Here is a 288,358-nt window from a genome sequence, read left to right on the forward strand (position 1 = left end):
TCCTATTATTTGATTTGATCCTGGGCTCCAAACACTGGTATGCAGAGAACAGGTATGACTGTGCCCTCCAGAGCACTCCCGGATTATATACGTCTTTCCCAATGTCTGAACGTTCAGAATACCAAAGAGTTTTCCTTTTAAGCACCGATACTTTATTAACTTAAAACGTTTGGAAGGAGATTTTCCTAAAATAATCATCTATAGAGCCCTGCTTTGCTAAGTCCTTGAAAGTATCCTTTATCACACTCGGGTGCTAGGCACCACGGCCCTTAGAGCTACTGACACATGTAAATGTGTTTGCCATAGTACTAAATGGCTTGTGTGGTTTTTAAAGATCTAGTTTCTGCCCTATGGTATTTCTTTTCCCTTCCTTGCTCTCTTGGTTGCCTTCAGTGTTTTTGTCAGTCATCAGTATGTCTATCTCTAGCAGACCAACCCCTGCTAATCAATTGTTTGTCATCTGTGGTATGCCAGGAAGCCAGAAAACCAAGCCACATTCTCATTATACGTAAACTAAAGAAACCCAGGCTCCAGGAGAAGATCTTCGAGGGCTTTTCTCCACGTAAAGAACATGAGATAGACTGACAGTTAGAGTAATTTCTTTTGATTACCCAGAACTGTTTGGGGATTTTTCTTCCTGGTTGGCACATTGCTAAAAGCATTGGTTGCACTTTACAGATTAGGAAACGAATGCCAATGAGACAAGGTGACTCAGTCAAGGTCACATGGTAGCTGAGTGGCAGAAAAAGTCCTAAAACCTGAGGGAGCTTCCTCACCTCCATGGCCCTGTCAGGTTCAGCCTTGTACTTTTTTTTTTTTTCTTTGTAAAGCAAAAAAATTTTTTTAAGTTTATTTTCAGAGAGGAGAGAGAGAGAGACAGAGCACATGAGTGGGGGAAGGGCAAAGAGAGCGAGGGAGAGAGAGAATCCCAAGCAGGCTCTGCACTGCTTGTGCAGAGTTCAGTGTGGGGCTTGAACCCACAAACCATGAGATCATGACCTGAGCGAGGTCAAGGGCCAGCCGTTTAATCAACTGAGCCACCCAGGGGTCCCTTGTATGTGCTTTCTTTGATGAGCCTAGTGGCAGGAGCCTGGTTGGGGCAGACCTCACCATTGCCTCTTCTGTGTTTCTTGCCAGGAGTGTGGGCCCACTGCAGACCTCTGTTTCTCTGGGAGATTTCACCAAACCCACTACCCACCTGGAGACCCCTTTTGCTAATATAGAGCCTGGTAAATTGCTGTGTTTACATCCAGAGGGCTAGTTTATTGCTGCTCAGCACTGGAGAGGATTGTTCAATCTTATCTTCTCTGGATAGTGATGTACTGAGGGCTGCTCAGTTCTGACCTAGATTGCAAATTGGCCGCAAAACACCTAGTCCTGAGTACACATGCACACACGCACACCCATACACACACTTCTCAGGGAAATTAAGCCAACTGCAACTCACTGACACATCCTTTCCTCAACAGGCCGACTCCTTCCCAGAAGGCTGTGAGCTGGGCCAAGGCAAACTGGCAGAGCAGCAAGGTCCCGGGGCGCCGTGTTTATTGAGCCAGGACCATTTCCCGGAGCTGGATGCTTGCCTCCTGTCCCATATGCCTCAATCTCCTATCTTTCGCGCAAGGAGAAGGCTGGCTGAGAGGACCCAGAGGAGAGAAAGAGTGGGCATCGGGCTGCGGTACAAAGAATAAAGGTCAGCTTTCAAACCACTACATGTTTCAAACCCTGAGTTCAGAGAACAAAGACCCTGTAAAATGGTGGAACTGGAGTCTTTCTCTGTTAGAAATTCCACCGTGGTTGCTTTGTTTGGTGGAAGTCTAATGAACTGCTCCAGCCCCCATGGCTCTGAATCTGCCCACTGTCCTCGTCAGAAGCCTTTGATGGCTCCCAACAGTCTGGCCCCATAATGTCCAAACTATCATTCAAGACCTTTTATGGATTGGCCACGGTTTTACCGCCCTCTCAGCCCAGAATCACCCTCTTTCTGCTCTCAGCCTTCGCAGTCTTATCTGTACCCCTCCTAATACACTTATCACTTCCCACTGCATGCTATACTTATTTTTATGGGTCTTATCATCCCTACTGCTCCTTAAGGGCAGGGTCTATGCTTATCTTTGTACCCGGAGTCCTTAAAACAGTACAGGATGTCATGGGGTGTTCAATAAAATTTGTTGAATTAAACCAGGAACTCTCCTACAGGGCTGAGTTCACTCTGAGAGAAACAGGACATCCAGTGTCTCATCCACTGTCCCATGAGCAGGAAGGACACCTCCAACCCAGCCTGCATAGAGAGCATTTGAGATAGAAACCTCAAGGGCCTGTGACCCAGCCCTTGCATTTCAGAGATAGGGAGACTCAGACCCAAGCACTGGGTTAAGAACAGTGGATGTTTTCATTTCATTTACAGCTGAGAGAGCTGAAGGATCTCGCAGCGGAAGCTGCTTTCCTAAAGTCAGACAGGTAGAAGGTGGTAGAGCTGGGATTTAAACCTGGGAATGCCTGACTCCACCCCCATTTTCTGTTGTGAAGGCCCCTCCCCCCCCCCCCCCCCCCCCCCCCGGCCCCTGAAAATTCGGCTTTCCTGCTGTTTCCCAGAAAAGGGCTCTGGCTAGCCAAGGCCAGGGAGGGTTCAGACACTGAGGCAGGCAGCATTTGGCTCCAGTCCAGCCTGAGCTCCGTGGCTGGAGAAGCTATTTATGAATTCTGCCCGTCCCAGGTCTGGCAGCGCAGCTACCTCAGCTGGGTCTTTTCACAGAAGACCCGTCAGGCAGGTAGCAGAACATCACACAGAGCCTTTGTCTACAGGACACAGTGTTTTCCCCTGAGAAGTTTGTGTTGGCCCCGCTGGTGGGGGCAAGGGAAGTAGAGGCCTCCAGCCTTCTGCCCGCAGGGCACTGCTCCAAGGGGGCAAAGCTTGTGGCTCCCGAGAGTGAAAAGGTCAGAGGGAAGGAAAGGGAACTTGAGAGGAACCCAAGTAGAAACTCAGGAGAGGAACAGTCCGGGTGGTACTCAGGACAGTGGATTAGGAACTGCACAAGAGTAAATCGGGTTTTACATTGCCAGGCCGCAGAGGGCAGGGGAAACAGTTCAGGCTAATAGGTCACTGGGGGCCAAATCCTGCCCCTTGCTGCTTGTGAGGTCTCAGGCAATTTTTTGATCTTTCCGAGCCTCAATTTCTTTATCTGTTGTGTGAGGGAATTATAAAAATATCTTGCTGGGTGTGGTGAGGACCAGACACCTGGGAGGGTGCCAGGCACAGTAGTCACTCAACAAATGGTGGGGTCTTTATGAAATTCTGTAAACATTCCCTCAGTTTCCAGATTTAGGAGCTAATAAAGGCCGGGGCTGCAGAGAACACCCGGGTAATGGTGTCAGATGACTGTTGACTGAGAAAAGGAAACGAAATCACTATGAATAGACCCACATTTAGAGGAACTCTGTCCCAGAAACAGTTGGGGGGAAGACGATCTGCTTCTAATCAGGGAGCAGCCAAAGGAAGAACTGTGGAATTTAGAGTTGTTGACCCATAAATGTTTTAAAGTCAGCATGTGTATGTGTGCATGGGGTGTATGCGTATGTGTGATATTTGTATGTATTGTGTGGTCTGTACATGTGTGTGGTACACTGCGTGCAGTGTGTGTGTGTGTGTGTGTGTAGTGTATTGTGTGTGGTGTGTATGTGTGTGATATGTGTATATGTGTGTGATGTATATATATGTTGTATGGTGTGTGTATGTGTGTGGTAAGTGGATGTGTTGTATGATGCGTGGATGTGCTGTGTGGTGTGTGTGTGGGGGGTGTATGTGTGTGGTTTATTGTGGGCGGTGTGTGTATCATCTCTCACAGTAAGATTTCGTCTTTTTCCTGGAGGCCTTGTAGTTCACCTTCACGAATGCTGAATAGCAAAGGAAGGAAAGAAACTTATTACATAAACACTTGGTCCCTTAGCCTACGCTTTTTGTTTAACTTTCCCAAAGGCTCCCAGGCCAGGAACATGAGGCTCAGAAGGGCCACTTGTCTAAGCTCAAACCATCTGGTTTGTGGCAGAGGCCAACCCTGGAGCCCATCTGCCTGAGAATAATGGTAGGTTCTGTTGACCTGACTCCTGAAAGAAGCACCCCTCAAATGCAAATGGAGCCAGGGTTTTGTTCTTGGGTCTGATCTTCAGGCAGCTTTCTTGTGGCCTGTCACCTAAATACCTGAGCTCTGCTCTGGCTCCAAGGCCCGCCACTTCCTGCGCAGCACTTCACCACCTTGGGTTTATTTTTGTCAGCTCTTCCTCTGAGCCCATCCTCACCCCGGTGAAGCAGGCTCAGTGAGAACAGAAACAGCTTGGGGTGCTGGGTCTGGCCCCTGGGCTGGGGCAGAAACAGCAATCCTGCCTCAGCCCGTCAGGCCAGAGTGTTCCTGAGACAGCTGGAGGGTTATTCTGCACGTTCTGCCTGGAATCCAGCGTGGCTGGGTCCCCGGAGAGTTCCAGCTTCCTGCCATTCCCGGAGGCCCCTACAAACTGCCACAGTTTCCCTCCTCAGCATGGCCTCAGCAAAGTCAGGCTTCAGCTGCAGGCACTGAAGGCTGCTTGTTGTAGTTTATTGTCCTGAGCAAGTCCCTGCAGACCCAGCGAATGACAGGCAGGCATCTGCTGGGCTAAACCAGGAAGTGAGACTCCCACTGATAGCTTCAGACATGCTCTTGTACAGAAAACCAAAATGGTACTAGTTTCTTTATTCCTTCACCAAAGAATCTATTGTCAAGCACCTACTAAGTGTCTGATGCAGAGGCGGGTTTTTGTCCTTCTGGAACCTACAGTCCAGTAGGGAGCCATTGTGAAAAGAAAGAGCTGAGCCTGGGAGAGGGCCATAAGACCAGAGGAGCGTATCCTGGGAATGGTATCTTGTGACCCCCCTTGGATACTAGGGCACACACACTGTCCGGTGGTGTCTGGGGAAAGCCCTTCCATGGAACAAGTTCCAACTCATCTCTGGCTTTGTTGCCTGCAGCTCTGGGCCACTGCTTTTTATGACATCTTACCTGTGTTATGCCTGCAAAATTTTTATAGAGCTTCCTGTACCTGGGATGCAGAAAGCACATGTAGCCTTAATACTTCCCCAGGGATTGTGCAAGAGCTCAAGACCTTCACAGGTAGTACTTAATGTGCTCCCAGGCCTCTAGTATTCCCTGGGAAAGCTTGCTGTCAGGGCGGTTACTGACTCCAACACCTTTGAAAGTGAGCTAGAGCCAGCACTTTTTTTCTCTGAGATAGGGGATTCTCCCAGAGGGTAATAATGCCTGTGGGAATGACTTTGGTCCTTTGAAGAGAGGCATTTGCTCTTAAGGTCACGGTGGTCATGCTTAGTAAAATCTTACTGGCTTCAAAGAGGCTGTGTAATTTGCAAAAAAAAAAAAAAAAAAAAAAAAAAACCCAGCCCCATTGCCAGAAGTATTGAGGCACCGGTGAAGACGTGAAGGTTATATTGGAAAATTCTCAGGGAGAGGGTGTTGCACAAAGAAGTATAGGCTTTAATACATACCTGAAGAGGAAGAGATGGAAGAACTTTTCCACCAGCAGGAAGCCCCAAGAGCATCCAATAGAAGCTGTGCAATTATGTAAACTTCTTTAGTCAATTGGCTTCTTCAAAATAAAGAAGTATGGTAATCCTTATCTACATACAGTATAGAGCTTCTCAGAGGCCCAGAATATTGTCATATTTCTTTTTTTGTGAATTTTTAAGCTGCAAATCTGATGGCCTTAATTTCCTTTTTTTAAAAATTGTTTTTAATGTTTATTTATTTTTGAGACAGAGACAGACAGAGCATGAACAGGGGAGGGGCAGAGAGAGAGGGAGACACAGAATCTGAAACGGGCTCCAGACTCTGAGCGGTCAGTGCAGAGCCCAACGCGGGGCTTGAACTCACGAACCGTGAGATCATGACCTGAGCCGAAGCCGGATGCTCAACTGACTGAGCCACCCAGGCACCCCCTTAATTTCCTTTTTTTGACACTGCAAATTCTGTAAAAGAAATCATATCCATATACTTTGTTGCAAAATGTGAATTATTGACACTGAACTAACTGTGTACTGTTTGGACAGGGTCCCTTAAATTTTCTGACATTTTTTTTGTATGGGTGTTTGTTTTTTTTTAAGTTCTTATGAGAAAGGGAAGGGAGGGTAAATAAACCACTGGGTGTCTGGGTATAATTTGAAGGTTCCTCCATCTAGATTAGCAATCTTCTCTTGATTATTCTGTTATATATAGCGGTGCTGTGAGAAGGGGGAAAGTATTTTTCGATATATTGGAGTTTTGCATTGCTTTTTTGGTAATAAATAATCAAGGCTACAAAAATTTTTTCTAAATAGAAAAGAGAAATTTTATAAGAAGACGGTATTAACCTAATCATCATGTAAGCACTCTGGATGAAGGAGTCTACAAAATTTTGTTTTATGATAACTTCTTCTCTTAGAGTCTTCATTCATGAAGGGGGATGGGAGTAGGGAGGTGAGGGCAGAAAGAAGGGTTTCTCTTAAAATACATTAGTTGTGTTTTTTAAAATAGTGTAACTTGCTTAAATTCCTTATATGACATTAACATTTGTTAGCTAGTGTTTGTATTGAATAGGGTCTATGACTGACACAACTTTGCAGTGTTGGTTCCATTCTGTTCTAGTGCCTAGACATTTACCTTATCTCTTCAAAGGAGTCTTGACTTTTAAAAATTGAGGTATGGTTGATGCGTAATGTTACCTTAGTTTCAGGGGTACAACATAATGATCTAACAGTTCTATATGCTATGCTGTGCTCATCATGAGTGTAGCTACTGCCTGTCACCATATACCGCTATTACGATACCATTGACTATATTCCCCGTGCTATACCTCTCATCCCTGTGACTTCTTCATTCCATAACTGGAAGCTTGTATGTCCCACTTCCAAAGGATTCTCAAGAGACGATGGCTTACTGGCATAGCAGGTACTGTCTAGTCTCCTGGATAAAAATATGCAAAATCATAGAAAAACACTACATGCAGGATCTTAGGCCATCAGCCAACCCAGAGATCATAGTGGTTAGATCACAGCCCAGAAAGAATCTGGGAGGCCTTTTGTGTTCTACACTTTCAGAGCAGTCAGAAGACCTATGGTCACATAGCTACACAATCCAGTAATAGAACAAGGGTTGAAATTCAGGCCTCTTGCCTTCTAGCTCAGGTCCCATTCTACTATATAAGTACTTTCTTATATTATGTAAAAAGAGTGCCATGGTCAGGTAAGTTCAGTAAACATTGGGCTAAAGAGAATTAAATAGACTAATTTATGATAGGATTTCTCAGAGCCTTTAAAACACCATTTTTTATAGCGATCCTCCAAGAGGGGAGATGATAAGTAGTTTTCCCCAGTTAAGTTTATCCTAGAACCCTTCTGTGATAGAACATCTGCAGAGCATATTTTGAGAGACACTATGTACTGCTTTGTCTCTTAGATAAGTTTGAGGTTTTTTAAAAGATAAATTCATGGTTATTGGAGCTATGACTTTCAGAAATGTTAGGAGGTTCAGTTTATAACTCTGGCCCATAGAGGTCAACATAATGGAAGGTAGCTACCATACCTGACTAGAATGACTACTGGGATGTCCCAAGATGACATTCCGTCTCTTTTTAGGACTATTGCTATCCTAAAAACCAATTTTGTTTCCCTTTGCTTCCCTGTTGTGGTTGCTTTGAAGGTGCTTTGATTCTGTACCTGGTTTGACATATAGAGGAAAGTTGGCACTTCTTGGTGGAATACCACTCTGTATATGGGCCCAAACGTAATAATATACTGTATTCCAGAAGTTCTTGATCTTCTCTGGGACATGACTGTTTCAGGGGTCTCTTAAAAAAAGTTATAGACCCCCTGGGCTGAAAATGCATATTCATAATAAAATTGTAGGGTGGACTTCTTATACCCTTTGAAGCTCATCAGTAAATCACTGACCTAGATTCATTGCTCTCAAAAAGAACTTTATAAAACAAAATGCACACACACATACACAACACAAGATATGGTAGTGGTAAGACTTTAGGTTGCCCCCTCAGGAGTAATTTTTTTTCTTTCTTTTGAATTCTTGGTTCTTGATGCCTTGATATCTACTATTTCCTGTTTCGATGCTGACTTTGTCAATCGTGCCATAGGGCTGCCAATCATGTTGCTTTAAATGCAGGGTTTGGGGATTTCCTGGAACTGCTTTAAAATGTCCTTGTTTTTCTTTCTGGAAACTGCCCTTTTTGGAAAGAGACAGAGAGAGACAGAGAGAGGGAGGAAAGCGAAGACTGAAGGGCAAGACATATGCAGAGAAGAACCATACGGAATAAAGGAAGACAGCTGCGTATTGTAGGAAGAGGTACCACGACTGGCTATAACTTGCCTGGAGACAGACCTCTTCCCCTCTCTAGGCTTCAGTTTTTACATTACTATGCAAACAAGTGGACCCAGCGAGGCCATCTCCCGGGACTTTCTTCTGCTTCTGACCTTCCATGAAGCTAACTTCATTTTTAATATAAACATCTAATAATACAAAACAATATCTCCCTTGGCTTGCTCCTCACCTCTTCTTATTTTCCACTACTTTTATTTTGTTTTGCCCAAGATAGAGGTTTGATTGCTTCCTTTCCTTAACTTCCTTTTCTATGTGTGTCTCCATCTACCCAGCACTGGCCTCTTGGGCCACCCTCCACTCCTTTCCCTGCAGATCAGGTTCTCTTAATCACAATCCATGATCATTCATTCCTTTTGTGTGTGTGTGGTTTTTTTTTTTTTTTTTTTTTCCAGTACAAAGAATCTCTCATTTCCACATCAGGCCCCGTGGGCTCTACTGCCTCTTAGGAGTTGAGCAGAAACTATTGTAGCACAGACAGGATGGGGGCATATAGGCATCTTCTGTGAGCTCAGTGCTCACTGGAGAGAAGAGGATGAACTCTGAGAAGTGTGCAGCCTAGGATCCTGTGTTCCAGAAGAATGCAAATAAAGCCCTTGGCGACACAATTCAGAAGCACTTCTCTTCTCTGACTCAACATAATTAATTCGATGGAGGGTGTGACAGTTGTAGGAAGTACTGGAAAAGCATCTGCTTGCATGGTCTTGTGATTGCAAAATTCTGAGGAGCTGAAGTTTTTATAGACTTAAAACTCAGGCCAGGTATGGGAGACGTGTTGAAAATATATGGGCTTTTGGGGAAAAGATGATCTATTGGAGTTCCTGAATCTGAATTTAGTTTGTTTCTACATCCTAAGATAGCAGGAGTGATTTGGTGGTGGAAACAAAGATAAATGCACCAAGAAAACCTCTCGAAACTTGAAATGGGGAAGTAAAACCATATCAGCTTTTCTTGGTACTATTTAAAAATATTGCATCTACTTCTTTGTGGCATGCTGCCCATTAGTCTATGTTTTTTAGTCTAGGAAAGATATTCTTAAAAATGCCCTCATCAACAGCTTCTAAATATCATTCTAAGCCTCCCTACCACCACTCCCCCTCCTCCCTCACTTCCAGGACCTTAAATGGACTCCACAGATAGCAGGAGGCTCTGGGGACCAAAATTGGCTCAGATATTTAACTTTTATTCAAGAGACTCAAAGTTGAGTGGCAGAAAGAATCCAGTCAAGGCCTGGGTACCAGAAGGTCTGGACTCCCCTGTCAATGTTGCCCAGCCCATGCAAGGGACACTGAGACCTCATTGGTACTCTGGCTCTACTACTGACTAGCTGTGTGGCTTTGGGCAACTCACTAAACTTCTCTGGGTCTCTGTTTCTCTGTTTGCAAAATGAAAGGTTTGGACTAGGGATCCCCCGCATTTCCTTTATCATGAAAGTCCTATGATTACCAGTTACCGGCTCAAGCCCCATTTTCCTCATATTTAAAGCCAGGAGAGTAATAGCTGCTTGTCCACGTCACAGGGAGGGGGCAAAAGTATATGTGAAAGTGCTCACAGAGCCCTAAAACACAACACAGATGTAGGTTATCATCATTATCAGAATTCTTTATGCAACTCTCCCCTCAGAGTGTGTTCCATGTCTTCTATCATTTCTGCTAAAGAGCAGTTCAGTGCCTTATAGGAATTCTTAAAATTCAGTCCTTGGTTTGACGAACTAGGAGGCAGAGGTCAGCTCAGGTAGATATTGTTGCAAATGGCAGTGGTATCTGAAAATTCTTCTTCAGGAAGTGGGCTAAGGCTTCCCTCTGTCCCCAGAGAGAGACTGACTCTTTTTGATCTTATTCAAGGGCGGGAACAGTGCTTACTGACAAACTCGAGTCCTCAAATGGGGCTTTGCCCAAAGAATGAAAAGCCCTTGGAAGTTCCAAGGACAATAATAGTAATTTGAGGTGCTTATCTTTTGCCTAACATCTATGTATTTCCAAGTCATTTACTCACAATAACTCATTAGTGCTTCCAACGAGACTTCAGTCTTGCCTTTGTGATGGTAGGAGGTGACTTTATCTGAGCTTTGCATTTAGAGAGAGCCCCTGGGGCAAGAGCGACAGTTCCTCTATCCACACCTGGTGATGAATTCTTCCCTGTCACCAGTGGCAAACCCTCACACCCCTGGTCCCCGACTACCAGGACTGCAATGGTGCCATCTCAGTGCCTTGCCCAGTGTCATGGTGTCAAAACTGGAATGACTCCTTAAAGACTCCCTGCAGGGGCCAACTCCTTTTACAGTGCAAGACTGAGGCATTCAATCCACCCAGAGAGAGGAAGTGAAACACCCGAGGCAGCACAGCTAGCTAGAGATACAGTCAATAACCCATCTTAAGAGGCAACACCTAGAAACTGTCCTCCACCCTAACCCCCATACACCTTAACAAATTAAACATTCTTTGTGTCCCTCCAGGTATCAATAGTGCTTAAACCTGGGGGTATGGGGAAGATGAGAGACACTGTGTACGTCTCTCTGATCACAGCACTGGTTCTGTTGCCACCTCTGAATGGCTGTCTCATTCCAGGCAACAGTGGTGGCCCGTCCTCTCCTAAACTGGAATGGGTCATTTTTTTTTAATTTTTAAAAAAATGTTTATTTTTGAAAGAGAGGGAGAGGCAGACAGAGGGAGACACAGAATCTGAAGCAGGCTCCAGGCTCTGAGCTGTCAGTACAGATCCCGATGCGGGGCTCAAACTCGTGAACTGTGAGATCATGATCTGAGCCGAAGTTGGACGCCCGACTGAGCCCCCAGGTGCCCCTGGAATGGGTCATTCTTAAAGGAAACAGAAGTTGAACTCCCGTGATTCTGGAGAGAATGAGTTAAGATGAAGGGTTTTCCCCTTTTCTCTCATCCAACAGCTAAATTAACACAAGCCCACAAGCACAGGGCTTTAGGAAACAGAAAGTCAGGTTGTGAGCAATTATAATGTGAAATGAAAGTGTACATTGTGGCCCAGAAGCCTGGGCAGCTCTATGCTTCAGACACTACTTACCCTACGGTAGAATGTAATGCCTTTTGCCAAGAACACAGCTGGGTCAGCTCTGTGCTTTTCACAGAACAGTCACACAATAAATATTTGTGGATTGATTTGATGGACAAAAATTCCTAGCACTTGGATACTTTTCCATTTTTCAGCTTATTCTTTAACGTTTAGCAAAGGTGCACGTCGCCAGTGTTTGATACATCTGGAAGGAATGTTGATGACAGTGGCTGTCGTCTATATTTCCCAAACTGGTTTCCAAGTAACACTGATTAAATTAATTAGTGGGGGAAAAATTAAATAAGTTGGAGAAGTGCTACTTGGCTTCTTACTCTGGGCTCTCAAGATTCTCAAGGCTCATTAGCTCATTAAAAATACTGAGAAGAGTTGCCCCCCCCCCCCCAAAACCAGCTTTAACTTCGTTAAAACAATTTCTTTCTGGGTTGATATGATTATAGAATAGTCCCTCCCACATATTTCTCATGACATCCATTAAAGTTCCACAAAATTCATGTTCTTTGGAAAATACCTTGCTAACCACTAATTGAACTCGATTTCTGAATTTTACTGGTGAAAAAAGAGGTCCTGAGAGGGGTTGAAGTTCTTATAGGTAGTTAGTAGGGGAACTAGGACTAGAATCCCATTTCTTATTGCTTGGTCCAAACTAGAATCCCATTTCTTATTGCTAGGGCCATTCTCTAGGGTGGGTGCTGGGATGCCAAACATCATAATCTAGGGATGATGGGTAAAAAGGATGTGAACATTTTACTCCACAATGCATTCTTTTGGGGTAATTTACTAAAAAGATATAGGTTGTTTTAGATGCTTTTAAAAGTGGGTGATCACATCCTACTCTTTTGTTACCTCATAGATCTTGGGGTGCTTGTTCACTGTGGCCTGGGTATGCGATAGGTGCTTAATAAATATACTAAATGAATCAGTAAATTAAAGAACTCAGCAGAAGCCCAAGGAGGTTGGTGGCAGGGAGGAAGAAGAGTCATGAGCTGAAAAGGAGAAAAGGAAAGATGTGGAGAAAGAGGGGGATGGGTGAAGCAAAGGAGCCAGCAGTTACTGCTCAGTGGAGGACGGATGAACCCTGGCAGAGAAGAGAAACGAGACAGCTGCAGGTGATGGAGAAAACGAAACAAAACAAAACTGAGTGACCGGGAAGCTTTGTTTTTAAAAAGTAAAAGTGACTCATAAGGCTAATTCAGATGCTGGACAAGCCAAGATGCTCTTGCCCAGGAGCGTGGGGCTGAGCACAAAATGCTGAGAACCTTTGTGAACTCAGATTGAGGAATTTTTATTGCACCAGTACAGTAAACATGAAAGACATCTTCTTAAGACCTACAATGGTAACACATGAGCAAGATGTGAACTTGCCTTCAACAAAGTGACAGTTTAATGGGGGAGAAGAGCTAGGACAGGGACTCAGGTAGCACAATGCCAGGCCGAATGTTTCAATGTCCCCAGAGGTACAACAAGTCATGAGTGTGAGGAATCAGGAGACAGGACACTCATATCAAGTCATGAGGCTGAAGAAGGCCTGTGTGGGAGAGCCAAGAGGGATGGATAGGATTGTACCAGGTAGAGGTGGGGGATAAGAGAGGCGTTTCGAGGTGATACCATAAAGAAGCCTCAGGAGGTGGGGAAGCATATGGAACCGCGAGAGGTCAAAGTAGGTTCCAGCCAAAGGGGCGTGAGGCCTGTGAAGGTGTGGAGACATGGCCAGAATGTCTTGAAGCCACGCTCTGGGGCCTTAAATGCCTGGTTGAGGTACTGATGCTCCAGGTGGGCCACGGAAAGCTAACGAAGGTTTTGTTGGTGTTGCCGTTGTTCAGAGAAGTAATACTATTAGAGATGATTCCCAGGCAGGGTGACTGGGCAGATAGAGGTAAGTCAGGTGAAGGAGCTTGCTGGGGGGGGGGGCAGTTTGTGCTGCTGAAAGGCCACATAGACCATTCAGGTGTTGCACATTAGACAATCGTAAAATCTGGCCAGAGATAATGGCTGAGTTCTTTCCTGAGAGCACAAAGACAGCAGAAGGTTCTGGTCATTACCTCCGGGGAGAGGGAAGGAGGAAGAATGAAAGCACGAGATAAGCCAAAGAGAACGCAGCCAAGGAGGAAAGACTCCGAGACCAGCTGCCCGGGGTGCAAGTTTCAAGAAAGAAGTTATAGCGAAGTTTGAGAACCCCAGCCTTGCAGCGGGAATGCGGGAGTTTGAATCCCAGAGGCCTGACTAGTCATGATTAGCACAGGGACTTCAAAGAGGTTTTGAGTCTGTTTGTTTCCTCATCTGTGACATGGGAATGATTTCCATCTTCAAGGGATGAGAGCTTTCACGGAGATAAAATTCTTACTATGCACAGTGGGAGCCAAGGAGTGTACAGGACCAGCGGGAGAAGCATCTGTAGAGATTAAGGGTATTCAACCGAGGAGCCTCTGCAAATGGAGGCAGGGCCCTCAGGAAGCCCAACATTCAGGCGAGATTGCTGACTAGCCTGTAAGAGGAAAGGGTGAGCGGGTCAAGACAGCCTCAGCCTAGTCCTCACCCCAAGGCACTGCCTTTTCGCCTACGCTTCCATCTGGCGGCGCCTCCCAACCTCCCGCCTCCAGCTTCCCGCCCGGCTCCCACTCCAGCCGGTCCCAGGAGTCAGGTGCGCATGCGCCCTCCGGCGCCCCAGCCCAGCTTTCCACGTTTCACTTCCCTCTCTTTTCCTCCTCTGCTCCCGCTCCACCGCCGCGATTGGCCAGCGGACCTCCTCGCTTTGACCAATAAACGCCGCTCTCTCGCCCCCGTGTTACTGGGTAGAACAAAACAAAAACAAACAGAGCGAGAGGGGGCAGAGACGCTCTGAGGCGGCGGCAGAGGCTGAGCAGCGGGGTTTGGGCCGGCGGACCGAGGACCTGGGCAAGCGGCGGCAGCGGCCCGAGGGGTCAGTACCAGCGGGGCGGCTCGCACTCCCGGGACGACTGCGTCCTCTCCCTCAGCTCCGTCTCCTCTTGAGGCAGCCGCACGTTGGGAGGGGGAGGGGGCGTGAGGCCGCGGCCGAGTCCCGGCTGGGTGGGCGAGGGTCCGGCCTCCTCTTCGGAGCCCCGCAAGTAGGGCCGCGGCCGCCCCAACGCCCGGGCGGCGGAGGGCGGGCCCCTGTTCCCTCCTTCTGGGCCTGGGCCCGGAGCGCGGTGGCGCGGGCCCGCCCCCTCCTGCATCCCCTCCCGCGTAGCGGGGTGCGCGGGGCGCTCGCCAGCGAGGGACTACTCCTCATCCTCGAGAAGGCCGAGTTTCCATTTTTATTTTGAGGGGAGGGCGTTGGGAGACGTCTTTCTGGCCTGACTGAAATCCTGTGAGGAAGGTTCGCGCCTTCCCCGCCCCCCCCCCCCGGCCTCCCTTGGGGGGCCCCCTGAAGACGCGGTCCCCCGCTCGGCGATCACCGACCCTGGCCCTCGGCCCGCAACCCGGAGCCCAGGCCCGCCCCGCTGCGGTCCAGCAGCCTCTGGGGCCTGCCTGGACTAGGGCCCGCGGGGTCCCGGCCTGCACCCGCGGCGGGCAGGAGGGCCAGCCGCTGCGGGAGGGGCCGCTGGGAGGCGGACACGTGCCCGCCTCCCCGGCCCTGCCAGGACTTGGGGCAAAGGGGCGCTCTTTTTTAGTTCAAGTGAAAATCTCCCAGGGAAAACAAAGACAGGAAGGGAGCCCTCTTTCTGTGAAGCGCAGGCGGAGTCTGCTGCATTTGTCAATTCGGTTCTGCAATGTACACGAGAAGGGGTCCCCCGCCCCCCACTCCGCTGGAGCTTCAAAAACTAACTGCAGAAGTCAGTATCTCCTGTTCGTATGCCCTTGTGAGAACTGGTTATGGAACCAGCAACTGTGCAGGATCTGCAATGAGTAAAATGATCAAAAATGCGGCTTCGTGTGGAAGACAAAAAAAAAAAAAAAAAAAGTCACCGCCTGTTTTGTATTTTTTCTGCTAAGTTTTACGATTTGGGTATTCTTACTAATGTGAGGCTTTTTAGAAACCTTCATATACTCTTCTAAAAAGGGAGCACTGCAGATGTGTTCTGAGTTTAATTATTCGTATTTGTGCCATTAACCTTCCTTCATTATAGGTTTCTTAAATTCCTTACAATCTCAGCAGGGATCTTTGAATTATATTTTAATTTTTTTTTTTTCTGTTGTAGTAATGAGAAAGGGAAAATAGTGTCTGGGAGTGCGAAAATACAGGACACTTTGATATTTTCTGCAGTGCTTGCTTTTGCATCATTGTGGTTGAATACTTTTAGCTGATTTTAAGTTGCTAATTAGCTGTGATTGTGGCCCTGGAATGAATACAAATAATTTTCTGGTTAGCATATGGCCTAAACTTGACTCCAGAAAATGTCAGAGTGGTTTGTGGGGTGTATTTCAGGGAACAGATTTTGGGGGGGGGGGTGAGGCTTTGTCTTTTAGGGAATGTCTTGGCAATTGAATACTTCTGAGTATATGTTTCTGTAAAACTATTAAAGAAATGAAAATTGTTTAATGCTAGCCTTAGTTTTGCTCAACTTACATGTAGAGTTTTGTTTTTTTATTCCAAATTAATTTTATTGTTTAGTATGAAGGATGTGGCTTTTGGAGTTTTTGCTTTATATTTTTGTTAACTTTGGGGCAAAAATCTTAAGGATTGTTAAGTAAACTGGAAAAAAGCTCCACGAATTGAAGAGAGGAAAAACATGCAATGTATTTTTATCCTTCTCTAAATTCTTAAAATGTCTGTGTTGCTATCAAGTGTGACTGAGTTCTTGATTGCGTTACCATTGCCTAAAGACACAGACGACACTTTTTTTGGGGTTAGGATTACTTAATAAAAACAAATATGGTAAGTTATAGATGATAGTCATTACCTAATAATTTTCTTTGACTAACTGAATGTCTTCTGTGTAATACTTTAAATAAATATTATTTTTAGTGTTTGGAAAGTAGTATTTAAAGTAGTATCTTTAAATACTGTGTTTTAATAAGCTTCTGTCTGTTAGCCCCTAAAAAAGAATCTTCTTGTGATATATTAAAATCTTATATTGAACTTGTGCAAGCAGTACTGGATTGAAAAGGTCTGGTTTCTAATTCTGGTTCTTCCATTGAGCAGCTGTCTCTATCTGGACAGATTAACTACCTTCTCTGAATTTGGTTGTGTGCAAAATGGAAACCTCAAAGTTGTTCTGAGAAGTACATGAAATGATGCATGTAAAATTCTCTGTGAATTATAAAAGGCTTTATAAATATTAGTTATAATAATTTCCTTTAGTAGCAAGGTTCTGCAGAAAGTGTCCTGTCAATGATCATACTTGCATCAAGTATGAAAAAGACTTTCTAATGTAATTCTATTTTAAAAAGCTCATACACACATCATAGGACATTTTCACTTTTCTGTATCATGTAACCCATATACTGAAGTGAGATATGACAAATTTTAAGACACGGAGAACACTATATGCTTAGGTTTACAAACTATTTTTGTTCATATATTTATATGTGTCTCTATATACATATCTTTAAGGTTCATTTTCCCCCTTAAATCCAGAGTTGTTGGAAATTATGATATTAGAAAGATCATTATGTAGAATCTGTTTATTCTGAATAGAATTAGAGAGTGATCACCCCATTTTCTTCTGAAGCAATATAGCATCTTAGTAGCCTAAGAATTATGCCATATTCAGAAGTTTACCATTTTAGCATTAAGGTGTGTTTATTCTTGTTTTACAAAATAATACCCTTTTGAAAACTGGAGCAGGGGCGCCTGGGTGGCGCAGTCGGTTAAGCGTCCGACTTCAGCCAGGTCACGATCTCGCGGTCCGTGAGTTCGAGCCCCGCGTCGGGCTCTGGGCTGATGGCTCAGAGCCTGGAGCCTGTTTCTGATTCTGTGTCTCCCTCTCTCTCTGCCCCTCCCCCATTCATGCTCTGTCTCTCTCTGTCCCAAAAATAAATAAACGTTGAAAAAAAAAAATTTTAAAAAAGAAAACTGGAGCAAAGGGGCTATAAACTTTTGAGATGTTAAAACGATATATTGAGGAATTTAAAAGTCAGGTGAGGGGTGCCTCATTGGCTCAGTTCAGTGCAGCATGCAACTCTTGATCTTGGAATCCTGAGTTTGAGCCCCATGTTGGGGGAAAAGTTCACTTAAAAAAAAGTTGAGTCCCAGGAGGCATCATATATTATTATCTTAAAATGAGATCTTATAGTAGGTTATTTGAGAAAGACTTTCCTTTAATTAGTTTATTAGTCTTTTTCATTAATTTGTGCATATCTTAAAGCACACTGCTTGTGAAATGATTATAAATGACTGGAAGGGCTTATATATCTAACTTATATGATTTGAACAGATCAATGCTTAAGTACTATAAACCACTATTTGAAAAATAGTTACAGAGAGATTCTAAAATCATATTTGGTTATACCTTCTGGTAATAGTTTTCATGAAATATATTTTGCTAGTCTTTCATGTAACATTAGATTTATATCACTAAGTTAAAGGTAACTGGTTTCAACACCTTACAGCATTAATAATTTTTAAGTCATTTTGAAGCTAAGGTCTAAAATACTGAGTTGCTACTACCATTGTACTTACTCCTTTTTTAAATAGTCAAGTTTTTTAAAGCATTATTTTATTTATTCTTGAGAGATAGTGAGAGAATGTGTGTGAGCAGGGGAAGGGCAGAGAAAGGGAAAGAGAGAATCCCAAGCAGGCTCCACACCGTCAGTGTGGAGCCCGACATGGGGCTTAGACTCAAAAACTGTGGGATCATGACCTGAGCTGAAATCAAGAGCCTGATGCTTAAAAAAAAAAAAAAAAGAGCCTGAGCTTAAGCTGCTTAACTGACTGAGCCACTCAGGCGCCCCTAGGCACATTTTTTTTTTTTTTTTTTTTAAGAAGAATAGGAGGGGTGCACCTGGCTGGCTCAGTAGAGCATGTGACTCTCTTTTTTTTTCTTTTACTTTTTTTTAAATATTTTTATTTATTTTTGAGACCGAGCATGAGCAAGGGAGGGGCAGAGAGAGAGGGAGACACAGAATCTGAAGCAGGCTCCAGGCTCTGAGCTGTCAGCACAGAGCCCCACGTGGGGCTCGATCCCATGGACTGTGAGATCATGACTTGAGCCGAAGTCGGATGCCCAACCAACTGAGCCACAGGCACCCCTAGAGCATATGACTCTTGATCTCAGGGTTGTAAGTTTGAGCCCCATTGGGTCTGTAGAGATTTCTTTAAAATCTTTAAAAAATTTTAAAAATAAGAATGGGGTTTTCAGATTATGAAAATACTCTTTTTTCTTTAAAAAATTTTTTAAAGGTTTATTCATTTTTCAGAGACAGAGACTGTGGGGGGGGGGAGGGGCAGAGAGAGAAGGAGACACAGAATCAGCAGCAGGCTCCAGGTTCAGAGCTGTCAGCACAGAGCCCGATGTAGGGCTCGAACTCATGGATGGTGAGATCATGACCGGAGCTGAAGTCAGACGCTTAACCAACTGATCCACCTAGGTGCCCTGATTATGAAAATACTCTTACTATAGAAAACACCATTAACAATTTCTCCCAAAGTCTTATAATGCTAATTATAGACACCTGGGTGATGAAATGTCAGCTGTTATCTGCCTTCAGATGTGTTGTGGTGTGATAAAGAACAGAATCCTGTGATATGCTTGATTAACCAAAACTGTTGCTTGCACTTTGTAGTAGTTCTCAATTCATTGGTAGTGAACTATACAATATTATGTACATCAGATTAATTATGAGGACTGGTAGTCCTGAAAAATTTGGAGTATGTATATGCTGCTTTAACTTGAAATAACCATGTATAGCAAATACATCTTTTACTTCAAGTTAGAGGGGTGCTTTGGCACATTCAGAAGTATGGAGGGTTATTTTGGACACAGATACACTTGTCAGGAAGATTGAAACCAAATGTTAATTGTGGTAAACTATTTTTCAAAGTAAAGAGAGCTCTTTTTTTAAAAATGAAATTAGGGGAGGGGCGCCTGGGTGGCTCAGTCGGTTAAGCGTCCGACTTCGGCTCAGGTCATGATCTCACGGTCCGTGAGTTCGAGCCCCACGTCGGGCTCTGTGCTGACAGCTCAGAGCCTGGAGCCTGTTTCAGATTCTGTGTCTCCCTCTCTCTCTGCCCCTCCCCTGTTCACGCTCTGTCTCTCTGTCTCAAAAATAAATAAACGTTAAAAAAAATTAAAAAAAAATAAAATTAGGGGAGCCTGGGTGGCTTAGTTTGGCTCAGGTCATGATCTCATGGTTTGTGAGTTCGAGCCCCACATCAGGCTCTTTGCTGTCAATGTGACGTCTGCTTTGGATCCCCTGTTCCCCTGTCTCTCTTCCTCTCCCCTGCTCACTCACACACACATACACGCGCGCTCTCTCTCTCTCTCTCTCTCTCTCTCTCTCATAAATAAATGTTAAAAAAAAATTATGTGCTGGGGCGCCTGGGTGGCTCAGTTGGTTAAGTGTCCAATCTCGGCTCAGGTCATGATGTGGTGGTTCGTGAGTTCAAGCCCTGTGTTGGGCTCTGTGCTGACAGGTCACAGCCTGAAGCCTGCTTCAGATTCTGTGTCTCCCTCTCTCCTCCTCCCTGACTAGTGCTATGTCTTTCTCTGTCTCAAAGATAAATTAAAACATCTAAAAAATTTTAGATGCTGGTTTTATTTTTTTTTACAATGTGATTAAGTAAATTGAATTTACCTTAATTCTATCAGTTTGGAAGATGTTGAAGGTTTTTTTTTTCTTTTTAAGGAAATAGATCCCAAGGGAAGACTTCCATTAGTAATTCAATCAGTGCAAGTGACATTAAGGAACAATGGATGTAGAAAATGAGCAGATACTGAATGTAAACCCCACAGGTAAGTAAGAATATTTTGAACCTTGACTATATTGTGAGCAAGTTTGAGGTCATACCAAATTTTATGAAAACATAATACTAAAACCATCTTTACTTTAAAAGCCATCTTATGCTACAAGTAAGTTGTATTATTTTAAAAAATCAAGTTTGTGATTCTTATTTTTGTAGAAATTCTTCACATGTTCTTTTCTGCCCATCTTTTCACATTCCATACATTCTAACTTTCCACTGTTTATAATAAACTATGTGCTACAGAATGGAGAATAGTGAACTTCCTCATTAATATTTTCAAATGAACTAGTTGGTTTCTGCAATATAAACTGTTATTGATTTCTTTGATTTCTTTCCTAATAATTTATTTATTATAAATTACCTATGGTATTTTCCTTATTTTCCATAAAAATGGTTTTGTAGAATATTTGTCCAAACGCTGAGTAACTTCAGACAACTTAAAATATACTTATAGCTTTCAGACTAATCTTTGTAGAGTTAAGTAGGATTTTGAAATATTCTGAATGGTGAGATTTTTCATCTTTTGAATTTTGGTTTTTTTAAAGTCAGATCAATAGTGGTTATGGAACCCTAAACCTAGGTAAGTATGAATAGTGAAATATAAATGAGTAATTGATAGAAACATGAATTAAAAATTATAAGGTCTAATATATAAAATATACCTAGATATGTTCTGCTGCAGTCATACAAACATGTATTTGAAAGGATATTAAAATAGTTGAAAAGAAATCCAATTGTAAGAAATGATGTTTAAATTGAATACTTAGGACTCCAAGGGACAGTTTAAAGCAGTTTATTATAATTTGAGGTCCTTTATCTTCTGGATGAGTTTGGTGGTTTGCCTTAATTGTAGAATAATGAAAGCAATATGTTACAGGTAAATGTTTAATGTTTTCTTCAATTACCTACTCTTACTTGAAATTCCATTTAACTTGTCTGATCTCTGGTCTTTTTTTTCTCCTTCCTCTTCTGCTTTTCTCTCTTATAATCACTCCCTTGTCCTGTGTCTTTAGCTGTCACTACTCTGCTGTACTCTAGCTCTGTATTTTCTACAGTTATAATCATCTGATATTTAAGCGTGGATTTGAATACTGGCCATAATCCTTTTTAGATATGTGACTTTTCTATGAAACATCTTCCATCTGTAAATTGAGGATAAACAGCTTTGTTATAGAGCTTTGTGAAGATTATAGATCACGTATGTAGAGTGCCTACCATAGAACCTGGTATCTAGTGGTAACAACGGTGATGATAATGACAAAAGAAGTTGCACTACTGCTGTGACTGTGACTGTTGCTAGTAGTTGTAGTATAGTAGTTCAGTTATGATGATGGTTATGATGATGTCTCACATTCACCCTCTAACACTGACTTCCCATCTGAAAACTTCTAAGACTTCATTTCATGCTTCTTTATTCTGTTTAAAAGTCCTTTATTTTTCTTTAAGTGTCACTTTATTTAACCCAAAGTTACTACCCTTGTTCTTTTCAGTTAGTGAATGAATTATTGCAACATTTTCTTAGCTGGTCTCTCACTTTATACTTTCTCTTTTAACTTATATATTCTGTATTCCTCTGCTAAACCAATCTCTCCATCACTGCATATGATATCAGTCTAAGCTCTGACCATTTGAATGTGGTAGTGGTCAGCAGTTATTCTGGTGACATAAGCAGGGGCAAGATTATGTAGGATGTTAAGTTACAAGATAATGAGTTTAAACTTTATTTTGAACTAGTGGGAAAACCTTCAAAGGGTTTTCAGTGGGGGCATGTTTTACAGAATCCATTTCCATGCAGTTTGGAGAATGGTTGGAAAGCACAGAGACTAATGATGGACTCTATTTAATGTTGTTTGTTTTTGATTATCACAGTGTTCTTAACTTTCATACTTTTTTGTCAAGAATTATAAAGATTTTAACACATCTATGTTTTTTATAGGTTGACTTAAGAAATTTTCAGCTTCAACATATTAAGACATGTTAAAGTCTATACGCATGGACTTGACACAGCCTAATTACATTTAGGAATGTTTAAAACCACTTGAGAGATTCAACTCTGACTTGACTTAGCCATAACAAACAAAACTCTGCCCCAAGGGTACCTAATTCAGTAGCTTTCTGAGTTTTTTAGAGCAAAGCCAGGTATCTCCATGGACATTTGAGTTGTTAGTATGAAGGATACTCAGTTAGGTGCTGAGGGTACAAAGAAGTACAGGTAAAGGCATGGTTCCTCTTTTGAGGCTTATGACTTATTTGGAAAAGCAAGACTCCTGCATAAATAGAAATAACAAAGTGGTTTCTGTAATGTGGTGAATGAATAGAGTGTGGGCATTAGTGTTATTGTGGCTAGAATTGTTAGGAAAGTTATGTGAAGGAAATAAAACTTGAGTATATCCTAAAAGATTTTGATAAGTGAAAACAGCAATGAGGATGACATTCTAAATAGGACCATTGGGAACTCCAGATATGTTGCTGTCTTTCAGGGGATAATGTACAAATCTTACATAGGCTGGAAGATTTTCAGAAGATGGTAAGTAATATAAGTCAGGTTTGGAGAGGTGAATTAAAGCTTTAAAAGCAAGCTTTATCTTTCAGAGCAATGAAGCCTCAATGGTTCAGCTCAGTAATGTTATGTGATCATTTATTTGCCAAGTATCTTTCAGGTTCTTTGGATTAGAATATTTCCTAAGTATCTGTAATTAATCAGGAGGTGTTTGGCAAGGTATTTAAACACTCTCAGTCTTAGTTTCCTTATCTGTAGTAATGATCCAGTATGTAATAAATAGTTCTCAAACTTGTGGGTAAATGACAGAACGCCCAGCACAGTGCCTGATAAATAATAGGCATTCTCTAAATATTAGTTTATCTCTCCTCTCAAGATTCTTAGTCTTTTCTTACTATCTCCAATTGCTTAACTCCCTTAGCTCACAGAAGTCTAAAGGATTTATTTGTGGTTGTTTTTAACATAAAATTTATTTCTAAACATATGAGATAACATTAAACTTTGCTCATTAAAATTCACTGTCTTATTTTCTATGATAATGTGAAAAGTAATCCTGTTTAGTTGTCATTTATTAGATTGAATCATGTGAAATTTCCAATATGTGACTTGTTACTGACTTAAAAAATGTAATTTCATGTGATTCAACTTAAGGTAACTTATGACTATAGCTGGTATGACAGTGAATGGTTAAAGTACTTACTTAGAATTTTCTTTCTTCATTTTCCTCTTTAAGATCCTGATAATTTAAGTGACTCTCTCTTTTCTGGTGATGAAGAAAATGCTGGGACTGAGGAAATAAAAAATGAGATAAATGGAAATTGGATTTCGGCATCCTCCATTAATGAAGCTAGAATTAATGCCAAGGCAAAAAGGCGCCTGAGGAAAAACTCATCCCGGGACTCTGGCAGAGGCGATTCAGTCAGTGATAATGGAAGTGAAGCCCTTAGAAGTGGAGTAACTGTACCAACCAGTCCAAAGGGAAGGTTGCTAGATAGGCGATCCAGATCTGGGAAAGGAAGGGGACTGCCAAAGAAAGGTTGGTGTGTTCCATTTCCACAGAAGCAAACAAAACAATATTACCTTATATTATGGTTTCCTTGTTCTAGGAATATGAGAAATTTAAACAATGATGGTGTAAGAGGCTATGATTTGTGTATGTTTTTACAAAGTAATAATCTGAGGACCATCCACTTGTTTTTAAGTTGAGCCTTTTTTCTTGAGGAGATTCAGTTTCTTGAGCAGAACTTTCTTTTCAGCAAAATATACATGGATGTTTTGTACAGTTATGAATTGTGCATGTATTGTCTAACTTTGCTTAAAAGTAGGGTCAGAAATTCGTCATACCTGGGGTACCTGGCTGGCTCAGTCAGTGGAATATGTGACACTTGATCTCAGGGTCATGAGTTTGAGCCCAATATTGGGGGCAGAGATTACTTAACTTTTAAAAGTTAAAAAAAAGAAAAGAGAGATTCATTATACCAATTATCTAATGAATATAATTATGTCCTTTGTTAAGAATACATGATAGATATAAATTGGATTGCTAATATCTGGATCAGAATTTTTTAAAAATTTTTAAAATGTTTATTTTTGAGAGCGAGAGAGACACAATATGAGTGGGGGAGCAGCAGAGAGAGAGGGAAACACAGAATCCAAAGCAGGCTCCAGGCTCTGAGCTGTCACCACAGAGCATGATGTGGGGCTTGAACTCATGAACTGTGAGGCCATAACCTGAGCTGAAGTTGGAGGCTTAACTGAGCCACCCAGGTGCGCCCAGAATTTTTTTTTTTTCAAGTTTATTTTGAAAGCACACGCGCAAGCAGGGGAGGAGGAGAGAGAGAGAGAGAGGGAATCCCAATGCAGGGGCTCCAGCTCGTGAACCAAGAATGGTGAGATCATGATCTGAACCGAGACCAAGAGTCAGTCACCTAACTTTAACTGAGCTACCTAGGCGCCCCTCTGGATCAGAATTTGAATAATTTTATAGATCTGGTTCTGAGTTCTCTTTGACTGATTGGTTGGTTGATTAAAAGATTTTATTTTGTAAGTAGTCTCTCACCCAACATAGGGCTCGAACTTACAGTTTGAGATCAAGAGTTAAGATGCTCTACCCACTGAGCCAGCCAGGCACCACCCAAGTTGTGTTTTGCTCTCTTTTGGAAACTGAAGTGGATTGGTCTGTTTCATTGCTATTTCCAGGGCCTGGAGTAGTTGCATATATTTAAATATTTGTTGATAAGGGGTCTGTTAGTTTTGGTCTATGGTAGGATTTTGATGTAATTTGGAGATTTCACTAGTTTCTGAATGGTGGGAACTTCAATTTGTAGCCTAGGAATCTTGTAAAATCTTTTTGTGATCTGCCAAAAACTGTTATTCTTGTTGAATGGCTCTACAACCATTGGTTGGATAAAAATGAATCCTAGTAACCAGATTCTGTTTTGTTCTAGTGGCAGGGATTATACTCTTGGTATAAAAATACAACCTAAAAATAATTGGTGATACTGAAAAATTCTTTAAAAATAATGCAGTATGTTGAGACTTACAAAAGCATTTCAGTTTATGTAGAAAAACCACTTTGAAAGTTGGAATTGTTAAACTTCAACTGGTCAGTTTCCATATAGAAGTACAGAGAAATAAAGATAAGTGCAGTTAATGCTTAAATAGCTTAGTCATTTGTAACATATTGCCAGTTGTCAAGTATAGTTTAACGTGTACATTTATATTTAAAGAGTATTTGAGGGGTGCCTGAGTGGCTTAGTCTGTTAAGCCTCTGACTCTTGATTTCAGCTCAGGTCATGATCTCATTGTTTGTGGGATTGAGCACTTCAGGCTCTGCGCCGGCACCGCTGAGCCTGCTTGGGATTCTTTCTCTCTGCTCCTCCCCTGTGCACGCAGTCTGTCTGTCTCTCTCTCAAGATAATTAATTAAAAGAAAATAAATGGGCACTTGGGTGGCTCAGTTGGTTTAGTGTCCGACTTCGGCGCAGTTCATGATCTCACAGTTTGTGGGGTTGAGCCCTGCTTTGGGCTTTGCGCTGACAGTGTGGAGCCTGCTTCAGATTCTCAGTCTCCCTCTCTGCCACTCCCCCCTGCCCCCCAGATAAATAAACCTTAAAAAAAAGAGTATTTGACTTTGAAACACTTAACAGTGGAAACTGCTTTTTGTTAAATAATTTTTCCCTTGTTAAGTTTCCTATGCCACATCTTACTGGCTCAACATATTGTTGTTTTGGCCTTATGAAATGTCCAATAAAATTTAGAGCTCAGCTACATACAGTATCATGGCCCCTTGGGGTCCCCGATACAGCTATTTTTCTGTTCTTTTTTGGTTTCATTTTTGCTTTTATTTTAAAGCATCTGCCTTTTTAGTTTTAACTTTATAAGCTATTTCAACTTGATGTTTTGGAAATAGGTTATAAAATATATAATATCTAATCATTACTGAAAAAGTGATCTGAATAAAATATTTAAAGTATAACTCAACTGGAAAAAAATTAGCATAGAAATTAAAATTCAATTTTTAACTGTTACTTAATATCTGAATATCTAGAATTATTTCAGATTTCAACTAAACTTTATGAACTATGAACTTTGTGTTCTTTTCTTTCTCAATTCTAAACTTTTTCAGGTGGAGCAGGAGGCAAAGGTGTCTGGGGTACACCTGGACAGGTATATGATGTGGAGGAGGTGGATGTGAAAGATCCTAACTATGATGATGACCAGGTATCAGTGTTTTACTTTCTTTTTAAAATCCATGTTTAAAATGCTTATAAATTTTTCACCTTCATGTTTGTAGTTTACTCATACATTTGTCAGGTCATACGTTCCATATCTATACTCTGTGCCTGTCAATCATATATATATGATTTGTAGTATGTGTGTGTATATATATAATGTGTGTGTATACATATGTGTAACACATACGTGTGTATACACACACATTACTATCTATATCTAAATCATACATATACTCAGTACTCTCAGACTGTTAGGTAAATTTTGGATTAGGAAACCAAATTAATTGATAGTAATAAATTTTCCCTTCATTTCTAAAGTGAGTCAAAAGTAGATCTTTACAGATTCACTTAGGATTATCAAGCTGGTTATTTTTCAGTAAAGTCTGTTGAGTTAATATAATTTCTATAGTAATGAAAATCGAGAAAAATAGATATTATTTTGAATATCATAAAAGAGTTAATAGGTATTAGGTTCCTTTTAAATGTTACTGTTTAGGATGATAACCTTATGGTAAATTTTATTTTGGGAACATAAATGTCTTTCTTCAATATGAGTATGTAAATTTTGTTTTTCTTTCTTATGCTGTGCCTTTTATTCCCATGACTTACTCATTCCATAACTGGAAGCATGTATTTCCCACTCCCCTTCGTCAATCTTGCCCCTCCTCTCTGGCAACTGTCAGTTTGTGTTTGCAGGTCTGATTTATTTTGTTTGTTTATTTATTTACTTTTTTAGATTCCACATATGAGTGAAATCATATGATATTTGTCTTTCTGAGTCTTATTTCACTTAGGTCCATTGATGAGAATGTAAGTTTCTAATAGATTTTATAATGAACATATACATATATTTTATTTTTATTTTTTTAAAAACTTAATTTCTAAGTAATCTCTACACCCAACATGGGGCTTAAACGTACAGCCCCCAAGATCAAGAGTTGCACACTCCATCGACTGAGCCAGCCAAGAGCTCCTATATATTTATATTTTTAATGGAAAATGTGTAGCTTACAAAAGTAGAATAGTATAATGAAACTGCTTGTACTCTTCTCCCAGCTTTACTGACTTCAATAATTAATAACTCATAGGCAGTCTTATTTTATACTGTACCTCTGTTTACTCTTCCTCTTGTATCCCTCCTGCATGCACCACTCCCACCCCCCCCATGCTCTGGATTATTTTGAAACAAATCCCAGACGGTATGATATCTTTTCTAAAGAACTGTCTTTGCATGGTGATAAAAATTTTAGATAGGAAATTATCAGGGCATATGATAGATTGTTTTTATTGCGTATTATTTGTATATACTTGTTTGTTTTAGCTAATTGTTGGACATGGAAATATTTTTTTTAAGTTTATTTACTTATTTTGAGAGAGAGAGGGAGAGTGACAGAGCTGTCAAGGCAGAGCCTGCAGTGGGGTTTGAACTCACGAACCGCGAGATAAATAACGACTGAGCTGAAATCAAGTCAGATGCTTAACCAACTGAGCCACCCAGGTGCCCCTATATATCCTAATCTTAACATACAGTCTTTCAAGTGAGACTAAAACTAGTCACAAGTTGCACATAAACATTTCTGGCCTTTTTCCAGAGGAGAAGGGAGATAGAAAATTAATAGACATGAATTTCCTTGTTTTTTGAAATTTCTGTTGAATAATGCTTTTTCTTAGAGATTTTTTAGTCACTACAGCATTGATTCTTGTTACAAAGGCTTTTATTATAATATTAATCATGAAATCTTTGGTTCCTTCATTTTTTTTTTTTTAAAGTGAAGTTTTAATGAAAACAGTAGGTATGATAGGAAGTCATCTTAAGCTTCTTGGTCACTGAAGGACTGGTATTATGAGAGGTAAAAAAAAAAAAATTAACAAGATATGGGGGGTTGGGAGCAAGTCATATTTGCTGTGGTTAGTAGTTCTAAACTGTTAGTTTTATTCATAGATTTGTAAAAAAAAAAAAAAAAAAGACATGGATTCTATTTTAGTATCAGTTTTCAAAGCATGTAGCACATCTTTTTCTTGTCCTGAATGAGGATGGAATATAAAATTCGTTGGGATATACAGTTAGAACATAAAAGTATTTATTTATAGTGTATATGTGAACAGAGGAAGGGCAGAGGGAAAGGGGGAGGGAGAGGGAGAGTCATAGGCAGGCTTCGTGCCCAGCACAGAGCCCGTTTTGTGGCTTGATCTCACCACCGTGAGGTCATGACCTGCGCCGAAATCAAGTTGGACACTTACCTGACTGAGCCACCCAGGGGCCCTGGAATATAAAATTATAAACCAAATTTCATTTTATTTAGCATTTTATTCATTAATTTGTAATTTTTTCTCCTTCCCTTCCTAGGAAAACTGTGTTTATGAAACTGTAGTTTTGCCTTTGGATGAAACAGCATTTGAGAAGACTTTAACACCAATCATACAGGAATATTTTGAGCATGGAGATACTAATGAAGTTGCGGTAGGTTTAAAATTGCATGTATAATTTACTTAACATAGAAAAAACATTATTAAAAGCAAAACATTATATCCGAAATTATCCTTGATCACTGAATAAGTTTTAATAAGCATTTTGTTTTACGTAAATGAGTTTCTAAGAAATGAAGTAAAATATCCTTAACTTAGTTCTTTCCTACTTGTGATGAAGGCTATATGCCATTCCCTACCTGAAAAATGGCACAACAATATTTTAACAATTTTTGTAATTATATATTTTTGTAATTGATAGTGTATAAAATATGATATAATTTCAGGCATCTATGAACCTTCTCAAACCTCTTCAGGAATCTCAGTTAAAAATGCCTGATTTAGGGGTACCTGGGTGGCTCAGTCGGTTGGGCATCCAACTTCGGCTCAGGTCATGATCTTGCGGTCCGTGAATTCGAGCCCCGCATCGGGCTCTGGGCTGACAGCTCAGAGCCTGGAGCCTGTTTTGGATTCTGTGTCTCCCTCTCTCTCTGACCCTCCCCTGCTCATGCTCTGTCTCTCTGTCTCAAAAATAAATGTTAAAAAAAAAATTTTTTTTAATGCCTGATGTCGTTCTATTTTTTTTGCCATTCATTTCAATGCTCAGGATTAAGATAAAATTTATCTTTGTACTCTGTCCAAAAGAAAGAGAACACAAAGATCTGAAAAAGAATGTATACAGAAACTAAGAGAACAAATGTTTTTTTGAAATGTAATTTGCGTGGGAACATTTCCTGTGTTATGAATTGTTCATAAGATAAATCTAAAAGGGTAAAATAAAATTACCTAACTAGGATTACTGACTTAAAGTACTAAAATTGCAGGTCTTTAGGGGATCCTGGGTGGCTCAGTTGGCTGAGCAACCAGCTCTTGGTTTCAGCTCAGATCATGATCTCATGGGTTTGTGGGTTCAAGCGCCGTGTCTGGCTCTGCGCTGCTGGTGCGGACCTGCTTGGGATTCTCTGTCTCCGCCTCTCCCCCATTCATCATGCGTTCTCTCTCTCTCTCTCTCTCTCTCTCTTTTCTCTCAAAAATAAGTAAACTTTAAAATTGTAACTCCTTAAAAGGCTTTTTAATTTATACTCTTTTACTTCAGACTGAGCTTTCTTGGTTTGTCTAATACCATGAGGTCTGATATCCTTATATTTGTAGAATTTGAATATAAAATCAATATTTGTTCAGCGCATACCATGTGGAGGAATTTGTAATAGGTGATTCCTGCTCTTTTGAAGCGCAGTCAGGTGAGGAAAGAGATATATAAATAGATATTAAAATATCATGTGAAGCCTTGTATTGCAGAGAAAGAGTTTAAATCCTGTAAGGACAGGGACTATTGGAATCCTATGTACCTAGCCTGGGGACTAGTGGTCTACTATGTATTTATTAACTGAGTAGTATTATGAACAGAATATTATGGAAGCATAAAATGAAGAGTGTTAGAGATGATTCTGAACTATGTAAGGATAATTAGAAGTTTGCCAGGGTAAGATGGTTGAAGAGACTTTTCCAGAAAGAAGTATCATGTTTAAAGGCAGTGAGTGAGTTGTTCAACCATAGTCCAGGAAGTTGAAATTGAGTGGAAGAGACTGCTAACAAGGACACCAGTTAGGTGGCTGTGAAAATAGTTCTGGCACCCTTTTAGTAGTATAACATGACTTAAACACTCTGAGAAAACTGTAAAAGGAAGGCACTTTAAATAACTGAGTTAGAATTTAGCCTCTAGGGTCATACTGCCTATATCCCACTTTCATCTTGGCCACTCCAGCTATATATCCTCAGCAGATAACTTAATTTTTCATTGCTTTGGGTATGATGGATATGATGATATCTCCCTGAAAAGGTTGTTTTGAGTCTTAAATAAGATAATAGAAACTAAAATGCCTGTTACAATGCTTGACACATTATATACAGTAGTATTAGCAGCTGCTATTATTATTTTTAATAGGAAATTTTAACTGAATCCCAGCATTTGAAGCAATAATTCCACTTAAAAACGATGGTTTAAGAACTTTTATGGATACCTGACTGGCTCAGTCGGAAGAGCATGTGACTCTTAATCACCAGGTCATGAGTCTGAGCTCCACGTTGGGTCTAGAGATTACTTAAATAAACAAACTTTAAAAAAAAAAGAGGGGGGGCACCTGGATGGCTCAGTGGTTGAGTGTCTGAGTTTGGCTCAGGTCATGATCTCGTGGTTTATGAGTTGGAGCTCCATATCGGGCTCGCTGCTGTCAGCCCAGAGCCCGCTTCAGATCCTCTGTCCCCCTCTCTCTGCCCTCCCCTGCTTTCATGCGCCAAATGCTTTCTCTCAAAAATAAACATTAAAAAAAAAAAAAAAAGATCTCCTTTAAACTTAATGTGAACAGTATAAACTTTAGTGCAAAGAGAAAACTTTGAAAAGTAGAGTATAAACAGCTTATGATAATGTAAAATGAATCTCTCCACAAATATTCATAAAAGAATATTCCTAGAAATTAGGGGTGCCTGGCTTGCTCAGTTGGAAGGGTATGCGACTCTTGATCTTGGGTTCGCGAGTTTGAGTTCCACATTGGGTGTAGAGATTACTTAAATAAAAAGAAAATAAAAAAATTATAAGGACAGGGTTAGTTAATTCCTAACACAAACTTAGCAATATATAGTTTCATACTATACTTAGCAATATATAGTTTTTTAGGTATGATTCACATTCTTGAGTTTAGTGATGTTTAGATAAAGCTTGACAAAGTGGATCAATATCTAATTAATATGCACAGAAAGATGAATTTATCCTTTCCTACAAAATTAACTGCTTTTCTGATTATTTCCAAAGGGGAAGAGGTAAGGATATATGGATAAAATCTTGATTTTTCAAAATTAAAATCATATTGAACTAAAGGTAGTGACATACTTTTTAACCTTTTTTTTTTTTTTTTAATAGGAAATGCTAAGAGATTTAAATCTTGGTGAAATGAAAAGTGGAGTACCAGTGTTGGCAGTGTCCTTGGCATTGGAGGGAAAGGCTAGTCATAGAGAAATGACATCTAAGCTTCTTTCTGACCTGTGTGGGACAGTAATGAGCACAAATGATGTAGAAAAATCATTTGACAAATTATTGAAAGATCTACCTGAATTGGCATTGGATACTCCTAGAGCACCACAGGTTTGTATGATTCTTTTTATTCGTTCTCTCCCTCCCCCTTCCCCACTACACTTCCAATTATAGAAATAATACATGCTTCTAAGAAACTTTAGTAGATAAAATGGGACAAAATGACCCATATTTTTTACCATACAAAAATAGCCCTCTGACATTTTAGCATATTTTTGTCTAGCTGTTTTTCTTTTTCAAATATAGTTTTCATCATATTGTAATTTTATATCCTGCTTTTCCACCCATGCTCTGTATAGTTTGTAGGTCTTTTGTTTTTTGTTTTGTTTTTTTGCTGCTTGTATATTCTCTATTATATGTGGTTAAGCTGTTGTATGATCTAGGATTTAAAAAATATGTAGATTGTTATAATTGAAGTTTGAATTGGCTTGACTGATGTTTATTATAAAAATAATCATAAATAAGTCTGTTCCCCTTTGTAGCTTGTGGGAAAATTATTAGAAAATTTATGATTTATGTTTCTGTTTAGATTCTGATCTCAAAGCCTTATGTATTTATTAGATTCAATACATGCTGATAGTATAATGTGACTTTCTGATTTGAAATTAAAAATGTGTGAAATTGTTTCTGTTTACTTGACCAGAGTTTTAAGTCAAGGTAGGAGCACTTGGGGCACCTGGGTGGCTCAGTCCGTTACGCATCTGAATCTTGATATTGGCTGAAGTCATGATCTCATGGTTTGTGGGATTGAGCCTGCATCAGGCTCTGCACTGACAGCTTGGAGGTGGCTTGGGATTCTCTATCTCCTTCTTCTCTGTCCTCCCCGCTCCTCCCCCCCCCAAAATAAATAAATAGACATTAAAATTTTTTAAAAAGGCAGGAGCACTTAAACATTAATTTAGGAATATATGTATAAGTTAATTCCTGAATGCTGTTTCTTTTCTATGCCAGACAGTAGTCTGATAAGGTATTGAGCTATGATTCAAACGTGGACTTTTTTTTTCTTTTTATACCAGTACTACTCATATGTTAAAAAAATGATTACATAAGTTCATATTATAGAATTTCTGAAAAATAAAGTCAAAATGAAGAAAAGCCAGCAGAAATAACCAGTGTTAACTGTTAAACATTTTGGTGTTAAATCTCTTTTACTTTCTGTGGATGTTTATCAGTGTATGGTTTTTGTATATCCTTGCATTTTTGTTTTAATAAGAAGTGGAATTATACTGTATGTGCTGTTTTGTAAACTTGATTTTTCTTACACTATACAAAGTAGTAAATGTATTTCCTAATGACCCCATAATGACCCCCATTGTATGTATCATGTAACCACACCTTTATTGTTGGACACTGAAGTTGTTTCCAGTTTTTATAAGAAATAATGTAAAAAAAAAAAAAAAAAGAAATAATGTTATGCATAGGGTCGTCTGGCAAGCTTAGTCGGTGGAGCATGTGACACTTGGTCTGGGGGTCGTGGGTTTGAGCCCCACACTGGGTATGGAGCCTACTTTAAAAACAAAACAAAACAAAATAACACTATGAATATACTTTCAGATAGAAATTTCTACACAGTGTTTTCTCCATACAATAAATTCCTTTAATCAGACAGTTTTTAAGAAAACTTAGTCCCATTTTTTTCTTTATTTCCAGAAGAGAGTTTTCTCTTAAATTTAGGTCACTGGCTTAACAAGCGTTTTTGATTATGTACTGTGTTTCAGGCAGTGTGCAAGGTGTTGGGGGATTCAGTAGTGAGCAAAACTGATATGTGTAGTTACCTATGGGTAGTTACCTTGGAGGTTAAGATGTGGGAATGTATGTCAAACATAACTAGCAGGTGCTAGATAGATGTTTGAGTGTTCCAACATGTCTTAGTTATTGATTGTGTAGTCCAGCCAGTCTTTATCATTTATGTATTAGAAATTGTGTCCTATAGAGTTTCATTTTAGATTTTTTTATATAGCTTTTTTTTTTTTTTTTGTAGTTGGTTGGCCAGTTTATTGCTAGAGCTGTTGGAGATGGAATTTTATGTAATACCTATATTGATAGTTACAAAGGAACTGTAGACTGTGTACAGGCTAGGTAAGTAAATTAATTTTCCTACTTAGAATTTCAAAATTGGGGAAAATTCTACAGCATTTTATTGAAATGATATTTGAATTAATCAGACATTGTGGACATCTGTTTGTCATTTGTGTATATTCTCCACTGTTAAAAAAATTGAGAGATTGTTGACATGATGTAATAGGAAGAGGACAGTACTGTAATGTAGAAGTTTGGGATTTTAACTAAGCCATTAGCTACCTTTATGTCAAGCCGCTTTTCTCTGGGCCTCAGTTTCCTTACTTATAAAAATGAAGGGTTTGACTGTGAATGTTTCTTTAAGCTCTGTTCAGGTTTTCACATTCTGTAATTATTTAATATTCTAAGAAGATGGACAGTATTAACAAAGGAGCCCCATTTTCAATTTTATTTTATATTTATCTGCTACAGAAATATTAGGAAATAATGTTTTCACTCTTGTTCTTTGTTATAATTAATTTTAAGCTAAATGTGATATTTGGGAATCATGCCGTATGGTTTTTTGTAACTTCCTGGAAACTTAAATTTAGTCAGTGCCATGTCTTAGATTTGCTCAGGTGTAGATGTTAACTTAAATTTCTAAAGACTACTTCAGGTCAGAATGGAATGGTTGCCCTGGTGGGAAGGTGCAGAACTATGTAAAAGTTAAGTTGTATGTGACATGTTTCCACTCAGTGTAGATCAATTATTTTGTAATAAGGTTAGATTTTGAATTTTAGATTGATTTTAGGTTACGTGAAAGCTTTTAGGTCAACCTGAAGCATTTCTAAGTTGTCAAAATTATTATTATTGTTGTTATTATTTCTGGTAGAGCTGCTCTGGACAAGGCTACTGTGCTTCTGAGTATGTCTAAAGGTGGAAAGCGCAAAGACAGTGTGTGGGGCTCTGGAGGTGGGCAGCAGTCTGTTAACCACCTTGTTAAAGAGGTAACTACTGGGTATTGTCTTTAACTTAATATACATGTATTCCTCAGGGGAAGTAAACTATGCCCTCTAGCTGGTATTTTTGTGGATAAAAATTAAGTTCTGTCTTAAAGCTATAAATGGAAAATTGGATGATCTTTGTGTATTTGGCTTTATTCCCTGGTGCTATAAATTATACAATAATTATATAATTATTATTAAATGTTTATGGCTTCCCTGACTAAAAAAAAAGACTGTGTTAAATTAAAAGAGCTCTCATAAGAATGCTGTATTTGAACCTGAGAGGAATGCCTGAAGTATTTTCTTGTAGTAGTTAAAATTTTTTAAATACTGTCAACATAAGACTTTCTATTTTGTAGTTATTCAATAAATACATTTAAAAAAATTTTTGTAGAGAAAGAGTATGAGACAGGGAGGAGGGCAGTGGGGCAGGGGGAGAGAAAGAATCTTAAGCAGGCTCTCTGCTCATCATAGAGCCCAATGCAGGGCTCGATCCATGACGCTAGGATCACAGTCTGAGCCGAAATCAAGAGTCAGATGCTCATCCTACTGAGCCACCCAGGCACCCTAGTAACTACATTTTTATATGAGCAATTTGAAACTGGATACTCTTAGATCATAAGTTAGGAATTATGAACACTAGAGTAGATCAGAGTGGTCGATTTTTGTAAGGAAGTTCACTACTTGTGTGCATGCTTTAAAGTAATTGATTTATTTCATTAAAGCGCCAGATTTATTCTCTATGGATTTTTTTTTTTCTGGCAGTAATGTTCTATAACAAGAAACCAGAAAAAGTACTTAATATTACTTGCAGATTATTTTTTTTTAATTTTTTTTTTTTAACGTTTATTTATTCTTGAGACAGAGAGAGACAGAGCATGAACGGGGGAGGGGCAGAGAGAGAGGGAGACACAGAATCAGAAGCAGGCTCCAGGCTCTGAGCCATCAGTCCAGAGCCTGACGCAGGGCTCGAACTCACAGACCGCGAGGTCGTGACCCAGGCTGAAGTCGGACGCTCAACCGATTGAGCCACCCAGGTGCCCCATTACTTGCAGATTATTAAGAAAATTAGAAGTCTTACAGTTCATGTACTTCTGACTTTTGAGTATAATCTTTTCATGTGACTATAGTTTTGATACTTAATCTTTTAATGATATGTGTACCTAGTTTGAGTGTTAAGGAGCTTAAACTATAGATTTTTGGCCAGTTTGCTTTTATATATCTTAGGATAGATAATGTCATGATTATAATATCTGCTTTCAAAAAAAATTTCATGTGGTTAGGAAGATTGAGGTATAAAAACAGTCAAGATAACGGCATTTTGGTAAGAAAATGATATAAAATGCATCTAGATGGGAAAGGAAGAAGTAAAACTATCTCTATTCCCAGATGACATGATCTGTATACAGAAAATCTTAATGAATCCACAAAAAAACAAAAAAAACCCAAACTGTCAACTAATAAATGAATCCAGCAAGATTATAGGATATAAGATTAATATACAGTATTCAATTCTACTTCTGTACACTAGCAACGAATGATATGAAATTAGGAAAACAATTGCATTTACAATAGAATAAAAAATATCAAAATACTTAGGACTAAATTTAACAAAAGAAGTGCAACTCTTATACACCAAAACTGCAAAACATTGTTGAAATAAATTAAAACTTAAAATAGATATCCAGATATCCTATGTTTATGGATTGGAAGACTTAATATTAAGATGATAACACTTAGGGTGCTTGCCTGGCTCAGTTGGAGGAGCTGCAACTCTTGATCTCAGGGTCGTGAGTTTGAGCCCCAAGTTAGGTGTAGAGATTACTAAAAAAATAATAAACTGAAAAAAAATGATGGTAATATTCCCCCAAAATTATTTTTTTGAGAAAGTGCCAAACTGTTTTATGTGAATTATCTCAACGAAAAAATAGTCAAGATAGAAATGGAAATAGAACTACCAATATGAGTTTGAGGTTGACATTATTTGGGTATTCATTTATTTTTACATGGAAGGATGAGTTGGACAAAGAGGACTTTTAGAAATGTATATGTATGTATTTATAATTTATCATTCTCAAAAAATGCATGGAGCCTGATGGGAAACATTGAAATACTTCAAGTTCTATAACAAAGTTAAAAAACTGTAAGTGATGTAAATTAATAATAATTATAAAGTAAAAACACTTTATTCAAATGCCATGCTTTAAATATCTACTTTTTTTTTTTAATGTTTATTTTATTTCTGAGAGACAGAGCACGAGGAGGGTAGGGGTAGAGAGAGAGGGAGACAGAGAATCTGAAGCAGTCTCCAGGTTCTGAGCTGTCAGCACAGAGCCCGATGCAGGGTTTGAACCCACGAACTGTGAGATCATGACCTGAGCAGGAGTCAATCGTTTAACTGACTGAGCCACCCAGGCGCCCCTAAATATTTACTTTTCTAAAGCATGATAATAGATATTATTCAGTATGTATCAGTATCATCGGTATGTATTCTATTGATCAAATTTTACTTTACCCTTTATTAAATACATTGCAGAAGTTGGAAGTCAAAGATAACTTAAATGAGATTATTTAATTAAGTGAGCCAACATTCATTGAATGTCCACTAGGTGCAAAGGTGATTTTAACAGGCCATGTATAGGGAAGAACATTCTTGTTTGAAGTTCTTGTGCTGGAAAACTTTTCCTCCTTTTCTCTGGAGCCATAGATGTTACTGTATTTGAACAAGAAAGTCAAGACTTGCCTCTTTAGTTACAACTAGAAACTGAATTCCAGATGAACATCTTAGATAATAGGTTTCAAATCCTATTTGAAGAGAAAAGAGAAGCTGTATGGATATTTTTGCCCTGTCTAGTAAAGCTCTATTATCATCATTTTTTGGCTTCCAGTGACTATTAAGGTCATCCTGATGGAAGTAAAAGTTTGTGACACTGTAAAAATATATTTTGAGACTTTCAGCCAGTGCCCTCTAGTGGTCTTTAAAATCCCTTGTTTTACAGTGAGCATTGAAGTATTATGGTCACAACTGAGGTTAAGTCTAGTCATAGATCTCAGTGATTATTAAGGCACGCTGAAGCGCTGCATTTTCTTTGTAATTATCAGCCCTGTAAAAATTGGGGATTTACTTTTTAATTATGAAAAAAATTTTGTTATGATAGTGTTGTGTCAAGTCTGTATGTTCTTACACAGCTGTTGGTGACCTGCTATTTGAGAGTAAGTAAATCCTATAGGCAGAAAGCACAGTTTAAAAAAAAAAAAAATTAGGAATTCTAATACATCTAAATTTTTAAATTTAATAGATTGATATGCTGCTGAAAGAGTATTTACTCTCTGGAGATATATCTGAAGCTGAACATTGCCTTAAGGAACTGGAAGTACCTCATTTTCACCATGAGCTTGTATATGAAGTAAGATTACTTTGACATTCCAAAGAGAGTTATTATTAAGTATTCCTTTTTGCACCACAGTGACTTAATGGTTCTTTAATAGTGTACATCTATTTTTATTCTTTTAAAAAATTTTAATGTTAAGGGAGAAAGTTGTTTTTAAATTTTTATAATGATTATAATTACATATAAGACAAAAGGGATCTGATACATTTTAGGAGCAGTTTCTTATATAAATTTAAATGACAAAAAATTCATTCATTTATTCATTCATTCAATTTTTAGGCTATTGTAATGGTTTTAGAGTCAACTGGAGAAAGTGCATTTAAGATGATTTTGAATTTATTAAAATCTCTTTGGAAATCTTCTACCATTACTCTAGACCAAATGAAAAGAGTAAGTATAACATTATTTTGAACAATTTTTAGGCTTCTACCTTAAATGTATAATAATTGAATACATATTATGAATTGTCAATGAAATATTCTTTTAGGTATGTTAAATAGTATTGTGCCTATAGTTTTTTTTTTTTTTTTTTTAATGGTTGTGATTATGTTTGATTTCTTGGAAAGTAACACTTCACTGAGTTTTTTTCCCTGTCTTTTTTAAAGATGTGATTGTTCTTCCTCAAGAGTTCTATTTTTAAGATATGATAGTTTTTATTTTGTATCTAGAGACAAATATGAACATGATCTTTTAACAAATATTCTTTAAAGTATTTAATTTATTCCTATTTAAGATATTGGTGAGGTGCTTACTTGCCTTATATTTTAAAAAGTGTACTAAATGTATACAGATGAAGAAATGTGTCCAGTGTCTGATGTCCGCCTGAACTCTTTTAAGAGAAAAATTTTAAAGAAAACATTCTATGACAAATATTGTCTATACTTTTCAAAGATCAGATCTGACTTCAGTCCAATTTTACGAATGTTTGGTCTTTAAATATCGTTTGATGACAGTGATGGGTCATATGGCATTATGTACTTTATATGGGCTAACAATTCTGTATATAATTTCATTGTTTTAGGGTTATGAGAGAATTTACAATGAAATTCCAGACATTAATTTGGATGTCCCACATTCATACTCTGTGCTTGAACGATTTGTAGAAGAATGTTTTCAGGCTGGAATAATTTCCAAACAACTCAGAGATCTTTGTCCTTCAAGGTATTTTATTACTTTTTTCCACATAAAATATTGGCTGAGGTGCTTGGAAAGGCTAAGCTGATTTTCTGTCATTCCAGAAAAATTCTGGAATTCTGTCAGAAAAGTAATATCTCCCCTGAAGCCACTCAAGAGTGAAAATCATGAGTTTTGAGTTAATAGAAAAACTAGGGCAAAGCTTATTTTGCCCCCTTGTAAAATTTATACAGGGCTACTTCATGAAGCCCCTTTTCACTGGAAGGAAACTAATTTTGTGTAGTAGTTCTGTGTACCAGGCTCTGTTCTAAGTAGTTGAAATATTTCAGAGTAGGTATTATCACCAATGAGATGAGAAAATTAAGGTTCAAGGAGATGTAATAGAAATTTTCTAAGTTCACACACAGTAGAGGCTAAGGATGAATCCAGACCTTTTCTGGCTTCCAAGATATAGGCTATTCCTTACTCCATGTAGCTTCCTTTTATTCCTTCATAGAATGGAGAATTGAGGCTAATTGGGTCTTATCTCATTAGAAAGTATATGTGTGTGATTCTTTGGAGATACTGTATTTGTGCTACTAGGATCTAACTCTTTAGGAGTTGATGAATTTTTTTGTGGTTAAAATAAAGCTTATAATGTAAGTTTATAATAAATAAGTATAAATGTTAGTAATAGCTAAACTTGTATATATCTGTTTTGTTTTTTTTTAATGTTGTTTATTTTTGAGACAGAGAGCAGGGGAGGAATAGAGAGAGAGGGAGATGGAGAATCCCAGGCAGGTTCTATGTAGTCAGCACATAGCCCGACACGGGGCATGACCTCACAAACCATGAGATCCTGACCTGAGGCTACCTGGGTGGCCTGTGTGTGTCTGTTTTATGTAAATTTTAACTTTTTGTAATTTTTAAACTGAAAAAATTGCAAAGCTTTGTCTATTTTAAGTGCATTGTGAGAATTAAATCTCAGAAAAATAGTTCTTGGTAGTGTCTGTTGCTCTAGAAAGTTTAGAAGCTTTAGAAGAGGCTTTAGAAAGTTTAGAAGAGGAGGAAGATACTGTTTAATGGCTTTGATAAAAATGTTTGCAAATATCCATCTCCAAAATCTCTCTCTGTGCTTGGTGATGGCATCATTTATGTGCCAAGTTGTATACATCAGTAAATACTGCCAATGTTGGCAAGGGTTCTTGCTACTTACTGCTTTGTTCTGCATCTCAGTCTCCTTATATTTACAGTCTGAAGCCTGTATGTGCCAGAAAAAGTAGCTGATTTCCACTTAGACTTCGTGTGAAAAGGGGTCAACACCTTGGCACTGGCTTTTTAAGTTTTTCATCCTCTGTTCAGAAGTCTACATGGTCATTTTTATTGTGGCTTTACCCTCAAGGATCAGTTGAGGGAGATACCTAAATTTTCACTGTATGCTATAGAACCTTGACTTTTTAATCCTCTATCCATTAGCCTATTTGGGTGAAGTGCACACTTGTGTGTGGTGTTGAATGCTTGTGCATGTTGGTCTAGGGTCAGAAAATGAGGACTAATCCTGGACAACTCTGTTTTCCACTTACTGCTTTAGGCTGCTGGTCAAATATTTCTCCTGGGCTGTACATAGCTACTGTGTTTGGCTACATACAGCATAAGTGTGCTTACATTATAAAGCAAGACCTCTTGATTTTGAAATAGCAGGAATCCCGGGGCACCTGGGTGGCTCAGTCAGTGAAGCGTCTAGCTCTTGAGTTTTGCTCAGGTCATGATCACACTGTTTGTGAGATTGAGCCCCATGTTGGGCTGTGTGCTGATAGCATGAATCCCATGCTTGGGATTCTCGTTCTCTCTCGAAATAAATAAATAAACATTAAAAAAAAAAAAAAGATATAGCAGGAATCCCAAAATGGGGCATAGACAGGAATTAATTGGATTCTGATTTTTCCATGTTCAGGTTACGGCTTTTCTAGATTTGAGAAAAAGTTAAAACAAAATTTTTAACGTGGATATTTTCATAGGTTCTGTAGCTTTAATTTGCATAATTCCAAATCATGTTGGTGTCTCTTTGTCTCACTGTTTAGCTTTCAAATAATACTCAGAGAAGTAAATATTGAAGTTCCAAAAAGCATGTTTGCCTTATATTTTAACTTTTCTTTTACATGACTCCATTTGACAATGAACTTATTCAATAATTAAGCTCTTATTTAACTAAAAACTGCTTGGATTAACATTAACAGTTCATTTGATTTGCTACCTCCTAGGATACATAGCAAGAAAAGAGTCTTTTTTCAAAAGGATTAGAGGCATGCTCACTTTTTTTTTAAACAGAACCCTTCAAAACCTAATGACTAACCAAAAGAACCCAAGATTTTTGTTTGTTTGTTTATAGATAGAATTGATCTCCATTTTCATGTTTGTGTTCTTTTCATTACAGGGGCAGAAAACGTTTTGTAAGTGAAGGAGATGGAGGTCGCCTTAAACCAGAGAGCTACTGAATATAAGAACTCTTGCAGTCTTAGATGTTCTAAAATATATAAATATATCTGAATTGTAAGAGTTGTTAGCACAGGTTTTTTGTTTTGTTTTGTTTTTGAAGCACTTGTTTTGGGTACAAGGCATTTCTGAAATTTTATAAACTTACAATTTAAGGGGAATTTTTAAAGGAAGTGTTTTCTTTTTTCATTCTTTCGTATTTTTGTTTTTTTGAGGGTGTAAAGGAGGGACAGAAGAGTAACCACTTCTTAAGTGGAATATTCTCATAAGCTACCTTTTGTAAGTGCCATGTTTATGACCTAATCATTCCAAGTTTTGCATTGATGTCTGACTGCCACTCCTTTCTTTCAAGGACAGTGTTTTTGTAGTAAAATCACTGGTTTATACAAAGCTTTATTTAGGGGGTGAAGTTAAGCTGCTAAAACCCCATGTTGGCTGCTGCTGTTGGAATACTGTGCTTTGGGAGTAAAAAAAAAAAAAAAAAAGTTATTTCTTTGTCTTAAAGAATTTTAAGAAAATGAGTTAGTCATAAGACTTAATTCATTTTTCCAGGGAACATATTGATTGGTCTCAAAGACTAGACAGTTAAATAAATGGTGGCTGGAACATCTATTTTTCTACAAAACTGGAAAAATGAACCTGGTTCTAAAAGAATGTATGACAAAATAAAACATGTGAAGCAGTGTTGATTCTTCATTGGGAGTACATTTATTTTAGGTCTTTTTAAAAACTTTTACACAGCAAATTTTAAATCCTCTAAGGGAGCATATTTGAACCTAGTGAATTTAAACTTTGTTCTTTGCAAACTTTTAAATGAAAAGTACTTGGGGCACCTGGGTGGCTCAGTCTGTTAAGCATCCAACTTTGGCTCAGGTCATGATCTTATGGTTTGTGGGTTTGAGCCCCACATCAGGCTCTGTGCTGATAGTTCAGAGCCTGGAGCCTGCTTCAGATTCTGTGTCTCCCTCTCTCTCTGCTCCTCCCCTGCTCATGCTCTCTCTCAAAAAATAAACATTAAAAATTTTTTTTAATCAAAAGTACAATCATAAATAAATTCTTTTAATATTATATGTGGGAAATGCACGCATACTTATTTTCTGATCTTTATAAAGCTCAATGAAATTTCTAAAATTTCATCATTCTTAAATTCTGTTACCAGCTAATGTTTGTGTTATAAAAAATTCTTCAGTGACTCAAAAAGTTTTACATTTATCCAGTGTTTGAGAAAATAGTAGCTACCAATAAATAGCAGTTATCTAAAGAACGATTACATTTCTAACCTCTTTTGTAGAGCCTGATTACTCAGCAAGGCCTCAAGGTCCATGGTAATTTAAATGGTCTATTATTGATTGTAGCAACCAGCCAAGAATTATATTCAGAATTTATAAAGGTATTAGGAATATGCCCATTGTAGGTTTAGACTTAAACCTTTTAGAATTAAAACTCCAAATTTAATGTTGATATTTATCCCATGGGCTCTTTCAAGTTTGTAGTTTTAACTGTGTGTTTGATACCTGGATGATAAAGGTAGCCAGGTAATTCTTAGTCCTTAAAGTCAGTATAATTAAAAACTCGGGACTGGGGCACCTAGGTGGCTCACTGTTAGTTAAGTGTCTGACTCGATTTCTGCTCAGGTAACACTCTTCATGTGGTTCATGAGTTTGAGCCCTGTGTCAGGCTGCATGCTGGCAGTGCAGTGCAGTGCAGAGCCTGCTTGGGATTCTCTCTCTCCCTCTCTGCTCCTCCCCTTTCGCACATTCTCTCTTAAATAAACTTCAAAACGTTTTATGAAAACAAAAAGCTCAGGGGACTACTGGATAAGTGAGGGTTTCAAATTTATTTAGTTTTGTCATTACTGGTAGAATCAGTTGGTTAGGCAAAATAGCCTTAAACATGAAAAACAAAATTTGTAAAAGTTTTAAAGTTAGGTAATGTAAAAGCCCCAAAACGCTTTGTACAAGATTAGAATGTATCGTCAAATTCAGTTTTTTTTGTTTTTTTTTTTAAATTTTTTTTTTCAACGTTTATTTATTTTTGGGACAGAGAGAGACAGAGCATGAACGGGGGAGGGGCAGAGAGAGAGGGAGACACAGAATCGGAAACAGGCTCCAGGCTCCGAGCCATCAGCCCAGAGCCTGACGCGGGGCTCAAACTCACGGACCGCGAGATCGTGACCTGGCTGAAGTCGGACGCTTAACCGACTGCGCCACCCAGGCGCCCCCAAATTCAGTTTTTAATAAACATGTAAAGATTTTGTGAACATAAGAGTTGCATTTAGTCACTTGTGCCTAAGAATTTTACCCGTAAGACTGATAGGAATGGTGAACAATAATTTACAATTCTAAAAACTTGGGTAAAAAAAAAAAAAAACCCATAAAATTTGGGTTCAAAGTTTTTTTAATTGCTTATGTTCAATACAAACCACAGTGTCTAAATTCACAATACAAGTTTCATTACTCTTGGGTATTTTTATATTATTTATAAGCACTATCAGTTTTATTAACACACACTGTTCTCAGCATACAGGTGCAAATTATTTTCTAGCTATTGTTAATACTAAGGTAGGGTATTCTGTAGAAGTGCTAAGTTATCATTCAGTGAGTTATTTGCTGTTGTTCCTTTTCTGCCATTTCTTGTTGGCGAATTGTATCCTGGGCTGCTTGCTGCATTTTCTCCAATTTTTCCAAAGTCAGAGATTTTAAGGGTAAAAGTTTGGGTTTACACAGCACCATTGTGGTTATATCTTCCACAGACAGCTGCCCTAAGTTTAAAAAGAAACAATTTGAGTGAGATGACCCAGTTGATTGGTAGTTTGGATTTGCAGCTAGAATGAAAGTCTAAAGACTTAATCCACTATCAATGAAAATCTTTTGTTTTCACAGTCACTTCAAATATATCAACATTTAATACTAGGGAGTTCACAAGGACGCCTTTTTGAACTTGGTACCTAAAATTCCAAGCTACCTATGAGACACACGACTCATTTTGTGTCAAATGTTTAATGTGCAAAAAGATTCAGGAGAAATACATAGTGCATAGAAATACTTAATATTCATGTTAATACCATTCTTTTACTATATTAACTACTGAATGTTAAACTGTCAGCTTTTCTTAATGATTGCTTGACTTAGGTTTCTTTTTCCCCATTTCCAGACCATATTTAACATTATGGTGAATTACAGTACTAGTTTTTTCATTGAAAATTTCATATTGTAATTTGCAAATTTGAGTATAACAGGATTCCTAGGTTGAACAATGCTTCATTTGTTATCCTTTTACTGGGGGGGGGGGAAGCAGTGGATGAGTTCTTTATACTTGTAAAAGAGTGGATGGTAAATGTGGCATACAAGACACAAAATAGTTACAGATGTTTAGCTACTTAGCCTATGTGCCTACTACTTTTTAGGTACCTGTAATATTCTGTGACCTAAGTATTTGTAATTTAGATACCTTGTTTTGGAAGAACTTCCCGGAACATTGACTTCACTTCCGCCATATCTGAATTGTTGGATACAGCTAAGTTTTTTCCTTCAATGAGAAATCAATTGTTAACATTCAAGAATGAATTTCCAAAGCATATTGCTTGAGATATTTCCATTATACTTTAAGAAGTAAAATCACAATTCCTACAGAAAATGAACTACGCTGCCCTTGCATAATTTTCCTATTAATTTCCTAGGAGTCTTTTCATTGAAACAAGATTGAGAGTGTTAATGTAAGGATCTGGAGTGTGTCAATGTTCTTTAATCAGTGGAGGTGTTAATTTGGAAGGCTACATGTTCTATGTTTTTTTCCCTTGTAGTGAAAAATTGGTAGGGCTTCATTTATTTGGCATAATTACCTAATAGAGGCCAGCTGAGGAAAACCAAAAGCATTTTTGTGCAGCCATTTGGTTCACTGATAGCATCTCCCTGAAGGTGGATGGGGTAAAAAAATGTTACCATTTGGGAAGTGGGGTAAGGCAGGTAGTTAGGAAAAAGAGGAGGTAGTAAGTAGGTAAATATTTCCTAATGTTCCCACTTCTCAACAGCTAACAGCTGGCTTCTACTTTAATCCCTTTGCTATCATGACAAAAAGCATCCTAAGGAACAGTTATTGGCTATACCGGTCCTGTTTGTAAGGAGGCAACACAAACGGGTGAAACTGGCTCTTGAAGAACAGAAGTGAGGTATGCTTTCAGTTTACTACTTTCCTTTAATACAGAGATACTACATGCTAAAGTGCCAGCAAATACCTTTATCTTGAGTATTTTGTTAAGAACATACCAGCATATATGCCATCTCTGGCTGATGGCATTTGTTTCCAGTGTTACATTCCAGATTACTGCTATGCTGTATATTCAAGGTGTTCCGGATTGTAATTTGTAGCATGATCCTTTTACAAACACAGATGCTTCTCTAGACAGACTCACCCATTTTGCGATATTTCACCATACTGATGCAACCTTACCATGTGCCTTTCACAACATTACCACAGAAGAAAGATTTATTATTTATAAAGTGGTGATGCTGGCGTGGTGCCTGCCTTTACCGCCCACTGCAAATTAGTTATAATCAAGTGAAGCTGCTTCTGGTCTGTTATTCCCACTCTACTACTAACTTTGACATTTGTAAAGAAAGCTTCCTATTCCATCCAAGCCTCTCCTTTCTCATTCAAATTCCCATTCTGGAACATCTAAAGTTCCTAAGGAACCTCTATACATTTTCCAGAACTTTGTCATCAAAGTTTAACCCCTACACTGCTCTGTTTGGGAGTGAATATGAAATAGGGAATGGACCAGGAATGAAGTAGCAACTCCTCATTAAATGGAATGAGATAAATGTAATATGCAATTTCCTTAGAATGCACAACTTCTTCAGCCATATTCTTTTCTTGTTAGGCCTGCTGTGGTATCTAGTGATCATTTCCCTTTTTTCCCGTGGTTATGTTGAAAGCTAATAGCATTGCAGATCCCTGATTAGCCTGAATATGAACTATAAGCTATAATAAACAGCCTCTCCACTAAAATATCACAATGAACATGTTGAGTAAGCCCTTATTTGTTGCAAATCTGACATGATATGCTGCCAAAAGGGAGGATAAACATTATAGATGTTGATAAATGTGAAAAGAAATAACAGTAGCCAAGAGTTTTTGTATCACCAATTTTCTTTTTTATCAGCAAAACAGTGGATGAATACTTACAGTCTTCAATGTTTTATAGAGTAGCAACTTCAGCTACTCAGAACTCAATCACAATCCTTTGCTCTCTCTAGTCTGTCCCTCTTTCACATCCAAAATCTGGCTGGAGGAAAACAATGAAACTTGGTGCTTTACTAAACCTTAGTTCTGTTTCACTAAGCTGCCATTGTTACTGCAAAGGGTGTGGGGCCAAAAGCCTGGTAGGGAGTGGGTTGGGTCTGGTGTGGGGAATATCAGTGCTGGCAGTCACTTGCCTGGGTGGAGTGTTGGCTTTACTAGGGTTGGCTATTGTTCTAGGCGCCCCCCCCACCCCCCACTCCCCAGGCACTGGCAGGAGAGAAACAGGAAGGGAAGGGCTAAAATAAGCAAGGTGGTGGTTGGATGACCCTCACTGGCAAGGTTACAGTGTCTTGGTAATCAACTGCCCAGGGAGTCCACAGTAGGAAGGAACATTTCTTTCCTTCACCTGATAATGGCCAAACATGGGTGTTTTGTCTGGTGTAATGTGCCCTAAGGAGTTGTGGTTGCTTCTAAAGGTACTTTCTTATTATGATGAGGTAAGATGTGTGTACCACTAGGCACAAATGGGTCAAAGAAGAAACATATCAGCTATGACAGAAATTCACATGTATCATACAAGTGCCATGTAATTCAATTCAATAAATATATGTCTATAACGTGCAAAGCACTATTCTTTAGTGAACAAAACAGACAAAACCTCAAACCTTTTGGAGCTTACACTCTAGAGTAAGTAAATAATAGGATGCTATAAGGTAGTAAGTGCTATAGAAAATAAAGTTTAATGGGATGTAGGAGTGCTGAAGTGGGTACTGTAGTTGAAGTAGGAAAATGATCATGGATTCATGAAGCAAGTGAAAATCATGTGACATTTTGGTGTGTGTGTTAGATCTTTTGAAATTGCAAAAATAATCTAAAGCTGACAGTATTCAGAGTTAGAGAAGGTAGAGAGAAATGGGCATTCTCTGTTGGTGGGTGGGTTTCTTGGTACAGATTTTTTAGATATTTTGTAGTATCTATTAATATTTTGTATTATCTACTGAAGCTAAATATGCACAGTTTCTTTGACCCAAGCATTCTAGGATGGGCCCTAAAGAAATAATGCACCGGTGTATAAAGACATAAGAATAAGAATGTTCATTAAAGCACTGCATTGAAGAGCAAAATGTTCAGCAATAGGTGAATCTAAATATTCAGCAATACATCAAAGGTTAAATAAATTCTGTAACAGCCATACAATGGACTACTATGCCAGATTTTAAAATGATACATTTGTCAAGGTATATTTTAAGAGAAAACACATTCAATTGCAGAAGTAAAATTCTTACACTAATGTAACCCAAACTTTTAATGCTTGGAGAATAGAATGTCAATAATTTTTTGAAGCTCTTGGTCTGGGTAATTGGAAAATAATCTACTTCCTTTCCCCCCCGTAGTTTCTTTAGTTTGTAATTTGTCCCAGAGATAATGGTTTTGATGGATAGTACATTTCAAAGTCATAACAAAGTAAGCAAACCTGTCGTAGCCATTGAGCTGGATGCCTAAAATTAATGCAGAAGAACTTGGAGGGAAACCAAATCTGTCATGAAATATTTTACAAAGCTGTAGGCGGAGTTGAAAGACACTTAAGTCTAGGAAGGATTACTACTTTATATCAATCATACACATGTTGATAATATAAGTTAATTTTACAACTTGGACAAGTTAAAAATTTCTGGGGTGAGTTAATTTGATACTTGAACTAAACTGTGTATGGGACTGGACAAGAGCACTAAAATGTCCTGAACCCAGAGAATATATGTAAGTGGTCCTCAAATTTTATGCTTGCATTAACACGCAGAGATTTTTATTCCATTTACTCATTCATTCATTTATAGTTTATTTATTTATAGTTTATATATTGAGAGATTGAGAGAGAGAGAGAGAGAGAGAGAGAGAGAGAAAGCACACAGACGGGAGGGGAAGAGAGGAAGAGAGAGAGAATCCCAGCAGGCACTCCGCCATCAGGGCAGAGCCCACCAAGGGGCTTGAACTCACCAACCGTGAGATCATGACTGAGTGGAAATCAAGAGTTGGATGATTTGCTAACTAAGCCATCCAGGTGCCCTCAGATTTTTAAAAACTAGGTAGAAAAACTAAATACCCCTTTACACATTTCTAAATTGACAAATTTATTAAGTTCAAATAGTTCTAAAGACATAATTTCCAGCATATTTAAAAATAACTGTTATATCAGTCTTTTATTTTTTCGTTTTATTTTTTCAAGTTTATTTATTTTGAGAGAGAGAGAGAGAGAGAGCACGTGGGGAAGGGGCAGAGTGGGGGAGAGAGAATCCCAAGCAGGGCTCAAACTCACAAATCAAGACATCATGACCTGAGCTGAAACCAAGAGTTGGACGCTTAACCAACTGAGCAACCCAGGTGCTCCATATCAGTCTTTTAAAAATATATCCAACGTAATCTCAATATCATAAAAACTTGACAGCTATTATCCTCCATTAGTAAAAAGAATGAAGAACTTACTTTTAAGTCAGAAAGTTTACATCTTTTTTCTCCCTAGACCTCTATTACCATTCCACTTAATTTTACTGTAATATATTTTCATGCTTAACCATATTTTAATGATTGATTATCCTACCATATTTCTCTACAAAAATGTTTACAAATGAAAAACTAAAATATTCTGGATTGAGTTATTACCATTATTAGTGAAAAATTGATCAAAATAAGTTATACATGGACAAAATAATTACTGAAGATAAAAAATAAAGTTAATGGCTGTATATCTATTAATAAGGACAGAGCTTTAAAAGTAAACACTGGACAGTGAAGACGAGTAGAAAGGATGCTCTTTTCGGGACAAGGGAATTTACTCTTTCAGAATGAAAAACAAATGTAACAAAAGAGGAATTTGGGATCATATGTTCCTATCCAAACACATTTTTCCTTTCAACAAACATACCAATGTCTATAATGCCAGTCACAGCTAAATGAAGGAGCTACAGTGGATAAGAACCTTTTGGGGGCGCCTGGGTGGCTCAGTTGGTTAAGCGTCCGACCCTTGATTTTGGCTTGGGTCACAGTCTCACAGTTTTTTTGTTTTTTTTTTGTTTTTTTTTTTTAATTTTTTTTTTTCAACGTTTATTTATTTTTGGGACAGAGAGAGACAGAGCATGAACGGGGGAGGGGCAGAGAGAGAGGGAGACACAGAATCGGAAACAGGCTCCAGGCTCTGAGCCATCAGCCCAGAGCCTGACGCGGGGCTCGAACTCGCGGACCGCGAGATCGTGACCTGGCTGAAGTCGGACGCTTAACCGACTGCGCCACCCAGGCGCCCCCACAGTCTCACAGTTTTGAGACTGAGCCCCACGTCAGGCTCCATGCTGAGTGTGGAGCCTGCTTAAGATTCTCTCTCTCTCTCTCTCTCTCTCTCTCTCTCTCTCTCTCCCCCGTCCCCCACTCGTTTTCTTGTCAAAATAAACATTAAAACATAATAAAAAATATGATAAAGCAAATCTATTTCATAATATAATTCAAGGTTGAGCAAATGTGGGCAAGTTTTTAAGTTGGTGGCAAAGAGTAAAAACCTTTAAAATTATAGGGATTAGAAGCCCGGTGTACATAAGACTCTATCTTGAATTTTTGATGGAAGTGACAAATGGAAGTTGCCTAACCTAAGAAAATAAATGTACCTGAAATATGTTTAGAAAAACATATCTAAAGTATTTTCAGATTCTGGCCTAACTGCCAATCCTGTTTTCATATAAGAAACATAGGTCACCAACTGGTGGCCCTTGGTCCTATCTGGTTAAATGTTTTGCTGGCTTGCTAAATATTTAAAAAGTATTTGAAACTATGTTTAAAAATCACAAGATCTTCACATAAAGTCCAAATTTCAGCTCCTCTTGGCAAATCTGGCAACACTTCCCACATGGCAAAATTTGGCTAGGGCTGGAAAGTAATGTCCCAGATGAATGTGGAGACTTGTCTAGTCCCCCACTTCTGCCTATTGTTCCCTTTCCCTTACCATCCTCATTGCTATAGGCACTCGATGTCACAACTTCAATAGAATACACAAGAACCACTATAACACATTATATTCCAAATTGTCCTATTTTACCATTAATAGGTATTAAGAAACAAGATACAATCTTAGAGAACTGAGGGAGCTACCAGAAGCAATTTGTTTCTGTAAAGGACAATAGAGGATATTGTTTGGTGAATATTTATTAGTTTAGATCTTTTTAAATAAATTCAATCTGCCTAGTACAGGTTGTGGATGGAGTGGCAGGAATTGCAGGAAAAATATGAAAGATTTTATTTGTTTTATTCAAGACTTATGATCGACTAACAGATGAATTTTCAAATGCATATTAGATTTCTGAATGTAAACTAACATGAAGGTGAAAGAGGGAGCCCCAAAAGAAGTGTTTTCTTTTTAGCAGACACAAAGTAGTAATGCTCATTCTCACTCGAGGGCTGCCCACATACTAGCAGAGTGCTTAGTTTGGATTGATAATGTTCATCTGGAGATGCCAAATAACATCATATGTCACGTATTTGGAAACTATAATAGTTCTACTGTGTTTGCTATCTGGCATCTGCTGGTAGGAAAATGTTGCAACATGTTCAATTTGGCTAATTAATTTAGACTCATGTGAATAAAATGTGCGGTGTTTAGCTTCTGAAATGTGCCTAGGCCTAAGAACAGGAACTGTTCTTCTTGGATGAACTTGGATGATGGTATACTTCACTAGCAGACACTACTATTAAGTTAATAGAAAATGACACATCCCACTCACACAAAATACCAGATGGCCAGCAGTTGCCTTGGTATCTGCTTTGATAACATCAAGATTCATCTGTATTTCAATTGCAGGGCCCACACATCTTTCATCAACAGTCCTCAGGGTGCCAGGAGTTGAAACTCATGAAACTATGCTGACATCAGTACACTGTTGCAGATTATGTTGCATCAGCTACAAGTGTAGGCAAAGTAGCAGCAATACTTTACTAAAGGTTGACAGCCGAGGACACTAGCACTTCCTCTCTACAGACAGGAGGATTGAATACTAATTTCTTCTTTGTAGGACAGCATAGCAGGGTGTGTGTGCAGAGAAGTGGGATGCATTTAACTAGCCACTCATGCCACTGGTAGATGTAGTCACATTTGAGAAGACTTAATCATTAATCACGATTGGAGAAGTATGAATACTGTGAAGTATTCTGGGGAAAAAATGTTAAATGGAATCTAATCAAGCCTCTAGATCAGTTTCTGATTTACAAGAAATAAGAAAAAAGGAGACATTCAAGAAGACCTCTACTCTGGACTCTTTAAAATGCCAACGTTGGGGCGCCTGGGTGGCTCAGTTGGTTAAGCGTCCGACTTTGGCTCAGGGCATGATCTCACGGTCCGTGAGTTCGAGCCCCACGTTGGGCTCTGTGCTGACAGCACAGAGCCTGAGCCTGTTTCACATTCTGTGTCTCCCTCTCTCTCTGCTCCTCCCCTATTCACGCTCTGTCTCTGTCTCAAAGGTGAATAAACGTTAAAATAAATAAAATGCCAACATCACAGGAGAAAAAAAGATAGGGGAGTTGTTCTCAATTAAGGCTAAAAGTTACAATACCCAAGCACAATACATAAACCTTGACTGGATTCTGAATTTTGTTGGAGGAGCAGGGGTAGAGATATACAAAATATTCTTAGGTCAAATGGGAGAATGTACATACAGACTAGATTTTAAATATTACAGAACAATTTCCTTTGTTGTGATAATGATACTGTGTTTTGCAGAACTTTATAATCCTTAGGGAAATACATTTTGGAAATTTTAGAGGTGCCTGCTTAACAATAGGTCGGTAACCTATTTCCAAATAGTTCAACAACAATGAAAAAAGTGTGAGAAGGAATGAAATAAATATAGCAGAATTTAACAACTGTTGGATCTAGGTAAAGGGTATATGAATATTTATTGTATTTCCTTCAACTTTTTAATGTATGATTTCTGTTTTTCGAGGGAAGAAATCATGTTGGAAGGAATTCAGAGGGGAAGACTAGGAAAAGGTTGAGTAACAGGAACCACACTGAATTTGATAAACTAAAGCTGGCAGTGTCTTAGGTCCCCAGGACACCAAAAAATATTCAATCTTTTAGGAAGTACTTACCAAAATAATATCATGTGCAGGATAATATGATAGGCAGATGAATCTGATAAAAACCATTTTAGACATAAACACAGCAGTAAAGCTAAGAACGTAAGCAGCTGTTATATAAAATAGAGATTGTCCTAAAAGAAGTACAGAAAGTGCTAGGTAAGCGCAGAGGAAGTTGCTTCCTGTTGGAGAGAATCTGGAAACATCTCCAAGGGTAACTAGGACATTAATATACAGTCACAAAAGGTTAGTGCTTCAATGATTAACCTTGGAAGAAACCAGAGTAGTTCATTTTGGTTAAAGCGTGAGTAGTAAGGTAGCAGAAAGAGATTAAATAATGAAGGTGGGTCTGCACCCTTGTTGAGAAAGTTCTCCTGGTCTTTTCCCCCCGCCGCCTCCCCCCCCCCCCGCAACTTTAGGCATCCAACCCAGCATTACCAATCTGACTGACAGTTCTTGACTTAAGCCTACAGAAGGAACTACACGAGTTAAGGTGTGACAACTTTTGGAAAGAACCATGTAAAAGTATTACGGTATTTTTAAGAATATTCACAAGCAGTAAGTTGTTTAATAAAATGCAGACATGGAGGATTAGGACGGTATACCTCTACCCAGAACTGCAGTTAATGCTTATAAACCCACAAAAGAGGAGAAACAAAGAAAAGGAAGAAAATTCAAAATGTGAAGACAAGAGGTGAGAAAATAAGACTTAAGAGGTGTGGCCGCTGTGGTGGAGGACCACCTTTTTTCCTTTCTAGCCGGCAATGGAAAACGTTTTCCTCAAGCTCCACAATTCTCCGTCCTCCAAAGGTCGGGATGGAAGTACTCAATAGGAATTTAAGGGGGCGCGGTCAGGAGCTCCAGCGGCGGGAGTGAGGGGCTCCGCCCCGTAGCACGAGCCTAAGCCCCCGCCGGGCCCAGCTGGCGGCAGCTGGGTTAGAGAGGATGGTGGAGCGGCCTCGCCCGACAGGGAACCTCAGAGGGGCGGAGGTAGGGCGGGCCGCCGTCAGGCCAGCCCGGAAAGAAAACCTTCCTCCAGCGGAAGCGGCTGTGAGCTTCCCTCACCTCCCCGGCTCTCCGTCTCCCGCGGGACGTCTAGCTTGGGCCGTCTAACTTGGACCGTCCTCACGGGACAGGGCAGATCGGATCCTCACCTCACTTGGCGGCTCCAGTGGAAATGGGCACTCCCTGGGGTGCCGGGGGCTATTCCCACCCTTCCGCCATGACCCCATTCAGAAGTGCCAAATGCAACTTCCGGGCGGGACAGGGATTTTCGGAACCCTAACCTTTTGTCCACCTAGGTAAGTGATTAGAGGTCCCAGCAAAATAAGGGCCAGGAAACCTGCTCCTTCCTCTCCCCCAACCCGGGCAGGCGGTTCCGAATATGAATTAAGTTGTCTAACCTGGGATGACTGGTCACCTTTGGTCCTTTTTCGGGCCTACTTACAGACGCCTCTCTTCCCAGACCGCCCGATTGTTGCCCAGGGCAACGGTGAGATTGGACGAAGGGAAAACTACGTCACACTGGAGACGGGAGGCCAGGAAACTCCCTTTGCCATTAGCAGTTATGGCTGCCTTAGCGTCAACAGTCACTTCCGTTTGCGAGTTGTCACTCTACCCAGCCGGAGGCTTACTCTGTGGCCCGGCTTGCCAGCGGCGCCCAGTGGGCGGGAGAGAGGGCCTAGAGCAGCTGAGGAAAGGAAAAGGGCGGAGCGAGGGAAGCTGGCGCCAATGCCTCACTCCGATTGGACAGCGTCGTTGGCGCCAGTGCCTCACTGTGATTGGGTAGTGTCGATTGCCCTGGCCCCGCCTGTTTTTCTCCCAGCGAGTGACGGGCCTGAGCCGGAGGGGTGGGGCGGGGCGGTAGGAGCGAGAGTGTGTGGAGGGGCAGGCGGGGCGGGGCGAGTGGGGGAGGGGCGGGCGGGGGGCGGCGGTTGGGCAGCGTCGCTTCTAAGGAGGAGGAGGAAGGAGGGCGAGCGAAGAGGATGGCGGAGTTGGGGCTCCTGACGGTAACCCGGGGCTGCTGAGGCGGGAGGGCGTTTGTCGGTCGGTTCTTCCTGCCTTCCTTCTTACCCGTCGGGCGGTCCGGTGGCTGTCGGTAGAGGGAGGCCCCGCGCGCCCTGAGGGGCTAGAGCCGGCGGGGCCGGGGCGAGGCCCAAGGGGCTGGGGCCCTGGGAGGCGCCGCGGCCGCCGCCGCTTTCCTGGGTGCTGTCGCAGGGAGGGCTGGGCCCTCGGAGCCGGCTCTTGTGCGGGGCCCCGCAGCTGGGCGCCGAGACCGAGCCGGTCGGCTCTGACAGCGGCCGGGGCTGGGCCTGCGGTGGTGGCGGGCGGCCGGGGCAGCGCCCGGGCGAGGGCGAGCCGGCGCGAGGGCGCGGGGCCGGGGGCGCCCGGTGGACGGCCCGGCTCCACTCTGCTCCTCGGGCACCTGGCCCAGGCTGCTTGGGCGCCCCGTGGGCGTCCGGGGGCTGTTAGTCGTTGGTGGGGGGCCCTGGCGCAGCGCTGGTGGTGCGGGGTGGGGTATTTCCTCGCCCCCTACTCAAAGCCCACCACTCTCTCCCCGTCTTCTTTCGGTGAAGAGTGGTGAGTTGGCTTTGGGTATGTTGCCTGGTGAGGCGAGTTGTAGGCATCCAAGACCGCCCTGTTGGACTTGCCTGGTGGCAACCTCTTTCCGCCGTAGCTTTTAGGGATAGAGGAAAAGTACTCTTATCTCCTCCTCTCTTCCCTCCCCCCCCCCCCCCGCTCTTAACGCCGAAGGCTTCTGGGCCAAAAGGTTTTTCCCCAGCCCCTCAGTATCCATTGTTTTGTACCTTCCCCCTCCCCCGCCCCATGCCTAGGTAGAAGAATGACTTCAAACCATTAATTGCCCCCTCCCCCCTTTTTTAAATCAGTAGAGGTTTTGTGTTATTGTGTTTGTATGGATTTACAAACAGGTGGAATGAATACCGATTCGGGAGTTGGAAAGATGCTTTTGTGTGAGTTTTTAAGCTTTCAGTACTTACAGTTGGTGGGTGATTTGATTTTGTCTGTTGCTTTGTATCATAATGGGGGTGATGAGAATAAAAGAGGAAGCGATGTTTTGCAACCTACCCAAAGAAATGTTTTTTTAAGTCTCTGGGGATGCTGAAGCAAAATTGGGTTGCAGACGTGTACTGTATAGTATTCGCTTCCATCATGATAACTACCAACAGTCTCTCTCTAAGCTTTCACTTGTGCAATTTTGTACACTTCTTCATAAATGTCAGCTTCTAGTATCTACTCGGCGCGATTCCTGGATCTAAAATTTCTTGTTTGTCAGAATTCTAGGGCATACTTGTGTATCCAAGCATTTTTGTATTTGAATGCAGCATTAACAAATTGTCTTATTTGAAGACGTCAGTTTATTAGTGTACTAATTTCTACCCTCATCCTTCGATGCCATAGCCCTTATAACTGTTAACATTATTTGAAGAAACTTAGCTCTTGGGTACAATTTGTAACATTAAGTAAGCTTACATTTATACTTTGAGTTTACCAAATGTTGATGTTTTTCTGTGTGACAGTGACAAGAATTTTTAGGAATAACATGTATATGACCCTTCCCTACCTATGGCATTTCTACTGAATAGGATAAATCTTTTAAGTATTTATTTGGACATAAGGTACACTACGAAACTTGTTACTTAATTATGAATATACATTTGAAAAATAGCTCTTAGACAAGTAAATAAAGGCTTTAAGATTTGTAACTTTCAAATGGCTTAAATATATAAAGCTAACAAACTATTTTTGAAATGCTAGTTTTGAGGGATGGATCTGGCCTATTTCTAAGATTACTACTGTAATCTTGTGTTTTAGTTTTTGAAGAAACAACTACGTTTATCGTAGGTTGGCATTTGTTTAGTGATCTCTCATTGTTAATACAGTTTTCAAGTGTTTTTCTCTTGTTTTAAATTGTTACGGATTAAAGAGTGATATTAAGAGATACATTAATAGCTTGCAGCTGGGTTTTTTAAAAGTTTTAAAATGATATTCAGAAAGTTGATTAGAGCTGTGTTGTGATAATTGTAGCCAGATTCATACAATTTGTGAACTTTGTGTCAGAAATTTGAAACATTTCACTTTTCAAAAGGAACACCAAAATTATACATTCTTGTGTTATATTTGCTGGAATTATGCGTTTTAAGTTTTACTATTTCTTTAGTGACTTGGGACAGGGCTTGTCCCATGTTTAGAGAAATATAAATTGGAATTCTATGTGGAATACTCCCAAAGATGCCTCCTGAATAGCTTCTGATATATACTATATATATATATGTATTTTTTTTAAGTTTATTTTTTTAATAATCTTTACACCCAGCGTGGGGCTTGAACTCACAAACCCAGGATCAGGAATCATATGCTTTTGTGACTGAGCCAACCAGGCACCCCTCTGTTGGTGCATTTTTTGACTTGCCTTACCCATGTGGGGAAAGGTAAATAAAATTGAATTTCTTTGTTATACAGGCAGTCATACTTGTTTTGAAAATATGCTGGATTATCAATATTTGTTGTGTAATTTAATATTTCTGTAAATTTGTGTTCTTTAAACAATTTATAGATTTTTTCTAGTAAGATATTTAAATATAAAAATAAACTGTTATGGTTTTGATGTAAAATATACCTGAACCTGTATTTGCAGATAAAAGGATGAATATTTTTTGGAGGTTGAAAGAATATATCTTTAGAATTCAGTTTACTATATTCATGTATCATTTATGTACTATTCATGTATGAAAACATAAAATCTATGCTTATAACCAAAAAAACCAAAACAAGACCAGCTATTCCTCCCTTCCCCCCCACCCCACCAAAAAACAAAACAAAACAAAACAACACAGTAAAACCACCAAACAGGTTGACCTACAAATCCTTCAGTGAGTTCTGAGGTTTATATTTTGGCCTAGGTGGAAGTGTTCTTGAATTAGTTTATAAAGTATCAGGAGAAGAAATTTAGATATAGAATAAACACTTTGACTTTTCCTAATAAGACTAATAGGGAATTGATAAATATTTTGTTGTAGATAAATTGGATAGAAATTAGCTGTAATTTAGCAGAAGGATACATTAAGTATTTTCAGATGGTGCTTGAGAAATTAGTACTGCAAATATTAAATTAGTTTCTGTTTTTGCTTATTGTTTGACTTACACTTCATGCATTATATATTATGCATTGGCATATTATAATTTAAAGCTAAATCTTTCATAGACTAAATTATTAAAAATTGCTATCCCTGTCTTCTGAATTTTGTTTTATTTACTGGTTATACCACGTCAAAGTGATGCCATATAAATCTTTCTGAACATTTTTTTCTCCGATAATAAAACAGTTAAAATTTTGTAATTTTGTAGCTCTCTTGTTTACATGGACTTTTAAAATCTGAAAAATTTCTAAGTCACAAGGTGACCTATGGAATGCTTGAACTTTTTATAGAGTGTTCTGAAATGTAATTGCAGTCAGTGCAGGTTGAAAGGAACACACATAAGTGGGAAAAGCTGATTTATGTTCTAAAATATGTAATTGCATTATTTTTGAGGTAAACAAACTTTCATTCTTTGGTATTTTCCCCTGGTTCCCAACTTTTTTAGTACAGGATCTTTAATTCTGCAAATCAAAGTTCTAACACATGAAAAGAATATTCTAATTACAAAGAGCTCTTTAACTTTTGAAATGTTGGTAACATGTGCTTTCTCCGAGAAAGTATGAAGTTTCCATTATCAAGATTTGAAAGAACTAATTAGATTTCACATGATAAATCTCATTCCTCTTCTTTAAAGATCAGAACTGATTGCAAAAAGTAGTTCATGCTGTAAAAGGTAAGGGTTCTTTTATCGGAAAGAATGAACATACTGCTTGAAGTTAAAACAGTTTTAAAGGAGACCTTAAAAGTGAGTATAATTGGTCCCTATGTGAAATGAACCTGAAAGACTTTTTATGAAGTATTTTGGCCTGTCTTCTAATGTTTATAGCATGGTGAGCGCTCACAGTTTAAGCACTTTATTTGCCCTCAAATACTATTTGTAAATCCTACAATTTTAATTAATTAATTTCACAACTTACAAAGATAAATCTTTTTTTCTTTTGGTTTTTCAAATATTTTGGAGGTAAAGTGGAAATTACCTGTTTTGACACTGATGAAATTAACTCCAAATTCTAGATATTATCAGTTAAATTTGCACTTTCTGAGTTTCAGGTTTTGTGTTGTATAACACTCCTTCCTGCTTTCAGGGACTTTCACAGTTTTGTAAATAGTCTTTAACTTTAAAATTTTGTTCTATAAATATTTCTTACTATGAGCTTAATATTCATAATGTCATAGACTTTCTAATAAGTGCCATTATATATAGTTAAATATACTATGTTTCCTGCTTTTAGTAAGTTCACAGTTTGTTGTATGAACTGTACAAGTCAGTAGTTAATTACTTTACAATGTGACAAGTGCTTTGATAGCGGTATATGCTGGAGAACTGAGCTGAGTTAAGGCACAGAATGCATGTGTAACCAGCAATGCTTGCTGGAAGATAGGACTTGAACTTAACTCTTGAGGGCTAAGTAGGATAGGTAGTGGATAGAAAAGCATAGATGTTAGACATGGTAAGGTCCATTTGGAGAATTGCAGGTGAATAGCAATTTGGATTCTATGTAAGACCTAGTATTTTAGGTGATCGAGTAGGCATTCATTAAAGCCTGTACTTTTAGAGATTGTTATTTCTTGTGTTCCTAATTTAGTTCGGGCCTTGGACTGTGGATCTGCATGAATGTTAGGGATCTGCTTCAAATTATTATTTAAAACTTTTAACTAAGTACTTTTCATTAATATTTTAATTAAATACAGGAAGAACATATCAGCCTGATGTGAAATAATCTCCCAGGTTTAGAACTTGAATAGTTGTGTTTCAGAATCACATTTAAGTATCTTTTCTCAGCATTTATGCATCATGTTAAAAGTAATATTTATGAGCCTTCTTAGAACTCATGGTAAGTTTCTACTGTGCATTTAAAGTTATTCTTCTGGGGGAGCCTGGCTGGCTCAGTTGAAAGAGCATATGAGTTTTGATCTCAGGGTTGTGAGTTCGAGCCCCACGTTGGGTACAGAGATTACAAAAGTAAATAAACTTAAAAAAATAAAATTGACTCTTCTGAAAACATTAAAAGTCATTTTCTTCCATACTTATTTCAAAGTGCCACTCTTTCCTTTAGGTAAGTCAGACTGTATAATCAGCAGTTATGTCCTGGTAGAAGTCTTTGTATGGCTTATTTGAATTAAAAATTCTCTGAACTTGAATATTAATAATTTTTCCTATAGTATGATTTAATACTCCTTTGAGGGTTTTTTGTTTTTTTTTTTTGCCATTCCAAACTCTGTTCCCTCCAGAGTGCCATAGTTTCTCATTTTAAAACATTCTCATACTGTTTTTTGTTGTTGCTTTTGATCCTTCCACTTGTGTTTTTTGTTTTGTTTTGTCTTATTTATTTTTAAGAGAGACAGAGAGCATGAGTTTGTGGGAATGGGGAGCAGAGAGAGAGACAGAATCTGAAGCAGGCTCCATGCTGTCACTGGAGAGCCTGATCTGGAACTTGAACTCACAAACCTTGAGATCTTGACCTGAGCCGAAGTCAGATGCTTTACCCAACTGAGCCACCCAGGAACCCCTCCAGTTATTTTCATTATTCAAACTTGAGAAATTCCTTTGTAAAGTTTTCACATTTTAGCAATTACATTATAAATTTTATATCCTCACATTTATCTCAAGGTTATTTATTAGGAAACTAAAACTTTCTGGTATCATCTCCTTGGATACAACCCCAAACATTTTTTACCTGGTGAACCTAATCCCCCTTCTGGCCTCAATATCATGTCGTTTGGGAGGTCTTCTTTGATCCTTAGGTTCTGCTGTTCTAGGGTCCCTTAACCTGCACTTCCTCTTTTTTTCTTTTAACATTTTTGTGATGATGTGTGTAATATCTGTCTTTTTTGCAGACTGTAAGTTTCATGATAGCATCAGGTATGTCTGGCTTCTTTACTACCATTTCTGTAGTATATGTACAGTGTATAACTTTGTAGGCTCCTAATAAAAAAAAATTACTGAAACTAAGTATTGAGCCCCAAAACAGACCACTAAAAAGGACAAAGAGATGTCATAGTCTTCTGTTCTTTAACATATTTTCTGCTCTTAGATTTCCTCAGGCCTTAATTGAAGGCTTTTTTACTCAATGTACAATTAAGAAAGTTTAGTAACCAAATGTAAATAGGACTGGGATATCTCCTAGAGGCCATAAGAGTTGAAAATAAGAGCAGAGGGGAAAACACTTAAAAATCAGATACAAGACATTTTTTTTATATAACAGGTTAAGGCAACTTCATCTTGTGATAAACATATTTAGATCTTTCAAGACCCCATTTGTTTTATATGTGGAACAGTATAGCAGTAATGCTGATAGAAGAAGAAATTAATTGCTGTTAGTAAATTTTGTTAAAACACAGGACAGGGGCGCCTGGGTGGCTCAGTCAGTTAAGCATCTGACTCTTGATTTCGGCTCAGGTCGTAATCTCATGGTTTGTGGGTTCAAGCGCCACGTTGGGCTCTTCATTGACAGTGTGGAGCCATTCTCTTTCCCTCTTTCTCTGTCCCTCCCTTGCTTGTGCTCTCTCTCTCAAAATGAAAAAAAAAAAAAAATTACACAGGACCATGTGTTGTATTTGGGAAAAGTTTTATACCTAAATGATGTAATTAAAAATTTCAGTGTCAAGCTTTTGTTGGAAATATTTGCTTAATGAGGGGAAAACATAGTAGGCACCATAAGTACTGAATAATAAGTTGAAACAAATAATTATCTGAAAATACTGAATCACTGCAGTATAGTATTATTGCCTTACAATTTGTAGATGTAGTTTTTATACTGACCATGTTTCTTTGTTAGCTTAGCTATGAAATATGTAAAATTGGGTAACATGTTTTTGTAAATTAGTTTTGAATAAAAACCTACCTGTTGCAGTGATGTGACAAAATGACATAAATATTTCTGCAACTTTTGTTAAAGAGAGTAAGCTCTATCTATCTATTTATGTATTGTGTTTCTTGGCAACCTGGACTGGAAAAATTAGGTTGGGGGTTATAATTATTTCTTTGCTAGAAGTATGTGGAATTTAACAGATTGGGTGACCTGAAATAGATTGTATTTAATTCAGTTTTATTTTATATATCTTCTGGGATAAAGTATTCAAAATTTCACCTAAGGGCTTTAGTTCTTGTTCAGATATACTGCACTTTATCTTAATATTGTAATCTGTTGCATTCTAGGACTTTATAAGGATAGGTAGAAAAGCTAGTTATTTCTTGTTACTAAAACAAATGTTGGTTTATCTACCATGTGTTAATTACCATTTTAAACTCATAGAAATAGGATACTTATATACTAGGCAGCTGAAAATAGTAAGGTTTATGATTTAATCTTGAAGACATTTATTTCTGTATCTGGAAGTAGTGATTTGAAATTCTTAATACTAGAAATATGGCCTAGTTTCAGAACACCCACTAAGCAACTGTGAGAACTCAGCATGCTAAATGGCTTGTAGTGCTGCAGTATTTTTTAATTTTCCCCACCCCCTGTTATATAATGGCTTATAGTAGTACACACAGAACATGAGTATTTGGGACAAGAACAAATTGTATTGAAGTCTCCAAAACATGTGAGGCTGTCAGGTTTTTTGTTGAGTACTAAGGAGCTAACGATGATCAAATATAGTGCTAATTAGTGATTGAATGACATACATCAGGTGGTGATGTTTTACGCTGCAAAAAAGGCAGGAAAAGCAAGAATTGTTTTCAGGCTTGAGAAAAATGACTTTTTAAAAAATGGGGTCACTATTTTTAAAACAAAAGTTGAATTAAAATTTTTATTTAGGTTTGATAGCTCTGATTTAAACATTTCCATGATGCTTGTGTACAGGGCTTAAAAATTTCAGTGGAAATAATCCTAAACATTTCCCCCAGAATGTTGTGCAACGGAAACATTGCGGCATTATGTCAGCCTGTGAGAACCAGACACTGAAACTGATTAGCACCTGCCTGTAAAGAATGAAATCTACTAGTTCTTATTCATTGTTCAGGAAAGTATGGTCCTAAAGGCGTTTGGTAAAACATTTCTTTGCCATCTTATTTTGTTAAAGGGACTGAGTTGATCAGCAGGAATTGTAATATGCAGGTGTATATTAGAGTTAAAATGTTTCAGTTTTAAAGATTTTTATGATACAGAAAAGGAAAGAATAAGTTTCTTTTAAAGTCACCTATGTAATTCTTGCAGTTAGCTCTGTCAGTAATGCCTTAATGCATAACTAATTATATACAAAAATATAATGAAATTACTCGCTTCTCTCTACTGAAACTCCATTTTATCTGACATTCTCGCGCGTGTGTGTGTATTTGTGTGTGTGTGTGTGTGTGTGTGTGTGTAATAATTGATAATCATGATCCTGTGGCAAGATCTTGGATTTCTGTTTCATCAAAGAAAGTTGAAAATAATAAAATTGAAGTTTTGCTATACTTTATTATGTTCAGATTCTTTGAAAATTGATAATCCACAAATGGTAGGTAGATTCCTGTGCTAAAAATAATTTGTTAATTAGCTCCTCTCTTTCTTGATTATACCATTGTCCAGTTTTTATAATTAACAATTTGATAATAATTGCATTGATTTCAAGGGTAATTAAAATTAACTATTGCCAAATAATGTTTTTTCTTTCTGGCATGATTTAAATATCCTATCACTACCTGCAAATTACTAAATGATTTACATCTTTGTGGTGTAAGAATTTTTAATGTCAAAACTTGTGTAAACTATGTGAGAATAATTTTGGGATTATAGTCACAAGATGGTAGATAGTACACACCAGCTGGGAATTGGTTGGGTTTAATGTGTTAACTTACAAAAATAATGTCCTTTTATGTATATTCAAAAATGTAAGCAAGGGCTGCCTTTGAATATTTTGGATGGTTCTGATGGGAGAAATTCTTTATTATTAACCTTAAGTTAAACTGGACTTGGCTGCTCAGTATATTTCTTTTGATCTTGTTTGACAAATCTTTTTGTTTTGGGATATTTTTGACAAATATAATACAGAGATAATGAGATTATATTTTTAAAGCCCAAAATGCATTCTGCAAATCCTATTTTAACTACCAGGACAGGTAGATAAATAAAATGGTTAGTTGAGCATCTGGTCTTCATCTAAATAGTCTCAAAAATGGACTGTATAAATGTGAGAAAGGATATTTGCTTTATAATGTTATTTATTTTTTAAATGTTTGTTTAGTTTTTGAGAGAGAGCGCATGAAAGAGTGGGGTAGGGGAAGAGAGAGGGGGAAACAGAGTATCCGAAGCAGGCTCTGGTCTGACAGTAGAGGGCTCGATGTGGACCCATACTCACACACAAACTGTGAGATCATGAACCAAGCAGAAGTTGGATGCTTAAGTGACTGAGGCACCTAGGTGCCCCTATCATACATATTTTTTTAAGTAGGTTCCACACCCAGTGTGGGGCTTGACAAACTCATTGACCCTGAGATGGAGTCGAATGCCCTACCAACTAAGCCAGCCAGGCATCCCTAATAATGGCAACTTGACAAATACTGATTCTTAAATGTAAGATACCTACCTGGAGGCCACATAGCTTCTAATGTTGCTGTGTATAACATTATATTTGTTTACATGTTTTCTGACTGTTTCTGGTGAATAATTTATAGAATGAGTAATAGAAAGGATTTATAATCAGATAACACCTAGTGAAGGAATACGTGGGTTTATACGTATAAAAATGAAGCATTTAGATATAGTTAACTTAATTTTAGCTTACAAGTGCTGAAAAGCATTTGTTTTTTAAGTTGAAAATACTTTATTGAATATAATCATCTTAGTGAATATAAACTAAGATAGCAGTTACATTTTTTCTTTGTTGTTTTACACTGATAATTAGGTAATCATCTTTTTCTTTATTGTCTGTTGGTGCATAGTAAATGAAAAGTAACATATTTTGGGAATACTTAGGTTTTGTGTGACATGTTTTGAGTTTCTTGGTAGAAAAAGCAGTTTAAGCAAACATTGACAGGTCAGTCTTTTGGGGAGAGTTGTTTGGGTGGCATAAGAATTTTCAGAGAATGATCAAGATATTTGATGTTTACCATTATATCTTACTTCCATTGAGACATTTAAATCCCTCCTGCCCCACCCCTGCCTTTTATTTTGAGGCTTTTTTGGAGGATCCTGCAGTTTTTCTATCTGGTGAGTCGAAGTGTTGTCCCAGAGAGCTGTAATTCCAATTATGGCTTATGTTGTGGGTTGGATAAATAGGAATTTTCAGTTCTTTGCTTAAAACTTTGCACAGAATCAGAATTTCATAATCTTAGGCTTTTCCATAAGAAAAAAAAATGCAGATTTTCCTAAAAACTCTCATGTATTTATATAAATTAGCCCTATCTCTCCCTGCCAGTCCAAACAGTTTTCATCTTGCCTCCTCACCAAAAGGAAAAAAAGTTGAATGAATGAATTTGAAGGTGCTAGAAGTTCTGTAGTCTTGACATAATTCTAATTAGCATGGGCTAGAGTGTTGTATTTTGTCACAGACTTATTAGCCTCCATGAAAACTACCTTTACCTCTGGTTCATTCATGCTACTTAATTTAATGTATTTTTTCCATTTCTGTCTGAACAGTAACATTCCTTTGAGCATGTTAATTTTGGGTGCTTTTTCAGTTTTGGGTCTTCTAGTTTTCAAGATTCCTTTTTTACACTTTTGAACTACAAAAAAATATATAGGTTTATGTGATTCGGAGGGGGAAATGTTTTATTTTTGTCCTTTAAACTACTTAAAAGAATAAAGAACATTTCAGATCTTTATAAACAAGGGAAAATACAATTGAAATCTTGTCATTTTTAGGTATTCATATCAAAATCTGAGTGACTTAGAGTTAATTTTAAGTAAAGTATAGGGAAACTATGCATGGGACAAGGTTTTTGTCCTTATTGGTTGACTGTCTTTATTCAACAAGTGTTCACTGAGCACTTACTGTGTACTTAATAAAAAGTTCATGGTATCTTAGAGGTTATTGCTTTGTTGAGTAAAAATTGCTTCTTTGTGTAAGGTGCCTACTGTCTACTAGGGGAGATAAAGCTAAGTTAACAAATATTTATAATTATTTCAGTAAATATAACTGCTATGTATGGTAAGTATGGTTTCTAAGTACTGTACTAGGATATGACTGTGAAAAAGGCAAAGGTATCCCTATTTTCCCACTTTAAATGAGAGAGTCAAGACAACTAACCTGGCACTTATAAAGTGTGATAAATGTCCTGATGGGAAGTTTAAGTGGGAGCTTGGAGGGCGGTCTATTCAGAAAGGCTTTTGAGTGATCACAAAAGTCTTCCCTGACCTCTGAGCTGAAATCTGTAGACTATAGGAGACTTAGCTCAGTGAACTGTAAACCTGTGTTTCTGACAGGAGGAAATAATCGCTTGTGTACAAGTCCTGGGGACAGGAGGTAGCAGGACCTGATATGGGATCTGAAAGAAGTTCATGTGACCTGAATGCAAGGTGGGAAATACTGGAGTTGTAGCAGGGGCCAGGTCTTGAAAGGCTTGTTAAGAATTTTGGATTTTATCCTGAAGGTTAGGTTTGTGGGGGTCATCCACTATTCCCCAAGTGTTTTAAGTTGGACAGTAACCTGATTAGATTTGAGTATTTGAAAGATGACTGTAATTACAGTGTAGTGATTTGGTTAGGAGCAGGATGGGGGTGGTGTGGATGTGGTGAGATCAGTTACAGAGATGTTAGAGGAGAGAATTTAGTATGCCCTGGAGCAGGGTAGTGGCAGTGAGAATGAAGAGAAGTTGAAGAGTCAGACGTTTTACAATGGATAGATAGGAGTTGGTGATTGTTAGGATGTGAGTGAGAGTTGAGCTGAGAGGAGTCAGGGTGACTGCAAGATTCCTGGTCCCCTTCCACCCTTCTTAGTTGGTTTCTCCTTAGATGTTATCTGTTTAAGAAGCTTTTCCTTATGGGCGACTGAGTGGCTCAGTCGGACATGTACTTTAATTTTTTTTTTCAACGTTTAATTATTTTTGGGACAGAGAGAGACAGAGCATGAACGGGGGAGGGGCAGAGAGAGAGGGTGACACAGAATCGGAAACAGGCTCTAGGCTCTGAGCCATCAGCCCAGAGCCTGACGCGGGGCTCCAACTCACGGACCGCGAGATCGTGACCTGGCTGAAGTCGGATGCTTAACCGACTGCGCCACCCAGGCGCCCCTGAAAATAAAGTTTTTGTATTTATAGTTGGAGGAAAAAATTTTTTTCTGAAGCACCAGGTATCCAAAAACTTTGTTTATAATTTCAGTGTGAATCAGATCAGTCCATGGTCTTTTGACTAGCTTTTGTAAAAACAAATTGTAATTATAATTCAAATCTGAAGTGCTGGATATATTAGTTCTTCATAGGTGGGTTATCTTGGATTAAGATTTATGAGCTTTGATTATTATGGTGAGCTCCTCTTGTATTATACATTGTCTTTTTTAATTAGCTTTATCCTTTGTCAGTTTAAAGTCAACATAACCAAACTATCACTGTTAGAATTTTTCTGTTTCAAAATGAAAATAGCTTTTTTGGGGGGGGGGTGCCTGCGTGGCTCAGTCAGGTAAGCTTCTGACTTCAGCTCAAGTCATGATCTCATGGTTCATGGGTTCAAGCCCTGCATCGGGCTCTGTGCTGACGGTGCAGAGCCTGCTTGGAATTCTCTGTCTCCTTATCTCTCTGCCCCCTCCCCTGCATTCATTCTCTCTCAAAAATGAATAAACATTAAGAAAAAAAAGGAAAATAGTTTTTTTTCCTTCCCTGATTATAAGAGGAATCAATGCTTATTTTATGCATTTAAAAAATAATACAGAGATTGAAAACCATCCTAACCCCCAAGGATAAATATTGTTGTCATTTGATGGGTGTTGTAGACTTTTAGGATTTTATATATATTTATGAATGCTGTGATTAAGTTAAAGGCTGTCCACAGAGAGGAAATAGTTATGACATAAATATGTAAGAAAAGGTATTAATATCCTTCATACAAAGAATCCTAATAACTAGTATATAACCAAATAACTGCATAGAGATCGGGTCCTAAACTTAAATTCCTGCAGGAAACCAGGCAGGTAACATAAATGAGGGAACACAGTAGGGAGAATATATGAGGTGGTTGGGTTGGAGAGTACTTGGAGGGCATAGCTTCTACTCAACACTAGTTGATTTTTGACCCAGTGGTGGCAAATTTTTTTTATTTTTAAAATGAGAAGTAGAGGTCTGGATTGTAGTGGAGCTCCCAATTATTAAATAGTGGCAAATAAAAAAAAAATTAAAACTGTAATGTGTGTTAAACATAATGTAGCCATGGTCTATATTTTGTTAAACCACAAATAGTGGAAGAATGGAAAAGTTTGTTTGCCCTCCCTAATCAAGGAACTGTAGATTAAAATATATCATTTTTCATATATCAGATTGATAGAAATGAAAATGATTAATAATTGGTAAGATTGGGAGAGTATAAATTGATGTCGTCTCTTTGAAAGAGACCGATTGGAACTACCTATAAATATTTAAAATACATATTAGGGACAAGAGGGGGAAAATGACGGCATAGGAGGACTCTGGGCTCACTGCGTCCTGCTGATCACTTAGATTCCACCCACATCTGCCTAACTAACCCAGAAAACCACCAGAAGACTAGCAGAACAGACTCTCTGGAGCCAAGCATAGACAAGAGGCCCACGGAAGAGGGTAGGGAGGGCGGAGAAGCGGTGCGCGCTACACGGACTGGCCGGAGGGAGCCAGGGCTGAGGGGCAGCCCGCCGGCCAAGCAGAGGCCCCGAGTCTGGCTTGCAAAAGCGGAGGGGCCGGATGGAGTGTGTTGGTTCAGCAAGTGGGACTTAACATCTGGAAGGTTATAAGTTAACAGCTCTGCTCGGAGAGCGGGAAGGCTGGAGGACAACGGGAGGGAGAGTTGTTGAGCCCCGGATAACAGAGTGCAGCTTGGCGGGGAACAAAGGCGCTCGCCAGCGCCATCTCCCTCACCCATCCCCCAGCCAAAATCCCAAAGCGAACCAATTCCTGTCAGAGAACTTGCTTGCACCACACAAACACCAAAATGCTGTGCTTCTTCGGATCCATCCCTCCGGCGGGTCTGACTCCATCCCCATGCCGCAGGGCCCCTCCTGAAGTGGATCTCCAAAGGAAAAGCGAGCTGAGCCTGCCCCTCCTGCCCCTGTGCACCTTGCTGATCCACCCCAGCTAATACGCCAGATCCCCAGCACCACAAGCCTGGCAGTGTGCAAGTAGCCCAGATGGGCCACGCCACCCCACAGTGAATCCCGCCACTAGGAGAGGGGAAGAGAAGGCACACACCAGTCTGACTGTGGCCCCAGCGGTGGGCTGGGGGCAGACATCAGGTCTGACTGTGGCCCCGCCCACCAATGCAAGTTATTCAAGACAGCACAGGGGAAGTGCCCCGCAGTCCTGTACCACTCCAGGGACTATCCAAAATGACAAAACGGAAGAATTCCCCTCAGAAAAACATCCAGGAAATAACAACAGCTAACGAACTGATCAAAAACGATTTAAACAATATAACAGAAAATGAATTTAGAATAATAGTCATAAAATTAATCGCTGGGCTTGAAAACAGTATAAAGGACAGCAGAGAATCTATTGCTACAGAGATCAAGGGACTAAGGAACAGTCAGGAGGAGCTAAAAAATGCTATGAATGAGCTGCAAAATAAAATGGAGACGACCACAGCTCGGATTGAAGAGGCAGAGGAGAGAATAGGTGAGCTAGAAGATAAAATTATGGAAAAAGAAGAAGCTGAGAAAAAGATAAAAAAAATCCAGGAGTATGAGGGGAAAATTAGAGAACTAAGTGATGCACTAAAGAGAAATAATCTACGCATAATTGGTATTCCAGAGGAGGAAGAGAGAGGGAAAGGTGCTGAAGGTGTACTTGAAGAATAATAGCTGAGAACTTCCCTGATCTGGGGAAAGAAAAAGGCATTGAAATCCAAGAGGCACAGAGAACTCCCTTCAGATGTAACTTGAATCGATCTTCTGCATGACATATCATAGTGAAACTGGCAAAATACAAGGATAAAGAGAAAATTCTGAAAGCAGCTAGGGATAAACGTGCTCTAACATATAAAGGGAAACCGATAAGACTAGTGACGGATCTCTGTACTGAAACTTGGCAGGCCAGAAAGGAATGGCAGGAAATCTTCAATGTGATGAACAGAAAAAATATGTAGCCGAGAATCCTCTATCCAGCAAATCTGTCATTTAGAATAGAAGGAAAGATAAAGGTCTTCCCAAACAAAAACTGAAGGAATTCATCACCACTAAACCAGCACTACAAGAGATCCTAAGGGGGATTCTGTGAGACAAAGTACCAGAGACATCACTACAAGCATGAAACCTACAGACATCACAATGACTCAACCCATATCTTTCTATAATAACACTGAATGTAAATGGACTAAATGCGCCAACCAAAAGACATAGGGTATCAGAATGGATAAAAAAAACAAGACCCATCTATTTGCTGTCTACAAGAGACTCATTTTAGACCTGAAGACACTTTCAGATTGAAAGTGAGGGGATGGAGAACTATTTATCATGCTACTGGAAGTCAAAAGAAAGCTGGAGTAGCCATACTTATATCAGACAAACTAGACTTTAAAGGCTGTAACAAGAGATGAAGAAGGGCATTATATAATAATTACAAGGTCTGTCCATCAAGAAGAACTAACAATTATAAATGTCTATGTGCCGAATACAGGAGCCCCCAAATATATAAAACAATTACAAACATAAGTAACCTTATTGACAAGAATGTGGTAATTGCAGGGGACTTTAATACCCCACTTACAACAATGAATAGATCATCTAGACACATGGTCAATCAAGAAACAAGGGCCCTGAATGATACATTGGATCAGATGGACTTGACAGATCTATTTAGAACTCTGCATCCCAAAGCAACAGAATATACTTTCTTCTCGAGTGCACATGGAACATTCTCCAAGATAGATCACATACTGGGTCACAAAACAGCCCTTCATAAGTATACAAGAATTGAGATCATACCATGCATACTTTCAGAACACAATGCTATGAAGCTTGAAATCAACCACAGGAAAAAGTCTGGAAAACCTCCAAAAGCATGGAGGTTAAAGAACACCCTACTAAAGAATGAATGGGTCAACCAGGCAATTAGAGAAGAAATCAAAAAATATATGGAAACAAACGAAAATGAAAATACAACAATCCAAACGCTTTGGGATGCAGCGAAGGCAGTCCTGAGAGGAAAATACATTGCAATCCAGGCCTATCTCAAGAAACAAGAAAAATCCGAAATACAAAATCTAACAGCACACCTAAAGGAAATAGAAGCAGAGCAGCAAAGACACCCCAAACCCAGCAGAAGAAGAGAAATAATAAAGATCAGAGCAGAAATAAACAATATAGAATCTAAAAAAACTGTAGAGCAGATCAATGAAACCAAGAGTTGGTTTTTTGAAAAAATAAACAAAATTGATAAACCTCTAGCCAGGCTTCTCAAAAAGAAAAGGGAGATGACCCAAATAGATAAAATCATGAATGAAAATGGAATTATTACAACCAATCCCTCAGAAATACAAGCAATTATCAGGGAATACTATGAAAAATTATATGCCAACAAACTGGACAACCTGGAAGAAATGGACAAATTCCTAAACACCCACACACTTCAAAACTCAAAGTGGAGGAAATAGAAAGCTTCAACAGACCCATAACCAGCGAAGAAATTGAATCAGTCATCAAAAATCTCCCAACAAATAAGAGTCCAGGACCAGATGGCTTCCCTGGGGAATTCTCCCAGACATTTAAAGCAGAGATAATACCTATCCTTCTCAAGCTATTCCAAAAAATAGAAAGGGAAGGAAAACTTCCAGACTCTCATTCTATGAAGCCAGTATTACTTTGATTTCTAAACCAGACAGAGACCCAGTAAAAAAAGAGAACTTCAGGCTAATATCCCTGATGAATATGGATACAAAAATTCTCAATAAGATACTAGCAAATCGAATTTAACAGCTTATAAAAAGAATTATTAACCATGATCAAGTGGGATTCATTCCTGGGCTGCAGGGCTGGTTCAACATTCGCAAATCAGTCAACATGATACATCACATTAATAAAAGAAAAGATAACCATATGATCCTGCCAATAGATGCAGAAAAAGCATTTGACAAAATTCAGCATCCTTTCTTAATAAAAACCCTCGAGAAAGTCGGGGTAGAAGGAACATACTTAAACATCATAAAAGCCATTTATGAAAAGCCCACAGCTAATATCATCCCCAATGGGGAAAAACTGAGAGCTTTCCCCCTGAGATCAGGAACACGACAGAGATGTCCACTCTCACCGCTGTTGTTTAACATAGTGTTGGAAGTGCTAGCATCAGCAATCAGACAACAAAAGGAAATCAAAGGCATCAAAATTGGCAAAGATGAAGTCAGGCTTTCACTTTTTGCGGATGACATGATATACATGGAAAATCTGATAGACTCCACCAAAAGTCTGCTAGAACTGATACATGAATTCAGCAAAGTTGCAGGATACAAAATCAACGTACAGAAATCAATTGCATTCTTTTTTTGTTTGTTTTTTTTTAATCAGTTGCATTCTTATACAATAATAATGAAGCAACAGAAAGACAAATAAAGAAACTTGATCCCATTCACAATTGCACCAAGAAGCATAAACTACCTAGGAATAAATCTAACCAAAGATGTAAAAGATCTGTATGCTGAAAATTATAGAAAGCTTATGAAGGAAATTGAAGAAGATACAAAGAAATGGAAAAACATTCCGTGCTCGTGGGTTGGAAGAATAAATATTGTTAAAATATCAATACTACCCAAAGCTATCTACACATTCAATGCAATCCCAATCAAAATTGCACCAGCATTCTTCTCGAAGCTAGAACAAGCAATCCTAAAATTCATATGGAACCACAAAAAGCCCTGAATAGCCAAAGTAATTTTGAAGAAGAAGACCAAAGCAGGAGGCATCACAATCCCAGACTTTAGCCTCTACTACAAAGCTGTAATCATCAAGACAGCATGGTATTGGCACAAAAAACAGACACATAGAACAATGGAATAGAATAGAAACCCCAGAACTAAACCCACAAAAGTATGGCCAACTAATCTTTGACAAAGCAGGAAAGAATATCCAATGGAAAAAAGACAGTCTCTTTAACAAATGGTGCTGGGAGAACTGGACAGCAACATGCAGAAGAATGAAACAAGACCACTTTCTTACACCATTCACAAAAATAAACTCAGAATGGATAAAGGACCTGAATGTGAGACAGGAAACCATCAAAACCCTAGAGGAGAAAGCAGGAAAAGATCTCTCTGACCTCATCCGCAGCAGTTTCTTACTTGACACATCCCCAAAGGCAAGGGAATTAAAAGCAAAAATGAACTATTGGGACCTCATGAAGATAAAAATCTTCTGCACTGCAAAGGAAACAATCAACAAAACTAAAAGGCAACCAACGGAATGGGAAAAGATATTTGCAAATGACATTGGACAAAGGGCTAGTATCCAAAATCTATAAAGAGCTTACCAAACTCCACACCCAAAAAACAAATAATCCAATGAAGAAATGGGCAGAAAACATGAATAGACACTTCTCTAAAGAAGGCATCCAGATGGCCAACAGGCACATGAAAAGATGCTCAACATCGTTCCTCATCGGGGAAATACAAATCAAAACCACACTCAGATATCACCTCACGCCAGTCAGAGTGGCCAAAATGAACAAATCAGGAGACTATAGATGCTGGAGAGGATGTGGAGAAACGGGAACACTCTTGCACTGTTGGTGGGAATGCAAACTGGTGCAGCCACTCTGGAAAACAGTGTGCAGGTTCCTCAAAAAATTAAAAATAGACCTACCCTATGACCCAGCAGTAGCACTGCTAGGAATTTATCCAAGGGATACAGGAGTACTGATGCATAGGGGCACTTGTACCCCAATGTTTATAGCAGCACTCTCAACAATAGCCAAATTGTGGAAAGAGCCTAAATGTCCATCAACTGATGAATGGATAAAGAAATTGTGGTTCATATACACAATGGAATACTACGTGGCAATGAGAAAGAACGAAATATGGCCCTTTGTAGCAACGTGGATGGAACTGGAGAGTGTGATACTATGTGAAATAAGCCATACAGAGAAAGACAGATACCATATGTTTTCACTCTTATGTGGATCCTGAGAAACTTAACAGAAACTCATGGGGGAGGGGAAGGAAAAAAAAAAAAGAGGTTAGAGTGGGAGAGAGCCAAAGCATAAGAGACACTTAAAAATTGAGAACAAACTGAGGGTTGATGGGGGGGTGGGAGGGAGGGGGAGAGTAGGTGATGGGTATTGAAGAGGGCATCTTTTGAGATGAGCACTGGGTGTTGTATGGAAACCAATTTAACAATAAATTTCATATGTTAAAAAAATAAAAAATAAAATGCGTATTAGTTTTGACCAAACAGTTCTGCTTTCAGGAATCTGCCTTGCAGAAATAGTAGGTCTTGTTTGTGACTATTTATGCTCAAAAAGCACTGTTTACTGCCCCCCCCAAATATATATATTTATATATATTTTGATGTTTATTATATCTTTGAGATAGCGTGAGCAGGGGAGGGGCAGAGAGAGAGGGAGACGGGATTCAAAGCAGGCTCTGCACTGACAGCAGAGAACCCAATGCTGGGTTCTAACTTACAAACCGTGAGATCATGACCTGAGCCAAAGTTGGACGCTTAATCAACCAAGCCACGCAGGGACCCCATATATATTTTTTTAATGAAAAAAAAAGTAAATGAAAAAAGGCAAATAGAAACAACCTAAATGTCAGTCGATAGGAGAATGATTATATTATAGTTATACCACAAGTCATAGCAATGAAAAGAAATGAAGTATATTTGTATTCTTGTGTGGAAAGAGTCCATAACTTACTGCCTAATGCAAAAAATTATAATTTCATACATAAATTTGTATTATGCATATGCTATCATTTCAGGTATCTATATTATATTCCATTGTGTGGCACTAATTTATGGAGACTACTGATGCCTGTGTTTCCAATGTTTTGCTATATGCACATTTTGTGAACATTTTTTTGTATATGTCTTTGAAGTGTTGTCTCCAAAGATAAGTTTCTTTTTATTTTTTGATTATTTTAATCTTTTTTTAATGTGTATTTTTGAGAGAGAGTGATGTGAGGCTCAAACTCACAAACCATGAGATCCGAGCCGAAATCAAGAGTTGGACACTTAACTGACTGAGCCACCCAGGCATCCCTAATTTTAATTTTTTTTTTTTTTTTGAGAACACGAGCAGGAGAGGGGGTGGGGGTCCCTGGAGAAAGAGAATCTTAAGCAGGGTCTACGCTCTGTGTGCAGCCCGATGTAGGTGGGGCTCAATCCTATGAGCCTGGGATCATGACCTGAGAGTTCGAAGTTCAACCCACCGAGCCACCCAGGAGCCTTCTTTTGTATTTTATGTGGTAACATTAAATATCTGAACTCCTGTAGATGCTTTGGTGGAGAAAATACATTTGTCTCTGAGAGTGTTACTTGTGACCTGTGATCTGAGTAAATATACCTTAAGCATGGAAGTCAAAGAACTAACCAGAAAAGTAGCACTGTGTTCAGTCAACTTAAATTCTTTAAGGTTTTTTTTTTTTATGTTGATTTTTAAGAGAGAGAGAAAGAGAGAGAGCACGCGCCCGCATGTGAGTGGGGGAGGGGCAGAGAGAGAGGGAGACACAGAATTCAAAGTGGGCTCCAGGCTCTGAGCTTTCAGCACAGAGCCTGACGCGGGGCCCGAACTCACAAACTGCAAGATCATGACCTGAGCCGAAGTCAGATGCTTAACTGAGTGAGCCACCCAGGCGCCCCAATTCTTTAAGGTTTTTAAATTTGAGTAGTAATTTTTAGCTAACCAATACATGCTTATGGTACAAAATCTAAAAGATACAGAAGTGTAAAGCAAATCTTGCTCTCACTCTGCAGCCTCTCTGCGTATTTTCCTTTCCTGGGAAACCACTACCAGTTTTGTGTGTTCTTCCACAGATATTTTATACATATATATGTATATATTTTTTTCATAAATGGTAACATGATGTTTTTTTAAAGCTGAGTTTTCCTCACTTAACTATAATGAATCTAAAACTTCCACAGTGTTTTATATGTTGTAGGCCCTGTTCTATCAAGTGTTTGGATATTCATTATTAATCTTCATCACAGCCTTGAGAGGCAGGTAGTATTATTATCCCCTTCATACAGAGAAGGAAACTGAGGCACAGAAACCTTAACATGCTAGTAAGTTGGGGAATTGGAAGTTGTGGAACTCCCAAGAGTCTGGCTGAAGAGCCTTTAGCATTAGCTAGTATGCTTTACTGTCTGACTTGAAACAAGTTTTAAAGTAAGCATGTACTGTTAGTATTATTACTAAGGACTAATTAGTGCTAGTTTTTAATAATTGGTGCCTAGGTCAAGGATGCATGAGTCAGGTTCTTTTCTAAATTGATCTGCATAATCACTTCCTAGTGGTCAGTTATGGAAACATTTATTTATATGTTCTATTAATGGAAAACTGGACCTAAATGACTGTAGAATTTAACATACTGAGTTTAAATTATAAAATATATTCTTTTTGTCATACTTTTCAGGAAGATACCACTCAGTAGAAAATGAACTCAATTCAAGGTAATGTGAATTATGCATTAAGACATATAATATATTATGGGGAGAAATTTCTCTTTTAAAAGTCAGTAAAGTACTAGTGTGGTCTATAAAATTAGGTGGTAGATGAGGGGAGAAATAATTTTTTTAAGATATTTAGATTTTCTGTATTTTGTTGGCTCTTTTTAGTCAACATTTCCTCAGACTATAGAAAGCAGTCCTATCTTTTCAAGTCTTGTTCTGTCAAAAATGTTCCTTGGTTCATGTTTATTTACATCATTATTTATACCTATTTAATGTATTCTGAAATGGTATAGACATGGGTTAAGACATGGGTTTTGGAATCAGAACTTTGTTAGTCTTATGACTTTGCTTTATGATCTGTGTGATCTTTAATAAAGTAATTTGATTGTTCTTGAGCCTCATTTCTTTTTCTGTAAGTGGGGATTAATCTGCCTCAGAATTGTTGCAAGGACTGAGTGAGAAAACAGCTAAAAGCACCTAGTACAGTGCCTGGTATGTAGTAAGTACTCAGTAAATATTATCTCTTGTTGCTCATGATGTTATTGTCAGATTCACACCAGAGTGTGGCAAATAATTTAACTTCCATAAATCTTGGTTGACTCCTCTGTTAATGGGAAGAATACTTTGGGTGCTTACTTCACAGTTATTTTGGAAATCGAATGTGATTACGTGATAGCAGTTATAAACTCTCAACCTATCTGAGCTGAGGTAACAAATCTTATACCATTAGGACCAAACAGGTAAAAACAGGGAATGGAAATCTGCCTTTTGGGAAAGAATTTAGCTGAGGGCTTCAAGACATACCTTATTCCCTTCTATTCCCTTCTTTCCTACCCACCCCCCCCACCCCTACATCACTCCCAATTCCCATGTCTTTTCCAGATAGAGGGATAAGCACTTAAATGAACAGTGTGGGATGGAGATATATATATATATATATATATATATATATATATATATATATATATATATATATTTTAAATCTTCTTTGTTCTTAAACAGATGTGTAACTCTCACATAAATTACAAACTTTCTTCTAACAAGGACCCCCCCCCCAAACTTATGTTAAGAAGCCATACTTTCTGAAAAGCTTTACTTGAATCATATGCCCACCAGCCATCCATTAGGTGTTCATTTCTCTGTATCCTTACTGCAATGTTTTATATTTTCCTCAATTTGATATATTATTTCTTACTGTATTTTTTAAGATAAGTTTTTTATTTTATTTTTAATTTTTTTTAAGTTTATTTATTTTTGACAGAGACAGTGCGAGCATGAGCTGGGGAGGGGCAGAGAGAGAGAGAGGGAGACACAGAATCTGAAGCAGGCTCCAGGCTCCAAGCTGTCAGTACCAGAGCCTGACACGGGGCTCGAACTCACGAGCTGTGAGATCATGACCTGGGCCGAAGTCAGACTCTTAACCGACTGAGCCATCCAGGTGCCCCTCTTATTGTATTTTTAAATGCATGTTCTTCTGATGACTAGTAAAGATAATTTTCTAGATCTTTCATATAGCCAAAGGTAGGACTCAGAATCCATTTACTTTTATTTTTATTTTTTATACTTCTTTAATTTTTTACCTTCTTAAATTTATATCCAAGTTAGTTCCATATAGTGCAGTAATGATTCCAGGAGTAGAATCCATTGATTGATCCCCCACATATAATACCCAGTGCTCATCCCAACAAGTGTCCTCCTTAATGTCCCTTGCCCATTTAGCCCATCCCCCCACCCACAATCCCTCCAGCAAACCTCTGTTTGTTCTCTGTATTTAAGAGTCTCTTATGTTTTGTCCCTCTTTCTGTGTTTATATTATTTTTGCTTCCCTTCTCTTATGTTCATCTGTTTTGTATCTTAAATTCCACATCTGAGTGAAGTCATATATTTGTCTTTCTCTGACTAATTTCGCTTAGCATAATACACTGTAGATCCATCCACATTGTTGCAAATGGCAAGATTTCATTCTTTTTGATTGCCGAGTAGTATTACACTGTGTGTGCATGCGTGTGCGCGCACATACACACAACACATCTTTATTCATCAGTAAATGGGACACGGGCTCTTTCCATACTTTACCTATTATTGATAGTGCTGCTATAAACATTGGGGTGCATGTGCCCCTTCGAAACAGCACATCTGTATCCTTTGGATAATACCTAGTAGCGTAATTGCTGGGTCATAGGGTAGTTCTATTTTTAATGTTTTGAGGAAGCTCCATACTGTTTTCCAAAGTGGCTGTACCAGTTTGCATTCCTACCAGCAATGCAAAAGGGGTTCCTCTTTCTCCGCATCCTCGCCAACATCTGTTCCTGAGTTGTTAATGGTAGCCATTCTGACTGGTTTGAGGTGGTATCTCATTGTGGTTTTGATTTGTATTTCCCTGATGATGAGTGATGTTGGGGATCTTTTCATGTGTCTGTTAGCCATCTGGATGTCTTCGCTGGAAAAGTGTCTATTCATGTCTTTTGCCCATTTTTTCACTGGATTATTTGTTTTTTGGGTGTTGAGTTTGAGAAGTTCTTTATAGATTTTGGATACTAACCCTTTATCTGATATGTCATTTGCAAATATCTTCTCCCATTCCGTCGGTTGCCTTTTACTTTTGCTGATTGTTTCCTTCGCTGTGCAGAAGCTTTTTGTTTTGATGGGGTCCCAGTAGTTCATTTCTGCTTTTGTTTCCCTTGCCTCCGGAGACGTGTTGACTAAGAAGTTGCTGTGGCCAAGATCAAAGAGGTTTTTGCCTGCTTTCTTCTCGAGGATTTTGATGGTTTCCTGTCTTACATTGAGGTCTTTCATCCATTTTGAGTTTATTTTTTGTGTATGGTGCAAGAAAGTGGTCCAGGTTCATTCTGCATGTCGCTGTCCAGTTTTCCCAGCACCATTTGCTGAAGAGACTGTCTTTTTTTGCATTGGATATTCTTTCCTGCTTTGTCAAAGATTACTTGGCCCTACATTTGTGGGTCGATTTCTGGGTTCTCTATTCTGTTGCATTGATCTGAGTGTCAGCTTTTGTGCCGGTCCTATACTGTCTTGTTGATTACAGCTTTGTAATACAGCTTGAAGTCTGGGATTGTGATGCCTCCTGCTTTGGTTTTCTTTTTCAAGGTTGCTTTGGCTGTTTGGGGTCTTTTCTGGTTCCATGCAAATTTTAAGATAGTTTGTTCCAGCTCTGTGAACAATGCTGGTGTTATTTTGATAGGGATTGCATTGAATTCGTAGACTGCTTTGGGTAGTATTTGACATTTTAACAAAGTTTGCTCTTCCAATCCATGAGCCTGGAATATTTTTCCACTTTTTTGTGTGTGTGACGTCTTCAATTTCTTTCATAAGCTTTCTCTAGTTTACAGTGTATAGATTTTTCACCTCTTTCATTAGATTTATTTCTAGGTATTTTGTGGTTTTTGGTGCAATTGTAAATGGGATCGATTCCTTGATTTCTCTTTCTGTTGCTTCATTGTTGGTGTATAGGAACACAACCGATTTCTGTGCATTGATTTTATATCCTGCAACTTTGCTGATTCATGGATCAGTTCTAGCAGTGCTTCTGTGGAATCTTTTGGGTTTTCCATGTAGAGAGTATCCTGTCATCTGCGAAGAGTGCAAGTTTGACCTCCTCCTGGCCATTTTGGATGCCTTTTATTTCCTTGTGTTGTCTGATTGCTGAGGCTAAGACTTCCAATACTGTGTAGAATAACAGTGGCAAGAGTGGACATCTCTGTCTTGTTCCTGACCTTAGGGGGAAAGCTCTCAGTTTTTCACCATCGAGGATGATATTAGTGTTGGGTCTTTCATATATGGCTTTTATGATCTCGAGGTATGATCCTTTTATCCATACTTTCTTGAGGGTTTTTATCAAGAAAGGATGCTGTATTTTGTCAAATGCTTTTTCTGCATCTATGGAGAGGATCATGTGGTTCTTGTCCTTTCTTTTACTGATGTGATGAATCACATTGATTTAACCAGGCCTGCATCCCAGGTATAAATCCTACTTGGTCATGGTGAATAATTCTTCTAATGTATTGTTGGATCCGGTTGGCTAATATCTTGTTGAGGGTTTTTGCATCCATGTTCATCAGGGAAATTGGTCTATAATTCTGCTTTTTAGTGGGGTCTTTGTCTGGTTTTGGAATCAAGGTAATGCTGGCTTCATAGAAAGAGTTTGGAAGTTTTCCTTCCATTTCTATTTTTTGGAACAGCTTTAAGAGAATAGGTGTTAACTCTTCCTTAAATGTTTGGTAGAATTCCCCTGGAAAGCCATCTGGCCCTGGACTCTTGTGTTTTGGGAGATTTTTGATTAGTAATTCGGTTTATTTACTGGTTATGGGTCTGTTCAAATTTTCTATTTCTTCCTGTTTCACTTTTGGTAGTTTATTGTTTCTAGGAATTTGTCCATTTCTTCCAGATTGCCCATTTTATTGGCATGTAATTGTTCATAATATTCTCTTATTATTATTTCTGCTGTGTTGGTTGTGATCTCTCCTCTTTCATTCTTGGGTCCTTTTTGTTTTTGATCAAACTGATTAGTGGTTCATCCATTTTTTTTTTTAATATATGAAATTTATTGTCAAATTGGTTTCCATACAACACCCAGTGCTCATCCCAAAAGATGCCCTCTTCAATACCCATCATCCACCCTCTCCTCCCTCCCACCCCCCATCAATTTATCCATTTTGTTAATTCTTTCAGAGTACCAGCTTCCAGTTTCATTGATCTATTTTTTTTTATTGGTTTTGATGGCATTGATTTTTGCTCTAATATTTATGATTTCCTGTCTTCTGCTGGTTTTGGGTTTTATATGCTGTTTTTTTCCCCCCAGCTCTTTAAGGGGTGAGGTTATTGTGTATCTGAGACCTTTCTTCCTTCTGTAAATAGGCTTGGATTGCTATATACTTTCCTCTTATGACCGAAATGGCAGTAATTTCTTAAAGTTTAATGCAATGTAGATTTTAAAACTATTATCATTGAAGTTTCCCCCCTTTTTATTTAGAAGTGGTAAACTCATAGGAAGTTGCAAAAATAGTACTTCACTCAGCTTCCCCCATTGTTGGCATTTTATATAATTGTAGTGCATTGTCAAAATAGGAAGTTGACATTGATATATTATTTTTTACTAGACGACAGACCTTACTCATTTTTTTGCCATTTTTTTTAGGTATTCATTTGGGTGTGTCCATAATTCTGTGCTTTTAAATCCCATGTATAGAGTCCTACAAGCACAGTCAAGATATAGACTGGTTTCATTATCACAAAGGAACTCCCTCTCCACCTTGTCCTATCCTGACAATTACTGTTCTGTTCTCTATTTGTATAGTTTTTCATTTGAAAAATCTTGTATACATGGAATTACAAAGTTTGTAACCTTTTGAGATTGACTTCTTCATTAAGCATAATACCCTTGAGATCCATTCAGGTTATTGAATGTATCAGTAGTTCATTCCTTTTTGTTGCTGAGCAGTGTTATTACATTGTGTTGAATATATCAGAGTTTGTTTAACCATTCACCCACTGAAGGAGATTTGGCTTGATTCTTTTTTTTTTTTTTTTTTTTTTTTTTTGGCCATTACAAATAAATATTATGGGGCGCCTGAGTGACTCAGCTGGTTAAGCATCCCACTCTTGATTTTGGCTCAGGTCATGATCTTACAATTTGTGGGATTGAGCCTTGCTTTGGGCTCTTGCGCAGACAGCGCGGAGCCTAATTGGGATTCTTTTCTCCCCCTCTCTCTGCCCCTCTCCTGCTCATGTTCTCTGTCTCTCTCTAAATAAATAAAAATGAACATTAAAAAAATTCAAGTATTATTGACATTTGGTGTGCAGTTTTTTGCATGTATGTGTGAACATAAATATGTTTCTGGGGTAAATGCCAGAGTGAAATTTCTGGGTCATATATGGTAAGTGTACAGTTAATTTTATAAGTAACTACTAAACTGTTTCTTCACATACCTGGTTTCTCTGCATCCTTGTTAGCATTTGGTATTACCACATTTTAAGGTACTCTGATAGGTGTGTAGTGATATTGGTTTTAATTTGCATTTGCCTAATGACCAATGATGTTGAATATTTTATTTTTGCCATTTTACCATCTGTATTTCCTCTTTGGCCAAAGGTTTGTTATGTATCTTTGCTCATTTTTTAATTGGGTTGTTTTTTTTAATGTTGTTTTGAGAGTTCTTTATGTGTTTGGATTAAGTCAATAAATTCGACTGTGTGGTTTGCAAATATTTTCTCCCATAGTTTATCTTTACATCCTACTAACAGGGTCTTTTGCGGTGTGAAATTTTTAAATTTTAATGAAGTGTGATTTATGAGTTTTTTCTTGTATAAATTGTGCTTTTTATGACTTACACCTGTCAAATCTAGGCCCCAAAGATTTTCTCATTTGTTTACCTCTCAAAGTTATTAGGTTTATATTTTACTATCCATGATTTTGAATTAACTTATTTAATTTACTTTCTAATTATTGAATTAAGTTTTTATCAGTGAGATTTAGTGTGAGGCTCTTTCTCCCTTTTTCACTTATCCTATGAATGTCTGAGTTCATCTAATGAACTTTTCATTCTGTTAAAATAAAATTCATTGATCTGTCTTGTAGTTTCAATGGATCTTTTATCCATGTGTGGTTTTTAAGTAATCATACATTAAGTAATCATAAATGATTTTAAATAATCATACATTAAGTAATCATGCATGATTTTAAGTAATTATACATTAAGTAATTAACTGGAAGATACTGGTTTATTGAGTTATACAGATTTTCTAAATGTTGATACCTTTTATTCTCGAGTATTTTAAAAAATCCACATTTGTTAATAAGGTCACTGTTTTTTTAAAGAAAAGTCTTTAAATTGAGAAATTGAGTAGCTTTTCAAATTCGTGGTAAAGGATACATATTTTCAGAGTTCTGATTTTTGTTTTAAGGTGTAATTTTATCATTGGGTACAAATATACTCGGTTTTCTGTGCAGTGACAGACTTGATTTTCGAGAAAATCTTTGTCAGATACCCAGTCTAAGCCCCAGATACACATTCCCCTTGGCCTGCTCAGTCTCTGACTTCCTTTGCCAGGGAATTGGATCCCCTCTCTTGTGATACTTCTTCTCATCTGCTTGGGCTTCTAATTTCCCTTGTGTTTTTTTGCTCTGACCCATAGATAATTTAGGAGGGTGATTTTTAATTTCTACATATATGTAAATGTTTCAAATGTTTCTGTTGATTTTTTATTTTATTCAGTTGTACTTGGACAGTGTACCTTCCTTTTTATTTATTGAGACTTTAATAATGTGATTTGTCCTGGAGGATATTTCATGTTCACTTGAACAGTCTATATTTTGCTGTTGTTGGGTGGAATGTTGATAAATTTCTCTTAGGACTAGTTGGCTTATAGTGGTGTTCAAGGCTTCTGTTTTCTTGCTTAGATCCTGTCTAGTTCTATTATTGAAAGAGTATTGAAGTCATTATTATTGTTAAATCATCTGTTTCTTCAGTTCTGTCAGTTAATGTATTTTGGTGCTCTATTAGGTGCATATATGTTTATAATTGTTACATTTTTTCATGGGTTTACCCTTTTTTTGGTTATAAAATGTTCTTTGTCTTTAGTAGTTTTTTAAAAATGTTTATTTTTGAGAGAGAGAGAGAGAGAGAGAGAGCAAGTGAGCATGGGTGAGGGGCAGACAGGGATATAGGGGACCTGAAGCGGTCTCCTCACTGACAACAGTGAGCTCGACATGGGGCTTGAACCCACGAACTATGAGATCATGACCTGAGCTGAAGTTGAATGCTCAAGTAATTGAGCCACCCAGGCATCCCTCTAGTAGTAATTTTTGTCTTAAAGTCTATTTTGTCTGATAATAGTGTAGCTGCTTCAACTCCTTTTTGGTTACTGTTGGCATGGTATACCATTTTTGTCCTTTTACTGTTAATTTATGTTTTTTAGTCTATAGTGTCTTATAGACAGCATATAGTTAGATCACTTTTTTTTCCATCTATTCTACCAACTTCTGCCTTTCAATTTGAGAGTTTATTCCATTCACAATTAATGTAATTATTGGTAAGGTATAATTTACATTTGCCACTTCACTGTTTGTTTTTTGTGTCTCATCTTTTTTCTCTATTTCTTCATTACTGACTTCTTTTGTGTTAACTAGATATTTTCTAGAGTACTGTTTTAATTTCTTTGTGATTCTTAGTGGTCGTCCTACAAAATTAATGCCTTAAATCATAAGAATCTAGTTCTGATTAATATCAAGTTAATTTCAATAGTGTACCAAAACTTTGTGTCTATATACCTCCACTCCCTCCTCCTTTTTGTTGTTTATTATCATAAATGTTATATCTTTATACACATTGTGTGCCCATCAACACAGATGTACAAGTATTGTGTATGAGGTTTTGTTTTTGTTTTTGTTTTTTTGGTGGAGCCAGAAGTAGAGCCACATGTGTTTATTTAGTTTTTATTTAAATTCCAGTTAGTTAATGTAAAAGGTAGTATTCATTTCAGGTATATAATGTAGTGACTCAACGTTTCCATTCATCTTGTCTTAAATTTTGTCTTAAATTGGATAGGAGAAAAAAGCTACATCAAGAAATACATTTATGTGGTTCTTTATATTTATTTTTGTAGTTAATTTTACTGGTGACCTTTAGTTCTTCATTTGTATTTGAACTACTGTCTAGTGTTTTTTCATTTCAGCCTGAAGGAGTTACTTTAGTATTTCTTGTAGGACAGGGCAGCAACTAATGCTCTCAGTTTTGATTATCTGGAAATGTTTTAAGTTCATCTTCATTAAAGAATAATGCTAGATAAAGAACTCTTGATTGATGGTTGTTTTTTATTTCTTTCAGAACTACCTTCTGACCTCCATATTTTTTGATGAGAAATCTGTTAATCTTATTATCTGTTACACATAATGAGTTATTTCTCTTGCTGCTTTCAAGATTTTCTTTGTCATTTTGTCATTTAGCAGTTTGGTAATGGTGCCTATGTGTAGATTTCTTTGAATTTATCATACTTGGAATTTTTAAGCTTCTTGGAGGTATGGATTAATGTGTTTCTTCAAAATTGGAAAGGAACTTTTAGCCATTATTTCTTCTAATATTTCTATGACTTTCTCTTGTCTCTTTCTCCATCTCTCAGTAAAAATGTGTTGGCTCACTTGATGGTGTTGGACAGATTTCTGATGCTCTGTTCATTTTTATTTTTTTTTTCCTCTTTCTGGCTGGATAATTCAATTGATCTATCTTGACGTTCACTGTTTCTTCTGCCTTCTTATACCCGTTGTTGAACCTTTATAGTGACTTTGTCATTTCGGTTATTGTACTTTCAATATCAGATTATGTTTGATTTTTCCCCCCAAATAATTTTCATCTTTTTATTCATATTCTGTATTACGTGAGACATTTTGTTGAAAAATTACATTTGGATATTTTAAATAATAAATGAACATTTAAATTATATGAACTGTTTAAATACAGAGGTTTAAATAACAAAACATGGCAACTATGGAGATTTTGTCTTTTCCCCAGGGTCTATTTTTGTTGCTGCTTGTTGTGGTGGTCGTTGGTTTAGTGACTTTTCTGAACTAAATCATTTGTGTGTGGCAACTGAAGTCTCTACTTGTTTAGCTTCGTGGTTAGCTAATGATTGAACAGATATGTCTTTAAATGCCTGGAACCAAAGAACTCTGTTGTTGGGGATGTACCTTCAGCACTCAACCAGGCATTTGACCTCTCTGCCTTAGCCTTTACTTCCTGTTTGTGCAGGGCCCCTCAGTTAAAAGAGCTTGGGGCCTTCTCAGGTTTTTCCTGAGCTTATACACAACCTTGGACGTGCACACTAACTTAAGCATGTACTTCTAGATTCCCTGGAATGTGTTGGAAGTTTTCCAAGTCCCCATGGTATCTCAATCCTAGTTTTTAAGAACTTTTGGATTAGTCTGGTGTTTGCCCCACGTTAGCCACCACCTCAAGCAGCTGTGAGTATGAAACACTTGCCTATAAATGTTTTCAACAACATTTCTCTTGGGGAAAATGTCTTTTGCACTGGGCAAGCTGAATTAAGTCAAATATAGATAGCATTGCAAGTGGTATCTTTCTGGGAGCTACCAGACAGGCCTAATAGTAATAATTTGGGGAGAATGAAGCTTTCAGTGACCTCCAGCTTTGTTTTGCTCCCTCTGATGGCAGCTAGGCTGCACTGGGAATACGGGCTATAATTTTTCAAGGCTGCCATCTATTTAGAGAGCAGGGAATGGGACTAGGACAAGTTAAAATGTCACAAAACTTGTTCTTGCTGAGAGTCCGTCCTTCCTTCCTTCCTTCCTTCCTTCCTTCCTTCCTTCCTTCCTTCCTTCCTTCATTTCTAAAAGCACCCTGGGGCAAACTTTTGGTTAATTTTGAGAGTTCTGATAAAGTTGATTCCAAATGTTTTTGCCAGTTTCCCCATTGATTTTGTGGGGGATTGAATTTTTGGAGGTACTCACTGCTATTTTATTTTCTCTGATGTTACCGCCACTTGGGCTCTGACATCTTACACTGACAGGCCTCCATATTTAGATGTGGCCCAACCCTCCAGATAACTTAAAGGTTATTGTCCTAAAAATTCAGGGATATGACAGAGTTATAAATGGTGGAAACATGCTCATTAAATATATAGGCAGCACAATACTTAGTAAGGTACTAAACTGTGGGTTTTGTAGAGTCACCTGTAAGAGCTTCATTTGCTGTCCAGTCCATATGTGCCTAATTGCCTAAAGTGACTTATCTGGATACAACAAGTGTTTTACAATCCATTTCTTTAAGACCTCTCTGTCTTTTCAGATACAACTACTTGCAACTCTGCCTCTCGGCCTTGTGGGCCTTTGACACTTTTACTGGTTTTATATCTTTGTGTTTCACAAGGTACTCCTTGTCCTAAAGAATGTTGAAATTAAGGTATAAAAAATTACCTTTAAGATTCCTTACAGTTTGAAAAATTTTCTTACCTGTGTGAAAGATTATTTTTAATCTTGTATAAAATGAAGTTTTTAAGACTTAAATTTCCCTTCTTTGGTTAGGTTTAGATTATTTGCTTTTATTGCCTTATATTACCATTATTGTGATGACTTTTATGTTTAGGAAAAATAGAAGAAAAGATTTGGCTCTAGAAAAATCTTTTAATAATAAAGTATTCTTTTTAATGAATACATATTATCAGTAAAATATATTATAAGTAGCTTACTTTTCTGAGATGTCAGATGTAATTGTAGCCTGTTTGTTAATTGAAAGAAAAGGTTTTAGTTGACCTGCAAAATTAGACATCTGGGTTGCCTTTTTAGGTGAGCTTGGAACTTTATTCAGAGATTAAGAAAACAAGATACTCATTGCGTCCTTCTTTTCTTCATCCACCTGTTCTTAAATGTTTATCTTCCCAAGAGTACCAGTATTTTCTCATTTTTGAAAAAAAAATTTTTATGTTTATTTATTTTTGAGAGAGAGAGGCAGAGTGTGAGCAGGTGAGAGCCAGAGAGAGAGGGAGACATAGAATCTGAAGCAGGCTCCAGGCTCTGAGCTGTCAGCACAGAGCCCGACGCGGGGCTCAAACTCATGAACTGTGAGATCATGACCTGAGCCGAAGTCAGATACTTAACTGACTGAGCCACCCAGGCGCCCCAGTATTTTCCCATTTTATATGCCCTCTGTGGATTTTCTATTCTCAAACCTTCAGGTGCCATTATGCTATTGATACCAAAGCCATAAGCTTATTTTTAGCCTAGACCTTTCTGTTTTATTCTAAATCCTGTTTTCAGGTGTAGAGTAGATGTTTCCACGGGATCCTCAGTAGAAGTTTGTTCACAATTTTACAGGTTTTCCTTTCTGGTTCCCTAACTTGGATAATCACGCTACATGTATCTGGTTATTTAAGCCAGCGGTTTGACATTACTCTGGATCTCTTCCCATTCATGGGGAATGGGGAGGATTACTCCCATTCATCTCCAACTGGTTTCATTCATTCTGTCTCAAAAATGTCTCTTGAGTTATTCTCGTCATCTGCTGTTACCTCTGGTTTTAGTTTAAATCAGTGGTTCTCAGGTGCCTCAGACCTAATGTCCCATTTATATAACAAATTATTTTGTAATACTTCCTTTACTATACTGAAACGGTGGTAACCTACATAATTAAAAAAAAATCCGTGTAATTGATTAATTGAAGGGAGAAATAAAAGAAAATACACCTTTTGTTTGTCAATATGAAAATGCTCAGGCACAATACTAGAAAATAATGAACCAAAAGCTTGTACATTTAACAGTTGGAAACTTATTTGGGAGGGTTGTTTTGGTGACTCAAATGCGAAGATCTGTATGGGTGTGTGATGGTCAGAAATAATAAAAAATGAAATTCTTGAAGTTCTAAGCTAAACACAGTAACTTTCCTTCTAGACTGTAGACATTGTTTTCATTCCTGAAAAGTGAAAAAATTTAGAGTTTATATGTAAAATGGTTAGGTTCTAGGGGTGCCTGGCTGGCTCAATTGGTAGAGCATGCAACTTTTGATCTTGGGGTCATGAATTCAAGTCCCACATTGGGTATAGAGATTACTTTAAAAAATGGAGTTAGGTTCTAAGCATTAAAAATTATAAATAAGTGTTTCACCTAGGTATGCATACCTGATGAGAATTTAAAGGTTGTGCAGCGTGCAGAGATGGTTCTTCATACCTCCACACCCTGGCCCGTAATGCCAGCCACACTTCCCTAAACAGTGAGACAATGAACCTATAAATTTCAAAATACTCTTATTAAAAGTTGTTGAATTTATCATTATGTTTGGCATGGCTTCATCGCATGGTTCCAGATTTGGTCCTGCATTGGAATCACCTTGAAAACTCTTTCAGCATACAGATTGCTGTTTTCTACCTCAGATATTTATTTTGATAGCATTCTTGGATTAGGGCTTAGGATTTCTAAGCTCCCTAAATGATTCTCCTAAAACATATCTAGCACTGATTTGGGAGCATTTGAGATTCAATCATTAGATTCTGTAGTGGCCCTCTAACTAGTTTTTCTGTCTTCTTCTAAACTCCTGACCTTTCAAAATCATTCAGAACAGTACCAGATAAATTTTTAAAAATAGGTCTGTGATCATGCCCTCTTCTTTTCATGAGTCCTCTATTGGCTCTGCATATTTACTCTTGACAGCCCCTGAAAGTATTCTTCTAGAATATTAGGGTTTAGAGCGTAGAGTTTGAAAATTGTAGTGCTGCAGAATAAAGTCCAAATTACTAAGTTTGAATACTTAGCCTTTCAAGATTAGACAGTCTTGATTTCCAACCTTATTTTGGGGCCTAAACTCCAGTGTAGAAAAACTGCTTATGGTTCCCAGTGTGGATAATTTTCTCATGCCATTTCAAACTGCGCACACAATATCTGCCCATCCCCACAGAATGAATTTGTGAACCCCTCTTCAACTTTGAGGACTCAACTGTAGCCTCATCACAGTACTCCCCCCCCCACCCCTTCATCTTTGTGCTCTCATATTATCTTTCCTAAAGTTTTATAACTTGCTTGTTTCCCTCTCTTTGTGAGATCACTGAAGACAAAAATATAGGTTTTTGTTTGATTGGGTTTTTTTAGCCCCAAATAGAGTATAGTACCTGACTCATAGGTGCTTGGTGACTGAGTGGGGGTTGTTAGGATGATGGGGTTGTACTAGATGATCTCACAGGTTTTTCTAGTTTTGGTATTGATGGTATAAATATGACTGATAATTCCTTTCCCAAGAAAGTGTGTGCATTGTTTACCTTTTAATTTTTAGATTTATGTACTATGTACCTTTTAACGTAAAGACATGAGTATTTTTTATCGTGGTGGCTGTGCAGGTGAACTGTATTGCTGTAACACTGAGATAAATAACATTAGATATAATGGACCATGTGAATAATATTCACATGGCAGGTATTGAAGTGCATTGAGAGAATATAATCATAAGTATACTATGATAGTTTATTTCATAGGTCTCCTTTGACATTGGAAGAGTTTATTCATGTTCATAGAATACCAAACTGTTTTCCAAATTGGGAAAACTTTTGCAATCCCAGTAGCAGAGTTAGGGTTCCAGTTTTTCCATATCCTTGTTAATACTTGTTATAATCAGGATACCATATTGTTTTGATTTTGCTTCCTAGCACTCTAGCCCATCCTTTGTCCCCAGGAAGGAACCTTCTCTACCTTATCTGTAAATTTTGTAGTTGTCTAGGGTCATGGTGTTTGTTACAGATGTCCTGAGTCTAGTCCTGAACTTCCCTTCCCCACCGCCCTGCTTTTGGCAGTGTTTATGGTCTTATAAACTAGCAATATGCTGATAACTCCCAAATTTGTTTTTGTCTCAAACCTCTTAGTTCCAGGATTCCCTGCTTCAGCCTCTCTGTCCATATAGAGTATATTACTAAGTTTGTTAATTTTTCTTACTAAACATTTCTTGAATGTACCCCCTTTCCATCTGTTGCATATTATTTTAATATAAGATCAAGTCCCACCTTGTTACTGCAGTGGTCTTCTAATTGGTCTCCTGCTTCTACTCTTTGCCTCAAAATCCATTCTCTATACAGTACTGTGAGAGATTAAAAACAGATCATGTTACTCTCTTAAAATCACTGAGTGGTTTAGAAGAAAATCTGTGCTCATTATAGCTACAAAATCCTGCGTAATCTTGTGTTCTTAAGTACAGTCTGATCTCAGATAGTAAAACCTTAGCTTCCATTTAGTTCCTCTGCCTCATAATGTTCTTGCATATCTCAGCCATTACATCTTATTTTCTCTTTATGGAATGCTTTTTTGTTTCTTTTTTCTCCTTGACTGTAAGCACTTTGAGGGTAGGAACCATGTCTGTTTTATTTATCACTTAGCATGATGCCTAGCACACAGAGGAGTGCAATAAATACTTTGTTAAATGCTTACATGATGTAATTATATTTCTTTTGCTTGAAGTCTTCCTTGGACTGTCAGTTAGAAACTGTTTATGTATGTCTTACTAGTATTCATCTTCTATACACATGTTATTTATAAAATGCCTGAGTAAATAAAATTTCTGTGCATTGCTTCTTTACCATATTGCCAGAATTGTGCTCCAGAATAGTCTCTAGTTCCCTTCCTCTTGGGCCCAATATAGTTATAACTCATTTACCTTTTATTTTTCCAGGGTAATGTTCACCTTCAATTCTATGATACATGTCAGTTATGTTACTTGTGTTTAAATTTTAATCAGATGAATTACAAAATAATGAAATCGTTTATTTTCAAGGAAAGAAACTACTGGAACTGTCCTTTTAATCTGACCCTCAAATTCTAAGAGTACTGGTGTGACATTTGCACAACACTACTTAGCTGGATATTGGCAGGCTATACCTCAGGCTTATGGTAGCATCCACGACAGCACTGCAGATATTTTTCCTCATTCCATTCCCATTTAATTTTTTTTTTTTTAACTAAAAGGTCAGTTTTTGTTAGATATGAAAATAACTAAGACTGGAGTTACTGAGTATTTTGATGTGTAATATTCTAGTTATCTTTTAACTTTATCTAGAAGACAAATGTATGCTTAGAATGTTCCTGATTTACCCACCATTATTTTATGAATGATAATTATATTAACTAAAGTGTATTTAAATGTATTTGTACTTAAAAGAATCTTTTCTTTCCTGGTAATGTTGATGGAATATGTGCCTTCCCAAATTGAATGATATCTGTAAATGGGTATATTTTTTTATCTGATATTGAACAAGATTGAGAAAAATCTTTCCCCAGCCAATTTGAATTATTATTCATTTATTTAATTTTTTTTTTTTTTTTTTTAATTTTCGGGGCACCTGGGTGGCTCAGTTGGTTGAGCATCAGTCTCTTGGTTTTGGCTCATGTCATGATCCCAGGGTTGTGGGATTGAGTCCCACATTGGGCTCTGTGCTGAGTGTGGAGGCTGCTTAAGATTCTCTCTACCCCCCCACCTCTATCCTGGAAAAAAAAAATTATTTTCATCATCTTTTTTTCAAAAATGAGGTTTTTAAAAGTTCAATTAAAAAAAAAAAACCTCTATGCTTTTTTATAATTTATATATGGTAGAGTTGTATTGACCACTGTATTTTGTTTACGTTTTTCTTTTGAAATAATTTTAGATTGATAGAATTTATAAAAATGTACAGAGTTCCCCTTCTCTGAGAAATGAAGAGAAATAAATACTCTGCATTTATTTTCCACCAATAATGACATACAACTGTAGTACAATTACCAAAATCAGTAAATTGACACTGGTACAATATTATTAAGTAAACTGCAGTCTGAGATTTCACCAGTTTTTCCGTGCAGTCTTTTTTTTTTGGAGGGTGGACGTTGATTGTCCAGTGAAATTTTTTTTAAACTTATTTTGAGAGCAAGCGAGCACAAGCAGGGAAGGGGCAGAGAGGGGTGGGGAGAGAATCCCAAGCAGGCTCTGTACTTAAGATCATGACCTGAACCAACATCAAACAAGAGGTGGATACTTAACCCATTGAGCCACCCAGGCACTCTGATAGTCCTATGAAATTTGAAAACTTGTACAAATTCTTATAACTGCTACCATAACAGTCAAAGTACACAACTGTTTCATCACTTCAAAGAATTTCCCTCTTGCTACCCCTTTATAGTTCTACTTTCACCCAGCCCTAAGCCATAGCAACCACTGGATTTGTTCTCCATCGTTACACTTTTGCCATTTAAAAATAGTCCATGAACAGAATCCTACAGAATCACACATGCTAACTTTTGATACTGTTTCACTCAGCATAATGCTCTTGAGATCCATCCCAGTTTTTGTGTGCATGGATAGTTTGATCCTTTTTATTGTTGAACAGTGTTCCATTGTATGGATGTACCACAGTTTATCATTTCACCAGATGAAAAACATTTGGGTTGTTTCCACTTTTGGAGCATTTATAAATAAAGGTGCTATGAACGTTTGTATACAGTATTTTATGTGAATGTAAGTTTTCATTTCTCTAGGGTAAATACCTACAGGTGCAGTTGCTGGGTTGTATAATGTATGTTTATGAGAAACTGCCACATTGTTTTCCAGAGTGGCTGTCAGTTTACATTCTCATCAGCAATAAGTGATAGATCCAGTTTCTCCACATTTTCACCAGCACTTGGTATCATTCATATTTTTTATTTTTGCTCTTCTAATAGGCATGTAGTTATATTTGCATTTCCCTAATGACTAATGATGTAGAACATTTTTGTATGTGTTTTTTTGGGGAGTGTCTCTAGAAGTCTTTCACCCCTTTTCTAATTGGATTGATTGCTTTTTTATTATTTAAAGGAGTTCTTTATGTATGCCAGATATATTTTCTCCCAGACTGTAGCTTGTCTTTTCATTCTCCTCATAGTCCTTTGACTAGAGAGAGAGGACTTTTCTTAGACTTTTTTTTTTTTTTTTTTTTTTTTTGTAGGTGCCTATTGGTGTTTTTGAATTTTGGCTTTTCTACTGCCAGGATATGTAGGAAACAAAAACAAAAAAACATAGAATGTATTACCAGGTTATCCTTCATCCAGGGTCCCTAGCCACTGTACCTTCATTTTTGTACCTTTCAGAATCTTCTGCTAGTTGCTTTATGTATTTTATCCAGAGTTTTACATTATAATTCAAGGGTGGAATGGAGTCAGAGGGGTTTACTTCATCTTGTTTGGAACCAGAAGTCCTATTCATTGTAATTCAATATGCAGTATTGTAAAACTTTCACATCCACATTTATGGTAAGACAGACTAAGGAATATATTTAGTATATGTGGCCTTATTGATGTGTTTTTTAAAAATATTTATTACATTTGATGATTATCATTATAGTCTTATACCAAGAATAGATCTTACTAGGCTGGTGCTTTCTCACTTCTGTCTCCCCTCCAGTCCTCCTTCCCCTAGATTTTAGGAAATTGTAGCTATTTTAGAAATTGCTAAAAGTAATGTGAATATAAGAACAAGGAAAAGTGTTTTTGTTTGTTTTTTACTTCTTGCATTCAGTTTGCATTCCTGAAAGGAATGATTTAAAATCAGAAAGTGTGGGGGCACTTGGGTGGCTCAGTCGGTTAAGCACCTGACTTCTGCTCAGGTCATGATCTCACGCTTCCTGAGTTTGAGCCCCTGTGTCGTGCTCTGTGCTGACAGCTCAGAGCCTGGAGGCTGTTTCAGATTCTGTGTCTCCCTTTCCCTCTGCCCCAACCCCACTTAGGCTCTGTCTCTCAAAAATGAATAAATGTTAAGATTTTTTCTTTTTTTTTTTTTAATCAGAAAGTATGACTTGGAAAACTATCGCCTGAGGGCCAAATTTAGTATGAAGCCTCCTTTGGTAAACTTTTATTGAAATGTAGCCATACCTAGTCATTTACATACTGTCTGCAGGTGTTTTCGTGCTATAGGTGTTTCATGATGGAATTGAGTATCTGTAACAGAACATCTGGCCCACAAAACCTAAAAAAATTAATATGTGGCCCATTACAGGAAAAATTTGCTGATCCCTGACTTAGAAGGTATTGGAGGCCTAAAGCATTGTAATCAGCATCCTCCTACAATGATGATCTGGACAGTTATCTTTGAAATACACCATGGTATAGTGGAAAGAACATACATGGGCTTAGTTAGAGTCAGGCAGACCTGGTTTTGAATTTTTCCTTACTTACCAAGTATCTGACTTCAGTGCCTCAATTTTCTTGTCTATAAATTGGAAATAGAGGAACTCTTCTACTTAGGGATTTGAAGTTAAGAATTTTCATAATTTGAGGGTGCCTGGGTGGTTCGGTTGGTTAAACATCCGACTTCAGCTTGGGTCATAATCTCATGGTTCGTGGGTTCGAGTCCTACACGGGGGCTCTGTGCTGACAGCTCAGAGCCTGGAGCCTGGTTCGGATTCTGTGTCTCCTTCTGTCTCTGCCCTTCCTCCACCCATGCTCTGTCTCTTTCTCTCGCTCTCTACAAAAAAACATTAAAAAAATTAACCATTAAAAAAATAATTTTCATTATTTGGAACATAGCTATATACCAGAGAAAAATTGCATCAACTTAGACCTCTACTAACAGATGGCATTGGTAGTTTCTAATTTGGTGTCATTTTTGAACTAATGATAAAATGGACTCAAGGAATCTACCTTGGTTATAAGTAGAGACACTTTAAATATCTTCTTTGATGTGGTTGTGAGAATTTGAAGTAAGATAAAAAATTCATGTCAGATGCTCTGTACGTGGTATTATGGGATGGGGAATGAAGGCATCTTTGGGAGTGGTAAAGATCCCAGTATAAAAACACCATTGCTAGCGTCAGCTTAGTAATTGGTGCAATTTTATGTTTTTTTCACTAGATTTTAAACATTTTTAGAACGGGTACTGTCACTTTCTGTTACATAAGTGGGTGCAAGAGTCAAATTCTGTGCAAATGTAGTTTTCTCCCACTATGTTATAAAGTGATTTTAAAAAACCTATTGAATAGTTAATTTCCAAGAACCATGAAAGAGTACTCACAATACTTTTTGCTTGTCAAAAAAAACATTTAGCAGTGTCACCTGAGTGAGGTCTGGATTAGACTCATAACAACTTTGGGCTGTCAAGTCATTTGTTCTCTTAGACGACCTATATTTTTACTGGATGAAAATTTTTTAGTTAATAGTCAAGCCTGGTTAGTTAATTCCTTTCAGTATGGTGAAATGTCAAAGTCCAAATTCTATTCTCTGTAACTAGTTATATTTTTATGAACTTTGACTTAGCTATTGTATGTACCAGTAAATCTCATTATAAGAATTATAGGATGAGCGTGTGGGTCAGTTCAAATCCATCACTATTGCAGGAAAACTATTTTTTTTTTAATTTTTTTTTTAACATTTATTTATTTTTGAGACAGAGAGAGACAGAGCGTGAACGGGGGAGGGGCAGAGAGAGAGGGAGACACAGAATGGGAAGCAGGCTTCAGGCTCTGAGCCATCAGCCCATAGCCTGACGCGGGGCTCGAACTCAGGGATGGCGAGATCGTGACCTGAACCGAAGTCGGGACGCTCAACCGACTGAGCCACCCAGGCACCCTACAGGAAAACTGTTAAACAGCTCAAGTATCTCTACTATTAATGTCAAATACAGTGGTGGTATTTATACATTTTGGGAAGTCTCTTTTCAGACTTAAGTAGAAATTTTAAATTATTAGTAACTTGTTTTGTCATTATTACAGTTTTCTTTCCTGACCTCCCCCCATCCTCCATTTTCATTTTTAGTTTATTTTTTATGGGACCATTTTTAACATTTATAGCAGTATCATGTATGCACCATACAAATATTTATGTAGTTGTTTGTTTTTTTAATTTTTTAAAGTAACCTCTATACCTGTAGTGGGGCTTGAACTCACAACCCCAAGATCAAGAGGCAAATTCTCTACTGACTGAGCCAGGAGGCACCCCCTCAGTTTTCATTTTTAAAATAATATTTAAGGAATACAGTATTTAATATACCAGTGGTCTGATGTTTGGTGTTTAGATTTGGTTATATCAGGTATTTCCAAAGTGGATAAGCATTTGCTGAGACCTTTCTTTTTAAAACATGTTTCCGAGATTATTCTTCTTAAAGATTCCAATTAAGTGGTTTAGGATAGAACCTGGGAATTTTATTTTATGTTTTTAATGTTTGTTTGTTTGTTTGTTTATTTATTTATATATTTTCAGAGAGAGAGAGAGAGAGAGAGAATCTCACCAGGCTCTGTGTTGACAGTGCAAAACCCAGGGCAGGGCACAAACCCATGAACTGTGAGATCATGACCTGAGCCAAAACCAAGAATCAGATGCTCAACCAACTGAGCCACCCAGGCACCCTGGGAATTTTTTTTTTTTTAACCAATATCCCAGGTTTATTTTATTTTATTTTTTGTTATTAGGGAAGTTTGGGAAACATCAGAATAGAAGAACAAGGATTCCATCTTAAAAAATGCCAAGTGTGTGTTTAAAAAAGTGTCATTTTTAACTCTCACAAAAATGCTTTTAAATCTGATTATTAAGCAGAAACTTTACTTTTTGAGAGGCTAGATTTGTTCTTTAATATGTAACATCTTTTAATACCATCTGCAACTCACTTTAAATTCAGTACATACGTATCTTGCTAAATAGAAATTTGATTTCCAGAAACTTGGCATAATACGTTTCTTATACACAAATCAATAAGCAGTGTCTGTATTCCGTCATCTGTGTATATCTTCCATTATTCTTTGTTGTATCATTTTAATAAATGTGCTTTCATTTTGGCTCATCAGCATTGTTTCTCAATCCGTACCTCTAAGGTTTTTTTTAGTCGAGTCTCCATTGTAGCTCAAAATATTTTCTCATTTTGAAAGGATGGTGAGTAGGGGGGAGATAATAGCTTTTCTGGTGTGCTAGCAACTAATAGCATGTTTATTTAATTGTAGAATCTTACAAGCTGATAAATTCAAACTCTAGTCTGGGAATTTACAGATCATCAGTTTTCTACCCAGTTCTGGTTATTACTGCACCTCTTACCCTTTGCTTCAGCAAAGTTCTACCTTTTCGCTTTCCTATGGCAAACTAAGGTCATTCAATATTCTTGGCCTAAATTACCTTTTCATTATATGTACCTGGACTGATTTGCTGAGTGTTTTGGCTGTCTAATTAAACTGTAACCTTGTGTGGCATAGAGCTCACATCTTTTATATAGAAATTCTTAGCACGATCCTGTGCACATAGACTATTAAATACTATTGGTGTTTTCATAAAATTTTATTAACTTTTTTAACCTCTTAAGCTAATTGGATATTAGTCATTTTGTCTGTAATCTTTAAGCCCTACTACCACATAAAGATCCAGTTACTTATAAAATTAACAAGAGCCATGAAATACAAATTGTATTTATTTTTTAATGTTTATTTATTTATTTTGAGAGAGGAGAGAGAGAGCATGAGCGAGAGAGGGGCAAAGAGAGGGGGAGAGAGAATCTCAAGCAGGCTCCACAATGTCAATGCAGAGCCAGCATGGGGCTCAGTCTCACAGTGAGATCATGACCTGAGCCAAAATCAAGATGCTTAACCATCTGAGCCACCCAGGCACCCCCAAATTATATTTTAAATTTGAAAATGCTTAGAGGGAGGACTGCCTCCTTCACAAAGATTTTACTCCTGTTTTTAGCCTTTGTAGCTCGTTTTGGTCATTTTACCAGTGAACTTTTTCTATTTTTAAGAACCCTTAAGAGTCCTTGTCACTATTCACATGTTTTAGTATATAGATATCATTGGAGATTGCTCTCTCTTACTGTTTCTCAAAGGTGGTCCCTGCATCTACCTGCATTAGAATCACCTGGAATGGTTATTGAACTACACATTCTTCATGCCCTTTTACCTGAACTGTTCGCTGTGCTCCATACATATTTTACTTAGCTCATTTTGTTCTCTTGTGAAACTGTTCCCAATTCTATCATCGTGGCCTTTGAAATCCTTCCTGTTACCTAACGGTGTCTGGCAGTTAATTGCAGATAGAACAATTTTAGTATAGTGATTAGGAACACAGGCTATAGATATATACATTGGAATCTCAGCTCTGTTGCTTTTCCAAGATCACAGAACTAGTTACTTAAACATATTTCTGTGCCTTTGTGTCCTATTTATAAAATAGGGACAACAGTTGATCTCATAGGGCTGTTATATGTGTTAATATTTGTAAATTTCTTAACAGTAGTGCGTGTACATAGAAAGCACTCAAACATTATTATGATTTCCCCCAATTTTCAGTTCTTACAAACTTACAGTAACTTGTACGCTTATCTTACCTCTTCCTGTTAGATTATAAAGTCCTTGAAGATAGAACCTGCCTTATTAATTTTTATAGCTTTTCAGTGGATTTTGCATAACAAAATGTTCAATAGAAAATTACTGCATCAGATCATAAAATGGCCAGATTTTCAGTAAGATTGTTTTTCAGAGCCCATTTACTTAATATAAATTATAATCTAAAGTAATTTAATATTCTTTCTGTATTATATTTCAGGAATTCTAATGAATCGTTGACCAGCAGCATTTTACCAGTTGGAATGAGTTATCAGAAATGGGCATAGTGCTTTTAGATCTAACATGTAACAGATGGCTGTTACTCCATGGTGATTACTTCTTCAAGCCAACACCTTTTTTGATTGTGTAGGATCTTTGTCTCTTCATCTTTGAATTCCAATGACTGTTGTTGGCAAATAAAACAAAGGAGTTCATGTAGTTTTTGCCCAAGCTTGAGTCACCATGAGTAGTAGTTTAGGAAAAGAAAAAGACTCTAAAGAGAAAGATCCCAAAGTGCCATCAGCCAAGGAAAGAGAAAAGGAGGCAAAAGCCTCTGGAGGTTTTGGGAAAGAGAGCAAAGAAAAAGAACCTAAGACCAAAGGGAAAGATGCCAAAGATGGAAAGAAGGACTCCAGTGCTGCCCAACCAGGGGTGGCTTTTTCAGTTGACAATACGATCAAACGGCCAAATCCAGCACCTGGGACTAGAAAAAAATCTAGCAATGCAGAGGTGATTAAAGAGCTCAACAAATGCCGGGAAGAGAATTCAATGCGTTTGGACTTATCCAAGAGGTCTATACACATATTGCCATCATCAATCAAAGAGTTGACTCAATTAACAGAACTTTATTTATATAGCAACAAATTGCAGTCCCTCCCGGCAGAGGTGGGCTGTCTAGTAAATCTCATGACACTGGCTCTAAATGAAAACTCACTTACCAGTTTGCCTGACTCTCTTGATAACTTGAAGAAGCTGCGGATGCTTGATTTACGGCATAATAAACTGAGAGAAATTCCTTCAGTGGTATATAGGCTAGATTCTCTCACCACTCTTTACCTTCGCTTTAATCGTATAACTACTGTGGAAAAGGACATCAAAAATCTGTCAAAACTCAGCATGCTTAGCATTCGAGAGAACAAAATCAAACAACTACCTGCTGAAATTGGTAAGAGACCTTGGGTTACTATTATTTGTAGTATTTGTTATGCCAGATAATTTTGTCAAGTGCCTTTCCATATCAGAAAATATCTGATACTTGCCTAAAAACAGCTGATTCCTAATGTCTTCTTTATGTTTTACTTTAATTATTCAGTTTTAGCAGTATTATATGGTTTGAGATTATTTTATAAACTTAGAGTATAGATGTCGTTGGGCCTTTTTCATATGAACCTATCCTCTCATTTTCATTTGGAGAAAGTGAATACGTAGCAGTAAAAAAATATTTCCTGAATTTTTAACTTGTTACCATCTATTTTTAAAATATTTAAAAAGTACAGTAGATTCATTAAGGGTTACATTTTCCAGTTCTTTCATTTGCCCTTCTTTATCTGAAAAATGTTTGTTTACTTTTACTTGACTTTTCTACTTAATTTGCTACAAAAGATTGGCATATCAGAGCCTTGTAAAAAAGCAAAAGAGTGGTAGTAGTATAAAAAATAGGAAATATGTATGTGTAAACAAGTCAGTAAAAGTAGTTATTTTGATTTTTAAGTTACGGAGTATAGTAAACCTTGACTTACCAATTTTGAGAAATTGATAAAGATATCTGGGCTTGATTTATAACATTTTAAAAAATTACATAAAAGTTGATTATGGAGCTTTTTAAGGGAAGGTTTCTTTGTTATGAAAGGCACATTTATTCCGAATAAAATAGGTGAATTGAATATATTGTTGCTTGAGCATTACTCTTACAGTGGGTAACAAAGGAAACTTTAGACACTGCAGCTTTGTAGAGATATAATATTCTGTGGGTGTGTTTAAAAATTTATTTAACTTTGAAAAAGGTATAAATTTTAGGTATTGTGCTCTTCTACATTTAACTCTAACCAGAAACTTAAAATCTTAATTTAATTGGTTTAATTAAATGCATTTAGAAAATCCATGACAGATTTTCTCAAGCAATGAACTGTACTTTCAAAATATGACTCACTTATGAGATATTAAAATATTCTCCAGAATTTGAATGGAAATATTCATTTTCATGTCTTCAGATAGGAATGTGGTTGTTGATTGACTTTTGATTTCATACCAGATTTAGTCACAATTTCACCATAGTATATATGTTTCATTCTTAAATAGAATTAGAGACTGTTAGCAAAAGAAATGCTAAATTTTTATATAGAGATATAAAATGTTATTTCTTGTTTGTGTTCTTACTGTGTTGTGTATGTATTATACTCTATATGAAAATGTTGGCTTTAATTCACATGAGAGTCTTACTAAGGATTTTTTGCCATAGAGATGTTATCAACTTACCTGGGAATTAAAAATGTACATTTCTTAAGAAATTACAGGACTTTAAATTTACTTCAGTTTGTTCTTAGCATATAGGTATAGCATTTTTACTAAAGTGAATGTATTTTTAAAAATTGGCAAATTTTATTTGGTTGTTATTTGTGTCTGCCTCATCTTTTGACCTTTAGGCCTAAGTTTGTAATTTTAAAAATAACCATGGAATTTGTTTAAGGAGCACCCTCCCACCATTAGTGGTGTTATTGAAGTTTGTGTTCTTGTAATGTTTGTATTTCTGTAAAAATAGTAACTTCATAAATGTTATTTTATTCCAGGCAGGGCATCAGATAGACAATAAACTGCTTTTAAAGATAAAAGTTAATATTTCTTTTTAAAAATTAAAAAAAATTCTTTAATGTTTGTTTATTTCGGGGAGAGGGGCAGAGAGGAGAGAGACAATCCTAAGCAGGCTCTGTGCTGCCAGTGTAGAGCCCGACATGGGCCTAAATCCATGACCTGAGCTGAAACCAAGAGTTGACTGCTTAACTGACTGAGCCACCCAGGTGCTCCAAAAATTAATATTTCTTATTTATTTATTTAGAGAAAAAGTGCGAGTGGGTGAGGGGCAGAGGGAGAGAGAGAGATAATCCCAAGCAGGCTCCCAAGGTTTTATTGCAGAGCCTGATGCGAGGCCTGATATTACAAACTGAGATCATGACCTGAGCTGAAATGAAGAGTCTGACATGAACCGACTGAGCCACCCAGCCTCCCCGAAAAGTTATTATTTCTTGAAAAGAGTTAAGATTTATAAGGTTTAACTTAGATGCATGGATTTGGGGCAGATATTGGAGAAGTTCTATAAAGAACAGGAAAATAAAAGCCCAGTAAAAATAACAATCATAATAAAATATTGTTTGAGCACAATATGTCCTATAGTATACTTTGTATATATTATCTTATTAAGTTTTTATAGTAACCCAGTGAAATAGGCATTTCTTCCTGCATTGTACTGAAGTAGGACCTGAAAATGTAGAGAGATTACATAATTTACTGAAAGTCATGTAGCTAGGAAGTTGACAGGATTTGAACCGGTCTTATTGTACTGCCCCTCTAGTCTAGAAAAGTGCGTCCCACTTCATAGTTGATGACTTAGTGGTCTGGCTGGTTCAGGGGATCTGTACTTTCAAAGAATATGCTAGGTTATTCTATGTATAGCTGCAGTTATTAGATTTTTTTTTTTTCCCTTGGAGGGAGGAGGATGTTAGCAGCTTAATGGAGGTACAGTTCACATACTGTACAATTCACACATTTAAAGTGTACAGTTTAGTGGGTTTCAGTATATTCATAGACATGTGCAACCATCACAGTTTTAGAACATTTTTATTACTCTAAAAAGAAACTCTGTGCACTTTAGCAGTTACCCCTCTTCTGTTTTCTTGAAACCCCTTAGCCCTAGGTAGACTAATTTATTTTGTTTCTATAGATTTGCCTATTCTGGTTATTTCAGATAAATGGAGTTATACAGTATGTGGTCTTTGGTAACTGACCCCTTTTACTTAGCATGTTTTCAGAATTCATCCAGGTTGTAGCATGTATCAGTACTTCTTTCCTTCTGATTGCTGAATAATGCTCCATTGTATTAATATACCACATTTCATTTACCCATTCATCAGTTGAACATTTGGGTTGTTTCCATTTTCTGACTGTTACAAATAAAATTACTGTGAACACTTGTGTCCGAGTTTTTGTGTGGACATTTGTTTTCAATTCTCTTGAGTTATATACCTGGCTGTGGAATTACTGAATCATATGGTAACTCTATGTTTAACCTTGTGAGGAACTTCTGGACTATTTACCTCAGTGGCTGCACCTTTTTACTTTCCCACCACAGTGTATGAGGGTTCCAGTTTCTCTGTATCCTCAGCACCATTGCTATCCTCTTTTTATTATGGCCATTCCATGAGTATGAAGTGGTACGTTTGTGGTTTTGATTTGCAGAGTTTTGATGACTGAATTTGTTTTTAGTTTTTGAAAGCTATCTTTTATTATAAAGAAAAAGACAGAAGTATTTTTTGTGATGCAGATCTTGCTTTACTGCTTTTTTAATTACAAAAAATAAAATCCTGAACCCCTTTGAAATTGTTTACAAATTAAGACCCATGCAGAAAGAACAAGTAAAATGGAAATTTGACATTTTTTAAAGTGTTATATACCTTTCATGTAGTTTGACTTACTGCTGAAACCCCTAACGAGAATTTACAATTCAAAATACATGGTCATTATCGTTTTATTAAATTTCTCCTTCTATGAATTAGATTTGCATTATTATAGATACTGGGTTCATATTATGCATATTACATGCTTATTCTTTTCTTATATGAGTATACTATCAGTCTTGCCATCTAGCTTGTGTTCAGCAATATATTTGAGAAATATGAGAAATTAGAAGTTTTGAAATATACCCTACTGTTTAGTTTAAATAATATATTTGGAATTTGGTCATGATGATACAAGCTGCTCTGCTTTATAGAGTATTCTTTAAGCATTAATGGCATCTTTATTAATGCCATGTGATTTCATACCAGTGATATATATTCACACGGGTGAACACTGGCAGAAAACAGTAAAAGGATACCAAACAGACAGTAAATGTAACCATGTGAAGAGCCAGAGATAAATACATCAGAGTAGCCTAGAAAACTTCATTTGGTAATATTCATTTACCTTTCTTTTTGTGTGATAAGGCATGGATGGACACATAAAGTAAATGTCTTTTTGTGTTAAGTAGATAGGTGGAACACTTAGTCGTTCTTTTACTGATTAAAAAGTCATTGCTTTTTACTTTAGTGTTCCATCCTTCCTGCCCATACCTTCTTTTACCATTTATAATCTTAAAAGAGACTCATCACTGTACACCAAGACAGTTAAATTGTTTTGAGAGGGAAAACAGGAAATAATCACTCCTTCTTCCCATAATTCCTACTGGTTCCCTTGAGTTTCATTCTGGAGGTATGTTTTTGTTTTTATAGTTTATTTATTTATTTTGAGAGAGACACAGCGCCTGCGAGGGAGGGGCAGAGAGGGAGAGAGAGAATCCCAAGCAGGCTCCGCGCTGCCAACACAGAGCCTGATGTGGGGCTCAAACTCATGAAATCGTGAGATCAAGACCTGAGCTGAAACCAAGAGTCAGACGCTTAAAACCCACTGAGCCACCCAGGCTCCCCTGGAGATGTGCGTTTGTAAATTTTTCTTTTTTTTTCTTTTTGGCCTGGATGGATTCGACTTAGGGCCATCAAATAGTCAATTTGAATAATTAGTTTAGGGATTTCTGGAAAATGAAGTTTTAAAGGATTTTATTCTTCTAGGAAAGAAACGGTTGCTCTTTGAAGCCAGGAAAAACTCCATCTTTGTCTTTCATGAATATTCCTACAGTTTGCCTCTGTTGAAGTATGGGCTAGTAGTTTTAGGATTTCTTTAAATTTCCCCCCTTATTTATTCTTGTTAGAAGGAATATTTTTTAAAAAAATTATTCTTCCTACATCATATGTTAAATAAAATGCTACATCATTTCTATATAATATACAATTCACATGAATTTGTCAAAATAACCTGTTTTGCTTATGAGAACGATATGTTAAAATGTATATGCTTTTTGGGAACTCAAATCATTTTTGCTCATTTGAAAGAAACCACTCACAACATTCAGATATACAGAATCAGCAACATTTTTTTTACTCATTTGATGCAGTCACAGTTATTGAAAAAATTCCTACCATACTGAAGTACTGCTGTGTTATCTTCTGTAAGTCAAGCTACATATATATATAATTTTTTATATATAAAATCAATTTTTTTAAGTTGAAGGATTAGAGATTTGAATTCCTTATGTTTTCTGTGATTTTTTTTGTAGGTAATAAATGGTACGTTTTCAGTAAATGAGGCTTGAAGTGAATTTAGTGAAGCCCAATACTATTATTACTCACAAAAAAAAATATTTTTTTTCATTTTATTTATTTGAGAGAGGGAGAGGGAGCATGAGCCATGAGGGGGGGGGCAGGGGGAGCCCAACATGGGGCTCGATCTCACGACCTAAGCTGAAATCAAGAGTCACATGCTCAAGTGACCCATTTTTCAACATTAACTCAAATTGTAACCTTTAGTCCCTAAAATTCTTGAAATTCTCCCAGGACTGCCAGGGATGATAAAATTGCTTTCATGGTGTGGGTAATGATATTTAATCGATCCCATTTGAGTGTTTTGTACAAGTGCTAATTAGTAACTTAGTTTGGCAGGAAAAAGAAATCAGGAAAGGGAATTCATAGTTGTTAATAAATAACTCCTTTTGGCTGGGAATCAGCAAGAAACCCAGAGACTTGGAAATGAACTATTAACTAACTTAGTTTATTGTTACCAGATTGTCACATGTTTCACAGAACAATAAAAACCTGTACAAGTTGTTACTGCTAAAGGAGGTGGTAAGGGAACTGAGAGAATATCACTTGAGCCATCTTAGAAGGGGTTGATAGGATCAGAGAGGATAAAGTTGACTTTCCACCCTACTGAGGTGTAGGGAAGAGGGCAGTCATTGTATTCTAATGACAGCATGCTACCCATCCAAAGGAATATAGTCACTGTTGTCCATGTTGCCTAGTTGCGGATGCCCCTGCTTAGAAGAGCTTCTGAATTTGTCTTTGAAATGAAAGGGAGAATTAAGCATATAATACAAATTTAAGTAATACAGTAGTATAAATTCTGATGTAAGTTCTAAATCTGCTCAAGCTTGTGTGATAGATATTTCCAGCTCTTGTTAATTATGTGATTTTACAAATTATTTTAGTAAGATTTAATGTGATTTTTCATAGAGTTAATCTCTGAATATTTTGGAAATATCCCTATAAGTTCAGGAATAAGTTATTTTTAAAATATCAGCATCTAGGGGCGCCTGGGTGGCACAGTCGGTTAAGCGTCCGACTTCAGCCAGGTCACGATCTCTGGGTCCGGGAGTTTGAGCCCCGCGTCGGGCTCTGGGCTGATGGCTCAGAGCCTGGAGCCTGTTTCCGATTCTGTGTCTCCCTCTGTCTCTGCCCCTCCCCCGTTCATGCTCTGTCTCTCTCTGTCCCAAAAATAAATAAACGTTGAAAAAAAAAATTAAAATATCAGCATCTTTAATGTCACTTGAAAGGGAAGGTCATATGGCTTCATTGGGCAGGTCACAACTTGTGAAATCTAATTATTTACCAGTATTTGAGTGCCTACTATGTACATTTTAATAGGGCCTTTTTCTATGTTGGTAGATTTAATTTATTTTTTAAATTACCTGTACTAAAATTTTGTTAAAGGATTTGTATCTATATTCATCATAGAATAGAATAGAATAGAATAGAATAGAATAGAATAGAATAGAATAGAATAGAATAGAATGCATCGTCTGTAATTGTCTCTCTTTAATAATGGTTTGCTGTCAGAGTAATGCTGGCTTCATTTCACAGAATGAGTTGAAAAGTATTTCTCTTTTATGTTCTTGAAGAGTTTGTGTATAATTAGTGTTTCCTCAAATGTTTAGAAGAATTTATCAGATATGCAATCTGAAGCTGATGTTTTCTTTATAGGAAGGTTTTTAATTCCTGGTCTATTTTAGTTAATAGATACAGAATTATTTGAATTTTCTGCTTAGTTGAATTTTGGTAGTTTGAATTTGTCAAAGCATTTACCTAATTTGTTGAATTTAGGCATGAAGTTCTAATAGTTCTGTATTTTATTAATGTCAGCAGTATGATTTGTAATCATGTCTTTATTTCATTCCTAATATTGGTAATTTGGTCTTCTTTGCTTGATCAGTCTGGCTAGAGATACATCAATTCTATTGGTCATTTTTTTTTTTAACGTTTATTTTTGAGAGACACAGAGCTTGAGTGGGGGAGGGGCAGACAGAGAGGGAGACACAGAGTGCGAAGCAGGCTCCAGGCTCTGAGCACAGGCTGTCAGCACTGAGCCTGATGGTGGGCTCGAACTCATGAACCGTGAGATCATGACCTGAGCCAAAGTTGGACGCTTAACGGACTGAGCCACCCAGATGCCCCTATTGGTCTTTTCAAAAGATAAATAAGTAAACCTGTTTCAGGTTTTTTCTATTCTCTTTGATTTTTTTTCTTTTTTTTTTCCTGCTTATTTAGTTTTTTTTCTTTAGGTTTAATATGCTGTTTGTCTACTTTAAGTTATCAGATTAGATTGATTTTTTTCATTATATGAACATTTCTTTATAAAATCTCCCAAGTACTATTTTAGCAGCAGCATACAAATTTTCATATGTCGTATATTCATTATTGTTTAGTTTTAAATATTCTTTAAATATCTCTTGTTAATTCTTCTGTAACCCAGGGATTCTTTAGAAGTGAATTGTTCAATTTTCAAGTGTTTGAGAGATGGTTTCTGATATTTTTGTTATTGATTTATAAAATATGGCCTGTCTTAGTAAATGTTCTGTATGCAGCTGAAAAGAATATACACTGCAATTTTTTTTTTTCAAGCAAGGTCAAGTTAGCTGATAATTCATTTATTTTGTACCCCTATCAATCTTCTGTCTGCTGTTTTTTCAATCTGTTATTGGTTATAGATATACCTAGCATTTTTTTTTGATGAGGTTACTTATATCATTAATAAATGTCTGTATTTCTGATAACATTCCTGGTAATATTTCTTTTTATAAATCCTATTTTATCTGGTATTAATACAGCCACTCCAACTTCCTTGTTAATTGGTACTTGCATTGTGTATCTCTTGCCATTCTTTTACCTTTTTGTGTCTTTACATTTAAAATGGTTTCTTGTAGACAGCATATAGATAGTTCTTGTGGTTTTTAATCCTGACAGTTTTTGTCTTACTTGAAGGGTTTAGACTATTTATATTTAATACAGTTTCAAATATGATTGAATTAAATTAATCTATTTTCTGTTTGTGCCATATGTTATTCTCCGCCCCCCCCCCCATTTCATGCCTTCTTTTAGATTGACTTTTTTTTTCCTTTTTTACAAATTCCATTTATTTCAACTGTTGGCATATTAGTTATATGCGTCTTTGTTACTTTGCTTTAGTATCTGATCTGGTATTTACAGTACATATCATAACACAGTCTGCATTCAAATAATAGTATATCACTTCACATATATCCTAAGAACCTTACATAGAACACTTTTATTCCACTTTTTGCAGTTATTGTCATACCTTTATACTTCATATATTATAAATCTCACAATAATACATTGATATTATTTTTACTTTAAACTTTATCATTTTTTTTAATGTTTATTATTTATTTTTGAGAGAGAGAGAGCACAAGTGGGGGAGGGGCAGAGAGAGAGGGAGATATAGAATGCGAAGGAGGCTCCAGGCTCTGAGCTGTCAGCACAGAGCCCAACATGGGGCCCAAACTCACAAACCATGAGATCATGACCTCAAAGTTGGACTCGTAACCAACTGAGCCACCCAGGAGTCCATGAACTTTATCTTTTTTAAGCTTTCCAGTTTGAACAAATTTTGGACTTATAAAACCAATACACAGGGTTCTCATATACCCCTTAACCCAGCTTCTTCTCTTGTTAACATTCTACATAACTATTATATAGTGATAAAAACCAAGAAATTTACATTGGTACAATAATACTAAGCTACAAATTTTATTTTGATTTCCCAGTTTTTCCACTAATGTCCTTTTTCTATTCCAGAATCCTACATTACATTTAATAGTCAGATATCTGTAGTCAACTCCAACTTGTGACAGTTGGAAAGATTGAAAGTCATTCCTTTTCTTTCATGACACTGATGCTTTTCAAGAGTACTGCTCCGGACATCTGGGTGGCTCATCCATTTAAGCATCTGACTTCAGCTCAGGTCATGATGTTGTTTGTGGATTATAGCCCTGCATCAGGCTCTGTGCTAACAGCTCAGAGCCTGGACCCTGCTTCAGATTCTGTCTCCCTCTCTCTCCCTGCTCCTCCCCCATTTGAGCTCTGTCTCTATCTCTCAAAAATAAACATTTTTTAAAAATTAAAAAAAAAGACTACTGATCAAGTATAATGTACGAGATCACTCTTTTTTTTTGTTTGGATTATGTTTTTGCATGACTAGTTTGAGGTTATGTGTTTTGGCAAGAAAACCACTGAGGTTATTGTGGTACCTTCCCCAGTGAATCATATTAAGAGATAGGATGTTGATATGTCTCATTGCTGGTGGTTTTGACCTTGGTTATGGTGATTTCTGCTGTTCTTCTCCACTTCATTCATTCATTCACTCATTCATTCATTCATGTATTTATTAGTGTTTGTTTTGAGGGAGGGGAGGGGTAGAGTGAGAGAGGAGAGAATCTCAAGCAGCCAACATGAGGCTTGAACTCACCAACCAGATCATGACCTGAGCTGAAATCAAGAGTTGGACACTTAACCAACTGAGCCATCCAGGTGCCCCCAGGCCCCCAGGCACCCCTCCACTTTAAAGTTAATTATTTTTTCTTTTTAATTAATAATTACCCTGAGGAGTGCTGGTGTTAGTCTATGACAATATCTTGTTTTTCCTTCATCCTTTGCTCCTTAATTTTAGTATTCATTGGTGGATCTTGATCTTCCTGAAACAATTATTACTGTATTCTAATGGTGATTTTTAAAAAATTTCCCTCATTTCCTTTGCATTAATTGAAATTCTATAATGAATAGCTGTCCCTTCTCTCCCTCACTTATTTATTTATTCCATTACTTAAATTATATCAGTCTGGATTCATTTATTCTCTTCTGTGGTTCCAGCCCAGTGTTGTTATTTTGTTGCTCAATTTGTTCTAGCTTTGGTTATTGTTGACTCTTTTAGGTTGGTTCCTGTACCTTTTGCCATACTATCATCCTTCTCAGTTATCTTGTAAAGAGATTAAAAGATGCAAAAAAAAAATTTTTTTTTTCAAAAAAAAAAAAACCCTTTCATGATTACACATGAATTTACCATTTCTAGTACTTTCATTCTTTGTGTAGATCTGAATTTCTTTTTCCCAAGAACTTCCTTTAACATATATTGTAGTACAGTTATGCTCATAATGATTTCTCCAGGCTTTTGTTTGTCCTAAAGCCTTTGTTTTGCTTTTATTTTTGAAAGCTATTTTTCTTGGTATAGAAATCTAGATTGACAGCTTTTCTTTTTTTCTATATTTTAAACATGTCTCTCATGTCTCTCTGGGTTTGTTTTGTTTTGTTTGTTTTTCTGGCTTGCCTAGTTTCGAGCAAGAGTTTTGCTGTTATTGTTTCTGTGTAGTCTTTTTCTCTATATTTGAAAATTTTCTTCTTTGTCCCTGGCTTCCAGCAGTTTGTTAATAATATGCCTTTGTTTGGTGTTTTTCATGTTTCTTCTGCTTGGAGTTTATGAGCTTCTTGGATCTGTGGGTTTATGGTTTTCATCAAAGGTAGAAAGATACAGGCCATTATTTTTTGAAATTTTCTTGGTTTTGGTCCCCTCTTTGCTTTTCTATTCTGTGGATCTCTAACTATGTGTATATTGAAACTCATTATGTTACCTTTCAGGTCATTGATGTTCTATTCATTTTTTATGTGTGTTTTAGAATGTTCCTGTTGCTATTTTTTTTATTGCTCTATATGGTACCTTTTTTAGTGTCTAAATCTGTTATTAATCCCATACAAAAAAATTTTAATTTTAGATATTATATTTTTCTTGGCATTTAGTCTTGATATAAGGTCTTTACTTCTATAGTATTTCCCTTTTGGGGTTTTGTTTCCTGACCCCTGTAACTTGGCAGAATTGAAATTCCAAAATCTTATCCCCACTGCAGATGGTAGCTGTCAAAATCTCTGCTTGGCTCTTATAGCTTTCTAGCTATTGTTTTTCCCCTAAGCTCCTTTCAGTCCTTTCTCCCATAGGTGTACTTTTGGAGTCAGTCAGGAATTTGAGGGGTATGAATATGCAGACTTTGGGACTCCACTCTTCAAGGTTTCCTCCTTTCCAGGATATCCAACCTTGAATTCCAGCCACTGTTAACGATCCTAGACCTTGTCCTCTGGCTTCTCAGGCAGTAGGACTCTGGCTTTCTACTTGAGATTTATTTTCTGCTGGCAGATTTGTGAGTAACTTCATGGTAAAAGCCTTGCAAATGTGGATATTACCCAATGTAATTTCTTATGTAAGTTATCTACTGTTGCATAAGAAATTACTCTGAAGCATAGCTCTTAAAACAACACTCAACTTCGAGTCCTGCATCAGACTCTGTGCTGACAGCTCAGAGCCTGGAGCCTGTTTCAGATTCTGTGTCTCCCTCTCTCTGACCCTCCCCTGTTCATGCTCTGTCTCTCCCTGTCTCAAGAATAAATTAAAAAAAAAAAGAAAGTTAAAAAAAAATTAAAAAACCAAAACAACACTCACTTACTACTATCTTACAGTTTCTCTGGTTCAGAATCAGGCATAGCTTAACTCTCACCCAAGGGGTAGTCAGGACTGAGGTGTCATCTGAAGGCATGTCTGGAAAAGGGTCCACATCTGAGCTTATGTGGTTATTTTCAGTATTCACTTAGCTAGCAGGTTATTGGACTCAGGGATTTCAGCTTTTCCTGGCTGTTGGCTAGAGACTGCCCTCAGTTCTTAGCCACAAGGATCTCTCCAGCAGGGCAACTTGCTTTATCAAAGGGTGTAAGCTGAGAAGGCAATAGAGTGCTAGCAAGATGAGAGCACAGTCTTTTATAACTTAATCAGAGATGTGACATCATTGTTTTCATAGTCTATTCATTAGAAGCAAGTCACTAAGTTCAGCCCACACTCAAGGAAGGGGTAATTATGCAATGTATACAGTTACGCATGAGACAGGGCCATTGGGGCCATCTTAAAACTCTGCCTACCACAGTTCCCATTTTGCAAGAGTTGAATTCCTTCTAGTTTCTGCGTTTAGTCTCTCTGCATGCTTTTATATAGTGTTTTTTTAAAATAAAATAATTTATCCAGGACTCCACCATTACTGTTATTCTGAAGACCAATATTTGACTCTTTGCAGATACTAACCCCAACTCTCTCTTTGGAAGAAAAATGTTCTATCATGAGAACATTTTCTTCAGATCTGTATATATATATTTTTCCTAATTAACCAATAGATTGTTACCTAGATGTCTCACTGATAGATTCAGCATGGTCAAAATATAACTCCTCACCATACATCTCTTCCTTTTGGATTCTGTTTCTCTCTTAATTGCATTATTACTTTCTCTGTCAACTCAGGTTCAAGATCTTGGAATCTGAGGATTTTTCTTCCTGTTCTAGTTCTTGTCAAGGTGTGGTCTAATCACCAGACAGATTGCTGGCCAACCAATTTTTTTTGTCACAAGTTAATAACAGAAATTGAGAGTAAGCATTTAGAATCTTGTATGACAATTTGACATTGCTAGAACATCCAAGAACTCAATTTTGTAGTTTACAGAATATTAGTTCACAACCCTGGGAAAAAAACAAAAACCCAAACTAGTCATTCACTGCATATGATTTGAGAATCACTGTTCTTACCACATTCCTGTTGTTTTTTCCATGTCTCTTAGTTGCTTGTATACTGGGCCTATTTATTCCACTGCTATTGATTATTCAGTGTAGTCCTCATATTATTTCATGTAGGCTAACAGCAGTAGCTTCCTAATAGACTGTGCTTCCTAATTCTGCTTGCTCCAGTACATCTTTCAAATCTATGAGAAAATAGACTTTTATTTATTTACTTATTTAGAAAATATTAGTGGGGGAGGGGCAGGGGGGGTGGAGAGAGAGAATCTTAAGCAGACACCACACCCATGCGGAGCTGGATATGGGGCTCAGTCTCATGAGTGTGAGATCATGACCTGAGCTGAAATCAAGAGTAGGTTGCTTAAATGACTGAGCCACCCAGGCACCCTGAGAAAATAGACTTTAGAACAACATCCTGCATATCATGCTTATTCAAAAACTTTAAATTGTACTTTATTACCTGAGCAAAAAGGTCTATATTCTTTAGTTTTATATTTAAGACTCCAGATCTCTTTTGTTCTGTTCCTGTTTTCCTTATTTCTCCTCACCTGTCCTGTGTTTCTGTTCACATATGCACATGGTTCCTCCTTGCTGTCCGTTACACTCTCATTTCTAACTTTCTTTCCTTGCTTTACTTTGGTTTACAACAGTTATCACTTCCGATTACTTTATTTCCTTATTTTCTGATTTCTTTTTTTTTTAATATAATTTTTGTCCAGTTGGCTAACATATAGTGTGTAAAATATGCTCTTGGTTTTTGGGGTAGATTCCCGTGCTTCATCACTTACGAACAACACCCAGTGCTCATCCCAACGAGTGCCTTCCTCAATGTCCATCACCCACTTTCCCCTCTCCCCCACTCCCCCATCAACCCTCAGTTTGTTCTCTGTATTTAAGCATCTCTTATGGTTTACCTCTTTCCCTCTCTGTATCTATTTTTTCCCCTTCCCTCCCCACCATGGTCTTCTGTTAAGTTTCTCAAGATCTGCATATGAGTGAAAACATGGTTATCTGACCTCTTACTGACTTTTTTCACTCAGCATAATACCTTCCAGTTCCATCCATGTTGCTGCAGATGGCATGATTTCATTCTTTCTCATTGCCAAGTAGTATTCCATTGTATGTATAAACCACATCTTCTTTGTCCATGCATCAGTTGATGGATGTTTATGCTCTTTCTATAATTTGGCTATTGTTGGAAGCACTGCTATAAACATTGGGGTAAATGTGCCCCTATGAATCAGCACTCCTGTATCCCATGGATAAATTCCTAGTAGTGCTATTTGCTGGGTCGTAGGGTAGTTCTATTTTTAATTTTTTGAGGAACCTCCACACTGTTTTCCAGAGTGGTTGCATTGGTTTGCCTTCTCACCAACAGTGCAAGAGGGTTCCCATTTCTCCATATCCTCACCACCATCTGTTGTTTCCTGAGTTGTTCATTTTAGCCACTCTGGCTGGTGTGAGGTGGTATCTCAGTGTGGTTTTAATTTGTATTTCCCTGATTTTGAATGATGTGGAGCATCTTTTCATGTGTCTGTTGGCCATCTGGATGTCTTTGGAAAAGTGTTTATTCATGTCTTCTGCCCATTTCTTTACTGGATTATTTGTTTTTCAGATGTTGAGTTTGGTAAGTTCTTTATAGATTTTGGATACTAACCCTTTATCTGATACGTCTGTCGGTTGCCTTTTAGTGCCTTTGCAGTGCAGAAGGTTTTTATCTTGATAAGGTCCCGATAGTTCATTTTTGCTTCTAATTCCCTTGCCTTTGGAGATGTGTCGAGCAAGAAGATGGCTGCGGCTGAAGTCAAAGAGGTTGTTGCCTGCTTTCTCCTCTAGGGTTTTGATGGTTTTCTGTCTCACATTTAGGTCTTTCATCCATTTTGAGTTTATTTTTGTGTATGGTGTAAGAAAGTGGTCTAGTTTCATTCTTCTGCATATTGCTGTCCAGTTCTCCCAGCACCATTTGCTAAAGAGACTGTCATTTTTCCATTGGATGCTCTTTCCTGCTTTGTCAAAGATTAGTTGGCCATACATTTGTGGATCCAGTTCTGGGTTCTCTATTTTATTCCGTTTGTCTGTGTGTCTGTTTTTGTGCCAATACATACTGTCTTGATGATTACTGGTTTGTAGTAGAGGCTAAAGACTGGGATTGTGATGCCTTCCTGCTTTGGTTTTCTTCTTCAGTATTACTTGGGCTATTGAGGGTCTTTTGTGGTTCTCTACAAATTTTAGGATTGTTCTAGCTTTGAGAAGAATGTTGATGCAATTTTGATTGGGATTGCATTGAATGTGTAGATTGCTTTTACATCTTTGGTTAGGTTTATTCCTAGGTATTTTATGGTTCTTGGTGCAATTGTAAATGGGATCAGTTTCTTCATTTCTCTTCCTGTTGCTTCATTATTGGTGTATAAAGATGCAACCGATTTCTGTACATTGATTTTATACCCTGTGATGGCTGAATTCACGTATCAGTTCTAGCAGTCTTTTGGTGGAGTCTTTCAGGTTTTCCATGTAGGGTGTCATGTCGTCTGCGAAAAGTGAAAGTTTGACTCTTTCTTTGCCAATTTTGATGCCTTTTATTTCATCTTATTGTCTGACTGCTGACGGTAGGACTTCCAACACTATGTGAAACAACAGTGGTGATAGTGGACATCCCTGTCGTGTTCCTGATCTCAGAAGGAAAGCTCTCAGTTTTTCCCCATTGAGGATGGTATTAGCTGTGGGCTTTTCATAGATGGCTTTTATGATGTTTAAGTATGTTCCATCTATCCTGACTTTCTTGAGGGTTTTTATTTAAGAAAGGATGCTATATTTTGTCAAATGCATTTTCTGCACCTATTGACAGGATCATAAGATTCTTATCCTTTCTTTTATTAATGTGATGTATCACATTGATTGATTTGCAAATATTGAACCAGCCCAGCAGCTCAGGGAATGAATCCCACTTGGTCATGGTGAATGATTCTTTTTATATGCTGTTGAATTCGATTTGCTAGTATCTTGTTGAGAGCTTTTTTTTTTTTTTAATATTTTTTTTAATGTTTGTTTATTTTTGAGACAGAGAGAGACAGAGCATGAATGGGGGCGTGTCAGAGGGAGACACAGCATCTGAAGCAGGCTCCAGGCTCTGAGCTGTCAGCACAGAGCCCGACGCAGGTCTCGAACTCACAGACCGTGAAATCATGACCTGAGCCAAAGCCAGAAGCTCAACCGACTGAGCCACCCAGGCGCCCCTCTTGTTGAGTTTATGCATCCATGTTCATCAGGGGTATTGGCCTATAATCCTCCTTTTTTTGTAGGGTCTCTGTCTGGTTTGGGAATCCAGGTAATGTTGGATTCATAGAATGAGTCTGGAAGTTTTCCTTCCATTTCTGTTTTTTGGAGCAGCTTGAGAAGGATAGGTATTAACTCTCCTTTAAATGTCTGGTAGAATTCCCCAGGGAAGCCATCTGGCTCAGGGCTCTTATTTGTTGGACGAGTTTTTTTTTTTTTTTTTTTTCCAACGTTTATTTATTTTTGGGACAGAGAGAGACAGAGCATGAACGGGGGAGGGGCAGAGAGAGAGGGAGACACAGAATCGGAAACAGGCTCCAGGCTCTGAGCCATCAGCCCAGAGCCTGACGCGGGGCTCGAACTCCCGGACCGCGAGATCGTGACCTGGCTGAAGTCGGACGCTTAACCGACTGCGCCACCCAGGCGCCCCTTGTTGGACGAGTTTTGATAACTGATTCAATTTCTTCACTAGTTATGGGTCTGTTCAACTTTTCTATTTCTTCCCCTTTGAATTTTGGTAGTATGTGGGTATCTAGGAATTTGTCCAATTCTTCCAGGTTGTCCGGTTTGTTGGCATATAATTTTTCATAATATTCCCTGATAATTGCTTGTATTTCTGAGGGATTGGTTGTAATAATTCCATTTTCATTCATGATTTTATCTATTTGGGTCCTCTCGTTTTTGAGAAGTCTGGCTAGGGGTTTATTAATTTTTTTTATTTTTCCAAAAACCAACTCTTAGTTTCATTGATATACTGTTTTGGATTCTATATTGTTTATTTCTGCTCTGATCTTTATTATTTCTCTTCTTTTGCTAGCTTTGGGGTTTCTTTGTTATTCTGCTTCTAGTTCCTTTAGGTGTGCTTTTAGATTTTGTATTTGGGAATTTCCTTATTTCTTGAGATAGGCCTGGATTGCAGTGTATTTTCCTCTTAGGACTGCCTTTGCTGCATCCCAAAGGGTTTGGATTGTTGTGTTTCCATTTTCATTTGTTTCCATATATTTTTTTTAATTTTTTCTTTAATTGCCTGGTTGACCCATTCATTCTTTAGTAGGATGTTCTTTTTTTTTTTCAACGTTTATTTATTTTTGGGACAGAGAGAGACAGAGCATGAATGGGGGAGGGGCAGAGAGAGAGGGAGACACAGAACTGGAAACAGGCTCCAGGCTCTGAGCCATCAGCCCAGAGCCCGACGCGGGGCTCGAACTCACAGACCGCGAGATCGTGACCTGGCTGAAGTCGGACGCTTAACCGACTGCGCCACCCAGGCGCCCCCATTAGTAGGATGTTCTTTAACCTCCATGCATTTGGAGGTTTTCCAAACTTTTTCCTGTGGTTGATTTCAAGTTTCATAGAATTATGATCTGAAAGTGTGCGTGGTATGATTTCAATTCTTTTATATTTATTGAGGGCTCTTTTGTGACCCAGTATATGATCTGTCTTGGAGATTGTTCCATTTGTACTTGAGAAGAATGTGTATTCTGCCTGAGGATGAAAAGTTCTAAATATATCTGTCAAGTCCATCTGGTCCAGTGTATCATTCAGGGACATTGTTTATTGATTTTCTGTCTAGATCATTTGTCCTTTGCTGTAAGTGGGGTATTAAAGTCCCCCGCAATTACCACATTCTTACCAATAAGATTGCTTATGTTTGTGATTTATTTTATATATTTGGGTGCTCTTGAATTCGGTGTGTACACATTTATAATTGTTAGCTCTTGATGGATAGACCCCGTAATTATGATATAATGTCCTTCTTCATCTCTTGTTACAGCCTTTAGTTTAAAATCTAGTTTGTCTGATATAAGTATGGCTACTCCAGCTTTCTTTTGACTTGTGGTAGCATGATAGATGGTTCTCCATTCCCTCACTTTCAATCTGAAGGTGTCCTCAGGTCTAAAATGGGTCTCTTGTAGACAGCAAATAGATGGGTCTTGTTTGTTTGTTTGTTTTTAATCCATTCTGATACCCTGTCTCTTTTGATTGAAGCATTTAGTCCATTTACATTCAGTGTTATTATTGAAAGATGGATTTAGAGTCATTGTGATATCTGTAGGTTTCATGTTTCTAGTGATGTATCTGGTCCTTTGTGGTCCTTGTAACATTCCACTCACAGAGTCCCCCTTAGGATCTCTTGTAGGGCTGGTTTAGTGGTGATGAATTCCTTCAGTTTTTGTTTGGGAAAACCTTGGTCTCTCCTTCTATTCTGAATGACAGGCTTGGTGGATAAAGGATTCTTGGTTGCATATTTTTCCTGTTCATCACATTGAAAATTTCCTGCCACTCCTTTCTGGTCTGCCAAGTTTCAGTAGATAGGTCTGGGGGCGCCTGGGTGGCGCAGTCGGTTAAGCGTCCGACTTCAGCCAGGTCACGATCTCGCGGTCCGTGAGTTCGAGCCCCGTGTCAGGCTCTGGGCTGATGGCTCAGAGCCTGGAGCCTGTTTCCGATTCTGTGTCTCCCTCTCTCTCTGCCCCTCCCCCGTTCATGCTCTGTCTCTCTCTGTCCCCCCCCAAAAAATAAATAAATAAATAAATAAATAAACGTTCAGTAGATAGGTCTGTTACTACCCTTAGGTGTCTACCCTTGTAGGTTAAGGCCCATTTATCCTTAGCTGCTTTCAGAATTCTCTCTTTATCTTTGTATTTTGCCAGTTTCATATATGTCCTGCAGAAGATCGATTCCAGTTACATCTGAAGGGAGTTCTCTGTGCCTCCTGGATTTCAATGTCTGTTTCCTTCCCCAGATTGGGGAAGTTCTCAGCTATGACGTCTTCAAGCACACCTTCGACCCTCTGTCTCTCTCTCCTTTTTCTGGAACTCCTATGATATGGATATTGTTCAGTTTTCATTGAACCACTTAGTTCTCTAATTCTTCCCTTGTGGTCCAGAATTTTTTTATCTCTTTTTCTCAGCTTCATCTTTTCCATAATTTTATCTTCTGTTTCACTTAATCTCTGCTCTGCCTCTTAAATTCTCACTGTCACTGCCTCTAGTTTATTTTGCACCTCATTTATAGCATTTTTAAATTCATCACGACTTTGTTAGTTCCTTGATCTCTGCAGCAATAGATTCTCTGCTGTCTTCTATGCTTTTTTGAAGTTTAGTGATTAATCTTATGACTATTATTCTAAATTCTTGTTCAGTTATATTGTTTATATCTGTTTTGATCCATTCTTTAGCTGTCATTTCTTCCTTGAATTTCCCTTGAGAATTCTTCCGTTTCGTCATTTTGGCTAGTTTTTTTTGTCTCTTACGTGTATTAAAAGCTTGTTATATGCCCTGCACCTGCGAGCACTACTACATTAAAGAGGAGTCATACACTGTCCAGAGCCTGGCCCTTTAGGAGGTGTGTTTTGGAGAGTGTTACTTGCCCTCTGTTGTTGTGACTTGGGTTACTTTATCTCCCTACTCGTAATGATGTTTTGGATCTTCCACCACGCGTGCTTTGATTTGTTTATTGAAGTAGCTCTTTGTCCTGTCAGGTTTTCCCAGTGGGTCCCTGGAAGCATCTCTGTCACTTTGCCACCTGGGCTCTTGGAGTTCAAAGTCCTTTGGCCTCAACACTGGTTTCTTTGTTTGAGAGATGAGGGAACTTTGGATCCCCCTACTTCTCTGCCATGTTGGTGCCTCCTTATTTTCTGATTTCTCTCCCTTCGTGCATAGTAGAATATAAGCTCCTTGAGAATAGACTTTGTTCACTGCTTAATTTCCAGTAGGTACACTATAAATTTTTCTTGAATGAATAAGTAAATGAGATGGTCATCCTAAAAGTAAAGAACTTTGACCATGAAAGGCCTTGAAGATCTACAAGAATGGTTTTTTAATGGTGAGATTTCACAAGCAGAGCCCTCACTGGCCTACATCAAATCACACATTGTCTCCTACTACTTTTAAGTTTCATGAGAACAAGTATTTAATGTCATATAGTTTCTTTGTATATTTAGTGCTTAGTATTGTGCCTGGTAAAAAGAATACACATGTGCCTGGTAAAGAGTTTTTTTTCTGACTGATTGAATTAATGCTCTTAGAGCAATAATTTATCTTCTGTTATGTTTTATGGACATAGTTTATTCAGATGTTTGTATGATAATGTTTTTTTGTTACTGGTTAAACCCAACACATTTAGTTTTATCACCTAATCACATAATTTGTTAAGCTTCTACTATGAACAAAGCCATGCATAAAATATTTTTAACAATAATTATTAAAGGTCAAAAATCTTTCTAAAATAAGAAACTTAGAAAAATTCCCAATAATCCTCAAGAAGTTGGTATTTAACTGCATTTTAATAACTTGGCAATCTCCAGAAGAGGGGAAAAAAACTTTCCTCCTCCTAAAAATCACCTTTCTGTTGTTTGATGAACATTAGTTTTACATTCCAACTATCTGACTTCTGGTTTTCAGGTACCATGTGTCCTGCTGCTTTTTGCATGTGGAACCACTACCTTTCTGTATTACAAAATGAAAGTGGATTGAATATATTAGAGTAACCTGGGGGACAATATTGCTTACAGAAATAGTGGGAAGAATCTCCCAACAAGAGTCTAGACAGTGTCGTCACCTTTGAGAAAGAATATGTCCAGCATGCTCCATTGTCTGGATGTAGGATAATATATAATATCATGCTTAAAAAGTCTTAGATATAGTGTGCAACCTTTGCCTCCTCTAAAGATAAGATGAAAGGAAAATAATTTTTTCAGAATGGAATTAATTTAGAGTTAAATTTTTAACTAAAAATGGTGAAGATTATTCATCTAAATACAAATTGAAGAAATGTTTTTTTCTGTTTCTCTGCCAGGTTTGGATTAAAGCATGTCCAAAGCAGGAGCTTGGGCCAGAGTTGGGGTTTTGTTTTGTTTACTTTTTATTGATATATCATAAATGTACAACTGAAGATTGTTTGCCAACTGTGTAATATCAGCGTCCAAGTTAAAAAATAGAGCATCAAGACCACTCAGGAGACTCCTTTCAGTCACTATTCATTCCCATCAAGTAAACTTAGTATCCTGACTTCTACAGTCAAACATTAATTTTCCTTGTTTTTATATAAATGGAACCATAATCTCTGTATGTTTTTGTGTTTCAATTCTTGGCATTATTCATCATAATTGATGTATGTAGTTAGAGGTAGTTTAGTCTCGTTATTGCATATTATCCCATAGTGTGAATATGCCACAATTTATCCATTCTGTTATTTGGTATTGTAATTTGGGGCTAATACAGATAGTGCTACTGTGTGATTGTGATAAAAGTCTACTGCTAAATATATGGATTCATTTCTATTGAATATATCCCTAGCAAAGGAATTGTTGAGCCCATGATTTTTTTTTTTTCTTTTTGCCTCCCTAGTTTCCTCATATTATTTCTTTTTTGGGGCGTTATCTGTAGTTTCTGACCATCTTTTGAAATCTAGCTTTCCCCAATCCACCCAGCCAGAATCTTGTTTCTTGATTTACCCATCACTTTGTATTTACCTCCTTTTTGATGCCTACAACATTCTACTTATTATTATATTTGTAGGTCTTAATTTTCCAGAATAAATTTTGTTTTTTTGGGGCAAACATTATCACATTATTACTGCTTTTCCATAGGGCTACTTTATGTCCTGTAAAGCTATACTTTCAAAAGACAACCACAATCGCTATGTACCTATTAGAATGATTAAAATCCAAAACACTGACTCCACCAAATACAGATGCAGTCTTTTTTCTTACTGGTGAGAATGCACAATGGTATAGACCCTTAGCAGACAGTGGCATATTCTTTCAAAGCTATACATAGTCTTACCATCACAGTCTATCAGTCATGCTCCTAGTTATTTACCCAAATGAGTTGAAAACTTCTGTCCATACAAAAAGTTGCACACAAAATATTTTTAGTGGTTTTATTCATAATTGTTAAAAATAGGAAGCAGCCAAGATATCCTTCAATAAATGAAGGATAAACTGTGATATAGCCATACAATGGAGTATTGTTCAGTGATAAATGAACTATCAAGCCACAGAAAGACATAAAGGGACCTTAAATGCATATTGCTAAATGAAACAAGCCAGTCTAAAAAATTTTACATCATTTATGATTCCAACTATATGTAACACTCTAGAAAAGGAAAAAGGAAAAGATCAGTGGTTGCCAGGGGCTCTGGGGGAGAGGGAAAGTGGGGTGAATAACTAGGTGAAGCAGGGGATTTTTAGGGCAGTTAAACTATTCTATACGATATTTGTAATGATGGATACATGATATTTTGTATTAAGGCCCATAGAACTGGACAACCCAAAGAGTGAATGCTAATGTAAAATATGAACTTTCAGTTAGACATAATATATCAGTGTTGATCTATCAGCTGCAACATGTGTACCACCTAATAATGGAAGATGTTAATAGGGGAAATTGTGGGGAAGAGGCTATATGGGAACTCTCTGTACTTGCTGTGCAATTTTTCTGTAAACTGCTATTAAAACAGCAACAACAAAAAACACTCTTATTACCATTACCACTATCTCCTTAGTCAAAGCTGAAATCCTTACCTTAGCCTACAAGACCTTAAATGAATCTGACTGAGATCTACTTCATCTCCTACCACCTGATTTCCTTAATCATGATTCCAGCCACATTGGCCTTCTGTTGTGTTTTGAACTACTCTCTTGCCTCAGAGTCTTTGTGCTTGCTCTTCACTCAGCCTGGAAAACTATTCCACCAGATAGTCTCATTGTTTCTTCCCTCTCCCATTATTTTAGGTCTGTTTTCAAATGCTACTTCATCGAAGGGCACCTGGGTGACTTAGTCGATTGAGCGTCTGACTTTGGCTCAGGTCATGATCTCACGGTTCATGAGTTCTAGCCCCACATCAGGCTCTGTGCTAACAGAGCCTGGAGCCTGCTTCCAGTTCTGTCTCCCTCTCTCTATGCTCCTCCCCTGCTCACACCCTGTCTCTCTCTCAATAAAGAAAGGAAAAATATTTTTTAAAAAGTGCTACTTCATCGGGGTTTCTTTCCCTTTTATTTATTGTCAGCATCTACAATCTCCTTCCCCCGTCATACTCTTCTGCTTTTATCTGGCTTTATTTTCTTTTATAGCTCTTAATACTTCCTCACCTTGATCATATGTTAGTTTATTTTTTCCTAATTAAAATATAAGTTCTATGAAGGCAAGCATTTTATCTTTTTTTCTCTTACCGTATCCTAGCACATGGTAGATGCTTAATAAACATTTGTAGAATGGATGACTGAATGAAGTCCGTGTTCTCTCTGTAGGCATATGTGTGGGAAATCAAATTTAAAATCAAAAGATTGCTTAGTAAGTGTGGAATATGAGTCCTAAGATGCATAATATTAATGGCTTACATTAGCAGTACAATAGGGTGATCCATTTGTTTTCACTGAAGGATGCATCTGCTCCACAGACAGGAAGCTTCTATTTGGGGTCAGAAAGTGCTCTTCCATGAATAGTGGAGGAGAGACTGCTAGTGTTTCCCTCTTGAATCTCCCCCCTTTTTTTCTTCTTGGAATTAAAAAATACATAAAAACAAAAATTGCAAAATACAAATGTATGAAGTAGAAAATAAAAACCACTCTTAAACCCCATCAGAAGCAAGTCACTATTAACACCTTGGTTATTGTCCTTGAAAACCATCTAGAATGGACTTATATTTTGTTTTGTTTTTTATTATATTTGTTTCATATGTGGTGAAACATGTTTGCTGTGTAGCTGGACAGAGTATAGAAATAGCAAATAGTGCTATAGCAAATTATTTCATGAAGTGCTTAGATATTTAATATGTAAATATCTTGCAAATTGTAACCTAGGCTCTTACCCTGGCACAGTGTTGCCAACTACAGAATTTATCATATATTCACAATTTTCAGAGGTTTCTGTTTGAATATGAACAAGAGAAGCTTGGGAAGTTATGAGTATTACTCTAAAGAAGAGCAATCTTAAACTGTCCCACCACCACCACTAAGAAGGTTTTGTTGATTGCATTAAATAGGACATTTTGGATTAGTTTTGAAAATATTTCAGATTTTCATGGAAACTATATATAAATGATAAACTTCCCTGAAATTTACTAGATCTTTTTCTTTGGACTGAAGAAAATTTTAAGTTCTTCATGGATCTTAAAATTCATACATGGATTTTGGGGAAAGTCTAAAATAATTTTCACATTTAATCCACAATACTATATATAACTATACTTAACTATATAATATATATAATATACATTAATATAATGTATATAATAGAGTGTACAATACAATATTTCAGGGACTAACAGACCAGATTTTTAAATCATGTTATTTTTTTGTGTGTTGTTAAAATTAAATCACATTTCCTGAGTTTTAATCATTTTCAAAATATTTAGAGATTACTAGATTGTGAGAAAGAAGTATTAGTGTTACTAGGTGACACTCTTTCCTAATATGTCAGTATTACCATGATTTCCTGACTTTGCAGAGTTTTGTAGTGCTGGAGGATAACTTTCTGGAGAGAATATGTGTTCAAAATAGTCCAGTTGCCATGTGGTGATTTACACAAATCAAAAGGGTTTAACTTAATTTGAGTCCAGGTGATTATATTTTAAAAACACTTTTTAGGGGCGCCTGGGTGGCGCAGTCGGTTAAGCGTCCGACTTCAGCCAGGTCACGATCTCGCGGTCCGTGAGTTCGAGCCCCGCGTCGGGCTCTGGGCTGATGGCTCGGAGCCTGGAACCTGTTTCCGATTCTGTGTCTCCCTCTCTCTCTGCCCCTCCCCCGTTCATGCTCTGTCTCTCTCTGTCCCAAAAATAAATAAAAAACGTTGAAAAAAAATTAAAAAAAAAATAAAATAAAATAAAAACACTTTTTAGTTTTAATATTAGATAGTCATATGCAAATTTCTGTCCTAAAATGTTAGTAACTGATCTATGTTCAGAGGTTATCAAACTGGCATTCTGAATACTGAAAAAGGTCCACAAATGTGTTTAGTAAGACAGTGTTTTGTTCTGTTTTAACCTAAGAATTAGTTAGCATTTAAGCATTAAAAGATTTTACATGAAAATCTAGGTTTCCAACTTCTTTTGAAAAGTGTGAAAATTGGATAGTATTGAATTTTATCATTCCATCGTATCCGTGATTCTCAACTGAGGGCAATTTTGTTAATGTTACAACAGAGGACATTTGTTAATGTCTAGAGACAATTTTGATTGTTACAGCTTGGTTGGTGGGTGCTATTTGCATTTAATGGGTAAAGGCTAGGGGTGCTGCTTATACATAAGACAGCCTCCTATAGCAATGAATTATCCAGTCCAAAATGTCATAGTACTGAAGTTGAGGAGTCCCGCAGTATATTGGTAACTGAGTTGAATCACCCCTGTTCCATATGGGTTAAAGTTAAAGAAAGTCTTCCATCTTGCTTTATTTACTTGCCTCAACTCACTTTTGGAGTATCTTCCTTTAGGGTAGTAGAAGTTATTTTAATGGAAACTAAATTTCAAGTATCATTTATTACAAAAGATGATGGCAAATATAAAAAAATGTTTTTATTACTTCTGGCTTGAAGAGTATTAGAGCCCAAATTTTACCTTCCCCAGTTATCTTCATTCATTCCTTAAGTTAATGTGATGCTATAATACACACACACACACACACACACACAAAATACTAGATATAGAGGAGATAAGCAGGTATGTACACTTTAAGGATTATGTTTTGGAGAGTTGCTCCATTTGCCATTATGTAACGCTTTCTATATCCCTGATAATTTTCCTTACTTTGAAGTCAACTTTGTCTGAATTTATTGTAGCTACTCCCACTTTCGTTTGATTAACATTAACTTTGTATTTCTCTATCCCATTACTTTTAATCTACCGGTGTCTGTATTTAAAGTGGCTTTTTTGAAGACAACATGCAGTTGGGGTTTTTTTAATGTTTTTGTTTTTGAGAGAGAGAGAGAGAGAGAGAGCGCGCGCGCGCGCACGAGTGGGGGAGGGGCAGAGAGAAAGGGAAACCCAGAATCTGAAGCAGGCTCCATCCAGGCTCTGAGCTGTCAGCACAGAGCCCAGTGCAGGGCTTGAACTCGTGGACCCTGAGATCATGTCCTGAGCTGAAGTTGGACAAACACTTAACTTAGCTACCCAGGTGCCCCTGGGTTTTTTGTTTTTTTTTAATGTTTGTTTATTTTGAAAGAGAGAGTGCATGCGCACATGAGCAGTAGAGGAGCTGAGAGAATCCCAAGCAGGCTCCACACTGTCACCCCAGAGCCTGAAGAGGGACTCGATCTCAGAAACCCAAACTGTGAGATCGTGACAGGAGTTGAAATCAAGAGTCAGATGCTTAACCAACTGAGCCCCTCTGACAGTCTCTTTTATTTCATATATTTATTACATATAAAATGTTTACTGGTTCTATTGGATTAATATAAACTATATTGGTAACTGTTTTCTATTAGCTAAACTTGTTCTTTCATCATCTTTTGCATTATTTGGTTTTAATTGAGGATTTTAGATTACTCCATTTTCTCTCTTAGTGTATTGTTTATACTTTTTTTAATTTTTAGATGTAAGAGTGAGTGTTTTGTCCTGGAGTCTGCAGTATGAATTTACAGCTAATATTAGTCAATTTTCAAATAACACTATACCACTTCATGGGTAGTGTGGTTACCTTATAACAATATAGCCAATTCCTCCCTTCTGTCCCTTATAACACTGCTGTCATTCGTTTCATTTATCGTTAATCTACAATCATCTAATATATTGTTGCTATTATTACTTTGAACAAGCCTGTTATCTGTTAGGTCATGCTCTTCTTTCATATAGATCCAAATTACCATCCTATATAATTTTCTTCTTTTTGAAGAACTTCTTTTAGTATTTCTTGCAAGACAGGTCTACTGGCGACAAACTTCGTCAATTTTTGTTTGACAAAGTCTTTATTTCTCTTTTACTCTTGAAGGATACTTTCACTGGATCCAGACTTTTAGGTTGATGGTTTTTTTCTTTCAAGACTAAATATTTCATTTCTTTCTTTCTTTCTTTTTTTCTTTTCTTTTTTTTTTTTTTTTTTTTTTTGCCTAAGTGGTATTCTGAAGAGAAGTCTAGTACAGTTTTTACCCTTGTTCCTCTAAAAGTAAGGTGCTTTTATCCTGTAGCTTCTTCCAAAATTTTCTTTGTTTCTTGGATTTTCTACAATTTGATTATACAGTGCTTGGGTAAGAACAGGAGGGGATTTTTCTTCTGTCTTCATCCTGAGAAACCTGAGTGGTAAAGCACAAGGGTCCAGTTTCTCCACCTCCTTGCCAACATTTGTTATTTTCTGTTTTTTTATTATAGCCATTTTATTTATTTATTTATTTATTTATTTATTTATTTATTTATTTATTTATTATGTTTTTAATGTTTATTTTTGAGAGAGAGAGACAGTGTGTGAGCAGGGTAGGGGCAGAGAGAGAGGGAGACACAGAATCTGAAGCAAGCTCCAGGTTCCAAGCTGTCAGCACAGCCCGAGGTGAGGCTTGAACTCAACAAGCCATGAGATCGTGACCTGAGCCGAAGTCGGACACTTAACCGACTGAGCCACCCAGGTGCCCCTCAATTATAGCCATTCTAATGGATGTGAGGTGGTATCTCACTGTACCTTTGATTTGATTTTTTTTTTTAGTGAATAGTGATATTGAGCATATTCGTATATTTAGTGGCCATTTGTAGATTTTTTTTGGACAAATGTCTATTAAAGTTCTTTGACCATTTATGAATCGGGGTTTTTGTTGTTGTTGAGTTGTAAGAGTTCTTTATATATTCTAGATATTAATCCTTTAGCAGATAACATGATTTGCAGATATTTTCTCCCATTTTGTGGGTTGCCTTTTCACTCTCGATAGTATCCTTTAATGGAACATATGTTTTTAATTTTGATGAAATTCAGTTTATCCATTTTCTCTTTTGTTGCCTGTATTTATAACAATGTGGCTTAATAATCCCAGACCCAATTTTCAGAGTTTTATGCACTTTATTTGCTCATCTTACTTTTTCAGTATTTCCAGCTTCTGCTTTTAGAACAAAAGGGAAATCATGAGGGAACCAATGTAGCTGTTAGTTCAAAAACTTTATGTTCAAATGTGCAACATTCTTTGTTGCAGAATAACACTAAGAATAATTTGAATTGCCAGTACAGCCCTTTCAACCAGAATGAGGAAAAATATACCTTATTTTCTAAACTTTTGCAGTACTCTTAAATCTAGTCAGTTTATAAATCTCATTTTGTTCTTTTTTTTTTTTTTTTTTAAATATTTGTTTATTTTCGGTAGAAAGACAGAGTGTGAACAGGGGAGGAGCAGAGAGAGAGGGAGGCATAGAATCTGAAGCAGCCTCCGGGCTCTGAGCCGTCAGCACAGAGCCTGACACGGGGCTCGAATTCACAAACTGCGAGAGGTCACGACCTGAGCTGAAGTCCAACGTTTAACTGACTGAGCCACTCAGGTGCCCCTCACTTTGTACATTTCTGTGACATCAGAATGTATGCCTATTTGAAAGCATATATATTTTGAGATAGAAGGTGACCTGACCGTCAAATTGAACTCAAGATGAATTTGATATTTTGTGTTGAATTTGGTTAAAAAATTGGTGAGCTCTATTTAAAGTATGGAATTTACAAACATAAATGTGGTTGAATTGGTTACTTGAATCTATGTGTATAATATTGGTGGTTATTTATATTGATTGGTAGTCATTTATAATCAACATTTTAACTTTATTAGATGTCATTTTCTCTTTTTTATCATTATTGAGGTATAATTGACAGATAACATTACAATAGTTCCAGGTGTACAACATAATGATTTAATATTTGTAAGCTGTCATTTTCTAACAGTTTCAGATCTTGTGTTTGTTACCTTTTCAGAAAGTATAATTATAAAAAACATGAAGTTTTCTTTCAGTTTTATTTAATATATTCATTAATAATTCTTGTTAAATTTTTATGTTGGTCAATTTTACAGGTGAATTATGTAACCTCATTACGCTGGATGTAGCTCACAATCAACTTGAACACCTCCCAAAGGAGATTGGAAACTGCACACAGATAACCAACCTTGACTTGCAGCACAATGAACTGCTAGACCTCCCAGATACTATAGGTATGAATGGAGAGAGAAGATACTGATAGTCATTTGTAACTACTTGGACATTAAAAAGACTATTTTTGATCCATTTCTATAAGAAAAGTTAAAAGATTAAAATTCACCATTAAAGTAGTAAAACTTGTAAAAGAGAATATTTTAAAAGTGGTTTTTATTTCCATTTCTTGGTGAAGAAAATAATTAGGTTTTAGGAAAGGAGTTCAATTAGACTATAAAAAAGAATGTTGAATATTGGATATTGAATATATGTTTTGTAACTGCTTAAATTGCAGAATGAGTGCATTTTTTGTTTTTGCTTATTTCAGAATGTTGCATGCTATTATATAGGGTGTGGTCCCTTTGCTAAAGCAAACCACACTGAAAAATAAAACCACTACTGTTTAGTTTTTAAAATCTTGGCCAACATAGCTTAAAGTTTGTTCATCTCTGCTATTGAAGGGACTAAGATAAGAGATGTCTTGACGTACAAAATGTGTTTCAAAGACCTAGCCACAGCCTCCAAAAGTTGGAAGTGCTTGTTGTGATATGTTTTATATTTATAGAATCATGTTTATCTTTCTAAATGTCCATATAGTTGTACAAACCAGTAAAAGAAATTTTAAAAAGTTTGGACACCTTTTCAGTTATTGGTTTGTTATAAGGATACTATAATGTTTACTTAGGAAACTTATACCTGTACTTAATTTTTATAATTTCTATAATGAATATTTCTGTGGTTCTGTTACTAAATCATAAGAGGCCTGTGATGGTGATATCTTTCTCCAGAAAGATTTTCGTTTGTTTCTGTCAGGTACCTAAGGGACCATTTGAATGCTTCCGTGTTCTAAGGTTTGAGATTTTTCTGGTCCCTGGTCATTCAAAAGTAGCGTGTAGACTAATTGGAGGGCTGTTTTACTTCGGTTTACTCTTAGTGCTAAGGTACAGCCCTTAGCTGTTGACATTGATTTCTGGACTCTCCACCCTTGGCTGGCTGTAGATTTTGACTCTTGGCAGAAACATGCCCAATTAGCTGAATCTTCTAGTTAGAGAAGCACTCTTAGGACAAAATTTTCTCCATTATTTTGCTTATTTCTTTGGGTTCCCACCTGATTTCTGCCCTGGTTATTAGTCGTTATCTTGTTAGCTCTGTGACTTTTGTTTTGGAAGAGTTTTAAATTTTTTTCAGTGGAAGGGTTTGTCTGAATTACCTAGTCTACTGTTACTTGAAACAGAAGCAGTCATTAAAAAATTTTTAAATAAGTTATATTAAATTGTTCTAGGTTACAGGACAGCTATTTCTTCATGGGAAAGCAGTCTGAGACTTCTTTAGGATGTAGCAGCTAGCCATTAGAACCTGTATCTTTGTGATTCTTGGTCCAGAGTTCTTTATATCACATTGTTATTTGTAGTGGCAACAGACTAAGTGTTCTAGTTAACTGCATTAGATTCATCTCTGAAAGGCAAGATGATGTACAGCATATAGTGAATTGCTCTACTAATATTCATAATAATTTTACCAGATTTCCTGTGTAAATAAAAGAATCCCAGTTTCTGGTTCAATAGAGACTGAATGCAATTCTTTCTTCCTTTTCTCTCTAAAATCTGTTGAAATGGCCAAAATAAACAAAGAAAAATGGCCCTTGAGGAAAAAGAGAAAAGATCTGTATTACATCTATAGAACATGACCAGGCTGATATAAAAAAGAAGCAAAGAATACTTTGCTTAGAAATATCCTTGCCATATAAAGTTTAACTTTAAAGGAAATACTGTATAATATAATGAACACATCCAAAGACCAAAAGAGCGATGGTGTAGGATCAGTGGAAGAATCTGGAACAAAAAGAAGATACAAAATATTTGAAATAGATACAAAATAATTGAAAAAGAGTCTCGGGAGACAAGACTAGGAGTTCTAGAAAGAGAATATAAGTAATACAATGAAGAAACTAATAAAATACACTTTTATAATCTTGCCCTGAACTTGACAAAAACCCAGCTGATATGATTGACATTGCTTACCAAGAAGACATAGTGAAAAAAGATGCATTCTGGTAGTTTTAAAAATTAGATTTACTTAATTGCTTTGAATATACCTTCTAGTCACATATAATGTTCTAAAACTTGTCTTTGTCTAGTTTCAGTTTTAGGGTAATGCTGGTTACATATAATATGTATGGAAGTGTTTTCTACTCCAGTTTTGGGAACAGTTTGTATAAAATTATCATTATTTCTTCCTTTAAGCTGTGGTAAGATTCATCAATGAAGCCACCTGGGTCCAGATGTTTCTTTGTAGGAATGCTTTTAAAAACAATTTCAGTTTCCTTAAAAGAGAGCTGTTTAGGTTATCACTTTATTCTTGAGCAAACGTAATCATTTATGTCTTTCAAGGAATAGGTTCATTTCATTTAAGTTGTCACATTTAATAGGCATAAAATTGTTTATAATACTCCCTTATTAATAATAATATGGTTGTATTATAGAATCTATACTCTCATTCCTCATATCAGTAACTTAGTAACTTAGATCTTCTCTCTTTTTTCCTGTTTGATTAGATTGTATCAATTACATTGATTATCTCTAAATTTTATTGATTTTCTCTGTTTCTTTGACTTTTATTTCATTGATTTCCACTTTGGCCTTTATTATCTGCTATGAGTTTTATTCTTTTTGGGTTTCTTATAGTGGAAGCTTGATGTCATTGATGTGAGGTGGAGTTTGTTTGTACTACATACTGACATATTTAATTTGTGTTGTATGCTGTTACTTTGAAGATTTCTTCTCATACATGTATCTAGTGCTATAAATTTCTCCTTATGTACTGCTTTAGTACCATTCCCCAAATCCTGATACATTGTGTTTTTCTCTTTGGTTTTGTTCAAAATACCTTCTTATTTACTTTTTCGTTTCTTCTGTGATCTGTGGTTTATTTAGAAGTGCGTTATTTAGTTCCCAGTATCTGACAATTGTCCAAGGGGTTTTCTGTTCATGATTTCTAATGTAATTCTGTTGTGATTGAAAACATAACTTGTGACCTGAATCATTTAAATGTATTGAGACTTCTTTTATGGCTCAGTATGTGGTAAGTCTTCCATGTGCAGCTGAATATGTGTTCTGTGTTTACTGAGTGGAATGACATAGATGAGGCAATCAGTAAATTTATTCTACTACCTGTCCTTTTTTGTCCTTATTTCCTCCTAATTTGTGTTAATTACACTGTTGGGACATTCATGGTATATATATCTTGTGCTGACTGATCTCTGGTTCTTTTTCATCTTCATGTTCATTGACAGTCCTGTTGCCATAGTTGTCCCAGTCATCTTTTGGTTGGCTTAAGTCAGTCTTGTAGTGTTTTCTTAGAAACAGTTCATAAATAACTGTTCCCTAGTTATAGAATGTTTGTAGCCTTTATTTTTTTTTAATTAATTAATTTATTTTGAGAGAGAGAAAGAGAGAATCCCAAGCAAGCTCTGTGCTGTCAACACAGAGCCTGATGCAGGGCTTGAACTCAACGAACCATGAGATCATGACCTAAACCAAAACCGAGAGTTAGACAGTTAACTGATTCAGCCACCCAGGCATCTCTGTTTGTAATCTTTATATTTGAACAGTTTGGATGGATATAAAAATCATTGGGTCCAGCTTTGTTTACTTTAAGAATCTTTGTAAAACTAAGAGAGAGTTCTGTCTTCTGGCATTGAATGTACAAAAGTATGAGGCCAGTTCAATTTTTTCCCCATTGCAAGTGACTTAATCTTTTTGCCTGGCCATGCAGAGTACTTTTCTTCATTTCTGAAATTCAAGAACTCTAGTATATTTAAGAACTCTGTTATAACTTCTTAGTGTTGATCTTTCATGGTCCATTTACCTGGGATACTCTGAGCCAACTCAACACATAGGTTTAATTTTGATAGTTTTATGTAGTTTATATACTTATTATGGTTTTCTTGGGTTATGTAGACCTATTTACATAGATTGTATATTCCTACATTGAAAGATAGGTCTGTAAGTTTACTTGTTCTAAACAGCCAACTAATGGCAACAGTAAAGGAAAAAAGAAAGAATAATGCATAATCTTAACATGATCAGTTTTCAGTGGAATGTTATATAAAAGCACTTTAAAAAAGCAACTTCTTTTATAAAATTAAAGTCTTGCTCAGTTGTAGAAAGAAAAATAAAGGTTATTTATTGCAAATCACCTAGGGAAACCAAAATTAAAGATGCTTGAACTGGTATTAATACTCATATCCCTCTCACTGATGCTTAGTCACTATATTTCTTAGGATATTATAGATGCTAAACACTTTATTGGTCCTTAAGCGTTGTCAGGCAAGTTCTAGTGTAGGGGCCTTTGTACCTCTTGGTGTCTCTGCTTATGATCTTTCTCTTAAATACCCACATAATTTCCTCTCCTCTTTCAGCTGATCAAATGGATATATATATATATATATATATATATATATATATATAGGGTTTGTTCCTCAATCAGCCCTGGTCTTACTCTTAAGTAGTCCAACAATGTTTTGTTTAATATTGTATGCATGTGTCTATATCTCTGTTATGTTAAATAACAATCAAAGGGGGATGAAGTTAAAGTACAAAAATGAACAGCCCTGGCAAAAAGAGGAAGTATAGGTGGTAGTGGATGATAACATCTTACATTTACTAGGACTAGGGTCAGGGTGTCTTGGATTTACTTCCTCTGACAAAGAGTGACTTCACCATGTAGCCGCCTTTCTCCTGGATTTCTTAATTGTATGTATCTCTTCTTCTATCAGATTTACTATATTTTAAGTATGTTTATTAATATGAAAACATTTGACTTCATTATTAATCTGTTGTGGTTAAGATATCATCTCAGAATAACACAAATGCCTCGCTTCTAGCATATTCTATGCGATCAGGTTACAAGTATGTATTGGAAATCAATGAGAACTGAAATATTAACAATAAGAAAAATTTTATTAAAAAAAATTTTAATGTGTATTTTTAAGAAAGAGAGAGAGAGAGAGACAGAGACAGAGAATGAGCAGGGGAGGGGCAGAGAGAAGGAGAGACAGAGTCCAAAGCAGGCTCCAGGCTCTGAGCCGTCAGCACAGAGCCCAATATGGGGCTTAAACTCCTGAACTGCAAGGTCATGACCTGAGCCGAAGTTGGCCACTTAACCAACTGAGCCACCCAGGTGCCCCAACAATAAGAAAAAATTTAATATTTTATTTATTTTTATATGCTTTGATAGTTTTCAGCAAACAGAGTATTTATAACTGTTAATCCAAATAATGGCAAAGTGAATAAGTAATGTTTATTATAATTTTTTATAATATTGTCATTTTTTTAAGTTTATTATTTTGAGAGAGACAGAGACAGAGCGCCCAAGAATGGGAAGGACAGAGAGAGAGAGAGAGAGAGAGAGAGAGAATGAGAATCCCAAGCAGGGTCCTAATGCTCTCAGCACAGAGTCCTATTTGGGGCCCATACTCACAAACCATGAGATTATGACCTGAGCTGTAATCAAGAGTCAGACAATCAACTGAGCCACTCAGGTGCCCCTATAATACTGTCATTTATTATTATTAAAATAATTACTTTGCCTTTTCCATCCCTCTCATCCCCAGTATTGTGTATAGCAGAAGGTTGAGATTTGGTGAGAAATTTGAACATTTGGGTCTTGGTCTGTTATAAATCTCAACAGTCTTAATTGACCTTTGTGATTCTTCCTCTTGTTTATTGGAGAAGAGAAATTCACCCCAAAACATTTAGTAGCAAACTAACTGGAATATGGTTCTTCTGATACTTTTCCTTTTTTTTCCTAATCTACTTCTTGAAAAGTATAACTTAAAATGAAAAACAAACAAACAAAAATGGAACACCTGTCCTGCACAGTTGATTTGAGTCCTGAGCAGCTGCTCTACTCTCTTTTTTCTGGACCAGAGAAACTTGCCCTAATTCACAATTGAAATGAGATCTTTTAATTGTCACCTGACAGTCAGTTTTCTAAAAATCACTTTATTTCCTTGCCTTTTTTTTCTTACAAGTAGACCAAGATGTTTTTACCCCTTTCTTTAATTAACATGAACCCTCCTAGAGTAGTTATCACTGGTTGGCAGTGTAAACTGCCATTTACACCTTGTTCTGTGAAGAAGAGGCAGAAGGAAGTGGGGAGGAGACAGCTGGTTGCAGTTAAGTGAGAGAGTACTTAAAAACATATTTACAGTCTCTCTGATTTAACCGTTAGTCTACCCTGCTGAGTAAAAAGTATATTCTCTTTCATGTAAATATTTTCTCATTCAAGAGTCAGTTATGACTAAAGAAAATAATTAAACTTCGTTACAGCAGTCATTTTGTTTCGTTAAAGCCTTCTGAGATAACTCTGGTGATTTTCTGAAACGAGTGGTGGATAGTGGTGAAAGGTCTGAAATTGGAAAAAATGTTTTATTTTCTATTTCTTCTCAAATGAGATAAAGAAAGAAATCTGCAACAAGACCTGGCCTTCGAGGCTGGAGCACAGAACAATTCAGAGATATTTTGTTGCACTGGGCTCTGAAGAAATGTTACAGTAATTATGGTTATAGCAACAAGTAGAGTTTTAATAATTACGTTTTAGGTAATTGCAGTGCAACTTCATATTGCAGCTTTACTAGTTTTCTTTTTAATTGTGGCATTCTTAAAGGTTTTCATTTAAGAATTCTTTATATTGCTTGCTTTTCAGGTTGATATTAGGTTCTTCACCATTTCTGGAAAAAAAAACCTTTGACATTATTTAATCATTAAAACTGTGTGTCTTTTCTGATTTGTTTTTTTTTTTTTTGAGACTTTGTTAAAATAAGATTAAGATCATTTGAGTAAGAAATTTACTCAAAAGTTATACTGAATTAACCTAAAGATGCTGATTATATTTGCTGAAGTTAAAAGCATCCAATTTTAATTCATAGCCATTTGATGTTGCTGTAATTTAAAAATCTGACAGCATAAGAAAGCAAGCTGTCAGAGCAGAGCACAGAACAACTTACATTTAAAGTTAAGCACTTAAAGCTAAATGCCAGTGATCAGCCTACATTTATACACAGAAGCTCAGCAACATTGATTTTATTTCTTAGTCACAATGGCTCAACATTAAAGCAAGCTATGGCTTGATTTCTAGGCTGTTTAGTTTGTGGTAAAACCTGCTTACTGAAAGAGGTTAGAGTTGAAACCACTGCAGCGGGTGAATCACAGTAAATATCAGATTTCTGATGTCCAGGTTTTTTGTCTGGCACAAGAGAGTTTTGATATTTCACCCTTCTTTTTTTTGAGAGTAATGGATTTTGGCAAAATGTGGATGACTCTGAACATGCCATGCTCTCAGTAAAGTGGTAAGGGCTTCACAAATGTGAGCTGTTCATCAGAACAGCATATTCTTACAGATTACAGTTTTGGAAGTTAAACTTCTTCTACCCCACCAAAAAAAGGAAAAAGAAAAAGTTCAAGAAAGTTGGAGGTACTATTTTTGCTTAAATAACCACTAATTTCTGTATTAGATAATGTCATGTGGCATTTTGACTACATCATTTTCATTTTGTAAATTTTTTTAATGTTTATTTTTGAGAGAGAGCACAAGCACAAGAGGGGCAGAGAGGGAGATACAAGATCGTATTTATTTTTGAGAAAGACAGAGACAGAGTGCAAGCAGGGGAGGAGGGGCAGAGAGAGACACACACACAGAATCTGAAGCAGGCTCCAGGCTCTGAGTTGTTACCAGTGAGCCGGATGGGAGAGCTCAAACTCCTGAACCGTGAGATCATGACCTGAGCTGAAGTCAGATGCTTAATCCACTGAGCCACCCAGGCTCCCCTCATTTTATAATGTTTAAAGAAACCTGTTCTAGCTTTTTATTTTTATTTTTATTTATTTATTTATTTATTTATTTGAGAGAGAAAGAGAAAGCACATGAGTGGGGAAGGGCAGAAACAGAGGGAGAGAGAATCCCAAGCAGGCTCCATGCTCAGCAGGAGCCCGAAGTGGGGCTTGATCTCTGGAATCCTGAGATCATGACGTGAGCTGAAATCAAGAGTCAGACACTTAACTGACTGAGCCACCCAGGCATCCCCATTCATACTTTTTAATACTGTAGAAACTAAAACATTTTACTGTTTGTCCTCCTCTCTCTATTAGGGAGCAAAATGTAAAATCTTAAAATTATATGAGATGCTTTTCTTTGGTTCTCATTTTAAAATAGGGAGGGAAGGAAGGAAGAAATATTTTATTCTTTGCCTCTCCCATGCCCTATGGCCACTATAGCTACAAGGCTGGTCAAGGTGGAAATTTTTCTACACGCAGTGATAACATCTGATTTTAAAGAGCTTCAAAATGTTATAGTAAAAGTTTAATTTGCTATATGAAGTTAAAGGTAAAAAAGGCAGTCAACCTTAGGGAAAAAAATGGAAGTAAGACAGACCATCCCTTTCTGTCCTTCATACCACTGCTTTGCCTGTGGAAGAAACCTGTTTCATTTAATAAAAGGCTGAAGCATTTGCCAAGGAGTCTTTGAAATCTGCCTGAAGAGTAAAGTGCAAAGACTCCATAATTTCGTTCCATCAGTTGACATGCTTCATTCAATCACTGTTAAGAGTAGAATAGTACAGAAATACAATATTTTAAACATTTTTAATTCTGATCAAGACCTAGAAGCTTTCTCTAATAACAAAAGATTAGTTATGGTAACCAAATTCTAAATGCTTATCAACTTAAAAGCCCAATAAATAGAAGCAGATTCCTAAAATTTATCGTCCAAAAGCAAAATAACTTTTGAGTTTATCACTTTCAAAATCAGAATAGGGGCACTTGGGTGGCTTAGTCAGTTAAGCATCTGCCGGTTAAGCATCAGGCTTTTAATTTCGGTTCAGGTCATGATCTCATGGTTTTTTAGATCATCCCTCATTTCGGGTTCTGTGTGCACTCGCTCACGCGCGCACGCTCTCGCTCTCTCTCTCTCTCTCTCTCAAAATAAATAAATAAACATTAAAGAAAAAAAGATAGTATGAGTGAAGGCCTGCTGTGTGCTTAGCACTGAAGCATACTCTGTGGGGAGATAGAAATATGTAAGGTCTGTTACTTAAAGGGTTTTGTCTATTGGGTGGAGGTAACTCATCTATGAAATGACAACATAAAAACAAGTATAATTAAATGCCATCTTATAGTGAAAACAGTATGCAGCCATAAGTCCAGTGTACAGGAAAATCTATGAGATCTTGATGGAATGGCCAGGGAAAGCTTCATAAATGAATGAATCTGTTGGACTCCGTATGGAATAAAAATGTATTCCACGAGCACTACAGCATGGACCAACAGCATGGGAGTAAGAATGAACATATTTTGCTTCTGTGTCAAGAAGTATAACAAGCAAACTGGAGCACAATCAGTAGAGATCTTGAAGAATGATTACTTGATATAAGGAGCCCTCTGAGTTTGATTTTTGCTTTGCCAGTAACTAGTTGGTGGCTTTGGTAAGTCTCTTCCCATATCTTATGCTGAAGTCCATGCTTATTACCCTCAAATGGTTCTTTCTGCTGTTTCTTAGGTATTTTATCATCTTTTGCCTTTTTTCTTTTTAATCAGGGTGTCTATCTAAGAATTCAAACCACCACACTCTGTTTTTGCAGTTTATCTCATATCTACCCTTTATGCAGAAGATGAGCCTCACAATGTAAAGTGTCCAAATGTCTTACCTCTACATTAGTATAAAACCTCTCCATAATGTAAAATATTCATTCAAAAAAAGAATGGTAAAAGATTTTGCAGATTTTAAAATTAAAATACTTTAGAATTACAGATTTTTCTTTATCAAAATGTTTTTAAATGACAAAGCTATAGGGGCGCCTGGGTGGCTCAGTCGGTTGAGCGTCCGACTTCGGCTCAGGTCATGATCTCACAGTCTGTGAGTTCGAGCCCCATATGGGGCTCTGTGCTGATGGCTCGGAGCCTGGAGCCTGCTTCCGATTCTGTGTCTCCCTCTCTCTCTGCCCCTTCCCTGCTCATGCTCTGTCTCTCTCTGTCTCAAAAATAAATAAAAACATTAAGAAAAAAAATTAAAAAAAAATAAATGACAAAGCTATAGAAAATTAGGAAAAGGCAAGTTCAAAGAAAAACATTTTAACCTTCTGTAATTCTACCACATAGAGATAACTTTAGTTTTGATATTTTCTTTCCACTCTTTTCCACTTGTTTTTTACATCGTTGAGATCATACAAAATGCATAATTTTTATTACCTTTTTTCACTTAACATCATAAAGTCACATCTTAAAATTTTTGTAACATAATTTTAATAGGTATAGAATATAGCAGAATATAGACATGTTCTATAGAATAAAATCATGTTTTGACCATCTGTTATGTATCACTCATTGTGCTACATATCTTATGCACATTGTATTTAACCCTTAGAGCCACGCTGTGGAATATTTGGTGTTATCCCCACTTTATGGATGAGGAAATAGTCTCAGTTAAGTAACTTTCCCAGAGTCCTATAGATCATGTAAAATCCTTTGTTTTGTCTGACACTGTGGTGTCTCCAGTTTAAGTAATTCTTCATGTATTCTTGAGTAAATAGGTTGACCCCATTTTTGTCACTACAAATATGACTATAATTAACATTTCATCATAAAACAGCTTATTTTATTTTTGCCAACCCAACTTTTAAGAAACATTTGTATCATATTCAATGTCATAATACAGTAATAACAATAGTAAATATTATTCTTGCCCTTATTTCTATTCTCTAAATTCTCTGGGGCTTTGGAAAGTCCAAGCCTCAGCTTGTTTTTTTCCCCCTCCAAAATTGACACATCTTACCAGAATGTCATTAGAAAGATTCTAGTGAAGCATCCTTAGTTAATTTAGAAAACATTTTAAAGACAAAATTAATTTGTTTTTGTTAAGTGATAGTTTTTATTGTTGCTTTTGAATTCAGTTTTCTGCCTATTGGAATCTTGCTTACACAGAACCAGCAAACTATTGGCCCAGTTTCCAGACACTATCATAAGAAAGTAATGTAAATGAAAATAACATACCTCTGGAATAGGTCTAATTACAATTCCTACAGGAATTGAAATGTTTGCTAAGTTTTTCTGCATTATATAATGCTGGCTAGATTTATGGTATTGTCAGAATACCTTATGAATGACTAATTATTGTCTTGGAGATGTAAAGAGTAAGAATTGGCTCTGTTTAATCATTTTTTACAACTTTAATCACTGATCTCTTCAGCAAGAGGGAACAATGCAGATGAGTGATGACTAGATAGGATTATGAGGCATAGTGACCGCCCTCGTGGGGTTCCAGGGCTTAATTTGTGTTAAAAGCTAATTATGTGTTTTCTTTAAGTACTGTGGTAATGTTATATCTCAGAAAGAAAGTTACCCAATAACTTTCTGAGAAATGGTCAAAGCAAAAAGAAAGAAATGGGAAGACTTAAGAAAGTTGGTAGAAGTTGACAGACATCAAAATATTGGTCTCCAAAAAGTTAAGTGTGGCACAGGAGCTATCTACTGCTGTAATTTTTTTAACACTGGTAATACTGTTCAATTTAAAACTAGAGGCTACATTTGATATTTAAACCTGGCCCATCTAAAAATGTGACAGCAACAGTTATAATGTGAAGTCAGAAAAGAAATTAACCAGCCATGACAAATAGTTACATTGAACTAAATTCTTGTAACTGTTACCTTTTTTTTTTTTCCCTTTCTGGTATCAAAAATAAACTTGTTCTCTAGTGTATATTGTTTGGGAAATCAAGTTTGATTAAATTTTTTATGATGGCAGGTATCCTCATATTCATCTGTGTAAGCTTACATGTAACTTGCCAATAAACTAGCCTATATTTCTACTCTGCTTTTTAATGTATTCGGTTATAGCTAATTTGTGCTTAAATTGGTTATGCTTAGATTATTAAGAGAGAATATAACTTTAACTTTCTAAAAAAATTTTAATGTAAAGGAATTTAAAAGAAAAATTCAGAAATTTTTTACCATCAGGTTGATCTTCAGAAATTTTGGAACGTTTGTATTTAAACTCATGAAAAATACTGAACCTTTCCAATCTCACAAAATAATTGTGCATTTGTATTTTAAATAATGCCATTTTAGAAATTTGGAAATTTAGTTAAAATTACATGAACATTTTTATATATAACCATTGTTCTTTGTTGGATCAAGATCCCATATATACAAATGGGATGATTATAGGGGCGCCTGGGTGGCGCAGTCGGTTAAGCGTCCGACTTCAGCCAGGTCACGATCTCGCGGTCCGTGAGTTCGAGCCCCGCGTCAGGCTCTGGGCTGATGGCTCGGAGCCTGGAGCCTGTTTCCGATTCTGTGTCTCCCTCTCTCTCTGCCCCTCCCCCGTTCATGCTCTGTCTCTCTCTGTCCCAAAAATAAATAAAAACGTTGAAAAAAAAATTAAAAAAAACCAAAAAACAAATGGGATGATTATTATAAATTTAAAAGATACAGTACTTTGGCATTCAATTAGGCCATATCTAAATAGGTCAATTTGTTATTACAGTATGCCAATACTTTGTAATAATTCATTTTTAAAATTGACTTTATGACTGTGTATTTCATTATTTCTCTAAGTGGTTTCAGTTTCATCCTAATTGAAAGGGTAGTGTGTAGTTCCTTGGTGCTAGGAATTAAGGATCCTGCTGAAATAGTACTTCACAGTAATTCATATTACTGCCAGGGAGAGTGACAAGTTCATCAGATTAAAAAAAAAAAATTCTTTTTTGTGTTCACAGGAAACCTGTCCAGTTTAAGTCGTCTTGGTCTGAGATACAACAGACTGTCAGCAATACCCAGATCCTTGGCAAAATGCAGTGCCCTTGAAGAGCTGAATTTAGAGAACAATAACATTTCTGCTCTACCAGAGGTGAGAGGTGGTAAATCTTTACAGCTGGGTGAATAATTTTATTATTGAGATTGTTTAAATAATGAGCATGCTACAGACATTTAGCCACCACTAAGATAAATATTCCAAAGAAGAAAGAATAGGTATGATTATAGAACACACTAATTTTTTTCTTTTTTTATGTATAAAAGAGAGAAACTAAAGTCAGAGATCAATGGCTACTTTCCCGTAGAAATCTTTCTTGTGTCATTTTGGAATTGACAGCAAATGCTATTAAGGAAAAGTTGTATGGTTAGTTGTTTTAAAACTCTACCCCACCCAGTTCAGTTATTTTAAGAAGTCCTATAGAAAGATCACACAAGAAAGGAATGAGCTACATAGAATAGAACATACTATTTATTAATCAGATTAATATTAGCCACAACACTTCCATGACCCATATTATTACCCTGCGTATACAATAATATTAAAACCTATTTAGCATATGCCAGTCACCAAAATTTGTTATTTTTTAACACATTATTTTTAATTTGGGTTTTGTTCTATGAAAAAATATTTTCACTTACTTTGCTTAGAGATTTATTGGGCAGAATGCAATATTCTTTTGTCTTTCCTTCTTTTGCTATATATTATTTTATCATACCCACAACTTGTATGTTTGCTTATGGTTATTCAAGCATAATATCTTACTGTAGTATTCTAACAAATAAAAGAATGGAATTATGGACTTAATTGATTGAGCTTTGCAAAAAAGTCTTTTTTTCCTAAGAATTAAAAATGTTTGATATAAGTGACCTTTTAGACTATTTCTAGTTTTCCCGCATGTGTGTGTGTGTGTGTGTGTGTGTGTGTGTGTGTGTGTATTTGAATTTAAAATAAAGGTACTTTGGGGGCACCTGGGTGGCTCAGTCGGGTAAGTGTCCCAACTTTGCCTCAGGTCACGATCTCACAGTTTGTGACTTTGAGCCCAGCATTGGACCCTGTGCTGAGCTCAGAGCCTGGAGCCTGCTTTGGATTGTGTGTCCCCCCTCTCTCTCTGCCCCTCCCATGCTGGCGCGTGTGCACTTGCTCTCTCTCTGTCTCTCTCTGTCTCTCTATTTCTCTCAAAAATAAATAAACGTTAAAAATAAAGTTGCTTTGGGTGGATATTTTCAGATACATACTATGATTTATAACAATTTGAGTACATGAAGCTATGAGCTTGTAGTGATTAGTTTATAAAATAAATGTATTTAATTGATTTCTTAGGGATACAGAAAAAAGTAGTACCTATTAATTTTGCTTCTGTTGTTCTGGCTGTTTGGATTTTTAGAAGACTGATCAGAGTACAAAAATGAGTTTTCCAGGATTGTAGTCTTCTAGGATGGACCAGTTTACTGCCACTGCTGTGTGACAGTATCTCACCCTGCGTTTTAAATAGGATAAGGAATAGAATCCACAGATTGTAGATACAGCCCTAACAGCTAGACTGTCTGGATTTTTGTCTTTCTTTGCTAGCGGTAATTTAGAATGGTAAAAATGGGTGGGGTTCTACTATTTAATATCATCCCCTTTGCTAACAGTAATTAGCACAGTATTTAGACCTTGTTGGGATTCTTTTAGGATGTGAGCTTAAATAAGATTGACTACTTTTACAATGTCTGTAAGACTAAATACAAAGACTGGGTACTTATTAAATTTCAAAAAGTGAGAAAATTTAAATTTTTTTTTATATCCACTTATATGTGGGGGGAAACTAATAATTATTGGTATCTCTTAGGATACAGACATTGTGCTAAGTAGTTTCATATAAAATATTTGCGACTGAAATTAGTCAAGATTTATTTTTGATAAGAGAATTATAAAGAGAACAGCTCTCTTCAGTCTTGCTGTGGAAGAAGTGGTGTGTGCGTGTGTGTGCACATGTATTTAAACTGGCCTGTTTTCAGATAGAGAAGCTCTGGGGAAAATCCTTGACTGGCCTTGTCCAAATCTGGGAAAGCATTAAGTCTCAAATAAGTACTTAAAAAAAGTGGTCTGTGTGCTTTGGAAGCAGCATATTCCTAATGCAAATATGTAATTATCTGCATTTATAATGAGCACAGTAAGGAAAACAATAAAATCCATTAGACAGCACTTACTAGACATTCAAGCTGGGTTAGGCATGTAAAATCAGGAAAGTGGTTTTCAGTTGGGGCTCATGGCTGAAATCAGAGCCAGCAAAATGACTATATACTTTTCCATTTGATGACTGTCTGAAAATAGACTAGTTTTAATGTGGACACAAACACATAAAAAGGAATGTAATAAATTCAAGCACATGAGCTTAAGGTGTAAGGCTAGGAGCTCTACATGGATTATCCCATTCAATTCTTCACTATAATCGTACTAATTATTGGGGTATTATCAGCTAGGAAGGGTAATTAGACTTAAGGAGAGTTAGGTTTTTGGCCAAATTTGTTACCTTAAATATTTTTCTGGGAGTACTGTGAGATACATATTGATTGTCTAATTCACTAAAAGTTACAAAACTGGTAAGTGGAAGTCCTAAGTGGGGATCCACATGTGTCTGACTTTAAAACAATGGTGAGCAACTGCAAAGCTTCATCATATGACCTAGGAATGAAAGGTTGGAGACCTGCCTTCTTGTTGCCACTTTTTAGATACCCTCAGTTGTTTGCAAAGAATGTCCATAAAGTTAGCTGTAAGAATAATAAAAATAACATTTTTGCCATGAGACTCAAAACTTTGTGCATTGTTTCTGTAAAGTAGGATGTAGACATTTTTCTTGAATTGACTGCCATACGGTTTTCTCACCACTCTCACCTGAGCTCTTCCTTTTATCTGTGCACATCAGTAGACAAATGTTGAAAGCTTCTTAACGTTAAGAATAAAGAACAAGTTTCAGTTCACCATATAATTATACCTTCAATTACATAGTTATTTCATTCCTTCGGCTGGCCTTGCAAATCAGCTGACACTTCAGGTACTAAGTCTTCAGTTTTCTCATGGTATACAGCTGGTATTTGAGCACTATTTAAAATAACACACCTCACATGGTTTGTTTCTTCCCTTCTTTCACTGTTTCTTCTACTTCTGAATATTTAAATTTTTTCCATCCTTCAAGATGTCAGTCTCTTCCTGCTTTTCCAGTTATTCCAGTATTCCTTCTTTTCTTTAAATTTAAATAGAGAAGGGACTTACAATTTAAGCACTTATTATATACTAGAGATTGTAAAGCTATGTATTTTATCTCTTTAAAGTGTCTCCACTACAACTTATAAAATAAGGCATCATCATTTTACAAAGGAATTAATTAAGGCTTGGAGAAATATTTTGCCCAAAGTCACAAGCTACTGAAAGATAGAGCCAGAATTCAGAATTTTTTATAGCCTATACCAGTGTTTCTCAAATATTAATGGGGCTACAAATCACTTGGGAATCTCGTTAAGATTCATATCGATTCTGTAGGAGTGGGACCTAAGAGTCTAGATTTCTAACAAGCTAATGCTACTTTTCTTTCAAACATACTTTGAGTAACAAGAGTCAATTACATGTAATTTATTATTGATTATACAGTTATGTATTATTTTTTTACTATCCGTGTGCTTTATTTCTCTAAATAGGGTTTAGTCTTTTTAATGGCAGAGATTGTTTTGTAATACCTGAACACCTCACACTGTGGTTACATGGTAGGAGGCTGAAGTAAGGGGATATGGGGCTATTCTGTGCAGTAAACACTGGATTGATAGATGGATATTTCCCTCTGAAATTTTCCCATATGGAAAAACAATATTATGTAATATCAGGAAGTGTTATCTTCTGAATCGAATATTCCTTAGAGGAGCCATTAAATTACTGCATAACAGCTTACTCTGAGCCAGGTATTATGTTAATAATAATTTAGAGGATAATTAACTCAGACCTGAATAGGTTTGGTCACCTAGCAAGTGGCAGGGCTGGGACTCAGACCCAGGACTGTCGGATGCCAAAGATTCTGCTCTGCAAATTTCTTAAACTGGACGCTCAGGAGATAACCTCTTACAGACATATTTTCTTCATTGAGTGTTTTAAATAAGCTGAAGCCAATGAATAAAAATCAGAGTCTATATGAGTTTTCTGTTCTTTGTAAAATCTGAAAATCTGACTGTTGGCTTCACATTCCTATAAGGCAACAGTTAGCTAGAGCTGAGTAGTGACTGCTCTATATGAGGCATTACAGAGCCATCCCAACCAGTCTCTGTCATTTGTTACCTGTAAGGCCCTTTGAGGCATTTGTGACTGTTGCTCTGTACTCTGAAGTAAATCTTGTTACAGTTCTGATTCCTATGTTTATTTTATTTGTTTACAGAGTCTTCTATCAAGTCTTGTGAAACTGAACAGTTTGACCTTAGCTAGAAATTGCTTCCAGTTATATCCAGTAGGTGGTCCATCTCAGTTTTCCACCATCTATTCCCTCAACATGGAACACAATCGAATCAATAAAATCCCATTTGGAATTTTCTCCAGAGCAAAAGTATTAAGTAAGCTAAATATGAAGGTAAGCCTCTGTTTGTATTGAGGGGGAACAATTTGCTCCTATTACTAGTACTTCTATTAATATTGGCATTTTCTCTATCAGTGTGGAGAATAGGTACTTGTGTTTTGCTGATGGGGTCTAAACTGATAATGATAGTTCAGGGCAATTTGTATTAGATAACAAATATTTTAGCATTTTGTCCTAAAGAAATAATCATGAATGTCCATAAAAGCACAGTTGTAGGGATATTTATTGTAGAGCTTTCTATTTAACTGTTAAATTGGTACCAACTTAATAAAGATTTCATTTTTTAAAACTCCTATATCTTCAATGGAATTCTCTGAAGTCATTAAAAATAATACCCTAGTTAGGAGAATATTAAATGCCAGTTGAAACATTCTCAGTTTATTAACTAGAAAAAAGTTACAGCATGCAAGACTTTCCACAGTTTTTAAAAACTATTCTTAACGTTCATAATTAAATACTAGATATCTGTAGATTTATATGTATACGTATAACCAACATTTATCAAAATGTTTATTTTTGGATATCAGAACTATGGATGGTCTTTTTTATTGAGGAATAACTGACATTGTATTTCAGTTGTACAACATTTCAATATTTGTATATTGGGAAATGATCATCACAATAAGTCTACTTAGCACTGGTCGCCATACATACTTACAGAATTTTTTTTTCTTGTGATGAGAACTTCTAAGATTTAGTCTCTTAACAACTTTCAGATATGTAATACAGTATTATTAACTAGCTGCCATGCTGTATCTGACAGCGTCATGACTTATTTTGACTCTGTTCACCTAGTTTTCCCACCTAACCTTCACCTCTGACAACCATCAATATGTTCTTTTTATTTTTGAGTTTGGTGTTTTGTTTTGTTTTGATTCTGCATAAGTGAGATCATATGGTATCTGTCTTTCTCCATCTGATTTACTTCACTGAACATGATGCTCTCAAGGTCCATTCATGTTGTCACAAATGACAAGATTTTTTTATGGCTGAATACTGTGTGTGTGTGTACTGAAACTTCTTTATTCATTCATCTGTGAACACTTAGGTTGCTTCCGTATCTTGGCTATCGTAAATAATGCTGCAATGAACAGGGGGATGCATATGTCTTTTTGAGTTAATGTTGTCATTTCCTTCAGATAAATACCAAGAAGTGGGATTGGGGGATTATATGGTAATTCTACTTTTGATTTTTTGAGGAACCTCCATACCATTTTCCATAGTTGCTGCACCCATTTACATTCCCACCAACAGTGCACAAAGTTTCTCTTATTTTTCTTATCTTCACCAATACTTGTTGTTTCTTGTCTTTTTGCTAACAACCATTCTGATAGGTGTGAGATGGTATCTCATTGTGGTTTTGATTTGCATTTTCCTGATGACTAGTGATGTTGAACATCTTTTCATGTACCTGTTGGCCATCTGTATGTCTTTGGGAAAATGTCTATCCACATCTGCTGCCTATTTTTTAATCGGATTGTTCTTTTGCTATTGAGTTATAGGGATTCTTCATATATTTTGGATGTTAACCCCTTATGAGATACATTACTTGGAAGTATTTTCTTTTGATGGGTGATCTTTAGTTTCTTTTTGCTTATCTACATTCTCTACAGTGAATATGTTTCACATTTATAAAAAAGGAGGAACGAAATGAAACCTGATTTTTCCAATGATTTAATTTATAGTGAATAAACTTCAGGCTGAGAGGTTATAAATAAATTGGCCATATAGCTAATTTATGGCTGAAGTGTAGGAATCCAGGAGACCTAGATTTCCTGCTTCCAGGTATAAGTGTTCTTTCTGTTGTATCTTACTACATTCTTTTATCTTTGGTGAACTATTTCAGCATAATTGTGGTTCTTTAAACTGTAGTCTGAATGTACAATTTATTGATTCTATCTATACTTGTTCATACATATTTATTATTTTAAATTTTTTTTTTCAACGTTTATTTATTTTTGGGACAGAGAGAGACAGAGCATGAACGGGGGAGGGGCAGAGAGAGAGGGAGACACAGAATCAGAAACAGGCTCCAGGCTCTGAGCCATCAGCCCAGAGCCCGACGCGGGGCTCGAACTCACGGACTGCGAGATCGTGACCTGGCTGAAGTCGGACGCTTAACCGACTGCACCACCCAGGCGCCCCCATATTTATTATTCTTTAGAAGTATGTAAGTGAACTAGTGGAAATTCAAGATAATCTTATAATCTTAAGCAGGTATAAAATGTATTGTTCATCATTTCAGTTACATAAGATTTACCAGTGGTAATGGTATTAATTCTGAATGGTCAGTTTAATAAGAGGCTTAGAACAGCAGCAGTCCAGGTGTTCATTGGCTTTTGCATTTGGTGATACATTTTTATAGATATGACATTGTACTGTTAGCTTAGGAAGGCCTGTTGTTTTCAGTGAAATAAAAGTTTGAGCAGATCTTTGCCTTAATTTTTCTCCAATATGACAAATGTTTAATAAAACTTTTTTGAAAGAAGTCAAAATGAAACCTGACATTTTCCTCCTCATATAAGCACCAGTCGTAAATTTTTTTTAATGAAAATGCCTTATACAATTAATTATCAGTAGTTAATAAGTTTAATTGTTACAGTGGGGGCACGTGGATGTCTCTCAGTCAGTTTAGCATATGACTTCAGTTCAGGTTATGATCTCATGTTCGTGGCTTTGAGCCTTGCGTCATGCTCTGTGCTGACAGCTCAGAGCCTGGAGCCTGCTTCGGATTTTGTCTCTTTCTCTGCCCCTCTCCCACTTGCACTCCATGTCTGTCTGTCTGTCTGTCTGTCTGTCTGTCTGTCTCTCTCTCTCTCTCTCAAAAATAAGCATTAAAAAATTTGTTTAATGTTGTAGTGAATAGGTAATAAATATAAATATTATAATAAAATAAAAACTTGGTTTCAAATGGATGTTTGTTACTTTAGATTTATGGATGGTTTTGTGTAAAATGAGACAAGTAATCCATGTATATTGCAGAAAAAATTTAAAATACAGATTAACAAAAAGGACATAAAATAATCCTACCACTGAGAGGTAGCATCACTGTTAACACATTAGTGAACATCAGGGTACTGATGGTCCTCTTTTGATACCAAAAGCCCCAACAAAAACAGTGTGGTAAGAGTTATTGATGAAGATGTGTTTAGACATAGACACGAAGAAGCAAGAAGAAAAATAGTGAATCACTGGCATATATTTCACTTTTTTCTGCATATAGCAATATCTACTTTTTTTTTTTTTAATGTCTATTTTTGAGAAAGCACCAGCAGGGGAGGGGCAGAGAGAGAGGGTGACAGAGTTCGAAGTGGGCTCTGCAATGACAGCAGTGAGCCCAATGCAGGGCTCAAACTCACGAACCGTGAGATCATGACTTGAGCCAAAGTTAGACGCTCAACTGACTGAACCACCCAGGCATCCCTATATATATCTCATTTTTAAACAAAATTAGTATCCTACTGTTTCATCATCTGTTTTTATTATTCACTGAAAAATGTATTTTTACCATCTCTTATATGGATTTTTAAAGTATAATTGTGGATACTTCCAATTAGTGTTTTAATGATTTAATTTGCTGTCTTCTTTAGACTTTTTTCTCTCCTATTTATTGCTCACTATTTCTAGAATAGCTGAGCTTATTTGGTTTCCTCATGGGCTATAATTAGATGTTTCTTCTTCTATTGTGCTCATGACCATCCACATTTTATTCCATGATTGCTGTATATTATTGTGAAATGGGGAAAACCTGGTTTTCACTGGAACCTTTGACATCTCAGTGTTAGGTCTGTATAGTCTATTTTTCCATATCCAATACTGATAATCACATAAGGAACAAGCTTCCAGTTCAAAATAAAAACCTAATTACTGTCTGAAAAACTTTGGAGGCTTATATTTTTTGTTGCTTTTAAATTTCTTTATTTGGATATCAAAAAGGGGAATAAAGTTTTGTGTTTAAGCATTCTCTTTCCATAGGGAGGTATATATATGGAGCTTAGTTTTTGTGGTTCTACCTTGGTTACTTTTTTTTTTTTTTTTGTCTTTGCCAGGACAATCAGTTGACATCACTTCCCTTGGATTTTGGAACTTGGACCAGTATGGTAGAATTGAATTTAGCCACTAATCAGCTCACAAAGATTCCTGAGGATGTGTCTGGTCTTGTTTCTCTTGAGGTGAGTATAAAAGAGCCGTTTATTTAGAACTCCTTAAACCTTCTGCAGTTACCTCACTTACAAACTTTCCAGTTCAAATAAGCAATTTCTTTGGGAGAAGGTCATATGTAAAAATATTAGAGCTCTCTTAAACCTACAACTCCATTAGCTTGATGAAGTGTGAACATAATCTGGGCTCAATGCTTCTGAATTACTCTTGTCCACTAAAAGTTGGTAGGTTTGAATGCTATAATGTGTCTTTGAAAGAAAAGGTCTCTAAAATTTAGCATATTTTAGAACATATTTTTTCCCTTAACTGTGTTCAAGAATCCTGCACTCCTGGATAGGAAGAACAAATATTGTTAAAATGTCGATACTACCCAAAGCAATCTACATATTCAGTGCAATCCCTATCAAAGTAACACCAGCATTCTTCACAGAGCTAGAACAAATAATCCTAAGATTTGTGTGGAACCAGAAAAGACCCTGAATAGCCAAAGCAATCTTGAAAAAGAAAACCAAAGCAGGAGGCATCACAATCCCAGACTTCAATCTATACTACAAAGCTTAATCATCAAGGCAGTATGGTATTGGCACAAGAACAGACACTCAGATCAATGGATCAGAAGAGAGAACCCAGAAATGGACCCACAAACGTATGGCCAACTAATCTTTGACAAAGCAGAAAAGAATATCCAATGGAATAAAGACAGTCTCTTCAGCAAGTGGTGCTGGGAAAACTGGACAGCGACATGCAGAAGAATGAACCTGGACCACTTTCTTACACCATACACAAAAATAAACTCAAAATGGATGAAAGACCTCAATGTAAGACAGGAAGCTATCAAAATCCTCAAGGAGAAAGCAGGCAAAAACCTCTTTGATCTTGCCCACAGCAACTTCTTACTCAACACATCTCTGGAGGCAAGGGAAACAAAAGCAAAAATGAACTACTGGGACCTCATCAAACTAAAAAGCTTCTGCACAGCAAAGGAAACAGTCAGCAAAACTAAAAGGCAGCCGACGGAATGGGAGAAGATATTTGCAAATGACATATCAGATAAAGGGTTAGTATCCAAAATTTATACAGAACTTCTCAAACTCAACACCCAAAAAACAAATAATCCAGTGAAGAAATGGGCAAAAGACAGGAATAGACACTTCTCCAAGGAAGACATCCAGATGGCCAGCCAACTCATGAAAAAACACTCAACATCATTCATCATCAGGGAAATACAAATCAAAACCACAATGAGATACCACCTTAACACCTGTCAGAATGGCTAACATTAACAACTCAGGCAGCAACAGCGGCACTATCGACAATAGCCAAAGTATGGAAAGACCCCAAATGTCCATCGATGGATGAATGGATAAAGAAGATGTGGGGTGTGTGTGTGTGTGTGTGTGTGTGTGTGTGTGTGTGTGTGTGATGGAGTATTACTTGGCAATCAAAAAGAATAAAATCTTGCCATCTGCAACATCTATATATGTATGTATATATATATATATACATACATATATAGATGTGTGTGTGTGTGTATATATATATATATGATGGAGTATTGGCAATCAAAAAGAATAAAATCTTGCCATTTGCAACTACATGGATGGAACTGGAGGGTATTATGCTAAGTGAAATTAGAGAAAGACAAAAATCGTATGACTTCACTCATATGAGGACCTTAAGAAACAAAACAGATGAACATAAGGAAAGGGAAACAAAAATAATATAAAAACAGGGAGGGGGACAAAACAGAAGAGACTCATGAATATAGAGAACAAACAGAGTTGCTGGAGGGGTTGTGGGAGGGGGGGATGGGCTAAATGGGTAAGAAATCTACTCCTGAAATCATTGTTTCACTATATCCGAACTAATTTGGATGTAAATTTTAAAAAATAAAATTATTAAACAAAAAAAAACACACAAAACCAAAAAAAAAAAAAAAAAAGAATCCTGTACTGTTGTCTACCAAAATAATTCTAGATTCCTCAGACTGGCATTGAGAACCTTTCATACGATTCTGGCCCACTTTTACATCCTAAATTTACCCATGTATTCTTTTATTTACTAATTAGACTGTTTTCTTTGTTGGAAATTTGTGCGTGTTTCTAACTCTGCACATTTAGTCTTACTGTTCCCAATATCTAGAATGCCCTCCCCTCATCCCTTTAATTTTTTCTTTTAAAAATTTTTTCCATAATTAAAAGATTCATCTTAATGTTCTCTTTAGTCAAGGATGATTTCTCCTGCTTCTGAGTCCCTAGAATTTTCATCCTTTTGATGAAAAAGCTAATAGTAAAATATTTTTTAAAAGTTTCCTCTGTATCCATGTTTTTAAAAAAAATCTAATTTCTTTTTTTTTAATCATTTTATTTAGTAAGCCAAAATAGTATGGCATAATGGTTAAAAAGCATGAGCTTTGCAGCAAGACAGATCTAGGTACAATTCCACTTTTATCTCTATGGATTTAACTTGCCCAAGCTTCTGTTTCCTCAGCTGTGAAATGAAGAAGATAGTATTTACCTCACAGGCTGTAGTTAGGATTAAATGTGATAACACATACGCAATGCATTTAGTGCCTTGCAAGTAGTAAACTCAATAAATAATAGCTATTATCATTATTATCATTTTTTGGTCTTATTACATATGTTCATTTTACTATGTATGGTATAACTTTGGGGAAAACAAGTGGGCATAAAATATTAGCCCAAAACCTTACGTAGGTCTTTCCATTCAGTGCTCTTTTCACTGTCCCATACCCAGTATTGTCTCCCTACTTTCTCCACCACCACCACTGTAATTTCTCTAAGAAGAGGAACTATCTTTCTCAACCACTTTTTTCTCTCTTCAGTGTATTACAGGATGGCTTGCAATGTAATAAATATACCATAGCTAATAACCGTAGGGCTTTGAATTAGCAGTTTAGAAATCAGTTGTTAACCACCCTTAAATGATAGTTTGTAAGGGGTTTTGAACAAATAAGTGGCTTCCTATCAGATTCCCATTTGTAATCATTCAGTATCAAAACACCATTAACTATATGAATTTTAGTGCAAGTAGTTAATTTTACATTTTTTTGTAATATGGTTAAAGTTAAACTTTTGCTTTCATTAGCTTTGACTTAAAATCTTTTATTTCCAGTAACTATGGTGGTTTTTTTAAGAATAGTAAATTAGGGGCGCCTGGGTGGCGCAGTCGGTTAAGCGTCCGACTTCAGCCAGGTCACGATCTCGCGGTCCGTGAGTTCGAGCCCCGCGTCAGGCTCTGGGCTGATGGCTCAGAGCCTGGAGCCTGCTTCCGATTCTGTGTCTCCCTCTCTCTCTGCCCCTCCCCCGTTCATGCGCTGTCTCTCTCTGTCCCAAAAATAAATAAACGTTGAAAAAAAAAAATTTAAGAATAGTAAATTAAATGTTTTATGTTATATAAATGAACATTACCCTTAATATTCACTGTTTAGAAAATTAGTAGTTTAATAAATTTTAAGCCACACATGGTAATATATAACTCCATTTCTTGAGTTACTAAATACTGTCAATAATTTCTCTTAGGTTCTAATACTGTCAAACAATCTTCTAAAAAAGCTTCCCCATGGTCTTGGAAACCTTAGGAAGTTAAGAGAATTGGATCTAGAAGAGAACAAATTGGAGTCCTTGCCAAATGAAATTGCTTATCTTAAGGATTTACAGGTAAAACATTATCCTGGTGATTTTATAGTTCTATGACTAAAGTTTTTGGGGTGCATTCCAAATTGTGCATTTTTCTTAAGAATTTGATCTAATTCTTGAATTAGAGATTTTTCTGTTGTAGCAGTAAGGCTCAGTTTTATGCTTATGTAGCCTGCTTTTTGCTTCCTAACAAATGATATATTTTGAAAGTAAAATTTATTGAGTGATTCTTACCCAATGTAATTTACCTATTAATTTATCTTATTAGTTTAGTAGATGTATTGTTTTACATTTACATCAGTAGTAAGAAATATATATGTATTTCTCTTTTGTTAATCTTTTAGAAATTAGTCTTGACAAACAACCAGCTGACTACCCTTCCTAGAGGCATTGGTCACCTTACCAATCTCACACATCTAGGCCTTGGAGAGAACCTACTTACTCATCTTCCTGAAGAAATTGGTATGAACCTTTTGGATGCTTGACTGTACTTACTAATTTGCTCTTGTATGTTCAAGCAGTGTTTCAGATGGGACAAATCTGTTTTTGTCATCTGATGTTACATCAGAGTCAAGATTTTTTATTTTGTATTTTTATAGAGCACCAGTTCTTAGTTCGTTGGTTGGTTTTGGTGAGATTTCCGCATGGGGTATTAGAGTTAATATTTTATTTGAGAATGTTTTAGCATACTTACATTTCCAATAGGTTTAACCTTATTTTAGAAAAGTTATCCTCTTGTTTCCTCTACATTTAAAAATTATATAAACTTGAATTAAATTAGTAATATCCAATGCCAAAAGAACATTTCCTTATGAGGTTTTAGGATATTTGATTAAATTAATATTTGACAGTACCTTCAAATTTTCTAAGTGTTCATATCCATTATTTCATATAATCAATGTGACTACCTTGAATTTTAGGCAATTCAAGTTGTAACCCCATTTTACAAAGAGAATCGATTGAGGTCACATTATAGTTCTTAAATTAGTAGTTTCACGCATTATTTTCTTGCATATATACCATGCTGTTTCAGACACTTTTTAGAATAGTGATTAAGAAGGAGTTTGGAATTGGGGTGCCTGGGTGGCTCAGCTGGTTAAGTGTCTGACTCTTGATTTCAGCTCAGGTCATGATCCTCATGGTTGTGAGATCGAGCTCCATGTTGGGCTCCACTCAGGGTGTGGAGCCTGCTTAAGATTCTCTGTCCCCCTCTTCCTCTGCTTGTGTGTGCACGTGCTAGCTCGCTCGCTCTCTCCCTGTCTCTCTCTCTCCCCCCCTGTCTCTCTCTCTCAAAAAGAATGATTTTGAAGTTATAATGTAATTATACTTCAATTAAAAAAAAAGAAGGAAAATAGACAATTCAAAATCTGGCCGTGCTGCTCATTGGCTTTATGGCTTTGGATAAACCATAAGCCTTTAGGTTTTCTACTTGTGCAAAGGAAGGATGATAATAGTAACTTCTCATAGGGTTGCTCTGAATATTAAGTAAAATCTTAAATGTGAATATCCATTACCTGGTAGCCATTATTTTCATTAGTCTTCTGCATACAGCTATCAAATATTACAGATTTTGAAGTTTAAAAATTAGAAAACACTGGAGGTGACTTCATTTTTAGTATGTTTATTCATCTAGCCTCATGTGATTGCAGGAGACATTTGCCTACAAAGTGTGAATATCCTAAGAGAGTCTAAGATAAATTTTTCAAAGATTACATAAGTTGATTTTTGGCTTCCTGCCACATATGTGATAACCTCTCTTTGTGAAGGATTTATATACCCAGTAACAAAAATCTTTCCACATGATAAATTTATTAGTAAAAGAGATTATCACAGTATCTATAATAGGAAAGTGATGATAAGCACTGATTTACAATAAACTTATCTCTGGAGTTTTGAAAAAATGCATACCAATGCCAAGTTGTTCTGAACAGAATCCTTGGAGATACAGCATGTGTGTTAAAAAAAAAAAAAATACAAGTTTAAAAACCTACCATAAAGGAAGAAATTCTGGTTTAATTGGTATGGAGTGTGACCTGGATATAAGGGTTCTTTAAATTGGCCCCACTTGATTTGAATATGCAACAAAATCTAAGACCATGGTTGTAGAGCTTTAAAACTAAGAGACGAGAGGAAGAGGAAATATGTATTCAGTGTATATAATGCCCACATCATTCCCGATTGAATTTCTAAAATAGTAATGAATTAAAAAAATTTTTTTTAATGTTTTCTTATCTGAGAGACAGAGAGCAAGCAGGGAAGGGGCAGAGAGAGAGGGAGACACAGAGTCAGAAGCAGGCTCCAGGCTCTGAGCTGTCAGCATAGGGCCCGACGTGGGGCTCGAACCCACAAACAGTGAGATCATGACCTGAGCCGAAGTCGGACACTTAATCAATTGAGCCACCCAGGTGCCCCTAAAATAGTAATGAATTTGTTAAAAAATAGTAATTAATTTTCCTTCTCTTTTTTTTACAGGTACACTGGAGAACCTAGAAGAACTGTATTTGAATGACAACCCCAATCTACATAGCCTTCCCTTTGAGCTGGCTCTTTGCAGCAAGCTTTCAATCATGAGTATTGAGAACTGTCCACTCAGTCACCTTCCACCTCAGATTGTTGCTGGGGGTCCTTCTTTTATCATTCAGTTCCTAAAGATGCAGGGTCCATATCGTGCCATGGTCTGATACAAATCTGCTGGTCCCACACACTGTTCAAAAATAGACTGCCATTAATGTTTCATATCTATATCTGTATCTATTTATGTAGATATCGATATATTTGGCAGATTTATAAAGACTGCATTATGTGTTTCTGCTAATAGAGGAATCATAGCCATTTAGATTTTTTTTTTTAATTCTGTACAAAAGGCTTATATAAGTTTTCTTTGCTGAACTTGATGGATGTTTTTCTGTTGTGTAATATGATAATGCCAGTTTGCTTAAAACATTTGCCAACAAATTATGAAGTTATTAAATTTAAGGGCCAGAGGTAGTATAGTTACATATACTTTCTCTTAGCAAAAATAATGGACAGTTTTGTTGCAACTTTTTGTATACATTTTCCCCTTACCAATTGTCAGATCATTATAGTATTATAGGCCCTAAAAGTAGAATTTTTCTTTAACTTATTTTGAAATTTGAGATTTAAATTTTATATATTGTTTACAGTCAGAGTAAATCACTGGATTTTTTGTTGTTGTTGTTTGATTTGCTCTGTTTTAATCAGTGAAATCTAGTTTATATCCTCTGCTAAAGAATTTGCATCAGCTGGTTTAAATATTAAAAGATATTTGCTTGTTGAAACAACTGGCAAGTGAAAAGATACAGTCAAAAATTCTAGAATTCTTTTAATTGTGTTTCTCTGATCAATTGTAAAGCAAAATATCTGAAGTGAGTCTTTAGGTTGGGGGGAGGGTATTGAGACCTTTTCTAGTATAAATAAATATCTTTTCTTAAGTTTGGGGGAACAGAAACTTGTAGTATGAAAGTTTTCACTCCTGAAAGTTGCAGAATGACAAAAACTAACAATAATTTGGCAAAACAAAAACAAAAACAAACCCTACACACCCATACACACACACATTCTATATATGTATATACAATGCTATATAGATATGTATTTATTATATCATAAACTACAATAGGTAACTTTAAGGATTTCTCCCTAGCCTTGTACAATGAAATGAATGTTTTTCTTTGAACACTGCAATATATGTATGTTTCAAGGTTATTTAACAGTGTACTATGGTTTTATATCTTGACTTGCCTTGTACATCTTTCAGTTCTGGAATATCTGCGTCTAAGCACAATATCTTCACACTGTGCTGTATTGCTGCTGAACTAAATGCACTTTTCCCCACATGTGGGGCACTGGCTTCAAACAATTCAGTTCAGTACCATTGATTTTAATCTCATCTTTCCTTTCTTGGTAGTTGTTAATACAATTATGGAGAAGAGGCACATTGTATAGAAGCCATTGACAGTTCAGTGGAAGTTCTGTAAGATGTGCATGTGCTATTTGATACATTTTCTTTTGCTTTACTGCTTTTAAGGCTAGCAGTATTGTAAGTGTGTGCCCCTTATACAGTAATCTTACTTTTGGTAGTGTCAGCCTAAGTCGATTTAATTATTGAAGAGACAGAGCAAGTGCATTCTAGATATCATCCTAGAAAACACTTCCCATATAACGAATATTATGTATAATTAAGTATTGCTGCTTGGTTTTCTTTTTTTTTTTTTTTTCCCATTTAGATGGGCATTGTGTTTTAAATAAAACCATTTTTTTAATTGAAGCTGTATTAAGGTAGAAATTTGGAATGTTTTGCTTTTTCTGGCACTCAAAATCAAGACTAAGTTTGTGGTTGAACCTGTATTCATAATTGGCAATTTTTTAAGGAACAAGTAAGAAATGGAAGGCAGGTGAAGATATAAAACCCTAGAATGCTTAAATGTGCTGTAAAACTATTGTAGATGTCACTGGATTTTACCAAGTAATATCCTTTCTTCTTTTTTTCCATCTACTGTGGCTTTTCAGTTAAAATTTTGTTTATAAAAGGAATTTGTTTATTACAGCTCTATATACCTGTGTGTATGTGTGGTTTTTTAAAAAATATCATATCCAGGTGTGTTTATGTATAAAGATGATAGAACTTGAACTTTAAAGGCAGTAACCTAATGTTTTTTTTTTTTTTTGAGAGAAAAGGTTATTGTTTCTTAAAAATGAAAATAGATTTGATTTTTAAAACATTTTGGTTCCCCTGCTGTCATTTATGTTAGTTTTCAACAGAAAGAAATGCAGAAGGATCACACTCTTAACGTGTACAAGTAATGTTCTAGGCAAACCATATATAGCTGAGGACTTCTATAAAAAAGTTGTAAGAAGTATAAAACATATGTCCTTTTTAAGGCTGCTACCTTGTAAGATCCCATGAATTTTGTTACTTCTAACAAGAAACTAAGTGGACTCTAATTGGGATACCCTTATGAAATTGATATTTAATATTTAAATAGTTTAGGGATACTGTTCAATGACTACATATAAGCAAATACTTTTCCTGAAACTGCAGTGGGACTCATTGGCATATCCAAACATTTTTCTTTCTTTTGAAGAAATCAGGTTTAGTCTCTCCATAAAGGCTCAGTAAGTCTAAAAAAGGGGGGGGGTTAGAATGTTACATTGTAAAAAGTTGCTCTAAACTTTGCTTTTTGTTAATATATAGTAGCAAAACTGCAATGACCATATCAAACAGTCCTTTTGTGATAGTTCAGTACTTTTTAAATCCCATATGGTTATTTCATACAAAAAGAAGGGGGAGATGCTAAATAATTTATGGACTTGATAGATGCACGTGAAAACAGAAGATAGAAACTCTTGGAGGAGAAAATACACTAAACTTTTATTTGTACTTCTATTAAAAGGTGGGTGATAAATTGGAATGGCCTCTAAAAATGTAATTGCATATTTCTAACTTATCTCATTCTAAAGGCTGAATCATTTAAAATGTTTAAATGGTTATACATTACAATTTATATAGTCTTTCTGTGATAACTTTTGTTACAACTTTTCATGTCAGTTACTGCTAAGCCATGCATCTTGAGTCCAAATTTCAGCTTGCAGAATTTATAATTATTTATCAGTAAGAATGGGTTGTGGTTGAAGTGTATAAAATGGAACACTTAGAAATGGGGAGCACTATTAGTCATTATGTTGGGCCCAACAGCCATGTGTCAGAACTGTCTCTGGAAAACCAGGTTATATGGTTATTCTTGGGTGATTAACACTAGATCCAAACAAATGGCACAGTGTATATAAACAAGCGAATAAATTCCTGAAATGTCCAAATTCAACTAAAACAAACAACTTATAAAGAAAGGTTTCCTTCTGCCTATACCAGAGGGTAAGGATGGCATACTATATATCTTTGCTAAAACTTTCCTCTTGCTGTATTCTTTGGTTTGTTTAGACTTTACAAGCCAATTTGGGCAATTGGAAGACACGTGACAGGGTTTGGTTGACTACCACATCTCTGAGAATTCGAATATGAAAGAATTATGATGTTTATATATAAAAGGATATCTTGAGTGTTCTGTTTAAGAAAGAATTAAGAGAATGTTTTATAAAATAGATATCTGTACTTTGTTATTGACTAGAATGCCTTCTTAACCTGATTAACACTAATTCCAAGGAAACGTTTGTGTGTTTATTTTTAACTTTGAAATATAAGTGAAAATGTACGTTTTTGGAGGAGATTTTTAACTTTTAAAACTGAAGTTGGATCATTATTACCTTTAAACAAACTTTACACACTTGTTAACTATTCCTGCTGACATTCTGTATTGTAGATATAAACTGTTTTGAATGTAAATACTTGCTAACGATCAAGACTTCACACTGGATCGTAATTTGTGGTGTTTTAGATTGGGGACTTGTTAAGGTTTGATAGGAGGAAGTATTACTGTCCATACTATGAAGTGTCTGCACCATTCAGAGTAGTGTGGACAGGGCTGTCACAGGTTTTGCAGATTGTGCATTGTGCAACAACACTACACGCTGGTGGATGTAGTCACATCATAGATTTGCAGTTTTTCAGCAGATGGCAGTAAAGTGCCTCATTCTAACAAAATCAGTATATTATGTCAAATTTCTGACAGATGGAAGTAGAGAGTCTAGAGGAAGGAGCGTTTTTTTCACCCTCATTTGCCCAGTGGTACTAAGTGGGCTAGTGAGTCTTTGTGCAGATTATCAGAGCTCCAACAACAATTGTAACAATAATTGAATAATATTTAAGTTACATTATAAGCATTTTATATGTTATAGGTACTAGTAAAAATGCTGTTGATGCTCTTATTTGGAGGGGCACCTTGGTGGCTCAGTCTGTTAAGCGGCCGATTTTGGTTCAGGTCACGATCTCACGGCTCGTGAGTTTAAGCCCTGCATCAGGCTCTGCCTGCCTGGGATTCTCTCTCTCCTTCTCTGCGCCCCCTCCTCGAAATAAACAAATAAAAAAAAATACTGTTAGAAAGTCTAAGAGGGACTTTATTAATGACCATTATTAATCACATTTCATATGTTATTACTGGTATTATTTATATGGAGAATTCCAGTGGTCTGATCAGACTTAATATGCAAATAGCATTTGTTTTAGTTGTCTATACCATTTTCTTTAGATAATTTTGTAGAAATTATTCAGTAAGTCTGTCTAGCTAGCACTTAAAACTTGGTATCTACTACTGAAGGGAATATCATGTGTATGGCTCAAATGTTTTTTTTATTTTAATATTTGTCTTTAATAGAAACATATACATAATTTTTGCTTGTTTAGTGTTTTTCTTCTTAGCTCAAAACTCATTTAAAAAAATTTTTTTTAACCTTTATTTTCAAGAGACAGACAGAGTGCGAGTGGGGGAGGGGCAGAGAGAGAGAGGGAGACTCAGAATCCAAAGCAGGCTCCAGGCTCTGAGCTGTCCCCTCGGAGCCCTACACAGGTCTCAAACCCACTAACCATGAGATCATCACCTGAGCTGAAGTCAGACGCTTAACTGACTGAGCCAGCCAGGCGCCCCTCAAAACTCATTTTTAACAGTTGTCTTGTGATTGCTAAACAAGAGTGTCAACAAAGTATTTTGTATGATGGTGTCCTTTGGTTATATTTTAACTTGCATGTCAGAACTTGTTTTTAATTAGATACATGATAATTTGCACAGTACAGAGTTTATAAGATAGGCAGTTACAAGATAGAACATTACAAAAATGATAGTATCTTAAAACCATATTTAACAGTTTTGACTTTTTTTTCCTGGTAAAGCTCAGCCTTCCCTTGATGTTTAACAGGAGGTATACCGTGGTGAATACTTAGCTCTTCTGAATTATGTTTCAAGATCGGGAGGTATAAAATAGAGTATAGAAAATGTACTTTCATTTTTTTGTTTTTAAGTTTATTTTTATTTTATTCATTCATTCATTCATTCATTCATTCATTCATTCAGAGAGACAGGGACAGTGCGAGTGTGGGAACAGCAGAGAGAGGGAGAGAGAATTCCAAGCAGGCTCTACGCTGCCAGCTGATGCAGGGCTTGAACTCCTGAAACTGTGAGATGATGAGATCAGAGTTGGAAGCTCGAGCAGCTGAGCCACCCAGGCGCCCCAGAAAATGTACTGTTAACCTGAATTATATTGTCCATTATTTTGACCATATAAAAGTTACCTTTTTAAATTATCCTATATGAAGTCATTCAGTATAAATTAGGTCTTTGTAAATGTTGTGCCACTGAGTCTTAAAAATTTTTCAATGCTGCATGTAACTGAAATTGGACATGAAATCAGCCTTTGCAGTGTCCTTGAACTATAAAAATGTGGAACTGAGAGAAGGGACTCTACTACCATTTAATCTGGAAAACTTTAAAACAGCAAATGGCAACCATGAAGTATAGAAAAATAGGTGTACAAAAAATGCACCAAAGTATTTTGTATGGTCAAGAGTGACATTCATTATACTTACTTATATTGTTTACTATTTATAAAACTACCAGCTATATGGGTTTTTGGGTTTTTTCCTGTTTTGGTTTTTCTATTAGGGTATATAATGACTGTATCGTGGAGATACTGAATTATTAGAGGTAATCCATTCTTTGAGCCTTCACGAGCAAATGCTTTTGTAAGTTTTCATAAGAAGTCTGCTCTGCCGTTTAGGATGTCTTAGTAACTAAAGGTGGAATTGAGCACAGGATTCCTAGAAAAATGAAGTTGGGATATTGGCTAATAAAGAACATTATTTAAATTAATGTTTTTAAATGTTTCATGATAACACCCATAAGGTTTACCCAGTGGAAACTATCTAATTGGCTGAAGAAAAAAAGTTCTCAGGGGAGGCCACAAATACCAGTCCTATGCATGAGGTGATTAACTGTATCCTCTTTCCTCTTAACATTCTTTGGTACATGTTTTTTAAAAGGTCATTCTGGCCACTTTGAGAAAGAGTGGATGAAGGGAATCAAAACTAGAGGCCAAGTGACCAAATGGGAAGCTGTTGGAGTAATCCGGGTGAGAGATGACAGTGGCATCAGGATTGAAGTAGTGGGAATGGAAAAAAATAAACATTAAGGGAGCCTTAGGAAGATATAGTGGTAAGACTTCATGATTGATCTGAAAAAGTGAGAGAATCAAATCTTAGTTCTAGGATTGTGGCTTAAGCATCTGAATGTATTTACTAAACTGGAACTTTGCAGGAGGACCAGGTTCTTCTAGTTTTTTTGGGTATGGGGATAGGACGTGTTCTATCTGGTACCTGTGGGACCTCAAGTGGAGAGGTCAAAGTAAGCATTTGGATGCTTATATCTGGTGCTTGATAGGTTAGACCCGGAAACCGACAGTCCAGCATAGAGGTGATAGTTGAAACAATTTCCTAGGTAGCTCATGTTGAAAGGGAAGAGAATGGAATCCTCCAGGATGGAATCCTGATGAACTCCAAAATGTAGCTTTTGCGAGGTAGGGAGGGGCCTGTAAAGATTGCAGTAGCTGTAGTAGAATTGGGAAGGAAAGGAGGAATATGGTGTTCAGGAAATAGCCAGTTTGATTCAGAGTTCAATTTGTAAGTTCTCAGTGTATTCATCAATATCATTTTAATTTCTGTACCAGTTTTTCTGCAACTCTGCACTGTCCAAAATTGTTGCCACTGACTAGCCGCATGTAACTATTTAAAGTTAGATTAATTAAAACTAATTAAAATTTAACTTTAAGTCCTCAGTCACACTAGTAACATGAATTTATCAATAACTATGTATGGTTGCTGACTAATGTATTAATGCAAATACAGAACATTTGTGTCATCAAAGTCTGTTGCACAGTAATTCTCATTTATAGCCACTGTCCATAATTAGTTTTCAACCCTAAAGCTTGGAGATTATACCAAGTGCTTGTTTTTAAGATTGGGTGGAGGGTGCCAGATAAGGAATGTTAAGGGCAACTCTTCATGGTCTTTCCAATAAATCTTATATGGTTGCTTAGTTAAATTTGATTCCCTTTAATCTTATCTCTAGAAAAGTCACCTAAAGATTTAACCTATTTTTCTTTATTTAAAAAATTATTACCTGTTCTTTTCCATATTCTGATTATTAAATCAACCTGTTTATGGTGGTTTTTCTTCCCTTTAGCTGTTTAACTCTTTGTAGTTAATTTTTTGGAATAGATTAGACTTGAAATAACTGGCAAGTTGTATACAATTTTTTTTTCTTTTTTTTTTTTAATTTGAGAGAGAATTCCAAGCAGACTCCACATCCAGTGCGGAGCTTGATGCGGGGCTCGATCCCACGACTCCAGGATCATGACTTGAGCCAAAATCAGGAGTCAGTACTGAACGACCCAGGTGCCCCGTACATTTTTTTTTTAAACAAATCTTTGATTAAGGCCGGCTTACCTAGTCTAGCTAAAGAACTAGATTTTCATGATCTTAGCCCTGCTTATAAAAAGTAGACCCAGGAAGAGCATGTCTGTATTTGGGAAGGGCACAATTTTAAAATGCATACCAAAAAATTCTGACTTGCACACCATTATATAAAAACTTAGATTAAAGTTAACTGATTAGATGATTGGTTCTTTAATGACTTACGTAGATTAAAGCAATGAAACTGTCAACTCTTAAACTGTTTTTAACTGAGATTTTTAAAAACTGGGTAATAATTTATCCTTTAAATTATAAGTGCATCGATGCCTAGTGAGAGAGCTAGTATATATATTAAAACTTACCTTCAAGGGGCGCCTGGGTGGCGCAGTCGGTTAAGCGTCCGACTTCAGCCAGGTCACGATCTCGCGGTCCGTGAGTTCGAGCCCCGCGTCGGGCTCTGGGCTGATGGCTCAGAGCCTGGAGCCTGTTTCCGATTCTGTGTCTCCCTCTCTCTCTGCCCCTCCCCCGTTCATGCTCTGTCTCTCTCTGTCCCAAAAATAAATAAACACTGAAAAAAAAATTAAAAAAAAAAATCACCTTCAAGATTAGGCATTGTGAATGTCCAAGTCTTTTTAAATATTTCATTTGATTGAATAACTATATCATTATTTAAATTTCCCTGTTGAGATTAGAGGTAAGAATATAAATGGATTTCTTTTTTAGTTTCTATTGCTAACTTTGAAAATTAGAAAACCTAATTTTAATGTAATTTATTCGAGAGGGAGTTTTAATGCTCACTGTTTAAGCATCTAAATGGTCATATTTTTTATGATAGAAGTAACACTCAGAATGCTTGGAGTTAGCCTTTTAATATCTAGTGTAAAGATATATGCCATATATGTGAGTACATCTGTATTAATGTGAGAGTTAAAAGCATAATGATGAAAACATAAATGAAGTCTACTTTGTTTCAACTCAGGTGGGTGAACAATTTGTCAGAAGTTCTCTGGTTTTTCTTGATTTGGAAGGTCACGTTTTGCTGAATTTTATTAAAGATTCCATGCATTTTGACTGGCACTGTTCTGGTGCAGAAGTGTTTATTGTATATCTTTCCTTGTCAAACACACACTACAGACAAATTTTCGCCATTGAGGAGGTCAGAATTTAATGGATTTCACACCTATTTTGAGTAATCTACTTAAAAATTAAGAGTAGCTGATTTCATTCAATTTTTCTGACCTCCAAAGCACCTTCTGTTACTGCTTAATAAAGGCATCCTAAGGCATTTGAGAGCATTGATTGCCATTTAAGAGTACCAATAGACTGGTTTATAGAGAAGAAAATATTAACGTGAGTTACGGATGAGCCTGGGTTTGGAATGATTACCATTTTCTTCTAAAATGTCTGGTGACTTACGTTTTCCTTCCGTGAACATCAGCATAGATGGAAGTAATCTACACTTTTTGGCTTTGATGTGAATTTCAAAAGAACACTGTACAATCAATTCTTCGAAGTAACCGCTAATTTATTCAGATTGTAGATGAAAACTAAAAGCAAAAGTTTTCTAGTTTTCTGCTTTTGTACGGTTATAACTTATTGGGCTACTTTTCACAGGGCATAATTAGTCTTAACCACATTCATTAAGTTTTCCCATGGATGAGATATCTGAGTGTTAGGGTTAACTTTTTTTCATTTTATATACATACACCCATGTACATATATGCGCTCTTCGTGGAGGTTACATTTCTCCAACTTTTTTAAAGCACGTTTGAATATCATGTAGTAAATACCAGCTTTTAAAAACATTCTAAAATACACCAACTTTTCTACCAAGGAAAGTCTTTAAGTTCTAGGTTCAACAAGCGTTTGCTTGTACCTAAGTGCTTTTGGCAGTTATATAAATTTTCTCCACAATGTACTATTGTTTGTCCAAGACTGAATTTTAAAATAATTTGGAGTACTGGAATTCAATGGGCTATGAATTTCACTAAGGATTGTTAAGGTATTTTGAACCTTTAAAAGCTTGACAACCTTGGTAATCATTTTTTCCACTTAATTGGTTTTGGTTAGGTTTTTTAAAAGATCATTTGTATATTATTTTAAGTAATTTCATTTTTCCCTTGCTGTTCCTTTGGTTTTTATGTAAATCTGACTCCATTATCTTTATTTTCAAGATGATGGAATATCCAGGGTAATTGAATGAGTTATACACTAATACAGTATCATGTCAACATTGAAATTAGAGCCTGAGCCTTCTGACACCTTAGAATTCCTTCCTCCATTGTATGGCCACCCCATCTGGCTCACATCATCTACACTGCCCCGGGTGAAATCGGCTAACCAGGTGAAAGCCAACTCAAACAACACTTTTCCTTCGCTGCGAATCTTCTAATTTGAAAAGCCATATATTGTAACAGCCATCAATTTGAACAATTTCTATTGAGTTCCACACTCCCTTCCTTTTCATCCTTTTAAACCACAAATGCAAGATACAAACTACAAGTAAAGTGTTTAACTTAAATCTACAATGTATAATTTATATACTTAACTGCTACTATTTTTGTGTGGGTGGGTGATCTTTCATACTGATTATACGTGAAATATTTGCTGATAAAACTTTTGGACAAAAGCAAGGATCAATGACTTTATATTTGAGGGTTCAAAGAAATCACATGAACCATTTCTGTCTTTCAGGTAGAGTGAGACACTACTTATTTTAAAGATAATCAAATCCAAAGACTTGTTAAGCCAACTAGCTAACAAGTAGTACAGTGACATTGGAGACTACTGCTGCTCGTTCAGTGTTCTTTTGACTTTATCATGTTGGCTTTGTAATATTGTATGCTTGGCTGTGAATGCATTTTCCTTTCTGAAGGTTCAGCTTTGGGAGAGACGTTTGGAGCTGTGTGAGTAGTAATTAAGAAAGGGGGCCTGCTACTTAGCCCTCCTGATCAGTTTATTATTTTTTTTTAATTTATAATGGTCTGTGCAGCATGTTTATTTATTTATTTATTTTTTAACATTTATTTTTGAGAGAGGAGAGAGAGAATGAGCAGGGGAGGGACAGAGAGAGGGAGACTGAGAATCTGAAGCGGGCTCTGTATTGACAGCACAGGGCCTGATGTGGGGCTCAAACTTGCAAACTGTGAGCAATCATGAGCCGAAGTCAGACGCTCAACTGACTGAGCCACCCAGGCACCCCCTGGTCCGTTTAAATGAATTTAAGGGAACAATGGAGTGACAGGTGTTCTAGGTTGTATTTACTTATCTAAGACCGTAGAAGCCAGATGGCCTATAAAGTATAGATCCAAATTAAGATTCTCATAGTTGCCTTTTGAGACATGGCTGGTAAAGAATTCTGCACTCAAGTTCATTTGTTTTTATATCCTAGGCTTGGGTGTGAAGAAATGGTGTACTGTACATTCATTCAGCAAATATTTGAGCACTAAGATGCCAGGCACCTATCTAGGTGCAGAATATAATAGTCAACAAAACAGGTCATAGTAATGAAACTTACATTCTAGTGAGGCAAGGCCAGTGGTAAGCAGTAAGTAAATTTTTTAGTCTGTTCAAGGTTGCTAAATGTTTTTAAAAAGCAAAAACAAACTTACGGTTTCTGGTCCAGCATATAAGGAGCTTGGAAGTTGTCACTCTGTCCCAACAATAAAGACAAAGCTTAACAAACTGAAAATCTTAAGATTTGTAAGAGAATTGAGGCCACAGGGCAACTAGTGCCCCTCAAACGGGAGAAATAGGTGGATACAGAGAATCACAATTACCTGAGCAGATGGCCATGAGCATGAATCTTCATGGAAACCAGTGTGAGGTTAGGAAAACCTAAACTGTAATACCCAAATTCCTAATAGCTCAGTGCGGACAAGTCTGAGAGTTAAAAAAAAAAAAAAAAAAATCCTAGCAGCCCAAACTAAAGGGACCGGGTCCCCACACTTTTAAAGTTTTTGCCCCCAGAAGCCCTAGCAGGTTCTTACAGTGAAGACTGAAGAATAATTTCCTCATGTTTCCATCGTGGGAAGGGGAAAGGTGGCCATTTTGAAATCTACTGAGAGGATTTCTGTTCTGTTTTTTGAGAGAGCACATGAGTGGGGGAGAGGGGGAGAGAGAATCCCAAGCAGACTCCACACCCAGCTCAGAGCTGGACGCAGGGCTCCATCTCACGACCATGAGATCACGGCCTCAGCCAAAATCAAGGTTTGGACACTTAACTGAGCCACCCAGGTGCCTCTCAGAGCATTTCCGTCCTTAACAAGCCCTGCCCTTAAGCGAAACTATTTTACCATAGTCTAACCTGCTGAAGATTTAGCCTATTTGACTTGGCTAAAAGTGTTTCTTGAAGAGAAATACCCAGCCACAGGCTCCTCTAGCTTTTCATGTGGGGGAATAGAAACATCCAACTGTAGCCTTCCTGTTCCACTGAAATGATGGGGGTGGGTGGGAAAGGGGAAGACTAAGAAGTATTTATCTCTTTGCACAGCCCGGGAGCACAGGCTCACTAAAAGACCTGCTCAGGACTATAGAACACTTCCCCTCCCCCAACATCCTATCACCACATCACCGAAGACCTATTTACATCGGTTCATTTCACTTGATACATCACGTCTGGCTTTCAACAAAAGCTTGCAAAGCATATTAAGTAGGAAAAAAAATTTTTTGAAGGGACAGAGCCACCACATATTAAGAGGGAAAAACTTTTCTTGAAGGGACACAGGCACCATGAGAACCAAACTGATATCACAGGAGGTTTGGAACTGTTAGACCAGGAATTTAAGATAACTGGTTAATATGCAAAGCGCTCAAATGGAAAAAGTGCACAACATGCACAAATAGAGGAATGTAAGCAGAGATGGGAATTCTAAGAATGAATTTTAAAATGCTAGAAGTAAAAACAATAACAAATGTCTTTGATGGACTCATTAGCAAATGACACAGCTGAGGAAGAAATCAGTGAGCTTGAAGTTCAGTAGAAACTACCCAAATGAAAGCAAGGAGAAAAACTAATTTTAACTAAATAAAAAGTACGCAAGAACTATGAGGCAATTACAAAAGATATACATGTAATGGGAAAACTAGAAGAAGAGAGGAACAATATTTCAGCAATAATGATTGAGAATTAGATTTAATGTCAGACACCAAAGTACGGATTCCAGGGAGCTCCAAGAACACCAAGCGGAATAAATGCCCTCAAATCTATACTTAGGCATATCCTATTCAAATGGCAGAAAAATCAAAGCTAAAATCTTGAAAGAAACCAGAGGGAAATAACATCTTACTCGTGGAGAAGCAAGAAGAATTATCTCAGACTTGTTTTTGAAGCCATGCAAGAAAAGAGTGAAGTAATTTAAGTGTGTGGGGTGAGGGAGCACCAACTAGGATTTTGTACCTTGTGAAGTTATCCTTTCAAAGGAAAACTATTTTCTCACACACACTAAGACTTAGCGAATTTGTCACCAGTAGACTTGCTTTACCAGAATTGCCGAAAGAAGTTCTTAAGAGAGAAGAGAGATGATATAGGTCAGAAACTTAATCTACATAAAGAAAAATCATTAAAGAATTAATGATGGTAAAATAGAATCATTTTTCTTTTTTTTTTTTTAATAATGTTTATTTGGAGAGAGAGAAAGCATGCAGGGGTGGAGGGGCAGAGAGGGAAAGCATGACTGTGAGATCATGACCTGAGCCAGAATCAAGAGTTGGACATTAATGCCCTTAGAATAATTTTTCTTACTAATTGACCTAAAGGTAACAGTTTGTTCCAAATTATAACAACAATGTATTTGGTGAATATAGATTATAGATAAGTGAAATGAATGACCACAGCGTCGTAAGAGATGGGGGGATGAATTGAAAAATACTGTTATAAAGTGCTTACTCTACCAATAAGGTGATGTATGATTTGAAAGTGGACTTGGATTAGTTGTATATTGCAAACTCTAGGGAAACCACTAACAATGAAAAAATTACAGTTGATATGCTAAGAGAGAAAATGGAATCCTATAAAATATTCAGTTCAAAGCACAGAAAGAAAAAATGTGGAAGGCAAAACAAGGTCAATGAATAAAAGATATTAATCCAACTATATCAATAATCACCTTAAGCATCAATGATCCAAATGCACCAATTAAAACTGTCACAGTACATAAAACAAGACCAACTATATGTTGCCTACAAGAAGTCATTTATAAAGACATAGATTAAAAGGAAAAGGATGGAGGAAGATATACCATGCTAGCACTAATCAAAGTTGGAGTAGCTATATTAATTTCAGACAAAACAAACTTTAGAGGAAGGAAAATTATCAGTGATAAAAGGGCATTACAAAAGAGGTCAATTTTCTAAGAAGGCATAACAATATGTAGGTGCTTACCAAGAGAGCATCAAGATATGTGAGGCAAAAACAGATTTAACTATAAGGAGAAACAGGTCAACCCACTATCTAGTTGGAAACTTCAGTACCCCTCTATCTCTAATGGACAGATTCAGCAGTCAGAAAATCAGTAAGAACATAGTTGAACTTAATTGCATCGACTGGAGCTAACTGATGTCTATAGACTACTTCATTCAAGAGCAGAATACACATTTTTCTCAAGATCACCTGAAACAATCATGGAAATGGACCACATTATGGGCCATAAAATACACCTAAACAAATTTAAAGGAAAGCATACAAATATGTTCTCAGATCACAATGGAATTAAGCTATAAATCAATAACAAAGATGGTTAGGAAATCTGAAAATACTGCACATTAAACACATTTCTGAATATTGAAAGAAATTTCAGTAACAATTTTAAAATATTTTGAACAAAATAAAATGAAAATACAACTTCTCAAAATTTGTGGGATGTGGTAAAAGCAGTACCTAGAGAGAAATGTATAGCACTGAATGGATATATTAGAGAAAAGATCTGAAATCAGTCTAGCTTTCAACTTAGGAAAATGGGGTGGGGGGGAGGATGGTCAAATTAAATCCAAAGTAGGTAGACGAAAAGAAATAATAAAAATTAGCATAAATCAGTGAAAATAAAAACAGGAAATCAATAGAAACCAAACCAAAACCTGATTTGAAAAAATCAGTAAAATTGAGAGGACTCTACCAGGCTAACTAGAAAGAGAGACAAGCGGAGACACAAATTACAAATAGCAGAAATAAAAAAGAGGCCATCACCACAGTGTCCATGGATATTAAAAGGATAGAAAAGGAATATGATGAATAATTCTATGCCCACAAATTTGGCAACCTAAATTAAATATACCAATTCCCCGAAAGACACAATCTGCCAAAACTCACACAAGAAATAGTCTGAACAGGCCTATTTCTATTAAAGAAATTGAATCAATAATCTTTCAAAACAGCACCAGTGCCAAATGGTTTCAATGGTGAATTCTACCAAACATTTAACTAAGATTAGATACCAATTCCCCACAGTCTCTTCCAAAAGATGGAATCAGAGAGAATACTTAAGTCATTCTATGAGGCCATCATTCTCTTAATACCAAAGCCAGACAAAGGCATTACAAGAAAACTTCAGACCATTATCTCTCATAAACAATGCAAAAATTCTTGGCAAAATATTAGCCATTTGAATAAAAAAATCTATAAAAAGTATAAAAAGAACTGTACACCATGACCAAATGGGATTTATTCCAGATATGTGAGGCTATTTTAACATTCCAAAATAAATACAATCATCATATCAATAGACTAAAGAAGCATCCAATGATTATATAAGTTATGGGAAAAGCATTTGATAAAATATCCCTTTATGAAAAATCTCAGCAAACTAGAAATAGAGGGTAACTTCCTCAACCTGATAACATTTACAAAAAAACAAAACAAAACAAAAACTGTACAGTTAACAACATACTAAAGAGTGAGAAACTAGAAACTTTTCTATTAAAAACAGGAGGCAAAATGTCTTGTCTCATTTATTCTTTTTTTAGAATTATTAGAATTTAGAATTATGTTATTATGTTATTTAGAATTATGTTATTGCTAACACAATAACAGAAGATAAGGAAATAAAAGTCATACAAACTGGGAAGGAAGAAATAAAACTGCAGATGACATGATTGTCTATGTAAAAATGCAAAAGAATTGACCAAAAAAACCCTCCTAGATAGTAAGTGATTATAGTAAGGTTACAGGATTCAAAGTTCATATACAAAAGTCAGTTGCTGGGGCACCTGGGTGGCTTAGTTGGTTAAATGTCTGACTTCAGCTCAGGTCATGATCTCGAGGTTTGTCGTGTTCTGTGCTGACAGCTCAGAGCCTGGAACCTGCTTCAGATCCTGTGTCTCCCTCCCTCTCTGCCCCTCCCCCACCCATGCTCTGTCTCTCTGTCTCTCAAAAATGAATAAACGTTAAAAGTCAATTGCTAAAAAAAAAAAAAAAAAGCCAATTGCTTTCCTATGTACTAGCAACAAGCAATTGAAATTTGAAATTAAAAACAATACCTTTTAACATTAGCACCCAAATAATGAAATACTTTGGTATAAATCTAACAAAATATGTATAAGATCTACGTGGTAAAAAATACAAATCTCTGATGAGAGAAACCGGTAACTGAAAATGGACAGAGATTCTAGCGGGGGGCACCTGGGTGGCTCACTTGGTTAAGCTACCCACTCTTGATTTTGGCTCAGGTCATGATTTTATGGTTTGTGAGATCGAGCCCCCATGCTGTCAGTGCAGAGCCTGCTTGGGATTCTCTTTCCCCCTCTTTCTCTGGCCCTACCCTGCCTGTGCTCTCTCTTGCAAAATGAACATTTTACAAAATGGGGAGAGATTCTATGTTCATCAGTCAAGATGTCAGTTCTTCCTCAACTTGATCTATAGCGTCAACACAATCCTGATCAAAATGTCATAAAATTATTTTGTGGATATTGACAAACTGAGGAATGGCAAAAGACCCAAAATCTCTGACACAATATTGAAGGAGAAAGACAAAGTTGAGGATATACTACCTGATTTCAAAACTTAAATAATGCTGCGGTAATCAAGATTGTGTGGTATTAGTGAAAAAATAGACAAGTGAATGGAACTGAATAGACACCTCAGAAATAGATGCACACAGATATAGTTAACTGATATTTAACAAAGGAGCAAAGCCAATTCAATGGAGAAAGGGTAGTCTTTTCAACAAATTCTGTTGGAGCAACCAGATATCCACATGTAAAAGAAAAAAACAGACCTACACCTTTCACAAAAATTAACTCGAACCATATGCCTAGATGTAAAATACAAACTATAAAACACATAGATGATAATACAGGAGACAATTTAGATGACCTTGGATCTGGTGTTGTGTTTATAGATACAATACCAAAGTCATGATCTATGAAGTAAATTCAGATTTCACTAAAATTAAAAAAATTCTGTTCTGTGAAATACACTGGCAAAAGACTGAGGAGTCACTAACTGGAAGAAAATAGTTGCAGAAGACTTATCCGATAAAGGACTTATCCAAAAAAAAAAAAAATTACAAAGAACTCTTAAAATTCAACATTAAAAAACCCAACCTGGGGCGCCTGGGTGGCTCAGTTGGTTAAGCCTGTGACTTCAGCTCAGGTCATGATCTCGTGATTTGTGGGTTTGAGCCCCACGTTGGGCTCCGTGCTGACAGTGCAGAGCCTGCTTGGGATTCTCTCCTCCTCTCTCTCTGCCCCTCCCCCTCTCAAAATAAACTTAAAAATAAAAACCTAACCTCAGTAAAATATGGTCAAGAGATTTAAATACAACTCACCTAAGAAGATAAACATGGTAAATAAATATATCAAAAAAATGTCCAACATCATGTGTCATTAGGGAATTGCAAATATAAAATGAGATACCACTGCACACCTATTAGAATAGCTAAAATCCAAAACCCTGGTAACAAATGTGAGAATGTAGAGCAACAAGAATGCAAAATGGTGCAGACACGTTGGAAGACCATTTGGTAGTTTCTTATAAAACTAGACATACACTTGCAATCATGCTCCTAGGTGTTTACCCAAATGAGTTGAAATTATGGCCACACAAAAACCTGCACTCAGATGTTTGTGGGAGCCGTATTCATAATAGCCCAAACTTGGAAGGAAGTCAGATGTCCTCCGGGAGGTGAATGGATAAATTGTGATACTTCCAGACAACGAAATATTCTGTGCCAAAAATAAATAAGCTATCAAGGCATGAAAAGACATGGAGGAACCCTAAATGCATATTGTTAAGTATGATTCCAGCTATATCACGTTCTGGAAAAGGCAAAACTATTGAGACAGTGAAAAGATCAGTGGTTGCCAAGGGCTTTGTGGGGATGACAAGAAGGAGCATGGAATTTTGAGGAGAGTGAAACTATTCTGTATAATACTATGATGGGGGGGGGGAATACATGTTATTATACCTTTGTATCCGTACGACATACAACCAAGAGTGAACCCTAGTATGAAGTGTGGATTTTGGTGATAATGAGATGTCAGTGTTAGTTCATCATTGGTAACAAATGTATCAATGCAGTGTGTTCTGATGGTTAGAAAGGCTGGGGGAGGGGGAGGGGATGTACATACAATAGGACTCTACTTTCAGCTCAATTTCGTGAACCTATAACTGCTCTAAAAAAATAAAGTCTAAAAAAAAAGTGGAGGATCGGAAGAGGACAGAGAGTGCACAAATTACAAATGAGATTCATAGTGTTGCATTTAGTTGTAGTTTGGTGATTTGCATTGCTGTATATAGCATTTCATCCTGGGGATATACCACTATTTATTTAACCATTATACTGTTGATAGATATTTGAATCGTCTCCAGTTTTGTGTTTCTATGAATATTTTTAAATGTGTCTTTTACTAAACAGATATATACATATCTGTTGAGTATATGCCTGAGAATGGAATTATTATTTATAGACAATACACATGATCAGCTTTAGTAGATACTGCTGAACAATTTTTCAAAGTGGTTGAATTAATGTACACATAAACCAGTATATGGATAAAAATTCCAGTAGCTCCACATTTTGCCTGACAGTATTATTTTTGTCATTTTAGCCATTCTGTTATGTTTATAGTTAGCCTCTCAAATTTTGAGACACCATTTTTTCCTCAGAAATTCGCTAGTTGTTATCTCTTCTGGGGATAAGCCAACTCCTTGCCTTTCCCAAGAAATTAGGACAGTACTCTGATGCCCCAAGTGGTAATTAGCAGCCTCAAGGTATCAATTCTTTATGATTTTGCACTATTTGCTCGTGGCTGTGCAGGTGACTTATAAGCCCTAGCACGTGGTTATTGTGTAAGTCTCAGAGTTACCCTTGATAACATGTTAACATTCCCAGATCCTGTATATTGAATTCTGCCGTGCTAACAGTGAGCATGGTTTAGCCCCTCTTTAGCACATTAAAAATAAAAATCATTTTATATTGCAATCAATACTGTGAAAATCATGCCACTTTTAAAAGTTTCTTTTGTTTGGATATTGTCTATTAAAAGCTAATTAATTGCCTTCACCAAAATTCAGTCTTCAGATGGCCTTTCTGCATTTCTCTAGTATGTCTTTCTTATTTTAAAACGTTCACTACTTCTCCTCACCAGTAATATTCTTCTGGCTCATTACATTCTAACGTTGAGAAAAACAAGAAATACATATGTTGGTGACTGAGGGAAGATGTAAAAAATAGAACACAATGTAGTGAAGTCTCATTGTCAACAAGAGAGGATATTGAGGTGTTGGTGGAAAAGACGTGAGAGTTTGTCTGAGTTGGTCTGGCAAACCTGGCATTGCTTCTACTGTTTTCCTTTAGATCTCTGGGTTACCTGACACCTACGTTAGTGTTGTCTGAGATTTACTGGAAACTCATTTTCTAGCCAAGTCTCTATGGATAGCTGCTTAGACATTCCAGTCTGGTTCTCCAGTGCTCATGCATAGCGCTCCCTAGCATAATGAACTTTGTGCCAAGATCCATGTGAGGGGATGTGAGGACTCTTTCTCGTGCTCTTCCAGAGTTTTAGAAAACAGTATCCTTAAACATGCATCATTACCAAATCACCTTCCACAAAACATCTTTTTGAGGGGAGGTCTCTTTCTACTCGGTGGCCTCTCTCGTGCTATTGGCAGCCTTTACTTCCCATCCTGTTTACCTCCCGTATGCCACTTATGTATAGGAGACTAGGACATAATTGGCGATATTCGTGATGATCCATGTCATTAACCAGCCACGACTATATGGTAGGCACTCTTTTAAACACTTAATATACATCATGTCATCTAAATCCCACCACAGGAAATAAACTCTATTATTCCCAGCTTACAGATGCTGAAACTGAGGTTCACAGTGGTTAAGTGACATCTGTGTGGGTGCAGAGGAAGAAAGTAGAGAAAGCTGATTCAAGTGCAGGTCTGTCTGTTTCAAAGGTGCCTAGAGTCTTAAATTTCCAGCTTAGATTTAGAAATTTAAGAAATAGACTTATGAGGATCACAGGTAACTTGTCTGTCAGCCGTGTGTGTGTGTGCGTGTGTGTGTGTGCACGTGCACGCACATGTGTGTTAAAAGATGCATATGAATATTGTTGCACATAACTTTAGGGGTCAATGTAGATATGGTATGTGAGAATCATTGAAATAAAGAAAACTCAATCACCTCAATGTGAGTTAATTCAACGACATTCTCTGTTGCTCTGCCCCTGTCTCAACTTCATTTCTTCATCCCCGAATTAGAGATTTGAATACTCATAGCAGCACCTTCCCCTATATCTGGAAATGGAATTAGCTGGGATAGTGGGTAGGGCTCACAGTCTTTGTTTCTTGGAAGGTCTTTCTGCTATCATAAAGTATATTACAATATTGCAAAAAAAACAAAGCCCATTGGCAGCCAAAACTTTTAAATAAAAGGAGGTTTTAAATAGAGCAAAAAATACAGCTCGGGTTATGTATCTTATTATATGGCATTTGGTGGGGTCTGATGTGCTTTTGTACTTTGGTCTGGGCTTACCCTTGGACTTTCTTTAAATCTGGTTGAGAACTTCCAGGTGTGGAGAACGAGGTGGCTTCCTGATTTTGAATTTCCCCACCATCCCGGAGCCCTCGATACCCCTCCCAAGCCTTTCATAAAACTTGCAAGACCAAATGAAACCACACAGGACCCATATCCTCAGCACGACTCGAAGACAGAAGACAAATTCGAAAGGTGTTTCCACTTCCAGCTGCTGCTGCAAGCCCGTGAGTGTGGGGAGTAGGGAGTGGGATGTTTAAGAAGCAGAGATAAATGTACCCCAGCAAGAGGAATTTCGACAGTAAATGCCCAAAAACTGACTAGAAGTAAAGACTTGATAGGGCACCACATTTGCTACGGGGAAGATGACTTTCCAGAAACGAAGGAAGATCTGTCTGTGCACGTTGAAAGGGCCCACTGGGTACCTGGGAAAATCGACCAGAACAACTGACTCAGAAACTATCGCAAAACTATCAGACTTAAAGATTTAAAAAACTTCTTGAAGCCTCTGGCCAAAGGATAATTTACAAAGACAAGAGGCTGAGAGACATCAGACTTCTCAAAAACAACATGCAAAGCACAGCAACAGTGAAGCCTCATGACCATCAAGAAATCTAGTGTCAGCCAAGATTATTACATCCAGGAAAGCTGATTTTCAAGTATTAAGCCTACAAGTAGTGTTAGACGTGCAAGATCCTAATACCACCAATATGGGCCCCTTCTGAAGAATCTCCTAGATGGTGAGAACTATTTAGTCAAAAGATGACTGAAAAAAACAAACACCAACTGAGGATTTGGGATATTTAACTGTAGAGCTGAGATGGAAACAAGGATGGAGTGAGTGTAGAAGAATAATATGGGAGCATCAAATGTTCTAGCCAAGTAGAAAGAATGCAGTCCCCAAAGGGGACACATATCAACAGCACAGTGAGACATTACTTCATACCACAGGGATGGCTGTAGTAAAAGACAGCTAATAGTACACATCGATGAGGATGTGAACAAACAGGAATGCTCAGATTGTTCCAAAATGTGAAACGTAGGCTTCCTAGATGACCCAACAGTTCCACTCCTAGATATATACCCAAGGGAAATGAAAACATTTGTCTTCACAAAAACTTGTACATCAATGTTCATACAGCATTATTAATAATAGCTAAAAGTGGACATAATGAATCATCAACTAATGAATGAATAGAATGCGATGTACCCACAAAATGGAATGATGATTGTATTACAACATGGATGAGCACTGAAAACCTGCTAAATGAAATAAGCCAGCCACAAAAGACCACAAATTATATGATTCCATCTACATAAATGTCCAGTGTAGGCAAAACTCTAGAGACAGAAAGAACTCATGGTTGGTTGGGGCTGGGAGAAGCGGGGAAAATGGAAAGTGATTGCTAATGGGCGTAGGATTTCTTTTTGGAGTTATGAAAATTTCCTAAAATTGATTGTGGGGATGCTTGTGCAGCTCTGTGGATATACTAAAAATCATTGAATTGTGTACTTTAGGTGGAATAGTTGTGTTATGTGAATTATATCTCAGTAAAATTGTTAAAAAGAGGGAGAGAGAGGAAAAGAGAATAAAATAATTGTTGTGTAGATAAGAGTTGAAAGATACCACTTAAAAGCAACATATCATATAATCAAAGGTTAGTAAGAAAAAAAAAACTAGGGCATTATAAAAAAGTATTAATACAAAGATAACCACTAGAAGAAAAAGACAAGCCTTCCTACACTTATTTTATTTTACATTTTATTGTATTGTATTGTTTATCTCATTTCATCTCATCTCATGTCATCTCATGTCATCTCATGTCATCTCATCTCATCTCATCTCATGTCATCTCATCTCATCTCATCTCATCTCATCTTATCTTATGTAAGCTCTACACCCAGCATGGGGCTTGAACTCACGACCCTGATATCAAGAGTTGTATGCTCTACTGACCTAGCCAGTCAGGGGCCCTGGCCTTCCCAAATATCTAAAATTTTTAAAAAGCAAGAAAAGATAAAGTAGAGAAAGAAACACAATAAATGTAGTACAGAACTTACAAAATACTATGACAGAGTTGAGACCAAACCTTAACACAATATGCTGTACTCTGTTTACTGTAACTCTTTGGAGATCCACAAACCATTGTAATATCATGTTTTTCATTCCTAAAGCAATTTTTGTCTTTTGAGGGGCAATAATCCCTTGTTGAAAATGTATGATATACATGAATAATAACCAGTTAGTAGATGCAACAGATGGAAAAAAATCCCATTTACATTAGTAAGAAGAAAAATAAAATAAGGGGTGCCTGGGTGGCTTAAGTTGGTTAAGTCCAACTCTTGATTTTGGCTCAGGTCACGATCTCATGATCTCATGGTCGTGGGATTAAGCCTTGCAATGGGTTCTGTGCTGGGTATGGAGCCTGATTAAGATTCTCTCTATCCCTTTGCCCCTCTCCCCTGCCCTCTCCTTCTCTCTCCTTCTCAAAAAAAAAAAAAAAAAAGTTCAAAAATACAGATACAGATGTATCTATGTATGACAAAAGATACTGAAATTTAACATGTGATACCGATGCATTGTATAGACAGACCAGTGGATTGGTGTAGAAAATTCAGAAATGCCTCACTTGCATATAAAAAACTAGTATGTGCTAAAGGTAGTGTCTCAAATCACTGGAGAAAATATGGTCTTCTAAATAAATGGTGTTGGGACAACCGGGCAGCCATTTGAAAAAGTTAACATTAGATCAGCCCTTCCGCCAGAAGCAAGAATGCCCTCCAAATGGATCAGAGATCTAAATGTAAAAATTAAAGCTATACAAGTAAGTAGGAGAAAACATGGGGGTTTCCTTTTTAATTGGGCATAGAGAAACCCTTTCCAACTATGACCACTTTGTCAACATTTGTTGCTGTTTTTTTGTTGAGCCATTATAGTGGCTGTGAAGTGGCAAATCATTGAGGGTTTGATTTGCATTTCACTAATGACTAATGTTGAAGATCTTTTCTTGTGTTCGTTGGCCATTTGCGTATCTTTGGAGAAATGTCTATTCAAATCATAATCTATTTTAAAGTCTGGTTATTTGTTGTTAAGTTATAAATGTTCTTAAACACTCTAGATACTAGACTCTTATTTTCTTCTGCAAATATTTTCTTCTATTCCGTGAGTTGTATTTCACTTTCTTGATACTGTCCTTTGGAACACAAAAGTTTTCAATTTTTAGAAAGTACAATTTATCTTTTTTTTTTTTTTGGTTGCTTATGCTTTAAGTATTGTGTCTAAGATACCATTGTCTAATCTAAGGTCACAAAGATTAACACGTATGTTTTCTCCTAAGAGTGTTATAGTTTTAGCTCTTGCATTTAGGTCTTTGATCCATTTTGAGTTATTTTTTTATATAGCATGAGGTAGGTGTTCAAGTTCAATCTTTTGCTTGTGGAAATCCAGTTGTCCCAGCGCCATATTTTGAAAAGACTATTCTTTTTCCCCTTTGATTGTCTTGGCACTGTTGTGGAAAATCAATGTATATAGATGTGTGGGTTTATTTATGGACTTTTGATTCTAGTCCACTGCTTCAATTATTGTCGCTTATAACAAGTTTTGAAGTCAGGAAGTCTGAGTCCTCCAACTTTTTCTTACTTTCCAAGATTGTTTTGGCCGTTCTGGGTCATTTTTATTTCCATGTGAATTTTAGGATCAGTTTATCACCTTCTGCTAAAAAGCCAGTTGTAGTTTTAATAAGGATTGCATTGGATCTGCAGATCATTTTGGTGAGTACTGTCACCTTAATATTTAGCCTCCCAGTATATGAACAGGTTGTCTTTCTGATATGGTCTACCTTGATGAGTATTCCTTGTGTACTTAAAAAGAGTATATCTTTTGTTCTATAAATGTCCATTTGATCCAATTGATTGATAGTTTTGTTTAGGACTTCTACATTTGATTATTAAGAGAGGAGTGTGGAGCTTTCAAATTGTAATTGTGGATTTTTCTATTTCTTCTTTCAACTTTATCAGTTTTTGCTTAACGTATTTGAAGTTCTTAAATGTGCATATACATTTAGGATTTTATTTTATTTTTTAAAGTTTATTTGTTTATTTTGAGAGAGAGAGAGAGAGGGAGGGAGAATCCCAAACAGGCTCCATGCTGTAAGCCCAGAGCCTGATGGGGGCTTTATCTCATCATGAAATCATGATCTGAGCCAAGATCAAGAGTCAGATGCTTAACTGACTGAGCCGCCCAGGTGCCCCTACACATTCAGGATTTTAATGTTTTCTTTTGTTTAGGGTTTTAATTTTTTCTTTCTTTCATTTTTTTAAGGCTTTTAATGTTTTCTTGATGTATCCACTGTGTTATCATTACGTAGTATCCTTCTTTATTCTGACAATTTCCCTTGTTCTGAAGCTGACCTTAATATTAATTTAGCTTCTTTAGCTTCATTTTGATTAGTGTTTATATTTGATTAATATTCTTTCTGATTGCATGGTATCTCCTCCAATCTTTTTACTTTTAATTTATCTATGTCATTACATTTAAATTGGGTTTCTTGTAGACAGAATCTAGTTGGGTCTTGTTTTATTTATCCTATCTAATGATCTCTTTTTACTGGGGGGCTTAGACTTTCTCTTTAATGTAATTATTTTTATTGGATTTAGGTTTACATTTTATTATTTGTTTTCTGTTTGTCACCTCAGTTTTTTGGTTCTGTTCCCTTTACTGTCTCTTTTGATTATTCAAATGCTTTTGTTTGTTTTGTTTTAATTTCTCTGTCCTATTTTTTGGTTATAATCCTCGCATTATTTTTCTAGTGGCTGTTCTAGAGATGGCAATATATGTGCCTAATCATTCATAGTCTTCTTAGACTTAATGCTTTACCATTTCAAATAAAATGTAGAAGCCTTACAACTATGTAAATTCTTTTATGTTCCCTCTTTATGTTATAATTGTCATATATATTACAATTACTGGCATTGAAAGCCCTGTCAGATATTGTAATTTTCATTCTAATATCAATAATATTTAAAAAAATTTTTAATGTTTATTTTTGAGAGAGAGAAAGAGAGAGAGAGAGAGCAAGTGGGGAAGGGGCAGAGAGAAAGGGAGACACAGAAACTGAAGCAGGCTCCAGGCTCTGAGCTGTCAGCATAGAGCCTGATGTGGGGCTTGAACCCATGAACTGTGAGATCATGACCTGAGCCAAAGTCAGATGCTTAACTGACTGAGCCATCAAGCACCCCAACATCAACAACATTTTTAAAGAATGTTTGAAGAAAACTAGTCTGTTATTTTTGCCCAAGTGTTGTGGGTTGAATTATGTCCTTCAAGAAAAAGGATGCTGGGGTCCTAACCCTCCAGTACCTCAGACTGTGCCCTTATTTGGAGATAGAGATAGGATCTTTAATAGGCCATCAAGTGAAAATGAGGTCATTTGAGTAGGCCCCAGTCCAGTATGACTAGTATCCTTATCAAAAGGGGAAATTTGGACACACGACACACACAAGGAGATTATCACGTTGAGGATGAAGGAAGAGATCAGGGTGATGCATCTATAAGCCAAGGAGTGCCAAAGATTGCCAGCAAACCACCAAAAGCTGGGCATAGCTGTCTCTCACAGCCCTCAGAAGGAACCAACCTTGCTGACCCCTTGATCTTGGACTTCTAGCCTCCAGAACTGTGAGACAAAACTTTTCTTTTGTTTAAGCCGCTCAGTGGGTAGTGCTTTGTTATGGCAGCCTTAGCAAACTAATACACCAAGTATTTCCTATTCCTGTTATTCTTCTTCCATTCCTTAAGTTCCAGATGGCCTTCTGGTATCATTGCCCTGCAGACCGAGCAACTTCCTCGAGTGTTTTTAGTGATCTATCTTCAAGTTTACTGACTCTTTCTTCTGTTATCACTCTTCTGCTGTTGAGCCTGTAATGGGCGGAGTAGTGTATCCCCTAAAATTCATGTTCATCTAGAACTTCAGAATGTGACCTTATTTGGAAATAGGGTCTTTGGAGATGTAATTAGTTAAGGATCTCAAGATAAAATCTTCCTAGATTTAGGATGGACTCTACTTCCAATGACTAGTGTTTTTAAAAGAGAAAGCGCAGGGATATTTGGACACAGAGAGGCACAGAGGGAAGAAGGCCACGTGAAGGGGGAGCCAGAGGATGGAGTGATGCTGTCATAAGCCAAGGGGCCACCAAGAGCTGGAAAAGGCAAAAAAGAATCTCCCTAAAGCTTTTGGAGATAATGTGGCCCGCTGACATGTCATTTCAGACTTCTAGCCTCTAAGACTGTGAGAGAATAACTGTTATTCTAAATCACCTCGTTTGTGGTCATTTGTTTTTTTTGTTTTTTTAAATTTTTTTTTTCAACGTTTATTTATTTTTGGGACAGAGAGAGACAGAGCATGAACGGGGGAGGGGCAGAGAGAGAGGGAGACACAGAATCGGAAACAGGCTCCAGGCTCTGAGCCATCAGCCCAGAGCCTGACGCGGGGCTCGAACTCACGGACCGCGAGATCGTGACCTGGCCGAAGTCGGACGCCCAACCGACTGCGCCACCCGGGCGCCCCTGTGGTCATTTGTTTTGGTAGTCCTAGAAAACAAATACAGAGGCCCTCCTGTGAGGTTTTTTTTTTTTCTTTTTAATTCCAGATTGTGTATTCTTTAGCTTAAAATTTTACATTTGATCCCTTTTTGTAGTTCCTATTTTTCTGCTGATGACTTCTTTTAATTTATTTCATGAGCATTTATCTTTACCTCTTGGCACATAGTTGTAACAGCAGCTTTAGATTATTTATTGGACAATTCTGACATCTCAGGTTAGGCATCTATTCATGATTTTCTTTCCTGATATATACCTGGTCCTTTGTATGTTGAGTAATTTGGGGTTATATCCTGCCCATTATATTACTCTGGGTCCTGTTAAAATCTGTTTTGTTTCTTTTCATAGGAAATCAACCTACTTGGTTTCAGATCACAGGTTTTGTCTCTCCTCCGATGGCCACTGTTTCCAAAATGAAGTGTTTGAAGCCTTTGCCATGCTACATTCTGTTGGTCACATGCACAACCAGCTCACAGGTGAGCCTGGGTTTATGTCAGCCATATACACACACGCTTCGAGGATGCCTTCTCCCTTCTCTCTGGGTTTCCCTGCTACTGTCACTTGTGTACTTCCAGGAAGCCCATTTCTGATTTTTTCTGGTTAGAAAGATGGCTTTCTCTTGGAGTTTGTGAAATCATTTCCAGGGAACAGTGATAGCCAGACCATCTCTTAAATAGGGTGTGTGTGTGTGTGTGTGTGTGTGTGTGTGTGTGTTATGTTTAGGCACGATGTCTCCATGGTTTCTTTGAGTAAATGGGAAGGGTGTTTCGCCTAACCTACCTAGATTAATGAATGTTAGTTTAAGAGTTATTAACACTGGTGACAGATTATGGCCTTTATACCCAAGGCTCTAGCTCACCTCTTATCCCTGAGAATTAATTCTCATCACTTGCCATAACTCATTCAAGGTTTGCTTTTCCTCATGCTTCTGGACAGAACAGGATGTGGTGGGAAGGGACACTTATCTGTGAGGACTAACCTGGAGGACTGCGAGAGGTGACGATAAGGTTCCGGTGTGTGCACAGCTCTCCACAGTCACATTTTAGTGGAAACACAAACACGTCCTGCAGGGTTAGGCAGCAGCAAGGATCCAGGCAGGAGCCCATCCTTTTTGTGTACCCTGAAAGAAGAACTGATCGTGGCACAATCCTCTCTGCCTGGTCTGGGCCAGGGGCCCTTGCAGGGGCAGAGAGCACCTGGCTTAATCTTCCGGGGATGATGGTGGCATGGGCTGGTACTTTAGAAAAAGAGCTGGGGGCAGTGGTAGCACTTCGCACTTGACTTTGTGGGTTCAGCGGGACCGGTCTGGCAGTTAGTGATGAGACTCATGGAAGGGGGTAAATGAGGTAGCACCCTGTAACAGCACTCTTGTCGCTGATGCTTTTCTTTTGGCGTACGTTCACCTCCAATAACTGTGTGACTCCAAAAGGCTCCAGCACAGGTGCAAGAGAGCGGAGGAATTAAATAATGGCTCAGAGGGAGCAATAGAATTTTTTTCTAGTGACTGCCCTCCCTCCGCCTCCAACGTCAATAACGCAGTGACTTGACGGATGTTTGTAGCTCGCTGTAGCATTTGGTTCCAGCTGTGCACACGGCAAGGGCAGCAGTGGGAACATGGTGTTTCCCACCTGCTCCTCGCGTTCAGATGGGTGAGAACGTGTGTTTAAGTATGGTCTGTGTGCGTGGGTGTGTGGCCTATGTTTGTGTGTCTAAACTTCTATTTGTGAGGATTATATCACAGCCTAGGTGCCCAAGCTAACGAGGCACGTAGTTTTTTGCTTTGTTTTGTTTTGTTTTAGTCAAGTCTGAATGAAAGAAAGAAAGAAGAAAGAAAGAAAGAAGGAAGGAAGGAAAGAAAGAAAGAAAGAAAGAAAGAAAGAAAGAAAGAAAGAAAAAAAGAACAAGTAAGCTATTAATACTACCTCCTACCCAGTTTCCTCACTCCCTTAGATGAAGTCAAGGTACATTTCTGGTGTTGCCTGACACTTTAATTACAGATGTAAATTCAGGACAAACAGATTATTTAGCTTAAGCAGCTTTCATTTATTGGTAAATTGCCTAGCTGACAGTTATAAATAGAACATCTCTCACTGTTTCCATTTTTTTGTTTTTAGGAGAAAAAAATCTATAGAGAGGTAATGAGAGAGAGAGAGAGAGAGAGAGAGAATATGAGAGAATCCTATACTGAACCACCCCTATACTGAATCCTACCCCTGAACTAGTTAGGATACCTCAACTAAATCCTGATTTTGGGAAGAAATGCTAGCCACCTTAGGCACCTTCTTCTGGGCCTTTTATGTCTTGGATAGTATAATCGAAAGTAATACCCATTCATTCACTAATTCTTTCATTCGGTCATCACAGAAACATTTATCAAATATCTATGCCTGTGTGTCTTACATTTTGGTATTACTGGATTCCTCAGGTATTCATTAAAAACATAAGTCCTACTGTAGTCCTGTTGAATCTCCAAGGGGTAGGTCCCAGAAACCTGAGTTTTGGAAAGGCTGTTTTATGTTCTAGGAATGCAAAGGTGAACAGAACAGTCCTTCCCCCTTACTATGCCATCATTCAAGTGAACAGGTGAACTAGTGCAATAAAAGTTCACCCAAGCCATGGAAGAAATATGCACAGGCACCCATGAGACAGAGTGGTGACCTCCACCAAGGAGAGGACACAACTCCAGGCTGGCACCATCAGGTAGTGCCGCGTTGGCCCTCCATCAGTCATGGGGAAATGTTCAGTATTGTGTAGAGTGTGCCTAACGCTTTCTCCAATGCAGTAGCATCAGGTGTGGAATGAAGGGATGCGTCTGACCCTCTACTGTCCTGCCCTCGCAGCGACCAGCGGACTAGGAGGACAGGGGTATAGGGAGGATCTGACAGCTCACCAACACTTTCATTTCTGATGAGCCTCTTGGAGGTTTCTCTTTGTCAGTGTGGTAGAGGACGGACACCCTCAGAAAGATAGTTAGAAAGCTCACTGGGCTTATAGTCAGGAAACTCCAAGTCCAGATCTGACCCTTACCCTGGGCAATCTACTTAACCTCTTTCAGCCTTGTTTTCTCCATCTGTAAAGTCGGGTAATGTCTACATTGCAGAGTTGTTTTTGGAATTATATAAAAAATATGTAGTACATAAACTGCTCAGCATTGTGCCAGGCAGGGGGTTAGTGCTAATGAAAAGTATTTATTTTTATTAATAGTAGCAATCGCAATGGACCCCCACAGGTGACTCCTTGGCCACGAAAAGTCAACCTCCATATTACAGTGGCTCTCAACCATTCTGCCTCAGATCCCTGAGGACTGTGTCACCCTCCTGGCTGTCCCACCAGGGCAGTGATTTTTAATCTGGGGCACTTCTTTGTAGCTTAGGTTGGCCTCATAAAGGCCTCAGGTCATTTGGACACTCTCTTCCTGCCCCCCGCTGGGATTTACTGCTTAGAGCAGTGAGTCTTGAGTGTGTGTGTGTTAGCATCTGCCGAGGAACTTTGTTAAAATACACATGCTGCATCCCACCACAGCCCTGATGAATCATAACTTCCCTGGTGGAGCATTGATAAATGTATTTTACATTCCCGGGCAATGCTGATATACAGGCCTGGTTAAGAACTATTATCTTTGTGGATGTCTCTCTGCTTAATGCTGTCTCATTCAGCTAGCACAGCACTAAAAATTCTAGCAAAAAATAATGGTGTCCACGTGGCTTTTCAAAGCTCAGATAGACACCGTGTGTCCAACTAAGGAGGTGATAAGGTGCATGTATAAGAGGAAGAACTTGGCACATGAGGGCCCTGTACACAGCCCTGCCTATGATCATACTAGGTACTTAACAAAAGACAGCCCTTGTTGTTTATTGGTCTCAGAGACCTTAGTTCCTTGAAACACCTGTTTTCATTCTAGTAGAAGACTCTAAACCTAGGAATTGCGGAACTCACTGGCTATTTGGGAAGCATTTAGAAAATGGGACAAGAGGTGTCGTACACAGGCTGGCAGCAGAGATCCAGAAAGGAAAGCACCGTGGCCTCTGTTTTCATTTTCCTTTTTGCTTCCGAAATGAGACAGGGAGAGCATCATATTAACAGCTGGTGCGGACATGGACAGTGATGGCTGTCCGATACTCACTCCCCGAGTGTGAACAACACCGTGAGCCCCAGACTGCCTCAGGCTTTGCTTTGGTCTTTCTTATCATTCATACTTGAAGTCAGGGGCTCCTGGTCGCTGTGCAAAAATGAGTATAATCACATTTCCGGCCGAGCCTACTGCAATGCTTCTGCCTCGCCATGAGACTCAGAGCCGAGATTTGAGTAGATGGGAAGTGAGGGACTCAACAGAGGGAGGAAATTCTGTCTTTTCAGCCCACAGAAGAGGGCATTGTTGGCTCCTGAGAATTAAGACTGGTGGAGGAGTTCACCCAGCTGGATCAGAGATTGGGAGATAAAGGTACTGAAGTCAAATGAGACATCTGTGAAGTACTTTCAAAAAATAAAGACTTCATGACAATGTATGTCAAGAGCTTCAATAACTATCACTGGTGCAGGCTCTCAACGACGGTTGGGGCTGAACTCCACGCTCAAGGTCCTTAATTTGTCCTTAGCCCCCAGCCAGACCTGCACCCTGCCAGGCAGAGAGGTGATCTGTTTGATCTGGAACTTCCAACTTTGGTGACTACATATTCTGCTTTATCGGGTCCTTAAATAAAGGCAACTTTTCTTTAACTTTTCTGTTAATCTCTCCTGTTAACAGCTCCTATCGCCCTGGTCTTACCCTTAAACGGCCTGCCTATTAGAAAAGTGCAGACAGCACAATACAAGCTGATACTCTAGCAATTGTTAAGATCTATTGTAGGACATCCAGCATGCTGAGAAAAACTAGCCATTCACCTCACTCCATGCTATTCCTATCGGAAACAACGTGGAAAATATTCTCTCTTCTTTTGGCCAGTACCCCCCTCCTTAACTGAAATATGATGTGTCTGCATCTGAAATGGGGGCAAGATGGGGTGGAGTATAGCTTTCCTGCCTCTAGAAAGACAAACTCGTTCACAGCAGGCCAGAACTGGTCAATCATTAGGGCAGGGTCCAGGCCTCTCCTATTTGCGGGAACAGTGGGCTGTGTCAGTCCAGCATGGAATGCCAGTCCTGGCCTCTGAGCCTGCTAAGCCCTTCCCGGCGTGACTTTACCAGGCGGACTCCCACTCCCGACACACAAGTACATGCTTTAGGAAGATTTCTTCAACGTGACAAAGTGCACTTTAAAATCTGGGTTCTCTTTCCTGAGCTCGGACCCAAACTTATCCTGAGATAGGAGAAGGCGCTGTAGGCAAAGACTGCAGAGGCGGAAGAAAGCGCCCGGCATGGCAGCGGTGACGACGAGTTGCCAGCAGGTGTCAGTGCGCCCTCGCTCAGTCGTGGCGCGCGGCCTCCGCCGCCAAGACCCCTCCTCACCGCGTTCTAAGGAGGTGCGGTCCAGACCCGCGACGGCCGGGTGTCCCGCAGACTACTCTGCGGCTAGAACCACAGGTGGCCTCCTCTTCCCCAAGCGGAGCTCCGGACTCGGGCGGGTCCCGCTTCCCGGGGGTGCTTCCCATTCCGCAGCTGGGGTTCGATCCGAACCTGTGCCTTCCTTTCTCACCAGAACCCCACTCGTCTCGCCGCCAGGAGCACTTGCGGTCGAGGGTGGCCTGGCCCAGGACCAGCGTGCTACGGGTGCTACTTGTACCCGTGGCGGCTTCTCCCGATTCGGGCCCGGGTCCCCAACTCTCTTTCCTCCCAGGACCCAGCTGGATGGGGAGCACTCCCGGGTTCCCGCTGCTTTCTGTTCCGCGGACCCGGAGCTGCGCGGCCAATTCCCAGCAGGGGCCGCTTCCACTCCCGGGGCACGCTCTTTAAACCCCTCGCTCACGGTACCCGCCTCTCCAAGCGCCCGTCCCGCCAGAGGGGCAAGCGCTCCTCAAGGTCCCGCGCGGGGCGCGGGCGCTAGACCCGCGGAGGGGAGGCGCAAGGGGCGGGGGAGGGTCGGTTTCCCACGTGGGGGCTGACGCCGGCTGCTCGGCAACGCTGGCTTGATCCTGGGGCTATAAAACCAGTCCACGGTGAGCGCGGCGAGCAGCAGAGGCTCTGGCTTCGGTGCAGACGCCCAGCAGCCGGAGCGCTGCCGCCCGGCCACCCCCAGCAGCTTCTCCCCCTAGCCCCGCGTTCCTGCCCCAACTCACGGTGCCCTCGGACCCCGGCCCGTCCGGCTGGGCTGCGGCCAGCGCCCGCAGCTCGCCGGGCCAACGCCCAGAAGACCCTCTGCCTCGGCCGCGGCTCCCGGCGGGCCGGTCGCCCACCTGCCCCGGCCCACCTGAGGACGGGGGCGTCTTCATGCGGCCCGCACAGCGCTCACCCCGCCGCCGTCGCCGCCCCAGAGCTCCGCGCGCTGCGACCCAGCCCCAGCTGGGCACGCAACTTTGGAAGTCCGGCGGCGCTCCGAGAGGCGGTAGAGTCCGCACGCTGGCCCCAGCCCGGGCCCGGCCGGCACCGCCGCGTCTGGGGGAAGCGGGAGAGTCGGTATTCGCTTCGGGGATGTAAGAAGACAGGCACGAGACCCCAGGCCCGCGTCAGCGCCCTTCGGCTGCCTCCCCGGGTGGGGGCGGGCCCCGCACACGGTAAGACCTCTTGGTTTCGCTCGGGCTCAAGAGTCAAGATATAGATATATTTTTTAAAAATTTCCGTCATCCTTCCAAGTCATCAGGCCACCGATGGTTTTTGTTCTCCCTTCTTGAAGAATCTCTCTCCCTTTCCCCATCGGCTCGACCTACTCTCTCCCGCCGCTTAGAAATAAAACTTGTGCTGAGCTGGGAAAGAGAAGGCGCCCACCACGAGCGCCGCAAGCGCAGGCCGGGCGCCGTTCGCGGGAGCCGGGCCCATGGGCTGCTAGCGGCTCTCCAGCTCCGGCCGGCGTCCCTGCGGTCCCCTCCCCATGTGAGGCGCGTAAGGGCGAGCGGGGCGCGGGAGGAAGAGGAGGACCCACGGGCGCTGGGCCGGAAGGCAACTGGCAGCAGGCCCAGGCAAGCGGGCATCCGCGTTCATGTTCCGCCAGGAGCAGCCGCTGGCCGAGGGCAGCTTCGCGCCCATGGGCTCCCTGCAGCTGGACGCGGGCAACGCGAGCTGGAATGGGACCGAGACGCCGGGGGGCGGCGCCCGGGCCACCCCTTACTCCCTGCAGGTGACGCTGACTCTGGTGTGCCTGGCCGGCCTGCTCATGCTGCTCACGGTGTTCGGCAACGTGCTGGTCATCATCGCGGTGTTCACGAGCCGCGCACTTAAGGCGCCCCAGAACCTCTTTCTGGTGTCTCTGGCCTCGGCCGACATCCTGGTGGCCACGCTAGTCATCCCTTTCTCGCTGGCCAACGAGGTCATGGGCTACTGGTATTTCGGCAAGGCGTGGTGTGAGATCTACCTGGCGCTCGACGTGCTCTTCTGCACCTCGTCCATCGTGCACCTGTGCGCCATCAGCCTGGATCGCTACTGGTCCATCACGCAAGCCATCGAGTATAACCTGAAGCGCACGCCGCGCCGCATCAAGGCCATCATCGTCACCGTGTGGGTCATCTCGGCCGTCATCTCCTTCCCGCCGCTCATCTCCATCGAGAAGAAGGGCGGCGGCGGCGGCCAGCAGCCGACCGAGCCGCGCTGCGAGATCAACGACCAGAAGTGGTACGTAATCTCGTCGTGCATCGGCTCCTTCTTCGCGCCCTGCCTCATCATGATCCTGGTCTACGTGCGCATCTACCAGATTGCCAAGCGCCGCACCCGCGTGCCGCCCAGCCGCCGGGGTCCGGACGCCGCCGCCGCGCCGCCGGGGGGAGCCGAGCGCAGGCCCAACGGCCTGGGCCCGGAGCGAGGCGTGGGCCCCGTGGGCGCCGAGGCCGAGCCGCTGCCCGCCCAGCTCAACGGTGCCCCCGGGGAGCCCGCGCCCGCAGGGCCACGCGACGCTGACGCTCTGGACTTGGAGGAGAGCTCGTCCTCCGAGCACGCCGAGCGGCCCCCGGGGCCCCGCAGGTCCGAGCGCGGCCCCCGGGCCAAGGGCAAGCCCCGGGCGAGCCAGGTAAAGCCCGGGGACAGCCTGCCCCGGCGTGGGCCGGGGGCAACGGGGCCCGGCGCGTCGGCGGCGGGGCCCGGGGAGGAGCGCGGCGGGGGCGCCAAGGCGTCGCGCTGGCGCGGGCGGCAAAACCGCGAAAAGCGCTTCACGTTCGTGCTGGCCGTGGTCATCGGCGTGTTCGTGGTGTGCTGGTTCCCCTTCTTTTTCACTTACACGCTCACGGCCGTGGGCTGCTCCGTGCCGCGCACGCTTTTCAAGTTCTTCTTCTGGTTCGGCTACTGCAACAGCTCCCTGAACCCGGTCATCTACACCATCTTCAACCACGACTTCCGCCGCGCCTTCAAGAAGATCCTCTGCCGGGGGGACAGGAAACGGATCGTGTGAGCGCCGGGTCCGCGACCCGCCAACAGACTGGCGCCCACTGCAGTCAGCGGGGACCGAGGGGAGCGTCTGTATAGCCCAGCACACTGAAACCCGGGTCCTGCCTGCTCCGTGTCCGGCCTTGCTCCGTGGCCTCTGTTCTTCCCTCTCAGGGAAAAGGCTGAGAGGGTCACCGGCCCCCCAGTTGTTGTTAGGGCCGCTTGTGACTTGGAACCATCTTCCTGGGTTCTTGGGCCCTCCCTAATCAGTATTGTTCCCTAAAGGTATTTTCACCTCCCCCGAGTCCAGTTCTCAATGCCGATCAGAGCAAGCAAACACTGGGCCCCAGAGAGTACTGATCACAAAGGATTAATGGATGGGGTTACCCAGCCCTGGCTAATTGCTCTCCCCCTTATTCTAACTCTGTTTTTAAACAAATGCTCAGGGCAGCCCTGCCCATCCCCCCATCCCCCACTGTAAATACACACTATTTTTGATAGTACACGCTAGGATCCCCAATGTCTGGGCTTTTGATGCTGTTGGAGATGCCCTTGAGGCTGATACATTGTCTTTGGTTCAGGCCAACCCCCTGTGTAATGCAAGTCGTTTTCCGGTGTCATTACCTCCTGTGTCCTTTTCACCAGCAACTGGTGACTGTCCCTTGGGCCTGGACCTGCTTTGAGATATTCTGAGGGGGAAAAGATTTCTGTCCATTTTTTTCCTGTGCCTAACAGCATAATTGCCTTTTCCTATGTAAATACTACAACGAAGGACCAAGACAGAAGTAAAGGAACCTTTCTGCCATGCAGCAGCCCTGTGTATAAAGCCATTATCCTCCGATGCACCCTTCACCCCAGCAACTCACTTTAAAAGTATCTCTTTCCTGTGTCCCTCCCTCCCTCTTTCCTTCCTTCCCTCCTCTCTCCAGGGCCACTGCTTGAAGAATATGTATGTTTCTATCTTGTATGTTTCTGCACCTGCCCCTCCCTCCCCAAAAGTGCTGACTGCAAGAAATCTTTTGGCTGCTGTTTTTAGACGGAGGAGTGGAAATTATGTGGAAGAAGCAAACCTGATACAATTTGCCCAAGGTAAACAGTTTGAAAAGACAAATGAGCCTGCCAAACTGTACAGTTCCTGCCCCAAGAGCTCTTAGGTATCAAAGTGTTGTCCTTTCCCCCCTGCTTTTCTGGTTGAGATGATGTCATTGATGAACTCCCCAAATCAAGGGAGAAGGGCAGAGACCTCGTGTTTACATCTGAGTTTCTACGTGTTTTAGACAGAGACTCTCCAAGGCCTGCGCTCTTATTTCACTAAAGACAAACTAATGTCAGCACATGTTGCTAATGATGGTGAATTTTTTTTAATAAAAAGTTTACAGATCAAATGTGAAATAAATATGAATTAAATGGTTCTGTTTGTTATCTGAGTTTCGAAAGCTTTGAGACTCTGGGAACATCTGATTATATATATATACATATATATGTATATATGTGTATATATATATATTTATGTATATATATAAATTAAATAGTACATTACATTATAAAACACTTTTGAAAGTGCCAGCAATAACAAGGATACCATTTACTAAGTGTTTCTTATGTCCTGGGCACTATGATGAGCCCATCATGGGCTCTGCTTCATTTACTCTCCCCGCAAAACCTATGAGGTAGATACTATTTTTATCTCCATTTTACAGGTGAAGAAACTGAGTCTCAGAAGGCAAGTGCTTTGCTCAAGGTTAACAAGTGGTGGAGATGTATCATACCCAGCTTTATCAGGTTCCAGGGTCTGTACTCTTAACCTCAGAGCCTTGCCAAAATTACATTGACACTATAGAATGCTCCCAGCAGTGAAGTCTCTACCTAAAGTGTGCTACATACACAAAGTATGGGATGTAGCCCAAGTGTGTGGATACACACAAAATGTTACATACTGCAAAGTGTCTGTATGCCCTAAAGTGTGTATATACCTCAAAGCGTGGGTATACCTTAAAGTGTGGAATATACTTCAAAATGTGTATCACACCTTACAGTGTGATAATATGCAACATGTGTCCCAACATGTGGGCCCTCTGTGTATGGCCCAGAGTGTGGCATGTGCACAAAGTGTAGTATAAACACCGAAAAAAAAACCCATATATTGGTTGGTGGCTTGAACTGTCTCTGGCCAAAGGCACGGATCCTTCCTATTGTGTTTCTGTAGTATTGAGTTCCACTCTGCTGTCTAGGAGGGCTTAAGATCCTCACCCTACGGTTCTGGTTATGTGACTTTGAAGCTGGAAGGGCTTTTAGAGATTCAGGAACCCAATCCCTCGTCTTCAAAGAGGAAGTGACTTGCTCAGGGTCTCACAGTTCGGGGTGACAGATCTCTGCACCCAGGCTGCCTCATTCAGATAGGAACAGCTGAGTAGTGTGGAGTGGTTCTGTGCATATGTATAATCAGATGAGGCGCTGATGGAGAGCCGCTCATGGACGAGCTGGTCTGAGGCAGTCAAGGGACAGGTCACGGTTTAGGAGGGTGGAGTTGTAAGGCCAGCCACCTCTCACACATGTGCACACAAGGGCAAGGGTGTGTGTGCAGGGGTGGGAGAGCGCTCTGGGAAGTGATCTGAGGCCCTGAGGGGCCTGGGAGAGGGAAAACAGTGGTTCTGAGGGGTCTTTGTTAGAGGGGGGAAGTTCCTGCCATCACCAGGCCTTCGGAGCTGCAGAGAGAAGAGTGGGCAGGACTTTGGCTCCTTGCCCAGGGGCTTCATAAGCCATGGCCTTTGGCACCAAGGCTGGCTGCCTGGTACTGGAGCTAGATCCTGCTCCCCACCCGCACTCAGCCTGTCTCTTCCCTACCACCCCCCCCTCCCCCCGCCAACTCCAGGGCACCTATCGCCCCAAAGGCAAACAATGCCAGACAAAGGCCACCCTGGCAGGCCCTCAGGAACTGGGCTGTGTGTCCCAGACAAAGGGACAGATATAAACACTGCTGCTGTTGACTGTCTATTCTGCTGTTTGCCCTGCCCTCACCCGCAGGTGCCCTGCTCCCTGGTAAAGGGGGAAGTGTGAGCAATAGTGCCACGCAGTGCAGGCCTCTGGTGTCACCCCACATCCTCATTCCAGCGGCGGAGAAGCCTCCAAGATGGATGGGGCTGGGGAAAATAGGGGAAACAGGGCTTGGGTGCTGGGGTTTTGAGTTCCTGATGGACATCCCTGCTTGCTCACCGCAGAGGGCTCAAGCAACAGCCTGCAGAGGTCTGGGGTGGGGAGGGGATCTGAGGAGGTGAAAGGGCTCCTCACAGAGATCTTAGCGGAAAGATCAGGAGATGACTCACCCCACAGCTTTCTGTCTGCATCTGATCCTATCTGGGCCCAGAGAATCTGTCTTTGCGGCCGCATCTCCTATTTTATGTAACTTTGGTTGAGGTATCAAAACCCACTGGCTTTTGGGTCTGAAGTCTGTCTTGCCAGATTTACTCCTGTGAGGTTCCTTGAGTTGGGGAAGGGTAGTGCCCTGTGTGAGCCTGGACACAAACACAGCCTTCTCCCCCCAAGGCTTTGTTCATGGTCAGTTTCTGCTACACTAACGGGCTGGAGGAGAGAATGGGAAGCGCTTGGGCTCTCCCTCTCTGTGAGTCTATAATCGAATCAGAGTTTGAGAGCCAGAAATGTCCTCCTACGTCTTCAGCCCCCAGTTGTGCTGTTCAGGGACCTGAGACCCTGACAAGCTGATTGACAGTGTGACATCACAGTCCCTCCAGCAGATCCTCCCGGCTCTCTGTCCGATCACAGATATTCAGCACGAATTCTTTTCCGTGGTTCGATAAGGGAGTTGCTGATAAACCCCAGACACCCCTCTGTGCCTGCTGTGTGCTGAGCAGCACGCCAGGCACCACAAGGCGGTTCTCTTCTTTCCATGCATGGGTCCTGCAGAGCCTGGCATTTGTCTCTGTGGGAGGCAGTGGAAATTAGGGTCTTCCCTGCACTCTAGAAGCCTTAAGGCCGTGCGGGGAGACGGGAAGTGCCTGCAGGAAGCATCAAGTAGCCATTCAGCAGTGACAGTGTGGTGGGGGGCAGTGGATGTGCGCGCCCACCAAGGGCATTGGGCATCTATCTATCTGTGCCAGTTGTGTGCAGTGAGGGAGAGGACACTGTGGCTGGGAGCTCAGGGGGTAGGATGTGGGAGGCAGGGTGTCAGGACTTTGGCTGAGTGAGGAGGGGCATGAGCTCCTGTCCCCATTTGAGTATACCTGTCAGGAAGCCTGCCTCCCCACCTCAAGGAGAGTAGCCGGATCCCGGTCTCCAGGCCCCTGCCCTTGCCGGAGTCAGCAGCCCATATCAGGCATGGCGGTCAGGCCTCTGCCCTGGGCCCCGCCACCCCTCACAGTGGACCTGGGAGTCTGGGATGAAGGAAGGGGAGTCTTCCGCAGCACGGGGTGTGCCTGGGAGGGAGGCCATGTGAAGGCACCAAGCACAATCACAAACACCAGGGTTTGTTTTGAAAATAACATTGATCTCTTTGATTCCCAGAAATCCTGGGGTTTAGAGTTAAGTACAAAAATGGAACAGAGTCTGTTGGAAGGAACCTGGACCTGAGCATTAGGAGGCCTGGGTTCTAGTCCCACCTTTGCCTTTTACTAGTGGTGTGACCTGTGACCTTGGGCAGAGCCCTTTCTGAGCCCCCGTTTCTTCACTTTTTTTTTTCATTTATAAAATGAAGAAGGTTGCTCTAGGTCAGTGTTACTTAAACGTGTGTTCCATGGAGTTCATGTAACTACAAAATCAATCTCAATCTCTCTCCCTCTTTTTCCCTTCCTCTCTCACATATTTACCATCTGTCTCTCTGTCCATCTGTCTGTCTATCAACTATCAGTGAAATACTGGGTTACATGACCTTTAGCAGGAAGCTTTTCTTCAGGTCCTGTCAGAGCCTTGGGATTTTCTGAGAGGAGATCATATGGTGGGTTGTGTTTCACAAACTCCCTGGACTGCAGAATTCTATTTTTCAAAGAGCAGCTCAGTGAATCATGTTCACTGGAACACTTGTTGGGTACTGTTAGCCTAAGAAATCACACTGGGCTTTTCTGTTGATCTCTTTTAAGATTCTAGAAAATGCTGGCTTTACTTTTTCTGTCCTGTTTTTAGGTGAGGCACACGGGGCCGGGGGCAAGCCATAGGTTTTCCTTGGGGACGCTGGGGACTCTAAGAGCCGTGAGCCTCACTGAGGCTTGGGGTGGAAGTGAGAGTTTGGTGTGAATCTCAAATGTGGGCTCTATCTCTCTGTATGTGTGCCCATGTGAGTAGTGTGTGTGTGCACACAATGTGAATGGCTATGTGTCCATGTGTGAGAGTGTACATGAATGTATTTGTGTGTGCACGTGTCTGTGTGTGCAAACAGGTTAAAAACCTCTTTCACAGGGATATTTTGCTCACCGGGACCTGGGGTGGAAGCATCGGGGGAGTTGAGGACAAATGTGTATGTACTGGAAGAAGAGGTCACACAGAGAATTAAAGGGGAGTGTAGTGTGTCATTGATTCTCATAACAATTAGCCCCTCTCCAACTTGTGGTTTGTCTCCTCCTCCTTACCGCCCCCCCCCCCATGCTGGAATGTGGATTCCCTACCAGGGTAATGGAGCTGAGCTAGAAGGAGGACGGGATGATGGAATGTGGACGTTAAAAAAATTTTTTTTAATGTTTATTTATTTTTGAGAGACAGAGAGAGTGCAAGTAGGGCAGGGGCAGAGAGGGGTGGAGGGTGGGGACAGAGGAACCAAAGCAGGCTTTGTCCGGACAATAGTGAGCCTGATATGGGGCTCGAATTCGGGAACTGGGAGGTCATGACCCGAACCTCGAGTCGGACGCTCAACCGACTGAGCCACCCAGATGTCCCGGACTGTGGACATTTGGGAGAGGCCAACACTGGTTCTCTAGCAGGTGTTCTTTAATTTTTTTAATTAATTTTAAAAGTTTTTACATTTGAGAGAGAGAGCGTGCACGCATGTGCGCAGGCACGTGAGTGGGGTAGGGGAAAGAGAGAGAGAGAGAGAGAGAGAGAATCCTAAGCAGGTTCCTTGCTGTCATTGCACAGCCCCAGGGGGCGGGGCTTGATCTCCCGAAGAAGCGCGAGATCACGATCCGGAGCTGAAATCGAAAGTCCCACGCTTAACTGCCTGAGCCACCTGGGCGGCCCTCTACCAGCTGCCTTTTTTTTTTTTTTTTTTTTTTTTTTTTTTAAGCAGCCAGGCTCTCCTGTTCTCTGTGGAAGGGGGAATTTATTTCATCACGGGGAGTTCTGGAGGGTGTGGGAGGCCAAGCTGGAGTGGGCTTTAAGGCTCTTTCCAGCTGTTCAAAGGCAGGAACTTGGGGCTTCTTTGGAATCTGTATCTGAGCTAAACAAGATGGCGCACAGAGAAGGTGAGTAAAGAGAGATTGAAAGGGGACTATTTACAAGGTGCAGGCAAGGGGAACCCACAAGCGGTGCTGAAGGACCTTGGGAGTGCACAGTGGGAGCTGTTAGCACCCTCTACCCAAAGGGGTGAGGGGAGGGAGATGTTACCAAAACCATTAGAACCGCAGTTCTGGGCCCCCCCCGTCCCCCGCAGCCATGGTCAAAGCTTGTCTGGACGGGGTGGGGAACCCCGAGAATCAGTACCTTCCCCGCTCTCACTCCCACACCCGAATGGCTGCCCTTAGCCACAACACAGAGAGCACGGAAGAAAGGAAGGGTAAGGGAGCGGCTCCTGGGGACAGCCTTCCAGGGCTTGGAAGAGGGTGGACGAGGGCAGGGGCTGTAGCCAGAGGGGAAAATCAGGAATAGCTAGTGTAGGACCCGATACCTGAGAACGGCCAAATGCCACCACTTTGGGGAACAGGCTGGAGGGAGGCCAGCTGCTCGGTTCCTTCAGTGTGGTCGTGGGCTAGCAGCTTGGGCTACTGGGCGGCTCTAGAAGAACACAGGTCCTCTTTCCATCCACTCTGTGTTGGGGTTGTTACGAATATGACAGAGTGTGTATGCATATAGACACCCAGACGTATGTGCGCGTGCACACACACACACACACACACACCCCATCCTCCCAGCCTGCTGGTGAGTCAGGTGAGAGACGGCCCTAGGGAACCCGAGGAGCTGGCTGTTGACCAGATTTCTCTAGGCTCTCCTCATGTCTGTGACTTGGTCCCCACATAGGAGGCCAAGAAGCAGACTCTGAGCTGCCCAGCAGTGGCGAGCCATGAGGCAGGGCCTGGTGGGGAGGGGTCGGTGGTCACACCTGTCCGTGGGGTACACTAGGGATTCTGTGGGTCCTTACTCAGCACCTGTGAGTACCCCGTAGCCTTCCTTCTTGGAAGATACTCACTGAACGATTCTTTTTTATGCCCTGGCCTCAGAGAAGGCACGGAGTTTTCGTGACTGATAGATTCCTTTTTTTAATTCATTCATGTATTTATTTAACAACTCTTTTTGGGAGCTGTCCCCAGACTAGTCTCACGGATCTTGCTCTGTTTGTTGTGCTCAGTGCTGTGGTGAACAGGATGAGGGGCTTTGCTCTGCCAGACTTCTTTAGGGAGGAGACAGATATAAGCGGGCAGCAGGGAGTGGTTAAGGAGGGTGATGGGGTTGGGGGGTGCCGTGGGCGGTGGGACCTCACTGCCAGGGGGCCTGGCCTGGGCTAAGGCATCAGAGGAGGGTCCCTGGAGAAGTGACAGCAGGATGAGAACGGAGGAATGGGCAAGAATGGGTCTGGCAAAGATGGTGGGGGTGAGAGGGGAAGCCTCGTATGTTCCAGCTACTAGACAAAGTCCACTTCGGTGGGACTGGGTGTGAGAGGCCGAAAGGCGAGTGGAGAAGCGGGAGAGGGCAGGGCCCCTCATACAGCCACCTGGAAAGATTTGTCCTGAGGTCAGTGGGGGGGCCACTGGAGGGATTTTAGGGAGAAGAGGAGCACAGTCAGATTTTGTTTTAAAATGTTGATTTATTTTTGAGAGAGCGTGAGTGGGGGAGGGGCAGAGAGAGAGTGGAGACAGGATCCGAAGTGGACTCTGAGCTGTCAGCACAGAGCCCGATGCAGGGCTCGAACTCACAAACCGTGAGATCATGACCTGAGCCAAAGTTGGACACTTAACTGACTGAGCCACCCAGGAGCCTCCAGATTTTTTGTTTGTTTGTTTGGAACGATCATTCTGACTGCACCTGGAGGCTAGTGGGGGGGAGCCGGGCAGTAACCCAGAGGTGACAGTGGCCTGACCAGGGTGCTGACAGGACACTCAGGAAGCCAGGGCTCCTGCCTCCCCCACGGTTGCCCAAGGGCAGTGCCAGCCTCTGTGCAGACCGAGATACTGGGATTTCAGAGGGACCCTTGATTGTGAAGTGCGCCTCCGATCCCCCCACTCCCATCGTGGATTTCTCTGTCTTTAGAGAGTGGTTCCTGGGCTCAGAGCTTCCTGCTCACGGTTCCGTGAAATCACCCCTCGGAGGGTGAACTCAGTTGCCTCGGTGCTGCGTAGAGGCCTCATCTCTGGCTGGCTGGCCGTGAGGCCTCGTCTGCACCCTCCCGTTTCTGAACCTCGGCTGCCTGGTGCGTACCACAGGCCAGGGAGGAACACACGCAGGCCGTGTGCACTGTCCAGCTGCCGAAGCCTAGGTTGTAACGTGAGCTCCGATGAGGGGTGGCAGGCATCCGGCACCCCGGGGATTCTGCTCGGAGTCCAGATAAAGCCCCAACACTGGGGCTGGCCCTGCTGGCTGCCGGGCCTGGCTTGTCCAGGCGTCTCCGGGAGAAAAGCCTTCTGTTTGCAAGGAGTTTGGGGAACTTGTGATTCAACCCCCCTGTCTGCTCTGCCTGCCCCAAGAACTCCCAGCTACAAACTCACTGCTCCTGGGGGGGGGGGGGTCTTTTCCTAGATCTTCCACTTCTTTGTTTGCTTGAAACCCAGTGCTTACACTTTCAACATTTCCTTGCTTGGGAGGGATCTGTCTCTCTCAGGAGTTCCCAGGGAGGGTGCCAGGTCTTGGTGGGAATGGGCTGGTGTCCCTGAGAAGGGCATTTTTATTTTTATTTTATTTTATTTTATTTTATTTTATTTTATTTTATTTTATTTTATTTTTTTTTTTTTAAGTTTATGTATTTATTTTGAGAGAGAGGGAGAGAGCACGCGTGTGCACCAGTGGGGGAGGGGCAGAGAGAGAGTACGAGAGAGCATCCTGAGCAGGCTCTGTGTAGACAGATCGACACAAGGCTCCATCCCACAAACTGCGAGATCATGACCTAAGCCGAAATCAAGAGTTGGAAGCTTAACCGACTGACCCACCCAGGTGCCCCGGGAAGGGCATTTTAAAGGTAAGACTCTGGGGTTGGAAAGATGTGATTCCGATCCTGGTTCCATCACGTAGCTTTGATTGGAACCCCGCAGAGACCATCAAGCCTCTTTTTTTTTTTTTTTTTTTTATTGTAACCTGGAGATCATGGTTGCTGGTGTTTGGGTGGGTTACCCAGGTCAGTGCCTGGCAGAGGCTGGAGGCTCGTGCGTGCCAGCCTTTCCCACTTCAGTGGGAGCTGGAGGCTTGCTCTTGGCTCATGAAGCCGCTCTTGTCTGGGCTGCGCAGCGCTGGCCAGTTTGGAGGCGGCGGGGGGGGGGGGGGGGTCGGCGAGCAGCCTGCACTTAGAGCCACTGTTTTAGGGTGACTTGTGACAAAGATTTGACCTCTCAGGCTCTTAACTCTCTCTTTTCAGCCTTCAGTAGAGCGAGAAAGTGGGACCGGATGAACTCTGAGGACCACGCGAGACCCAGGATGACCACAAAGGTCTGTAGCGAGGCGGCCCTGAAAGCAAGGTCTCCCGGCTCCCCTTGTCGTACCGCAGGTGAGTTTTACTGTCTCCTGATTCTGACACTCTTGTTTCTGCCTCCATAACTGCTCAGGCGATTCTCCCCGTAGAACGGTCCGCACACTCTCCCCCCGGCTGCCTTGCGAAATCACACCCAAACTTGAAAGCCAAGCTATGCCACAACTTTCTAATTTTCATAGAAGAAAGAGCCTGAGGTTTGGCATCAATTTTTCCAGGGCTTATACCTTGGGTCTGAGTCCCTGCCAACTTCCCTCCTTGTCCCCGAAGGTGGCAGATGCCCACATGGGGCTGCATGGTGAGGGGCTCCGTGTGCTGCAGAGAGGGGCTTCCCACCTCCTCCTCCAGGCACCGCGGGAGGAGCTTTTCGCCTCTCTTTCTACTCGTTCAAATGGGTGTGGAGCCAAGGGTTCGTGTCTTCACAACTCTACTGTGCCCGCTTCGTAGGGAACTCTTGGTCAGAAGAGCTTCAGGTGTAAAGCAAGAGGAGAACGTGAGAGATGCAGACATTTTGCTTTTGGAGAGAAGACACCTCCCCTTCCAGCACTCCCCACCCCCCTCCCCCCTTGCCTGCATGGTCTCCCAAGGTCTCCGGCAGCCGGTAAAGAGGAGCTTGGTTGTTGGTGTTAGATGGACATGGCTAGCACCGTAGCTCCATTCCTGGCTGTCTCTGTGACTTTGGACAGGGTGTTTCATTTTCCAGGGTTTCAGTGTCCTTCTCTGAAAAAGGGGTAAGACATTACCTGTTTCTACAGTGTCATGGCTGCAGGGCTGTCATGTCGTATCCACATGTTTATCATGTTTTATCCCTGAGAGTGTGAGTTCCACCAGGCAAAGGACTTGGTTTCCTGCTGAGTCCCAAGCTCTTCCAGCCCATAGTTGGTGTCCAATAGACCTTTGTCAGACGGATGAGTGAATGACACTTAATGTGATGGGGTGCGTCAAGGCAGTAGGTGGGACCATCGGGCACCATGCTGACACACGGAATGGTGGGTGCAGAGGTGAATACATAGTGTCAGGAATGAAATAGGCACACCCTCTGTGTGACCCTCCCCTCATAGGCATGCCTGCTGGGTAGGATGGAGCGGATTATGTTCTTGGAGAATAGGGGCAACCGTCTTTTGGGGAAGAGCCTGTCTCCAGGTTGATGAAGTTCTCTCTCCTAAAGGTCGTTAAGCAGAGGTGGATCTGGTAAAAGGGTTCCTTCTCTGGGCTAAGGCTGAATCAACTGAGATCTTTGGGTTTTCTGGCCTCCCAAGAGCTGCAGTTCTGCTTGGTGCCTGAAATGACTAGAGAATGAAGGCAGGTATGCCAGGGTGTGTGGACAGACCTGAAGGGTGTAGACTCTGGGGCCTGAGGGTCATGGAGGGACCTCCAGAGAGAACACCTTTGTGCAGAGCCTTGTGGGATGGAGGTGTGTGTGTATATATATGGCGTATGCTATATAGATATAACTATATATGGTATATGGTATATATGATATATATACATCTCGTATGACAGTGGGATAAGTGATTGGGGATGTGGAAAGGGTTTCAGCTTTTAAACCCAGAGAGATGATATATTTAGTCAGGGTTCTCCAGAGAAACAGAAACAACAGGATGTGTGCATGTATACGTTTTTCTCTCTATATCATCTCTCTCTTTTCTTTCTCTCTCTCTCTCTGTTTTATCTCTCTCTTTCTCCATATGTATGTATGTATGAATGTATTTATGTATGCATGTATGTATCATCATTTGTCATATGGATTTATTTTAGAGAATTGGCTGACACATTTGTGGAGGCTGGCAATTCCAAAATTTGCAGGGTAGGCTGGCGGGCTGGAAGCCCCAGGAAGAGATGTAGTTTGAGTCCAGAGGTAGTCTGCTGGCAGAATTCCCTCTTGCTTGGGGGAGGTCAGTCTTTCTCTATTGAGGCCCTCAACTGACTGGGTGAGGCCCACCACATTATGGAAGGCTAACTGCTTTACTCAAAGTCTACTGATCTAAATGTTAATCTCATCTAAAAATGCCTTCACAGAAACATCTTGAGCAATGTTTGACCAAGTATCTGGGGCTAGCCAGATAGCCAAGTTGATCGTCATAAAATTAACCATCACAGATGGGTTCAAAACAAACTCTGGTCTAGAAGTTTGTACTCAGAGCAATGAAGTTGGGGGAGGGGCAGGTGTTCCTGTGCCAGCTGTTAGCCCATGTACGAAAGGTGGTTTCAGCTCAGTCAGTAAGACTGGCCCTGACTCGATGGGGAAGGACAAGAAAGGGGTCAGAAGTAATCAGTTTATGTGATTCAGTGTTTCACAGTCACATTCATGGCGATCCCCTGTGTGTACAAGAGCACACCCCAGCCTTTATTTTGCTCTCTGGATGACTCAACTCCATGCTACTCCCTGTGGAGACTGTGAGGGGAGAGCCTCAAAGTCAGGGGCACTTTGTGCATGCGTGAGTAGCCACTTCTGGGTTACTATTATGTGGCTTGGACCTGGCAGGGTTTGGGCCTTCTGATCACTCTCACTGATCTTCACGCAGCCCTGGGATGAACTCACTGTTCATGGTATTGGTCCTGAACCACTCACTGCAATTCACCTGCCCAACACTGTCACGTCTTACTCTTGGCTGTCCAGGTGACCAATGTGGTCACTCGTTTTCTCATTTTTAAATTTGTTTTGTTTTGGATTTGGCACATGCTGTTGTCTTCTGAGCCTTGGATGTTTTTGATAATGTTGATGATGATGATGCTTGCTCAGTAATGGTGACGACTGCTCTCTGTCCCAGCAACGCATAAGAGAACGTCTTGGACGTGCCTCTCTGACCCGGTCCCTAGGAGGGTGACAGGCATGACTCATACTCTGCTGATCACAGCTTTGCAGATGAGGCCTGCACGGCCCTCATGGGGGAAGACCATGGTAACAGTGGAGGGGGGTAGTAGATACAGGGTACTCTTTGCTAGGTATCACCTCCAAGTTCTTTATGGGGTTGGACACTTTGTTTGACCTTCTTCGTATCCCCAGCTTTCCCAGCGCACTCCCAGGAATCTCTCTACACTGGAGCAGAGAGAACAAAGGTGATGGTTTCTATCTGTAGCTCACTAAGGTCATGTGTATGATGATGTCAACATGTGAAAATTGATCTATTTATTATAAATCCTGTGGTGAACATTTGTGGTTTGCCTCCCCAGACCCCATTTCCTCCTCTGCCTCCCCCCACCCCAGTCTGTGTTTGGACACTTCCCTCTTACCACTCTTAGTCTGCAGGGTTGGAGTGGGGCTTCAAGGTAGTCATAGGAGCTAAGCCCAGACCTGTAGGCTACAGCATATGTCCTACCCTAACTGCGGTGACCAGGTCATTGTCTTAGTCCATTCAGTCCCTTACTACATAGACTATGATACTATACACAGGGTGGCTTATAAACAACAGAGATTTATTTCTCACAGTTCTTGGGGCTGGGAAGTTCAAGATCAGGGTGCCAGCATGGTTGGGTGAGGACCGTCTTCCATGTTGAAGACTTTGTTTTATCCTCGTATGGCAGATGGGGCAAGGAACTCTCTGAGGTCTCTTTTATAAGAAGATTGTCTTCTTATAATTTGATTTATAATGGGATTTTCTAATCCCATTCATGAGGGCTCTACCCTCATGACCTAAGCACCTCCCACTGGCCCTACCTCCTGTGAAGGCCCCACCTCCCCTACCATCACAATGGGGGGTTAGGATTTCAACATACACATTTTGAGGGGGACATGAACATTCAGATGATGGCAGTTATGGTCCCATCCTTGAATTAGTCAGAACCAGTGAGATGCCAGAAGACGTTTGCTGGAATTGTTGGGAGAGAGGTAGGTGTACTTTTTGACTGGACCTGTTGAGTCCATCTGTTACCTAGGAGGGATCATGGTAGTTAGAAGAGCTCTGAAAGAGATGGAGCCTTGATGATACCAGTTTAGCCCTTAATTCAGATGTGTGTGAAATAAGAATTACCTCTAGATTTAAAAAAAAAAAAAATTTCAGTTGGCTTAAAGTGACAGATTTTTCTGTCACTTGCAACCAACAAAAACCTAATGGATATAGCCCTGTGATCTTTGGGTCAAAATCACCTCATCCATATTCTCAAAGGTTGCATGACTTTGAAGTCAGCTTACTTGTTTTGTTTTACTTCTTTTGTAGGTGCCACTTGGTCCTTATGTTCTGATCAATTCTGCAGTTCCAACTGTGTTGACACTGCTCTTGGTTTTCAACAGCCTTACGTAGTTCTTTGAACTTGTGTGGAGGCCATCACTCCAAATTCAGAGATTCATAGCCCACATGCTATGGGAGCCTACAGACCACGTATATGGGGCTAGGGGTACAACTCCTCAGATGAGTTGGGAGGAGCTGTCAGTCATTCATTGATTCCTGGAATTCTTTCATGCTGTGAGTAGGAGGCAGAAGACTCCTGGTCACCTGGACTTCCAGTTCTGGGGTCGAGTTTACCCTTCATGTGTTTCTGATGAGGACAGAACAGTTGTTCTCACAGCAGTTTCCTGCCTGAGCAAATTGTCTGACACAGTCATCATTACCAAAAGCAATCAAGTTCATGGCCCAAATCCCAACTGTCCCCAAACAGGAGCTGGTGTCACTCTGATTTATTTCATGGCTAAACCTTCCAGGAACTGGGTTTAGAGATTGTTGAAATGTGGATGCATTTTTTTGTTGTTGTTGAGTTTTGGGGATATTCTTCTTTGATCTGGTTGGCAAAATGAAACCATATGAGCTAAGAGCGTGGGTGGTTTGGGCTTCTAGCTTTCTGTCCTCACGTTCTGCCTCTTTACACACTTGTATAGATGTGAGCCTTCGAAACTGTGCATTGGTGATTGGGCATGAATCTTGTAAGTGTCATTTTATGTCTGTAAATCAGTTGTGTGTAATGTGAGTCCAGTGAGAAATGAAAGAGTGTTGTGGTCAAGAGTATGTACTCTGTGCTCCTTATAAGTGACGCCATACCAGAAAGAGAAAAGTCTGAAGTCCACATTCATTCATCTTGTCTTTCCGAGACAAGCTGGGGTGTCACCAGCTCCACCCATTCCTCTATGTTTCTATCCCCCCACTTATGGTCTTTCCAGACTGCTTAATTCTACCACCTAGCGGGATGAATCCTAGATCTTTATCTTGCCATGTTATTTGAGGTGGTGGTGGTGGTGGGGTCTATGTATGCCTTTCCTTTCTCTCCAACTAACCTGAAATGGCTGGGTGGGTCAAGGCTGTGCCTTACTTCTCTACAAAGCAACCTCTCCTGCCCCCACCTGGCATCTGTCACAGTGCCCTGCATAAAGAGGGTATTTGGTATGGCTTTGTTGACCCTAGGATCTTTTCTGCCATGGGGATAGGTGATGGTCAATGAGTGTGAAGAAAGAGCCTGAGGAGAGCAGTTAGATGTGGGAGGGGAGGTATAGGTCGGGCGGCCGAAAGAGAAGGGAAGTGGTCAGTGACAGAAGGAAGTTAACTCCTCCACCATTGTCTAGTCTGTGTTAATGTGCCCCATTGGCTGCACTGAGCCCCCAGTAAAGTGAGCCTGGGCTTGTAACTTGAAGTTAAGCTGGGGACATGGATTGCAGAAGTGACCACAGCCTCGTAAACAAGGTGAATTGACCTGCTGATGTGGTACACTTCCCCTAGGCCAGTCCTGTTAGTGGTCTGTGTCCTAAACCATGAGGTGTGAATAACATGGCAGGGCTACTGGCCAAAGAGCAGTGGACAAAGGGCTTGCCCTTGCCCTTCTTGGGCAGAGAGTGTGGAAGGCATCTGGAATTGGTCCCTGACCCTCTATCATCTGCAGCCTTATCGTAAAGATCTCATGAGCACAGAGATCTTGTAGATCCCAGCCCTGTTTCCAAAGCAGCTGCATTGAAATGGGACTTCATCCCTACTACCTCTGCCCCAGTGTGACCAATAGTCCCCCTCTGGGAGCCACCCTTCACCCTCAGGCCCTGTGCTCGGTTGTTGACCAGGGAAGAACAAGAGGAATAGCCTTGCCCTCCTCCTCCAATCTGAGATGGCCTGGAGGGTTCTCTTAGATGCTGGATCCCAGACTTGCCTACGTGCATGTGTGTATGTTGTGTGAGAGACACAGAGCAAGAGAGGGTGACTTAAAGTTGAATAAGAATAGGGGCCAGTCACAGGCAGAAAGTCACAGGGAGCACTTCCTCTGTCTCTGCTGTCCTAGGCCCAGCCCTGGGGATGGTGACTCTCCTGGCACAAGATGTCCTGAGCAGGAGAGAAGCACAGAGGGCCCAGGCACTTGTAGGACTCCTCCCTTCCAGCAGTGAGCAGTGTGCTTCAGGGAGAGAAGCCCATGAATGACAGCTTTTCCTTGCTTACCAAGTGTGTGGCCTTAAACAGGCAGCCGGGCCTTGGCTTCTGAGCCGAGCCCCAGGCTCTGTGAGAGGCCCTGGTGCCCCCACTTACTATCCCCATGACTTGGGCACATCATCTCCCTTTGCTTTGTCTCAGCTTCCTCATCTGTAAACTCGGTATCCTACCATCACCCCTGCAGGTAAGTCAGATGCGACCGTGAATGGGGCAGCACTTTGCAAACTGTAATGTTCCTGCCACAAAGCAGGTGATAGACCACAGGGACCCCATGCTGCGATGCTGGGGGTCTGCAGAGGACATGGGGACAGGGAAGGCTGCTCTGAGGAAGGCAGTCTGGTCCACACAGGAGTCTTGAATCTTTGTCCCTTTGCAGTGGGCCATGAGAAATCAGGAGCTCAGCTGGGCTTTGGGGCAGTGAGTGTAGGTGGCTCAGTGGATGGAAAAACAGGCAGAGGGACCTTGTCTCTTGTTGCTTCCAATTTATCTAGTCACTTGCTCCTCTTCTCAGAGCTGAGTCCTTCCTAAACTGCAGCAGGAACCATGGGGGCCCTAGGACCTTCAAGTGTGAAATTTTTACAGAGGTGGTGCTTGGGGACTCGGGAAGAAAAGCAGCCCTCTGGCATTGTCTCAGTCTTGGCCGCCCCTAAAAATACGATGTGATGCAGCTAATGAGAAAGCACGACAGGCCTGGCTCAGCATGACCTAATATAGCCTGGCATTCAAGCCCGAACCAGGACGTAAATGGGGACTTGAAATTGAAAACACAAGATGTCTCCAATGGGATGGCAGGGAGCCTGCTGTGATCTCGATGGCAGGGCACACAATGGGGGTCTGAGTAGAGGTCCCTGGAGGCTCTGCTGGGTTTACTGGTGTGAATGGGGTTGGGACTCAATGGAGAGCACCCGCCTGCAGCCTCTTGCCTACTTTTTGGCGAGTGGGTCAGCATCAGGTTGATCAGCCCAGTTAACTCTTGCGGGGAGTAGCGATGGGCTCTGTGCCACCAGGTTATAAACTCCATCACGCCAACCCTTTAGGGAGCAGCACAGACCAGCCCCCCGCTGCTCTCTGGCCCTGTAGACACCCCAGCTAGCCTGGTTTTTGCCCTGCATTAAATCTCTGAGAGACTCTGGCACAGCCCTCGGACAGTGGGCCACCTTGGACAGTGGATCGAGTCCTAGCCTCCAGTGTAGAAACATCATGGCGGCAACACCAAAGTCTTGTTCTTCCTCTTCCTCCCTCCTTCTGCATTGACATGGTCCCACCGCTCAGCCTTGAAGCCAGAGGGCTCAGTGTGGCTCTGAGCTGGGTTGTGATTCGGGCCTGGGGAAGGGGAGTGGGGTAGAACATGGCAGGGGAGATGGAAGGCTTTGAGTGACCGACTCACCCTGTTTGCCCAAGACTCCTGGTTTTGACGCTGAAATTTTTCCTAAATTTCAGGAAACCTTTCAGGCCCGTGGAAGCCAGGATGGTTGGTTATCCTACTGCATCACCTCTCCCCCTCCCCGAACCTGCTCATCATAGGAGCCCAGCGTTCCCTCGGCACTGGTGTCCTATGTGACTCACCTAAGGTCATGGGGCTGCCAGCTGGCAGAGCAAGGACTTGAATCCAGGGCCCCTAACTACAAGTTCAGGGCCCTTTGCACCGCCCCCTCCCCCACCCCCTGCTTTTCTCAGGTCACCTGTGAGCTCTCTCCAAAGATCTTGGCCAAGGCCTTTCCCTAGGATGGAAGTGATGGAGGGAACAGAGAAGAACTGGTCACCCTGAGGGAAGGGGTCAAAGGCTCGGGGCTAGAGGACCCCAAGAGGGGAAGGACTCAGTCTCTGCCCTTAGGAATTTGACACTCTGGCTGGAAAGGTGCAGCGGGCTTGCCTGTGGGTGCCTGGCCCAGGTGCCACTCGAGGACACCTCTGCACACCTACCAGGAAACAATAGATAAAGGGTGTGGCTTCCCAAGATTGCATTACTCTCCCTTAAAGATTATTCGTTCAACAAATATTGATTGAATATCTGTTCTTTTTTTTTTTTTTAATTTTTTTTTTTTCAACGTTTATTTTTGGGACAGAGAGAGACAGAGCATGAACGGGGGAGGGGCAGAGAGAGAGGGAGACACAGAATCGGAAACAGGCTCCAGGCTCTGAGCCATCAGCCCAGAGCCCGACGCGGGGCTCAAACTCACGGACCGCGAGATCGTGACCTGGCTGAAGTCGGACGCTTAACCGACTGCGCCACCCAGGCGCCCCAAATATCTGTTCTTAAACATGTTGTTCAGTCTGTCTGGAACACACTCTTCCCCTCCTTCCTCCTTTATCTCTGCCTCATCCCCACACCCAATTCCATCCATTCCTCAGCCCTTAGTTTAATAGATAATATTTATTGAACACTTAGTCTGAAGCATGTTGTACTATATAACTCATATAATCCCCGTGAAAACTGTATGAAGCTGTTGCACCCATTTCATAGATGAGGAAACTGAGTGGTTAACTGGCTTGCCCAGGGATACACAGACCTTAACTGCTAGGCTGGAGTACAGTCTGGCTTATGCTGTCCATGGAAGGAACGCTTTCCTGATCCCTGCCTTCCTGCTTCCAGAGCCTCCATGGTTATTCCCTGTTGGAACACTCATCGAGGAGCTATGCAATGCCTCCTGTCCTTGTCTGTTTCCCCCCTGGGACAGTTCCTGAAGGGCTGGAATCCTTCTTGCTTTATCCCAAGGTCTAGGCATTTAAAAGGAGCCTAGGGGTGCCTGGGTGGCTCAGTCGGTTGAGCGTCCAACTCTTGATTTCAGCTCAGGTCATGATCCCAGGGTCATGGGATCAAGCTCCATGTTGGGTACTGTGCTTAGTGTGGAGCATGCTTAAGATTCACTCTCTCTCTCTCTCTCTCTCTCTCTCTGTCTCTCTGCCCCTCCCCCACTCTCAAATTAAAAAAAAAACGATCCTAGTAAATACCTGTTGAATGAATAAATGCATGAGTTGATGGATGAATGAATAATTTCCTTCAGTGGCTGAAGGAGCTCTGAGGCTGAGGTTCTCAGCGAAGGCTTTTGTTCTGTCACTGTGGGGCACCACACACTGGCGGTGCTGAGCCAGGGGATGCTTGATGTCCCAGGATAAACATGACCCTCCTTTCTGGAGTAAGATTGGGGAGCAAACTGATTTTTAAATGCTAACACAAAGTTGGCTTTTTTTTTTTTTTTTTGTAGGGGATATTTTCATGAATTTTTGGGATAAGACTGAGATTTGGAGGAAATTTTGTGCTGTGGTAGCCTCTATAGGCAAGTCTCAGATCTGACCCTCCCACCCCATTGTAGTTTCTCCTCTGCTGTTGGGGGTGCTTTGGCAAAAAAACTTTGGAAAATGCTGCTTAGGGGAGTAGCTAGAACCCAGGGCACGGGGGCCCCTTGACTCCATGTGGGGGGAATGGCGGTGTTCTGGGGAGGGGCTTGGCCGGGAGCAGAGGCCTGAGATTCAAATAGGCTCCAACTCTCTGCTCCCAGGGCCTGGTGAGCAGACACACTGTGAATGGCTTTGGCTTTGAGTGCGCCAATATCTGTTGAAATAAATGCTTCAGAGCCACATCCTGAAGTGCCACTACAGCCTCTTGGAAAACCTCACACTATTTTTAGTCCCTGTAGCTCAAGAAAATGCCTTCTCTTTTCCTCCCCACAAGCCAATTCATTGTTGATTTTGCCCGGGTCTTAAAACCCCGTTCTCCTTTTTAGCTATAAGTGAAACCAATCAGCAGTTGGGTCGAATTTCCTGTCCCTTTCTATTTTCATATCTTGTGTTACTTGTTCACGTGGGAAAAATCCAGCCATCTCCCCATGTTGGGCCCTGTGCAACCTGGCTTCGCATGTAGCCGTGTGATTGCACTGAGTCACGGGATGGGGGGGCACACGTGAACGATGGAGCATCAGGACTTAGGGTTCAAGGAGCCTGAAGGTGGCATAACTGGGGCTTGACACAGGGCTTGTTTATCTCATAAAGTGTCTCCAAGGAGAAGAGGAGGAACCGGGGCCTTCCAGTCTGCGAGGAGTGGAAGGGGTGCCTTTCTCCCTCGGAAGAATTCACTGTGATTCAACAAGAACACTAGGAGACGCTGGGCGGTCATGGTCCTTTGCAGTTTATGAGGGCTTTTTTTGCACTGTTTATATGTCCATTACTATGAGAGGGAAACGAACAGAACACTGTGGGAAAACAGACGATGGAGGGGCAGATTCCTTGTGGGGGTCAGGGAAGACTTCACGGAGGAAGGGACATACAGGGCTGGGTCTAAATAAAAAAGAAGAAAGGGAGAGATGTTCCAGGGAACATCACCGGCAGTTGTAAGGAGCTATAAAAGAACATGTGTTGATAAGACTGGGGAGAAGAGTTGACCCTGAATTTGAAGGGCCACATGTGTTGTTACCGGCAGTGGGGAGCTGGTGTCTATTTTGTAGGAAGTTCACAGAAGCTGAGCAGAGGCCACAGCATTCTGGAACGTGTAGGGCTCTGTGCTGGGCACAGCATATTGGACTCCTGTATAAGACCATTGACCTGTTATTTTAAAGGTCTTACGACTACAGAGTGGCCAGGTAGGGGTAAGGAAATTTAATTTAATCCCCAAATAGGGGACAGAACAGGTGCCACCCCTCCTTCATCCCATGCCCGTGGCAGGTACTCCTAACCAATTACAGGATCATCCTCATCCCTCAATTGAGGAAACAGATAGAGGTGGAAAGGTGGGCCCAGGGCTCCACCAGATAGGAAGCAACAGAGCCAGGACTGCTGTCCACAAAGAGAGGGGTAGTGACTGATGGGCCCTGGGTTCAGACGAACCTACGTGTGCAAACAGGTTTTTCCATTTACTGGTTGAGTGTCTACATGATCACTTCTCTGTGCAGTCTCCCCAGCTGTAAAATGGGGATAATAAACTCCCTTTATAGGCTGGCTGGAATGGGATATGTTAAGTGTGAGTTCAGAGCCAGACATGCATTACATGCTCAATAAATGGCAGCTATTAGTAATATTAATGATACTATTGTTTCTCACTGCTGACATACTGTCTTTCTATATATCTTGCCCAACATTCCGCCCTGTCCTCATTGCAGGGGCCCCGTCTTCTCTATCTTTCAACATGCTAACAAGTAGGCTGGGTGGGAAGTTCTTTAAATAGTCATGGTACAGACAGATAGATGCATGCCTGCTTTGATGTCTCTGTTTGATTCTGGGTGGACCAAGAGACCGCTTTGTCCTTTCAGCAGTAAAGGACGAAGAGGAAACACAGCTGCAAGGGGCTGGGATCTGACCTGGGGTTTCTGTGCAATCACTTGGGTTTCTAAGAAGGGAATTATCTCGGGACCTTAGCAATATTAACACGTGGCCAGCCAGACAGCTGCCCAGAGCCCCATCTGTAAGAGGGGACACAGAAACCCCACTGGAAATATCATATGATGAGGCATATTTAACAGAGTTGCTTTCAGGGAAAGTCCTATGAATATTGGAAGATTTTTCTGGATAAGCTCTTTGGGATAGGGAGTGTTCTCAATGGTGCACGCTGAATATGTAAGATGGTCCCTACGCTGGATGGAGACAACTCTCTGGTGCGCTTTCAATTTCCTGGGTACATTTGGGGCCAGAGCTGAATGGTTTAGGGCAGGGGAGGAGAGGCTGAGGACCACCACCTGGGTCCTCCCTGATCTCTTCTGCATTATGGAGGAGTTAGGCTTTTTTTTTTTTTTTTAAATGTTCGTTTATTTTTGAGAGAGAAAGAGTACAACAGGGAAGGGGCAGAGAGAGGGGGACAGAGGATCCAGAGTGGGCTCTGCACTGACAGCAGGGAGCCCAGTGCGGGGTTTGAACTCACGAACTGTGAGGTCATGATCTGAGCTAAAGTTGGTCGCTTATCTGACTGAGCCACCCAGGTGCCCCGGAGGAGTCTGTGTTTAAGGGACACCTAAATATTTGCCAGCCTGGGGCAGCCAGCTCTGCTTGGTACCTTCCAGGGCAGCACAGGCCTCAGGGCCCAAGGGACTGCTGTGGGCTCACGACGGAGGGCCCTCCATGGGAAGCGGGAACCCCCTTCCACCAGGGTTGCAGGGGTCTCTGTCTGGAGCCTGGTCAGAAGCAGGAAAACTGGGAAGGGGGAGGAAAGAGGGGTGCCGGGCACGCATTCTCCTGCTTTGATGTCATTCACCGAGTGTGTGCAGCCCCAGCCCGTACCAGGCAGATGGTGCAGGAAGTGCTGGAGCTCACCTGGTCACGTGAGAAGAAAACAGGCCCCATCAGGAATTCAGGTGGCCTTCAGGGAAGTGGGCCTGTGAGTGTGTGCCCTGAAGGCCACTGACCCCGAGGCAGAGGCTGAACCAGTTTCTTGCCAGGATCTGCTTGTAATTTAACAGGCCCGAGGGCTGACCGTGGGCAGGAGGGGTGGCCTGGCCTGGCTCCCCCGCGTGCAAACGCTTCACGCTTTACTTCTTGCTGAAACAGCAACCTCCCTGCCACTGTTAAGAACGAGTGATGACTCTAAGCGTCTGGGCCTCCCCATGGGCTACGAGGGCCGTCCAGCTAGCGCTCCTGTTACCTGGACACTCCTAGAGCGAGTGAACCGAGGCCCAGACAACACAGCCAGCACATGCGAAGCCCCTGCTGTGTGTGCCCGGTACCCTATTATTGGCTTGTGCTGCACACCATCTTTAATCTTTGGGACGAGCCTGCAGTTGTTAGAGCCTGCATTTCTCCAGAGGAGGAAACCTACAGCTATATCGGTGACCTACAGCTATATCGGTGATGATGGATGAGCCTTCTATTGCATGGAGTGGCCCTGCCTGAGGGGTCCTGGTAGGGTTTGCAGAATCCACCCCTCCTTAGGTCAGAGAACTAGCATGCGTAGTAAGCCCAGCCAGGCGATGGGGTTGTCAGCCTGTTAGGGACCCAGTGGGGTTTTGTACAAAGTGAGAGGGAAGCAAATACGTGGTTATTCACAGTGCCCAGCAAGGAAAGGAAAGCGGGGCCCCTTCACACAGCGCCTTGCAGGCTGTTCTCTTCTGGGGATATGGGGGTCTGAAACACCAGGACCATATCTTTCCTTCTGCTTCTTGGGGTGGGGCAGAGGAAGCGGGAGAAGAAAAGGCAGGCCCTGGGCAATGGTCAAGTACAGAGAAGGGAGGATCAAAAGGCCAACGTGGTATTTGCTTGTCCCATTTGCTTGCCAAAGGCCACGGGGAAGCTGACTGGCAGCTGGGGCACAAAGCCCAAATCGTCCTCAGAACTTAAGTCCTACTGGCATTCTGGAATTCTCCAGGGGGAAAGGGCAGGGGGGAAGGGCTTGGATGGATCCTCACTTCTTTCCTAGCCAAGGGAAGAGTGGCCTTCTTGGGCCAGATAAGGCAGATGGCTACCCTGCCCCCTGCACCCCCCGGGAACCCCAACTAGGTGATTTCTTGTTTACATCAGACTTTGCAACTCTCTTCTCGTTCTGCAGGCAAAAGCGGAAATTGGAAGGCAAGCCCTGTGATGGCGAGGACTTGAAAATTGCTTCTAATTTCCAAGTGTGTGGCAGAGAGAGAGACAGGTGCGTGATGATTACTGTGTGATTCTGCCGCTTTGTAGGAAAATTAATCCCGAGGTACTTCTTTTAAAAGTACTTTCTCAAGGTTGTGAACTTGATTCTTCTCCACCAACACCTTGTATTTATTTTGAATACTTCTTGGGGACTTTTACATTAAGCTTTCCTAGCTGGTGCTGCTTGCTTTAGCCTAATGTCAATGTTCGGTTTTATTTTCCTGGGACAAGAATGACAAATATACCTGATTTTTCATGTGCCACCTCAGCTAAATGGGGGGTGGTGACCCAGAGCTCTGCCTTGGGAAGAAATCTGTGGCTGAGACCAGACTCAGCAGGAAAGAGTGCTGTGATTGATTAGTAATACCTACCATGGGCATGGAACAGAGGAACGGTAGCACCTGTTCTCTCCCCTATTTGGGGGTTAAATTTCCTCACCGCTACTTGGCCAGTCTATACCCATAAAACTTTTAAAATAAAAGGTTAAGAGGTCCATGGTCTCATACAGGAGTCCGGTATGCTGTGTCTGTCACAGAGCCCTACACACTCCAGAATGGTCTGGCCTCCGTTCGGCTTCCACTGTGAGCTTCCTACAAAATAGACACCAGCTCCCCACCGCCGGCAACAACACATGTGGCCCTTCAAATTCAGGGTCAACTCTTCTCCCCAGTCTTATCAACACATGTTCTTTTAGAGCTCCTTGTCTGGAACATCTCTCCCTTTCTTCTTAACTTTTTAGACCCAGCCCTGCAAGTCCCTTCCTCTGCGAAGTCTTCCCTGACCCCCACATGGAATCTGCCCCTCCATCGTCTGTTTTCCCACAGTCTTCTGTTCACCTTCCTGTTATAGAAGTGGCTATAGAAGCAGACAAGTCAAGACACAGCAGGCTGCCCCGTGTTAGCCCACGGGCCGCCACAGGGCGGGACGCAGTGTGGCCCCACCCCCTTCTCCCAGAAGAGGCTGGGGGAAGGTTTATGGAGGGCGCCAATGTGAGGGTGCAGGAACTCTGGGATGTGTTGGGAAGTGACTTGAATTTTTATCCCCATTTGTTCCAGCCTGCCAAGGACACGGCCTAAGTCACCCTCCTTGTAATGAGAGAAGAGGAGGAAGAGCGGTGATTAAATGTGCTTGATAAAACTTCTCTATTTCGTGTTTGGAATAAAAAAGGGAAGGTTGAGATAAAGCAGTGCTTGTTTGGTGTCGTTCATGACAGGGCTGAGCTGAGCCGGGCAGGGCCAGTGTCTCTAATCCTCCCCTGCTGAGCACAGGGGTGGGGCAGCTGGCACCCAGCTGGGCCGTGGGACAGAGATTGGAAGGGCCTTTGCCACCAGTGGGAGGGTGGCAGTGGTGTCACAGAGGAGAAGCCAGAGCCAAGACGTGAGGGCAGAGCGGGAGGTTTATCAGGTGGGGAGGCCGTTCCGGGCAATGAACGGCATGTGCAGGGTGTGGGGCCCCCTGGCTGGAGCTCCATGCTGAGTAGGGGGGAACGTTCTGCCTCAGTTCTCCTCGGCCGGATCCCACCTCCAGAAGGCCGGGTCCCACCCTGTGCTCAGCACAGCGCTGGCCACTGCGGGGGAAACAGCGGACTGTTTGTTGTCCTGCTGGCGTGTCTTCCCCTGGGGGCCTGTTGACGCCCTGTGTGTGTCTGTCCGGGTGGCACGTGACATCTTCTGGAGGTGAGTGGGCTGCGGCCCCATCTCATTCTCACACTCTGCTTGTCCGATGAACTGGAAGGGCGGGGAGGGAGGGCAACCCCTCACAAGGCCACTGTCCTAGCCCATCACCTTTTCTATCTCAGAACAGGGCAGGCAGATGCAGAGGAGCAGGTCCAGGGAGGCGAGGGCAAGGATTGGGCCCCAAGCGCGGAGCCCAGAGTATCCCTGGGTCCTGTCCCCAGCTGAGCTGGCTGAGGCCTCCCGCGGCCTCGTTGGCCTCCCAGCTTCTCCACCTGAGGAGGCCTGGTGAGGACTTCACTTGTGTCATTACCACGATCATCCTCTGCTGACCCTGGCGGAGGCTGTGCCAGGCCCCTGGTGCCCCGCCCTGGCACTTACCCCAAGGGCCTGCCCTCCCAGTGTTCGGGGCCCAGGAGAGAGAAGGGACCCACAGGGAGAGTCAACTAATGCACGTTTGGATACAACCCGAAGCTGGCTGCGAAACACATACACCCTCAGAAAGTGTATGTGAAACGAGTGTCTGTCATACACAGGGTCTGGCCTGACTCAAATGTGTGCCATGGCCGGTTCCCCTTAACTTAGGTCCCAAAGCAGTGCTGCTCAATAGAAATATAATGTGAGATATATATGTAATTTAAAAATGTCTAGTAGTCACATTAAAAAAGTAAAAAAAAAAAAAGTTGGAATTAAATTTAATAATATATTTTACTTAATCCAGCATATCTAAAATATTATCAATTCAGCATGTAATCAATATAAAAATTGTCAGTGAGGTAGTTTGCCTTCTTTTCCTCATACTTTGCTTGAACTGCAGTGCATTCTGCACTTACGAGGCATTCCAGGTCAAACTGGCCACATTATGAGGGCTCATTAGCGCATTAGCTACACGTTGTTAGCTGTTATTGTATCGGATGGCAGGTTGAGGAGTTAAGGGGGGGGGGCAGACACCAAAGTGTCTCAGTTTCTTCCTCTGTCAAATGGGGCTGATACATACAAAGGGGTAATACATACAAAGGGCTTAGCACAGCCCCTGGCTCAGAAAGCTTTCAGTAGTGTTCCTTCATGGAATGGTTGGTTGTTAGTATGCTTGAGGTGCTGGGTTTGAAAGGGACTCTGACCCTGGATAGGAATGAAGAGGGTGACATGGGAGAAACCACGCATGGGGTCCGCTCCAGGCCTCCCGGACTCCCCATGGGCCCCATACTCTGAACACCTCACTGTGGTTCCTTAGCTCTTCCACATGCCTGTGTGGACCATTGCCTTATGCCCTTAAGGGAAGCAACTTTCCTTGGAACTGGTTCCTGTGTCCATCTTGGTGGTGGACCCTTTGTCTCCTGGTCCCCACCCTCTGGCTCTCTAGGACTTTCAATGCCTCCATGGGTAATAAGCTACCTGAGCAAAAATGCTAGAGGTGTGGGGCTACTTACTAAAAGAAAGCCCCCCCCCACGTCCCAGGCACCGCCTCGCTAGCTGTTTTGAGTCATGGGATCCAGTTTATTTGTCCCAGATGACTTCTGTTGAGTGAGCACCTACAGGTTGTGCCACAAGAAGCCCAAGTCAGGTATTATTCCACAGTTGACAGGTGAGCAGAGTGAGACCCAGAGCGTCTGGGTGACCTGTGCAATCGCACAGTGACGGGCTGAGCCCAGAAGTCAGTTCTGATTTCCTTTTTTGTCCCACCAAGGAGAAAGGCTGAGAGTGTGGGGCAGGACCTCCTGCATACGGCCTCTCACCATTTGATTGCTTTCTCTCCTGTGCACATATGGGGCTCCTTAGGGGCTGTGGAAGTCATGGTGTCCAGGGCAGGGTGACCCAGCCTCACTCCTTGCTGTGGGCTGCACTTAGAATTGTCTGCCAATCAGTCTTCAGTGACTGGTCAGAGTTGAGCATCAATATTAACCTGGTTATTGGTGGGACTGATCAGCTTCCTAGAGAAAGCGATTTCCCTGTCACAGCTCACCATGGGCTGCTGGGCCTAGAGGTGCCTCAACGAGGGGTCGTGGAAGGGACCTCTTTCTGGCCTAGCTATTGCCTTATCTCCTTGCCCCCCGGCCCTGCTTCTTTCTCCGGGTCCCAGGATTCATTCATTCATCCATCTAATACTTATTGAGCACCAACTATTTGCTAGGCACGTGGGACACACCGTGAGCAAAGTAAACATCGATCCTACACCCATGACCTTACAGTCCCAAGAGCACGAAACACTAATCAGACAATCACATGCACAAATGGGCAGTTACAACTGCATCCAGTGTCTGGGGTGAAAGCAGGTATCACAGGGGGAGGTCCGGCCTGGTCTGAGCAGTTTAGTGGTGGGTCACGGCATTGGTATACGTTTTTAAAAAAAATTTTTTTAATATTTGTTTATTTTTTAAGAGAGAGATAGAGTCGAGCAGGGGAGGGGCAGGGAGAGAGGGAGACACAGAATCCAAAGCAGGTTCATTCTGAGCTGTCAGCACAGAGCCCAATGATGGACTCAAACCCAAGAACCGTGAGATTATGACCTGAGCTGAAGTCAGAGGCTTAACCGACTGAGCCACCCAGATGCCCTAAGCATTGGTGTAAGTTTTAAAGCCCCAGGTGAGGTGAAGGTGCAACCAGGCCTCAGAAGCGCCAGGGGGTGAGGCAGAGTATGGGCGGGGATGTGCTTTGGATTCTGAACTTGGGGGTGCTCTCTGCGGTTTTCTGTCTGTATGACTGGATGTGGGACATTTTGATATGACCTCATCAAGATGCAAAAATTGCTGTTTTAATTTCCAAGTAACACACCCAGCAGTTATTGTTAACCCTCATTTATTTATTTATATTTATTTATTTATTTTTACTTTTTTTAATGTTTAGTTTTTGAAAGAGAGAGAGCAGGGGAGGGCAGAGAGAGAGGGGGACAGAAGATCTGAAGCAGGCTCTGGGCTGACAGCAGAGACCCCGATATGGGGTTTGAACTCATAAACTGTGAGATCATGCCCTGAGCCAAAGTCAGATGCTTCTGAGTTGAGCCACCCAGGTGCCTGACCCTCATTTTTTTTTAACTTAAATGGTCCCTGAGCTTCACTTGAGGGTCTGGGATGGGAGGCAGCTGAGGGAGTGGGGGAGGATGTCTGTTTTCACATAGCGCTTGGTAAATGGTGAATAAGTTGAAAACATAACATCAAAATGTTTAAAAATATTAATTTTTGAAATAGTAATATATTCACATGGTTAAAGAAAAGATTGAGAATGAAAATTCTCCCTCCTACCTCAGTCGCCCTCTGTGCCGTTCCTGTCTCCCACCTTTAATAGGCAGTTTTGTTTCTTTCGTTAATTTTAGCTTCTCTTGAAAACACAAGTAAATTAAAAAAATACCCCCCCCTTTTATATGAAAAGTAGCATATTATAAACACTGTTCTGCACTTTCCTCGCTATATATTTTGGAGTTCTTTCTGTATCAGGACATAAAGAGCTTCTTCTTTCTTATTTTTTTTTCCAAACAGCTGTGCAGCACCTCATTGAGTGGATGTATGATAACGTCATAATTTACTTAGCCAGGCCCTATTGATGAACATTTGGCCGTTTCCCATCTTTTTCTGCTGTAACAAATTATGCTGCGGTGAATAACCATGTCAGTACAATGTTTGCAAGTCCGTGTGAAGGGTAAGTTCCCAGAAGTGAGATTACTGGTGAGTGGGTACATGCATTTGTAACTCTGATCGATGTTGCCCCATTGCCCTTCAAGGGGGCTTTTCCATAAGCGATGTGTGAGGGACCTTGTTTCTCCACGGGCTCCCAATAGAGCGGAGAGTTAAACTCTTGGCTTTTGGCCAACTTGCTAGATAAACAGTATTATCTCAAAGAAGTTTTCCCTCACATTTTTCTTACTATGAATCAGGTTGAGCATCTTTTCATATATTGAAGGGCCATTTCTGTTTCCTTTTCTATGAACTGTCTGCTCATTCCCATTTGTGTTCTTGTCTTTCCTTGGCAGTATGTAAGATTTTGCACATTTTAGAGAGATTAGCCCTCTCTCTGTGATATGGGTTATAAATATTTTCTCCCAGATTTTTTTTGCTTATCACTTTTTCCATGCAGAAGTTTTAATTTGTATTCGTCAAACTGATCTGTCTTTTCTTTTATGACTTCTGGAATTTTGAGTCTTGGTTAGAGACATCTACCCCTGGCTTAGACATTTCTTTTTTCTTTGAGTTTAGGATTTCATATTTTTTCACTTTAAAATCTTTGATAAGTTTGGAGTTTATCAGTTGTATATGGTATGGAGCATGGGACTGACTTTATTTTTTTCCAGATGGCCACCCAATTGGCCCATACCGTTTATTGATTCATCCCTATTTCCCTCCCTGATCTGAGATATCACATTTATCAAATACTCAATTCCACATGTAGCTGGGTCTCTTTCTCACATTCTTCTTCTGTTTGATTGGGAGAATTGTCTGGGCATGTGCTGTGACACGCTGATTTAATTATTGGGGATATAGAGCATATTCTTCTTCATTAGACATTTTTCAGAGTTTCCATGGATATTTTAGTTTGTTTATGTCTCTTTTTGAACTTTAGAATCTGATTTTCTACTTCTGTATCTTCCACCCCAAATTCTGTTGGTATTTTATAAACCGATGGTTAGGAGTACGGGTTCTGGGATGAGATCGCTTGAGTTCAAATATCAGTTACCATTTACTCCATGAGTTTGGGCACATTTCTTAATTAATTAAGTTTTTTATTATTATTATTGGTATTTTATTTTATTTTATTTTATTTTATTTTATTAGAGAGAGAGAGAGTGAGTAGGGAAGAGGGGCAGAGGGAGAGAGAGAGAATTTCAAGAAGGCTCCACGCTCAGCATGGAGCCCAATGCAGGGCTCGATCCTGTGACCCTAGGATTGTGACCTGAGCCCAAACCAAGAGTTGGACAGTCAACTGATTGAGCCACCCAGGCACCCCTATTTCTTAATTTTTTAAAGGTTCATATTCCCCATTGTAGATTTCATAAGGCATTGTGTTATGAGAACATTCACATGAAGAGCTCAGCTAGCATTTATTTTGCTATGTTGTAGGTACACTACAACGATTATTTCTGATGTTATTATTCTTACAACCATCAAAATATCTCCATGACAAAATTTGGCCACATCAAGAACATCCATATCTCAATGTCATTTGTCACTGGTGGGTGGGGAAGGGCAGAGGTCTCCAGCAGCTCATGTGTGACCACAAGATTAGAGTGATGGGAATTCAGGACCTTGGTCACAGAGGGCCCTGGGTGTGTTCTTGCCACCAGTGAGAGAGCCTTTTTGAGCCTGTGTGCCCTGAGATTTAATACATTGCAGCCTCCAGGGACTGGGGGTGTTGCTGGCTGGACATGCTGTGTTCTTCTAAATCTCAGCAAACGACACCCCTCTTCCCTCCTTCCTCCTCCCTCCTCTTCCTGGTTCCTCTCCCCAGCTTGGAGAGGTTCTTTGACTAAAGGATAGGGAGGCCCAAATAATAAAAAGAATGATGAATAAATACAACAACATTTGTCAGTATTTCATGTCTCTTTCTTATCATGAATCCTCCCAATAACCCCGAAGGAGAAGCTGGGAAGGAGTCTAAGTCAACTTGGCCATTCAACAACCGTCAGGGTTTTTGTTGTTGCTGTTGTTAATATAGAGCTTCCAGTGATCACAGTTGGGCTGGAATTCCGCATCTTCTTCTTGCTACTTGGATATGCACGGCAATGAATGTGAGTCTCAGGCTAGTCTTAGTCTCTGCCACATGAAGACCTGTAGGTCAGTGACTGCTGAAGTGGCATACCTGTTCCTACAAGCTCAGGGTGCTCCCTGCCCTGACCTTGGCACTTGGGCAAGCTCTGTGCATAAGAACACACCAGGTGGAGGAAATGTTGCTTTGATGGCAGGACCTGCCACCCTTTGAGGCAGATTGGATGACAGACCCTCCCCCCCCCCCCAATTAAGTAAAAGGTGGGCACACAGAACCAAAGGAACTCGAATGCCAGCACTCTGCTAGGTGGCTGGGTTTGGATTCTTGAATTCTGTTTATGCTAAGGCTAGAATGCCAGACAGTTTTTCCAGCCAGCCCCATTTCCGGAGCCTCTGTCATTTCACCCATGACAAGCATGTCTGCCCTTCATTAGGTTAGTCTACAGACCCTACGGTGCACATTTACATAGGATATTTGAAGCCCTTGGTAGCACCTACTAGGATGTGGATTCCTGATAGGGAACTGCAATTATCAATAATAGCCTTAGGGTGAAGTTGAAAATTAATTCATATGCACATATACATTTATTTCACATTATTTATCCTTATTTTATTAAAAATGTTTTAAAAATATTTATTTTGAGAGAGTGTGTGTGTGCATATGAGTGGGAGGAGGGACAGAGGCAGAGGAAAGAAAGAATCCTAAGCAAGCTCTATTCTGTCAGAGCAGAGCCCATGTGGGGCTCGATCTCATGAATCATGAGCCAAAATCAAGAGTCAGATACTTCACCGACTGAGCCACTCAGATGCCCCTATACTTAAGTATTTTAAAGTAAGTAATATATCAAAAATAGGGACATATTTCAATCCTGACCTCACACACAGGGAAATGAAGCCTCAGGAAGGGAAAGCAGCTTGCCCAAGGTCACATAGCCACTAAGTGGGGTGTCAGGATTGGAACCCAGGTCTCTGCAAGCCCAAAGCCTAGACCTCTGCCTGAGTTTCCATTGTTCTTGGTCATGGAGTTAGTTGGGGGAATGGCAGCCCCCTCCCGTGCCCACAGTAGGCCTGGGAGGGTCCAGGGATGCCTGGGACTGGGTGGGTGTTCTGTCTAGTTTGAGGTTCAATATCAGGAGCCCAGATGCTTGCAGCGCTCAGTCAGATCCCCCCACATCAGCTTTCTCAGCCATGAGGTGATATTTTGGTCTTCCTCATTCTCATTCCTCTTTCACCATTTGTTGAGACCTGGCAGAGAAGAGGGGGATGCAGAGTGGTAACTTGGGGCTTGGTGAGGGGGTGTATTGGTGCTATCCCAGAAGCCCCTCAGGGTGTTGAAACCTTTTTGGAGGATAGTTCACTACTAAGTGAGAGAAAACGAGAGATTTGGAGTAGAGTTGCCAGATCAAATATAGGATGCCCAGTTAAATTTGGGTCTCAGATAAGCAATCATTTTTTTAGTAGAAGTATGTCTTAAATATAGCATAGGATACACTTATACTAGAAAAACGATTTATTGTTTACCTGGAGTTTAAATTTAACTGGTGTCCTATATTTTTATTTGCTAACCTTAGTTTTATTTGGCAACCCAAGGCTCTAGGTATTTTTCAAGCATGATGCGGGGAGAAGATTAGAAGATGGGGTCTCTAAATCTCTCCGAAGGCCCACAGCTAACAAAACCCCTAGTGGATGGGCTTGGACACTAAGGGGATTTACTATTAGTCATGAGTCCAGAGGCAGGGAGTCCCCTGAACTCCAGCTCTACCTGCTCTGAGGTTCCCTCAGCTTTGCCTCCAGGATGGCGCCCCTCAGGGTCACTAGATGGATGCAGTATCTCCAGATGCCACATCCATATGGTTGCCATCAGATGGCTGTTGCTTCCCTGCAAGGAACCTTTGACCAGCGGCCCTCCAGCAGGCTTGCATGTTATTGGCCAGAATCACAGATCCAAGCCCAAAGCACCGCCATGATTCGCCGAAAGCAATCAGACCCGCCTCTTGGGGCTTGGCCTCTTCAGAAGCCTGTTAACAGAGAGGAGACTGTGTACCTGAGCTACCGGGGGTTCTCCAGAGTCTGAGATCACCGCATGCTCCATGGATGGGGAGGCTTGTGGCCTGAGAGCAGCTTCTGACCGCTGACCTCTGCAGGCAGGTGTTCTCCAAGTCGGTGTTTCTCCCAGCACCCCTGGGGGTGCTCATTTCAGATCCCAGATGCAAGGCCTTCAACACTCCCCGGGCTTCAGGTATTCATCCCTGCTTTTCCTGTGGCCCTGCCCTGCCTCACTGGAAATGACCCACATTCTCTGGATTTCTCTGTCCTCTTCCCTGGGCACCTCTCTACTGGTCTGTGAGCACTTCTGTGATGGACATGCTGCTAGTCCTGCGTCCCCACTGAAGGGATCTCTTTGAGAGATCCCTGTGGCCCTTTGCCACAGCCTTAGAAAACTGGCATGGACACAGTGATCTCCCGTCCCCCCACATCCCCACCTCCTTCCGCAGATGGAGTGCCTCATTTTCCCCTGTAAGGGGTGCAGAGCCCGGCACACAACAGATGCCTGACTGTTGACTGAGTTGTCGGAATAGGCTTGGCTCCAGGAACCTGGGCTGGCTGGGGGTTAGCGTCCAAGACCACGGCCACCTGTAGTCCTGTCTTTGGTTGGTTAAGCAGTCAGTGGAGGCTGCTAGGGCCAGATGTGACAGGCGTGGGTCTAACTCCCTTCTGGGTTCAGAGCAAGAAGTCCCTTTAGAGGAGGCCCTTCATAAAGGGCAGGGTAGGTAGGTGTCAGAGAGAAACTAGGGTGTTCAGGCTAAAGCTGTTAGGCCTGGTAGAGATGGGAGCAAGGCTCATAGGGAGGTCCCCCCTCTCTCCTTCATTTCTTCATACCCCCTGCCCTGGGGCTGAAGGAGCATGAGCCTTAGGCTCTCCGAATTCTTCAGAGCTCTTGTCTCCCCTGGTAGATCTTAGATGGGGAGGCCCCCATCTCCTTGACCTTGGCTCCTGCTGACACGGGTGAGGTGAGGGGGTGCTGGGAGACAGCTGCCTTCACCCCAGAATCCTCTTTCAGACAGACCTAGGAGCTGGTGAGTATTCCTGACAGACTCCACCTTGATTCAGTTTGATGAGTGTTTAGTCAGAGGTTATCTGCCAGGTTTTGGGGCAGGGGTTTCTCTAGTGAGATCTAACTCCCACATTTACTCAGTACTGAATGCCAAGGATCAGACTGCGTGTTTTATGTGCTTTAATCTCTTTCAACCTTATGGTAGCCCTGTGAGACAGGTACGATTCTTATTCTCATTCCTGTTTTACAGATAAAGAAACTGAGGTTCTGGGGCACCTGGGTGGCTCAGTCGGCTAGGTGTCTGACTTCAGCTCAGGTCATGATCTTGTGGTCTGTGGGTTTGAGCCCTGCGTCGGGCCCTCTGCTGAGAGCTCAGAGCCTGGAGCCTGCTTCTCCCTGTGTCTCCCTCTCTCTCTGCCCCTCCCCCTCTCATGCTCTGTCTCTCTCAAAAATAAATGAACATTACAAAAACAAAAAACAAAAAAAAAAAAACCACTGAGTTTCTGAGAGGTTCTGTTACCTCACAGATGTACAGGTAGTGAGCAACAGGGCCAGGATTTGAGTCAGGCCTATCTGCTTGACCCGCAAATCTGTCCTTAGCCTTGAGACGTTCACTATCCCTACAGGGAAAACAAATAAACTCCCCATTCCCAAGGGGAAGGAGGATAAAAAAGGCTCACCCTGGGGCGCCTGGGTGGCGCAGTCGGTTAAGCGTCCGACTTCAGCCAGGTCACGATCTTGCGGTCCGTGAGTTCGAGCCCCGCGTCAGGCTCTGGGCTGATGGCTCAGAGCCTGGAGCCTGTTTCCGATTCTGTGTCTCCCTCTCTCTGCCCCTCCCCCGTTCATGCTCTGTCTCTCTCTGTCCCAAAAATAAATAAACGTTGAAAAAAAAAAAAAAAAAAAAAAAAAAGGCTCACCCTTCCTTCCTCCCTTCCTCCCTTCCTTCCTTCCTCCCTCTCTTCCTCCCTTCTCTCTCTGTCTCTCTCTCTTTCTTTTAAAGTTTATCTATTTTGAGAGAGAAAGAGTGTGAGTGGGGGAGAGACAGAGTAAGAGGGAGAGAATCCTAATGAACTTTGAGATCATGACCTAAGCCAAAGTTAGGTCTTAACCAGTTGAGCTACCCAGGCACCCCAAGGCTGTTTCTCTCCATGTGGAGCCAAAGAGTCCTGTCTAGAGGGTGCACCCACCCAACCCAGCTGCTGGTCCCAGGTACTCTCACCCCAAACCTGGTCCTTCCTGCTTTATTCTGTTTCTCTTCTAGGCTCTCTTCTCTTATAAAGGGAAGGTGGTCGGGGCAGGAGATGAGGATATAAGGCCATACAAAGCCAGATGTGCTTGGGAAAGAGATGGTTTCCCTTGTCTTCCCAGCTCCTGAGGAGGCTGTGCTCAGTGTGGGAAGAACTCTCAGACATGTGCAAGAAGGAAGGAACACCTGATGGGCGGGTCCTGGGGGATTGTCCACAATGTATAGGGCGATGTCAGAATATTCCACAACTGGTGACTGGCTGTTGGACCAGGCTCCTGTTGAGCCAGGCATTAACCCCTGGATCACTAGACTGTAGAACAGTCCAGGGGGTCATGGGGGTGGGGCTGGCGCAGAGGGTTCTCAGAGGGGGGGGGTTCTGTCTCAGTGGGTATACAGAGTGTTCAACATATGACCAAGCAGTGTGGTTGTCTGAATGTTCTGGCAACATGGCAGCTCTGGCCTGGGAGACTGCAGGACAACAGGTCAGTATTTTCATGGGGGCCATGCTATTTGGACACAGCTGCTTCTCTAGCCAGCACACGAACTGATTCTTTTTCCCATTTGGCTCCCAAAGGGCCTGATAATGGAATTGAAGAAATCTGAATGAATTGTTTGATGCATCATGACTAAGCTTGCAATGTGCCAAGTGTCCCCCAGGAGAGGCGCTTGGACAGCAGGGCCAGAGTGCTAGCACTGCATGGCTCTTCCTAGGGACAGCCACCCATGTAAGCTGCTCTGAGTTCTAGAAGTGCTTGGAGGGGTTGGGGAATTGTCACATGCATTTGTGGCACCAGCCTCTGGCCTCTGACGGTTTCGCTGGCCTGGCTGTTCCTGGTGGCAGACGGATGAGTCAGGCCTCACAGCATGCTTCACTTTTGGGTAGCTTCAGAGGCTCCCAAGTTCTGTTACTGATCCCATTTTGACTTCCCAGGAAGCTCCATATATTGGTCTTTGTTTAACCTTATGGAGGGGCCTTGTAGGATAATTCTCATTTCATTTTCATGGATACTCTAGTTCAAGTATGTTCAGGGAGCCCTTAATCGTTTCTTTTCCTGCTTCCACTTTCCCCTGCCTCCTGCCTACATCCATTCTCCAGGGAGAACATTCTCAATTTTATTAACTGTTCTGCCTGTGGTTTTTATGTCCAGGTTCTTTCACCAAGCTAATCAATGGATATAAGATTTATTTATCTTACCTGACATGGGTTCTTTGAAAATCTTGTGTGCATATTAATGTAGTAGCCAGGAGCTTTCACTGAGGTTGAACTGTATGCCACAACACTTCCTGTTCATTTTCTCTTTAATTTCACAAAGACCTTTTGAAACTGATAATGTTAGTGCGCCCCACTTTACAGATGAGGACGCTGAGATTCAGGTGAGGCAAGCACCTCCCTTGTTCAAAGTCTCGCAGCAAGTGAAGGGGCAGAGCTGGGACTCTAACTCCAGGCCTGTGCTCTTGACCCCTCCACCTGCCGCTCGTAGTGTGGCCCGTGGCCCAGCAGGTGGTCACTTGGACCTTGTGGGAAATGCTGAATCTCGGACCTCCGCCCAGGATCCCAGGTGATTCACATGCACATTCAAATTGGAGAAGCTCTGGTCTAGACCCCCTGAAAGGACATGGGTCCTGTGACCTCTACTGCTACTGTCTAGAATAGCACTCAAGTTCGGTAGTCACAGCCCCCTTCCATCCTGGTCGACGCTGTCCTCAGGCCCGTCTTTGTCCTGCACAGGTCACTCCCTCCGTAGGCATATTTGTCGGAACGATGGGGCGAAGGTTAATTTTTTGTCAGCTTGGCCACCGGACCCAGATATTTGGTCAAACATGATCCTAATTGTTCCTATGGAGGTTTTTCGATGAGATTAGCACTTAAATCAATGGACATTGAGCAAAGCAGATTACTGCCCCCATAATGGGATTCAGCTGCATCCTATCAGCTGAAGGCCTTAATAAAAACCACTGACCTCCTAAATAGAAAAAAGACCGAAGAAGAGGAATTTCTGCAGAAGACTGCTTTCAGACTCAGACTGCAATGTCAGCTCTTCCCTGGGCCTCCACCCTGCCAGCCCACTCTGCAGGGTTGGGAACCGCCAGCCTCCACGACTGTGGCAGCCAAGTCCGTGAAATCAATCAATCTCTCTCTCTCTCCACATACAGTTACGTTTTATTGGTTCTGTTTCTTTAGAGAACTCTGACTGATACAGATAGCCAAGGACCAGTCAGGTAATTTTATTATTTGGCTGTCTAGTCCCTAAGCTGAACCAATAACCAGGGCCTGCTTTTATAGTGGCTACAACAGGCAGTGTGAGTTGGAGAGTGAAAGAAAATTCCCTGTCATTCCATATTCTCTGTTAACTGATGCCTGAAACTCCACCAGTAGCAACTAATTGCGGGGCGGGGGGGGGGGGGGGTTCCTGTCTATTTTCTAACACTGTCTGGATAAAAGGCCCCTATACTTTTTCCCCTTACGGCTGCGATCTCTGGATTCAATGCCAAGAGGGTGAGTGGCATTAGATTCCCATATATTAGTCCCCATCAACCTCCCACCTTTGATGTGGACAAGTGCCATATTCCCAGTGGCGGGTAGAGTACTGCCCAGAAGCCTGAGGACTTGTCTCTGGCACCTCACTCTGATTGCTGCTCCTGAGTCCCTCCTATTCAGAAATTCCAAAGCAGCTCCTGGCCAGCTGCTTGGGCTAACCTGATTTCTGGTTTTACATGAACTTTGCATTCACACTCAGCCCCAACCCCTCCACCTTCTCCCCTGATTTGGGAGCCACAGGCAGCAGCAGGAGGTGATGGAGGTATGAAATCCCCTTCTCTGGAAGCTTTGGCCCTGCTGAGCCTCTGGGCTGCTTGGACACAGGGCCTGAACTAGACGGTTATACTTGACTTTGATGCTAAACTTGATACTTTTCTCTCCCTGCTCTGAGAATTGGGTGTGAACAGGACTGTATTTCCTAACACCCTTGAGAAATACCTCTCTGGAGGAGGGATTCTGGGCCCTGAGTGCTCTCTCTGGTGCTAGATCTCAGAGAGCTTCAAGCCATAAGTGTTGAGAGGTCTTGCTTTGAAAGCCGTGAGCAGCCCTGGGTAGAAATAGCATATTCTCTTTCTCTTCTCTGGAATCAGGATTCACAGTTTGGGGAAGACGTGGCTCTAGATTTCAGTGCAGATGGATAAATGCAGAGAGGGAGGCCAACTGTTTCTCTAGGAAATGGGTATTATTTCTGTGGAAAATAATGAGGTGTTCCTCACCAGACAGCCCACAGCGTGCTCTGCTTTGCGGAGTGTAGACGGTGGCATAAATCTGGACCCATACCTTGCCTAGGTAGTCACACCTCGCCACCTACCCGCATGCCTGCTGGTCCCATGGTTCTAGATCCTCCTGAGCACCTCTCTCTTTGGTGGTGAAACTCAAGGATGCTTCCCCCTTGACTCTACCTTCTTAATCAGGGAAGATCTGAAGTCAGAGCCACATTCATACCAGACCAGGTAAGAGGGAGAAGGGCTGGGACAAGGGAGAGGCAAGTGAGGCATTCAGTGGGATGACTACCTACCATGCACCAGGTTGTACTTTTTCATTTAAAAATTCTTTGGTTTTGTTTATTTTTGCTTCCTGGTTCTGTAAGTTGATTTTTTTAAAATCAAATTTGCAATTTTAAAAATCACTTCTTAAAGTTTTTTTTTTCCCCCTCAATCTCATTCTCTTCACTTTTAGCACTCAAATTACAGGTGTGAAGCCATATTATATTGCCCTATTGGTCTTTGGGGCTCTATTTTTTCTTTGATCTCTGTTCTCTTTGTTCTTCAGATTAATAATTTCTATAGGTCTGTCTTTTAGTTTACTGACTCTTCTTCTATCTTCTGTTTGAAGTTAAGCCTATCTAGTGAAACTTTCAGCAATGATAATTTTCAGGTGTGTAATTTGTATTTGCTTCTTTTTTTTTTAAATAGCTTCTATTTTTCTTCCTTATGAGATTCCCCATCTATGCGCTTATTAAGGCAACGTTTTCCTTTAATTCCTTGAATTCTGGTTTCTCATCTGGATGCATAGCATGTTAATGATGTATTAGATCTCAGCTGTGACGGCTGAGTCAGAGGATTAAGGAGGATTCAGTGAGGGGGTTGTTTACAAAGGAGTGGGCTGGGTTAAAGGACACTGACAAGTATGATGAAGGACCCCAGGGTTAGTAACAGCAGAATGCCCTTTCCACACCTGCGTGTTAAAGATTCAAGGGAGGGAGCAGTTATGGAACCTGGGGAGAGCTATAGCAAAGGAGAGGGCCATGTGGCAGGAGTTGTGGACTTGTGCAGAGGAGTACAGCCGTGACCTATCAGGGAGGTTGTTGGGGAAAAACCCTGACCTGTCTCCCTTTTATCTCCTGATCTCCTGGTAGCACCAGCCCATTGACTGAAACCACCTGGAAGCCAGCTACCAAGGAAAACTGGTTGATGCAGTTCATGGAGTTCAGCCTCCCAGGACACAGAATGGAGCAGAGAAGGGTGGAGGGAGGACTTGGAGGGGCAGATGGAGAGTAGCCAGCATATCATACTAATAATGCTTATGCCCCCTCTGCTCCAGAAGACGGAGTGTCTTCACTCTTCAGAAGTTCATATGTCTAGATAGAGGGGCAGATCTCAACAGGTAACCAAAGCCCGAGACTGAAATGCCAGTATGGAGCAGAGAAGATTGGTCAGCAGGCTGCATCTGCCCCAGGAATGCGGGTGAAATTCTCAGGAAGCTTCCCCCTTAGGTAGGGCTTACTGCTCTCTGCACCTGTGGGGAGAGAGAAAGGATTCTCTCAGCTCAGTTGACTTAAACAAGTATTTATTGAGTGCATACTGTTTGTCAAGGGTTGGGCCTCTAAAGATGGATAGACTAGTCACTACCTTTGAGAGATTCCGAGTCCGATGAGCAAGACAGATAGGTGACCAGCACAACATCACTTTCCTGCACTAGGGATGGGGAGGCAAACTTACTTCCTGATTCACCAGCTGACAAGGTGAGACTTCCCTGGCGGTCCTGAGTGTGTGCCTGGGCTTGGCTCAGCTTTGATACAGGAATGTTTTAGAGCTTTGCCTTCCGCCACCTCTCTGACTTCCTAATCAAAAGGAGAGTTTTGATCTGTGGCCGTTCTGTGAATGATCATGGTCTTGGCACTTGACAGTGTAGACACTTTCCAGTTCTGCATATGTTGTATAACAGAAGCTCACAGGGCTCAGAACAACTTTGCCTTTGAGAGTGTGAGGAGTGTGCATGAGTGACAGAGAAGATCCCCAAGTGTGTTAGGAGCATGCACTGTAGGTTTGGGGCTCTTTTCCTTTTGGGAGATGTGTGAGAGGATACTTTTCAAAACCCAAACCTGTGCCTTGATGGTATAATAATGATAATAGCCAAAATTGGTTGAGCTCTTCCATGTGCCGGGTGCTTTGTTAATGCTCTACAAGCATTATCTGGATGCATTCTTACCAAAGCCTTAGGAAGTAGGTACTAGGAGGAAAGTGAATCTGAAAGGATTAGGAGACTTGCCCAAAGTCACCCAGCTTATACATGGCAGAGCCAGAATCCCACTCAACTCTGTCTGCCTGTGAAATGTTACCTCGGTGTGCAGGTGCTGAAAGTGGTGTTGGTCTCCAGTTCCGCATCATTCCGTGCTCGATAGGATCTAAATCTCTTGTCTTCACATATGATGGATTTACTGACCTTTCCTCCTGCTACCCAGGCTCTCTCTTGATGCATAGAATGTGTGGGAAGCCAGAGCAGACCTCTGGAGGGCTGTGCAACTCAAACAAACCCCCTGAAAAACAAATAAGGTGGAAGGAGCCTGGAGACCAAGGACATTATGAAAGCTGGCTGCCTAATCTCCTCTCCTCTCTCCCCGTGAGGCCAAGAGAAAGAGTCAGAGGGCCAACAGAGTTGATACCAGACATGATGGGTGAGAAGACCCTTATCTTTCAAAGCACAGATGCTCTTCCTTGAAACACAACCCTGTTATTCTTTGCTTTTGGTCTGACCTGCTTTGGTAGGAAGCAGGACAGATCAGTCAACCTCTGGTTCACATCCTTCTCTATTGGGTGTGGTGTCCCCTGGGGAATGACAAAGTCTGTTGACCAGGGGTCCATTCAGTCATTCATAATATGTGAGGACTCCACAGTTCACATAACCCTTTTATGTTTCCTCTGGTCTTCACAACAACCTGATGTGGAAGGAGCTCCTCATCCCTGGCTTAGAGATAAGGAAACTGAGGCCCAGAGATGTCAAGCCACCTATCCAAAATCACCAACCTAAGATGAGTCCCGTGGTTTATTTCACAAGCATCCATTGAGTGCCGGCCAGCTCTAGGTTCTGTGTTAGGAGACTGGGGATGCAGAGATGAGCAAGCCATGGGACCAACCCTGTCCTCCAGGGAGCCTGGGTTCAGAGGACAATGTTGCCACATTTCCCAATCTACTACCTCTGTCTTAAGTCAAACCATTTCCTGAGTACTGTCTTTGTGTGAGACAAGGGGCAGCTACTCAACTACATCATTCCTGTTTTCAGGAGCTTATAGTTTCCTGAGACAGGAGAATTATGTATGAAATAGTAACCAATGCTATTAGGCCAATTCAGTGCTGCTTTAAAAATTGAAGAAGACATCAGCCAGCTCTAGCCTGTGGGTGGTCCCTAGACATGTCAGAAAGAAGGTGGGATTAAAGCTATTTTTCTGCAGGATGAATGGTCCATGTGCAGGTAGAGAGGAAATTACACAACATTTTAAGGAGGAATATCATAACAGCTTAGAGGTAGGAAAGCTGGAAACTTGTTCTGGAGATAGGGAGGCCAGCCTGGTGCAGCTGAGGACAGGAGAGGAAGGTGGTCTTTGTACAAGAGAAAAGGGACATGTGTTGAGTTATAGAAGGAAGTTCTCAACCCGGGTCCTGTGGCAGGGAGAGAGAAGACTGGACTAACTGTTCTTTAGTCTTCTAGTGTCTTCTCTAGCCTTCCAGGCTTAGCGCTAGTGTCACCTGTCCTCAAGGCCCTGGACTCAGCTTCAGGCTATGTTGTTCTGAGGTTCTAGTGGACTCTTGTTCACAAGATATCGACAACTCCCCTTGCAGTGGGGGAAGGATACCCAGGATCTGGGTTAGACAGCATGAACACATACCCAAGACCCACATGATCTGGCCCCTGCTGACCTCTCTGACTCTTTGTCCCACTTCAACTTCTACCACTGCCGACTTCACTCACTAAGACCCCACCACACTGGCCTTCTGTCCACCCATCCAGCACACTGATCTCTTCCTGCCACGTGGCCTTTGCACTTGCTGTTTCCTCTGCCTGGAAAGTTTTATTCTAGCCAGGCAAATGTCTTTCTCCTTCTGATCCTTCTGTTTTGATTTCAGGTGTCACCTCTCAGAGCGGCCTTCCCTGACCTCTCCATCTAAAGTAGGTCTCTCCCAACATTCCAGTTACTCTGTTACATCACACTCTTGTTCATTACCTTGATAGTATTTACTACCTGCTGTAATTTCCCCACTTATTTTCTGTTAATATAAAACCCGTAAGAACATGGACCTGTTCTGTCTTGTTTCCCTTCCAGAATGTGCCTGACATAGTAGATGCTCCATTAACACGTATTGAATTGACGAATGAGTCCTACTTCTCCCCAGTTTCCTTTGAACATGTTCAGAAAGTATAAAGGGTGGACTGGGCTTGGAATGTCTGTGGACCTGCTAGAATTATGAGCGAGCTTCTACATTGCATTCTTTCCCCCTGGGAAGTAGGTTAGTGGTAATCATTAGTGTTCTTCAGCAAATACTTCTGGCTCTTCATCTTCTGGACACTCCCTTGGCCTTTTTGAAATGAGGCAGTGAAGGGGGACTCGTTTTGGTCTCTGAAATATGTGTAGAAGTGACATATGTCACTTCTGACCAGATGCTGTCCTGGGCCTGTCCACCAACATGATGAACATGCACTTACACATTGAGATGGAGGTTCTGTCATCAGAGTCTGAATGACTACAATGAGCAGAGCCCTCCTGACCCATGCTGGACACGTAGCAGAAGCATGGAGTAAACTTTGGTTGTGTTAAAAGCCATGGAGATTTTGGACTTTTTGTTACCACTGCACAGTCTAGCCCATGACTGGTAAAGAACCTTTAGTTTTTGTTAGGTTCTCAGAGGGTCTGTTGGCCAAACAAGGTCAAGAACCACTGGCTCAGGGGTCAGCTAGAAAGATATAGAAGTGCAGGGAAGGCAAAACTCCTATTTGTTACATGCCCCATTGTGTGCCTGACACTTTGCTGGGAACTTCACAGATATGATGGTGTTTAGTCTCTAACAGCTTTATGGGGTAGCTAATGTGAGCCCCATTTTACAGATGAAACTGAGGATCCAGGAGTTTAGGGCATTACAACTCAAAGTGTGGTCTGCAGACCAGTAGCATGAATATCCCTGAGAGCTTGCTAAAAATGCAGAATTTCAGGCCCTTGCCCAATCCTGCTACATTAAAACCTATGTCCCCAGGTGATTCATATGCACATTAAAGTTTGAGATACATGGGTTTGGGGGACTTGGTTGATATTATCTAGCTAGCTTATGGCAGATGTGAATAAGGGACCCAGGCAGTCATTGTTTGAGAGATGGGGATGATTCTTCCCCCCAGCTCCCATACTAGGAGAGTGGGGACAAGGATGTGCAACACTCGGGTCAGGCACCTGAATCTCCCTCCCAGCCTGTGTTCATTGGCTTCACATCTTCAACCACTTTGAATGGTTGATGGTAACTAAAGCTATTTATTGATTTGGAAAACCACCCAGACTGTGTGTCTAGGGTGTGTGTGTGTATGTGTGTGTGTGTTCCTTCCAGCTCAGTGGATCACTGAATGAACATTGGTGATGGGCTGGGGTGGGGTCAGATGCAGTGTCCATGGTGGGGAAATCTCCCTTTCAGTATGTGAAATGGGACTAGGAAGCTGGGACAATTCTTTGATAATGGGAGCCACATGTCTTGGTGCCTTTGTGAATGGCAGTGTTGGGCTCCCTTGACTTTGAGCTTGGTGCCCGACTGGACCATGAAGTGTCCTGACTCCCTAGTGCTGAACCCTCCAGATGGTGCTGAGGTCTGCCAGTGGCCTGAACACAATCTTGGGAGCCTGTAGTTCCTGGCTCTGTCTACAGGGGCTGGGCAATGCTGCTCTGTTATCGTGTTCTAGATGAGGAAGTGACCAGGAAACTGTGCCAGGAGAAAGATTGCAGCTCCCTGGGTACTTGGCCAGGGCGGGGCATCCGGGAGAGGCAGATTCCCGTAGCCCATGGCCTCTGGCACCGTTATCAGTTGGAGGCATTCATCTTCACAGAGGCACAGGGGAGTTGCTGGGGAAATCGGAGCTCCTGGGCAGAGGAGCAAAATTTGGCTTCTCCCCACTGGAATGACTAGACTGCCCTCAGCTCTTCTCTCGCCAGATATCTAGATTTCCTGTGAAAAAGGTGCGATTTCCTCTCCCCTGGTTAAGATCTGGTTACCCATTCAGCTAAGTGAGAAATGTCATATCACAGGGTGATCAATTAATTCAACAAATATATATTGGGTAGCTGCTGAGTGCCAAGCACTGGGAATACAAAGAATAATAAAACACTTCGGGTTTGGTTAGGCACTGGAGTCATTTAGATATAAAGAAGAGAACAATAGTGCCTTGTCTTTAGTTGCTCACAGTCCCGGGAGGTAGGGTTTCGTGTTGCTGTGATGTGGGCAATCGAGGTGCGCGAACAGTGTCCCCTGCACCACATGGAACAAGATGACGTTGCAGGGTACTGGCTCAGAGCACCTGCTGAGCTGAGGCTCGGGCCCGGATTCTGGTTCTGGCGCCACCATTTGCTAGCTCAGAGCCACATCTGTTAGATACAAGTAGCGATAGTACCTGGGAGTGAGGAGGAAGGAGAGCTCTGCCCTTGACTGAGCTCTTAGTAGAACCTGAATGTCGTGCTAAGGCACAAGGATTCCTGGAAGTTTGCGTCAGCCGGTGCTTGGGGATGTTCCTGGGGAAAGGCGCATCACCTTTGGAGAATCTCATTTATGAGCTGGGGACGGAGTTGCTCAAGGCCCTAGAGCCAGTGGGTGGCAGAGTTGGCTCTGGCTCCTGGGCTTCTGGTCTCTTCCTGTGTTGACTGGGCACTTGCCCCATTTTCCCAAGCTGGGCTCGTTTTTTTGTTCCGATATGGAAATGTGGCTGCAGAGGGGCTGAATGTAGCAGAGAGTCTCATGCAGGAGCCCGGCCAACTCCCTTCCCATAGATAAATGGAGCCTGGACCTCCATTTGGCAATCGGCAGAAAAACAAATTAAAACAGAGAAGCTCTCATCTCCTTTCCCCCTCACCCCACTCTGAAGGATTTATTTTGGAAAGCGACAGGAGGCTAATGGAATCACTTCATTTCCCTGATAATAAATTGCCCCCAAGTGCAATAATTAAACGTCTCACAACAAACAGTTTCCTTCTGCGCAGTCTTCATCCTAGGCTTCTCCGGCTCCGACAGCCCTCCTCCTTCCCCTTCTCCCTCCTGGCCCCTGATCCGCCCGAGTTGGCCTGGCCTCTCTGGTGAATCATTTTTCATTTCTGGGCCTCGGGATCCTGACCAGGTAACAGAGACTGCAGGAGGGCGCGACAGGATTGTGGGAAAGGAAAGAAAGTGTGATGAGGGAATCAACCATCACACAGGGTTTGAATCCTGCCTCTGCCACTTCCCAGCTGTGTGACTTGGGGAAGTCCCTTAATTGCCTTTGGCTGCCTTTGCTTCCTTCCCAGATGGAGATAATAGGGCTCAGCCTGCAGGGTGTTTGTGTGAGGCTTAGGGCCGTGCCTGGCGCACAGTAGGCTTTCAGCAAAATGTAACTGCTGTGTTGTTTTTAAATGAATATCATGAGTCTAATTTAAAAAAAAAATTTTTTTAATGTTTGTTTTTGAGAGAGAGCGATGGAGTGTGAGCAGTGGAGGGGCAGAGAGAGAGAGAATCAGAATCAGAAGCTGGCTCCAGGCCCTGAGCTGTCAGCACGGAGCCTGACGCGGGGCTTGAACTCACAAACTGTGAGATCATGACCTGAGCTGAAGTCAGACGCTTAACCGACTGAACTACCCAGGCACCCCCAGTGAGTCTAATGGCTTTTAACATGCACTGCCCTGAACTGTTGAGAGAGAGAGAGAGAGAGAGAGAGAGAGAATAGACTAGAACACAGAGGGAGAAGGAGGAGGCGTGAGCTCAGGCGGGTGCCCTCAGACCATCGTAGGGCCGGAGGGAGTGAACATAGCTTTGCAAATGGTGCTCAAACCCTTATGTAATCATGTGCTCCACAGCCAAGGGACTGCGCATTTGCCAGTCTTTCTAGCCAGATGTCTGAGGCTTTATAGCAGTCAGAGAGCGGCCAGCTGGGATTTAGAGCCGTGTCTCTATTCCCCAGCAGCTCAGAAGCTGGGTGCCCGGTGCCCGTCTGTGTGTTCACAAAAGACTTGGAAGCAGCCATGGCACGTCCCCTATGATGCATGATTAATGTACAATCAACTGTGGAATGCACAGCTGTTGGGTATTTTTAAGGCAAATGACTCCGTAAGATCAAGAAAACGCTGCAAGGTCTGGCATTGCTGTTACTTAGAGACAGTGGGCGAGAGTCAGCCCCGGTGTCCTTCGGACCTGGGGGTTGGGAACAGGGTGTCTAGTGGTGGTTTCAGTGTCAGCACCTCTGGAAAGGAAGGCCTGGTAAAGCAGCCGGGTTCTTATGGTTTCCTCTTGGGTCATCTCACCTGGTGTCGTGGTGTCTAGTCAGTTCAGTTGGGATCCAAGATGGACAAGGCATGAGCCTGACACCCAGTGCACCCAGCAGGGGGTGTTCGCATCTGTTCCTAAGAGGGACAGAGCCTGGGGAAAGTGCTATCCTAGGTTGGGGGCTGCGAAGAGGCATTTGCCTCTGCCTGAGAAAGTGAGGAATGCTTCATGGAGAGTGGGCAAAAGGCATCCCATGAACTGAGCCCTTAAAAATGTTATTTTTTATAGGCGAGGGGAGCTACAAACTTGCTTTCTTACAGGGTCAGCCTACCATGTTGTGTCTCAGTCACATCATTTAGAGAAGAGATAATAGTTTGTGTCATTTGAAAATTAAATGAGATGATGCCCATCCAGCATACTGTCCACACTTGACCCCTCTTGAGCTGGCAGCTGAGTGGGGGGGGGATGGGAAATGGAGTCGTGCCCCCGAGCCCACCATCCCCTTCGGTTCTTCCCCCCCCCCCCCCCCCCCCCCCCCCCGTGCTTCTGACCAGGAATCCTGACCCCTTCTTGCTAGACTTGCTCTCCGGGGTGGCTTGGCCTGAGCTACCTGGAGGGCGGGGGAGAGGAGAGGACTATTGCCTGGCTCCTCCTTCTCAGGAAACCCCTGTTCCTGCCTGCCTCCTGTAAAGATGCCATGAACCCCTTAACCCCTTGGACCAAGAGTATTTTGGAGTGCTCATCCAGCCTGCTTTCCTCTGGTAAAAACAAGGTACCTCTGGGGCCTGCCCCTGCTCATTTGAGAATGAATGTCCGTTTGTTTCAAAAGTAAAGCTTTGAGGGGCACTGGGGTGGCTCAGTCGGTTAAGCCTCTGACATCGGCTGAGGTCATCATCTCCCGGTTTGGTTCTTGAGTTCCAACCCTGCATTGGGCTCTCTGCTGTCAGCACAAAGACTGCTTCAGATCCTCTGTCTCCCTCTGTTTCTGCCCTTCCTCTGCTTGCATTCTCTCTCTCTTTCTCAAAGATAAATAAACACATTAAAAAAAAAAAAAAGAAAGAACTGCCTGTATGGTACAAAAGCAAAGCTTTGAGCTAAGGGAATTTAGCTGGGAAGGTGGGGATAATCCAATGACCACAAGCGCTGAGGTTGAAAGCTGCATTGGCCACGCCCTTGTTTAGGCAACCTATGGGATTAGCCGGGTGGGAAGGCAGTGTTACTGATTTACCAAGCCCTGGGTTTGGAATGTGGCTCAGGTGAGTAACCTGAGAGGCTGGTGTGGCAGGAGCAGAGCATAATCAGTGCAGTGTAGAAATGAAGCAGCCCAAGAGTCTCCTTTATAAGTGAGAGGATCCACACTTAGAGTGTAGAGTGAGCTCCGAAGTTTTTCCTTTTGTAATGCAAGTGCCTGATTTAAGCTTTGATTGCTGAGGCATCCACTTCAAAGTCCGCTATCTGAATAAAAACTGTGCCAGCCTCCAGGAAAGAGCTGCCCTTTTCCCCACCCCCAAGCTCCTTTGTTTTAAAAGCCTTTGGTTGATTTAGATAACTGACCTGTTGGCCACTTTTTTCCTCCCTTTTCTTCTTGTGATATTAAAAAAATTTTTTTTAAAGTTTATTTATTTTGAGAGAGGGAAAGAAAGAGCCCTTAGGCGTGCATGAGCAGGGGAGGGGCAGAGAGAGAGAGGATCCCAAGCAGCAAAAAGCCCAGTGCCAGGTTCCATCTCACAAACCATGAGATCATGACCTGAGCCGAAATCGAGTCGGATGCTTAACTGAGCCACCCAGGAGCCCCACTTCTTGTGTTTAAATTCTCACTTTTATGTTTTAAATTCACCGATAAAGAGTGAATCTGCAAAACTCAGGTCCTCATCCTTGATAAAAGCAGAACCCCAGTCCTGTGCAACCCCACCCTCACCCCCCTCTCTCTTTCTCTACCCATGACCTCGCTGTGTGGCCCCAGGTGTACTGTGTGTCCTCCCAGGACCTGTGAGTAATAAATGTTGTTTTCCAAAGTTTCCTCCTGGGTATTTTTGAGGGCATTGTATCATCATAAAAAGAACCACAAGGGTTGGTCGAGCCACAACATTGGTTTTGAAAGTGGAACCAGGACCCAGGTATGTGCTTCTAGGCATTTCTAGCCAACAGCATCACAATCCATAGGCTGAGACCAGTGCAACATAGAGAGGTGCCCACGGTTCTCTGCAGGCGCTCAGAGTTCTGTTCTTTCTACTGGGGCAGGCTGACTCTTGCCCTCACTGATGCTGCCTGCAACATGTACCCTGCGTATCCTGGAAAGGAAAAGTATCATGGAGCTGTGTGTCCCAGAACCAGCAAGTATTTGTTGAGAGAATGGACTTGTGTTTGCTCCTTTGATTTAAACTATGGTCTGTAGATAACCTGGTGAAAATACAGATATGTTTTCTGGGAGATGCTGCCGGTTAAGCTGTTGAGTCTATAACACCAATTTCTTGAATTAGTTCTGGTTACTTAAGTGGATCCTGAGAACCCCAGCAGGTCATTTTGGTGGCTGGATACAGAAGCACAGGACAGGACTATAGGGTGGGGTTGTTTTCAGTTAAGGACCTGCCAGGGAGTCCCAGGCTCCGGAAGGAGAATGGCCTAGTTTAGCATTTTGCCAATCCTGTTGGCAGAGTTTTGGACACTCAAGAGGAGGAATTGAAAATTGTGTCCTTTCAGGATCCTTCCAGATGCAGGTCTCCAGAAAGGAGCTGAAGCTGGCCAGCTTGGGACAGTTCCTCCATTGCCATTTTGCCAGCTATTATACTGAAACAATTAAGGAGAAATTGAGAACCAACCTAAACAGCACACCACAGAAAAGTATTATATATATATATATATATATATATATATATATATATATATATATGTGTGTGTGTGTGTGTGTGTGGCCACACAGCGAGGTCATGGGTAGAGAAAGAGGGGGGTGGGGGTGGGGTTGCACAGGACTGGGGTTCTGCTTTTATCAAGGATGAGGACCTGGGTTTTGCAGATTCACTGCAAATATATATATGTATACATATATATACATATATATATTTATTTATTTATGGTGTGAGGTGGCTATACTGTAGAATAAAAGTATTCTATATATGTATATATTTTTTTTATTGTGCTAAAATATGAGCGGCATAAAATTCATCATTTTAACCACTGTTAAAACCACTGTTAAGTGTTGATTTCAGCAGTATTAAGTACAATTACAATGTTGCACAACCATCATTTCTATACCCTTCAAACAACAACTCCCTATTACCCCCTCTCCTGGCTCCTGGTGACCACCCTTCTCTTCCTGTCTGTGTGAATTTGCCTATTCTAGGTACCTCATATAAGTAGAATCATACAATATTTGTCCTTTTATGTCTGGCTTATGTCACTTAGTATAATGTCTTCAAGGGTCATCCATGTGTAGCATTATATCAGAATTTCCTTTCTTTTTAAGGCTGGGTAATATTCCTTTGTATGTGTGTACCACATCTTGGTTATTCGTTCGTGTTTTGGTAGCCATTTGGGTTGTTTCCACCTTTTGCCTGTTGTAAATAATGCTGCTATGAATATGAACACTGTCGTATAAGTATCTGTTCCGGTCTCTGCTTTTGATTCTTTCGAGTAAAAATCCAGAAGTGGAACTGTTGGATTATATGGCATTTCTATGTTTAATTTTTTTGAGGGACTGCCTACTGTTTCCCCCCGTGGCTGCACCATTTTTAAATCCCACTGGCAACGCACAAGGATTCCAATTCCTCCACCTCCTTACCAACATGACAGTTGTCACTTCCCATTTTGTTGATAATTGCCACTCTAATGGGTGCATCCATGTATTTTTTTAAGTTGCTTTTTCCTTGGTCACAAATGTCAGCAAGAACGAGAGGCAACACATTCTTTAATTTTTAAAAGTGGTAGCTGTCTGACTTCAACAAATAAGCAACACATTAATGAAGATGCCGCGTGCATACTAACATATAGTCCAGTGAAGCCAGATATATTTAATCATGTGCATGAGTATACAATTAGGCACAAATAGCAAGTGGTTCCTGTAAAGGAGAGTGTCATATTTTATATAGCCAAAATAAGCTGAGTTTTTCCACATTATCATACCCAGCATCTGGTGTGTGTGTATGTGTGTGTGTGTGTGTGTGTGTGTGTGTGTGTGTGTGGTGTGTCTGATGGTTTTTCCTGCTGCTTTCTCTCAGCCCCACCCCTAGTCCAATTGGATAAGGCACCTTTTTTCCCCCCCAAGGAGTCAGTGCTTCACTTCTGTTTTCTATACTTCCTTCCTCTTCTTATTTTGGATGCTGATAGGATGGATACAAATAAAATTCTAGGTCCTGAGGTTGAGGTACAGGAAAGAAGTCTAGCAAAGCCACAGAACCAAGTTCATACCCTACCGATGTCCGTTGACTACCACGTCAGGCCTGTATTAGAAACTTTCTCATGTATTGATTTTTTGGGATTCCCACAGCCAGGCAAGGCAAATTATGCCTATTTTTACAGATGAGGAAACTCTTTCCCAGATTGGCAAGTGATTTGCCCAAGGTCACCCAGCTGCTAAGCAGCAGAGCTAGGACCTAAACCTGGGTTTTCTGACCGAGTGCTTTTTTTTCCTTGTAACACCACCTGTTCCTTCATAACTAGGTGGTTTAAATAGAAGAATGTGGACAGTTGGATTCCAAGCTGGCACCACGGTATAGCCACCTCACACCATAAATACTCATCATGCTGCAAATATTTACCAGGGTGCCTACTGTGTGCTATCTCAGTGGACATAGGCTTATGTGTTCCTACCAGAGCAGTAAATCAACTTTTGAATGGTCTTCGTGCTTTTGCTATTACATAGTTAGCACATTGACTGCATAAGGAAGGTAGTTATATCTGAGACCTGAGAAAGTCTTTTGATTGATGTGGGTTATCTAGGAGACTAGTGCAAGAAAATCCTCCACAGAGGGTCTTGAGTTTTCTCAGTTACACCACCTGTATTGCTGCGATCTTAATGATCCCGATGATGAAGATGATGATGATGCTGGTGGTGATTTAGGAGTTACTATTTATCAAGCTCAAACAAAATTCTGGTTTCAGTTGTAGTGACTTTTTGACTAGCATTAAAAGTTATTTATTTATGTGTGCACTCAGAAATAATATACTTGGTACTTGATAGGTGCCAGGTACTTGGGATGCAAAGGTGAAAGATGACCAGGTTGTTACTGTAGCCCTTGGCCACCTCACTGTCTATGACAAAGAGTGGAGGCAGACACATAAACCTTCAGTGCACAATGTAAGGAGGGCTTCAGTAGAGAGGGGTACAAAAGGACTATAGCAACAGGGATGGAGTAACAATGACCTCTCCCCACAGAAATCCATTAAGGTTCTACTGAGCAAGGGGCACTAGAGCTGGGTATTGAAGGTTGAGTAGAAGCTTGCACTATGCGGAATTGGAAGGTTAGTGTGTGAAGTAACAAGACTGGCAATTTGGCCTGAGGCTAACTTAGTAAGATTTATATAGGGCAGGCTCAGGCATTTGGACTTTTCCCTATTGGAGTCAAAGACTTGTTGAAAGAAGGGTTTTAAATGGACTACTGAAAGCACAGAGCTCCTTTCTGAGCCTCACGCTCTCACACTTTTCCAGATTGCCAGGACAACTGGTAAACCTCACATCTCTAAAAATGTGCTCATCATAAGCATCCTATGAACTATAAAATGACTTCCAAATTACTAACAAGATACTTTTGGATTTTGTTTTTAATTTTTGAGGAATCTTCCAAGTTGTGGTGGTTTCAAAACTCTTTCCAGCCCTTTACTTCATAAGCTTCCCTGCTGGGTTGATTATGCTTTTCTTGTAGAGCTGCTCTCAGGAATTCATGAGCTCTTTGCCAGGACATGGTTGGCATACAGGATTTCAATAGCTAAGATTTCATTGAGCCAACTTGCCATTTCACAGATGAGGAAACTCCACCATGAAGAAGGTGAGTGCCTGGAACAAGGTCTCCCAGCTAGTAAACAGTGGAGCCAGGATTTAAACCCAGGATGCCTGGCTACTGAACCCTATTCTTTTTTTTTTTTTTTTTTTTTTTAAATTTTATTTTTGAGAGAGAGAGAGGTGGGGGGCAGGGGCAGAGGGAGAGAGAGTGAGAGAAAGAGAGACAGAATCCAAAGCAGGCTCCAGGTTCTGAGCTGTCAGCCCAGAGCCCGACTCAGGGCTTGAACCCATGAACTATGAAATCATGACTTGAGCCGAAGTTGGATGCTTAACCGACTGAGCCACCCAGGTGCCCCTGAACCCTATTCTTAACCATGACATCACTCTTCGCCCAACAAAACCACCTAAGTACAGCTCAATAATTCACGATCTGCAGGAAGAGTCTTAGAGTTTACCAGAGAACACTGAACGGTGGAGAGAGTAGGAATATGGAGTTAGATCTCAGGTTTAAATCCTGACTTCATGAATTTTGAGTAGTCAGACCGTGGGCAAATCACTGTACCTCTCTGTGCCTTAATATCTCCCATTTCTAATGTGGAATCAGGACTTACCTTGTGCTAGTATTGCAATGATTGGAAACACTATGCCCAGATCACATAGAGCAGGACCTGGTTCATAACAGCGGCATAGTAAATGAAGGTGATTAACAGCAGCAGCAACAACAATGGTGTAATTACGATGAGTTATAATGGGTTTCTTTTGTAGGGGTTTTTTCCTAACTTCAGACTTCTGAATGTTGGGGAGGTAAGTGTTTAGATAATAATGGTTGTTAGGAATGAGTGTAAATCCTTCTTTTTCATAGGAAATCAGATATAGATATAGTACAGTGCAGTATAGTATAATGTAGTATATATAGTACATGGGTAGTATAATATAGTATGAGTATGGTACATATAGTATGAGAAACTCCAAGCCAGGTACACCGAGCCCATGAACTTGGGTTTATACTGTATGCAAAGCATAAAAGAACAGGAGGTGGTAGTCTTTCCTCCCTGTAGGAGCTGACACTCTCCCTTACGCTGGCTCCCCACCCCACCTCCCCCCACCCCTCTACTGTCCTTAGATGCTTGCTTCAGAAGTGCTGGAGAGAAATAAAAGTTCCCTGTGAGCACTGGAGAGCACTCCTAATTCTGGCTAATGAGAGCTGAGAAGACTTCAGGAGAAGGTGGCCTTTGCCAGGCCCTGAAGGACAGGAAGGACGGGCAGAGATGCGGGGGAGCAGGGAAGAGCTGGAGGTATTAGGGGGTATGGGAGGATGAGGGTAAGGACAGCAAGTGGGATCCTTTTTGCAGCTTAGCTGGGGACTGTGGCTCCCAGGAAAGAGGGAGGCAAGGGACCCAGAAGAGACCTGGAAGGAAATGAAGAGAGAAAAGGGGCCGTGATGGGGCCACCTGGCTGAGTCATGGAGACTGGCTGGGGTTCTGGAGATGAGTAATGAGGGCATCAGTGTGGAGCCAGCTCAGGGGTTTTCAGGATAAACACACAGAGGTGCTTCACAGAGGCTGACAGAACCCGCCCCTAATGCATCCAGGGGACACTAAACACTTTAGTATATTCTCTGATGAAGAATTTCTCCAGCTCTAACCACATTAGGGACACACGGGGCCATGGCTCGATGCTCTGTCTGTCAGATGTCGTTGCCATTTAAGTGAGTGATGCAGAATGGGTCAACCACAGTGCCTGGGTCTGCGGATGAGGCAGGCAGCCAGGAGAGCTGGCCCCGGAGGTCTTTTTTCTTTGGCTCTGTAATCAGATTGGAGGCAGAATGTTTTTCTGTGGCTCCTCCATATAATCTCTCTGTTTTGATACTATTTCCCTCTTTGCCATTCTGTTCCCGTGTCCTGGGGGTCGACATGGTTAACTGCGCTGTCTCTTCTTCTTCCCGATCCACTGCCCATGCAGGATTAGACGGGGTGGGGAGGGGGGCGGTTGGGGATGACCCCACAGCAGCCCATCCTCCATTCTCTACCCAGGGGGAGCGGGGGAAGGAGGAGAAGGAGTTGATTAAATTTCCCAAAGGTACTGAGCCAGGAAGCTAAGGTATCCATGACAGAGACGGGAGTCAAAAGGACCCCAGCAGGCTGGAAGTCAGTGTCCCAGCCAAAATGATGACATTCTGCAGGCATAAATGCAAAAATTGGCATTTAGGTTAAAAACTCAACTAGGTAACACCAGGAAACAAAATTTCCTGGGCTTTATTTTTTATGAAAGATTAAACATGAACAGATTGTGTGGTAGAGCTTCTTAAAACACTGAATGTAATCTTAGCTCACAATACAGAATTTTACTAGTAGAAAAGAAACCGATAATCATTGCCAAAAAAACTGGAAAATTACAAAGAAATGAGAGAGAGAGGAAGAGAGTGAGTGAATCCCATTTCTCACAATCATCGGTTAACCCTTCAGGTTATAACCTATTAATTTCTCTAGACAAATAGACATGGTGTATACGTTATAGTACGATCTTTTAAAGAACACATTTTAAAACTGGCTTTTTTTTTTTTTACAACTAAATCTTATAATCAACTTTTAAAGTCATTAAGTATTTTTCCACAACACTATTCTCAAGGGTTACAAAGTATTCTATTTCAGGGATTTATCATGGTTTGTTTTAAAAAAATTCTATTTTGTACATCTTTTCCTCAATTTTTATCTACTGTAGTGAATTCTGGGATGAATAGCACTGGAAATACATTTTTGTGCACACTTTTGAGTATTTCCTTAATATAAAGTCCTAGAATTGGAAGTTCTAAGATTGAAAGGATTGTGAACATTTTAAGGTGTTTCTTTTTCTTTCTGTTTTTGCTTTTGATGTGTGTGGCCAAACTATTGTGTAGGCTGCCCTACTAATATGTGAGTACCTACTTCCCTACATTTCCCCTAGCACTGGGTATTATGATTTTAGAATAACTTGCCAGATTGATCAGCAAAATGTAGTATCTTGCCTTAATTTGTATGTTTTGGATTATTAGTGAGGTTAAGTGTTTTTTCTTTCAGATTTGGCCTTTTTTATACCTTCTTATGAATTGCCTATTTGTGTCTTTTCCCTATTTTTTTCTGCCTGTCTTATCTTTTTCTTGTTGATGTTAAAAGTTTTTAATATGAAGACTCTTAGCCCTTGCTTGCCATCTAGGTTGCAAATGTTTCTTTTCAGTTTCTTTCTTGCCTTTGATTTAGTGTATACATATTTCAGATACTTACACTGCCAACTTCATCAAAAATTTTACTTAATTTTTAATCCATCAAAAATTTAATTAATTCTCTTCTGGTGACATATCTAGAAAAATCTCTCCTGATCTAAGATTATATGTTTCCCTATATTTTTTCCCAATACCCTTTGGGTTTTATTTTTATATTTAAATCCTCCTAGTTTAATTACAATGCAGTTTTTAATTTAATTTAATTTTTCCTTTTTTAATTTAAATTTTAGTTAATATACAGTGCAATGTTGGTTTCAGGAGTAGAATTCAGTGACTTATTATTTACCTATAGCACCCGGTGCTCATCATAGGTGCCCTCCTTAGGACCCATCACCCATCTAGCCCATCTCCCAACAATGTAGTTTAATATCTAAATCAAAGGAGGTAAGTTATGGGAAGGAAGATTTTGGTTCAAACTGTGAACGGACTTTCTAATGATTTGGCGATGTACAACAGAAGAAAAGGATAGCTGAGGAAATAAGCTGATCTCACTGCTCCTTTTACCAGGGTTTAGGGGTTGGTTGTCATTCTGTAAATGCTCAGTTAACATTTGCTGGATGAATGGTGGCACGAGAAACCTCCGCGGTGCCTTTCAGCACTGCTTCTCTGACTTGGCTCAGTCTTCAACCCACTCTGTGTCCCAGGTCATTCCAGAATTGGAGACTGTGGTTCTCAGGGGTGGAGCAGGCAGGAGGACAGGATGGCACAGGGGAGAGTGGATACCAGGGGCGCTGCTTCTCAAATCTCAACTTCCACATGTTGAGGGGAGAGTTGCAGGGGCCATTGCTGTTTGCTGGGCACCGGGATGGGAGGGAGAGAAGTGGAGCAGTCAGTTCTTGGCCAAAGGGATTTAAAGCAGGTTGGGGAGGTGAGGCAGGTGCCCCTGAGAACTGAAGGAACAGTGTGTGTGGTGTGGAGGGAGAGGGCTGTAGGAATGGGGTTCATGGCTGCTGTAGGATCTTAAAAATAGGCAAATGCATTTTATGAGTTGAGTCCCAGAGGTTTGCTCCAAGTGGGTCTCTTCTGAAGGCTATTTTGAAGAAGTTCTTCATTCAGGTAAACTGAAGAAATCACCACAAGGGTTAAGAATTGCTTCTCTGCGTTTTCAAATGACTCAGTGACTCAGGGGAGAAGAAAATATACATACTTGGTAAAATTGCAAATGAAGGAAGTGTGAGTACACTAATGTCTGTACATATACTCACATACAAAACCCATGTGTGTGTACGTGTAGATATATATCCATCTGATGTTTGATTTATTGTGTTGTTTGTTTTTAGTGGATAAAGATCGTTGTACTTTCCAGATTATACCAGCCCAGGGTAAAAGTAGGCTGTGGATGATAGAGACAGATAAGAATTTCTCTGTGGAAATGCCAGCCCCGCTCAAAGTACTCGTGATCATGTCTGCTCTCTTCTTGGTAACCCCAGGCATTTGTCAGCAATGCTGCTCTGGTTTTCCTGTCTCGGGGGTGCCCACAGTGGCAGTTCTGCACGCCCTTCTGTGGCCGTCCCTGCTGTCTGCCATCTGCTGTGTGCCCTGCTGACCAGCCCCAATGAGGAGGAGGAGGAGGTCTGCATCTGGGGGCTGCCTCCATAGCAACTGAATCCATTCAGGGTTCCAGCAATTTTAATGTTAATGCCTCTGTTATTTTACCTTCCATTGCCAAGGTCGCATGAGCCTTTGGGGACTGGGTTGGGAGAGGGTTTTATGGGCAGCTGTTGGTGAAACTCCTTCCCCATCCTGACACTGGCTTATTATGTTTGGAGAGGACTTGGACCACCCCATGCCTGTTCTTCTTTCCTGGACCCCTTGTTTCTTCAGGCAGAGCCCTCTCGTCCAGATATGCCTGAAGTCTAGGATGAACATAGTTTATGGGGCATGCTTACCCACTGAGGACAGATATGGTAGATTCCTGCACAGGCTCCAGAGTCAGCTGCTTTGCCTTGTACCATTTATCACCTGGTCACATGGCTTCAGCCCTTTGGGCCTTAGTACTCATCTGTGAAAGTGAAGATGCTAATAGTACCTCACAGCATTGCTATGGAGATTCTCCTAGTTAATGTAAATGAAATGATTAAACATGTGCCAGGCAGATAGAAAGGACACAGGTAAAAAAATGTTAGCGATTATTACTGTAATCTCAAGCTCATCCTCCTGTTTCTTAGATTTTGCCCGACTGGACAGTTCTAATGGGCATTGACTCCTCATGGATCCCAAAGGGCTGAAAGAACAAAACAGAGGAAAGCCACTCGAATAGTGGTTGCCATAACATCTATCCAGGTTTTGAGCTTCCTTGAGGATCAAGAGGTGCCTGGCTAGACCAGGTTTCCTTCCCTCTTTCCTGTGTCCTTCCTCAAATATTTTTTTTGAACAGATTATACCAGCCTGGGGTAAAAGTGGGTCTCGGGCTGCTGGATGAATGAACCGGTGCTTAAGGTGGCTACGTGGAGAAGTAACAACTATCATGTAGTGAATTAATACAACAGGATAGACCTGGTCCATATTCTCACTGAGCTCCAGTTCTTATAGAGAGGGAATAAAGAGACAGATACAATAAAAAAATTGGGAGAGGAAGTGAGAAAACAAAGATTTATAGGGTGGGCATTGGTTTTGGGCATAAGTTTTGGGGTGTGCAGACCTGTGCTTTGTCATTTCTAGTGTGACTTTAAGTATATTGCTTAATCATTTTGAACTCAAGATCTGTACAGTGGGGTTATTAATTACCTAGCTTATGCAATGGGGGTGAGGATTAAAGGAGAGAACTCATATGGTAGCTACTCAATAAGTTTTAGATGTTTATTTATTTATTTATTTTTGAGACAGAGAGACAGAGTGAGCAGGGGAGAGGCAGAGAGAGGGAGACAGAGAATCCCAAGCAGGCTCTGTGCCGAGCCCAGTGCAGGGCTTGAACTCACGAACTGTGAGATCATGACCTGAGCCGAAACCAAGAGTTGGACGCTTAACCGACTGAGCCACCCAGGCACCCTAGTTTTAATTTCTTACCTCCCGCCTGCCCTTACCCTAACAAATGAAACCCATGTCATAAGTTGCCTGCCCATGACGTTGACTTTGGAAGAATTCAGAAGCCATTAAAAGATTGTTTTTAAGAGTCTATCCAAACACATCCCTTCTATAATGTTTTCTTTTACCAGATTTTTTTTTCCTTTTTCTTTTCTTTTTGTCTTTTAGAGGATGGGGCTTATCTGTAGCAAGTACAAATGAAATCTGCCATGGTAGCTGGGTAACTTGCTGACTGACTTCTCCTCCTGACTGCTGCTGTTGTGAAATGATGTGGGCAATTGATGCATTTTGTCACTTTCCATCTGTTCCCCCCCTTCTCCATTGGTATTTTTGGAAGAACGGTTAAGTATGTCAACCTTTAAAAAAAGTAATTATTAAATCTTTCTTGTCATCAAGATGTAGTGGGGTTGTGTCACGCATAACTCTTGGCAGCATCTAAATCTGGATTTTAGAAACAAGATGAATTTTTCTCTTGCCCCTACTTTTTTTTCCTTTTGAAAAAGTCCAGCTTCTGTAGCTGCGTGATGCTTACTTCTCAGAGCTTGTCCTGGCTTAACCAGTGGCAAAATGATTTTCCCACTTCAGTAGCTTTGCTGAGGTCCACCAAGCCACACAGCACAGAGTGGTGGCTAACATGAGCTTTGTAAGAATGTTCTTACTTACAAAAAATGGTTTTCTTAACTTCTCATCCCTGAAGCCTATGATGTGGGGCGTCAGCAACGTGCTCATTGGAGCTTGCTGGCTGTGTGGGCTGCTGGCTACCATGGAGAAGTCCTGACTGCCACGTGTGGGATAAGTGCTCACCCCATGTGAGCAAATGGAGAGGTACTTTAGGTGGCGTTGTTTCAGCGAGCTGCCCCCATCCCATGACAGCTAGTGTTTATTGAGCACCTACTATCTATGGCATTCTCATTTAATTCCCGTATCATCTTTTTTTTTTTATTTAACAAAAAAAAATTTTTTTAACGTTTATTTATTTTTGAGACAGAGAGAGACAGAGCATGAAGGGGGGAGGGTCAGAGAGAGGGAGACACAGAATCTGAAACAGGCTCCGGGCTCCGAGCCGTCAGCACAGGGGCCCGATGCGGGGCTCGAACTCACCGACCGAGAGATCGTGACCTGAGCCGAAGTCGGCACTCAACCGACTGAGCCACCCAGGCGCCCCTAATCCCCATATCATCTTATGAGTGTAGCTGTTTAGTGCGGATGCAAGCAGTGGTTAGCTTGATTCAGCTTTCGTTGGTGTCCAAGCTAGTTTTACCTGATGCTGTCACTGAAAAAAAGTCTTTAGGACAAATCGTGATAGCTTTAGGCCTTGCAGGATCTAGGTGTTCAAATGACATGATTCGACTCTCCCTACCTCTCTTCTCATACTGCCTTGCCTTCCTTTATACTGACTTTCTTCCCAGCAGAACTCTTTATGATGTGGCAAAGATGGCCACCAGCAGCTCTGGCTTATATCCCACCAGCCTCAACACCCAAGTAGAAAGAACATGCCTTGCCTCAGCGGACTGCCTTGGCTTGCGTTCTCATTCCTGAACTGGAAAGGGAGACTAAACTCATTGGCAACAGCCAGGTCACGTATGTACCACAGGTTCTTTGCTGGAGGGAGTAAGGTCTTACTCCATTCATAGCATACGGACAGAGATTGGGAGGGGATGGTACTCCCAAAGAAAATCAGGGTTCTTTATCCCAAAGAAGGCAATGATAAGGCATCTACTACAGTTCTATTCTTGGGCCCATTTCATAGATGAAGAGACTGAGGGTTAGAGAATTATTTGCTTCAAGGTCTTAGCACTGAGGAGTGTCAGAGCTAGAATTTGAACTCTGACCCCATCTTCGTGTTACTTTGCCTAATCTGGGGGTCCAAACATATTACAGTCTCTGTTTCAAGGAGTGCCTGTTGTGTCTTTCCATTGGCTTGGATTCCTACAGTTTACTTGTGAACACCTGAAACCTCTTGTCAAACAAGAAGTGAGCCAGTGACACAGGTGGGGGTTTAGAAAAGAGCTCTGCTGTGTGCCGTGTACGTGGATCCGGTTACTTATGTGGTCAGTGGGGCCCAAAGAACTGTAGCACTGTGGCTAGGCACAGAATGAGCTCCTTAGGAAGCAGAGGGGTCACCAAAAAAACTCTTCCTTCTGAACATTGCTTCCTGGGGCCCAGGATCCTTTCCCTTTGGTACAGGGAGCCCCCGCAGTGACACCTGAGAATTTGGGCTGATGCCTCCTCTAGCTGCTGGGGAAAGGACAGTATTACAGTGGCTTCTGTGGTTCTGTCGCCAAGAAGGGGTATGACCTTGGCGCCCGAATATGTCACTAGGGAGCTTTCTACTGGGCCCCGTTCTCAGGGTACAAAGGAAAGACGAAGCCAGTGGGTCGATTCTAGTGTCCTCACGGCTGGATTTGGCAATTCCCTGCAGTTAAACCAAGACCAGTTGTTCTGGACACTGAGTAACCACCGGGAAGGAAAATCCTTCCGCGCGCTCCCAGCTGCTTTTCCACAACCCTGCCGTGTTGTGTCTGCAGGTGCTGGATGGAAACCTCTGGTTGTGCGGGAGAGGATTCCAGATGGGACGTGCTTGGGCACGTGGTACAGGTGGTGAGAAATGTATTCCCTTCTCAGCTCTCTATCAGTCTTTCCGGTCAGCATCTCCCTGAGACTTTGTCCTTGACGTAGACACACCCTGGCACCAAATCAACTCCCTCATGTTCTTGTTAACACCAGCAGGATGGGCCTCGTGCTCTGAGCCTTGGCAGGCGGTAGCATCCAGTTGGGATCCCACGGCATCGCCTTTGTTTTTATTGTATTTGTCTTTATGGCCTCCTTCTGTGCTGGCAGGTGGTACTAGTTTTCTACTTATGGTAGGGATATAAATTTTGTGTGTAAGATAAATTTATTTTTTGGAAAAGAAGGTGAGTGGATTGAAGGAAAACATTCTAAATTGTATGTATCTTAGCTGTATGAATCAGGGTTCAGCCAGGTACCCCGTGGCAGTAGGAGATATGTAGGAAAAGATTTATTGAAAAGAAGCAGCTCACACAACACAGGTGACCGAGGTTGTGCGAGAGATAAGCACATCGTGGGCGGTTGGCCAAGCTGAGGCACAGAAGTGGGGCAAATGGCTGGGATGCTGGGCCCTGAGTGGGAGGGCTGGGGGTTCAAGGTCCGGGCGTGAAGCTTTCTGTGATCGGTGAGGACATTTTAGCAATCTAGGGGTTGGCATTAGGGGTTGGGGGGGTTGGCATTAGGGGTTGGGGGGGTGGGGTGGCAGCCCGCCTTCTGCTGTCTTCTCTTAGGGACCTTTTCTAAGGGACCAGCTTCCAGTTTTTATCTTCCTAATTGCATCTGTTCGACTTAACAGAGGTAAGTTCGTTTTGAGACAAAGTCTTGCTAAAAGGGCCAGACTCCAGTCATTTAACGACATGGCGACTGTAACACTCGCAAAGCCTCCCCGCTTTCACCAATGACCCCACTTTGACGAAGACTTCGCTGTCAGAGTTATTGACAGACTTCATCTTGATCTTCATCCGGTGACAATGGTCACTGAATTGGAAATGTAATTACATGATTATTAATCAAATGTATTTTCTCCAGATTGAAGAAACAACTGAAACAGTCCGTGGGGAACTTTTCCTCGCTCAGGCAATTAGAAAAGGATATGAGACTTGTGCTCGGATTAGAAGATTGACTTCGTGCAAGTCTCCTGGGGATGTAAGGGGAGGCGAGGGGGATTGGTTTTACTTTTTAAAAGACCAGAATTTTCTGTGGCCTTTAGGGGCTTTAATTAATCTTCTGGATCCTGAGCTGTGCCTTTGTGGAGCACAGAGGGCTGATCAGATGTCCAGTGCCGGCCCCGTGGAGCAGCGGTGGTAAACCCGCATCTCTGCTGACCTTCTGAGATTGACGTGCTGACAGGTGACTTGTGGTGGGAGGTCTCTCTTGCATCGCTGGAACTGTACAGTTTGTCGGGGCCGTTGCTCTGGGCCAGACCTCCCCCCAGAGCTGGGAAGCGAGAGTCCCCGCTGCCAGATCCGTTGCACTGGATGGCTCACTTTCTCACGTTGGCTCGATTGAGATGGGTGGGTCGGAAGGCTTATTTCTTGTTCACGGGTATCTAGGAGGCAAATCATTTTCTGGGGATCCCTAGGCAAAAATTGTTTCATTTAAGCCTGTTGAGAGAAAAAGTGTATTTCCACCCTCTTTTTTTGTGGCCTAAAATCTCTAAGTTTGCAGATGACCACATCACGGCAGGTAAATTTCACTTCAGCAGCTGACCTTAACTGAGTGGTAGGGGCTGCCTGTGGGCATGGAGGGTTCCAGGCCTTCCCTGGGCCTAATGGGAAGGAATGAAGTGACTGTTACGTATGTCTGTCTTGGGTGGGGTGGTGGGCGTGGAGATGAAGCGCCAGCTACTAGTGATTGGTTAAGGCACATTTTCTCTGCTTTGTTTCCCCAGTGAGATTTCAGACTACCTGAGGGTAGGATTTAGGACTCGTTCATTCATAATACAGGTGATTGGGTTCTTTGGGACAGAGGCCTCTTATCTTGTTCTGCCGTGTTTTAAACACAGGGCCACTGTCCCCCTCACTTCCCTCAGGGTGCCCCTCCCCCACCCTGCAAGGCTGGGATGCAGCACTGGTGAGTTGGTCTTATCATGCATCTTAGGGCAGGCATCCCCTTGCTCACTTCGGAGTAGCCCTCCGTCCAGATCGCCTCTGGATTATTTAGGGCTTGGGCTTGACAGCGTGGAGCGCTAGTTTGATTTTCATGGCGTCATCCCACGGGGGCTTATTTTTCTCACGTACCAAGAATTCTGGAGGTGGGCCTCCCACACACGGCAGCTCGGCCATGTCGTCAATTTTCCAGGCCTTCTCTCTTCTTTGTGCCCCACCAGCCCCGGCCTGTGGTTTCCATCCTCAGGCTTATCAATTATCTCACGGTAGCAAGGTGACTGCTTCCCCTGCAGGCCTCCGGCCCACGTTCCAGGTGGCAAGGACGGGAAGAGAGGAGGGCATCAGCCACAGGCCAGTTAAGCCAATCCCTTTTTATCAGGAATATCCAGCAGATTTCGCCTTCCATGTTTCCATCTCACCAGCCAGAATGGGGTCACATGGCCACTTCTAGCTGCCAGGGAGTCTAGGCTGTTTCTGTGCTTGAGCAGGAAGAGCAGAGCAGAGACCAGGTAGGCGATCAGCAGCAGTAAAGCACAGCTCCCGGCTGCTTCCTCATCTTGCCCCTGTGCCTGAAGACATTCCCCACACCTCCCACCACATTGGTTTCAGACTCCACCCTCCTGGGGATCTTCCTCTCCTCCCTGACACCCCCTCCAGATACCCCCACCCTGAGTGGCCATGGAGGTGCCCGGCTCAGATCTCCTTGCCTGGACAGCCTCAGCTCCCCCACCCGCACACCCCCCTCTTTGAATTTCCCATCATATTAATGTCAAGACTGCACTTCTCCCGGGCCCTGCCCGGACTGTGAGTGCAGTGGGGACACTGGAATTGGCTATTTCTGCTCAGTGTGGGACTCTTCTAATGGACAGCCTTTGCTCAGAGGCTGGCTGTCCACCTGCTGAGACTTTTCCGGAGCTGCCCTGGAGACTCAAAGCTCTTCTTACCCAATCTTTTTCCCTTCCTCCTTTGATGAGTGTTAGACCTACAATGTGGTCCAAAGGCTCTCCCCTCCCGCTTCTTCCTTCCCCTTTTACTCTTTATAGGCATTTTCCCCAAATAAATCTCTTCCATGTCTAATCTATTTTGGCATCTGCTTCTTGGAGGACTGACACTAACATGCCTCCCTTGTCGCATGTTCAGGCCCTTTTCCTCATCAAGAGCCGTTTCACTTCTGTGTGATCTCCAGTTTGCAGTGAGAGGAACGGAGTTTTCCTTATAATCTCCTCATTACCCCTTAAATTTTAAAGAGGGTAAGAGCCCAAGATGGATTCTTTATTTGAATTCTTTTGTGACCCCCACCCCCCCCACCAGCCCCGCCCCACCACAAAATGAATCAGTCACGTCTATTGAGACTTAATTATGCACCAGGTGCTGGGGAACACGGGGGTTTATCAGAGCGGGTCCCTGCCCTGCTGGAGCTCACAGGCTGGCGGATTTAGGAAAGAGCCTTAGCTTTTCAGTGATGAGGGGTGTGCTGTTCCTACCTGCAGTTCCTCTAGACTCCAGGGTCCTATCTAGCATTTCTACCTCTCTGCCGCTTTCCCAGTAAATCACAGGAGAAGCAAAGCAGCTGTTACCCTTGCGTCCAGCACATCAAAAGTCCAGGTAACCCCGGGGCCTGGCGTAACCATGGCAACCTTAATGGAACACAATGACCTGGCATAAATTCAGGCCTGAGCTAGTTATGAAATGTAAGGGAGCTCTGTTTGCTCCAGACCACTTGGAGGGAAAGGTGCCTTGCTCCCCAGGGGTGACTGCTAGGGTTCCTGATAGCGCAGGGGAGGGCCCGTGAAGCCGCATTCGGAGCGAAGAACAGGAAGCGCTGCTGTCAGCGCAGAAGGGCTTTCCATGGCCTGTGAACTGGGTGGACATGTCGACGTGGCCATTTATTTCCGTGTGCCGGCTATGCCTTGGGCTTGCCAAATAAAGCCAGATGGGCACTCCGGCAGTGGAAGGGGCACGGGGCGTCTTGTCTGCAATACGCATGTACGTGTGCGTACGTCGTCGGGCGCATGGGTGAGGCTGAACGGCCTTGTGCATAATTCCTTTACACGTGTCTCTTCTCGCTCTTCACCTTGCACAGCCGGAACGGCTTCATTGTAGTGCGTGCTGGTGCCAGTGCTACATTTTCTGCTCCCTTTGCTGAAAGCTGCCTTCTTCGTGGCCTCCAGGTTTTGACCCAGTGTCCTGTCCTCGGATTGACCCTCCCTGACTATTGTAGCAAGCACCCCACCTCGCTGACCCTCTCTTACGTCACCCGGCTTGTCTTCCTCGTGGCCCTTAACCTCCTCTCCATTTATCTTGTTCATTTGAGTGCTTGTGTTCTCTCCTCCCACTTGCACATGACTTTGGTGTCTGCCGTGTTTTGTCTTCAGCGTGCTGGCAAAGGTCCTGGCACAAAGTAGGTGCTCAATAAATAACCGTTCAATGACTGGCTAAATGCTTTGTTTCCAGGCTCTTGGTGTCCAATAGTGGCAGCAGTATTGGGACTCCATAACCAGGGCAGTATGGGGAAGGGCTTTTTCTTTTTTCTAGAAGCTGCCTGTCTAGCTGCCATGACATATAGATGAAGTTTGGCTATAGGCAGGCTGCCAGTTCTCACCTGTTGGAGTGATTCGTGCCTCTACCATTAGGTGGCAGGGAATCAGTGACTTAGGGGAGGCGCAGGAGGGCTATGGAAAGGAGCTGGCTGCCCTCTGCATTTTTGTATGTTCACATTTATATATCTTTATCCAGTTGCTTTATTCAAAAGCACTCTGGGGCATGTACAGCAAGCTGGGAGGTCTCAGGTAGAACCAGACCGATGTCTCTATTTAACTCCTAAGCTGATTATATCCTGCTGTGTCTCAAAAACTAAAATGAAAAATAAACGAAAAACTCCTTAACTCCTGCCTCTTTTATTTAAAAAAAATTTTTTTTATTAAAACACCTTTTTAAAAATTTTTTTTTTTTCAACGTTTTTTATTTATTTTTGGGACAGAGAGAGACAGAGCATGAACGGGGGAGGGGCAGAGAGAGAGGGAGACACAGAATCGGAAACAGGCTCCAGGCTCTGAGCCATCAGCCCAGAGCCTGACGCGGGGCTCGAACTCACGGACCGTGAGATCATGACCTGGCTGAAGTCGGACGCTTAACCGACTGCGCCACCCAGGCGCCCCTAAAACACCTTTTTAATGCTTATTTATTTTTGAGAGAGAGAGAGAGAGAGAGACAGAGATGGAGTGTGAGTGAGTGAGGGAGGGAGGGGCAGACAGAGAGGGCGACACAGAATCCGAAGCAGGCTCCAGGCTCCCAGCTGTCAGCACAGAACCCGAGGCGGGGCTCGAACCCACGAGCAGCGAGATCATGACCTGAGCCGAGGTCGGACACTTAATCAACTGCGCCACCAACTCCTGCCCCTTTTAAACTTCGTTGGAGAAGACGTGATTCCCGCTCATTTGGTGTTAGCTGTGCAGTGGGAAGGCTTCTTTCCTCTGTTCCTCTCTCCTGGGTGCTCATCTCCCTCCTCAGATGTGCCTCTGCCAGGGGATAATCAAGGTTATCAAATGTTTGAATAGCTCGTGGCTGGAAGGTAATTTCTAAATGGGATTGACATGCTTCTGTCTAGCCTGATGCGAGGGATGCAGCGCTGTGGGGCAGGGCCTGGATTAAATACCCTGTGGGGAGAGTCCCTTTGACGGGTGACTGCTCTGTGAGACGGACGTTTGTACCAGTCCCAGTAACGCTGGAGGTGTTTTGAGCCTGACAATTGGCTTCTCCCTGATCAGAGAGGCCAGCATATAGGCAGTCTGCCTGGTGAGCTGGGGAGTCTGGTGCCATCAGGATGGGTGGTGGGGGCGGGGGGGGGGGCGGCTGGCATCCCCTTCATCACCATCTTCCCACCCACCCTGGCCCTTCGCCACCTCCCTAGCTGCATCCGGTTGTTACGGCTGGATTGTAATGGTGTGATCCCTTGGTCAGGACTGGCCTCTCCCTCAGGCTGAGCTCTACTCCTCCTGAGATCGCCACTGGCGTTTGGTGTGACCTTCACCCCCCCCCCCCCCCCCCCCCGTTTGTGGGCCTGGAGCAGACGGGCTTGATCATTCCTTGTGGAGGCTGGTATGATGAGCTCCCAGTCTCTGTCCCCAGTCACTGGAGTCATTGAATGGTGTTCCTTGTCTGGCCTTACGTGGCCCTTCAGCCTTACTTGTTACCTTCCTGCTCTCCGGGCAGCAAAAGACTTCTGATGTCAAGCCTCGCTTCCCGAACCTGATGGATGGCTGCAGGGGCTGAGCTGTCACGTGTCGGGGAACAGTTTCCTCAAAGTGATGTGTTGCTTGCTCCCAACTACTCTTTGGATTCCTCCTGCAAACAGTTTTGGAATCACTTAATTCCTTAGAGTCCATCAGAATGTTCCTAATGCCAACAGGCCAGTGCTCTTGATCACATTAAGGCATTCAAATGTACTTGAGGGATTTGATTTCCCGGCCATCCCCCACTGCCTCTCATCACCAGGGAGCCTCTTTTGGCTTACTGATTTTAAGGCAAGATTGATTTTCTTTGCACCTTCTTTGAGTCTCAGGGGTGGTGAAATTGGGGTGGTTGGGTTTGTACTGGGAAACCTGGCAGAGAGTCATGGGCTTGAGGGGAACAGAGGTGAGACCAAAGAGAGGGGAATAAACACTGGTGTGTGAGACTGAAAATTTACAAATTGTCCCACACATGAGTCCTCAGGAGCCTAATCCTTATGGTTTTGGATGTTTTCCTGTCAGTAAAGTGGAGTAAAGTGGATCAAGTGTGCAATGTCAAGATATTGGGCACTGGAGTTGGAGGTAGAGAAAATCTCTGTGCAAGATCACTGAGGTTGGGCTTGTGTAGTGGGCATTATTCAGTCCAGCTTCAATTAATGGTGTTTTTAGGAGGAGAAAAAGAAGAAATACTGACTTAAATGTGGCTAGTGTGCCAACAAATATTCTTATGTTTAATAATAATAATAATAATAATAATAATAATGATATAGATACATTCATTGGGTCCTTACTATGTTTCTTGAGGTTCTTTGCATATATTATCTCAAATCATTACAAAAACTATGGATGCTGGTAGAATTATCTCCACTTTATAGATAAGACACCCACACCGAGCATGTCCAAAGGGATCTCTTGACTTCCCATTTCCCCCTAGCCTTGCCCATCCAAGCAGATGGTACCACTCTTCACCCTATAGAAGCTGCAAACCTGGCTGTCACCCTAGATTCCCTCTCCCCCTACCTTGGCCTTCTTTCAGCCCATGAGCCCGCTTCCACCTTGTGCCTCAGACTTGCATGCCTTTCTGTCTCCACTTTTACTAACCTAGCCCAAGTCCAAACGGTCTTGGGATTTCTTTCCTTGCGCTGCCAACTGTCTTCTCCGCACCGCATCAGACCAGTCTTTACAGAACACAAATCAGCCAGGATACTGGACTGTGTAAGATTCTTCAGTGACTTCCCGTTCCCAGCCTGCCCTTCCAACCCGTCTTGTGTGGTCTCCACCTCAGCCTCTGGGCTCCTGCCACACAGGCCTTCTTTATGGTCCCTGAAGCATGGTCCTCTGTCAGAGTCGCCCTGTGTTCGGATTCTTGCCTCCTGCTTCTCCTGTTTTGGCTGCTCTTCCATTGTAGGTCTTGTCAGAGACCTTGCCGGTCTCCCTCATTATTCTCCACCAGCGGGTTCAGTTTAATTTCCTCGTAGGTTCAGGATGGGGCTCTGAGCTGCATTTTAACAAGCTCCCTGGACTCTGCAATTCTAATATTGCAGATTCCATATTTCCATGGAAGACATAAGTGCGGTTTCCTTACATGCTGTTCAGTTCAAAATGATTCTTTGGGAAGTGCCTAGAGAAAAGTCAAGTGAGATATGAAACTTTCTATGTCCTGGATAACATGTAACAGGTGTTAATGAAAAACAAAAAAACAAACAAAAGGTGTTATCCAGCTCCGTCTTCCAATTATGGACCAGGCTTGGCCCCAAGTATCTTTTGCTAACTCCACAGGTCAAAGTAGAGTAACCACCACCGCAGATATGTAAAAGTAGTTGTAAAACTATGGGGCACCTGGGTGGTTCAGTCAGTTAAGCATCCGACTTCGGCTCAGGCCATGATCTCGCGATTTGTGAGTTTGAGCCCCGCATCAGGCTCTGTGCTGACAGTTCAGAGCCTGGAGCCCGCTTCAGATTCTGTCTCTCTCTCTGCCCCTCCCCCAATCGAACTTTGTCTCTCCCTCTCTTAAAAATAAATAAACGATGGGGCGCCTGGGTGGCGCAGTCGGTTAAGCGTCCGACTTCAGCCAGGTCACGATCTCGCGGTCCGTGAGTTCGAGCCCCGCGTCGGGCTCTGGGCTGATGGCTCAGAGCCTGGAGCCTGTTTCCGATTCTGTGTCTCCCTCTCTCTCTGCCCCTCCCCCGTTCATGCTCTGTCTCTCTCTGTCCCAAAAATAAATAAACGTTGAAAAAAAAATTTTAAAAAAAAATAAATAAACGTTAAAAAAAATTAAAAAAAGTAGTTGCAAAACTAGTTTGGGGAGTGGCTTTGCATTAGGAGTAAAGGTTTGAACTCCCAGGATGACAGCTTTGGCAGGGATGCTGTTGGTGGGGTGGACCTGTTTGTCAGGCAGCCTCATTGCCCACACCAGCCCTACATCCAGGGAGCTTGGGACTGGTGTGAGGGGTGCCTGTGCTGAATCCCGCTGAACAAACTTGGCAGTCTGGCGGCTGGGTTTGGACATTTCTCACTTAAAGTCGACAGATCTGATGGTATTCCAGAGCAGTGAATTCTAGAACTACACTGATTCTGCCAAAGAGTTTGAAAAAAAAAAAAAAAATCTTTGCTATCCCCAAGGGACTTGTGTAATTTTTGGAAAGAGGAAAAAAATATTATTAAAAGAAGATTATCGCACATGCCAGTTATTTGGAATCCAGGAAAAATGGTGGTTTGGCATATTGAGTTGAGTTTTCTGTACACAGTCCTTATTTATAACTGATACTTTTTCTTCAGACAGTTCCACTATTGTCAAGTTTTATGTGTAAGCCTGAGCTTGTTTCTTTATTAAAGTAATGAGGAAAGAAGAAAATATATTTATACACACATGCGTATACTGTTTCTAAAACAACTTTCCTTGAAGTCTTCTACAAAAGTATTATTCTCTCTATTCCAAACATACGGAGAAATCAGTTCAAAAAAGAACCAATTAACTGTCCTTTCATCCTATTTCCCCCTTTCATTTCAACTTGTTTTTCCACAAACCTTTCCTGAGCATTTCACAGTTACATACTTAGAATGCAGGGTGGCACCTGGTTGATCGTGTCTGCCCTCACTGAGCTTACAGTTTGAAGATTGGAGCGAGGGAGGAAGAGACAAGCATTTAATAAATAATTATAAAAATAATTACCAGTATCATAAATACTGTGAATAAAACACAGAGTGCTATGAGAGCTCACTCTAGGCGGTCAGGAAGGCTTCCTTGAGAAGGTTGCCATTTAAGCTGAGACCCAAGGGATAATGAGTTGGCTGAGTGAAGGTGAGTAGGGGCCCAGGATTCTATGCAGATATTGACCAGCATCATGTGCAAAAGCTATGGGACAGGGAGGGACATGGTGCCTTTGGGCGACCAAAAGAAGGCCAGTATGGTATAGAATGATGAGAGAGGAGGTTGGAGAGATTGGCAGGAGTCGGGTCTCCATAAGCCAAAGCTAAATCTATGTTCTTAATTCTAAAAGCAGTAGGAAGCCTTTGGAATGTTTATCCAATGGTTTGTGTCCTTAAAACTTACCCTATTGTTGGAACTGATTGAACAGAGTTAAGAGTGAGGAGTTGGAAGGTCAGCCAGGAGGCTGTAGGAATAGCCTAGTGATAAAATCATGATGATCTGAAAGGGGTGATGGTAGTGAAGTTGTCGAGTACTAAATACATGGGAGGAATACCCAGGAGGTAAGCCTGTTGACGATTGAGGAGGTGGAAGTGTCAGGATGACTCCAGGATTTCTTCTTTGAACATACAGAACTTCCATGTTCTGTGATGGGGGACCTGGGGATGGTGCATATGGCTGGGGCAGTTTTGCCCTTGTGAAGCTGATGCTGCCTGGGTCACGTTGAGTGGAGGCATCAAGAAGGCAGGATATGTGGCACTGGTATTCAGAACACAGATCTGTCCCAGAGAGATACATTTCTGAAACGTCACTGTTTGGTAGTGCAGATTTTTCCTGACTCCGAGTGTCCCTTGCTTAACGAACATTACCGCTTCAACTGCTATGCAGGATTGACAAGATGCCACGCACTTGTTCTACCTGCTCGGACTTTGAGTAGCAGGTGTCTGGAACTGCTTCAAAGCGGAGGTCTTTTAGCATTTGTTCTTTCTCCACACCCTTTGCTGGTTCGTCAGTGTATTAGGGTTCTATCAGAAATCAGGGCCAATAGGATACAAAAAAGAGGTAAATAATGATATCGTTGATGATATAGATGATATAGATACAGATATATATTTATTTTGGGAATTGGCCCACACAGTTATGGAGGCTAAGAAATTCCACCATGTGCCACCCACAAGCTGGAGGAAAAGCTAGTGGTGTCGTTCATTCTGAGTCCAAAGGCCTGAATCAGGAGGCCAAGGTGTGAGTCCTGGTCTCAGTCTGGAAGCCCCAAAGCAAGAAGTGCCAACGTCTGAGGCTAAGGGAAGATGGATATCTCAGTTCAAGTAGAGAGAGCGTGAATTTGTCCTTCCTCTGCCTTTTTGTTCTCTTCAGGGCTCAGTGGATTGGATGTTGCCCACCCTGTTCGTGAGGGAGGATCTTCTTTACTCAGTCTGCTGATTCAAATGCTAATCTCTTCTGGACACACCATCACGGGCATACTCAGAAATAAAAATTTTCCAGCCTTCCAAGCATGCCCTAGCCTAGTCAAGCTGACATATAAAATTAACCATCACCGTCAAATACTAGTGTCCGTAGAGCTGGGGCATCAAGCAGCGGCCACAAGGCACTGTGGTTACCAGGGCTTGTCATCCGCTGGAGAGCGGGTGCAAACAACGCACTTGAAGGTCTCAGCTAGAGAAAGATCTGTGGGTTCCCAGTGACACCAGGGATGAGCAGGGGAAAGCCCTGAGTCAGGTATTTGGAAAGGCTGGTGTGGAAAATCTTATACAAACTAACCTGTGGAGTGCCCAGGATATGGGTCATAAATATGTGGTGTTGGGAAGGGTGGCAGGTCCCTGCCTCTCAAGCTCTCCCCAGAGGAATAAAACTAGCTGTTGGAACTCTAATACAACTTCAAAATGACATGCAGTCATTACATAAATTGTGAAATGTAGCTCATAGTTCTGCATGTTTTGCAATAGCATAAAAATCATAGTCCTCCCTATGAAAATAGACAAGCAGAGCAAAGCTAGGAAGGAAAGGAAAGGCTTTTGTTGGGACATTGTAAAGGATCTTTCATTGGCTTAATCTAACAGCATTTTTTCCCCTCCCTCCCTCTGCCTGTCTCTCTTGTCTCTCTCCTTGTCACTTCCCTCTGTCCCCTCACTCCTTTTTCTACACATATTCCCCTCTCCCATCCTCCCTTTTTCCTCATTCCTCTGTCATGTAATTGAGCATTTCTGGAAGATTCTGGAGGAATGACCCATAAGAGACATTCGAGAAATAGGTCTTGGTGTAAAGTGAGAAATTAAGGTTGAAGACGGCGACTCTATGGTGGTGGTGGTTGGGTGGCAGTGTTAATCTTGTTACGCACCCATTACCCAAGCAAAAATGTTCCCCTCCCTCTCCCCCAGGACTTGTTTACTTCAAGAATGTGGATGTCTGGGTAACAGAGTAAAGGGGAAGGAAGAAGATAGGTGTTCATATGATTCGGTGCTTAAGTTCATTTTAATTTTCATTAATTGTTTCCATTATAAAATCCTGAGACCCCACTTAGATTCTCAAATCTATGTTTGCCTGGGCTGTGTTGTCTTGAGTGAATCACTTAATCTTTCTGATCCTCAGTTTACCAAAAACTTGAGATGACGGTGATTATCCTTGCCCTGCCTTCCTTACAACTTTTAAAGAATAAGGATTAAATAAAATAACACATATAAATTCCTTATAAAGAAATTAGTTGTTGTAATTATTCTTAGCATCAGTTTGAGGTAGTTTGCAATAAAATGCGTATAGCAATGGAACTGTAGAAATATGGGTAAAAAAACAAAGTAACAAAGCAATGGAATGGAATACCGAGAAGGGTGACAGCAAACAACAGAAACGAAAGCAGAAGAGAGTTCTTATCAGCACTGAGTGTTGAACTTTCTGGCTGAAGAAGCGTAAAGGGAAGTTAACTAATAAAGGATGTTCCCTATTTCATCAGCAGCCATCAACTTTTTCTCAGAAATTACTGCTGATAATTTCATCTCCTGCTTCTAGCTTAGGGTAGGCTCAGAAAATATTTGGTGAACTGAACGGATCCAAATTAGACATGAACCTTGCCTTCAGCCTAGTGGGGTTTATTATAAGAATCCTTATGTTAGGGACTCAGTACAATATAAGAGGCCAGTTTGCTAGAGTTACTTTACCAAAGAAATAAAACTTGTCTTTTTAGGACCATTTCTTTTATTGACTCTCATTGTTTGGTCAGGTCAACCATCATTTCTCTTTTCTTTTTTTTCTTTTTTTTTAATGTTTATTTACTTTTGAGAGAAAGAGAGAGACAGAGACAGAGCATGAGCAGGGGAGGGGCAGAAAGAGAGGGAGACACAGAATGTGAAGCAGGCTCCAGGCTCTGAGCTGTCAGCACAGAGTCCGATGCGGGACTCCAACTCACGAACTGTGAGATCATGACCTGAGCTGAAGTTGGTTGCTCAACGAACTGAGCCACCCAGGTGCCCCAGTCAACCATAATTTCTGAGGCATTTTTGGTTATGGACACCAAAGCTGTAAGGATACAGTGTTTCAACTTTTAGAATCGATCCCAGAAAAATACTACTTTGTGGACACAGAGAGATATGCATAAAAAAAGTTCATGGTGGTATTATTTGTATAGCAAAGCAAATGAGTATAATGCAGAAGTCCTTCCATGGGGGAGTGGGTAAATAATTGATGGTACCTCTCTACAGTGGACATTAGGCAGCTGTTAAGATGAACATGTTAGAAGCCATGTGCTTCATCAGGGAAGCGTACTTCTCTGTCTTATGCTGCTTAGTGGTAAAAGCAAGTTGCAAAACAGCATGTAGGCAGTGATTTCATTCTTTAGGAAGAATTATAGCATTAGTAATTTAAATATATTTTACACACAAATTGATGACAGAGCATACACCAAACTGGCAGTGGTTATCTTATAGCAGAAGATTCTGGGGCAGTTTCACTATTTACACTTTGTATTTCTGTGAGATTTGAATTTTATATTCCCTTGTATTGCATACATTATCAGAAAAAGCAAGTTACTGTCCCCACCCTTGCAAAGGTCAAGGTATAGTAGGGGAGAGAGCCCCTAAAGGAATTATTACCACCATGTGGGCCCTGCAATGGCAGAACTGTGTACATGGACACAGGTGCTGTGGGGAGAGAGTTACAACTCTTGAGTCAGGGCAGGGTGGGGGAAGGGGTGATAGAGAAGGTCTTGCTCCTGGCCGTGATCTGGAAGGATATATAGAATGGCCATGACCAGGCAGCCATGTCAACAAGGGCCAAGTGAAGATTTGAAACGGTCACCAGCACGTTGGTAATTTGGGAAGTAGCTCAGTCCTTTGGACATTCTGACTCATGAAATGCCATAGGAGGCCAGACGGTGCAGGGGACATTTTAAAGACAGATGGTCTAAGGGAGGCACAGAGGGTCAACTCAAGTTTTCTACAAACCAGTCACATGGCTCTGAGTGTCCCCTCCCACTTGAAAGAACTTGGCATTAAATCAAAATTTAGTTGGTGATCTAAGGACAGATTCTAGACAATCCTAATTAATCCTCAAGCTTCCTGCATCACATTGTTCTTAAATCTTGACTTTATGGTCCAGAGATGAGACACACATGTCATCAGAGTGAATATTTATCTAGAGATGAAATCACCAAGATGCTTTGATTGATAGCAAGGTGAAGGACAGAGCTTCAAATATCTTGATGATAAAAAGAACTTTCTGTTTTCCCAATGTTCTCACATTCATTTATCCCAGGAAGGTCTTGAGTGGACACATCAGTAGCCTGCCTCCGTTTTCGCCAGCCTTTAGAGTTGGCCTTCCTGGTGCTGCATTTCTCCACCAAGCTTCTTGTTAGACCTTGGTATCTAACTTGGTGGGATGCTTAGGAGACACAGTTCAGGATGGAGTGAGTCCCATGTGAATAGTCTCTCCCCAATTCTGTTCTTGTGCTATAGAGCCAGGGAGGGAAATGGGGTGACAGAAATGGGCATGTTGATGGGAACTGAGCCAAGGACTTCTTGCCTACAAGAAGCTACATCCATCCAGAGCTCTTCATCTGGCTGATTGGGAATTTCTATTTTCTACCAGTTTGTTGCCACTGGCTGGTTCCATACACAGCCTCTGGGCTGTCTTTAGATCAGTAAAGTGTATCTGGAGGTTGCTCACATTATTAACCTGTTTCTTCCCCCACCATCCCCCTTAAGGGTCTTTCAGAGGCATGTATATAGCTCCTTCCCCTCCCTGGAAACTTACTGTTACATATACATTTAGAAAAGTACACAAATATAAATGTGTCACTTGATGGATATTCACAAACAATACACCTGTCTAATCAGCCCTCACATCAAAACTCAGAATATTATTGGCACCAGAAGCTGCCCTCATGCCCTCTTCCAGTCCACATCTGCCCCCTCCTCATCCTCCTCTCCTCAACCACAGGATGCCTACTGTCCTCACGTCTAATGCCAGAGATCAGTTTTGCCCATTTTTAACTTTATATAAATGGAATTATGCTTTTATGCGTTTCTGATTTATTTGGTTCAATAGCATGTTTATCACATCCATCGGTGTTATTGCATTTATTTTTTATTTTTATTTTTATTTTATTTTAACTTTATTTTTTAAATTTACATCCAAGTTAGTTAGCATATAGGGCAACAATGATTTGAGGAGTAGATTCCTTAATGTCCCTTACCCACTTAGCCCTTCCCGCCTCCCACAACCCCTCCAGTAACACTCTGTTTGTTCTACATATTTAAGAGTCTCTTATATTTTGTCCCCCTCCCTGTTTTTATATTATTTTTGCTTACCTTCCCTTATGTTCATCCGTTCTGTGTCTTAAAGTCCTCATGAGTGAAGTCATATGATATTTGTCTTTCTCTGACTAATTTAGCTTAACATAATACCCTCTAGCTCCATCCATGTGGTTGCACATGGCAAGATTTCATTCTTTTTGATTGCCGAGTAATTCTCCATTGGATATATATGTACCACATCTTCTTTATTCATTCATCCATCAATGGATATTTGGGCTCTTTCCATATTTTGGCAATTGTTGATAGTGCTGCTATAAACACGGGGGTGCATGTGTCCCTTTGAAACAGCACACCTGTATCCCGTGGATAAATGCCTACTAGTGCAATTGTTGGGTCGTAGGGTAGTTCTAGTTTTAGTTTTTTTGAGGAACCTCCATACTGTTTTCCTGAGTGGCTGTACCAGCTTGCATTCCCACCAGCAGTGCAGAGGAGATCCTCCTTCTCCACATGCTCGCCAACATCTGTTGTTGCCTGAGGTGTTAATGTTAGCCATTCTGACAGGTGTGAGGTGTTATCTCATTGCGGTTTTGATTTGTATTTCCCTGATGATGAGTGATGTTGAGCGTTTTTTCATGTGTCGGTTGGCCATCTGGATGTCTTCTTTGGGGAAGTGTCTATTCATGTCTTTTGCCCATTTCTTCACTGGATTATTTGTTTTTTGGGTGTTGAGTTTGAGAAGTTCTTTATAGATTTTGGATACTAACCCTTTATCTGATATGTCATTTGCAAATATCTTCTCCCATTCCGTCGATTACCTTTTACTTTTGCTGATTGTTTACTTCGCTGTGCAGAAGCTTTTTATTTTGATGAGGTCCCAATAGTTCATTTCTGCTTTTGTTTCCCTTGCCTCCGGAGACGTGTTGACTAAGAAGTTGCTGTGGCCAAGATCAAAGAGGTTTTTGCCTGCTTTGTCCTCGAGGATTTTGATGGTTTCCTGTCTTACATTTAGGTCTTTCATCCATTTTGAGTTTATTTTTTGTGTATGGTGCAAGAAAGTGGTCCAGGTTCATTCTGCATGTCGCTGTCCAGTTTTCCCAGCACCATTTGCTGAAGAGACTGTCTTTTTTTGCATTGGATATTCTTTCCTGCTTTGTCAAAGATTACTTGGCCCTACATTTGTGGGTCCATTTCTGGGTTCTCTATTCTGTTGCATTGATCTGAGTGTCAGCTTTTGTGCCAGTCCTATACTGTCTTGTTGATTACAGCTTTGTAATACAGCTTGAAGTCTGGGATTGTGATGCCTCCTGCTTTGGTTTTCTTTTTCAAGATTGCTTTGGCTGTTTGGGGTCTTTTCTGGTTCCATGCAAATTTTAGGATAGTTTGTTCCAGCTCTGTGAACAATGCTGGTGTTATTTTGATAGGGATTGCATTGAATTCGTAGACTGCTTTGGGTAGTATTGACATTTTAACAATGTTTGCTCTTCCAATCCATGAGCCTGGAATATTTTTCCACTTTTTTGTGTGTGTGACGTCTTCAATTTCTTTCATAAGCTTTCTCTAGTTTTCAGTGTATAGATTTTTCACCTCTTTCATTAGATTTATTTCTAGGTATTTTATGATTTTTGGTGCAATTGTAAATGGGATCGATTCCTTGATTTCTCTTTCTGTTGCTTCATTGTTGGTGAATAGGAATGCAACCGATTTCTGTGCATTGATTTTATATCCTGCAACTTTGCTGAATTCATGAATAAGTTCTAGCAGTTTTTTTGTGGAATCTTTTGGTTTTCCATAAAGAGTATCATGACATCTGAAAAGAGTGAAAGTTTGACCTCCTCCTGGATGATATGGGTGCCTTTTATTTCTTTTTGTTGTCTGATTGTAGAGGCTAAGACTTCCAATACTATGTTGAATAACAGTGGCGAGAGTGGACATCCCTGTCGTGTTCCTGACCTTTGGGGGAAAGCCTCAGTTTTTCCCCATCGAGGATGATATTAATGTTGGGTTGTCATATATGGCTTTTATGACCTCGAAGTATGATCCTTCTATCCATACTTTCTTGAGGGTTTTTTATCAAGAAAGATGCTGAATTTTGTCAAATGCTTTCTCTGCATCTATTGAAAGGATCATATGGTTCTTGTCCTTTCTTTTATTGATGTGATGAATCATGTTACTTGTTTTGCGGATATTGAACCAGCCCTGCATCCCAGGTATAAATCCCACTTGGTTGTGGTCAATAATTTTTTTAATGTATTGTTGGATCCGGTTGGCTAATATCTTGTTGAGGATTTTTGCACCCATGTTCATCAGGGAAATTGGTCTATAGTTCTCCTTTTTAGTGGGGTCCCTGTCTGGTTTTGGAATCAAGGTAATGCTGGCTTCATAGAAAGAGTTTGGAAGTTTTCTTTCCATTTCTATTTTTTGGAACAGTTTTATGAGAATAGGTTTAACTCTTCCTTAAATGTTTGGTAGAATCCCCCTGGAAAGCCATCTGGCCCTGGACTCGTGTTTTGGGAGATTTTTGATTAGTAATTCGGTTTATTTACTGGTTATGGGTCTGTTAAAATTTTCTATTTCTTCCTGCTTCACTTTTGGTAGTTTATATGTTTCTAGGAATTTGTCCGTTTCTTTCAGATTGCCCATTTTATTGACATATAATTGCTCATAATATTCTCTTATTAGTGTTTTTATTTCTGCTGTGTTGGTTGTGATCTCTCCTCTTTCATTCTTGATTTTATTTATTTGGGTCCTTTCCCTTTTCTTTTTGATAAAACTGGTTAGTGGTTTATCCATTTTGTTAATTATTTCAAAGTACCAGCTTCCAGTTTCATTGATCTATTTTTTTTTTTGTTTTGATGGCATTCATTTCTGCTCTAATATTTATGATCCTGTCTTCTGCTGGTTTTGGGTTTTATTTGCTGTTCTTTTTCCAGCTCTTTAAGGTGTAATGTTAGGTTGTGTATCTGAGACCTTTATTCCTTCTTTAGGAAGGCCTGGATTGCTATATACTTTCGTCTTATGATGACCTTTGCTGTGTCCCAAAGGTTTTGGACTGTGGTGTTCGCATTTTCATTAGCTTCCATATACTTTTTAATTCCTCTTTAACTTCTTGGTTATCCCATTCATTCTTTAGTAGGATGTTCTTTAGTCTCCAAGTATTTGTTACATTTCCAAATTTTTTCTTGCGGTTGATTTCAAGTTTCATAGTGTTGTGGTCCGAAAATATGCATGGTATGATCTCGATCTTTTTGTACTTGTTGAGGGCTGATTTGTGTGATAGTATGATCTATTCTGGAGAACATTCCATGTGCACTGGAGAAGAACATATATTCTGCTGCTTTAGGATGAAATGTTCTGAATATATCTGTTAAGTTCATCTAGTCCAGTGTGTCATTCAAAGACATTGTTTCCTTGTTGATTTTCTGTGTAGATGATCTGTCCTTTGTTGTAAATGGAGTGTTGAAGTCCCCTACTATTATGTTACTATTGTCAATGAGTTTCTTTATGTTTGTGATTAATTGATTTATATATTTGGGTGCTTTCACATTTGGAGCATAAATGTTTACAATTGGTAGGTCTTCTTGGTGGATGGACCCCTTAATTATGATATAATGCCCTTCTTCATCTCTTGTTACAGTCTTTATTTTAAAGTCTAGATTGTTTGGGGCGCCTGGGTGGCGCAGTCGGTTAAGCGTCCGACTTCAGCCAGGTCATGATCTCACAGTCCGTGAGTTCGAGCCCCACGTCAGGCTCTGGGCTGATGGCTCAGAGCCTGGAGCCTGTTTCCGATTCTGTGTCTCCCTCTCTCTCTGCCCCTCCCCCGTTCATGCTCTGTCTCTCTCTGTCCCAAAAATAAATAAACGTTGAAAAAAAAATTAAAAAAAAATAAAGTCTAGATTGTTTGATATAAGTATGGCTACTCCGGCTTTCTTTTGTTGACCATTAGTATGATAGATTGTTCTCCATCCCCTTCCTTTCAATCTGAAGGTGTCTTTAGGTCTAAAGTGGATCTCTTATAAACAGCATATAGATGGATCTTGTTTTCTTATCCATTTTGTTACCCCGTGTCTTTTGATTGGAGCATTTAGTCCATTGACATTTAGAGTGAGTACTGAAAGATATGAATTTATTGCCATCATGTTTCTTGTAGAATTTCTGGTGGTGTTCTCTAGTTCTTTCTAGTCTTTGCTGCTTTTGGTCTCTTTTTTTTTCCATCTTTGCTCTCCTCAGAGAGTCCCCCTTAAAATTCCTTGCAAGGGCTGGTTTAGTGGTCACGAACTCCTTTAATTTTGGTTTATCTGGGAAATTTTTAATCTCTCTTTTTATTTTGAATGACAGCCTTGCTGGATAAAGAATTCTTGGTTGCATATTTTTCTGATTCAGCACATTGAATATATGATGACACTCCTTTCTGGCTTGCCAAGTTCCTGTGGATAGGTCTGCTGCAAACCTGATCTGTCTTCCTTCCTTGTAGGTTAGGAACTTTTTTTCCCTTGCTGCTTTCATGATTCTTTCCTTGCCTGAGTATTTTGTGAATTTCACTATGATATGCCTTGTTGATGGTTGGTTTTTGTTGAATCTAATGGGAATCCTCTGTGCTTCCTGGATTTTTGATGTCTGTGTCTTTCCCCAGGTTAGGAAAGTTTTCTGCTATGATTTGCTCACATGACCCTTCTACCCCCTTTTCTCTCTCTTCATCTTCTGGGACTCCTATGATTCTGATGTTGTTCCTTTTTAATGAGTCACTGATTTCTCTAATTTGTAAATCGTGCTCTTTTGCCTTAGTTTCCCTCTTTTTTTCTGCTTCATTATTCTCCATAAGTTTTTCCTCTATATCGCTGATTCACTTCTCTGCCTCATTCATCCTTGCCACCGTGGCATCTATTTGAGATTGCAGTTCAGTTATAGGATTTTTAAAACTTTCATCCTGTCTAGCTTTTACTTGTTTTATCTCCACAGAAAGGGATTTTAATCTATTTTCAACCCCAGCTAGTATTCTTATTATCATGATTCTAAATTCTGGTTCAGACATCTTGCTTGTGTCTATGTTGATTAAGTCCCTGGCTGTCGTTTCTTCCTGCTCTTTCTTTTGGGGTGAGTTCCTTCTTTTCGTCATTTTGAAGGAAGAAAAGGAATTAATAAGGTAAAAAAAATTTTTAAAAATTTAACAACAACACACACACACAAATCAGAAAAGTGATGCTAGATCCTAAGTGTATTTTGGTCTGGGTGTTGAAAGGAGCTTGATAGATTAGTGAAAAAAGAGAAAAAAAATGAAAAAGGAAAAGGAAAAAAAGGAAAACGTTTGAAATTTTGAAAAAATGAATACAATGAAATAGAATAAAATGAAATAATGGAAGTAAAATAGAATTTGAAAATTTTATGAAAATAAAAAATATAGTAGAAAAAGATTAAAGAAACATATTTTTTTTTTTTTTAAATTTTTTTTTTCCAACGTTTATTTATTTTTGGGACAGAGAGAGACAGAGCATGAATGGGGGAGGGGCAGAGAGAGAGGGAGACACAGAATCGGAAACAGGCTCCAGGCTCTGAGCCATCAGCCCAGAGCCCGACGCGGGGCTCGAACTCCCGTACCGCGAGATCGTGACCTGGCTGAAGTCGGACGCCTAACCGACTGCGCCACCCAGGCGCCCCAAGAAAAATATTATAATAAAAGTTGAAAATAAAAATATGTGCACATATGTTCAATAAATTCTGTATTCAAGAAAAAGAAAGAAGCAAAAAATTCAATAAATTCTGTATTCAAGAAAAAGAAAAGCAAAAAAGAAAAAAAAAAGAAAATTGAATAGATGGATCAGTGAACAGACTGAAATTCGATTGAAATTATACCGTTTTCCCCTAGAAGTCAAACTATGAAGCACTTTATAGTCTGTAAACTAAGCAGGAGGAGAGACTTGTGTTCCTGAAGAGCAAGGTTGGCCCAGTTGGGCGGGGCTTAGTGTAACCGCTCCATTCTCCACTAGATGGCACTGCTTAGTTTACTGGGGTGGATTGTTGTGGTGCTTGTAGGTGCGTATGCGCCTGCAGGGGAGGGGTGAAAATGATGTCACGCAGCTACCCAGTCTCTAGTATCGGAACTCTGTTGTCCCCAATCGTGCACCCGTCCTTTGTCTCCAGCTGCCACCTACTCCCCACTTTTACACTGTCTGTGACGAAGCCCCAGGCAGCACCTCCCTCCTGAGCTTTATCTCAGGATAAAGCTGAGATGTCTGTGTTTCCCGATCCCTCACTTCTGAGGGACTGCGGCTTTGACCCGTTCTGTCCCTCTGTGGGAGGGTCTCACTGAGCAATGGCCGGGTGCCTGCCGGCCACACCCAGGAACGTTTGTAGGTCTGTGCTGTTGCCGATGCAGAGACTGCGGCTGGGTGCCAGCCCACCCCAGAAAAAGTTCACGCGATCCTGTAGTAGCAGCGTTTCAGGGATTATGGCAAATCACAACACACATCTGGCACCAGGCTTCACTCTTAACGTTCTTGCTCCAACACCAGTGGATGTGGCCTTTCTCCGGGGTCTTCTGAGACCTTTGCCCGTGGAGAGGTCACACCGTCTCTACCAGATGTCCTTCCAGCAGGGGAACCGCCTGTCCCGTGTGGCCCGAAGACCCCTGGACTTCACTCTGCTCCTGGGGATTTGCCCTTCCCACCAGAGCACTGCCAGGTATCGAGCTGCGGAGTTTCAGACTCTGCGCTCCTGCTGTTTATAGAGCCTTAATGGAATTTAAACCCTCTCCTTTTTCCTTTCTCCCTTTTAGTTCAGTCCCTGAGGCTGTTTCCACTTTTCCACTTTCTCTCCAGCTGCTTTTGTGTGTGGGGGGGTGCTTTTCCCATACTCTCCCCCCATCTCCGTCCTCTCTCCGCAAGCAAAAACAGCTCCCTGCCCTCTGCGGCTTCTCTCTCCCCCCCATTCACCTCTCTGCGCTGCATACCTGCTGAGTTCTGTGGGTCAGGTTGTGTAGCTTGTTGCCTTAATCCTTACGTCAGATTTCTAGGTGTGGATCAGTGTTATTGCATTTATTTGTCATTTGAACATGCTTATTGTATATTTTTATGAATAACCATCTGACTATTGATGGAAATTCTGCAGAGTTGAAGTTTGGGTTATTATGAGCAGTACTGCTCTGAACATTTTTGTACGTGTGTTTAGGTGAACATATGTGCACGTATCTGCTGGGTACATTCCTAGGAGTAAAATTGCTGCGTTTAGGGAATGCATATGCCCAATTTTAGTAGCTACTTTTTTTTTTTAATTTTTTTTAACATTTATTTATTTTTGAGACAAAGAGAGACAGAGCATGAATGGGGGAGGGTCAGAGAGAGAGGGAGACACAGAATCCGAAACAGGTTCCAGGCTCTGAGCAGTCAGCACAGAGCCCGATGCGGGGCTTGAACTCACGGACCGGACTGTGAGATCATGACCTAAGCTGAAGTCGGACGCTTAACCGACTGAGCCACCCAGGCACCCCTAGTAGCTACTTTCAAGTAGTCTTTTGATGTGGTTGTCCTAATTTACACCCCTAGCAGCAGCAGTGTGGGCTTCTCAGTTGCTCCACGTCATCTCCAACACTTGGCATGGTCTGCTGTTTTCTTTTCAGCCATTCTGGTGGGGTCGTAGTGGTGTCTGATTGTGGTGTTTTAACTTTGCATTTTCCTGATGACCAATGAAGGCAAGCACCTTTTCATCTCCTTCAGCGAATTTGCATACACTCTTTTGTGAAGCACCTGTTTGCGTCTTTGGCCTCCTGTTTTATTGGACCATATTTTACTTGATGATTTTGGAAATTGTGTATGTATTTCTGATGAGTCTTTTGTTAGATATATGTGTTGCAAATACACATATAGATGGCCCTGACCTGGGATGCTTTGACTTAACGATTTTTTGATTAGACGATGGTGTGAAAGCAATATGCATTCTGTATAAACCATTCTTCAGATTATGAATTTTGATCTTTTCCCAGGCTAGTGATATGTGGTAGGACACTTGCTGGGGATGCTGGGCCGTGATGGCTGCAGCCATGTGATCATGAAGATAAACAGCAGAGACACCTACAACCATCCTGTCCCCATACAACCACTCTGTTTTTCACTTTCACTCTGGTATTCAGTAAATTGCATGAAACACTTAACACTTCATTATAAAACAGGCTTTGTGTTAGATGCTTTTGTACGGCTAATGTAATGTGTCCTGAGCATGTTTAAAGGCTAGGCTAAGCTATGATGTTCTGTAGGTTAGGTCTATTGTATGCATTTTCAACTTAACAGTGTTTTCAATTTATGATGGGTTTTTCAGGATGTAACCCCATTGTAAGTCAAGGACTTACAATGTATCTATGGCTTTAAAAAAACTCCTTCAATGATGTCTTTTGATGAAGAAAAATTCTTTTTTTAAAGAATTTTATTTATTTTGAGAGAGAGAGTGAGAAAGAGCACGTGTGTGAGCAGTAGAGGGGCAGAGAGACAGGGAGAGAGAGAATCCCAAGCAGGCTCTGCACTGACAGTGGGGCTTGAACTCATGAACCATGAGATCATGACCTGAGCCGAAATCAAGAGTCAGATGCTTAACTGACTAAGCCACCCAAGCACCCTGATGAACAGTCTCTGATGAAGATGGGTTGCAGAATGCAGCAGGGCATCCTCTCAAGTGCAATTTAATCAGTGCTCTGAGCTAGAGGTAGAAAACAGCCGATCTCACTTGTGGTGGGGTAGGGGGTGGGGGAGGTGGAGAGGGGCATATGTAGGTGAGGAAGAAAGCAGACTTAGAGAGTATGGGAGTGAGACGGGGGCACAGGGCAGAGCAGGAAATCAGTTCTACTTGAAAGGGCTGGTGGGTTACATGGGCCAATTGGATTTCAGGCTCTGTAGAAGGTGAACGTGCATGGTGGTCAGTAACAGGAGTGTTCATTCTGGGACTGGAGCCATCTGGAGCAGAGTAGGGCTCTCTTCCCTTCGGTAGAAACCTGGGTGGGAGGTGCTCTCTTTCAGATAGTTACATCATCTAATCAACAGACTTTCTGAAGGACAACTGTCTTTTCTTGGAGAGCAAGGCACTGCAGTGCTTCCGAAATGAACACAGGAGTGGTAATTTAAAAAATTGTGCTTTGATGTTCCCGTTAGAATTCGATTTTGTGCTCACTAAAAGTATTTCGGAAATATGAAATATAAGTAATAAAATTAAGCATTTATAATCTAACCAAGAAAGGCAAATATTAGCATTTGTGAGCATTCTTTTTTTAAAAATTAATTTATTTGTATCTTTTCAAAGAACTAGCCTTTGGTTTCATTGATTTTCCTCTATTTTTTGGTCTGCCTTTTTATGTCATTAATTTTTCTTCTTTATCTTACTTCTTCCACATATTTTGGGCTTATCATTTCCTCTTCTAGCTTTTAATGCAGGAGTTTAGATGTTTGACTTTTAAGTTGTTCTTCGTTTCTTGTATACATGTTTAAAATGATAAATTCTCCTCCAAGCATGGCTTTAGCAGTATCCTACAGTTTTTGATATGTTGGTTTTTCTTTTCATTCAGTTCAAAATATTTTCTAGTTTCCTTGGTAATTTCTTCTTTGGCCCATGAGTTATTTAGAAGTGTCTTTGTTTAATTTCTAAATATTTGAAGATTTTCCAGATATTTTCTCTTCTTTATTACTAACTTAACTTCAGTGTGGTCAGAAGACATACTCTGCATGATTTCAATTCTTTTAAACTTATTGAAATTTATTTTATGGCCCAGAAGATGACCTATCTCAGTAAAATTTCCATGAACACTTGGAAACAATGTGTATTTTGTTGTTGCTGGGTAGTGTCTGTAACTGTCAGTTAGGTCACGTTGGCTCAAAGTGTTGTTCAAATCTTCGATATCCTTACTGATTTTATCTATTTTTCCTTTTGGTCTGTTTAGGTTATTTGAAGCTTCATGTAATTTGAAGCTTTCTTATAGTGTACATATACATTAGGATTATGTCTTCTTGATAAAATGGTGAAGAAATGGTGAGTTTGAGAAAAATGAATTGTCCTTCAAAAAACATAGGCAGGCCTCATGCCATCAGTTGAAAACCTTAACAGAACAAAGACTGACCTCTCCTGAGCAAGAAGGAATTCTGCCAGCAGACAGCCTTAAACTTGAGTTGCAACATTGGCACTTCCGTGGGTCTCCAGACTGCCTACCCACCCTGCAGATTATGGACTTGCTGGCCTCCATACTCATGGGAAACAGTTCCTTAAAATAAATCTCTCTATTGATATATATCTTTTTTTTAAATACGAAATTTATTGTCAAATTGGTTTTCATACAACACCCAGTGCTCATCCAACAGGTACCCTCCTCAATGCCCATCACCCACTTTCCCCTCCCTCCCACCCCCCATCAACCCTCAGTTTATTCTCAGTTTTTAAGAGTCTCTTATGGTTTGCCTCCCTGCCTCTCTAACTTTTTTTTCCCCTTCCCCTCCCCCACAGTCTTCTGTTAAGTTTCTCAGGATCCACATAAGAGTGAAAACATATGGTATCTGTCTTTCTCTGTGTGACTTATTTCACTTAGCATAACACTCTCCAGTTCCATCCACGTTGCTACAAAAGGCCATATTTCATTCTTTCTCATTGCCAAGTAGTATTCCATTGTGTATATAAACCGCAATTTCTTTATCCGTTAATCAGCTGATGGACATTTAGACTCTTTCCATAATTTGGCTATTGTTGAGAGTGCCGCTATAAACATTGGGGTACATGTACCCCTATACATCAGCACTCCTGTATCCCTTGGGTAAATTCCTAGCAGTGCTACTGCTGGGTCATAGGGTAGGTCTATTTTTAATTTTTTGAGGAACCTCCACACTGTTTTCCAGAGTGGCTGCACCAGTTTGCATTCCCACCAACAGTGCAAGCGTGTTCCCGTTTCTCCACATCCTCTCCAGCATCTATAGTCTCCTGACTATATGTTCATTTTAGCCACTCTGACTGGCGTGAGGTGATATCTGAGTGTGGTTTTGATTTGTATTTCCCTGATGAGGAGCAACGTTGAGCATCTTTTCATGTGCCTGTTGGCCATCTGGATGTCTTCTTTAGAGAAGTGTCTATTCATGTCTTCTGCCCATTTCTTCACTGGATTATTTGTTTTTCGGGTGTGGAATTTGGTGAGTTCTTTATGATTTTGGATACTAGCCCTTAGTCTGATATGTCATTTACAAATATCTTTTCCCATTCTGTCGGTTGCCTTTTAGTTTTGTTGATTGTTTCCTTAGCAGTGCAGAAGCTTTTTATCTTGATGAGGTCCCAATAGTTCATTTTTGCTTTTAATTCCCTTGCCTTTGGAGATGTGTCAAGTAAGAAATTGCTGTGGCTGAGGTCAGAGAGGTCTTTTCCTGCTTTCTCCTCTAGGGTTTTGATGATTTCCTGTCTCACATTCAAGTCCTTTATCCATTTTGAGTTTATTTTTGTGAATGGTGTAAGAAAGTGGTCTAGGTTCATTCTTTTGCATGTGGCTGTCCAGTTCTCCCATCGCCATTTGTTAAAGAGACTGTCTTTTATCCATTGGATGTTCTTTCCTGCTTTGTCAAAGATTAGTTGGCCATACTTTTGTGGGTCCAATCCTGGAGTCTCTCTTCTATTCCATTGGTCTTTGTGTCTGTTTTTTTGTGCCGATACTATGCTGTCTTGATGATTACAGCTTTGTAGTAGAGGCTAAAGTCTAGGATTGTGATGCCTCCCGCTTTGGTCTTCTTCTTCAATGTTACTTTGGCTATTCTGGGTCTTTTGTGGATATATATCTTATTAGTTCTGTTTCTCTGGAAAACCCTGACTAATACAATTACATTTGGTAAATTTTTCATTTTTGGTATGTTTTTCATGTGTGGAAGTTCCTTTTGTTCCTTTTCTTCATGTCTTTTAAATATCTGCATTTTGTTCATATTATTCTTTATTCTTGAGCATGTTTGTAATGGATGTTTTAAAATTCTGATCTGCTATTTCTATCATTTCTGGATCTGTTTCATTTGATTGATTTTTCTCCAGTTCAGTCACATGGCCTTTCCTTTGTGTACAGGCTTCCCTGATGTCTTTTCCTTTTCTTATAAGGACACTAGTAGTATTGGATTAGGGTTTGTGGTCTCATTTAACCTTAATTACCTTCTATTTGTCTATTTTTTAAATGTTTTTTTTTTTTATTTTTGAGAAGGAGACACAGAATCCGAAGCAGGCTCCAGGCTCTGAGCTCTCAGCACAGAGTCCGAGGCAGGGCTTGCACCTACAAACCACGAGATCATGACCTGAGCCGAAGTCAGATGCCTAGCCAACTGCCTAACCAACTAAGCTACCCTTAATTCCCTTTTAAAATGCCCCATCTGCACGTATCGTCACATTGGAGGTTAGAATTTCAACATATAAATTTGGGTGAAACACAATTCAGTCCATAACATTGTTGTTTTGTTTTTCCTTTCACAGGTGCCAGGCTTTATTCTGGCAGGGATTTATATTGCTTGAGGATCAGCCTATTTCTTTCAAGGCTTGTTTTCAGTTTTGTTAGGGCAGTTCTGCAGTAGTGTTTATTCTGGATCTAGATTAGCCCCATTACCAGGGCATGGCCCTTCTAGACTCTCTACTGAATGATCTGGGTGATCAATGATGAGTCTCTACTCTGGCTGGTCAGAACTTAAATTTCTCTCAGCCCTTTCAGTTCTGGAAAGTGTTCAGCTTACAGATTCCTAGTCATTATTTTCTTGGCTTTGTGGAGTTTCTCCCTATTAACGCACACCTTAGTATTTGGCAACAGGCTAAAGGGGACTCTTCAGGGTTTTCTGAAGCTCTTTCCCTGCATCACTGTCTTCTCTGGAATTTTGCCCCCACGCCATCCAGCTGCCTCAGCCTACTCAAATTCAGATCTCTGTATCCTCAATCCAGCAAGATTGCCCACTTGCTTAGGATTCCTCTCCCCGTATATGGTCTGTACAGTTCCGCCAGTCAAGAGCTAGGACAAAAACAGGGCTTACCTTGTTTCCATTTTTTTTTTCAGAGATCATACTCCTACAATGACTGTTTGTCACTATTCAGAAACCATTGTTTGTGTGTTTTTCCAGTTTTCTAGTTGCTTATAGTAAGTGGGCATGTGCATTCTCAGTTATTCTATCATAGGGTACCTATTTACTCATATATTTGAGACCTATAGTGTCTAGATTTTGAATCTGCTTTGTTTCATTCACTTTGTTTCAAAATCATTTTCTGCATCATTAAAAACTCCTTAGGAACATTGTTTTAGATGGATGCCTGTTATTCCATTGTATCGGCCTGTGTATTTTGACTGAAGAACAAGGCAAGGGGTAGATTGAGGCCCTGAGACTTGGCCTAGGTCTTGATAAGGCATTGGCAGATGGGGGAATTGGGCTATGGGAAATAAAACACCAGGGCTCTGGAGTTTTATGAGGACTCATGTGGTGTCCTCCTTATAAGAGCACTTCCATCCTTTTTCTCAAATCATGGCTTGCGTTTGCATTTTGTCAAATAAATACCTCTTTCTGTAGGTAAGTTTCTTACCTCCAGGTAGTTGGATAGAAGTACGGTCTTTGGAGGTCAGACATGTTTAGCTTGCGGCTCAGTTTTTACTCAATAGTTACATGCTCTTGGCAAAGTCATGGTACCTCTTCAGAGCCTCCGTTCGCTCACCTGTAAGGTGGAGAATGTGTATAATGGCCTCACAGGGCTATCCTTCAGTGTAATTGAAATGCTACCTTCAAGAGCACTGGGTGTCATGTCTGATACTGGATAGGTTTTCTTGAGTTAGCTTAGGGTTTCTTTAAAAAAAATCAGGTATAAAACTATGGGCTGGATGTATCCAGGCCTGAGGTGAGCTGCAGGGGACTTGAATGCCCAAATGAGCCTCTGTATCATTTCCTGCCTCCCTTTGCTCATATACCAGAAAATGAAACAAGGCAGATGATCTCTACCTAGGCTCTCATCAGATTCATGGTTGCGAAAGTCTAGTGAATCTGCCAGGTGAGGCTTATCTTCATCTGACAATTTCAGGACTGGCTGCACAGGCAGCTGTTTCTGTCCCTTGCACACAGCCTGGTGGGTCCGCCCTCCGGCCTTTGCATGAGGGCTGCCAGCAGCTACAACAGGGACGGGCTGTGGCAGCTGCTGTACCTATTATGCCAGTGAGGGATCATCGCAGACTAGTCTGTCTGGGTCATAGGCAGTGGGGGACTAGCCCTTTACAGAAGGCTTTTCATGCAGTACGAGCAGTTTCACGTGTTGTTCTTCCTCTTTTTGCTTTGTTGCTTGGCTAGTTTCTTTCCTGACCCTTTCCTCATTTTTGCTGTTTTCATACCTCTGTGTCTTTTGTCCTCTCCTCCTGGAATGCCCTGTCTTCATCCTAGTCCGGCTACCCTAATTTGTCCTTTAGAATGTGGCCCCAGCTTGGCTCACATCTGCCATTCGCTCTGCCCTAGCTCTTCTTGAACTGTTTAGTCGCTCGCTGTTTGTTCATGCGTGTTGTCTGGTTCATAGCAGAGGTCAGAGGGACGGCACAAACTCTTCAGTGCCCACTGCCACCTGGGAGAGACTAGCCACAGGTGAGCTAGAGGAAGAGCTCTCCACATCACAAGGACATCACATTTGAGATGGCCACAGATGTGTGTGGCAGGACAAGATCCTGAAGGTTCTCCAGAATGTACTGGAGGCCTGGCCAAGTACTCATTTGCCTGTGTGGTCCTTCATTCACTCATCTATTCAATATTTATTGACTTATATGTGCCAGGCCCCGTTATAGATACTAGAAATAGGACTAGTGAACAAAACAGACAAAAATATGTCTTTCTTCATGAAGCACATACTTCAGTCAGGGCAACTGCTCGTGGCTAAAGAGGTTCAATAAGCCAGCTGGTGATAAGCATGATGAATAGAAATAAAGCAGCAGTAGGGAATAGGTGACACGGGAGGAACATGAGGGAAACTTTCTCTGAGTGGATTTGGACAGAGCCTTGGATGAAGGGAAGGGTCAATGATTCATATATCTGGGGAAAACAGTGTTCTGGGCCCAAGGAAGAGCAGGGAAAAGACCGTGGGGTGGGAGCAGGCTGGATGGCAGTAACCACTATATTTTTCTGAATGAGATGATCACAGAACTCTCATTTTGTAGTTTATTCTTTGGCATTTTAGCCCTCACAAGATGAACCAAATAATATAGGTCCACTTCATAATATGTAGTGGGCATATTCCTGGAAGTGTGAGCATGTCTGTGTGGATTTTATTTCTATAATTGGATTCCACTTTTAAAGGCACACGATAAGCTTGTCATTTTAAGGAACCCCCATGGCTAATCCTTTTAACAGAGTGAATAATCAGCCTTAGAGGATCCCTTAGGTTCTTATCATTTTAAAATCCTTTGGTTTTATGTCTTTAGAGATGCTGAAATTTCATGTATTTTCATGAAGGTGGAGATGACACAGTACCAAGTATATATAAGTGGCAGTTAAGCAGGAAAAATTTCATGGGAAGAGATTGAATTTTTTTTCCTGAACTATCAGGCTTTTTAACTCTTTACCCTACTTCCTAGTCTTAGTTCTGTGTTATGCAAACATAACAAATTTTGGCATAAAGAAAATAGAAAGGAGAAGGCTGATAATTAGGAATGCAAGACTGTAAAATAGCTATTTCCTAAATCTCTATTTAAAAGAACAAGCCAACGTTTCTTCTCTTAGGGGACATAAGTCCTTGCCTTTCAAACTTCAGTTCGCATGGGCTGTGATAGCAGCAGGTAAGGATGGTCCAGTTCCAAGTCTTTCCTCCAGTTTCCCAATGTCATCCTGGTTATTGTGAACAAATGAACCAATTGAACAAAGCATAAAATGACTCGTGTGTGTGTGTGTGTGTGTGTGACAGAGGGGTTGGCATGTGAATATTTTACATGTCCCCATGTAAATGGCACTCGGCATTGTGGCTCTAACTGGAGATATCTTTGGTAAATGGATTGGTTTCCTGGGTGCTCAGCTAGGACATAACATGATAACCTCATATGCCCTCTAAAGTTTTCATTTAAAATGATTTATCAGCTGCTAAAGCAAAAAGAGGGAAAAATAAAAACAGAGATCGATTACGTATTTTTCAAGAACAGAGCAATTTTCTGGTTAGAACAAGGAGCTCATCCTCAGAAAAAGCCAATTCAGAAAGTTCATCCTCCAGCCATTCATAGACCTTCCCGGGCCACTGGCACCAACCCAGCTTACTGACACAGTTTGGCTCGCTGTTAGTAGTGGACTTTGCTCCATCACGGAAGGGAGGGAAGGTTCTTCCTTGGCCTCCTCTTTCCACCTCTGGTGAGGTAACCAGAATGTTGGTTCCTGTGTATGTATGTATGTATGTGTATATATCTATATCTATATCTATATCTATATATATATCTATATCTATCTATCTATCTATCTATCTATCTATCTATCTATCTTAGAGAGAGAGAGCGAGCATGTGTGAGGTGGAGGAGGGTCAGAGAGAGAGAGAGAGAGAGAAGATCAAAGCAGAGAGCCCGATGCGGGGCTCAAACTCAAGAACTGCAAAGTCATGACCTGAGCCAAAGTCAGACACTCAACCTACTGAGCCACCCAGGTGCTGCCAGAATGCTGGTTGTGAAGACAGTTTCCTATGTTGTGTATGTTCCCCAGGTTTTCACAAATGGAGCAGTTTCATCATGATTTTTTGTTACTTGTGGACCTTAGGAGGTTCAGGCAGTTCTATACTTAGGCACCAAAGGGGAACAGGTAGTTACAATGCTGGGGTAAGTCCTACCCGCAGAGCTGGTTGTTTGGCATCTATAAAGTACTGCCACCCATGAGATCAACTTCACCGCAGTCTTCATGTCCTCTCTTCATCCCTACTTTCTGTCTGACAAGGAAGCAAATGAAGGTCTGTCTGGAACTGCCCCTGGGCAAACTTCTTAGCTTCATCCTTCTAAAACACCTTCCAAGCTCTGTTTTCCTTGAGCTGACACAGCTCGTTGACCCACTCACCTGCAGCTCTTTGAATCCGAATTTTGGGTAAAAATTGTCCATGTTCAACTAGACGGTAAGCTCTTTAAAATTCCACTCACTCATTCACCCTATGAATAGATACTCTGTAGTTGCTCTGGGCCAAGCACTGTTCCTGTGCCTGGCTGTGTGGAACTCACATGGT

The 288,358-nt window shown here is 40.7% G+C and overlaps 4 protein-coding genes across 7 annotated transcripts; 3 read left to right on the forward strand and 1 right to left on the reverse strand.

Moving 5' to 3' along the window:
• The first annotated feature begins 14,243 nt into the window (after positions 1–14,243).
• Positions 14,244–42,802, forward strand: PDCD4 (programmed cell death 4). Of its 2 annotated transcripts, XM_047073429.1 has the most exons (12): positions 14,247–14,370; positions 20,199–20,305; positions 23,550–23,852; positions 26,444–26,538; positions 28,900–29,013; positions 31,936–32,157; positions 34,088–34,185; positions 34,997–35,111; positions 38,408–38,515; positions 38,780–38,890; positions 39,522–39,661; positions 42,048–42,802. In XM_047073429.1, the coding sequence occupies exons 2-12, from the start codon at positions 20,263–20,265 to the stop codon at positions 42,106–42,108; spliced, it is 1,410 nt and encodes a 469-aa protein (XP_046929385.1). In that variant the 5' UTR covers positions 14,247–14,370; positions 20,199–20,262; the 3' UTR covers positions 42,109–42,802. The 2 variants fall into 2 exon arrangements, with proteins under 2 accessions (XP_046929386.1, XP_046929385.1); XM_047073430.1 differs by lacking the exons at positions 34,088–34,185; positions 34,997–35,111 and having other exon boundaries at positions 14,244–14,370.
• A 1,683-nt stretch (positions 42,803–44,485) lies between these two features.
• On the reverse strand, positions 44,486–55,013 carry BBIP1 (BBSome interacting protein 1). Its single transcript, XM_047073434.1, has 3 exons — positions 54,862–55,013; positions 45,557–45,634; positions 44,486–44,867 (listed from the first exon to the last, which is right to left on the reverse strand). The coding sequence occupies exons 2-3, from the start codon at positions 45,600–45,602 to the stop codon at positions 44,701–44,703; spliced, it is 213 nt and encodes a 70-aa protein (XP_046929390.1). The 5' UTR covers positions 45,603–45,634; positions 54,862–55,013; the 3' UTR covers positions 44,486–44,700.
• Positions 54,552–160,231, forward strand: SHOC2 (SHOC2 leucine rich repeat scaffold protein). 3 transcript variants are annotated; one of them, XM_047073432.1, is made up of 9 exons: positions 54,552–54,759; positions 100,328–101,272; positions 130,317–130,454; positions 143,204–143,334; positions 147,644–147,832; positions 151,888–152,010; positions 155,542–155,679; positions 156,003–156,120; positions 158,131–160,231. In XM_047073432.1, exons 2-9 carry the CDS (start codon positions 100,570–100,572, stop codon positions 158,337–158,339), a joined length of 1,749 nt encoding a protein of 582 aa, XP_046929388.1. In that variant the 5' UTR covers positions 54,552–54,759; positions 100,328–100,569; the 3' UTR covers positions 158,340–160,231. The 3 variants fall into 3 exon arrangements, with proteins under 3 accessions (XP_046929388.1, XP_046929387.1, XP_046929389.1); XM_047073431.1 differs by lacking the exon at positions 54,552–54,759 and adding an exon at positions 55,388–55,467; XM_047073433.1 differs by lacking the exon at positions 54,552–54,759 and adding an exon at positions 77,285–77,316.
• Positions 160,232–192,002: 31,771 nt separating this feature from the next.
• ADRA2A (adrenoceptor alpha 2A) lies at positions 192,003–195,442 on the forward strand. The gene has a single exon (XM_047072712.1). The coding sequence runs from the start codon at positions 192,678–192,680 to the stop codon at positions 194,073–194,075; it is 1,398 nt and encodes a 465-aa protein (XP_046928668.1). The 5' UTR covers positions 192,003–192,677; the 3' UTR covers positions 194,076–195,442.
• Positions 195,443–288,358: the final 92,916 nt, after the last annotated feature.

This window comes from Lynx rufus, unplaced genomic scaffold, assembly GCF_022079265.1.
Source record: "Lynx rufus isolate CCGP_SWC_20201006 ecotype Redwood Valley unplaced genomic scaffold, mLynRuf1.p SCAF_11, whole genome shotgun sequence".
NCBI lineage: Eukaryota > Metazoa > Chordata > Mammalia > Carnivora > Felidae > Lynx > Lynx rufus.

What these genes read in the sequence shown, in the direction of transcription:
- PDCD4 (XM_047073429.1), top strand. Translation starts at nt 20,263, where the DNA reads ATGGATGTAGAAAATGAGCAGATACTGAATGTAAACCCCACAG. An exon ending in AAGGGGACTGCCAAAGAAAG is followed by an intron (nt 23,853 to 26,443) that starts GTTGGTGTGTTC and finishes AAACTTTTTCAG; the next exon opens with GTGGAGCAGGAGGCAAAGGT. An exon ending in AGAGATCTTTGTCCTTCAAG is followed by an intron (nt 39,662 to 42,047) that starts GTATTTTATTAC and finishes TTTTCATTACAG; the next exon opens with GGGCAGAAAACGTTTTGTAA.
- BBIP1 (XM_047073434.1), bottom strand. Translation starts at nt 45,602, where the DNA reads ATGGCGGAAGTGAAGTCAATGTTCCGGGAAGTTCTTCCAAAACAAG. An exon ending in GGAAGTTCTTCCAAAACAAG is followed by an intron (nt 44,868 to 45,556) that starts GTATCTAAATTA and finishes TTTTAAACTTAG; the next exon opens with GGCAGCTGTCTGTGGAAGAT.
- ADRA2A (XM_047072712.1), top strand. Translation starts at nt 192,678, where the DNA reads ATGTTCCGCCAGGAGCAGCCGCTGGCCGAGGGCAGCTTCGCGCCCATG.
- SHOC2 (XM_047073432.1), top strand. Translation starts at nt 100,570, where the DNA reads ATGAGTAGTAGTTTAGGAAAAGAAAAAGACTCTAAAGAGAAAGATCCC. An exon ending in TAAGTAAGCTAAATATGAAG is followed by an intron (nt 147,833 to 151,887) that starts GTAAGCCTCTGT and finishes TGTCTTTGCCAG; the next exon opens with GACAATCAGTTGACATCACT. An exon ending in TCATCTTCCTGAAGAAATTG is followed by an intron (nt 156,121 to 158,130) that starts GTATGAACCTTT and finishes TTTTTTTTACAG; the next exon opens with GTACACTGGAGAACCTAGAA.